At 35.1% G+C, this 257,026-nt stretch overlaps 1 protein-coding gene across 1 annotated transcript; it reads left to right on the plus strand.

The window, feature by feature from the left end:
* The first annotated feature begins 112,399 nt into the window (after positions 1-112,399).
* On the plus strand, positions 112,400-228,430 carry LOC122204561 (ribosome production factor 2 homolog). Its single transcript, XM_042912088.1, is given in 3 exon segments — positions 112,400-112,406; positions 113,096-113,293; positions 227,514-228,430. Coding segments are annotated over 3 exon segments (1,122 nt in total).
* The last annotated feature ends 28,596 nt before the right edge of the window (positions 228,431-257,026 follow it).

The following is a 257,026-nucleotide window of genomic DNA, read 5'->3' on the forward strand; positions in this document are numbered from 1 at the left end:
CATGAGGCTCAAACTCAAAAACCCTGAGATCATGACCTGAGCTGTTCAGATGCCTAACTGACTGAGCCACACAGGCGCCCCCATCACAAGGTATTTTCTAATTTCTGTCCTGATTTTCTCTTTAACCCATTGTTTTTATGATTGTTGTTTTCAACATCCACAAAATTGTGAATTTCTCAAATGTCTTTGTTATTTTCTAACTCCTTTGCATTGAGGTCTAAGAACATATATTGTATGGTTTCGATCTTTTTAAACTTGAAATGTTTTATGATCTCATATGTAGTCTATCCTGAAAAAAGTTTCATGTACATTTGACAAGCATATATATCCTGCATATGTTGTGAGGGTATTCTATATGTGCCTGGTATTTCTAGTTGTGTTATACTATTGTGTTATTTAAGTCTTCTACTTTGTATTTGATCTATGTATTCTATTATCAAATGTGGTGTCCTGAATTCTCTTGTATTGTCTATTTCTCTATTGTCTATTTCAAATTCTGTACTTTTGTTCCATATATTTTAGGACTCTGGTGTTAACTGTATTTATATAGTTTAGAGATGGTATATATTCTTGGCTGACATCTTTCTCATTTAAAAGTGTACTCTCATTATGTATTAACAACTTTACTTTGATATCTATTCGTCTAACATTACTATCATTACTCCAGCTCTTTGTTTTGTTTGATTACTGTTTGTATGGTATGTTTTTTTATCACCCCTTTTCAAACTATTTGTCTTTGAATCTAAGTTTGTCTCTTATAGACAACATAAACCTGCATCATTTCTTAAATCCCTTCTTTCAATCTCTTTTTAATGTTTATTTATTTTTGAGAGGGGGCGGGCCTAGAGAGATGGAGACGCAGAATCCGAAGCAGGCTCCAGACTCTGAGCTGTCAGCGCAGAGCCCGATGCGCGGCTGAAATTCACTGAAACCATGAGATATGACCTAAGCCAAAGTCAGACACTTAACCGACTGAGCCACCCAGGCTGCCCTTCAGATAAGGTAGAATTCTGCCACTAAGTTGTTTTCCTCATATTTCCTCTTCTTTTCTTTTCTTCTTACATTACTCCATCATTGCCTTCTTTGTCACTGAAGATATATTTTACAATGTACCCATTTTAATTCCTTTTTTAACAATAGTTTTCAGTTATTGTCTTAGAAATATACATGGATTTCAATTACATTTTAACTTATAACAATCTAGTTCAGATATATACCAACTTAATTTCAGTGGTAAACAAACACTTTGCTCCTGTGTGAACTTCTTCCTGTACTCTCCCCTTTAAACAATTACAATGACATAAATTACATCTTTATACTATGTAAGTCTAGTAACACATACTTAGAATGACTGCTTTACGCACTTCTTTCAACTAGTTAGGGAGGAATAAAACAGCTAGAAACAAAAAATACATTTATATTCTCTTTTATATTTACCTATCTAGTTACCTTTAACTGTGCTCCATATTTCTTTACATAATTTTGAGTTATGGCTCAACATCTTTTCATGTCATTTTCAAAGACTTGCATTAGTATTTCCTGTAAGGGTAGATATGGTACCAATAGTCTCTCTCACTTTTTGTTCTTCTTGGAATGTCTCAATTTATCCTACAATTTTCAAAGTTTGTTTCGGTGGATATAGAATTCTTGGTTGATACTGTTTTACTTATAGCATCTGAATACACCAGCCCACTATTTTCTGGTATCCATGGTTCCTGAGGAGAAGTTTTCCATTACTCTTCACGATCCCCTTTAAATGATCAGATACTGTACTCTTGCTGCCTTTAAATATTCTCTTTGTTTTTTTTTTCTTGATATTTGAAATTCTTTATTTTTTAATTTTATTAAAAAATTGATTCTGGGGTGTGTGGGTGACTCAGTCAGTTGAGTATCCAGCCCTTGATTTTGGCTCAGGTCATGATCCCAAGGCAATGGGAGTGAGCCCTGTGTTGGGCTCCACACTGGGTGTGGAGCCTGCTTAAGAGTCTTCCTCTCTCTCTTTCTTTCTCTTTCCATCTGCCCCTCTCTCACATTCATGCTCTCTTTCTCTAAAAAATTTTAAAAAATGATTCCAGTATAGCTAACATACTGTGTTATGTTATATTTAGGTATAAAATATAGTGATATAAAAATTCTATATGTTACTCAGTACTTATCAAGGTAAGTGTACTCTTAATCCCCTTCAGCTATTTCACCCACACCCCCCACCTCCCCTCTAGTAATCATGTGCTTATACGCTATAAAGTCTATTTCTTGAGTTGTCTCTCTCTCTCTCTCCTTTCCTTTGTTCATTTGTTTTGTGTCTTAAATTCTACATGTGAGTAAGATCAAATGGTATTTGTTTTTCTCTGACTTACTTCACTCAGCATTATACTCTGTAGCTCTATCCATGTTGTTACAAATGGCAAGAATTCTTTCTTTCTTTTTTATGGCTGAATAATATTCCATTGCTTATATATTTCACATCTTCTTTATCCATTCATCAATTGATGGACATTTAGGTTGCTTTTACATCTTGGCTATTGCAAATAATGTTGCATTCAGCATAGAGGTACATGTATTTCCCTGAATTACTGTTTTTGTATTTTGTAGGTAAATACCCTGTAGTGTTATTACTAGATTGTAGGGTAATTCTATTTTTAATTTTTTGAAGAACCTCTGGATAGTTTTACATAGTGGCTGCACCAGTTTGCATTCCCACCAACAGTGCACATGAGGGTTTTTTTTCTCATACCTTTGCCAACACTTGTTTCTTGTGTTTTTGATTTTAGTCATCTGACAGGTGTGAAGTGTTATCTCATTGTCATTTTGAGGTGTATTTATTTACTTGATGATGAGTAATGTTGAACATCTTTTCATGTATCAGCCATCTGTATGTCTTCTTTAGAGAAATGTCTGTTCATGTCTTTGGCCCATTTTTATTTCATTATTTGTGGAGGTTTTTGGTTTTCAATTGTGTAAGTTCTTTATATATTTTGCATAGTAACCTTTTAATGGATATGTCTTTTGCAAAAATCTTCTCCAATTCAGTAGGTTGTTTTAGTTTTGTTGATTGTTTCCTTTGCTGTGAACAAGTTTTGAGTTCTTCAAATCCATTTTGAGTTTATTTTTGTGTATGGTGTAGGAAAGTGTTCCAGTTTCATTCCTGCGCATGAAGTTGTCCAGTTTTCCCAACACCATTTGTTGAAGAGACTATCTTTTCCCACTGCATATATTCTTGCCTCCTTTTTTGAAGATAAATTGACCATTGACCATAAAATTGTGGGTTTATTTCTGGTCTCTCTATTCTATTTCCTTGATCTATGTGTCTTTTGTTGTGCCAGGGCCATACTGTTTGGATTACTACAGCTTTGTAGTATAATTTGAAACATGGGATTGTGATGCCTCCAGTTTTGTTTCCTTTTCAAGTTTTCTTTGGCTATTCAGGGTCTTTTTTGGTCTCATACAAATTTTAGGATTGTTTATTCTAGTTCTGTGAAAATTCTGTCAGTATTTTGAGAGAGATCACATTAAATGTGTACATTTCTTTGGGTAGTATAAATATTTTAACAATATTTGGTCTTCCACTCCATGAACATGGAATGTCTTTACATTTGTTTGTATTGTTTTCAATTTCTTTCATCAATGTTTAATAGCTTTCAGAGTACAGATTTTTCATCTGGTTAAGTTCATATGTTTTGGTTTTTGAGTTTGATTATGGTATGTCTAAGTATGGCTCTTTGAGTTTATTCTACTTGGGTATAATTGAGCTTCTTGATTATGTACATTAATGATTTTCATCATATTTGGGACTTTTTAAGCTGTTACTTCTTCAATTTTTCTTTTAGTTACTTTCTCCCTCTCTTGTTCTTCTGAGAGTCCATCATGCCTACATTTATATGGTAGTTAGTGCTAGTTATTAGGTCTCTGAGGTGTTTTTGCTTTTTTTCCCTCAGTTTCTGAGACAGAGTAACATAAATTGACCTATCTTCAAGGTCACCAATTATTTCTTCTATTAGCGCAAATCTGTTGAGGAGTCAGTAACATTTTTCAGTTTAGCCATTGTGCTTTCCAACCTGATAATTTCTACTATTTGGTTTTCTTTTATAATTTCTGATCATTATTGATATTTTCTATTTGATATATCAAATATATGATATCTCATATTTTCCAATAGCTCTCTAGAATGGTTTCTATGTTTTTAAAAACATATTTAAAACAGGAAAGTTAATTTTTTTGTTTAGTAAGTCCAATATTTGGGCTGACTCTAGAATGGTTTCTTTTTTTCTCAACATTTATTTATTTTTGAGACAGACAGAGACAGAGCATGAACGGGGGAGGGTCATAGAGAGGGAGACACAGAATCCGAAACAGGCTCCCGGCTCTGAGCTGTCAGCACAGAGCCCGACACAGGGCTTGAACTCATGGACCCCAAGATCATGATCTGAGCTGAAGTTGGATGCCTAACCGTCTGAGCCACCCAGGTACCCCATAGAATGGTTTCTAATGACTGCTTCTTTTCCCTGTGTATGGGCCATAATTTCATGTCTCATATATTTTTAATAGAAAATTTGAAATTTTATTATTTTTTAAAAATTTTAATGTTTATTTTTGAGAGAGAGAGAGTGTGAGCAGGGTAGGCCCAGAGAGAAACGGAGACAGAATCTGAAGTAGGCTCCAGGCTCTGAGCTGTCAGCACAGAGCCTGATGTGGGGCTCGAACCACGAACCGTGAGATTGTGACCTGAGCCAAAGTCAGACACCTAAACGACTGAGCCACCCAGGCACCCTGAAATTTTAAATTTTAAATAATATAATGTGATAGCTCTGGAAATCAGATTCTCCCTCCTCCACAGGACTTGTTATTCCTTTTTATTTAATTTGCTTTTCTGAACTTATTCTGTAAAGTCTATATTATTTTTTAGCAGTAGCTACTGAAATCCCAGGTCAATTATCTTAGTGGACAGATAATGACAGGACAGAAATTACCTTAAATGTCTCAAATAAATCTTCTTGCATTTGCCAAGGGACTCTATGTGCACTTAAGGCATACCTTTATTGCTCAGGCAGGCAGTTTAGAGCTCTGGTTAGATTTCATTTTTGACTACATAGAGATTCAAAGTCAGCTAGCAGTGAGAGCTAAGGGCCTTCTCAGCTTTTTTCAGGATACACCCATCTCATGCACAGTCCTACACTTGCGTGTAGCCTTCTAGAGTCCCAGGAATATGTTGAAGCTTTTCAAAGTCCCCTATGAACATCTTCTTCCCTAGTTTTTCCTTTTAAATAAGTGTCACTCTGACATTTTCCCTAACTTTTATTACTGTTGCAGGCAGCTTTCATTGTTAACCAACCAATTGTTACTGATTGTTTCTGAAAATGCACCCAAAGTAAATGTTATTTGTTAGCTCAGGAATATCTCTGATTGCAATCAAATAAAGACAAGCCTGGTGAGTAGGGTTTTTCCAGGAAAATTCTATACAGGTACAGTAATGACCACTCTCAGGATATATGGCTTTAGAGGAACTTCAATTCCATTATGTTATCTCCTAGGCTTCTAGGCTACTGGTTTACAACATCATCTCAGCCCTTTTGCTTTCAAAGCTATCTCAGAGCAGAAGAAAAAAAAGGATTAAAGTAGAAAAAGTTACAATGCCACAAACCTCACTATTCTTACTTGAATTTAACCATTTTTTGAGTAAATGCTCCCAGGATTTTTGCAGTTATGACTGACTTCATAAGTTCTGAAAATGTTGGAAATGACAATTTTTGCAAATGCATGGATTGCTTTCATTGAGAAGAGGAGTTTTGGAAGTACTTACTCCATCACCTCCACTAATATCCTTCTTTTATTTCTCTCTCTCTCTCTCTCTCTCTCTCTCTCTATATATATATATATATATATATATATGTGTGTGTGTGTGTGTGTGTGTACACATATATATTTATTTATAAATATAAAGTTTATATATGTTTATATATATAAACATAAAGCTTATATATGTAGCTTATATATACACATGCTATATAGATAGACGGATAGATACACTAACCATATATATATCATTGTATGTATATACATTGTGTTGGTTTAGGGGTTTTTTAGTTCCATTTTCTTTATTCTTCAGGAATACGAGTTGTGTATTTATTTGTAGTCTTCCACATCTATTATCTACACCATAATTACTGTATAGGCTTCTCTTTTCCAGTATGAAATCTTACAATTTCCTGACTCTATTTGCAGTCATATTTGCTTTATTATGTCCCGATTTGCTTTATTATTTCCTGATTCCCCATTTAACTCTTTTTTATCAGCGTGGTTCTGGAAAAGCTTCTTATAACCATGAGCACTTGATGATATTTGCCATTGCTACACCCTCTCTTCTTTCTTCAATTTGAGAAAGTATGGAAGTCTGAGCCAGAGACTCAAACATGGTATTATCTCCCAACCACAGTCATGTATTCATATAGATCTAGGTCTCTGCATTGGGTTTTTCCATGCCCCTTGATCTCACTGTTTTAATAAATAATTTTGAGATAGATCAATATCTACATCTGGTGGGTGATATTTAATTCTATAATAATTGGCTTTACTGCTTAATGTTTAAGACAATATTGTTCTATCTCAATATCCCATTCATTTTGATCCATCCCTTCCAGTACATGGCACATACAAATAACATTTCACAATTATGGATAACAGATCCTTTCCTGTTTTTTAAGACATGAAAATTGTTCCTCCCCCCTTTCGTTTTTGTTTCTCTCCTTCCTTTCTTCTTAAAAATTTTTAATGTTTTATTTATTTTTGAGACAAAGCATGAGCAGGGGAGGGGCAGAGAGAGAGAGGGAGACAGAATCCGAAGCAGGCTCCAGGATCTGAGCTGTCAACACAGAGGCCGACGCGGGGCTCGAACCCACAAACCGTGAGATCATGACCTGAGCCGAGAGGGACGCTTAACCAACTGAGCCACCCAGGTGCTCCTCTCCTTCCTTCCTTCTTTATTTCTTCGTTTATTTGTTGCGGTAAGTTCCAAAAAGAGGCTTAAGGAAATAGTATCAGTATTAACTTATCTCTAACAAGAAGTTTCCTTCATAACAACAAAAAATATTAAAGAAAAGGAAAATAATAATTTTCTGTACATCAGTTATCTTTGCTAAATTCATTTGCTCAACCTTCCCCTAAAACCTAAGTATTAAAATTTCCATTAACTGGGGCGCCTGGGTGGCTCAGTCGGTTGAGCGTCGGACTTCGGCCCAGGTCATGATCTCGTGGTCCGTGGGTTTGAGCCCCACATCAGGCTCTGTGCTGACAGCTCAGAGCCTGGAGCCTGCTTTGGATTCTGCGTCTCCCTCTCTCTCTGCCCCTCCCCTGCTCATGCTCTGTCTCTCTCTGTTTCAAAAATAAATAAAAACATTTAAAAAAAAACTTCCATTAAGTATTGCCATTTCTATTACTTCTCATCTTTCACTCCTCAACACACCCCACACTCAGCATCATTCTACTGAAATAGATCTTAAATTTGATTGTTTTCTACACTATTATAGCATGCAAGTTTATTTATTTATTTGTTTGTTTGTTTGTTTATTTGTTTGTTTATTGTTTCACCTGGCACTTTAGCAGCATTAAAAAGTATTTGATTTTTCCTTTCTCTTGAAATGTTATCTCTAGTAGACTTCAAGAGATTAAGTGTTATAGTTGCTGTTCTTGTTGTTTTTCTATTCAGGTATGTCATTCTCTCAGTGTTTTCACCTTGTCATATTTCTCTTACTTTTGGTCATCTTAATAATTCTGATCAAAGTCCTCTTTTTCTCTTATTCTGAGCACTTTTCTTACCTAATTTAAACCACATCCATTTTAGATAAGTCATTTCTATAATGACATATCATAATTATATACCCATTTCAAGCTTCTTCGCTGAGTTCTACATCTCTAATATCCAGACTACTTGCTTCTTTTCACAGGTACCTCTGGTTTAGCAGAACCCAACAAATTCAATACCTTCCGAAATTGTTTTTGTCAGTTCATATAATGAAAAACAATTCATTTTTGAGAGTTGAATGCATCTTGCATTCCTAGAGTAATCCTGACTTGATTATAACATATGATCTTTCTCATAAATTTCTAGAATGGATTTACTAATACCTCATTAAGGATATTTACATTTATGTTCATGAGGGATATCTGTCTGCAATTTTCTTTGCTTATAATATTTTTGCCTAGTTTTGATACCAAGATGAAGTGAATTTATAAGATGATTTTAAAAAGTGCCCTTTTCTATTTATGGAAATTTTTGTGTAGAATTATTTTCTCAAATATTTGGCAGAATTCAAAAATGAAGCAATCTGGGCAGTAGTTTTTGGGAATATTTTGAGTTATGTATTTAAATTTTTAAAAACATATAGGAGAATATGGGTTATCGGTGTTTTTCTTCATTGAGATATGGTAGTATCTTTCTAGGAAATTGTCCATATAAGTTATCTAATGTATTGGTATTAAGTCATTCACAGTATTACTTTGTTGTTTTTTTTTTAATATCTTTGGGATCAATAGTTGTAAGTCATCTTTGTTTCCTGATACTGGAAATACATTTTTCTTTTATTTTATAGTTTATCCGTTTTAAATTAACAAATTATAACCTGCTCCAAGGTTTTAAACATGGCTTTCCACAACCTCTTTATATTTTCAGCAGTTTGTTGATTAATTTTTGTTATTGTTCTGATACTGAACTGATTTGAAATTTGTATCTGTGAATGCAATGATTGACAGTTATTCTCTCACCCTCCCTAATAAAATAGATAGCTAATTGCTATAAAACTGCATTTTTTCATAATCCATCTCATTGATTTGAAGAGCTGCATTCATCATATACTACATGTTGATTCTGGATTTGATTCTTGGAAGTCTGATTCCAGATTCCATGCTTTTGACAATACTGGTTGTTGTATACAAAGTTGGGAAGGAAAATTGAATCACCTCTTAAATTACCAAGTGTTGTTATAAGAAGCTATTTTTATGGTATAAGAGCGAATCATCAGGTACAGTAGCCAGTAACTACGTTTGTCTATTGAGCAATTGAAGTATAGCCACTATGACGGAGGAACAGAATTATTAATTTTAGTTTACTTAAAATAAATTTAAAAACTGAAGGCAATTTTTTATTAAGTAAATAGAAGTTTACAGTTTTGCTAGAAATGCATTTCGCTTTACTAGCTGAATCACGTAAGAAATTATTGTTATATTACGGTGGACCTGCATTGTTTCTCTCATTACATACAAATCTATCACAAAAGCAGTCAATGTGAAGAGATTCAGGTCACATGATATTTTTCTATACAAAGATATACCACCATAATGTGTTTGTGTGTTGGGGCATCTGGGTGGCTCAGTTGGTTAACGTCTGACTTTGGCTCAGGTCATGATCTCACGGTTTGTGGGTTTGAGCCCCGTGTCGGGCTCTGTGCTGACAGCTCAGAGCCTGGAGCCTTCTTCAGATTCTGTGTCTCCTTCTCTCTCTGCCCCTCCCCCCCTCAAAAATAAACATTAAAAAATATTGTCAAGTGTTTGTGTGTATATTTTACAAATATAGCATAAGCTACAATGATACCATTGTAAATTAGAATTGGCAATTAAATGGGAAATATGTATTATTTTGGTTAAAATATGTTTAAGTTATTCTTTTAACAAAATAGACCAGCTGTAGGATGCAGGGTCAAGTGGTGCTGATGAAGCTACTAAAATTCTATAAAACTGTAAAAGTTAAGAAAATAAATGGGAGTAGGTATGTATGAACTTTGGTATAGTTGACAATAAAAATTGGCTGCAATAGAACAAAACAAAAGAGCTTTGTGATTATTGTTTAAAATATTTAAGTGCGTAACAGAGGAAAATACTGAGACTTTACCAAACGGATAGCAAATTTGACAGAAGATTCTTTTCTACAGACAGAAATCATTGACAAACTTATCTCTAAAATCAAAATTAAATATCCAACAAATAATTTTAAAATATTTGTTAACTATATCTGAGCCTGTAACTTTGTCCAGCTACAAAATGGTTTGAATTCTTACATAAAATTAAAAACATTCCTATGCTATATTAGTCATGGGTCAACTAGAGAAAGAGGAGATGTATATGTGTGTGTGTGTGTGTGTGGTATGTGTGTGTCTGTATATCTGTATATCTATATCTACATCTATATCTGAGAGATATAGAGACTATACATATACAATGTGCTTACATGTGTACGTGTGTATATGGATATAGATAGATATATACATATATGCATAAAGAGGAAGAGAGGAAAGAGGGGGAGGGAGAGAGAGAAAAAAGAAGAGAGAGAAAAAAAGGGGGGGGAGAATGGGAATAAGAGAGGGAGAGATTGAGAGACAGAAAAGTAACAGAATTTCCTTACATAAATGTGAGAGCTGGCTAAGCAAGTCTAAATCCCAATGGCAGGCCAATCAAGAAGGGAAGACCAGAAGACTAGAACTTATAATTACCGGTACAGGTAAAAGGTGTCTACAGGTGGACTTTCTGTCTCTTTCTGTTCTTCTCTGTCTCCCTTAGGGAAATTTCAGACATGTTTTAAGGCCTTTCAACTGAATGATTCAGGTCCAGCAAGATTAAAAAGGATAACTTCCCTCAAACTCAACTGATCAGTGACATTAATTACATTACATCTGCAAAATACATCCACAACAACAACCAGATTAATGTTTGATTGAATAGCTTGGGGATCTGCTTACCTAACTTGTCACATGTAAAAGACCACTGTCTCTATGAATGTAGAGATGGTAAAAAAAAAAATGCTATTTCAGTTATGAAAATTTTGTTTGAAAATTATAAAGACTTTTTAAAAGTAAAATTTCTTCAGGTAGCCACCAAGCTATTTCTCAGAATATGAGTTTTCTGATAGTTTCAAAATACAACACATTCCCAATGTGAAAAATAGCAAGTTTTTTTTTTTTTTTCACTTTAAAGTTAAATGAGTTATGTGATAGGACAGATATTGCATCATTAATCCTTTGGATACATTTTGTCTTAAAGAACTTCCATATTTATGAAAAAATGTCATGAATTTATAACCAAAATAATTTAATTCGTGTCACAGATACGTCCTAATTTTTTGCATGTATCAAAAATAATTCCAGCCTCATGTGAAAAAAAGGAAGGAGGGAAGGAAGGAAGGAAGGAAGGGAAGAAAGAAAGAAAGAAAGAAAGAAAGAAAGAAAGACACTCTATCACAATGTTTCAGCTACATTAGGTAGAAAATCTGGATAAATGGAATTTATAAACAAGAGACTAATGTTTCCATTTTTGCTACATGGTATATACTGAAAACTAAAATTTGTATTTATTCTTTGAATGAAACTATGAAAAGTGAAATGGATACAGTTGTTTAAATTGTTTAGTATGTACATGCAAATGTAAGAAATAATGTCCAGTTAATCAAATTGTAGAAATAAAGAAAAGTTTAAAATACTTTGGTAAGATGTGAAAGAGTTTTGTAAAGAGCAACTGTATTGTTAAGTCCGTTTAAGATTTTTTGAAGTCAGGAGAGCCCGGGTGGCTCAGTGGGTTTCGCATCCGATTTCCACTCAGGTCATGATCTCGCTACTTGTGGGTTTGGGCCCCACATTGGGCTCTGTGCTGACAGCTGGGAGCCTGGAGCCTGCTTCAGATTCTGTGTCTCCCTCTCCCTCTACCCCTCCCCCTCTCGCACTCTGTCTCTTTCTCAAAAAACAAATAAACATTAAAAAATTATAAAAATAAATAAAATAAACATTGAAAATTTTAAAAAAGGTTTTCTTGAAGTCAAATAATGCTTGAAAAATATTTAATGATCAAATAAATAATCTAATGGTAATGCAGCTTATATTTTTCACTATCACACTGCTTATGAACAAGCTAAATTTGAATATCCAAGGAAAGGAAAAACTTATTTGTGACCAAGCTAGAAAAGTTCAGAGATTTCTGTTGACCTTAATATTTTTTACAATACAAATCAACAATAAAGTTCTTATACATTATGCAGAAGACCAAACTGCAGACAATTTCACTGTAATAATAGAATTATATAAATTGACTATGTGTCTAAAGGAAAAAAGATGAAGAATACTTTGTTGACACTAATAAATTTAATTTTTTTCAATTCATGATATATTTTTATTTTTATATACTTATTTATTTTTAGAAAAATTTTTCATGTTTATTTATTTTTGAGAGAGAGAGACAGAGACAGAGACAGAGCACAAGCAGGGAACTGACAGACAGAGAGGGAGACACAGAATCCAAAGCAGGCTCCAGGCTCTGAGCTGTCAGCACAGGGCCCGATATGAGGCTCGAACCTGCAAACTGTGAGATCATGGCCTGAGATGAAGTGGATGCTTAACCAACTGAGCCACTCACATGCCCCTCAATTCATGATATATTTTTATATTTAATATTAATAATATCAAGTTGAAACAAGAGTTCATGAATTTACTTATAAAGATATCTAGTTTTGAAAGGGGTATAATTTTGCTTCAAAGTTCAATCTATTCTTCTACATATGATATACTATTTTTATGAGAGTGGGGCAAATATCAGAGAATAATTTTATATACTTAACTCAGTTATTGGAAAATATATATCTTTTCGAAACAACTTGGGTATGTAACTATTTTTTCAAATATAAATTTTATGAAATTTAAATACAACCACAGTTTTTCTATTGACTGTTTAATGTTCAAATTAAGATGGGCTATAAGTATACAATACATACTTTAAAGATTTAGTATGAAATGTAATGTAAACAACTTAGTAGGTTTTGTATGGATTATATGTTGAAATTATAATATTTGGATATATTGGCTTAAATAAAATCTATTATTAAAACAAATTGAACCTGATTTTTTTAACATTTTTAATGCAGTTACTAAAACACTTAAAATTATATGTGTAGCTTATATTTCTACCAGGTAACACTGCCCTAGGCAACTATGACCCACAAAGAAATTTCATATCTCTGTTTGGGGAGACAAAGAATTATTGTGAGCAGAAGGTGAAGAGAGGCTCATGAATGTCCCTCTGCATCTCTGTTCAATTTTGTCCTTAAAAATATGTAACTTCACTTTAATTTCAAACATCACTCTTAGGTCCCTGTAATTATCAAGTACTGAGCCATAAATGTAGGGGGAAAAAGAAAAGCAACCAAAAACACAAATAAAAAAGACACTGCCCTACACTGAGGAACTTTATAATCTTGTAAAAGGAGGTACAAAATGAAACACAGACACAGACACATTTAAAAAGGACTAAAATCCGTGTCTCTTGACAATGAAACACTCTTTGAAATGAGTTACCTAAAAGAAAACCTGATACCTCACGAGTATGCCTTTGGTTTAAAGTTTAGATTTTTAAGAGTTTGGTGTTCTCTCCAGAACAGTTTGGGAGCGTGGTTCAAAATAAACAGCCTAATTAAGCCCTCACTGTATGTATGCTTTACTAATGTGGTACCATTTCATAAAAGCAGATGCCTTTCTGAGGAAAGAAAACACAATTAAGGGCAGACCTTCTAACTCAAAGGCATAAAGCTATGAAGACAATATTGTACTCACAAAAACAAAATTGTACTTGTAAATACACATGGGGCCATAAAATGAGGTTTTAACACAGTGGGGATTAAGTAGGAGCGCAGTGTGAACTGGCACTCTCCTTGTTTGCTTCCGAAAATGCCTGCTAGTGCGTCAAAATGTCATTAGACGTGAAGTTTCACAGGATTGCATTCTTCCAAGTGACTCAAAGATCAGATATAACTTCTCCTTTTAAAATGTTTTACAGATTGTAGGAAAAATATCCATTATATATGCAAAGATTGTAAAAGCCAATGAAGAAGTTAGAACATTATACTGAAAGGGAAATTTTGATAATAAAACCCTCCCTTTAATACTCTGTAAATAACTTTACTAAGCTTTAGGTGTGACTACTATTTCAGGTCACTTGGTACTCTTTCCCTTAGTTTTCTTTTTACTTAAATGATTTGTGAATGTTTTTTCTAGATCACATTGTGTACTTTGCCTTGTTTTGAACATTTTATGAACAAAATCATACTATTTTACTTTTGACTCCCTGGTTCAAATTTATGTTTATGAGATTCATTTAATGTTCTTGTAGGTAACTGTTATTTCATTCATTCTTTTTACTTATGGCACTCCACTGGAAATTACACCACAATTCATTAATTTTGTCATGATTGAATATTTAGATTTACTGAACTTCATTGGCATTCCTTGCCATTTCAGTTTAAGCATGCTGTTCAAATGTTTTTTATTGAACTTCTTTTTGTTTTCTCTGTATTTCCAGCTATAATTAATAATATTATTTTCTCAGACTCATATTTTTTTGTAAATTAATAAATAATTTTACCATGTGGTAGTTATAAAAAAATGAGATGTTGGGTTCAAAATAGACTATACTCAGTAGCTCATAGCCAGTAATTCATAACTTCTCACTAGAAAAAAAGCTCACAATGATGCTGAAAATCTAGATTCACAAATTAATAGCCAAATCCAGGAGTAACTGAAATTACTTAAAGAGAGATGGAGAACATTCTACCAATGTTTTTTTAAATATCCTAAATTTAATTTATGAAATAAGGTGATCTAAAACAAGAAGAAAATTCATGTTTTCTTAAATTCTTTCCCTCTTAGATACAGAGAATAAGTGACTGGATCCATGAGATAATGGAGTATCCTATATTTGTATCTAAGGAAATCTGACCTGGGAAGTGGCTGAAGTAATACTTGTCTCTCTTGTTTTGCACACACAGATACTCACATAATGTTTTTTTTTAAATTCCTTTAAGCATAAATTGTGCTACAGTATTAATTAGCAAAGAAATGAGGGAATTTCTCATAATTAATTAATTCTCTCCACAGATACTTATCATAAAGTTTTACATGAGAGATGCCTTGTCATTCAAAGGAGCACTAATGACTATTTCCCCAAAGAATGTGTAACCTAAAAAGAAATGAAAATCTTATCACAAAACCAGCAACTAATCTCTCAGGTGGTGGAGGATCCACATCTAGAATGGGGAGGTCCATGGACTCAAATCTGAGTGACAGAGATATAACTGGAAAAACTTAACTGAAAAAAGTTAAGTCTCTGGAAATAGTCCTAGAGGCATAGAACAAATGAATAAACATTTATTCGCGATAGTCTAGTAAATCTTTTTAAGTACAGTGAGATCTGTGGCACTGGAGCTGTGAGTTGTTCTCACTCACCCTCACCCACAAACAAGTGGACAAGAAGCTCCATTCCAAGCAAATGTTGGCACAAAGATGGGCTTACAATTTCCCCAGCTCCAATTCATGGCTATGGAATCTCCTTGGGAGGGACAAGCTGTCAACATTTCTCAATACCCTTCTTTGAGGGTTGGAGAATCTATATTCTTGATAATTATACCTGAAAGGTAGGAATTCCATTCTATCACTTATGCCTAAGGTGAAATTCTACCTCAGGCACAGCAGGTCAAGAATACTGAACCATTGATTGCCCTCAGCTTAGTTCATTCATAGGGCAGAGGTCCCAAACTTGGGGAAGCCATCTAAGAAGACCAGAGGCTACTATTCTCGCCAGCGTTCTGTTTGTCAAGTTGAGGTGTCAGTATGAGAGAAGCAAACCACCACTGACATACCCAATTCCAGAGCACTGACTCAGAGATTTGGCTCAGGGAGAGAGTCAGATTGACTTTAAATAGAACAGAGTTTAGGAAATTGAAGCCTAAGAGTGCCATTAGAAACAATGGCAATGTTGGCGGTAAGTAAATAATAGGATAGCTCAATGAAAGCAAGGAGCTAAACTCGGCTATTAGTTTATTTGTTAGCTATTAGAGATAGCCAAATAGATAGCCAAAAGAGCCATACAGAAAATACATTTATGTAATTTCATATAAATGTGTGTTTGTGTGCATGTACATTTATGTACATGTATATACATATATATGTACACACACATGTATATACATACACATCACACACAAAATGAAATATTATTCAGCCGTGTAAAAGAAAGAATCCCGATTTTTGCGACAACATGGATGGACTCTGAGCACATTATGCAGAGTGAAGTAAGTCAGACAGACAAAAACAAATACTGTATTTTCTCATTTACACTGGGATCTGAAAAAACTAAACTCAGAAGTAGAGAATAGAGAATAGAATGGTGGTTGCCAGAGGCTGTGGTTAGGGGAAATGGGGAGATGTTGGTTAAAAGGTTCAAAAGCTAACTATAAGATGAATAGATTCTGGGTATCTAATGCACAGTCTAGTAACTACACTTAATAGTACTGTATCATATATTTGAAAGTGTTTAAGAGTAAATGTTAAGGTTATCACAACACACACAAACACAAATGGTCATTATGCGACATGACAAATTTTTAATTTGTATACTTCTCTCTTGGAACCTTTACTATTATAATCTGGAGATCAGTAAATTTAGGACTACCTTCACCTGCCCCCTGTGTTGGGTCTAGTTCTTACAGACCTGATGACTGCACACTTTCTTATTTTTCCCCTCACTTTGCTAAATCAAATCTCCTATTAGCTACTAAGAAATGATTGAGTGCAAGGACATTTTTGAACTCAAGTTTCAGAAACTATCCCTATTTTACTCTGAAAGTGTATAAAGTGTGGGGCTTGAAATAGGAATTCTGGGGTAAAAATAATTTTCCTTAGAATTTTAAAGGCACAATCCACATCATCAATCTTCTAAAACTGCTACTCAGAGAACTGATGTGATTGTAATTCTGTTCCATTGTATGTGATTATGTTTAACACTCCAGGAAATTTTAGACTCGTTGTTTTCTGTATTCCTAAAAGTTCCTTTTTTTTTTTTTTCAGGAAGACAATCAATGCTTTTGAGAAATTCTTGCATTCTAGAAATTTTTCTGCTACTATTCATTTATTTTTTGTTTGTTTCCTACTTTCTGCTTTTTGTCTCATGTTGAAATCATCATTAACAAGATCTCTAAACTAAAAAATGTATTCTCAAATGTTTTGATCCCTTTTCACATAATTGTTGGTCTTTTTGTTTTGCGTGTTTCTTTCAGAGAGATGTCTTTCATTCTATTTCGTAGCACTGAAATTATTATTATATTTAATTTTGCTAATATACTTTCCCAAAGATAGGTGTTACTCCTTAGCATTTCTTTTTATCTAAATTACCTTAATAATAGCCTCTCAGATGTCTTTGAGAATACTGATTTCATTTGATTTGTTAAGTGTTTATTTGCACACAGTTTAATAAGAAAAATAGTTCTGAATGATGTTACATAACAAGAGCAATCTTTAGACGGGGCCATTCTATCGTCACTTTAACTCAACAAGAGCTATATTCCCCCGAACTCCCTTCCATGTATTAGCCCAAGCAAAATTTGGTCAAAGTAACTAGCTGGAGATTTGGAAGGCAGACAAAAAACAGGAGATTGTACTCTCTGAACGTTCACAGCATTATACAAATAGATGCAGAAATGCCCAAGAGATTCAAGCTTGTCCTTAATCATTACTGGGTGTATAGATCTTCTTGCCAACTAAGCCTGCTGAAAAAGTGTTCTCTTGCTGAACACAAGACATTCAGCTGTGCATCCTCAGACGCAACAACTTCCTCTAGACTGCTCTTCCAGGTCTCCCTTTCTGGCTCTTTGTGATTCCATTTTCTGGTCTTCTCAGATAGACACATTGTTGATATCTTTAATCTTCCAGTTTCCATCTTTCAGACTTTCACATTTATAGTTCTTCCTACTGATGTACAAGTCTAATTCCTATATTAAATAATTTATTTCATAATTCATAATAGAGTCTGTGATAAAATATTTACATACTAGGTATCCTTGTTTTGCACCAGACCTCACAAGGCAAGTAAATGTATTTCAACAGTGAGTGTGATGTAGGTGTTTTGTAAATGTCATTTATCGGATCAACAGTGTTTCTATTTGTAGTCTGCTGTCTTTTAATAAATGACAGTTTAATCACATAAACATTTTTTGAGATAATTAACATGTTTTCTACATCTTATTTTGTACTTAACAGATAATCACACTGGTTTTCAAATAAACTAAACTTACATTTTTGGAATAAATTTATTATATTCAATTTGACAATTCAGTTTGCTAACATTTTATGAAATTTTGCATTTATGTTCGTGGGGTATATTGCTCCCTTTAGTTTTCATATATGTGTAATGTATCAGAATTACACTGATCTCACAAATATAACTAAGGTTGGTATTATATCTTCTTTCAATGTTTATAGTTTTTCTTCATGGAGAATGTTTTTAATTAAAATTTTATCACCTATGAGATTACCCATACTTTTCATTTCTTCTTCTGTCAGTTTTGATAAAATATCTTCTTCAAAAATGTATCTATTTTGTCTGAATTTGGGGATGTATTTACATAAATTTCTTTATTTAATTCTCTTATCTTTTTAGTGTGGGGAGGACTTGAAATGGTATTGTATTGTTGGTTTTTTAGTTTATGTTTTCAAATTTTTGAATCAATCTGATTGAAGATTTATCAATTTATTATTCTTTTAAGAAACAATTTTTGTCTGTTGATTTTATCTCTTTACGTTTGTTTCCAATCTTTTTTTCTTTAACATTTATATATTATTGCGGGACAGAGAGACACAGAGCATGAGCAGGGGAGGGGTAGAGAGAGAGGGAGACACAGAATCTTAAGTAGGCCCCAGGCTCTGAGCTGTCAGCACAGAGCCCGACGTGGGGCTCAAACTCACAAACTGCAAGATCATGACCTGAGCTGAAGTCAGTCGCTTAACCAACTGAGCCACCAGGTGCCCCTGTTTGTTTCCAATTTTAATTTATATATATATGTATACATATATGTATATATATATTTATATTTAATTTATATATTTAATTTAATATATATATATTTAATTTATATATATATATAAAATATATATATTTTAATGTTTTTCCTGTTTTCTTTGGTTTTAATAGCTGTAGTTATTCTATCTTACTGACACAACAGCTTAAAATCATATTTTTATACATTTTTTCTAACATACACAATTAAAGTTCTAAATTTCTCTCAAGTCACTAATTGAGCTGTATCCCACACTTCTTTTAAGATGCATTTTTAGAGCAGTGTTAGGTTCATGGAAAAATTGAGGGGAAGATACAGATATCTCTCATGTACCCACTTGCCCTGACATATTCATGGCCTGTCCCATTATCAACATCCCCCACCAGTGTGGTACATTTGTTAAAATTGAGGAAGATCATAAACACTGAAGTCCACAGTTTACATTATGGGTCACTCTAGATGCTGTACATTCTGTGCATTTGTGTAAACATATAATAGGTATTGTCATTATAATACCATAAAGGCTATTTCACCGCTCTAAAAATCCTCTGTGTTCTGCCTATTTTCCCCTCTCCCTTGTGATTACTGATTTTTTTTAATCATCTCCATCATTTTTCCTTTCCTTGAATGTCATTTATTTGGAATGACACAGGATATAATGTTTTTAGATTGGCTTCTTTTAGTAAATAATATTCATCTAAGTTTCCTCCATGACTTTCCATGACTTGAAAGTTCATTTTTTTTTTTTAGTGAATAATTTCAATTTTTTGGATAGACCACAGTGTATTTATCCATTCACTTACCAGTGGAAATTGTGGTTACTTTGAAGTCTGGCAATAATGAATAATACTATTATAAATACATGTGTGCAAGTTTCTGTGTGAGTATGTTTTCAACTCCTTTGGTAAATACTAAGAAGCATGATTGCTGGATGGTATGGTAACACAGCATGGCTACTGTAATAAACTGCCAAACTGTCTGCCAAAGCAGCTATATCATTTTACGTTTCCACCAGCAATGAATAAAAGCTTCTATTCCTCCACATCCTCATGAGAATTTGGTGCTATCAGTGGGTCGGATTTTGGCCATTCTAATAGATGTACAGTGGTATCTTGTTTTAATTTGCACTTCTTGATGACATGCAATGTGGAACATCTTATATGCTTATTTGCCATCTATATATCCTATTGGGTGAGATGTCTATTCAGGCCTTTGGCTCTTTTTTTAAATTAAATTGTTTCCTTATTGTTGAGTTTGACGAGTTCTTTGTATATGTTAGATGACAGCCTTTTACAAATATTTTCTCCTGGTCTGTGGCTGGTCTTCTAATTCTCTTGACACTGTCTTTTGCAGAGCAGATTTAAGTGGTCATGAAGACAAGCTTATCCATTACTTCTTTGATTTTGCCTTTGGTGTTATACCTAAAAAGTCATCATCATTCCCAAGGTCATCTAGGTTTTCTAGTATGTCATTCCCTAGGAGTTTTATAGTTTTGTGTTTTACATTTAGGTCTATAATCCATTTTTCAAATTTGTCTTTTTCTCTGTAATCCATGTTTTAAAATTTTAACTCTTTTTTTAAGTTCATTTATTGGGGAGGGGAGATGTCAAAGAGAGAGGGAGAGAATCCCAAGCAGGCTTTGTGCTGACAGAGAGAAGTCCCAGTGGGTCTTGATTCCATGAACCATGAGATCATGACCTGATCCATAATCAAGAGTCAAACCCTTAATCAACTGAGCCCCCAGGTACCTCTATAATCCATTTTGAGTTCATTTTTTGAAAGGTGTAAGGTCCATGTCATGATTTTTAGTTTTTTTGGCATGTGGCTATATAGTTGTTTCAGTATCCTGCTCATTTTGATGTTCTATACTCCTATTTGGTGCCAAAGACTTTCTAATTTTCTTTGTGCGTTATTTAAATTTTAACTAATGGACTATTTAAAGAACATTTTTAAAATTTTCAAAATATTATATTTGGAAAATGTAATATTTTTCTTCCATTTGGTATCATCTCATTTTATCTTGGGTATTAAGATAATACAAAATCAAACTGTAATCCCGGGATGTGCTTGCTTACTACTAGTTCACATATACTTCAAAAGTATGGCTACAGAGGGTTCAGTAAGATTTTTTTTTTAATATAATTTATTGTCAAATTGGCTTCCATACAACACCCAGTGCTCATCCTAACAAGTGCTCTTCTCAAAGCCCATCACCCACTTTCCCTTCTCCCCCACCTCCCATCAACCCTCATTTTGCTCTCTGTATTTGAGAGTCTCTTAACGGTTTGCCTCCATCCCTCTCTGCTTGTAACTTTTTTTCCCCTTCCCCTCTCCCATGGTCTTCTTGCCATTTGCAGCAATGTGGATGGAACTGGAGGGTATTATGCTAAGTGAAATAAGTCAGTCAGAGAAAGAAAGACACCGTATGTGTTCACTCATATGTGGATCTTGAGAAACTTAGCAGTAAGATTTTATAAACTACATTTAGGAAAAGTTTTTTAGATGAGGGATAACTATAGGGTTTTCTACCAAATACACCAAAAGATACAAAACTTGGCCGAGACTTGTGATCCAGTGTGATATATCAGTCAAAGAAGAATTGCCATCAAGATCTGTGTTTAGAAGTGACTCACTTTGAAGAACATAGATATCCAGAAGACAGTTATCATCTAAGAAGCTGAATATTCTTTAGTGTGAAAGTATGTGCTCAGAGGAGATATTGGGAAGCTCCTCTATAGAAATTTAAAGAATATCAATAAACATGTCCTTGAAAATCAGTTTCCATGTTTAAGGGAGGGATCTTAAAGATGAAACATTTTTCTATTTAATTAATGCTGTCAAAGTTTTGCTGTGAAAACTAGTCTTTGAAACAAAATTCTTCATTGAAATATGGTTTTGGATACTGGCTGGAAGGCAGAGAGGATTTGTACAAGAGTCCTAGATATGGTAAAACTGCTGTTTACTTCTATTTTTTTTTTCTTTTAGTGTTTAGTTTTGAAAAGATAAAGGGAGAATAAAAGAATGCCTTACTACAGCATCTGTGGCAACATACTGAAGCATCTACAGAACCTTGAAAAATAAGAATTTTATAATATTCAGGAGAGACTTGCACCATAAGCTTAAATAGTTCTTGTTCTCAATATTCTGAGATTAAGGAGAGAAAAATTGAGCAAATAATTAAAAATGAGTCATCAAGATTAAAGTAAAACACAAATAAAACTGCCTATTTGCTTGATTTTACCAGATGTAGGACACATAATACAGACAATATTATCTCTTCTCTCAATGAAATTTTGGACTTGACACTCAGGCAACTGCCAATTACAAACAAATTAGAAAATATGGGAGGATACAAAATGTAATCCTCCATGTTTACTGTAATTTGTGAAATAGAGTACAGACATATAGGGGCACTTGTTATGGTTTCAAAGTTCAGAGGGATAAGCCTGATATTTTATTAGTCTGAGATGGATGATATGACTCATATTCTATTGAAAGAAATCTTGGGCATTTTTATTCTGTTGAACTGAATACCATAAAGATACCGTTGAAGTATCTCAACATGACTCTTTTTTTTAATTGAATTGGTAATACAAATGGATACTATTTATGAGTGCAAGTGGACACATTGAAATATAAATAGTGATTATATTTTAGAATAATTATGTTCACAAATGTTAAATGTGTGATTACATTAGCCTTAGCAAAGAGTAAATCATATTTTTGTCACATATTTTTGTGACAGAAGGCTGAATATTATAATATTCAATATTATTTGAAAGTATTATTAGCTATTGATTTAACATATTTTTTGTTTATATTTAGGTTTACTACAACAGTTTAAATACCTTCAAGAGGTTCCTCTCTAGCAAGCATATAAATGTTGAAGATATATAATTCATTGAACATAACTTGTTTAATATTTTAACAGAGAAATAAAAAGAGATGAAGTTTTAAAGTTATTTTGAATTTCCTATACCTTTCTTACCATATTTTATCAACTGCAGCATTAATGCTGTAGGATGTCTATTTATGAGACATAAATTGCTTGTAAATAGCTAAATTCAATCACTCCCAGATTATTTGAATAAAGTCAAACATACTTCTGTAGCCAACTAACTTTAATATACTTATACAAACTATGGAACTATATTTAATTAAAAGTATAACAGTCTGATGTCAGAATATTGTCAGGTGAAATTTTTTCCATTTATAATTTCCCCTTAATTTAAAAATTTCTATGTAAAAAGTCTTTCCAAATACAACATAGCACACGATACTAAAGCATGGTATGTCAATTTTAAAAGTGTGAAAAATGTTCTCTTTGTTATGCTTTCAGATTGGAAATATTAACCCAATTGCCAAAGCGTATGTTGCAAGTATATTAGAAAAGGGTAGGACATGTGCAAGAGAAGCATAAAATATATGAGAGTAAACAAATGAGTTTTCTCTCAGTCATGTACCAAATCCTAGTTACTGACTGGCTCTTCTCCATGTGGTGGTTCATGGAACAGTGCCTCTTTATGTGTAGGACCTGATGCCCATCTGTGTATATTAAGTCACCAGAAAAGAAAATGAGAAGATGGAGAAGACATAATTTTTTTTAAAAGTCCAATCCCAAATTGATAAGCCCTCCACACGTCCATGGTATCTTCTGCACATACACAGAGGAGAGATCATAGAGAGTTCAAACTATCCACAAAACAGTAATTAACTGAGGACCTTAAAATTGCTTTAAATCAAAGTAATCTCTCCAACCTACTCATAATCCATCAGAAAAGACTGAAACACTAATTGGCTCAAAATGTTTGATCACAAACTCTAATCAATTGTTGGTTGACAACTAAGCAATGTAGACTAAGAACACTAAAACTCGTCCTAGGCTACTCCTAAAATCCCAAAGTTTCAAAGTTAAAATAAGGTTAACAACAACAGCAACCACAACCTGAACAGACACATCAGTGGCTGCACATAACAAAGAGAGATTGGGTAGATTTAGACAAGTAGTTACTAAAAATATAAACAAATCAAGGAGCATAAAAACAATGAAGCAAACACAGAGAATTTAATTCAGAATTGTTTCTCTAAAATGCCTCGTTTTCAACAACTAGAATTAATATGAATTATCCAGGGAAACAGAAAAGTGTGACCAGTACTCCGAAAACATGGCAGTCAAAAACACTGTTGCTGAAGTACCCAGATGTTGTATTCAGCAGATAAATACTTAATAGGCATTAGAGAATAGGAGTTTTCTCTATAGTCAAATGCATACAAATCTGAATACTACTATTTTTCACACCCTAAAGATTACTGGTGATAATAACTTGTCAATCCTCCACATTTAGATAGATAGACAGGTAGATAGATAGATAAAATTTTAACATGGAAATTTAGTATGTATACAATATATTCAAATAATTTCTAATTCTTGGCTATTTCAATTATTAATGTTTTAAGAAAGCAATTCTATAAACAAAATTCTTGTAATACATATTTCAATATCTACTATCATTTTAGACATGATACCAAGCATACAACAAAAATTAAACTCACATTAGTAGGAAAATAAGATGCATAGGTAAGGGAAAAAACCACTACACATATTGATAATTTGGATGCTGAACAGTTGGGTTATATTTTTCCTCCAGTTTTCGAATATTATGAATAAAGCTTTGGTGAGAATTCTTATACTGGGATAGTAGCATAAAAGTACTGTTATGGATGCATGTTTGTGTCCCCTCAAAATTCCTATGTTGAAACCTGATCTCTTATCATGATCATGTGTTTAGAGGTAGAGCCTTTGAGAGTTGGTTAGATTTAGATGAGGTCATGAGAATGCAGCCCTGATTATGGGATCAAGACCTTCTAAGAAGAAGAGACCAGAGCTCTCTCTCTCTCTCCCTATCATGTGAGGATACAATGAGAAGACAGCTTCCTGCAAACTAGGAAGAGTCTCTCACCAGAACCCAACCATAGCGCCATCTTGATCTCAGACTTCCCAGCCTCTAGAACTCTGAGAAACAAATGTGTATTTTTTAAGCCACCCAGTCTATGGTATTTTTGTTGTAGCATAACAAATTAACTAAAATAAGTATCTTTTGAGGTGGTAAAAATGTTCTATACCTTGATTCTGGTTTTAGTTACCCAGACACGTAATTTTGTCACTTATTCAAAGCAGGAAAAAAAGACCAATAATAAAATGGAAAATTGGACAAAGAAATGAAATAGAAAAATGTTTAAACCTATGAAAACACACTATACATTTAACCTTTTTTTACTCAAAAGTTTAGCAAAGAACAAATGATCCATAACATCACTGAGGAGAGGCTACGATGCTTACACTTGCATTTACAGTACAAATAAAATTGCCTCAACCTCTAAGTAGGGGAATTTGGCAATATTTATTGAAATATAAAATGTGTATGCCCTTTGTTTACCAGTAAAAGAATTGATAAAATTCATGTCCTCATGCCTCTTAAAAATGGAGAAGCAGCTAAGAGGGAAAAAAAAGAAAAATGAAAAAAATATATATTATAACTACTTACATATTTTTTCATATAACTCTAACATATATAATTACATGAAGAATTGAAAAGCAAGATAAGAGAACTAAGAATCCTGGGTAGAGGGGCAGCTACTTGAGATAAAATGATAAAAGAAGTCTTATCTGAGGAGGAGATTTCTAAGCAGTGATACAAGTGAAGTCAGGAATGAGTTTCTAGGTCAATGGGAATAGAATGTCATGAAGATAGAATGAGGTTCACTTATTCAAGAATCAATAAGAATTTCAGTGTGTTGGACACCACAAACCAAGACATAAAAGGGCAGGAGATGAAATTAGATATATTATCTGTGGATTAGTTCATGTTGGGACTAATAGGGACTGGTAAGGATTACATTTTTAATGTGACAAAAACATTTTGGAGGGAGGACTTTGAATGAGATAGTGATTTTAAATGGGTCACTCCAGCTTGTGGAGAAAAAAAATTAAAGGAAGCCAAGAGTGGAGGCAAGAAGATGGGTTAGAAGGTTATTGCATTATTCTAGGAAAATAAACATTTGGCTGAGGATGGGATGTTACCAATAGAAGAAGTGAAATGTGGTTGGATTTGGAATACATTATAAAAGCACTGCAGACCTGACATAGTGATATGGGTTTATAAGAGTAAGAGAGGGCCTTAAAATATTACCAACAGTTTTTCTAGAAAAACCTGTGGCTCTACTTAATGCATGGGCTTTGTAGGGGGAAACAGGAGTTCAATTTTATGCCTGGTAATTTTAAGATGCTTTTTATATAGGTCCAAGCAATGATGTACAATTCATGGCTCGATATACAAGTGCTGAATTCAGGGGAGTGGTTAAGCTAGATGGTTCATCCAGTGAAAATGTGCACCTGAGAGGAGAAACATTTCAATGGCAAAAGCCTGGGACACTGACATTTAGAGGAAGAAAAAGATAGAATTAGGCAAAAGAGACTGAGAAGGAGTGGGCCAAAGTTGAGAAAAAATATGAGAATATGGTATTCTCACAGCTGAGATTTGACAAAGTTTTTAAAATTTATTCGTCTTTTTGTTTTCACATAGGGCATTGTAGCCATGTACTGAAGAAAAAGTTCTCAGACACTTAGCGGATGTGCAGGGTTGCCTCTGCCAGTGAAACAGCAGCAGCAGCAGCAGCAAACTGCACATAGTCTTTATTTCATGTCGCCAGGTATAAACATCAAAGAATGTCAAAGCATGTGAGGCAAACACAAAGAGTCTCCAGACATAGGCCACACACACCCCTGGTGTTTATGGGAAAGCATGCAGGGAAGATGTGCAGTTTCAAGGACTGCTAAGCAATTACAGTGGGCCTGTTCCCTAACTGGCTCCTGGGAGATCATGGGGCTCTGTTCTCACAGTACTATCACATTGACAGCCTTGAGACCAGAGCATCACTGACGTTTCAGCAATCACTCCATTCACTTTCCCAGAGCTTATTACAATACACACTCTAGAAATAACTCCACGGGGCATGATCAACTGTCTCTGAACACTACTGAAGAGTTGACTGAGATCAGACCATGGGTATTTCACAATGGGAAGGTTACTCTTGACTTGCATGAGCTGTTTGAGTCTAGTGATAGACTCCTGACTGAGAAAATGACAGCTGAAACATTAGAATTAGAAATATGGATTAGTCTTCAGTAAATTTAACTTTCAATAATGTCAAACAATAGTAGAGAAATGGCACAGGGGTCAAAGAGTGATTTGGTGTTGACAAATACTTTCTAAATTTGTATTCTGATTAGAATGACCCAATAGAGAGGGGAAATTGGTGCTGCAGAAAGAGGAGAGAAATATTCCCAGAGAAGAACTAAGTCACTGAATGGACAAAAGTGGATGGGATTTATAAGACAAGGAAAGGAGGTAGTCTTTTCTCATAGCTTAGACTGCCATAACAAAACACCATAGAGTAGGTGGCTTAAAAAACAGAAATTTATTTTCTCACAGTTCTGGCAGTTGAAAGTCTGAGGTCAGGATGGCATATGGTAGGTTTTTGGTGATTGTTTGTTTGTTTGTTTGTTTCCTAGCTTGCAGACAATCACCTTTTCACTGTACTCTTACATGACTAGAGAGAGGGAGGGAGGCAGGGGAGGAGGGAGGTTGATCTCTGGTGTCTCTTCTTATAAGGGCACTAATTCCATCATGAAGGCCCCACCCTCATGGCCTCATCTAGACCAAATTGCCTTCCAAAAGCCCTATCTCTAAATACCATCATAGCGGGAGTTAGAATTTCCACATATGAATTTTGGGGTGACATAATTCAGTCCAAAGCATCATTGGTACAAGCACAGGCATATTATTTGGGGACATATGCCCTTAGGTTGACAGATTAAGTAAAATTTGTCTCTTCTTTTCCTTATAAATGTGATTATGTATTTTTATTTTGATATATTTTAAAGCCATTTATATTTTCTTCCCTCTGTCCTGAAAACTCAAAGTTTATTTATTATTTATTTATTTATATTTATTTTTATATATAAGTCATACTTATACATTTTTAAAAGAATACTGCTGAAATAGGAACAGTCCACTAACAGAGATTATATCCATTGCATTTATTTCCTTATATTCTGTCTTAAAGTCTTTAGTGAATTCTAAATGTTCATTAACATATCTTCTTATGTATACATGTATACGTATTATATATACACACAATAAACTGCGTATATTGTAGAGGAACACAAAAATAGAAAATGTGAGAGAAGGAAACAGAGATTGAAGCTTCTTCTATGCTTCCTAACATGCTTATCCTTGGTATATAGTATGCATTCAATAAACATTTTTAAAAATTAAATATAATGAATGAGTAAAAGAGGAAGGGATTGAAATTACTATGCTGTTTTGTAAGCACTTTTCTGAGCTTCTATTGAATGTTAAGCATTAATCTACTTTACATTTCTTTGAAAGAAGCCTAGACCTCAAATCAAAGTTAATGAATTTATAGTTTATATATTCATAATGCAGAACTTTAATTTGAAATGCAAACTTTTAACAAAATACCTTTTTTCTATTTTACATATTATGCCATACTTCATCCACTAGATCCTTCTTCCCATAACTTTGGCATTGAATTAAAAGAAAGAAAAGAGAAAAAAAAATGGACTGCTAATCAGAAAAAGTGGGGCCATGGCAACCACCTTGTTAGTGTCAAATTTTAATTTTCTCATTTACAAGGAATTTCAACTGCATCAGTAGATGGGTTCTTCATGCACATGCCTCTTCCGCTTTGAATGCTGTTCCAAAGGGCTCCCAAAATAATCAGCCCCTTTGAAATCATTTGGCTAGAGCTAAATAAGTCCCAGTTCCAATTATATTAATGAAGCAGTAAAGGGAACTGCTCATTTGGGAGCTGCACTAAAGCATTCAATTGTTGCTTGTACAGCAGTCTGCAAGATATCCATGTCGGTAACTCAAAATTCTATAGATGAAACAACCTATCTTGATTGGTTTTAATATGTAATAATATGCCTAGGGTTAATAAATCTGCATAATTTTATTAATCAATGAAATTCAAATTTATGTTTAATGATTCTCCAAAACCCATCAAAATAAAGTTTGTTAATTATAATGTATGCACCATTGTAACCTTGTTGAGTTACGAAGTTTTACATGAGTCTAATGTCATTCATGGTGGTTGACGTGAATTAGCTGTGGGTAACCCGCCACATTCCCCTTTCGTTCTTCTATATACATCTACTACCAGCTATTTTGGCCATTGTATTTGTCTTATCTGAAAGGGAGGGATCATTTCTTTTAGAGAAATACTTTATTACTGATTTTAAAGATGAAGATAAATATAAGAATTTTGGTTATTTTTCATGAACTGCACAAAAGCTGCCCACTCCATTTAGGCCTAGTGGTCAGAGGCAACCTCATTCTTTCCCACATTCATATCTTACAACATTTTCTCTAGTATGTAATTTCAAAATTATGGAGGGCTTTTTTTTTCTGGTGAATTATTAGAGAAATGTATGTGTTCTTCATTAAGTTAATCTGCAGGGGCATTGAAGGCTACCTTTCACTTGAATTAACTATTTAACTCAGTGTTCTCCATAGGACATCATCATGATGGCTCTGAACTGATCACTGTGCTATAGTAAATTGACCACTGAAAGCTCTATGAAGGTGATAGAACGTAGTGCTTATCATGCTCCACTATATCTAACAAGTATAGGTCTTATATTTTCTATAGTATAACCCCCAACAATTAATTTAACCTTTGACCTTTTTGACCCTTTCTGGTTAAAAACCAAATATCTTTTCAGCTAGTTATATATCTATATACTCCAAATAAAAAGTATTGATCGGTGACTTTACATATATCTGTGAATGTCTGCCTCCCCTTTGCCCATTTGTTTCCTTTTTAAAAGCGTTGGAATGAAAGAAGGAAGTAGAACAAATCTGGGTGACTTTAGACTATTAAGATCAATACATTAGATGTCATCATATATATTGTAGAATCAGTGAAATGTGGATCTAAAGATACATGATCAATTGTTAGATCCTTATAAATCAAAAAGAAATAAAATATAAGAATATTTAAGTTAAATAATAATTTGCTCAGAAATAGATATTTAATATATAGTTATTTACATATATGATATATTATTTACATATATATAAACATGCTCAATTTAGGAACTTTATAAAATACTGGAAAGTTTAACACTCACTTAAAATAACCACAATAAGACCAACCCATAATGATACTACCACAGGCAACATCATCAACAAACTTTAGGTGTTTTTGAAATTTGTGTAGATTTGACTCTCTGTAAATGATGCCGAACATGATCTTTAGAATCTTCTCAGCTCTTATACTTTTTGGCTGTGTTATATTGGGTGATTCATTTAACTGCTAAATATTTAAGACTGAGTTCTTATTGGGAAAATGGAGAAGGTAAATGTGGTAATGTAGTAAATGTGGAAATCTATGAGGTAATATGTGTGAAGCTTAGTTTTTGGAGCTATGAGACTGAACATGGGGGTGATAACAAAGATGATGATGATGAATTCTTCCCCAAAGTAGCGAAGTTGGGGAAAAATCTCATAAACAAACAAAACTGTTCCTATAAGCACAAGTCAAATCCATAGAATATCTATATAATAAACTTTTTATTTGGTTGAAGTATTTGGAAATAAGCTCGAATAAGTTAAAATAAACTTGCAGATGTGATTAAGCTAGGTAGCTAGACAAAGGCTGGAAACAAATCCTAGGATCACTCTTCCGAAAGCCCAAGACATTTGGATATGAAATTCATCCTGTACTCTGCTGCTCCTTTTCTATTCTTACAGGTACGGTGGATTCCCTCTTCACTAGGGAAAACATGTGAAAAGGTTTTAATTGTATTTATTGCTTGGCCAGAAATAGTCCAAGGTCTGCATTGAATGTGGGAGGCAGGATAACCAGTGTAGGTCAGTGTTGTGTTGGGGAGAGGAGAGGGCAAGGAAGAAGGGGAAGGAAGAAGAGATGGTAAAGAAAATGGGTTTGGAGGAAGGAGGAAATGGGAGAAACAGAGCATGTGGGGGAAGAAAGGGGAGAAATACAATAATAAAAAGGCAGTAATAATTTCATGTATGGAAGAGCTTTACATCTTCAATTAAGTAATCAATTAATATTTCATGAACAAAATTCTATTTCTTACAAAAATTCTTTTACACCAGTGGATATTTATGCCGGTTGTACACATGGCTTAAAGCATCTTGGAATGCAGTGGTTTTCACACTGCGTTCCACAAAATTCTACCACTACAGATGTGTGACGTGACTCCACATGGTGGTTTGTGGGGTGCTATGAAAATCTGAATGAGCACTGGGATTGTGTTTACCACCCTAAGGTGCAGAAGTTTGTTAATTCCTTTGTATATATTTAATTTGAAAAAAACTGTTGGTGGAGAGAAAAAAATTGAAAAGCATGGAAATAAAGGAAAATTAGAACTTTAAAAAATACATAAGCTCATCGTTTAAAAAAACTATAGCATCATTAAAATCATATAATACACAATTTGGCAACCTTCATGAGGTATTAATATAAGTTGAATAAGGTATAGTAAGTTGAAAAAGATATAATGCTCACTTTTGTAGGGGTAAAATTAAATATGAAGCCATATGATATCAGGGAACCCTTTTTATAAATGTATATTCAAAGACTATCATGCATAGTTATTATTGCTACATCTATGTTTCAAAAAGGGTCATGAATGTAAAAGGATAAGAGAATTTTTTTTCATCGCCTATTAGTTGTACGGTCTGCCCAAAAATAAATAAATAAGAGAAAAACATAAGTTCCAATTCTGGAATAAGCATGCAGTCTTTGGGCAGCTGGCCCAGGATTAACCTCAGGGAACTCACCTCCCACCAGTGTTTCAAAGCATCACCCATTCCAGCAATGATACTAAACTGCTTGCCTCTCTGCCTGTGGAATCATGTTTTCTCAATCCTCCAAATCATGCCTCTGTATTTCAGTGTAACGAGAAGGCTCCCTTCCTAAGGAAGCACCTTTCTAGATAAAGCTTGAATTGACGCCACAGGCTGAGTTGTACGCTCATTGGTATCCTCATAAGAGTTGTATAATTTGTCATATCCTACTAGAATTACCTGATAGCTCTGAGAGACCACTGTCTTTATCTTAATTTTTTCTTTTCTGTGAAGACACCTGACACTTATTATGCAACCTTAATGGTATTGTGTGATCCTTGATACTCTCAGGTTTAATACAACCTTTTGTTTAAATACAATTGATATTATCCACTAGATTAGGCTCAGAAAGGGGGATAATTTAGTTATACCTGAGGAGATTTGGGATCCTGTATTCCTGCATGTATTGGAAGGTGTATTTCAAAGTAATTACAGTACTCTGTGATTCCAAAGGCGAGTGAGTACATTCTGAAAGTGTCAGTGTAACACTCTATGTCATAAACTGCTCCCACCCCATAGGTTTTATCGCAGAAAGGAGTTTGCAAAGTGGTTAGCTTTATGTGTCACCATGACTAGGCTGTAGTATCCAGCTACTTAATCAAACACTCATGTAGGTGCTGCTGTGAAAGCATTTTGTAGCTGTAGTTAACGTCTACAATCAGGTGATTTTAAGTAGTTTACCCTTCATGACGTGCGTGGACTTTATCCCATCAGTTGAAAGGCCTTTAAAGCAGAAACTAAGGATTTTGAAAGAAGAAATTCTTCCTCAAGACTGCAGACTTAACCCCTATCTTGCTCTCAAATCACGAGGTTCTAGTCTGCATGCCTGCCCTTCATAGATTTTGAACTTGCTTGCTCCCACAAGCAATTCCACTGAAAAACACACACACACACACACACACACATAGAATACACACACACACCCTTGAACAACATAAGTTTAAACTGGGTGGGTCCACTTATACAAAGATATTTTTTCAATAAATATGGCACTTTAATGTAAATCCATTTTCTCTTCCCGACTTTCTTAATAACATTTACATTTTCTCACTTATTTTAAGAATACAGTATATAACACTTACAAAATATGTGTTAATCAACTATTTATGCTTTTGCTAAGGCTTCTGGTCAACAGTAGGCTATTAGGAGTTAAGTTTTGGGGCAGTCAAAAGTTATATGTGGATTTTTTATGGTGTTGGGGATCAGGACCCCTGCCCCCACACAATATTCAAGTGTTAACTGTGTGTGTGTGTGTGTGTGTGTGTGTGTGTGTGAGTGTGTCTATCTATTTCCCCTCTCTGGAGAACCCTGATGCACAAAGCATAATAAGTTAAAAAGAATAAAACAAACAAACAAACAAACAACCCAGGTAATATGCTAAATGTTAATATGATCAGTTTCAGTATAAAGTGAAAAAAAGGTAAAAATTAATGTTCTGATATTAGCACTGGTATGTATTAAAATGTAGACTGGTTTTTAATACATAATGCTTTGTTGATTCCATGTGATGTTTATATATAAAAAATGTAAATGTGAGGGGCACCTGGATGGCTCAGTTGGTTATGCATCCCACTTCGGTTCAGGTCATGATCTCACGGTCCGTGGGTTTGGGCCCTGCGTGGGGCTGTGGGCTGACAGCTCAGAGCCTGGAGCCTGCTTTGGATTCTGTGTCTCCCTCTTTCTCTGCCCCTCCCCCACTCACACTCTGTCTCTCAAAAATAAATAAACATTAAAAAGATGTAAATGTGAAATGAGATACCAAATGACAACCTTTTATTCACATTAAGCGTGAAAACAAAGACTATAAAGCAAACAACATTTCTCAATTTTAAACCTTGCAGTACTTAACGCTGCTAGATGTAATATCTGGTACTAATAATTTAACACATTGCACTATGCTTACATTTAGATGTCATGAAGTAAACCTTCCATATGAAATCCAGAAAAAAAACATTATTAGGCTCTAAAATCATGTATATTAACAATATAGCATTTTTAACCGTTTATTAGGCCATACTATTATCCAGAGCCCTTATGCTTCCTTTTCTAAAGATGAACCAGAAAAGAGGGAAAGAAAAGGAGAAGGGGAAGGAGAAGAGGGAGGAGGAGAAGGAAGAGGTACATGATGGGGAGGAGAAAAGGAAGAAAGGGAAAAAGTAGAGGAGAAGAGAAATATATTTTGCTGTGATTAATAGACTATTTTCAATATCTAAGTGTCTCTGGGGATTGCACTACCTATTTATAAAATATCCTACATTTTCCCCACCCACTTCAGACAGTGATTGTATATTTCTATTTTTTTAAATTTTTGAAGGTTTATTTATTTTTAGAGAGAGTGAGAGCAAGCAGGAGGGGAGCAGAAAGAGAAAGAGAGAGATTCAGAAGCAGGCTCCGCACACTATCAGCATGAAGCCCTATGTGGGGCTTGATCTCAAACTGCAAGATCATGACCTGAGCTGAAATCAAGAGTCTGCCACTCAGGTGCCCATGTATATTTTAATTTTTAAATTCACTTTGCATTCCCAAAGCTACAAAATTTATCTATGATTGTTTCTGACAGACGCTGGCCTACTACACGTATGTGGACATAACTGATTACTTTCACCCAAATGCTAAGCCCCATAGATTCTAGAAAAAAATCCCAGCTAAGGTATGAAATGTGTCAGAATTCTTAGCCTCATGGTAGGTTTACTTTAGATTTGGAATGGGGAATATTTGTGTAGAGCTCTGTGTACCCCATGCTGCTCAGTCATTAGCCTGTTCCTCTTCTTTACCATATTGTCACAAACCAAAAAATCTTGACTTCTGCTAACTTTTTCCATATACGGTTTTAGTTTTTCACTAGGTGGAAATTCCTGTCAGAACCTCAGACCCCTGGAATAGTGTCCTTGGGTGAGTAATGTATTACCTACCAAGATAAGCTTTCTCTAGGAAACTATATTTTTCTCCCCATTTCCCAAAGTTTTTAAAAATTTTATTTTAAAGAAAGAGAGAGAGACTGTGAGAAGGGGAGATGGACAGAAGAAGAGAATGAGAGACAGAGAATCTTAAGCACACTCCACATGCAGTGTGGAGCCCAACATGGGGCTCAATCCTAGGACCCTGGGATCATCACTTGAGCTAAAATCACGACTCTGAAGCTCAACCCACTGAGTCATCCAGGCACCCCTCCATTTTCCAGATTAATTGACCTTCTCCATGCTTTAAATGGATTAATTTTCTAGCATCATTGGGTAGCTAATTACATTCTTCTACCTCTGAGAAACTAACAACTTAGCCCAACTAACTCTATGCAGTGTCATCTCTCTTCTTCCTCTCCACACCTTGTTGTTGGGTCCCTATTATACCTGAAGCCTGTATCAAACTGAATAATAAAAATATGCTTCAGTTAATACTGAATTCACAGAAACTTTAGACATTGTAAGCAGAATGTATACCACGAAGTTAAAATTATATACGCAATGAAATTGAAATATATAATTTCAAGAAATTCTTACTATTTCTCTAAAATTGGTAACTGTATATGAATTGAATAATTAAATAGAATATTTATCTTCAAGGTTAATATCCATTGAATATAGACTTAAATAAATGTATCACTTTTATCACTAGTTAATAAAAGCTAGTAAAATGCCAACCATAAATGAAGAATAGACCCTGTAAAAGTGGATTGTTTTGAAACACAAGAAAATGGTGTAATGTTAATTTAATTTCTTCTGAGGAACTTACAAGTGAGTAAACAAAATATCCAATGTGAAATATAGCCAGTTTCAGAGAAATTTTGTAGTTTTATACATAAAATTAGTAATACATACAGAACAGGGATTTCTCTATATCTGCTAGCTACATAGTTTTTCTCAATTTTCAAACTTCTGTCCAAGTGCATGGAAGGTAAATGCAACATTCATGATTTTCTAAACCAGCCACTTTATTTTACAAATGGACAGACAGTGAGCAATTAGGGATTTTCTATATTAGATTATACTTTACTGAAAAGTTTATATTTTTAAATTTTCTTTAAGTTTATTTTGTGAGAGAGAGCATGAGCAGGGGAGGGGCGGAGTGAGAGGAAGACAGCATGGGTTTCTTGGGAGCAGGCTCCATGCTGTCAGCAAGCAGCCTGATGTGGGGCTCGAATCCACACACTGAGATCATGACCTGAGTCAAAACCAAGAGTTGGACGCTTAACCAACTGAGCCAACCAGGTGCCCCAAAGAGTTTTTAAATACAATGCCTGTTTAGAATCTTTGTGCCAGATGAATTTCCTGCCTTGGCATGACAAGTCAACATCTATGACCACATGATACCTTGTCAACCACTCTGCATAGTTAGGTTTATTAATACATATGATGTATTATCATATGATGATATGATGATGTATCATATGATGATGATATCATATGTATGATACATATGATGTACGTTTATTAATACATATGGTGAATATAAATGACTAAATAAACTTTGCTATGCAAGAAATATTGTTATGAACAGTAGGGAATAATTTTTAATTGTTTTCATAGACTTCACTGCCACTTCATCTTTTTACGATTAGGTTGGACTTGTCATTATTATAACACAGAACATGAATACACAAATCATACTGATTGAGACAGGTGTTCCAGAGAGCCCATAGTCAGCATTCTCTTTTTCCTCATGGAATCCTATAAAAGGAAATGGCTTCACAGAATATGGAGTCCTATTCATATGCTTTATATTAATTAGGATATTGGTTTGCTTACTTCACCAGGGACTAGATGGCAATCTAAGCCGGTAAAGCCGTCCAGAAAGATGACAAGATGGTGCAAGGCCTCTTAAAGGCTCAGGCTCCTTCTCTCTTAACTATGGGGGTTCCAGCACATAGAAGGTAAACACACACACACACACACACACACACACACACACACACACACATTGGTAAAACAGGACACACTTTAATTTAAACAAGGCTTACCAAGCTCTGGAAGTGATGTAATACAATAATCTGATGACATCATTTTTTATTTTACCCAATTCTTAGTTTCATTAAATGAATAGCTGCATACACTACAACTTCTAGTGACTGAGAGTCTCTGTTTTCTTAGATTACATGATGAGATGGAATCCCTATTGTAGATGACATGACACATATCTATCTACTTGTTAGGGCATATGCTTCCAAAAGATAAATATTTTAGAAAATACCTTTAATCAGGCTCAAAAATTTACACAAGCTGTTTTTCTTCAGATACAAGTAGGGAAGTATAGAAATAATAGAAATAGGCTAGTCAGTTTTACCATCTCGGAATCACTAGACTAACAGTAATGTTTTAATTTTTAAAGACATGATACTCCTTTAAAAATGGACATGATGCTATTTTGGCCTCCTTGTTATTATACATATAAATCATGTTTATACGTACGTTTATACTTCTTATATTACACATAAATCATGTTTATACTTCTTATGATACATATATATTATACAAGTATTAAGGTCAGATACCTGTAAACAACTCAAAAGATACAATATAAAAATGTTTCTTGAAATAGAAGCATTTTACTAAATCAAAGGCCTTCATCTCCAATATCTTATATAAATTTCATAGGTTTCCAGGCTGCTAAATAATGAACTTCCTAATAAATTTCTCTTTTTGAGTTCTGGGTTTAGCTACAGAAGACCTACAGTCTCTAGGTCTGTATTTCTAATGTGACTTTGGATAAAGTCCATTGGCAATAATTTAGTATATTAAAGTAGGCATTCAGTGATGCTCCGCAAATTAAATGCAAGTTATTGAATATATTAATTACCAAAATAATTCTAAAGGTTATGTCAGAAATCTGGTGAGAAATATTTGGGTTTAATTTTTACTGAAGTCATCAGATTATAGGAAAGGGTCATGTGTAAAGAAATACTGTGGGTAATCAACAATTATTTTCAGAGAACTTTTACTCTCTAAAATTAAAATTTATAATTCTTCCACTTTTATTCATCATAATAAATCCCTTAAATCGGTGCTTCTGAATGAGGGGTAAGTTTATCTCTCTCTTCCTCCTTCCCCATCAAGGATATTTTGTCATGACTAGAAAATTGCTACTGACATCTAGTGGGCAGAGGCCAAGGTTGCTCTAAACACCTACAAAGCAAAAAAACGCCTCACAACAAAAATGATCTGGCCCCAAATATCAAGAGTATAGAGACTGCTATTCAATAAAGTGTTGAACTTCATGTTAAAATTCACCACTATTACTGAGTAAATTATTCCACACCCTGACATGTAGAGCTGAGTCTGAATATCATTCAGGACAAAGAAAAAAATCTTAAAAATTAAGTAAGAAGAGACAAATTAGCTAAAAGGGAAGGATAGTAAGATTAATGGCAGGGTTCTCATCAGAAAACAGATGCTAGTGAAGATATTCAAAATGTACATCAAAAAAAAAAATAGAAAAATCTGTTTACCTAGAATACTTTGCCAAGAAAACATTTCAGATATAATATTGTTAAAATGAGAAAACTCACATTTTCTCATTGAAAAAGTTAATAAAGAATATTCTTAGGTAAGAAGAGTACACATAGAGGAATGTTAGGAAAGATATCAAGGAAAGAAATTGGTAACTAGGTAGACAAATGAATCAATAATCTATTGTAAAATTTATAAAACCAAAATTGATGTTTGGTGTTAAAAAGTGGAAAATGGACTCCTATAATAAATTGTTATGAAATATTCATATCCCACAATTAAATCATTTTATTTATATTGTTCCTTAAAAAGACTGAGATTTGCTACATTTACATAGTTATAAAAGTCTTGACTTACATATGTTTAACATTTTTAAAGCAGTAGTTTTCAAATTAAACATGGCAGCTTGGATATATATGGTTACTGCTCTGTTTCACAGAATTACCCCCCAAAAAATGTCAGGAAAGAACTAAAAGGACATGAACGCATAAGAACAAAGTAAATGGAAGAAAGAAAGAAAGAAAGAAAGAAAGAAAGAAAGAAAGAAAGAAAGAAAGAAAGAGAGAGAAAGAAAGAAAGAAAGAAAGAAAGAAAGCAAGCAGTATCTTTGAATCTGGAAACAGATTTAAAAAAATATAAACTTATACTGTAAATCTGAAAATGGCCTAGTAAGGGATACTGACATCAATTAGTAAGACTTTACACGCCCTATAACCCCAGAAATATTCAGGAATTGGAAGCACTATATACATTCAAAAATGAGGGTCCCTTGTAGCTGAAAATAAGATTGGTTGTACATTTTTATGAGGAAATTTTATTTCCTCCTATCTTCTTCCAATCCTCAAAATGGCAGAATAAACTTTATGTCTCCTGAGAGTCATAACTGCAGAAATTGCACAGTTATGGATACCAAGCCCAGCATGAGATCAGGGGTGAGGTTCTGCATTAAATGTTAGAGCAACAGTCATTCCCCCAACGCTTGACTCTGAAAATACTGTCAGGAAACTTATTACCACCTAAACCTCAGTGCAAGCCTACTGAAGATATAGTATCATTGAATGAATAGTATTAAAAGATTCCTCTCTATTGAACCTGATCTTCCTAAATTAAAACATCTGACATTGAGGAGTTACAATAATAAACCTAATTCACTCACAGTGAGGATCACCGTGTACCATTCAGCCCATACCTAAAGAAAGCATACCATATCCAAATTTTGTTTGTTCTTCAATCTTAAAGCTAAGCCATAGTTTAAAAATGTCTAATATTTAAGAAAATCTGACAGGAAAGACAGAGACCATAGAAACGAAAGGATAAAAGGAATTTAAGATAAAAGGAATATGCAAGCAATAGAATACATTTTAAAACAATAATTAATAATTCAGAGAAAATGTTTACATACATAAAAAAGAATACAATGAAAGAATAAAGGAACAGAGAATGAAAAGAGCCCTTGGTAATTAAGAATATAATAACAAAAAATAATTTTCATAGATTTGAAAAACTTGCTAGAAACTCACAGAAAAATGGAAAAAAAAAACAACTATTAAAAAGTAAAGAAAAAATATTTTTTAAAGGTAGACTCAGTCCAGGAGGGTCAATATACAAAGAATAGTAGTTCTATGACTTAAATGGAAAAAAAATTATAGAAGATCAAAATGGCCAACATAATGTGGTAGCCATTATGTGATATTAATATAAAAATATAAATATATTGAGAGAGTGGAGAGAAGAGAAATACTTACAAAGGTGGTGGCAGGTTGAAAAAGGGCTAAATCCTTATCTTCCAAATTAAACTAAGATGTGATAGATTATATATATAGTAAAAATATCAAGTAGTAGCACTACAAAAAAGGAATAGGATACTTATTTCACTAAAGTTTACACTAATGAAAACTGGAAACTATTATGGTATATAAAATAATTATATAATAGAGTGAATGAAATAAGTTATATATATTATCATATGAATACTATTAAATATTGAATGAATAAAATTTCACAATAATCACATATCAGGTTCATTTGTCTGCAAGTAAAAATAAAAACTTCCCAAAACATGTCAATAATAATAAAATTTGTTATTTCATTTTTAAAGGATTTTAGAACTTAAGATTTTTTTATTAAGTCAGTAATTCAATGATATTGTTAGGCTTCAATTCTTTCCATCTCTCTGTTAATTTTAAGAGATGATTTCACTTCTAGGCTAGTAACAGGTGGAATATGGAAATCCCAGGCATAACGACAGATTTGACAGAATTAAGTGAGTAGATAGAACGTCTTCATGCTTTTCTTAGTAGAGAAAACTACTATATGAAAGGTCACCAGGAAGCTCACCTATCTTATTGGTCCCAATTAAATCACATGCTTTAATGACATGGAAATGTTTGGACCTGATCAAAAAAAGATATGACCATAAAGGGAAGGTAGCATACAATGAGCTTGAGAAGACAAAACAAATGTGTATGAGTACATATATATTATATATGAAATATATATGAGTACATATGTATATATGAAAATAGTCATATATACATATATATCTATATCATAAACATGTATTGGATAAGCAAACTTCAACATAGTTTACAAAGAGAAGGGAGGATATTGGCTGTCAAAGAAGACAGAAGGTGGACCACAGCTGTGTGTATTGTACTTTATTGATTACAAAAAAATTGTAATCTGAAATGCATATAAAATGTGAAGATATATTAAATATCATCTGTACATGAGTAATTTACTATGCATTGTATCACATGGTTGAAATAATAGAAAATGGGGACATGGGAAGGAATACCTGTATATTAGAATGTTTACAGCATTAAAAAAAGTACATAGGAAAAACATTATATAAAATAATACCACTACATCAAGATTGCCAGAAGAACAGTCTATCATATCTTAAAATTTTGAAAATTCCAAAGTAAAGACTGTTTGTTATGCCACACAAATATATAACTGTTAATCATTAAGATGATTCCAGTTCAGTAATTAATAAGAATATACAAGAATCAATCCCACTGGAATGTAAATTGGTACAGCTATTGTGAAAACAGTATTGAGTTTCCTCAAAATACTAAAATCATAATTACTATATGGTACAGCAATTTCAAACAAAAGGAAATGAAATAAGTACCTCAAAAAGATATCGGTGCTCCCCTGTTCATTGCAACATTTTTCACAATTCCTACTATATGAAAACATTCCAGAAAACACAGTATCTGGAACTATTATATTATTTGGCAAATTTTTTACAAACATCTCAATATCCTCAAAATAAAATTTTCACAAGAACCCAAACAAACTGTCCCTTTACTTCATGAGAACTAGCTATTTCAAAGACTGTGTGAAAAACTTGACAAACCCTCTTATCCTCAAAACAACAGTGTAATTTGACAAAATTGTCAAGAATAACCATTTAAACCACTTATGCTAAATATATACATTGTGCAAAAGACAAGAAGAAAATATAGAAGTATTTATTCAAGAAAATCTACTCAACCTTGATGAGATGATTTGCTGCCATTTTAGTCAGAGACAACTCTTACCCCAACTCACTCCACCCCAGCTCCACAATCCAGCCTAACAGACTGATATTATTTGGAGCTGCCCATGGAAAATTCATGTCCAAGAACATTGTGGGAAAAATAACGATCTCAGCGGCAAATGATCAGTGTAAGCTAAAATCTAAGCGCAGCTAGTCCATGCAAACTTTAAAACTGTAAACCTCCCAGAAATTTAACAAGGAGGTACAGAGAAAGAAGAAGTAAAAAACTACCATATTAAGACCACACACCCCTGGTGGTGCAGAACATATACACATGTGCAAAGCCACACACTATCAGGAGTGACAAGAGAGTAAATGTGTAAGCTACTAGTCCTTGACTGAAAGTGGAACAGAACCATTAACTTGCTAAACCACGATCAAGTGGAATTTGTCCCAGGAATGCAAGGCTGGTTTAACATCAGAAAATCAATTAACGTTCCAACCTACATCAAAAGAATATAGAACAAACACTCTAAAATCATCTAACTGGAGGAAGAAATATTTGACAACATCAAATATGCATTTATAATAAAATTTTTAATACACTAGGAATACAAATATGACATTGTAACATACGAAAATGGGAAAATTAGAGCTAACATCATAGTTAGCAGGGAGAGACTAACTATCATATTGCTAAAATCAGGAAAAAGGCAAGATTATCTACTCTCATCACTTTTATTCAGCATTGTACTGAAGGACTTAGGAAAATAAGGCAAGTAAGGAAAATGAGTAAGTGGAACCTGTACTTAAAAAGAATAAAAACTGATTTTATTCCCAGATTATGTAATTTTATAGAAAACAACCAAAAATCTATTCTAACCCATTCTATGGTGGTGGGGGCAGGGCTTCTGACCATAAAAATTTTACTAGAGGAAATGGCACCTGAGTTTAATATTAAACCACAAGCAATATTGATCTAGTTTAAGAGGTTTTTGAAAGAGAAGTCATTCAAATGAAAGAGAAACTGAAAACACGGTATGTGTGAGAAATCCCAGGCTCTTCAATTTGCCAAAGAAGGCAGTGTAAGGTAAGAATGATTAGAAAGATCAAGAGAAGCCAAATAAAGGATGGTCAGTTACATCTGTACTGTGGTTCACAGAAGCGACTACTGTTTTCTAAAATAGGGAAGTATGGTATCATCTGCATTCACTGGGTGATTTGTGGAGGATAAATTCGAGAGAGACATTACAGGCAACATAAAGACAATTTAGGCAGGTGACACAGAACATCAGACAATTAATGGTGTCATGACTTTAGTAACAGAGATAAAGAGGAGGAAATATTTCTTCAGACATGTAGAATACAATATCAGTTGAGTTTTATAATTAATTGGTGTGGATGAGAAAAAGAAGAGACACTGATGCTTCCCAACTGGGTGATGAGGTTAAGGTGTCTCACTACAGAAGAAAACACTGGTTTAGAAAAGGATGGATCAAGATGACACATTCTATTGAGACATGTTAAGATTACAATGCCTGTCAGTCAACGTACAAAAATGTATGATAGAGAGTTAAATATATAGTTTTAAAAATCTTAATAAATCCATGAAATAATGTTGTTCTGGAAACAAATTTCTAAGGAAGTAAATGGTAAAAACAAGGTAACTGATAGCCTAAAATTAAATCAGGACTGAGAAGAACAGAACTGAATATAAAATACTAAGGAGTAAGTACATGTAAGGACATGCAATAGTGCATAGAGACCGATGTGTGAGAAGGAGGAGGAGGAGTAAGCGGGTAAAGAGAAATGGAGAAGCTGAAGAAAGAGGAAGAGAAACGTAAGGAGAAGAAATGTTTACATATATGTAAAGAAAATAAGAGTACAGAATTTTAAGGTAGAAATGGTAAATCACCAAATATGGCAAAGAACAAATGAGATTCATTCCATAGAATATAATTCAGTCAGAAGAACAGATATCATGTTTTCACTCATATGTGGATCTTGAGAAACTGAGCAGAAGACCATGGGGGAAGGGAATGGGGCAAAAAAAAACCAGATACAAATAGAGAGGGAGGGAGGCAAGTCACACGAGTCTATTAAATACAGAGAACAAACTGAGGGTGGATGGGGAGGAGGGGGAGAGGGAAATGGGTGATGGACATTGAGGAAGGCACTTATTGGGATGAGCACTGGGTGTTGTATGTAAGCCAATTTGACAATAACTCATATTTAAGGAAGGAATGAAGGGAAGGAAGGAAGGAAGGAAGGAAGGAAGGAAGGAAGGAAGGAAAGAAAGAAAGAAAGAAAGAAAGAAAGAAAGAAAGAAAGAAAGAAAGAAAGAGAAAGGAAGGAAGGAAGGAAGGAAGGAAGAAAAGAAAGAAAAGAAACAAAGAAAGGCGAATGTAAGTAAGTACGTTTACTACTCAGGCAGCTGGGTGGCTCAGTCTTTAAGCATCCAGCATTGGCTCAAGTCATGATCTCATGGTTCATGGGTTTGAGCCCTTCATTGGGCTCCGTGCTGACAGCTTAGAGCCTGGAGCCTGCTTCAGATTCTGTCTCAGTATCCCTCTGCCCCTCCCCTGCCTCTCTCTCTCTCTCTCTCTCTCTCAAATAGAAATAAACATTAAATAAATTATATATATTATATATATAATTTTAATGTTATATATAATATATATACTATATAATGTTTATATATATCAAATTATTTATTAACATTAAATATATCTGTGTATATATTTAATGTTTTATATATATATATATATATATATATATATATATATATATATGTAGGAAAGTTTACTACTCAACTTAGTAAGACACATTTAAATAAAATGATGAGAGAAACCATGTGACAGTAGTTTTAAGACTGAGATAAAAAAAGAGAAAATGTTCAGAATAAGCTACCAGCCCAAGTGGATTAATTTAATAATCAACTACCTACAACTAATAATCGGCAAGGGATAATCTGAGGAGCAGCCACTGGGCAGATAATCAAGAGATTTTACAGCCACCTGTGATGTATTTCTTCCTTGAGAGCCAGTTCCTCTCCTTATCACTGTTGTGTGTTTGCTGTTAATAGAGGTAAACAGCATTATGGAAGATGAAATAAGGAGCCCACACATAGGTAAGTATTTTGAATGTCAGAGAGATATTAATGAATATTAAAATTATATAAAAAATCAGTTTCCAGTTGCAAGTGAAGATCTAATATTTTTTTAAGAGTTTCTGGGCTTTTAAAGTTTTTTCATTATAAATATTTTCTTGTTAGTCACAACAATTCCTAAATAATGGAGGCATATTTCAATTTGAGTTCAATTTTTATAGGAAAAGGGAAGGTATTCAATTTGAAATTTTTCCTAAATGACAAAAGGAATCATTTTTTTCTAACTCAAACATACATGTATATAAATATGTAGGTGTTAATGCAATAAAATATTCTCTTTGCCAAGAAGGCAATTTTGTGATGGTAATCACGTAAAGCAGTCTAAATTATGGATAGAGTTTTCTTTAATCTGTTCATGCATAAGATAAATAAATGTAACTAATTTAAAGTATAATTATAGTGGAATCTGGGTTATTATGATTCTGTTAACGATATGTTCGTTTACTGTGGATAAAATATCTACTGCATGAAAAGTTGGTATTTCTCTTTGTGTGTTGACATTCAGCAAAGTGGAAGGAAAAACCTAAAACTTTCTACCAAAAAAAGAAGCTTCTTATTTACGTTTCCATATAGTATAATTTTTTGGTTTGTAAAACAGCAATGATAAAAATAATTGCATCATTCCCACTCAAATAAATAATCACAGTGATTTCCCAAAGGAAAAAGAAAATTCATTTAAAGCAATTTGGCTGTTGGGCTTTTATTTTAATATATTGGGGAATATAGTATATTATTTTGAATTTTCCAGGAAACTCTTTCACATTAACATCTATCTTATTTTGTAAACTTTCACTTCAGGAAATAATTAAGAGTTATTAAATGAAAAGAGGAAAAGGTTGATAAAGTTTTTTGAGGAGTACCAATTTTTTTTCTTTTATTTAATCAATAATCTCTCCTTACTGAAGATACCAACTATCCAAAATGAGAAAAACACCCAAACAACAATGCAGTATGTGTTATGTGGCCTATTTTTGTATTAGCAAGCCCTATAAAATGTATCCTTTTATTTGCATGTCTAAACTATTGTGCCTGTATCTAATAGATCAGAATAATAATTTTTCCCCAGATTTGCTAGGTGACAACACAAGGATTCCTGAACCAGGAAGGGACATGTAATTGCTGTAGGCCAGTTAAGGATTATGTAGTTCTTTAAACTTGTGCAAAGTTCACTTCATATCACAAAACTCCATTTTGCTTAATATGTATGTAGCCTGGCATTTCCTCAGACCTCAATAGGTTTAGTCATGCCCTTGGAATCACGATACTGTGTCAGCTAGATGGTAATTAGGTGGGGTATAGAATAAGCTGCTGGGGGTGCCTGGGTGGCTCAGTTGGTTAAGTGTCAGACTCTTACTTTTGACTCAGGTCATGATCTCGTGGTCGTGAGACTGAGCCCACATCTGGCTCTGCACTGAGAGTGGGGCCTGCTTGGGATTCTCCCTCTCCTGCTGCCCCTCCCTCACATGCATGCCTGCTCTCTCTCAAATAAATAAATAAATAAATAAATAAATAAATAAATAAGTTGCTGCAACAGAAAAATCACAGAAAACAATGGCTAAAATTAAAGATTTTTTTTCATCACATAACAGTCCGAAGTCAGGAAGGGATCCCAAGGTTTGCAAAATAATTTTGCCATCTTCAGCACGTGCTTCTATCCTTGCATCCACGACACTGCTCCAGTTTTTCCAATTCCCAGCCAAATGGAAGAAAAGAAAAATGCAGGACAGGAAGGAAATTCTCTTCTTTTTTTTTTTTAAATATATATTTTTAACTTTTACGTAGTTTTGAGACAGAGAGAGACAGAGCATGCATGGGGGAGGGTCAGAGAGAGAGGGAGACACAGAATCCAAAGCAGGCTCCAGGCTCCGAGCTGGCAGCAACAGAACCCAATGCGGGGTTCAAACTCACGGACCATGAGATCATGACCTGAGCCGAAGTCGAACACTTAGCCGAGTGAGCCACCCAGGCGCCCCAGCAAATTTTTTTTTAATTATGTTTAAGGCAACAGTTCATGCCACAATAATGGTGGATAGCCTTGCACAACTTTCAAGATTAACTTTTCTGTTTTACCTTCCAAAAAGTGATCCCCTTTTCAGAGAAGCTACAGTTGTTGTTGGGTTACAGTTGAAAGAGAAGAGAACAGAGTATTTCTGCTTGCTAACTAGTCTCTCCTTGCTGCTTCACACTATTCCCTTAATAACGAGAGGAACTCACAAAATAAATACCTCTCTGGGTGAGGGGATATGCAGACTTCTTTATCCTCTGTACAAAGTCTGGCTTCTGTGTGACCTTTGCCTCTCTCCCGCAGCTACTCTCTAGGGTCTAGGCGCTTTCCAAATAGCCCCATTCAGTCCAAGAGAGACAACTTCTGCTGCAAGGTATTCCAGGCCTCTATTCTGGCCAGCATTATCTTTGAAGTATTTTAAAGGAATTTGACCTTTAAGATAAAATTCAAATTTAGAATTACTGAGCTTCCCTGCAATTCTACATAGGGACATGGTAGTATGTGATAGCAGACGGCAGCTTCCCCTCTTTTACTATGTCAAGTTCATTCCACAGATTGCAAGGGCTTCCTTTACACCCACCCAAATAACTATCCCTTACCTATTCTTCAGGTATGTATATTACACTTATTAGCTCCACCAGTCTACCTCTCTGATAAGATGGTGTGGGGAAAAGTGGGCTGCACAAGGACCAAAACCAGGCTGGGGATTTTGAGGGCAGAGATTTTCTTTCTTTCCCTCCCTCCCTCCCTCCCTTCCTTCTTTCCTTCCTTCCTTCTTTTCCTTCCTTCCTTCCTTCCTTCCTTCCTTCCTTCCTTCCTTCCTTCCTATTTCTTTTTAATTTAATAGAGAGAAAGAGAGCATGCACAAGCTTGGGAGGGGGTAGAAGGAGAGGGAGAGAGGGAGAGGGAGAGGGAGAGGGAGAGGGAGAGGGAGAGGGAGAGGGAGAGAGGGAGAGAGAGAGAATCTTAAGCAGGTTCCATGCTCAGTATGGAGTCCATCACTGGGCTCCATCCCATGACTGTGGGATCATGACCTGAGCCAAAATCAAGAGTCAGACACTCAACTGAGCCAGCCAAGCACCCAGCGGACAGAGATTTTCTAATGGTTTACCCAGAGACTGGTCAAAGGATAAGACCCTTTGACAACGAACTCCTTTGCTGCAGAAGAAAGCCAGAGAGAGGCTCTGTCAAAACAGGGAGCTAGACTAGGACCCCTCCTACTTGTCCAAAGTAAGTCTGATACTATGGGACTATAAAGGAGGTACAGTTAACCAAACTGGAAAAGGTGTGACTGGAAAACTGCAGAGAGCATGCATGTGGGCTTGGTTTTGAAAGATAAGAAACGTGAGGGAAGACATAACTTTTCTGCAAACTGCTCAGGATCCGTATTCCAGTCTTGGTGGCAATAAATCTTCCAGCTCTAAACTACCTTCTCTATAAGAATATTGTTTTGAAATATTTCAATAATTGAGTGTTCAAAAGGTTTTCTTTTTCAGTCATTCTTATTTCTGCAGCTGCATTTTTTCTTAGTTTTACTTTACCTTCTATTCAAATGTGTTTACCTTTAGTTTGATTCTGCTTTTTCTCCTTCACATATGTATCTTCTTTCTAAATTTGACTTTCACCTTGTTTTTCCTACCCACACACTTTCCCACAGTATCAGTTTCCTTTTAAAAATCTCCATTTTCACAGTTCGTGAGCTCAAGCCCCTCATTGGGCTCTGCACTGATAGCCTGCTTGGGTTCTGTCTCTCTTTCTCCCTGCCCCTTCCTCACTTGTGCTCTCTTGCTCTCTCAAAATAAATCAATAGACTTAAAAAATAAAGATCTCCATTAACCTTCAATAACTCATGTTAATAACTGGAATGTAAGAAATATGGAAAGAGGGAACAGAGGTACTTGACTAGCTTTTCTCCAACTCTTATGATGATGTCTGATAATCACCAGTATGAATACTATATGCCAAGACAACAGTTTCTTAAATTAACAATAAATAAACTCTATTAACAGTAAACACTTTCAGAATATTTACAGCAAAATCATACATCTATGTCTTACCACTAATTGGATTGTATTGTTTATATGTTTGAGTTTCTCCATCAATTGTAAAGACCTGAGGGTCAGATGCTGCATCTGATTTACCTTTAAGCTTAACCAAGTGCCTGGTACATGGTACATGGACCAGGCTAACTATCTGGTATTAAGCTATATGTTTCTTCAATTGATGCTACCTGCACCCCTTCCCCCTTACTTTCTTGTCAACAAAATTAAATCAGTAAAGTATATTCAAAGTATTTTTAAGAAAAGGATGATCAAAAAGTAGAACTCTTTGCTTCTGAACATTTAAAAAATTTCTGAAAATTGTTAGCAGAACAAAATCTTGAAAGTCACACAATATTTCATTTGTCAGAAACAGTTCCTTAAGAAGTACAGGGGAAACTATGAAAATTCCAGGCCTTCAAAAGGAATATATAAGTAGCTGAAAGGATTGGAAGAAATTTAAAAGGCCTTCAAAATTTGTAAAAGGAAAATGCAGAGTTTTTTCAACAAATAGATATTATCAAGGAGCAGAAATTATAAGTAGCTAAGGACATAGGGACAAAGGGAGTTCAAGATGACTTAGATTTGAGTGGAGTCTAGCAGGGAGAAAGTATAACCACGGACTGCCAGTTAAATCACTCCTTACTCAATGCTACATCGTACATTGTAGGTCTCCTAGAAACCCAATATCACCTTACAGGATGAAAATGAATTGTAAATATATATAAATACTGACACATTTATTAGGAACAATAGAGAGAGTGAGTATAGATGAGAAGTGCTGAGGTTAGGAAAATTATTCCATGAGCCAAGTTAGTTACAGTTATAAGAAATCAGGATTATGTGTATATACATAAACTTTATATTTTTGTATAATTTTTCAGGTACTATGAAAAAATGATGCTTAAATGACTGGATAATTTCTTACAAACCTAAATTTGATTCAAGGTTTGATCTCTTATATCTGATGTACTCAATCTCCCAAATGCATCTCATTTTAACTCACTCTTTTATGGATCCAGGCTCCAGCCTTCTTTCTCAACATCTGATCGTTATCGGTATTAATGTTTCCATAGGTCAAAGTCCCTTTAGCTATTTGTCGTTCTGTTATTAAAATTTTGTCCCTGTTTTCCTTGGACTGTTGCATCACTAGGACACACTTAGCTGAAAGCATTAGAAGCCTAATGAACAGAGGCATAACTGATATAGATTTTTTTTATATTTACTTAATAAGAGGTCTGAAGGTTGATTATGTCAGGTTTAGCTTATCACTTAATAACATTACCAAGAAACTAGGCTCTTTTCAGATTCTAAGTGGACCATATATAGCTGTTGATTTTTTAATCATTAATTTTTTTCTACTCACGATCAGAATATAGCTTATGTAACTTTAGACACTTAACCAGGTACAAGGAAGAAATAAAGGAAAAGCAATGGTGCCAGTGAAGAATTCTCTAGCATCTGTGTGTTAAATTTTGGCAAAGGCTATCCCTGAACTTTCCTATTAGACCTTTCCTCACGTTTCATTGGCCTTAAGTAGGCCAAATAATGATCCCTAACTCTCAAGGATGTCAAGAAAAAAAACTATTTTCATGATGATTGCTACATTAGTTTTGAACAGAAACAGTTCAATAAGTGCAGACAGCAACAAAGTATGTATTCATCTTGTTTGTGATGAATTTTAAAGATCATATCCCTAGTTTCTCCAACAGAAAGTTAAATTCATTTTCTTCATTCTAAAAGTCTGCAATTCCAAATAATATTCCAAGTGAACTTGTACAATATGGCTGTTGTTTATGCATTCTGAGAAATGTTTATCTCTTCAGAATTCAACATGGTAGCCTAAGGAAAATACCTATATGAAGTCAATTGGAATAAGATTATCTCCTTCCCAAACTGCCACTATTTGGTTCAGAAGTAAATTTTACCATACCACTTATCAACACAATACCTCTGGTTTCTGGAGATGCATCAATACTTTACAATTCAAATGCACATGAAAATACATGATTCAAGTGGTTGCCTACAATTTCAATGAGTCCTGACATCTGAAAAACACCAAAGAAACCCCGATTTTCTTTTCCACTGAGAAAAGCCTCTAAAATTCTGGAGACAAAATTTTCTATACAGGTTTAAAATATCAAGCTAAGAATGACTTTTGTTTCATTGTCTTGAAAAACCAGTGCACTCAAGTTATCTAATATATGCAAGATGTGTTGTCAATTTAAATGCTTGAAAAATTAGATTGTACATATTCATTAAACACCATATTGTAGAATAATGCAATAAAATGTTACCATTTTTACATATGTATTGAAAATACAGATAGCATACCACCTTAATTTTTTTTTAATCAGTTATCTTTACCAAGTTTTGCTGAAAAAGTAAGACGATCAGGTAGTGAGTGGTCCAGAGGTAATCTTTATCACTTCACAATTTTTTTTCTAAGATCAGCCCTTATCTAAATGTATGTGGTAAAGAGATGTGGAAACTTGGATTGTAACACGGAGAACTTACATTATTGTCAGTGAGTTTCATTGTTGCACAATTATTAAATTGAACAATTTTAAATGGATCATTTTACAATTACAGATGATTAATTTAGAGTCTGAATCATAATTAGTGAGTTGAAAAGCTCAAATGCCACAGTCTAGAATTCAAAGTTAGTTAACATCTGGGCCCTCAAAGCTTTTCATTAGTTTTCTTAATGTCTACAGTTTCCATCCTTTGGTCAAAATATATCAGCCACAGCACTTTATTTTTGTGCTTATGTGTTTCATACCTAAATGTTTAGATTTGGTCCCAGATCCCCAAATAATTGCCTTAGTTCAGAAACACTATTTTATAAGAAATTTTAAAAAGCTAATAAATACTGCTAGCCTCCACATACTAGTTTCATTACAATTTGTTTTACCTTTTATCTACCTTTCTCGGTTCTTATCTTGCCATCTTTTATTTATTTATAGCAATCCTGGAAAGCCAAACCATTGGATGGCCCTCCTAGATTTTGATTATGCCTTCGATCCACAAATTAATCAGAAAAACTAGAGGGACCCATTTCATGAGGAAAGTCATCCAAGGTATTCAAGGAATTATTTTCTTTGTTCCAGCCTTGGATTCATGTCTATCAACTTAAAAGATACCAAAGCTAGTGTGAATGGAAGTTCACCCCAACTGGCAACGTAAAATTAAGGCTCTCTGCCAAGAGGCCCCACAAGCGTGTAACATCAGGATGTAGAAATCTTCCTGAAAAATTGGACCCAGCAGATGAAATCATGAGGTCACAATTTTCCATCCAAGATGTCAGAACAATACACCACAGGATTCCCTTTTCTACTTCCTATTCTCACCATTTTCACTGTCCTTTGCTGTATCCATTTTCTTTATCCTCATTTCAATCTTCTATGAAGAAACCTAAATTATATTATTTACTCCTCTTCTCCCATCTCCTCTTGTCTCCCCCAAGTGTTCTTTTTTTTTTTATCTTAACCATAACTCTTTAATTTAATGGTAATTTCAATAAATAAATATATTGTTATGTGAGGTAGACCTAGAAAGATTTTCATCAGGTTCTAGATGAAAAACTTAATTGCTCTGCTCAAATTTGTTCACAAAACCTTTTTTTTTTTTTTTTTTTTTTTTTAATATATGAGCTGTCTCTCTCCAAGGATCCCAGAATCTATGGCATTCTTTCATTCAACTTGTCTCACAATCTTATACTACTATTTCTGATTGCTGATCAGGTACTATGTTTCCTTTGGAAGCCTCAGCTTCCCCCAAATTCCTAAACCTGTCTTCAATTTAAGGGCATTCTTTGTGTTGACACTAGGGTACTTAGCTTTTAACTGTAGACTTGAAAAGGAATATTCTTCAATACTTTTCAAAAGAGCAATCTATGCTTCTAGTTTAATATAACCAAGGGTCCCTTCAATGGACCTAAGTTTTTGCAATTGCAACTAATTTTCTGCCAATACCTACTCTGTTAATATAGGAGGCCAGAGTACACATCCCTTGCCTTGTTCTATGTATCTAAGAACATCTAATAGATCCTGATGATCCCATAATTTACCTGGAACATTTGGAACTGTCCGCCCTGCAAATGAAAATCTGATAATTCTCTTGCCGATTAGATGGGGCAATGTCTCCATCAAAAGAGCTGATACGATGTCTCAAATATAAATCTATGTCTAATTATCCTCATCAGCATTGCATAGCCTCTGATAAAACATATTTTATTTGTGGCAACTTTACATATACATATCTGCCTATTAAGTGGCTTGCAACCTACTATCTAGTTAATCTAATCAGCCCTTATCTAATCTTTATAAAAACTGACTTCTTTTCTTACTTAACTACTTCCTTTCCTCTGATTTAAGTTTTCCAGACAAGAGATGATCTCAAAGGTCAAAAAATGTGTTATACCTATAAGCTTAGGCACAAAATTATAGTTCCATAAGGGTGATGTGGCCTTCTTGTATTCACTAGTTTCTCAAGAAGCCTAGAACAAGAGTCTGAGAGATTGAGAATAAATCTATAATGCTTAACTACTACAGCATTTCATGTTTGAGCAATTTTTGTGACTGCAGCTCTAGAAAATAACCAGGACTATGGACAATCTTACTGAAACCAACATCACTGCTAGAGAACTATAGGAACTCTGGTGACTGGCTCTGTAAAATGGTGTGGCATAAGATATGGTTGTGGCTTCTTATGGTTGTATGGTAATGGTCAGAAATGACTGTTGTATACATTACCTGAAACTTTTCTGATGTCTATGGTATCATCAAAAATACTCAGACTGTAAACCAGGAAATTTGTTGAACCTCCACCATTGTCTTCATTCTATCATCTAAAGGTCCAATCTTCTAAAAGATTCTAAAATAGCCCCCTTCAAATCTCAAATCTTGTTTTTATTCCTGTATTAAATATTTAATAATTATTTAACCAGCCCTTCAAGGCCAACCAGGAACTTGAACGTCAACCTAACTCTAAAAACCATTTTGCAAATAACTTCACAATGACTTAGATTCTAACGATAGCAATGTTTAAGGGCAGATTTTGTTTGTTTTAAACAACAAGGGGTGGACCCTAGCCAAATGTTCACAATTATGTATAACTTATCCATTGACCTGACTTGGCCAAACTCCAGTCAGGCTTTTCTCCGCCCCTCGGGCCCCTGCACTTTGGGTCCCCACCAAGGTTAAGTAAGCACTAAGTTACAGAACATCTTCCCTTAACAGCTCATTCCAAGAATGAACCAACTTCCAAAAAACGCACTTCTTGTTGAAGCATCCTGCTTTTTCTCCCTGCTCATGCCACCACTATCCTTTTCCCTAATAAAGTTTCTGCTTGGAAGATGGCGGTGTAGGAGGACGCTGGGCTCACCGCGCGTCCTTCTGATCACTTACATTCCACCTACACCTGCCTAAATAACCCAGAAAACCGCCAGAGGATTAGAAGAACGGAGTCTCCAGAGCCAAGCGCAGACGAGAGGCCCACGGAAGAGGGTAGGAAGAGCGGCGAGGCGGTGCGCGCTCCACGGACTGGCGGGAGGGAGCCAGGGCGGAGGGGCGGGTCGCCGGCCAAGCAGAGCCCCCGAGTCTGGCTGGCAAAAGCGGAGGGGCCGGACGGACTGTGTTCCGACAGCAAGCGCGACTTAGTGTCTGGGAGGTCATAAGTTAACAGCTCTGCTCAGAAAGCGGGAAGGCTGGAGGACAAAGGGAGGGAGAGCTGCTGAGCCCCCAGACGGCAGAGCTCAGTTTGGTGGGGAACAAAGGCGCTCGCCAGCGCCATCTCCCCCGCCCATCCCCCAGCCAAAATCCCAAAGAGAACCAGTTCCTGCCAGGGAACTTGCTCGCTCTGCGCAAATACCCAACTCTGTGCTTCTGCGGAGCCAAACCTCCGGCAGCGGATCTGACTCCCTCCCGCTGCCACAGGGCCCCTCCTGAAGTGGATCACCTAAGGAGAAGCGAGCTAAGCCTGCCCCTCCAGCCCCCGTGCACTTTGCCTACCCACCCCAGCTAATACGCCAGATCCCCAGCACCACAAGCCTGGCAGTGTGCAAGTAGCCCAGACGGGCCACACCACCCCACAGGGAATCCCGCCCCTAGGAGAGGGGAAGAGAAGGCATACATCAGTCTGACTGTGGCCCCATCGGTGGGCTGGGGGCAGACATCAGGTCAGACTGCGGCCCCGCCCACCAACTCCAGTTATACACCACAGCACAGGGGAAGTGCCCTGCAGGTCCTCACCACTCCAGGGACTATACAAAATGACCAAACAGAAGAATTCCCCTCAGAAGAATCTCCAGGAAATAACAATAGCTAATGAACTGATCAAAAAGGATTTAAATAATATAACAGAAAGTGAATTTAGAATAATAGTCAAAAAATTAATCGTTGGGCTTGAAAACAGTATACAGGACAGCAGAGAATCTCTTGCCACAGAGATCAAGGGACTAAGGAACAGTCACGAGGAGCTGAAAAACGCTTTAAACGAAATGCAAAACAAAATGGAAACGACGACAGCTCGGATTGAAGAGGCAGAGGAGAAAATAGGTGAACTAGAAGATAAAGTTATGGAAAAAGAGGAAGCTGAGAGAAAGATAAAAAAATCCAGGAGTATGAGGGGAAAATTAGAGAACTAAGCGATACACTAAAAAGAAATAATATATGCATAATTGGTATCCCAGAGTAGGAAGAGAGAGGGAAAGGTGCTGAAGGGGTACTTGAAGAAATTGCAGCTGAGAACTTCCCTGAACTGGGGAAGGAAAAAGGCATTGAAATCCAAGAGGCACAGAGAACTCCCTTCAGACGTAACTTGAATCGATCTTCTGCACGACATATCATAGTGAAACTGGCAAAATACAAGGATAAAGAGAAAATTCTGAAAGCAGCAAGGGATAAACGTGCCCTCACATATAAAGGGAGACCTATAAGACTCGTGACTGATCTCTCTTTTGAAACTTGGCAGGCCAGAAAGGCTTGGCACGATATCTTCAGTGTGCTAAACAGAAAAAATATGCAGCCGAGAATCCTTTATCCAGCAAGTCTGTCATTTAGAATAAGAGAGATAAAGGTCTTCCCAAACAAACAAAAACTGAAGGAATTCGTCACCACTAAACCAGCCCTACAAAAGATCCTAAGGGGGATCCTGTGAGACAAAGTACCAGAGACATCACTACAAGCATAAAACATACAGACATCACAATGACTCTCAACCCATATCTTTCTATAATAACACTGAATGTAAATGGATTAAATGCGCCAACCAAAAGACATTGACTATCAGAATGGATAAAGAAACAAGACCCATCTATTTGCTGTCTACAAGAGACTCATTTTAGATCTGAGGACACCTTTAGATTGAGAGTGAGGGGATGGAGAACTATTTATCATGCTACTGGAAGCCAAAAGAAAGCTGGAGTAGCCATACTTATGTCAGACAAACTAGACTTTAAATTAAAGGCTGTAACAAGAGATGAAGAAGGGCATTATATAATAATCACAGGGTCTATCCATCAGGAAGAGCTAACAATTATAAATGTCTATGCGCCGAATACCGGAGCCCCCAGATATATAAAACAATTACTCATAAACATAAGCAACCTTATTGATAAGAATGTGGTAATTGCAGGGGACTTTAACACCCCACTTACAGAAATGGATAGATCATCTAGACACACAGTCAATAAAGAAACAAGGGCCCTGAATGATACATTGGATCAGATGGACTTGACAGATGTATTTAGAACTCTGCATCCCAAAGCAACAGAATATACTTTCTTCTCGAGTGCACATGGAACATTCTCCAAGATAGATCATATACTGGGTCACAAAACAGCCCTTCATAAGTTTACAAGAATTGAAATTATACCATGCATACTTTCAGACCACAATGCTATGAAGCTTGAAATCAACCACAGGAAAAAGTCTGGAAAACCTCCAAAAGCGTGGAGGTTAAAGAACACCCTACTAACGAATGAGTGGGTCAACCAGGCAATTAGAGAAGAAATTTAAAAATATATGCAAACAAACGAAAATGAAAATACAACAATCCAAACGCTTTGGGATGCAGCGAAGGCAGTCCTGAGAGGAAAATACATTGCAATCCAGGCCTATCTCAAGAAACAAGAAAAATCCCAAATACAAAATCTAACAGCACACCTAAAGGAAATAGAAGCAGAACAGCAAAGGCAGCCTAAATCCAGCAGAAGAAGAGAAATAATAAAGATCAGAGCAGAAATAAACAATATAGAATCTAAAAAAACGGTAGAGCAGATCAACGAAACCAAGAGTTGGTTTTTTGAAAAAATAAACAAAATTGACAAACCTCTAGCCAGGCTTCTCAAAAAGAAAAGGGAGATGACCCAAACAGATAAAATCATGAATGAAAATGGAATGATTACAACCAATCCCTCAGAGATACAAACAATTATCAGGGAATACTATGAAAAATTATATGCCAACAAATTGGACAACCTGGAAGAAATGGACAAATTCCTAAACACCCACACTCTTCCAAAACTCAATCAAGAGGAAATAGAAAGCTTGAACAGACCCATAACCAGCGAAGAAATTGAATTGGTTATCAAAAATCTCCCAACAAATAAGAGTCCAGGACCAGATGGCTTCCCAGGGGAGTTCTACCAGACGTTTAAAGCAGAGATAATACCTCCTTCTCAAGCTATTCCAAGAAATAGAAAGGGAAGGAAAACTTCCAGACTCATTCTATGAAGCCAGTATTACTTTGATTCCTAAACCAGACAGAGACCCAGTAAAAAAAGAGAACTACAGGCCAATATCCCTGATGAATATGGATGCAAAAATTCTCAAGATACTAGCAAATCGAATTCAACAGCATATAAAAAGAATTATTCACCATGATCAAGTGGGATTCATTCCTGGGATGCAGGGCTGGTTCAACATTCGCAAATCGATCAACGTGATACATCACATTAACAAAAAAAAAAGAGAAGAACCATATGATTCTGTCAATCAATGCAGAAAAGGCCTTTGACAAAATCCAGCACCCTTTCTTAATAAAAACCCTTGAGAAAGTCGGGATAGAAGGAACATACTTAAAGATCATAAAAGCCATTTATGAAAAGCCCACAGCTAACATCATCCTCAACGGGGAAAAACTGAGAGCTTTTTCCCTGAGATCAGGAACACGACAGGGATGCCCGCTCTCACCGCTGTTGTTTAACATAGTGCTGGAAGTTCTAGCATCAGCAATCAGACAACAAAAGGAAATCAAAGGCATCAAAATTGGCAAAGATGAAGTCAAGCTTTCGCTTTTTGCAGATGACATGATATTATACATGGAAAATCCGATAGACTCCACCAAAAGTCTGCTAGAACTGATACATGAATTCAGCAAAGTTGCAGGATACAAAATCAATGTGCAGAAATCAGTTGCATTCTTATACACTAACAATGAAGCAACAGAAAGACAAATGAAGAAACTGATCCCATTCACAATTGCACCAAGAAGCATAAAATACCTAGGAATAAATCTAACCAAAGATGTAAAAGATCTGTATGCTGAAAACTATAGAAAGCTTATGCAGGTAATTGAAGAAGATATAAAGAAATGGAAAGACATTCCCTGCTCATGGATTGGAAGAATAAATATTGTCAAAATGTCAATACTACCCAAAGCTATCTACACATTCAATGCAATCCCAATCAAAATTGCACCAGCATTCTTCTCGAAACTAGAACAAGCAATCCTAAAATTCATATGGAACCACAAAAGGCCCCGAATAGCCAAAGTAATTTTGAAGAAGAAGACCAAAGCAGGAGGCATCACAATCCCAGACTTTAGCCTCTACTACAAAGCTGTCATCATCAAGACAGCATGGTATTGGCACAAAAATAGACACATAGACCAATGGAATAGAATAGAAACCCCAGAACTAGACCCACAAACGTATGGCCAACTCATCTTTGACAAAGCAGGAAAGAACATCCAATGGAAAAAAGACAGTCTCTTTAACAAATGGTGCTGGGAGAACTGGACAGCAACATGCAGAAGGTTGAAACTAGACCACTTTCTCACACCATTCACAAAAATAAACTCAAAATGGATAAAGGACCTGAATGTGAGACAGGAAACCATCAAAACCTTAGAGGAGAAAGCAGGAAAAGACCTCTCTGACCTCAGCCGTAGCAATCTCTTACTCAGCACATCCCCAAAGGCAAGGGAATTAAAAGCAAAAGTGAATTACTGGGACCTTATGAAGATAAAAAGCTTCTGCACAGCAAAGGAAACAACCAACAAAACTAAAAGGCAACCAACGGAATGGGAAAAGATATTTGCAAATGACACAACGGACAAAGGGCTAGTATCCAAAATTTATAAAGAGCTCATCAAACTCCACACCCGAAAAACAAATAACCCAGTGAAGAAATGGGCAGAAAACATGAATAGACACTTCTCTAAAGAAGACATCCGGATGGCCAACAGGCACATGAAAAGATGTTCAACGTCGCTGCTTATCAGGGAAATACAAATCAAAACCACACTCAGATACCACCTCACGCCAGTCAGAGTGGCCAAAATGAACAAATCAGGAGACTATAGATGCTGGAGAGGATGTGGAGAAACGGGAACCCTCTTGCACTGTTGGTGGGAATGCAAATTGGTGCAGCCGCTCTGGAAAGCAGTGTGGAGGTTCCTCAGAAAATTAAAAATAGACCTACCCTATGACCCAGCAATAGCACTGCTAGGAATTTATCCAAGGGATACAGGAGTACTGATGCATAGGGGCACTTGTACCCCAATGTTTACAGCAGTACTCTCAACAATAGCCAAATTATGGAAAGAGCCTAAATGTCCATCAACTGATGAATGGATAAAGAAATTGTGGTTTATATACACAATGGAATACTACGTGGCAATGAGAAAAAATGAAATATGGCCTTTTGTAGCAACGTGGATGGATCTGGAGAGTGTGATGCTAAGTGAAATAAGCCATACAGAGAAAGACAGATACCATATGGTTTCACTCTTATGTGGATCCTGAGAAACGTTAACAGAAACCCATGGGGGAGGGGAAGGAAAAAAAAAAAAAGAGGTTAGAGTGGGAGAGAGCCAAAGCATAAGAGACTGGTAAAAACTGAGAACAAACTGAGGGTTGATGGGGGGGTGGGAGGGAGGGCAGGGTGGGTGATGGGTATTGAGGAGGGCACCTTTTGGGATGAGCACTGGGTGTTGTATGGAAACCAATTTGACAGTAAATTTCATATATTAAAAAATAAAAAATAAAAAATAAAAAATAAAAAATAAAAAATAAAATAAAATAAAGTTTCTGCTTACTCTATTATCCCTTCTCTATAAAAGACAAGCTTTTCCCTGTTTGATTTTGAGACACTCTATAGATCCTGAGATTGAAGCATTCTCCCTATGGCAATAGGCAATAAAGTTTCTCTTTATTTAAGGCAGGATTTATTTTTAAATGACACCAGTGAGCTTAGAAGAGGTATTACAATGTTGATTACAGCCTTTAAGACACTGATCAGAGAATTTAGCTAGGCTATGATTAGGCTATTGACACATGAAACTATAAGATGATAAGTGTGTGTTGTTTTAAGCCACTAAGCTTGTAGTAATTTATTACATACCTATAGAAAGGCCATAAATGTAGAAATTCACAACATGAACTTGAGTCCTGGTATAGAATATAATTGAAACACTTTTTATTTTTTTCAATAGAAAAGCTACCTTAGGCATTTAGTGTGTTCCATGTAATTATTTTCTCCTGTATTTTACTTTATGTTAACTAGAAAATTTCTTTATTCTAATTTAGTATAATTAATATAATGGTCTATATGGATTCAAATCAAATTTACATTGAAAAACTTAAAAAATGAATTATAACGTTAAAATAAACTCTTCTGGGAAACGTCTTGAGAGTGATAGTATTTCATAACCAAGACATTTCCCATCTACATATATGATAAACTATTTTCATATTTACTTAAAATTGATATTACACGCATTATTTGGATATAGAAGTATTTCTTGTAATACATTATACCTACAAATGAAAAAAATGTTCTGTTGGTTGAACAGTAATATTCAATTAAAGTCAATATTAGCAGACATGATCTTCAATTCATTTTCATTAGAGCCATTCAGGCAGATTAGAAAATAGGGATAAAACTTGGTAGAGAGTATAATGTGAGGACATAGTACAAAGATAGTTATGGCATTCAGTAAATGTTTTTACAAGACAATAAAGCTGAATTTTGGAGATACAGTTTTGACTTGGGAAGAAGCAGATGCTTATTTTTACCAGTTGTACAGGAGTTCTGACAGATCATTACTAGGGAGATTTATGGAAGTTTGTTTAATCTTATCCAGATGTACCTGAAGATATAATTTAAATTATAATTTTAGAAAAAATATGTGTAATAATCTACCATGTTAGGTAATATTTGAACCAGAAGTCATGTTTATATATATTCTATAAAATGCTGAACTGATATAGAATCCTGGATTCCCTTGGTCTCTTGCAGGAATTGTTAAGGACATTTAAGGGAATAGCTAGTCATCTACTAGGATATGCCCATGTCCTTTGTGTCAGTAGAGTATATCTCAGAAGAAGCACAATAAACTGAAATTATAAAAATAATAATGAGGTTTTTCAACTGCATCCCAAGAATGAGAGGACTGAAAATCTGAATGTTTCAGCATGGTCTTCTTTGTTTGCCACAAGAAATTTAAGGATAGTGGAGGATGCGTTATTTTCTTAAGGCAACAAACATCCAAACTTTATCTCAGTGCTGTAGCTTAAATTTATAGATTAAGAGTAAGGGAACTGTTGTTATTTGTGCCACAAGCTACATTAACAGTTTTCAAACATGCCAACCATAAATATATATAAATATATAAATTTATAAATATATAAATATAAAATTTAAATATATATATATATATATATTTTGCTATTTATTTATGTTTATTTTTGAGAGAGAAAGAGAGAGGCAGAGAGAGGGGGAGGCAAAGAATCTGAAGCAGGCTCCAGGTTTCAAGCTGTCAGCACAGAGCCCAACACGGGGCTTGAACTCACAAACGGTGAGATCATGACCCGAGCTGAACTCGGACGCTTAACCAACTGAGCAACCCAGGTGCCCCTATATACAGTTTTTAAGTAACATGCATGTTTGATAAATTGTAAATGGTACATGAACTTTAAATATCTGGGAACCTGGTCTCTTAGAAAACAAAAAGTAAAGCCGAAGTATTGCAATTAATTCATCATATTTTGAATTTTTAATACAAATAATATAAAATTTATTTTTTAGAAATATCATAAAACAAAAATCAAAGGACAGCTGCTCATAGCAATATTTTCTTTCCCAAGTCATCAGAAATGAGAAATTAAGTGAATTTAGGCAAATGAATAAATATAGCCTCTGTCACTGATAGCTTAAAAGAAACAGGACTTACAAATTATTTTAAGAATGTTCTGTTTCATCATGATACCAAGCATTAATTTAATGTGGAAATACTAGTGGATCTATACCTTAGCTTCCAAGCTGGCTCTCATATTGAAAAAACAACATAACAACAAAAAAATAATATTTATTTAATGCTTATCAGGCAGTATTACAAGCATTTTAAATACACTTTCTTAGTCTTTAAAACAACTTTAGAGACTGTTTTATGCCTATTTTATTTACAATTGGCGCAAGTGAGGCTCAGAGAGATGAAGATTAATTTATCTACGATTCATAACCAGATATGGAAGTCTTTGCCTATTCTTTCTATCAGTCCTCATGAAGGTCAGCTAAGGCTAGGCACAGTGCTGCAAAATGAATGTTTATTGTCTGATCCTTCATTTCCTTCCCACTCCCTCATTAGCATCTATTGCATTCATGTCAGGTTCCGTGTGACACCAGGTGCCAACCAACATTAGAACATAAAGACACCTGAGAGACATTCTTACGTTCATTAAAAATCGCTCATTCCAGTGTATTTCCCAGAGAATGTATAGTTTTAGCTTTTTTCCTATAATTATATTATGAGAGTGGCCTGTTGGTGAAGTCACCTGTGACCACTGACAAGATACGGGTAAGGTGTTTGGAGAAAAGACATGAGAGGCAGATTCTTTCTCGGGATGCACATGATGGCACTTCTTCCCTTTGCCTCTTCCTTTCGCTTTGCAGCCTCTGTCCCATCCTCTAACTTCAAACATCCAGATACGGGAAGATCATCCAGATGATGATCAGGCTGCTGTCATATAAGGAGGGTTCATAGACCCAGGTCCCAGAATTTCTGTTGTCTCAAGCCTTCTAAGATCTGGGATAGAAAACAATGGTTGCACAAAGCTATCGCCTCACTGATGTAGATCGGTGAGAGGAAGTACCGGATAAGAAAGGTTACTGAGGCAATGAAATACCAGGAGATTGCCAAGTTTTTAAGTGGCTTTTTTTTCGGGTGACAATTAAAGGTGGTCTCAGAACTACTTTAACTTGTCATCTAATCACCACATTTTAGGCACACTCCCCCCCTGAAAATCTGTATCAATTTACTTATGAATTCTGCATGTAAAGTAGCTTCATATGTTCATTAAAATCTTACAAACAAGTGGAATTTAAGAAGGCGGAGATAAAAAATTAAAATTTATTCCAGAATCTGTATGTATTCCTTTGTTAATGCCAAAATGAGCACACAATACACTTTGAAGACTGCTACTTCAGAAGTCTCAAGGGTCTGACTTTTTCTCAGAAACTCATTTTTAACCTAAAAGGAGTCTTTTTGAGTCACGTGGGATTGTCCACCTGGTTTTACCTTCAGTTTCATGTTATTTATGGAATTATTTTGGATTCACGTTTTACTTCACGTGGACCTATTAGAAAGGCTCCGGGCTCTCAAGTCATAAATATGACATTATCAAAACATATACATGTAAAAATAATGTATATGTAAAGTTGATAATGGCTTATTCATTCTCTGATTCATTCTACAAATATCTGAGGGTCTATCATAAGCCAGACAATATTCTAATTAATGAGCGTCAACAGTAAAAAGAAAAAAAAAAGTAAAATCTATGCTCCCGTAGAACTCACATCCCATTGGGCAGAGAGAGAAAATAAATAGGTAAACACACACAAAATATGCATAGTAACAACAAGTTGTATGAAAGTACAGATAGTTTTGTATGGTTACTTAGGGTACAAATTCTAGAAACAGACTGCTAGGAAAGGCTGGCATCCCCTCCCTCCACTTACTAGCTTAGCTGTAAGTCAATGGACACATTAATATGTCTCTGCATGTCTATGCCCTAGATTGTAAGTCACAAATGATAATGTCCCAATGTTGTTTGGGGTATTCAATAAACTAATATTTGTAAAAACGCTTAGAACAGTGCTTTTGGGGATAGCTATATTGTAATATATGCTAGTTCCAATTATAAATAAAGTGAGTACAGAGCATAAGGAGAATAGTGTGAAGCTTGAGGAAATTTTCACAGGTTAGGTTGGTCATGGACACTTCTTAGGATAATGAGGGCATACTGTCCTTGATCACAAATATCTATTTTTTTTAATGTATAAGATCATGCTAGTTCCCTGGGTATCTGAAATAGTAGTAATTTCTCCCACTGTTAGTATTAAAATCTGATTCCAAGTTTGAACATTAAATTGTGGACCCACTCAATTGTATGTGATGGAGAACTAACACCATGCAAAAAAGACAAAATACATGCAAAAATACATAATTAGTTGGGATGTATATAACTTATAAATTTTGTTGGTTTTGTGTTAATGGGTAAAATATAAGCATTAAGTTGTCACTCAGAATAAGAAACATATCTTATGATTTAATATTTCAGGTAAACTAGAATATAATTTCATTTTTAAAATCATGAAGCATCTTAAACTCTTTCTACATGTACTAATTACAGAAAGGACAAATCATACAGATCTTCCCACAAAGAAAGTTATCATCTGACGGCATCTATCTTCTAGCAAGAAAATGCATATGTTAATAAACCACAATGGACATTGTTAGAGAAAATGTAAGTAAAGAAAGTGAGCTGATTTTGAAAAGGTACAAAATGAGAACACTAGCGTTTTGCTGTGAACCAGACTTAAACTTATCCCAGCATCGAAATAAATGTTATGAACTTCCCAGATTTGAATCACAGAGCTGAATTCCATTATGGTAAGTTCAGGACACATATGGATAGTCTGCAGATTTGGCTGCTCAAGCTGTATGTTTTTCCGTCTACAACAATCACAAAATTGAAGGTGGCATTAGTCTCTACCTGGTACACTTTTTCTTTTGTTCTTCTAATACCGTTAATACCCTTTCCCAGACCTTGACCAGGAGCACTAAGTGAGACTTAATTACTTGTGCCCAAAATAATACATCTTTCCCTCTTTTGCTGCATGAGAAAGACTAATCAAACTGTCACTGGGCATTATCTTCATTTTGGATATGTGATGTCTTTGGAATTTTTTACTTGGAATCCAGCTCACCGTCACAGGCCATGAAAAACGACCAGTTTTTAATTTAACCCAAGAACTGCAGTCTGTTGTACCCTCTAAAATATCACTGTTTTCACAAATCCGTGATTTTGTCTAAGTTATATGAAGAATTTTTAAAACACAAAATTCTTGTTATATAAGCTTTGATACATTTTATATTGAAAATATCCAATAAAAATCTTAAAGAATATCCAATAAAAATTTGAAAGAAAAATTAAGATTACAAATACTCACTGTCACCATGTAGGGAAATTCTGGGTTTGTGTGTGTGTGTGTGTGTGTGTGTGTGTGTGTGTGTGTGTGTGTTTTAATTAAGTTTATTTACTTTGAGAAAGATAAAGAGACAGAGAGAGGGGAAGGGGCAAAGAGAATTTCAAGCAGGCTCTCTCTGCACTGTTGACGTGAGGCTCGATCTCACCAAAGTGAGATCATGACCTGAGCCAAAATAAAGAGTTGGCCATTTAACCAACTAAGCTACCCAGATGCCCCAGAACTTCTGATTTAAAGGACACCTTACCTAAATCAGTAGATCAGAATCCAGATGTAAGGACTCCTAGTTTTATTCCCCCTTCCAGAATTCCAACTCAGGCTGACGATGTTTCTTCCCAGACTTGACAGGGAAAACAAAACAAAACACTGCTTTTTGTTGGTTCCTTAGAACCAAACAGCTTATCTGTGCTCTCATTTAATCACAAAATAGCCAAAGTGGCACACTGCACCCACCTGTGTAGTGAGGGATGGGCGGGAGGAACTAAGATCCCATGGGTGGCACAGACCAAAGCCGGAAGACAATCAAGCAACTCCAACCCAGGTGCAGCTTCTGTGAAGCTTCAGGGCTTGAGTTTATCTGAGGCAGCAGCTGAGCTGGCAGTTCCAGGAACCATCAAAGAGGTGGCAGGGAACTTGGTAAAGTTTAAGATGAAGGAGGACAAACCTGTTGTGTGACCTCCAGGACTCCAACAAGATTTCCAGCCTGCTACTGAATGTAAGAAGACTGTCTTCAGCAGATGTGCACAATAGATCAGAATCAGTTGCTAGAATTTGAGTATCTGACCAAGCAAGTGGACCTTCTGAGGCACCTTACATAGCAAGTAAAGGGTTATGACCAATTAGATGTCATGGCAAGGGAAATGGAGAGGAACACCAAAGAGTTGCTGATGACAAGGCATTATAACTAAAGGTTCTAAATCTAACTCAAATAATTGATGCCTAAACACCAATGTGGATAATCTCCAGAACCATTTTTGGAAATTGAAGCCAATTTGAAAATTTTTGGCCAAGGGGGACTGAACAAGGAGAGATGTGACCAGTAGAAATTAGAGCAAAATTTCTCATGTCTGTCAAAGCATCATGACCTATGGGGAAACAAAAAATGAAAACCACCACATATCACTGGACAAATAAATCCATCTCTTCACATAGTAGTCTTACAAAAGATCAAAGAACATCAATGAGAACCAGGTATCTGCAAAGATTATCATAAAATTTCAAAGATGAAACAGCAAATATGGATGAAAGTCATTATCAGAAAAAGCAAAAGGATTTTCTGAGTCAAGATTGGTTGGGTGTGGCTGAGTTCCCAAAGATGTATAAACTATTTATTTTCTGAGAGTACCTAAATGTATCATAAAGACAGCAAAAGCAAGAAGGCCAAAGATGACAGCAATGGCCTGAAAATTGGTTAATTTTACATGTTATCAAATAGGGGGTCACCAAAAAAGATTCTGGTAAATCCGACTAGTGATGTAATATGGCTCTGTGTAATACACCGAAGCTGACTTTTTGTCTAGTGAAAATTGTGTAATCGGTTCTCTCTAGACTTGCTAAATAAAGTATCCCATCAAAAGGACATGATGAGATCACAAGGCAAAATACACTAAACCAAGTCATCATCATGACACTGTATTTAAGAGGACCAAGGACAGCTAATGCACGTAAAGGAACACCATAGAAATCTGATGACAACTGCATTAAGTCTTAAAGTTATCTAAAAAAATATCAAAGTCAGGTCATTAAAACATTTCTCAATCATTAAGTTAAAATTATCTAAGGAAAAAATATAGGGGTTGTCCCAGCAATTTAGAACAACCCTAAAAATAATACCAAATTTTTATTAGTCAAGTAACCAAAGATGATCAATAAAGTTTACTTTAAGATGAGCAGTAGACATATACACTGAAACATTAATTGTAATAGCTAATACCATATAAAAAGCCAATGCTCACTGACTTACTCTGTGTTCAGGCCTTGTGCAAGTTCTTTACATGAATGATCTCATTGAATCCTTACAATAACCCTAAAAGAAAAAAAAAAACAAGGAACAAAATAATGATATCATAAATGTGTTCTGTGATCTGGGATTGCAAAGGATGTAACCCAAATGCCTTCAGAGGCCACAAAATAAACACATAAAGAATTGGGTTTGTGAAGATAGAGGGGGTGAGGTTGACAGCTGATATGAACACATATTTAAATTCATGTGTTTTAACAATTCTAGAAAAATAAAAATATTTCTAAGCTCCAGTCAGTTTTGTCTCTTTACACAGAAAATGTTCAATTCCTAAAATAGGTAAGAAAATGGAGCACTTTATACCATTTTAAGGTAATCATTGACATTAAAACAATTCGTCTTAAATCATTCAATTTATTACTATAAACTGCAGTGAGGGCTATCATACACAGGGAAGACTAATTTGATCTGAGAATGTTTCTCAAAAATTTTGTAAATATTTATTTTGCCTTAGTATGGATATTTCATGATTTAAACTGTCAGATACTTCAGAAGCATGGCCACTTTTTTTTCTGTGCATTTCTTTTATTACTTACCAGTGTGGTTTTCACTTAAGGTAGCTGTGATTCCAAGAAACGTTTTAGAAAAGTGGGGAGGTATGTTTTTAGTTATCACAAGCATTAGAGACTCTCAGTGGCTTTAACTAGGTGAAGATAATTTTGCTAGAAGCAGTTCAATACATGGATAACTGATGTGTAATCAAGAATTTTTCTACTTCCTCTCTGACCTTTCAGCATCCCTCCCGAAATTCAGGTGAAAAAAAAAATCACTATAATTGTTGGAGGAAAAACATAAATCTCTTTTACATTCTTGCTGGTTATAATATAAATTGAACTTTTAGAAATGTATTATTATATAATTCAAGAGGAATGCTGAATTTGTTGTATTTTAAACTTACTAGAGGTGGCTACTCTAGCTTAAGGTACGTAATCTTAAGTAAATCTGCATAATCCCTTTTGACATGTAACATAACATATTCATAGCTTCCAGGGACCTCTTTGGTGGGCCAGTAGCATGGACACCTTTGGTGCATCATTCTGCTAATACAGTTGACTAGGCCCTTGGGTTGATAGCTGATCCCAACCTCACACCTTTGTTTATTTCCTCTCTGTTTTCTTACCCATTCTCTACCACACAAAGTCCAGGGCTGAGTAAGAATTGGAAAATGTCTGGAAATTCCCATTTCCAAAATCTTAATGTCTTATTCTTCCTTAAATGTACAACCTAATATTTCTATTACGGTCAGTGTCTTTACCATATTTACAATTATTCTCTGTTCTCTCTAAGATGGTTAATAAGTGAAAGTTAGAACGTACTTATATGTTGATATACCACAAATAGCCTTCAAAATTATATTTGCCCTTTAGCATCTTTTGTCACATGTAACTGGATTTTAGAGGCAAAATTGTTTTACCTAGTAGAAACAATATTTTAAAAAAAAGCCAGACATTATTTTTTTAAAAAAATCTCAGATCTGAAATGCTCTTAGGCAAGATAATTGTATTTTCCATAAGTGCAGTAAATGTAACCATAACATGAAGCTATAGACATAAAATTTACCCTAATAAGTCATTATCCAAGGACATGTTGAATATTTTCAATAGTAATTTTCAATTAATGTTCATTTGTGCAGTAAGCTTATTATAATGAACAAGACAAAGCAATGGAAGCAGTGTAAATGAAGTTAAATAGTTTTTAAAAGCTTAGAGAAATAAATTATTTTTGAGTGTTTAAATATGATTTATATTCCTTGCAAATTGTGTTTTCATTATTTTAATGCAATCTACTAGCCACAGAATGTCTTTCAACTTCTGGCAATACGTCAACATCATCTAAAGTCCATAAATGTCTTAATTTTTCAAAAATCAAGAAATACTAAATTAAAAACAGAGTTAGATTTTTATTTGTATTCTATCATAAATTTTAAGTTTTAAGAAATATATTTGCTTTCTTGAATAAAATATCCTTTCTAATATAACTATAATGGCATTAATGAAAAATAATTAACATTTGTTAGTCCTCTGCTATGGCCAAGCTGTGAATTAGATGCTTTATAGAAGCAATTACTTTTAATCAACACAATTCTATTAGGCAGACAATTTATAATCACTATTTTATTACTGAGGAATTTTGGCTTGTAATTATTAAAAGAAGTCCAAGGTTTTGGAGCTGATAAGTGGAAGACCCAGGTCTGTTTGAAACTACCAACAGTGGTTGCTTCTAGGAGCAATACAGTCTCAAAATATAAATCCACGTATTTGTAAGAATGTAGACAGAACAGTGATATACTGACTAAAAACGTCACCAACTAAAATGTAATCAGAAGAGTCAGTTATAATTCTTATCAAGCACCCTGGCACAATTGGTAAAGTTCTGTAAGAGTGGAGAAGGTTGCCCTGTGGCGGTCATAGTGTCTACGACCAGTCCATGGTCATCACTGAATTCTGCTATTTATCAGCTCTGGAATTTCTCAGGGCAATGCAGAATCAACCTTATTGAGAAATGTAATGTCAGATCACTGTGTGGTAGAAGGTAACTGCTATCACTTACTGAAAAACAGCTCCCACAGTTATTTTTAAGTCTTTTCTTTTGAACTGTTAAGTTCTTTCGGGGGGAAAGCAAGTTTGTTTTTTTTCCTCTAAAAACCTGTCATGTGGCTATTCACATTGAGTAAGTGACATATTTTACTCTATTCTTAGGTATAGATTGAGTGTAGAGGATACAGGTGTCATGTGAATGAAATGAATGAAACTATATAAATAACAGTCTTCCATATGATATTAAAGTGAACCACAAGGCTGAAGTGAACTTTAACAAGGTAATATTTATAAAAAGAAAAACAGAATATCCTGATTCTATGTTTTATCAGTATTAATATACAGATTTATGAGGAAGCCAAAAGGGACTAGAAAAATGCAAGTTTTCCTTATTTATTTTGTGGCCGGTATATTTTTCTTCTTTGAAAAGTTGGTTATGCTTTATATGTTGCAATTTCAACATAATAATGATTTTTTATCCAGGTCAAATGAAACATGATTCTAGAAAATGCCAATAGGCAATAGATGATGAAAAAACAACTTAGTTTACTCTTGTTAGGTTAAAAAATATTTACACTCAAACACACTCATACATTATGAGTTTTTGCTGTCAGGATAGGTATACTGATTGTGTATCATCTATGATTATTTCAAATGAAAAAGTCCACAATTACATTCCTGGCTCCAACCTGCTTTACTTTCAGTGCATTGACTGTCTTTGACTTGAAGTCAACACAAATAAATTTTATGGTCAAAACTTCCAAAACACACATTGTTAAACTTTTAACATTAATATATGGTGTATTAATGTTAAGTATCAATGTTATAACTCATCTCCCCAGAACTCTTGCCCTGAATTTCCATTGAGAAAATGGAATGACTTTAAAACCAGCAACCAACTCCAAACTTTCTTTCATTTTTTAAAAAATATTTTGTTCAATTTTATTTATTTGAGAGAGAGAGGGAGAGAGAGAGAGACAGTGAGAGAATGAGAGAGAGAGAGAGAGAGAGAGAGAGAGAGAGAGGGAGAATCTTAAGCAGGCTCCATTCTCAGTGCAGAGCCCAACAGGGGGCTCGATCCCACAACCCAGAGATCATGACTTGAGCTGAAATCAAGAGTAGGATGCTCAACTGACTGAGCCATCCAGGCACCCCCAAACCTTGATTCCTGTAGTTCTGTTAATTGAATGACTATTCTCCAATTGTCCCAGGCTAAAATGTATTATTGTCAATGATTAGTTCATAGCCTTTTCTCCTGAGAAATAACTAGCCAATAGATCTTACTGAGTCTGCCTTCAATATACCACTTGAAGTCATCTCATTCTTTCTATTTCCTTTGCCATAACCAACTCTCACTCTGCACTCTTCAACTCACTGTCCTCTTACACACACACACACACACACACACACACACACATCCTTATCCAACTCACTGTCCTCTTACACACACACACACACACACACACACACACATCCTTATCTCTTTATCAATCTATAAAATAATTAGAATGAAAAGAATTACATTAGGACCTTATATATGCTATAACTTTTGGAAAATTACTTACACACTTGAAATGTATTTTTTTCAGCTAGTAAATGGCAATAATAATCTTTAACCTAAAAAGCTAATATGAAGATTAAATATTTATTTATTTATTTATTTATTTTTTTTTTATTTTTTAATTTTTTTTTTTAACGTTTATTTATTTTTGAGACAGAGAGAGACAGAGCACGAATAGGGGAGGGTCAGAGAGAGAGGGAGACACAGAATTGAAACAGGCTCCGGGCTCTGAGCTGTCAGCACAGGGGCCCGATGCGGGGCTCGAACTCACGGACCGCGAGATCGTGACCTGAGCCGAAGTCGGCGCTCAACCGACTGAGCCACCCAGGCGCCCCGAAGATTAAATATTTTTATAAACATATCAGTCTTATGGAAATATGACCATAATTGGAAATCTTATTCTTCACTGTTTTGTTTTTAGTCTACCCTTTCTTCAATCAACCAATTATTTATTTAGTTTTTCATTTATTAATCTATTCAACAAATAATCATTTGTTTGAGAGACATTTAACTAGGTACTGGAAGTACAGATTTGGTTTATATGAATTTGAAATTATACTATTAAGCCTCTTATTTCTCACAACAGATTAAAGGTAGTTCAATTCCTGAGCCCACAAGAATATAATTACTTTACTTTCTCTCTTTCTGATTTGGTCCCTGGCCTTAAGGAGCACATATAGCACCAGGGTAATAACTATATCTGTTACAACTATAATGTTTAAAATACTATTAGAGGAGTCTTCATGATATTTTTTCACTACATATGATATATTTAAGTTAGAGTAAAAGCTAGGGAAAGACTCTTAAAGGAGGCAGCCTAACAGAAGAGTATAAACTGGTTACACAAGTAAAGGTAGGTTGAAGACAGATAAAATTATATGGAAGGATGAAGATACAGGGAATAGTATCCGATATTCAAGCCCTTAATCATAGAATGAGGCTATAACTATTAACGAGAGTTTTATTATTTAGAGATTATTGGAGTCTAATCATGAAGATGATGTAGTTCATTCTAAGGGTGTGTGCAAGAGAGAGGTTTCTTTCTAACATTGAGACAAATATATGCCAAGTATGAAAAGGTACCGCAAGCATTTTTTAGAAATCTTGTCTTAGTTTGTGTTTGGGAAAGTCTCTGAGACAATGATTTGCCTAAAGGATGTTTACTTAGAATGCTCTGGGCAACACCCAGGAGGGAGTGAATGAGTAGACTAGTTATTGCATGTAGGCTGTCCCTGGGGAGAGGATTTAATGGTGAGTAAGGCTATGAAGAGCAATTCCAGGGGAAGGAATTAGCTGTGTACCATAAAGACATACCCTTTCTGACAGCTGGAAGAAGTACGTCAGTCCTTAGGTAAGATCTTTGTGGAAAATACATCATCTACAAGATTCAACTCATTGCCCATTTAGGACCCACCTATGCCCGATAATACAGTAATCTGCCTGGGAAAACTCTTCCAGGATTCATGTTACTCTTTTTTTCTAGGTAAACTTAGAAAAGGAAGGAGGATAAATTAGTGTACCTGTCCCTGCATCTGGTCTTGGTGACTTAGTTGATACCAGTCATCTTCCTCTATTATTCTAGATCTTCTTCATTATAACTTCCTTTCACCCTTAATCAGTACCGACGTTAGATTATAGAAGACCAGATTACTATATACTGGTATGACTCAACCACAGATACAGATACCCGTAACTGTCACCTTGCCCTGCCAAGATTGTAACTGCTGCGCTTGTTTACCTAATGTTCAAAGTGGAAAGGTAAGTAACAAAACTCACTACCATGAATCACCTTGTCACTAAAGACATTATTGTATAACAGCATCTCAACCTCTGCCTAATGATCAGTTATATCTATCTATCTATCTATCTATCTATCTATGTCAGTTATACTGTTTATTTACCATTTAACATAGCCAGGAGATGACAACTCCTTTCTGTGACTGCTTTTCTCTTGCCTCAAGGAACCTAAGATTACCACCAGTAAAATTAAATGGAACCCTCGAGCATCTGCTGGTGAAAGTGTCGCCATAGTTAGAAGTGCATAGATTTGCATGGGATGTGGGGGTGGGGAGAAGGACAAATTCTCAAGCATGAATGGGAATGAGAGTAAACACGGTCACTGTTACTTCCTTTTCTTGGTTCTTGGACTCATGCATTCTACTCACTGCCATCAAGGAACAATTTTATTGTTTTAGATTGTATACTATCTCCTAGAGGATGATGCCTAATTCACAAAGGGAATGATCTCACAAGCTGACGCCTCAATTACATCTTAAAAGGACTCTTCCATATCTTTACCAGGATGTTAGCTTCCAGGTGATATTCTATACACTAGGACCAGTGTATTTTGTAGTTTTCTTCCATTCTTCATTTACTTTGCTAAATGTTTTATCTCTTGATCCCAGGCAATGTTATGTGAAAGATGAAGTCAGTGAACCAAGCATTCTGAAGTCCTCATATACCAATGAAGACTGAAGGGTTTTTTTTCCTTATTCTTGATGTATATGATTGAAATGTATCATGACCCTGCTCTAAACAGCCTACACAAAATGTTGGCTCTCCAATCTTCAAGGTATATCTCATTATTTCATTGAAAATCTATGTTTTTCAACCAAAGGTATTAGGAACAGTATTGAACCCTGTTATTCTGCACAGTTTACATGCAGAATAACATTTTGATTTGAAATAACTTAGCAAGAGATTTGTTGGAATGTCTTTGAAAGAGAAATACCAATGAAGACCACAACCATTATCTAAATTATAAATACCTGGAGAAAGACAGTGAAGGTAATAAGTCTATTAGAAAGACAGAACAATGAAACATAAAAGAAACAGCATTTTCCCTATTTCTCTACTGCATTTATTCAAATTTCAGAAAATATCATTTACTCACCATGAGGAAGATACTGAATTTGAACTGTTTTTTCAAGATGCACTCATGATACTGTCTTCAACTTTCCAAACATACATAAGTTAGTATGTTACTGCACAGGAAAAGGAAAGGCAAAGGGAGGTGGGTGACTAAGGAGTTGGAAATATGTTGGGAAAGTATATGAAAACCACTTTCTTAAACAAGTTGAATGTCATGCTAAAGAAAGGAACTTTTATCTTGTTTTAAAGAAAATGCATGTAAGGTCTCTTAGCAGGTGACCAGAATGCTCTTAGAGAAATATTAATCTGAAAAAGGCATAGGGAGTAAAGCCTGGGAAATAATAATCTGCATGTATGTAGTGACCTCTTCACTAGGTTGCAAAGCTGTTAAGACTGGCTTCATATCCTTTAGAAACTTATCATGTGGCTAACAGGCACATGAAAAGATGCTCAAAGTCACTCCTCATCAGGAAAATACAAATCAAAACCACACTGAGATATCACCTCACACCAGTCAGAATGACTAAAATTAACAAATCAGGAGACTATAGATGCTGGAGAGGATGTGGAGAAACGGGAACCCTCTTGCACTGTTGGTGGGAATGAAAATTGGTGCAGCCGCTCTGGAAAAGTGTGAAGGTTCCTAAAAAAATTAAAAATAGATCTACCTTATGGCCCAGCAATAGCACTGCTAGGAATTTACCCAAGGGATACAGTAATGCTGATGCATAGGGGCACTTGTACCCCAATGTTTATAGCAGCACTTTCAACAATAGCCAAATTATGGAAAGAGCCTAAATGTCCATCAACTGACGAATGGATAAAGAAGTTGTGGTTTATATATGCAATGGAATACTACTTGGCAATGAGAAAGAATGAAATATGGCCTTTTGTAGCAACGTGGATGGAACTGGAGAATGTTATGCTAAGTGAAATAAGTCATACAGAGAAAGACAGATACCATATGTTTTCACTCTTATGTGGATCCTGAGAAACTTAACAGAAGACCATGGTGGAGGGGAAGGGGAAAAAAAGATCATGGTGGAGGGGAAGGTAGAGACAGACGGAGGCAAACTATAAGAGACTCTAAACAACTGAGAATAAACTGACGGTTGATGGGGGGGTGGGAGGGAGGGGAAAGTGGGTGATGGGCATTGAGGAGGGCACCTGTTCGGATGAGCACTGGGTGTTGTATGGAAAACAATTTGACAATAAATTTAATATTAAAAAAAAAGAAACATCATGTGATAAGTGTGATTTTCTCATCATGCTGTATCCTTTGTATAATAATGTGATATACTCTGCCCCATTTCCCCTTCCACTTTTTGTTCTTGCCATTGTAGCAATAATTCACAGGTATAGAATGATTGCACCTCACCCATCATCACAGATGAACTATACTAGAGCTTTTCTGATTTAGATGCTTAGGATGCATGGAACATTCCAATAGGCAATTAAGACAAGTGCAACCTGAAGGTGCAAGACCACTCGTTTTGCTATAGGCCAACTATTGCCTTTGGATAGATCTCCTGTTCAATCATTTAGGCAGAAAATTCTAAGTGGCATTCAACACTGCTCTTCTCAAGGTTCTGAAAGGATCCAGCTGCATTTGCCCACAATTGTGAAAAACTCTAGAACAATGGCTTTCTTTTTGTCTATTTTTCTATCCTCAGATCCCCACTCCTGTTTCCTAGGCTCACTTCCTGACAAAGGACCTGAATACAACCACTTATCTAGTCTGCTCTAAAGGTGGCGGTAGGGGATGCTTCAAGGCTAAGATAATGTCTGAATACGAAAGTCATAAATTATTTGGGATGCATCCTATACAAAGACATGCAATAAAAAGTGATTACCAAAATAAAGTAAGATCAATCAAACATCAAATTCTATCTAAGATGGTATAGCTTCTATGTCTACGGTTTAACTGATTACATTGTTTTTGGTACCAAAAAATTCTCTTCCTCATTCAAGTACCACATATTTTAAATCTTTCATTACAACAGAAATTTAGTGCAATATTCAGAAATTACTGTTAAGAAAAAGAAAATTGAAGCTAATATTTTAATCCAACCATACTATTACTCAACTGCTTCATGAAAAAAAAAGTAAAAAGTAAAAACACTGACTACAAAGTCTTGAAGGAAAAGTTGTGCAATCAGTATGGGGGCAACACTTGTAGCAGACAAAAAGTTGGTTGTTGTGGAAGAGGCTTACCGAAGTTCTCATAAACTACAATGAGATACATAGTATATAACCCTTGTCAAATGGCATATCGGGTATGTTTTTGTGACTTTTCTACTACTGTCGTTTCTTAATTTTTCCTTCAATATACAAGACATAATGTTAACTAGATCTCCAAACTTCAAACAACATAATCTTAAGAGAGAACATTTATGAAAAACCCATGAAAGCAATTTAGATAACTAGATTTAGTGAAAAGTTGCAAATTGGATGGGATTTAGTGAGGATGAGTTTCCTCTTACTCTATAATCAGCAGCAATTTACTTTAGACCAAACTCTGGGACATCTGTCTCTGTTCCATATGAAAGGCTACTATTATACTTATTTTAAAGTCTAGATTTCTTTAGGCTTATAAGATATTAAAGTCCCAAAGAAAATAATCAGCATATTTTTCAAACTGTATTATTATTGCCATTACTGTTTTGTGTTTTAGAGCACTTGAAGGCTTATGAAGCATATTTGTATAAAATATTTGAACCTCACAATGATTTCAAAATCTATTATAATAAGTAAATAGTATTAACTTCATTTATAGGCAAAGAAACTTATGGTTCAGATAGGTAATGAGAAAAGCTACTTTTGAACCAAGATCTTTAATTTCAAAGTGGAGGAATGCATGGAAGAAGGAACAGTTCTTTGTGAGGCAAAATCAGTGCATACAAATTATCATCCAGGCAGCTTTGAAATGAAGTCTTTCATATACCTCTCCCTCAGTTACAGATAAAATTGGAAGCCACTGCGGATGACAAGGTTAGACTCTTACCAGTAAACAACTGTCCAGGTCCACAGGAAGACACAGTTAGGATACAAGCACAGCTATCCAAGTCACCATTAAATGGTGCCTTCCTAGGGGCGCCTGGGTGGCGCAGTTGGTTAAGCGTCCGACTTCAGCCAGGTCACGATCTCGCGGTCCGTGAGTTCGAGCCCCGCGTCAGGCTCTGGGCTGATGGCTCGGAGCCTGGAGCCTCTTTCCGATTCTGTGTCTCCCTCTCTCTCTGCCCCTCCCCCGTTCATGCTCTGTCTCTCTCTGTCCCAAAAATAAATAAATAAAAAAAAAAAAAAAAAACGTTGAAAATGGTGCCTTCCTAAAACAGACTTTAGAAATGTGAAAGGTCTGCCTACTTGCTGCGATTCAATGGATTTTTCGGCAATGACTTTAGTATACTTGCATCTCTGTATTGTTTTTAATAAAAAATATACTCTTAATTTCTTTTTAAAAATAATAGTTTGCCATCCTAGAAAATCGGCCTTTGAGGATCCAAAAAGACAAAAACTACCATGACCTCAAAATTAGGTTTAGTTTGAACACTCAGCAGCAGGAGAAATTTTCACAAATATGCGTAAAGCAGAGGATAGAAGGATCATTAGAATGGATTAATTCAATATTCATGTTTGAAATGCCTATTGAGAGAAACAAATTATAACAAGGTATTGCTCTTTTTATACGTGTGAACAATGTCTACTCATGTTAATCACAGATAAAATTAGCATATGAAGAAGGAAGGGTATCTTCAATTTATAGTTAAAATAACATGCCTTTATTCTATCATATACAAATGACATTTTTATTTTATATATAATTCCTAAAAATATGATTCCAAAAGTAACTGTTACAAAGAGTAGAGAACTTAAGTCACATTACCTGTTTTTTAGTCTAGGCCCTAATGATTGGTACTTGCATTAATGGTCAAATTGCCTAGTTCTCTTATACCCCTTTTGTATGAGAATATAGTGATGTACTTTACTTAGAGAATTATTGTGTATTTGCATGAAAACATGATTTTAAAATGTGTTTTCAAAATGGTTAGCAATGTAAGAATAAGATATCCTTCACATTTTTCGTACGAACAGCCCAAATGCAGTTGTTTAAGTAGGTATGATCTTTTGATCCTATAGTTTAGAAACATCAGGTCTCTTCACATTTGAAATAAGAAAATCTTTAAGCTTTGGATATATCTTACATCTATCACTAAATGCTTGATTTCAATAAAAAATACCAATTATGACATTTTTCTCGTCCCTCCCTCAAGATGTGTTATGACTGTTGCTTTTAAATTAAGCCATAATGCAGAATTATTAAAGATCAATGCATTGGGGTGCCTGGGTGGCTCAGTCGGCTAAGCAACTGACTTCGGTTCAGGTCATGATCTCACGGTTAATGGGTTCGAGCTCCACGTCAGGCTCTGTGCTGACAGCTTGGAGCCTGGAGCCTGCTTTCGGATTCTGTGTCTCCCTCTCTCTCTGCCCCTCCCCCACTTGTGTTCTGTCTCTCTCTCTCTCAAATAAATAAAATGTAAAAAAAAATATATCAATGCATTGATTTTAATGAATCCTCTATCAAAGGTTTTAATTTTGGTTAGTCAATGACAGTAAACTAAGAATTACCAAGCAAAAAGAAGAGCGTCCATAATATGACCACAAAATGTACTATACATCTAATTCTCTTGAAGTAACGGGTACGGAAGTCAGAAAAAAAAGTTAATGTAATTGTGAGGATGTGGTTCTAGGGTTACATAGGTTTTTATGATAGAAGCTTTTGCAACCACCTAACTGAGTGAATTTTGACAAGGCACATTATCTTTCTGGATCCTTTTTTCCTATGTGATTAAATCTGTGCCTTTCTATCTTTAAAGATATTTTTTCTGTCAAGATATTTGTTCTCATTTTATTCTTATATTCGATAGCTTTTCTATCCAGATAAAAGATTTTGTTCCCAAAATTAACCACATCATATGATTGTTGTAAATACAATGACTTAAGTTTTTTGGAAAAAATAAGCTAAAGTGAAATGTAATGTATCATTAAGATGTGTTAGAGGAAAAACAACTTGTATTTCTTTACCACTTTATTTGCTGAATGTCATGTCATGAAATATCTTTTTTTTTTAAAAAAAGGATAGCTAATTTATATTAAGAATAATCCTTTCTTTAACAAAAAAAGGTTTTCCTGTGTGGTAAATAAAAGTGAGTGCCAATTATCCAACTGAAAATAAAACGTGAAGAAATGTCTAAAATACCAAGCCCAGAAATTCCGTTTTTTAAAAGTTTAAAAGATATTTTTTATTCTTGATAAAGTGCTGGAGTGAACACACACATCTGATATTGATGAAGAGTAAAGAGATGATATGTCTTCAAAAAAATAAAATAAAAAGACATAAACCCTTTGAACTGGGAGCCCTAAAAGAAAAGGAGAGGGTAGTACAACAGTATTTTCTTGGAAGCTGCAAAGTGAAATTGAACTCTAACTGACTTAGAATACACCCAATTAAGCAGGAACCTAAGCAGCAGAGGGAAATACAGATTGAATTCTACTCACATGAAATAATTTCACAAAACTTCAGTAGTGCCAGAAATAAAAATAGGGGATAAAAGTACAGAGAAAATTGTCAACAATATAATTCAAGATAGCTTTCCAGAATTAAAGTAAAAAGTTACCTGACAGAAAGGACCTACCTAATGTCCAGAAAAGTAATTCAGTAAAATCTTGTGATTATCATTTCACAACACAAGAGACAGAGAGATCAGAGGGAAGTCTGGGACTTTCTCAGGGGAAGTAGGGGTAAAGACTAAATGTATAAGGCGTTGTGAATGATTTTAACTTTGAAATTCTCATTAACATTAAAAGTTGGAGTCATCGGGATGATATTTTCAAAGTTCTTCAAAAGCTTATTTGCTAACCTAGAATTCTATACCCAAACATTCAATCAAGTAAGTGTCAGGGTAAATTAAAGACCTTGTTAAAAATTCAGGATCTGAAAGACTGATTGCCCTCCCTTAAGAAGTGATAAGAAAGTAGCCTCCATCAAGATGAGAAAGCAAATAAAGATCAACAAATACATGAGACACACAAACCCAAATCTAATGTACGAAAGAGGCAAAAGCATCTCTCCAGGAAAATGGTAAGTACATATCCTGTAAATCAGGTATACAAGTCTGAAAACAAACGTAGAGCAGATCAAAATGCACACAGTGGGAAAAACAAACAGGTAAGCAGTCATTATACAAACCTCTGATTATATGGAATGGAAGAACTAGTCTTAATGTTCTATATAAAACATTATTCTGTTATGTAAGATTCATAACTTTTTCTCGGACTTTTTTTTTCCTATGCCCAGCAGTGAGCATGAGTAAGACCAGAAAAAGATAATGCATAGAATTTCAAACTAAAATACTATTACTCTCATTGTGAATATTTCTATGTATCTCTCCTTCAAAAAGAATGTCACTTACAGCATAGCACTGTAATTGTAACATCCAGAGAGCGATAACAATGGATTTTTTTAACCTAACAGATTAAACATCATTTAATTTGTGTATACTTATGGCCTATCTAATACTTTCATGAATAATAAGAAATATACCTAGAAATGTATATTGTTTGGATATTTTAAGAGTAAACTAGTGAGATATGGCCACTGAAAGCATAATGATATAATCTAAATATTAAAGGCAGGTTCAATATAATCTATACTATGAAGACACTGCATTTTAAACACTGGCAACCACAATGTATATGATAGTGTGCTATCAGCACGTGGTTTTAAAACATTTAATAGTTTTATTAAAAGCCCTTTTCAAATCAACAAGAAATTAAATATTTTTAGCAACAATAATCCTTGTTTTGAAGTACTCTCTTGCTTTGGTTTAGTCCTTAAATTTTGCCTAATTGAAAATTTTCATTACAAGCATGATGAAAACATCTGAATTATTATGTACTAGAATCTAGAAATAAAGCTGCTTAATAACATTAGACTGAGTTATCACAAAAGTTAGGCCCAAACAGGTTTTTTCTTCGTTTTTGTTTTATTGGTAGTATCTATCTACCTTTATATTTAGATATAAATCTCAGCAGTTAAGGAAATACATAAGATTTCCACTTCACTGTGATTTAAGCATGGAAAAATAAGAGAATGTTCATAGAAGATTAATTGGGTAAATAGAACTCACAATTATTGTCTTCCTACATGAACAATTAGGTGTGCAACAGAAATGAATATGATATAGAGAATCAAGTTTCATTTCTCAGATTCTGCCACTTATAGCTAGATTAATATTACTGTATCTCCATTTGCTGAAATAGGATTGCATAAAAAATTCAAGTCTGTGGAGAAATTCTATGAGATCAGCTTTGAACAGGTTCAATATAAGGAGTGAGTGGATCATTAATATATCCATTAAGAAACTGGATTCTAGAGTAGTGCTCATGGGAGAAATATGAATCAGGAAGGAGACATAAAGTCATAAACAGGTGAGTCCATTATACAACCCAAGGAGAATATATAGATTAATCCTAAAATTGGACTGATAGAATACTGAGAAATATGATATTTAATATGTGGTTGAAAAAAACCACAATAGTATTCAGATAGTAGAACATAACCCACAATAAAATAGCATTATCGATGCCAATAGAAGCATGTGTTTCAAGGGTGAATAACCAACAGTAGCAAGTGCTTAAGAGAGAACTTTGTTAACCTTGGTGAGACTAATATTAGAAGAATACTGAGTAAGGAAAATAAGTTTTAGTGTACATTGATAAATAGAGGACTGAATAGAGATGACTATTTTAATAAGCATGTCAGAAAACCATCTGTGATTGAGACTTAGTCCAAATCCGTAGTTGCAGAAAGGAAGGGTTCAGCAAAGAAGTTAGGCCCCACAAATGCATCATAGTCCTCAAGGTGTTTTTTTGGGGTGGGGGGGGAAACAGTGGAATCATAAAAAACCTAGGAACCAATTCTATGTTCTGAATTCCAGATTATTTCTGAAACTGCAGGAAACTTATACAGTACTTACCATGTTCCAGGTACTTTTCCAAACGCTAAACACTTACTAAGATGTAAATCTGTGATAATTACTATACAAGGTAGACAGTGGTATTTAACTCATCTCTTATTTTACTTACTCTAGGCCTCACAAGAAATGGGCACTGGAACCAGGAGCTGACAATAGTCCACGTGATCCAGATATTGGGTTGTTATATGTTCATAGGCCTTTTTCCTCTTCGGTATAACAAACGCTCCTTATTGGGTGACTAAAAGAATGAAAACATGGTAGATAGAAATTGGGGAGAAAGAACTATGGCTTGGTGTAGGAGTTAGCGTCAGTAGTCCTGGAAGAACTTTCTTTTACCTGCCTTTCCTTCTCTCAAGTATTACTAATCATCAAACTTAAGCCCGTTACATAAATGATCAACCTCAGCTTCCCCAAATGACAGCACCTTAATTTGTAAACGTTTTAATCACCAAATGGTAGGTTGCTACATATTCACCAGTTTAAATTATGGTAAGTGATTTTTAAAATTATTGGTCATATGAAGGAAAATGCTTCCAAACAGTAAAAGTGGCTCTGACTTCTGGGAAAAAAAAAAAAGATAATGTCTAAGAATAGAGAAGGACCATAAAAAGTGACAGAATAGTATAACTTCCCAAAGCTTATGTTCAGTTTAATTTCCAAAGGAAATCATTTGTTTATGGAAAAAAATTAATAGGCTGTAATGTACAAAGCTTTGAAGTTGATATTAGAACACAGCATTATAAAATTAATAACAGAGTAGTCAGAGCATTATAATTTGACATATAAATAAAATAGATAAATGATAGATGGATTGATAGATATAAATAGATAAAGATATAGAAACAAAAGCAGTGGTTATTTATTATTGCTGTATCTCTGTGTTAGTTTGCTAGGTTTCTCTAACCTAAGTGGCTTACCAATGGAAGGAAATTGTCTAACTGTTCTGGAAGCCAGAAGTTGAGATCAAAATATAAATATGCATCTGTTTTAAACACAGGTTAATAATAAACATCAAATTCTGCATAATGGTTATTCATGGGAAAAGATAAGGGAAATCAGTGGGGAAAAAAAGGAGCACATAAGATAACTTATCAGTAATAGCACAGTTATTAGGTAATACAACCATTTAAAATATCAACCTTCAGAAACAACATAGTATTTTTTTAAAATCATACTCCAGAGACTTACTCCCTAGGTGCAAACTCTAGTGTCTATGCTAAGTACTTATATATTCTCAGGAAATTCATAAATCTCTCTACATTGAGTTCCTTTCTAAGGATGTGAATAATAGTAACACCTTCCATCTGTATATATTTAACGATATATTTGTAAAGCACTTGGAATTGTGCCTTATGTAATGTAAGCACTTTAAGAATATGTGCTAAATAAAAATACGCCATTATATTATTTAAATAAAATAAAGCAAATGGCATGAAAATAGCATTGATCAAGAATTATAATTAATTTAATTATTTGTGACTGAATACCACAGGATGGGAAGAAATGTGGTGAGGGAAAATAGCAAGGAAAACTTTAACATTTATACAATCCATGTATTTTTAGATAGATATGTCCAATTTCAGGCTTTTTTTTTCAGTCAAGGGTGGGTCTGTAAAACTGTGCCATTTTTTTCCTAAAATTAATTTTACTTATAAGGGTGTAAGCTGTTCACAGCATGGAAGACAATTCGTTTTTCTGTTAACCCTCTCTCAGACAGTGTTCAGAAATCTCTTCTGCATCAGGAAAATTTAACCATTGCCATGCTTTTAATGTTAAGCCTCAAAAGTTAGAGAGGGAGGGAGGCAAACCTTAAGAGACTCTTAAAAACTGAGAATAAACTGAGGGTTGATGGGGGGTGGGAGGGAAGGGAAAGTGGATGATGGGCATTGAGGAGGGCATCTGTTGGGATGAGCACTGGGTGTTGTATAGAAACCAATTTGATAATAAATTTCATATTAAAAAATATTAAGCCTCAAATCCCCAAATTTGTTTTGGTCACTTATTCAACAATAGACCAGGAATGGAGCCCTGGATAGTGGAAAGTGAGGGCTAAATGAATCACCACTATTCATCCCCAAGAAGCCATGAGAACGGATGGGGGATGGAATAGAGCTATTTTTATGTTCCTTACACATTATATCAAACAGACACCATTTCCACCTCCAACTCTCACCCTTCCATAGCTGAACTGCATGTGGCCATGTATGTGTCTCTGCCCAATAACTCCACTTATCCTTTTGTTCACATCTGTTCTTGGGTGATGATTTGCCTGCTTGTATGATTTCTTTTCTTTTCTTTTCTTTTCTTTTCTTTTCTTTTCTTTTCTTTTCTTTTATTATCCATCAGCTTAGCAATATAATTCTAAGATTACTTATGGCAGACTGGGTGTTGGACCTTGGACTTGGAACTTGTAGGCAGGCGCAGCAAACAGGCACTGATAGGAAAGGATTGAGGATGGTGACGAGGAAATGGTCCAAATGATCAAGCACACAGTTTTAAGGAGAGCACGGTTTGCTAGAGTCTAAGTAAAATATTGAAGTTCTTAGGCATCTAAAGTCTATTAGAAATCAAAGAGCAGTGAGAAAGAAAAGAGTAAAGGGATGGCAAGACAGATCGCTGTGATCAAAGATTGAAATATAAGTTTTACAATCAAGGATCCTTTCACTAATTAATTGTGTTCATTGAGAATTATTTATCATCTACTAATTTGTGCTAAGCTTTGTTCTAAACAAAGTCTTGAACACAAAATACAAAAAAAAAATTGTGAATTCTTGAAGCTTATGTTCTATTAGAGGGAAGTAGAAATAAACTAACAGATTTAGACTCTGTTGTTAGAGGAAAAAAAAGCAGTGATCGTACAGAGTATGAAGAGAGGTTAGTAATTTTAAAAAGGGTTGTTTACAAAAGGCTGCACTGAAGATATTTTGGAGTAAAACCTCTTAAGAATATGAAGGAATAAAGTAAGCAGATACCTTGGGAAAAAGCATTCTAGACAGACTGAATAGAAGAGTAAAGGCAAAGGCTGAGGTCAGAGAGTGTGCCTGGCCAGGATGGGATGCAGCAAACTGGCCTCTGTATCAGCTGCAAGTGAAACATGTATTTTAACAGATCCATCTGGGTTCATGCTGTAATGTTTCATTACTATTTTGGGAAAGAAAATGACAAACAGAAAATATAATTTAAACGTACATAAAAAGTTTTCTTCTAAAAACAAAATCTACTTAAATTGTCCCAAGAGTGTTTGTTTGACATACCCATTAATAAATGAGGCTCGGTTATGAGGCTTTGGTCAAACAACAGGCGGAGGGTGAAGCGGTCCCCCTCCCACTAGTGACATAAAGCAGAGCAGCAGAAGAAAGCCATATGAACACCTGAAGGGAATCACAGACAGGAAACAACATACACTTCCACAAAACATCTTCCTTTTCTCTCTATACAACTTTAAGTGCCTCTGGAGATCTTGGAGCACTCCCCCTCCTGTCCTCTTTGTGGTCACTGACTTTTATACAGACTGAGACTCTGACCTCCTTGGCATATCTCATCAGATTCCAGCCAGGTACAAGCAGGTACAAGTATAGGCATAGTTATTCTAGAAGTAAACACTATTTTTTAATGTTTATTTCTGAGAGAAAGAAAGAGAGAGAGAGAGAGAGAGAGAGAGAGAGAGAGAGAGAGAGAGAGAGAGAATATGAATAGGGGAGGAGCAGAAAGGCAGGAAGACAGAATCAGAAGCAGGATCCAGGCTCTCAGCTGTCAGCATAGAGCCCGGCTGTGGGCTTGAACTCACAAGCCATGAGATCGCAGAAGCCATGAGATCATGACCTGAGCTAAAGTCAGATGCTAAACTGACTGAGCCACCCAGGTGCCCAGAAGTAAACACAATTTTTATACCTTCTATCTTATCATCTACGTGATCATTCAAATTAAAACATTCTTCACACTCCAGACCTTTACACATAGCTGTTTTCTGTGTGGCAGGGCAGTGATGAAGAAAACCAAATAGGAACAAAAATTTGTCATTCCTTTGCTCACTCATTGGTCCAAGGTCACACAATTCTTAATCCAAGGTTTCAAAGACCCTGGTCCTTATGATCTAGCAAACAAAGGATGAATGGAAAATGCTCTTCTGTGTTCATATCCTAATATCTAAATATAACTTATCTCTCTATTTGCTCCTACAAGGGGAGGTATTAAAAAGCCAGGAATAAAGGAGATAGGCAGAAGACCCCCAGGGCATTGATCCTGACCATCCTAACCACCTTACCTTGAATCAGACTTAAATCTTTTCTCTCTTTTTTCTTGAGGATTAAGGAAGAATTCTATAAAAATGTTATGCAGAGATAGGATCACTACAAGATTAATAGATGTATCTTTATTTCTAATAAAAACTTCCATCATCTTTCAAATCAGTATAAGAGCAGGAGATAAGTACAGCAGGTGTGAACACCACACACACACACACACACACACACACACACACACACACACACAATCACGCACCCCTCTAAATAGTCCTGAACAAAAGTTGTTACAGGGGGTACAGCACTCTTTGACAGTATGCAAGCAAAATCTGTTTAGTGCGTGTAACATAGACAAAGACATTTTGTGAGTTAATAAAAGAGTTGAATAATTAAACTTATATGATAATAAATGACATGCGTGCATTTTTAGAAAATAATTCAGTTTAGCTAGTACATCTTCATTTAGTATCCAATATTAGAGAATAGCTACTATTTTTGACTCTTAAGCTGCTTTATTTGCATGCAGAATGGGAAAGAAATGAGAATATATTCTTAAAAATTTTGCCATGGTAATTAAAAATGTTAAATGTTTAAAAAAGTAATCAGAATTGGATATTAGAGCGCTCCCTTAGGATACCTAAAAAAAAAAAAGACGACGACATGTAAAAATGAGCTTACCAAAATTATGTTTGTGTTACATATTTACATTTAATCAATGAATATTTAATAAAAATATTAAACTAAAATAAAAATTTAAAACCCTAGAGGAGAGTATAGATTTTTATAGAACCTAGTAGAGAAGAAATGTTAATAATCTGCAATGTAATATAGAAAGTATAAGCAAATGTTACATGTGTAGCACATTACTCCTAGTTCTTAAGTTATGTCATATTCAATGATTTGTCTTTGTACGATTTTCTAAATATGTCTACTAATATCATCATACATTATAAAATTATTTACGCATAGCCTCTCCTCAACTACAAACTTATCATTATGTACCATCTGGGGTCATTAAAAAAAACTAAGCAAATCAAGTTTCCAAATTCAAACTTTATTGTAGAGAAAGCTTAATTTTCAGTTTTCTCAGATTTTCCATGATCGATATGTTTATCATGGTCAGCAAACAGCCCGATGGTAGGTACTTACTTTCTTACTAGTTTCTGATTGCCACTCACTTTTTTTTTCTTTTTTTTTTTTTTTTTTTGCCAAATAAGAATTATGCTCCCAGGAGCACAGAATTATGTGCATTTTTTAATTATAATAACATTTTTGGAGAGTATAAGCAAAATATGCATACATCAAAAATTAGCTAATATTATTATTCAAATACTGGATACCACATAAGCTTTGCCTAATTTACACAAAAATATAAAGGCAAATGGCTTTCAGTTATACTACAAATCTCTCATATGAAATAAAGATTAAGAAAAAAAGAGATTTGTGACTTAGGAAAAATGTGTTTTAAAGGAGAAAACAATTTGTTAGAAAAGTTCCACATCTTAAAATTTTTATATAAAGTGTTATTTTACCCACAAAAAAGACCTGATGCTGTCTTTGTCTTCCTCCCTTCTTTGCTCCCTCTGCTTCTTACTCTTCTTTCTCTTTCTCTTTCTTTCTCTTCTTTGTTTCATTCTTTCCTTCCTCCCTCCCTCTTTTTTCTTCCTTCCTCCCTCCCTCCCTCCTTCTCTCTCTCTCTCTCTCTCTCTCTCTCTCTCTTTCTTTCTTAAAAACTTATGAATCTCTGGAAAAAGCCCATTCACTTCTTGCATTCAGCTTCCTGTGTTTTCTGTATTGGATTCAGAATATTCTAGACATGTTTTCAGAAATAATATGCATTTTTATTAGTAATGTGTCTTTTCAAATATCAAATACTTAACATTTTATGTTTAAGCCAAGGCATGATAACTTAATGCTTAAAAGTTTCTTCTTTTTGACACTACCCTGACTATACTCTTGCAAATCAATTCATTTGTTTCTTAGATTCCCATTCCCTAATTTCAGATACAAAAATAGAACTTTAGACAATTCTAAGTATTTATAAAGATTCTCTTTTAAGTACCTTGACCCACTAAGACGAGCAGACTACATAGCATAATGCATATTTAATCTTCCAGAACTTCCAGTGGTTCAAAAACAGCAGTGAAAATAATGACAAACTTTGACCTAAAGTAATTTTAACTTTGTTTCTAGGATACGGAGCCATTTCTATGAGAAAGCTATGTTCACAATTTTCATTGTCTTTTACCTGAATGTAAATTGTATTCTTTTAACGCAAATACTTTTATTGACAAATTTTCTATTTTCATAAAGACAGTGTTTCACAAAAGGAGAGAAATCATACAGGAAAATAAATATAATAGCCACAAAAATCAGTGTCACTTCTGAACATGTGCCATCCACGTGACAGAGACTTTAAGAAATTTTTATAATATATTTTGGAGTTAATGCCAAGTTTAAGATAGAACAGAAGGCATAACTAGAGCCACACAGTTTTCAATATCTACATAAAAAATATTAGAACCACAGCACAGCACAGCATCCCTAAAATGAACTCTCAATTCTTCAGCTTTCTTTAATCCCCAAAGTTTTCCTACTGGATCATATCAAAGAAATTACCTCTGGTTTTCTTATGATTTTACGTTCTTTGCTACAAATAGCCTTAAAGTGGCCATATAACATTACTCGGGGTGGAGTGACTAATTATTTGCTCCCTTTTAAGCCCAGGTGAGGTAACGTAGGACTATTGCCACCTTATCATTTCCACACACTTACGTCTTCATAAATAGCTTAAAATAATAAACCCTCCTTGCATTATCTTATATCGAATTTTCTAATTTTGGGGGGATGGGACAGTGATTCCTATCTTCAGTTGATGAGACTGAGATCACTAACTCAGTGATCTCATTTTGCAGGTGAAGGTACTTAGTTATACTTAAATAACTTAAGGAATGCTCACAATATTAGATATTGATCAATGTTAAACTTTTATCTAATTTCTGGTATTTTTAGCACTATTATTTAAACTTCACTGTATGCCAGAATAGGCTTGTGAGTTTCCACACAGATTTCCCAAGCCCACCACGCAGATTTGCCTGCGGGGCAACGAGACCAAATCAGAAAAGCAGGGTTACGTCACACCAACGTCACACCAAAACTTGGGAGATGGAGAATTTAAGACATTTATGGAATTACATGTAAATGAAGAAAGTCCGATTATTAATAATAATCTATTATAATAGATTATTATGATAATAAGAAAACAAAGTAATTCACTGGATGATTAAGGAGTAACAGGACTTAAGGTTTTAAAAATACAGTTCTTTTCCCGGAAGCTTGGTTACAAGACTACAAAAACCAAATAACCAAGATTACCAAAGCACTGATTTTAGAGAATAATGGGTTTACTAAATATAAGGCGAAGTAATGGATACAATCCTGTAAACTTTCTGGATTTGAATTAGAAGTATAAAAACATAATAATTCCAGGGACACCAGTATAGCTCAGTTGGTTAGGCATCCGACTCTTGATTTCTGCTCAGGTCAGGATCTCACGGTTCATGAGTTCAAGCCACATGTTAGGATCTGTGCTGACAGTGTGGAACCTGCTTGGGATTCTCTCTCTCCCTCTCTCTGTCCTTCCCCTGCTTGTGCTCTCTCTAAATAAATAAACTTAAAGAAAACATAATAATTCTATAACCAAGAAACACAGTTCTTTATGAATCAATGATATGTAAGTAAATAATTACAATTATGATCATTGAAACAGAATTAGAGAAGATCATCCAAGAAATCATAAATAATCTTCATTTAAAAAAAGCTACAAAACAGACAGATGAAAAGAGAATCATGATACATGGTTGTTGGATTTATGTATACTTTAGGAACTTGGTAGTGGAAGGTCGGCTATCAAGGAAGATTTGGATACATAATCACAAATGTAGGGGAAGAATGAGAAAGGAGAAGCGTCATGTAGAAAGTAGAATGAAATTCCAAGAAAGCCAGATGTTCAACAATGGCACAGAGTGTAGAGTGAGTGAGAAGTAACAACATATACTTCCAAGAAATTAAAAAAAAAAAGGAATTAATAAACATTCCCTAGGGAAAATGCAAATTATTTGGTTTCCCACAAGTTGCTTTTTAAAAATCCCTTTTATTAGTTATTCATGTGCATTTTTCATAAACAATGTGAATATTTCCAAAAATGCACGCTTATTTTATTGTCTGAGGAAGGAGGAAAGAAATACAGCTTTTGTTTAATTGGAATAGCAGAAAGCTCCGACCAAAAAACTGATCGTAAGGATTGAATTGTTACATTAATGTTCATTTTTCATAGTGAGGACAACATAAAAGTGTTAAAGTTAAAAAAGAACTCTTTGCCTTGATTTTCTTCATAGTGTATTTCATTACTTTTTGTATGCTAATATCTTAGAAGTGATGAAAAAATAACCCTAAAGTGAAATATTCAGGTCATATAGGGGATCACTTTAATACTTTCTTTCTTAAAACCACTCATCCTGCTTAGTATATTCACATATTATTTTTCAATCAACTCTTGCAATGATTCATCATGAAATCCCATAGCCACAGAAATGTATTTCTGTGTCCCACAGCAATAATGAAATTCTAAAACTAATTTTTCTCTCTTTTCTCCTTGGGTAGAAATATTCTATTTGTAAAAATGCAGTTGTCAACATTCATATTCAACTTGAATTGATATGTTGCTACACCTTAAAATGGAAAAAAGAAAGTTAAAGTGTAAACTTGAAGGCGTATATATTCTTATTAAATAAAAACAATTTTTTTCTAGGAAATATGAATTCAAGTGTTGAGTGTTTCCTTTGATATGCCACAATTTAATATGGCTGATGCTATTTTTTTTGTTTAATTTTGAAGGCAGGATTAAGAGCAAAATTGGTTGTTAAGCCATTGTATACATTAAACTTATCCACATAACCACAGTGATGTTTTTGTACTCGTTGTTAAAAATATGCTCATATGGCTAACCCAAACAGCTGAATAAGTTATGTTCATGAAATAAAAAATGTTATAGCCTATGTAGTTTCTACATTATCTAACTTAATCTCAAAAACTTACTGGAGTCTTTTTATTATTCTAATTTTAGAAATGAATAAACTTGGAGTTAAGGCGTTTCAGATTGTCAAAAACACACAACCATTAAATAGTGAAAACACAACTTGAAATCAGGTCTTCATGGCACCAGAAGTTCTTTCTGCTGTATCTTGCCATACCAGAAACTGTTTTCTGTATTTGGCATACAAAGGAGTATACTTGATTGGACATCAAGCTCACAGTACTTTTGTCTCTCAAAGCAATGAAGTCTGCAGGAAAAACGGGTTAAGTGTCAGTTTGGGTAACACTGCCCAGTTTGGGGAGATCTCTAACATCACCGTTCTCAACTCTGTGAGTTTTAGTTTTCTAGGCCATTTTACAGAGAATACTGCTTTGGATTGAGATTTTGGCTGAATTGCTTCAAGCTTCACAGCTACTTATTTCTGTATAGGGGGGACTTAGACACACACTGTCTCCCTAACAACAACAACAACAAAATCTAAATAAGACAAAAGAAGCCCCCTTTTCTTAACCCAACCGCTGCCACCTTTCCCCCCACAAAAAAATATAAATAAAACAAAATAATAACAAATAAATAAATGAATAAATAAATAAATAAATAAATACACTGAAATGACCAAAGAAATGTGTATAGAGAAAAAAAAAAAAACTTCCATTCATTTAAGAAACTATGAGTGCCACAAATTTTGAGGAATGTCTGTAATCAATGAGATCAGATTAAAGAAAATCATTGTAAGCCAATTCTCAAATTTCCTTCTGAGAAAGAAGTCTACGGACTTGTCATGGCTGATAAAGAGTAGAGATAATGCACTAATTACCTTCTAATTTGGAAAGTGTAGAACTTTAAGCAAGTTTCATTTATAAAACCTATAAAGAACATTATTGAATCGGCTTTGCCATTATAAGATGGGAGTACTGGCATTGAAGTTTTCACACTTAAATGTTTACTAGTGATTTTCTTTAACATACATCTTGAGACAAGATAGAATAATGCAGAAGCCCTCTATCAATGATCAGAATAGCTTTTATTAGTGTGTGGTCTAGGGTTATCTTTTCCTTACAATAGTATTCTGTCCATTTATAGACAGAGGTGCAATAGATAGAGTGGCTTGAGTCTATGTTATTAAAAGGGGAGGGGAAAAAAGATAAGGTACCACTTACCTTCTTTCTCCTCTATCCCCCACCTTCTACCATACACCACCCCATCTGGCCTCAAGTATTTTCCTAAGTGCAAAACTAAAAGGAAACTCCTTGAGGGTGCCAGTGACTAAGTGTGAATACCTTTCTGTAGCAGTATATCATTAATTTGCCACCCTTTGTAGTGCAGATGAGAGCTATACTCCTCCACAACTGTGTTTTCATCTGCTTATTGACCTGGATTAGTTGTGGCTTTGTACCTCCAATTCCCAGGATGGAACCTTATACCAAGTACTTATGCAATGTATGTGGATTGAATTAATGTTGAAGGTTAGGTAAATTTTTTCTCTGTAAACTAGGTGAAACTGTTTGCACACAGTCTTCAAAATGGTTGAGAAAATGCACTATTAAGTAAAACAGAATATTTCTCTACAAAACAAAACTTGATAATATTCTAAAATCATTGCTATCTGTTCTGTGAAACATGCTTACCCAAGTCCAGCTGCAGGGGTTTAAAATGCTTGAATATAATAAGACTAAATGTTTCACATACTTGTTTATATTCTGAACTGCTTTACCCCTATCCTAGTGAAGCAGTCAGATTCCAATATGTTTTCCCCGATAAACCTACAAAAGGTGGATATATTAGTTTTGTACCTTCCGGGGAATGATCCGATTAAATAAGAAACTTGAATTAAACATTAAAGAAAAATACAACTTTATTGTTTAAAAAAAAAGATATATAGGAAGTCTATGTTTTTTGTATTTCTATTAAGAATCGAGACTGCTTGTATTAAAGTGTGCTTCTTTACAATATGTGTTCTTCCCCAAAGCTAAAGGATGTAGGGTAGATACACACAGCTCTGGAAGGTGATGTTACATAACTACATTGACTACATTTCTCCAATAAGATAGAAATTTACCATTTGTGAACCTAAATGTTCTCGAATTCTTTCATGGCGGTAGAGCCATATCCATTTCTTTTTATTATGACTAGTCATCTTTCCATGAATTTGAACATTACCTCACCCATTTGCAGCCGCCTTCTATCTCTAAGATTGATTATGGCTGACATTCTCAGCAGTCAAAACATCTTGCAAATGACTTCTTTGCCTGGAGAGCCCAACCAGAATGATGTTCACTTCACTGCCTGCCTAGCTTGTCTCCCATCTAGCCATTGAAGCATTTACAAGAACACTTTTATTAAATTTGTTCCAACATGTGTTCAATTAGATGAAATCTTCTTAAATATTGTACTAGATGTGAATTGGGAAAATGCTAAATTGCCTCTATATTTGTTAAGTGTATTCCTGAAGGTAGATGAAGCCCATATTATATCATTGGATTCAAGCAATATAATGAATAGATTCTTGTGCTTCCTTTCAGTATTTCTCTATGTATCTATATTTGGTAATATTGCTAGGTGCATGTTTTTATCCTTAAAATATAACATACGCGACGTATTTCAAAACTTAATCAATGTTTTTTGTTTTTTTTTTTATTTTTGGGACAGAGAGAGACAGAGCATGAACGGGGGAGGGGCAGAGAGAGAGGGAGACACAGAATCGGAAACAGGCTCCAGGCTCCGAGCCATCAGCCCAGAGCCTGACGCGGGGCTCGAACTCACGGACCGTGAGATCGTGACCTGGCTGAAGTCGGACGCTTAACCGACTGCGCCACCCAGGCGCCCCAAAACTTAATCAATGTAATATGACATACAGTGTATTATTTTATACCATTATAGAATGCCAGCCTAAGCTCTTTTTTGGTTGATTGGATCTTAGCTTGACACAAGAAAAAAATAACTTTACACAATTGGATAAATATCTTCCCATTCACAATTCAGCTAATATATGTTTTAGATAAACTGAAAATATTAACATTAATAAGAATATGGTTTTAAATAATGGCAGCAAGTCCCCTTAAATTAACCACATGAATAATAATTTTCCTATTGGCAATGTAGATAATTAAATATTGTTCTTCTCAGGTAATATTTTGTGTATCGACAGCATATGCTTTATTATCATCTTATAAAAACCTGTTAATAGATATGAATAAAGATGCTTACTTATATGATTCTGCAAAAGCATCCAATATTTATCAAGTAGTTAATTTTAATTTAGAACATTTCATTCCCTCTTTTAATTTATAAATATATTTAACAAATAGAAACACTTAAAATGACAAAATCATACACTATATCTTTTGGCCAACTTGCATTGATAATATAACAATCTAGAAATGAATGATCAATGATTTTCTTTATTAATATCTGTGTTGATTGAAGATAAAGGCATCCTGCTATATACAGTCTGACTCACTGTCCCCTGAATGATTTTCCCATTTATAGTTTTTTATAGTTTTGTTATAAAATTATGTATAAAACTATATTGAAAAAGAAATTGGGACAATGACATGATTTCTACATGTTAAAGTACAAAATTCACCACTTGTTTCTCTTGTATAATGTCTATAGTATTCTAATTTGGAGCAAAATAATAATTATTTTTTAAATATTGATACAACACAAAGGATTAGGTTGTAAAATTAGCCTCGCAAGAATCAGATACAACGTTGAGACCAAGCTTTACTAACAAATGTAAGGACAATTATTTTACAGGCACATACAAAACAGAGTAGACTAGGACCACCATAATGTCTCCTCCATATTTCCTTGCATTTTAGGATTTGCACTGGCTCAGATTAAAATTTGAGATTTCTAATTGACATATGTTTCCATTGCTTATCAAAAGAGTGTGATTTTGATCATGAAAATTTCCATTTTATCTTCAGACTGATCCATGTTGCTTGACATTTTGCAGCAAGTCAAGTGCCACAAATCTACAGATTCGGTTTATGTACCTTAAGTATTCCAAACTAGGTATGTCTTGCCAAAGCATTCCATTGATGAGGAGAGTTTTCTAGGGAGCTGTTATTGAAGATTTATAAGACATTTGACCATATGCTTTTTCCTTTACTTCCTAGAGAGTCCCCTAAAAGAAAGACTTGAAGGTTGGCTGCTAATCATTTCCTTTACAAAGACCTACTACGTGTCAGGCACTTACTGGATTGTATTTTATGTTAATTCTCAAAATACCTGTATAAAATTGTTATTTCTTTAATTATCTTAATCGTTTTTTAAGCTAGCAAATTGAGGCTTAGGGAGTTTTAGAGATTCACACAAGGACAGAACTGGAATTGAAACAGTGAACTCAGGTACACATAATTGAATAATTCTCCAACATTTAAAACTATCTTTGACAAAAATTAATTTCAGGCAAAATGTATGTACTATAGTGAATAATGTTTAGCTCTCGACTCTCTGAACACCTGAACTATCCTCTGTAGTTGGCTCAATAACAAGAAGAGATTAAAATGATAGAAGTAGACATAGGAAGTGAAACAAGTGAAGAAATTAAGTAATGTGCACAAGTTCATATTTTAGGTAATTATATTAAATGTATAGTTAGAAATAGTTTACACTTTGCTTTTACCAATTAGCTTTAGCTTCCTGAATCTTGATTGAACACACAGTATTACCAAATTGATTTAAAAATACATCTTTTAATGAGAAAAGATATTTTTATCAAAATCGCTTGAAATTCAGTTAATATTTATATTTTACTTCATCTTTATTATATTCATATTATTTTTCTCAAATAATTATAATTACATTTAGACATATTAATCCCATATCTCATAGTGGATAGTCTCAAATGAATTCATTATGGAAGAGTTGTATAACCAGGACTCAAACCTCAGTTTATTTATAAAAGATGATTATAATTCATTCTTATTGTTTTGAAAAGATAATAACAGGAATTCAAATGGAAAAATAATCTTCTTATAACTTCTGCAAATAAATTCACAATATTTTCCCAAGGTCATGTTCATACATTCTGCCTAATGTCAATCAGTAAGATCCCCAATGCACCAAACATTAAGAAACAATCCTGGTGCCATATGGAATGTTTGCACTCTGTGGGTCCAGAACAGCATGAAAAGATATATTTTACTTTGTTTTTTCTGAACTCCTTTAAAAGTCATCAAGCAATATTTAACCACTGAAATTATGAAGAAATAATAGAGTGAATTCTATAGTTTATGAAGAGTTGAATTTTGTTAGTTTGTATCATGAAAATTCTATTTTATAATTTCATGGTAGACAGTAATATTGCTTATACTTATTCTCTCCTCCCCCTTGGAGAAAATTTTATACTCCATCTGGAAGGACAGAACATTTGGCCATATGAATTGCTTTAGGTATAATATATGATAGAAAATGATATGTGTCGCCTCTGTGCATAACTTAAAAGAGCTGATATTTTCTCCCTTTACTTTGACTCCCAGATTGAAGCACAAGCCGTGGCCACATCCTAATAGATATGTAACTTGATTAAACTTTTATTGTTTTAAGTCACTGAGATTTTCAAGGTTTTTAAAATTGTTATAGCAAAACCTAAGCTTCTTTGAGTTTTACTCATGTTTATGTATTTCATCTTCTCATTTTGTTCCCTCATAGGTTCATCATGCTCATATTCCCCCTGTAGGTAATTTATCCACGAACACTAACTTTGATACTTGCCTAACGTTAGAGGCCATAATAGGCAACTTACATTGTTAAGGCTGTTGGAACTCTGCTCATGATGGTGGTGCTATAAGTCTCCAATGAACATAGAAATCTCCACCAAGTAATTTCTCACCCCTGTATCCTAAGTGTTTAGTCATTAACTGATCATTTGATGTTTGCTACCCAAATCTGAGTCTCACATCCCTGATAATTTATCTGTTCTATATTTGAAAATCTACCAAGTGAAAAGTGCTAAAACATTGTGAATTATATATATATATATATATATATATATATATATATATATACACACACACACACATATATATAACATAATTGTTTATATATGTTTACTATAATTTATTATAAATAATATTATAAATATATAATATATAAATATGATTATACGTATGATTAAACGCAGTAATATATGTCATATATATGAACCCTATGAAGTAGGTATACTGCATCTATTAAACACAGGTTAGAGATGAGGGCCCTAATTTACTTTTTATCCTCAATCATAATATTTTACATTCCTCTGTCATAATATTCCTCACAACTGTACTAAGTCTATTTAAATCGTATGGGTTATTTTTCCTGCTAGAATATGAACTTCAATTAGACAGACCTTGACAATGCTAAGTGTTCAATTACTATTTGCTGCATGCATCGGTGGATTGGGAGTGCAATTAATTAACCAAATATATTGAGGTTTTTACATGGCATGCAACAGGCTTGAACCCAGGTCTGTCTGAATCAGTCATCTTTGCATATTGTTCTGCTACTGACGCCATCTTTCCTTGGGGATTATATACTGACATAAGAAACATGCTCTCATGCTTCTACTGTGTAATGCCCGTCAGAGCTGGAATCTCAGAGACATGCACCTGCTGAATGACTCACAACAAGCTCTCTAACCATCTCTTCACACTTCAGTTATTTTAAATGCATACGCTCTTTTCTAGGTATCATGTTGGAAACATTTTTTAAATACATTCGTGTCAGTTTGCTGGTAACTGAAGGCGGCATAATGACTATAAATAACGATATACTTCTTGATAGAAAACTCCTTTAACCCAAATAAACTGATTATGAAGGAAAAGTTCAGACATAGCCGGGCTTCCTGATTTGTGAAAATGGATTACCGAAATTATCCTGGAAGCATACTGCAAAGAAAAGTCTATACTTAATAGCGTTTCATTTGGACAATGCCCCTTCCCTTACCGCATCTAATATGAGACAGGACGACAACCTAAAGGATTGAACTCAAAGTATCAAATTTAGGGATGAAACCTTTGATTCTAAAATCCTGTCACTAAGACTTCTTTTTATAATCACAATTCACAGGTTTTTATATGGATAAATAGCACTTATTTTGTCATTTGCACTTGTAAATTATGACCTAGAAGTTCACGGTTTCTTCAACGCCTAGAGTTACATCACTAATAAAAGTTTCACATGAAGTCTCATCATACTGAGCTTCATTCCAAACATCACTCACAATGTACAACACATATCGACACAGAGATATATAATACACATCACCTATACTATGTCAGGGACTTCTTTTTACATATGGGAATAGTGATGGGATAATAAAAAGGCAATCAGATTCTGCAATCTGTTATCAGGTTGTATCTTCCTAAAGCCATCAATGAACACATATATTTAATTTAGAGGCATGGCAGGTCTGGCACAATGTGATACTATAAGCATCATTAGTTTGATATTTCATTAATTTGTTCTCTGCAGTATCCCCAACAAAGAGGATGCAGCATATGGATACTTAATAAATATTTCTTGAAAGAATGATCAAAGTGGGTGTCCTTTTGAGAAAGTTATTATTGGAGATATTAAACATGTTGCCCTCTACAAAGAAGGGAAAAAAATTTTCAGAACATTGAGATTAACAAATGTTAAGATATAAAAGTGAAAAGATGTTTTTAAAATTCAACAAGTATCAAACTCTGTTGTAAATTTGGAACTTGAAGTGGAGTCAGAAACATAAGGTTGAAGACAGCATCTAAATGACCCTTTTAAGGGAATGTGAGGAACGGGGTCTGTAGGCAAGGCCCAGAGTGAGGAGGAGTTTTACTGGTGGAGTCAGCAATGGAACAAGTCAAGAGGGAAATAGGAAACAAAATAGAGAATAGTAAACAACGCAAGAGAGAGTGTTGAAGTTCCAAAGATTTAAAGGCACAATCAGAGGGGCACCTGGGTGGCTCAGTCAGTTAAGGGTCCAACTTTGTCTCAGGTTATGATCTCATGATTGGTGGGTTCAAGCCCCACATTGGGCTCTGTGCTGAGAGCTCAGACCCTGGAACTGCTTCTGATTTTGCGTCTCTATCTCTCTCTCTGTCCCTCCCTCTCTCCCCCCTCTCAAAAATAAATAAACATTAAAACATTTTTCTTTAAAAAGAAATAAAGGCAGAATCGAATGAGTTGCAAGTCAGGACAAATGGTGTAGGGATAAAAACAGTTTCAGAAAGACTGGGGAATGCTTAGTATAAATGTTAAAAATAGCATGGCAGATTTCCTAATTTGCCCCTACTCCTTGGGAAGCCAGGAAAGGGCAGCCGTCAAGAGTTAGATCATGAACTATCTTGTGGCCAAGCTAGGGAATTTGAACTTTATTTGGAAGACTATGGGGAGCTCTTGAAGGGTTTTTAGCTGGAAAGTGACATGATTAGTTTTGTATTTTATAAAGGTCACTCTGGCAGCTGTGCGGAGTGTGTAATTGAGAATGGTAATAAACTTGGAACACAGAATTTAGACTTTCCTGGAGTAATTAAATTAAACCTTCTTTAATGAACAAGAACACTATTACCCGAAATTCAAATCAATATATAAAACTTAATCAATAAGAAGCACAAGAATTTCTGTTAGAGAAATCAAATCAACAGGCCTGTTAATGTAAGCAATTTCATTGTGCGTTTAAAACCAGCAAAGCATATAATAAACTTGTTTTATCTTTGTCCTACCCTAACCCCAGCTCTGATTTACAAGTTGCTTCAGACTAGACACAAAATTCATATCACAAAAGGTAGTTTAAGTACTTGTATGGAATTCATTTCACAGATATCCAAGCTCCTTGTAGTATTCATGTATCCTCATGTGCTCAACCTGTACTTAAATAGTTAGGGACTTCAAAGTGGTAAGGACTCCAAATCCTCTGTGGATAGACCACTCCTTGAATCTGACCAAGTCCTTTCTTTTTTTTTTTTTTTTTTTTTTTTTTTTTTTTTAAATTTTTTTAACGTTTTATTTATTTTTGAGACAGAGAGAGACAGAGCATGAACGGGGGAGGGGCAGAGAGAGAGGGAGACACAGAATTGGAAGCAGGCTCCAGGCTCTGAGCCATCAGCCCAGAGCCTGACGCGGGGCTCGAACTCACGGACCGCGAGATCGTGACCTGAGCCGAAGTCGGCCGCCTAACCGACTGAGCCACCCAGGCGCCCCACCAAGTCCTTTCTTATACTAACAAACACATGCTGTTCTTTCCCCAGTCCCTATTATTTCAGTACTTGTGCTAAGGTTCAAAAATTGCTGCTTTAGAAATGAATCTTCTGTTGACTTCTTGAAGTAAGATGAAACAATTATTTATTTTTTCAAATAATACTTATCCTTCAATAGCCCTTTGGTGAGCTATAATTTAAATATTTCAGCAGCAATTCTGTCACAATGCATAACATTAACAGAGGGAATGACTAAATTCAGTGGCAAAAATGTTTATTTCTGGTTTCTATGGCTGAAAAATAGTAAATTTTTCTTAAGTTAAAATTTGCACTAGGAAAGCAAGGGCCCATGCTAACCTTAAGAAATCTTAGCTAAAAGCTTGCTATATTCACCTTTCCTTCAAACATTTAAAGAAATGTGATATTGTGATTGCCCCACTTGGCAAGGAGCTGGGATAATCCAGTATCCTTGGGATTTCTTATGTAAAAAATGAGAATATAGATCTTTCTGCTCAAGGTTAATATTTTTTCTGTTTTTATTTCCATTTCTAAGAAAAACAACAACAAAAATATTCACCCTCGTTCAAAAACAATGGCTCAGTTTTTCTTTTTTTAATTTTTTTTAACATTTATTCATTTTTTCAGAGACAGAGCATGAGCAGGGGAGGAGCAGAAAGAGGGAGACACAGGATCTGAAGCAGGTTCTAGGCTCTGAGCTGTCAGCACAGAGCCCGGCTGGGGCTCAAACTCCTGAACCATGAGATCATGACCTGAGCCAAAGTCAAACGCTTAACCAACTGAGAAACCCAGGTGCCCGAAGGCTCAGTTTTTCTTAGGCTTAACTAATCTGCATTGGTTAAGTCTAGGTTGAAAGCACATAAGACGAACCTGACTTCACAAGCTAAAGTGAAATACCATATTTGGATTCAATAATTTTACCTTATTTTTAATGTTCATTGAATCATTAGTAACCTTGTGTGCTGTGGAAATAAGAATGGACCGCATGTTCAAAGCTAAGAATTAGAATTACAACCACACCTTTTCTGTAGAATCAATATCTGAATTTGTTAGGGGTGCTGTTAAGGAGGCAATGAGTCCTCGGCTGAATGTGGTGTTAAATAAGGCCACAGCTTGCTAATTCGTATTGCCTCTGGCAGAAAAGGCAATAATTGTCCACTCTGAAAATTTTATTTAAAAGTTCACATTTATGAAACTCAATTCACTCTCTAATAGAAATCTGGAATAAATTGAAACTATCTTATCTTAAAATCCAATTTGAGTAGTTTTGCTTCCTTTCTCCAAAAAGTGCTTTCAATATATTATTCCATTCAATGATGAAAGTGATGGTAGGGTAATAAAACATTTGGGACATAATGAAAAGCTATGAGCAACTTCTCTAACGCAACAGAATATTTTCTGTTCCCAATGGTGTTCTTGTAATTTCACAAGACTGAATAAAGAACTTACTAAACACTTACATATAAATATGTGCCATGTTCGACCTTCATTAAAATGAGTTGTATTGATAATAAAGTAATAAAAAGTCATCCATTTTACTCTTGGACGTTGAATTCCAAGTAAGTATATACTATTTGAGAACACATTTTCAAATTGAAAATTTAAGACTGTTAACTCTGTGAAATTATTTGTATGATCTAAGCAGCTAAGAAACAAATAAATGTAATACCAAATTTCAGTATCTAAGATGGAATAAGGTGAAATTTTCTTCTTGATATTGTCTTCTGGTATCTAAAGAGAAATGTTCTTCAAAGACATTCCATTTTTCCAGACCCTATCACTATTACCAAAAAACAAAACAAAACAACACACAACAAAACAAAACCAAAACACAATGGGGACTTTCTTAATTTTACAAGTTATCAGGGCGCCTGGGCCGCTCAGTCCATTAAGCGTCTGACTTCGGCTCAGGTCTTGATCTCACAGTCCATGAGTTCAAGACTCGCCTCAGGCTCTGTGCTGACAGCTCTGAGCCTGCTTCAGATTCGGTGTCTCCCTCTATCTCCACCCTTCCCCTGCTTGTGCTCTGTCTCTCAAAAATAATGTTAAAGAAAAGTACAAACTATCAAGTAAACATAAGTCACAATACAGCAAGAATGCATGATAATGTATATAAGATACACTTAATTGTTTCTCTTCACCTTTCCCGGTGATCTTTCACCATAGAAAGTCAATGTCTTCCACAGTTTTTCAGACTAGACAGAATGAGATCCGAATTGTTGTCTCTAAATGGTGGGCAATATGGAAACCCTGGTCCTCTAAAGTGGTTGTGCTAAGTATGAATATATTTTACAGATCCTATTTTATCATTCCTGCTTAAAGGACACTACCATGTTTAGGTCCTGCCAGCTACCTAAAGACTGGATCAGAAAAGTGATGCTATTATTTCTACAGTGTTCTTGTTTCTGCTAAGAGATCATGATAATCGCTTTCTGGAGGCTTGTTAGCTTTCCTATTCTCTTTTACTGTTTACCTTTGTACAATTTCTCCATTCTCTTTTTTTTCTTTTAAGCTCCAATGGCGTACAATGGGGGATACAGTGCATCACTAGGATCCTCTTCAGTACTGAAATGCTGAGCAGCTAGAAATGTTGCTTCTGATTGGCCAAGGTGAATTATTTTGCAACTCTCCATGCGAAAGACTCTTCTCCAAGGACACAAACCCTCCGGAGAGCAGTCCATGTCAAATGAGCATCCATAGTGTGGAGTGAAAGGGATAAACCCTGACCTCAAAGACACATTAGGAACAGGCTTAGGTGAGATCTTTGTTAAAACTGCGTCACAGACGAGCGCCTACCTTTGCCCAATATTTCTTCCTTCACTTCCTCGCAAGTCTTGACCCTGAGGCACTCTACAGTATACCTCTTGCCTGTGAATCCTCATCTTCCTCCCGGGGAAGTGAGATCTACAACAAGTGGGGTCAGGCATGGTCTAGGAAAGCAAACTCTAAAACGGAATTTGGGAATTAGATCACTTATTGGCTGGATGATAATGAGGAGCACATTATGAGTGACAGGTGCAGCCCTGAAAACCTTTGGCAATCTGTCACAATGTATTTTCAAAAACTTTTAATGGTAACAGAGCGTAAAAGGATTCCAATGCAAAGAATGCACTGACAGGCTTTACAAGGGCTAAATAAAAGTAGTAATTCTAAATACAGTGGAAGTTAGTGGCACTTGCTGGGTGGAATTAATGCATCGAAGACAGGCAGAGAAAAACGGAGGGTGATTAATTGCCAACTGAAGGTGAAGTGTGAAAACCAGGAGACTTCTTTGGCAATATACAAAGAGGTGGTTACCTCCTATAGAAGGAAGATTGAAAAGTCTAAAGATTGGAGTAGCAGATTTCCACAGAGGTGTGAACCTTAAACCTTGTCAAGTCCAAGTTAGAACTCAAGTGGGTTTATCCACTATGCCAATCTCTGTCTTTTGATTAGTACATTTAGATTATATGCATTTAAGGTTAATATTATTATGTTACTGCTTAAGTCTCCCCTTGTAAAAATTTTTTCTTCTGTTTTTCCTATCTCTCTCTCACTTTCTCTCTCTCTCTCTCTCTCTCTCTCTCTTTTCCCGGCCTTCCTGTGGGTTACTTGAGCCCCTCCTTCCCTCATCTATTTGAGCTTGATTTATTTGTGAATTTTTTTTTGGTATATATCTCTGTGTGTTTTTGTATACTTTCTCTGGCCATTCCAGCATATTTTTCATTACATATATGACTTAATGCAATCTTCCGACATCTACAGTTTACACTTCAAGTGAAGCGTGGAATGAAGTCCATTTAGCTTCCTCACTTTTAAATAATATTGCTTTTTTTGAAGTTTATTTTTATTTATTTCAAGAAAGATAAAGATCCAGTGGGGGAGGGGCAGTGAGAGAGGGAGACAGAATCCCAATCAGGGTCCACGCCATCAGCACAGAGTCCAACGCAGGGCTCAAACTCACAAACGTGAGATCATGACCTGAGCCCAAGTAAAGAGTTGGACACTTAACCCACTGAGCCATCCAGGTGTCCCTTAAATAATATTGTTTTGAGTATTGGGTGATGTTTTTGCTTTAATCATAGAATGTAATTTACAAAATTCATGAGGAAAATATATAGTCTATTGCATATACAAATATCTGTCCTTTCCACTACTTATTCTTCCTGATACTACAAGTTTCTTTTTTTTTTATAAACATTTCATTTTTGCTTCAAGAACTCTCTTTAGCCAGACTTGAAAGACAGTTCTGCTAGTGACAGAGTCTTTTTATTTTACTTTGCTTTAGAATGTCTATATTTCTTCTTCATTTTTGAATAATAGTTTTAGTGGATATACAACTCATAGTTGACAGTTCCTCTTTGCAGAGTTTGAAAAAAAACTGTGTAACTTTCTTCTGGCCTCTCTGGTTTTTTAACAGCAAATCCAGAGTCATTTGAATTTGTGTTCTCCTATAGGCAATATATTGATTCCCCTTAGCTCTTAGAGGACATCTTTAGTTTTCAGAAATTTAATTATGATGTGTTTTGGCATGGATTCCTTGATTTTATCCTTTTTAGGGTTCCCTCAGCTTCTTAAATCTTCAGATGTGTGTCCTGTGTCAAATGGGGGAAGTTTTCAGCCATTATTTCTTTGAACATTCTTTTAGCTTCACACTCTTTCTCTTCTCCTTGGTGTTCATGATATGAATGTTGGATCTTTTGATGTTCCAAAAGTCACTGAAGCCCTGTTCTTATTGTTGTTTTTCCAATTTTACTTCCTCTCTGTTGTTCAGATCGGGTACCTTTTATTGATCCTTCCTTCAATTTATTATTCTATTCTTTGTCATCTTCACTTTCCTACAAAGTCACTCAGCAAACTGAATTTTTAAAAACTATGTTAGTGTATTTTTTTTAGTTGCATAATTTTCATTTGTAGCTTTTCTCCCTCCCTCCCTCTCTCTCTCTCTGTAGTTTTTCTACATCTATTTGCTAAGAGATTCTTTTTTTTCATTTTTTTTCAAGATATCTTTTCATTGGTTGTTGAAAATTTTCTTCTACGGCTTCTTTAAAATCCTTGTCAGATAATTTCATCAATACAATTCATCTCAGTGTTTACATCAGTTAATTGTCATGCAAGTTGTTATTTTCTTGGTTCTTGGCACAATGGGTGATTTTTAATTTATACTGGACATCTTTTATATGATGTTAGAACTCTGGATTTATTTAAATCTTTTATTTTAAGAGGATGCCACCCTGTGAGGCTTCAGCAGGCAGGTCCTAGCCTACATTTGTATGCTGTGGTTCCAATGACAATTTAATTTTCAGAGTCTTTGCAATTTTATTTTCTCTTTGGTATCTGATGCTGCTGGGGTTCTCAGTGATGTCCGTTAGTACTACCCACAGGGGTCAGAGGAGCTTCTATAGTTTGAATAATCATATTTCCTTTGGTGGCAAAGGGTAATCTCACTTTGGGGCCTAAGAGACTTCCTGGGCTTGGATGCTTGTTTCTGAGGGTCCATCTTGCTGACACTTCCCATGCATCTCACTCTTCCTGGGTGTGAAAGAGAAGTCCCAGTCCTAAGGGACTAAGAGGCTTTCTGGGCCAACCCAACTGCTGTGGCTGAGTATCTTCTGCCCATTCCCTCCTCCCACTTCTGTCTGTCAGCACAAAAGGGAATCCTCAAGCTTGGTGAGAAAAGGAGTGCTTCTTTGCCCATCTCTTTTCATTATCTCTCCCTGTTGATCCTCCTTTCCGGTGGTGTCAGGTCACCCAATGTCAGAGGGACTCCTGTTTCATCTACAGGAGAAATGCATCTATCTGAGCTGCCTTTTGTTCCTACAGCAGGGATAAGGAACCATCAGATCTAGATTTTCTCCTTCTGTTGGGTGGGGGTATATAAGGTACCCTTCTATTCTATTATTCCCCCAGTCCTGGGGTCCAAAATTGGGTGTCATATTCTTTTTTTCTTTTAATGTTTATTCATTTTTGAGAGAGAGAGAGAGAGAGAGAGAGAGAGAGAGAGAGAGAGAGAGCCTGAGAGGGGAAGGGGCAGGGAGAGAGGGAGACACAGAATCCCAAGCAGGCCCCAGGCTCTGAGCTGTCAGCACAGAGCCTGCCTCGGGGCTCAAAGTCACAAACTATGAGATCACGACCTGAGCTGAAGTCGGACACTTAACCAGCTGAGCCACCCAGGCGTCCCCCACTCCCCCCAGGCATCCATATTCTTCCCAGCTTTCTTCTCTGATTCACTCTTGTGTTATTTCCAGGATTTATAACTGTGCTTACAGATAGGAATGGGGACGAGCAGGGAAAACAGCTCTACATCATCCTCTACAGACTAAGAGGGCTCCACTAATGTTCAGTGAAAGAGAGTATCATTTTGTCAATATTAGAACAAAAGGTTTGCTGGCCTAGAAAAAGGTAATTTTACTCATGACACTACAAACATTAAGCATATGACAAGGTAGTTTCCTCATGGGGGCCTTGTATGTAAAATAAAAGATATCTCTTTCAGTTTTATACAACAAACTATGCTGTCCCCAAATTCTTTACAAAATTTTCTACATGTCATTCTCACAGACACCACAAAGGTGACCGAATATTGGTGCCAAAGTGGCTGTCACCTAAAGAAATGCAGAGAGATTTTATTCAATGTTAAGGCAATCTTTAAAATTCTTTCTGATGTGATTTTCTGCAATCTAAACCTTCAGATGTTCCAAGGTCTATCTCTGGAGGTGGGCCAAAGATGGGATTAGCTATTGTCAATGTCTAATAATAGTGGTCCATCTGCTTTCTCTCATCTCTGTGACAAGGGAAAACCAACCGCAACTGAATGTGTGGCAATATAAACAGACCCACTGAGGGTAAGAGTCCCTGAAAATGGGAGGACAACCCAACCAGAAACCACCTTGGCCATCAGGAAACCTGAGAAATAAGGGAGCCAGATGACGGAAGACAGAGGATTAAAGGACACATGTGTTTGTGTTAAAAAGAGATATTGCTTCGCCAAAGCTATGGTTCTGCTTGTAATGCTCGTTGTTTGCATAGTGTGCTTATTAATGCTTCGAATGACAAAAGCCCAACTGTTAATCTGAAAGTAAGATTAGACTAGTATGGTATTTGAAAATGGGGCAGAAAATTTAGTGTAAACAGGGCTTAGATCTTGAAACGTGGTATTTGCCTTCTGCATGCAGCTTCTCCAGCCTCCAGCTGGCACACAGTGGTCTCTTTCATGTCCCAAGCAAGCGAGAGAATAAAATTCAACCAGTCTTCATTGAATCTTCACCTGCATATGATTATCAAATGCAGAGACGGGGTTGGGGCGTTTCTTGAACACTCTCTTCAGGCAACTTTGGCAGGTAAGACAGTAAAGAAAAAAGGATATATTCCACCTGGAAGCTTAGGGTGTAACATAAATATCCACCTGCCTGAAATAGTTTATAGAGTGCCTTCACTAATAGAATGGTCAAGGTAACCTTGGACTTTATTCCAGTTCAGTGGTTTCTGGCTCTTCAGCAAAACAGAAGATGAGGCAGGGCTCAAACTTAAGAATGCTGAGCCAACCATTCTGTGAGGCTTACCCCGAAATCTCTCTGGAGAAACACCACCTGTTCATGTCTGACTAGCACTGGAAGCTTGTTACATCTCTGCCTTTCTTGTTTATCATATGCATTTGACGTTTTCCTCAAAGTCATGGCAGAATGCCGTCCATGCTAAGGTTTGATAGACATACAGCTACCTTATAACAATTAGTCTGGACTACTTTTTTGAAACTGTCCCTGATGAATATGCCAACATTCATGTTGAACTTTCAATATTTCTTGATATTCCTATAATGAGAAGCGACTTCCCTGGAGCCAATATTTCTCTAGCATTCCCAAGTTTCTTTGGTCCCCTAGGGGATATGAGCCATAAGGCTTAGAAGCCAGTGCACTGGGGCTGTAGCCTGCTGGCCAGCAGCCTGAGATTGTACACACTGCCAGCTAGCTTAGTCAAGGCCAGCTGGCAGGCTGGGATGTGGGGACAGATGCATCTTATAAATGGACATCTGTGGAAAGGCTGCACTCCAGGCCTTCCAGGCTGGCATGGGATCAAAGAGACCATTCTTCTTCCTTGATGATGGGAAGTACAACCTAACTAAAGATGTGATATCCAGTTGGCAGAGGAAAGACTGATTTATTAAATGGATTGAAATTGCAATCTCTCAACCCCATGAGTTTTACAGGAGTAAAATCCTATTGAATTGTGATTTTGTTTTTGTTTTTTGTTTTTTTGTTTCTTTTGCCTTTCCTTCATCTGTAGAATCAAAGTAATAGTGAGCTTCAGGAAAAACAAATAAACAAATAAACAACAACAACAAAAAACTTTTTATTGCTTTGTGTAGTTCCCCAAAGAGCAAATGTTATATATGTGTATTTACATACATTGCATATGTTGGTACACATATGTGTGTTTGTGTGTATAAATGAATATATTCATATGTGTATATACATATTAATACAAACATACACATGTATGTACGTACATACATATATACACATACATGCATATACATGTGTGCATGTGTCCATGTGTAAAGAAAGAAAGTACATGTTCTTAAAATTTGAGAGAAAATCCCAGTTTCTGTAAGTTCTTAAGTTTTAACCATGTCTGAGCAATAAATGGTGAGTGACTGTGGGACAGAACTCTAAGAAGTCTTTCTCCAGGAGAGATTGGTTATATTCCTACGAGAGATTAGTCTTAGAAGAGCAAATTGTCAAGAAGACAACTGGGCCCCGTAGAAAAGTCCTACTAGTCCACACCTGGGTGGCTCAGTTGGTTAAGCGTCAGACTTCAGCTCAGGTCCTGATCTCACAGTTTGTGGGTTCAAGCCCCGCATCAGGCTCTGTGCTGGCAGCTCGGAGCCTGGAGCCTGCTTCGGATTCTGTGTCTCCCTCTCTCTCTGCCCCTTCCCTACTTACACTCTGTCTCTCTGTCTCTCAAATATAAACATTAAGAATATAAATAAACAAATAAATAAATAAATAAATAAATAAATATATAAAAAGTCCTACTAATCCAATGTGTCCACAGACACAGACTCTATCAATACGCTTACACATACAAACACACACCCACACATGCACAGAAAATTCTGTTGTAAGTTATGAAATGTGACCGATTAAACAAAGACTTTCTGATTCCCTTACTACAGCATTTCACAGAGATTTTTACAGGCATATGTGTGTGTAATAAATGTCATGATGAAGCTGTTAGTATGCCATGTTCCCCCTAGTTTATCTGATCAAGAATGTGTCACAGAACAACATTTAGTAAATACTGAACTTTTGAAAAATGGAGGATGGAGTGAGTCTGACTTATGGCATGAAGTTTCAGAATTAAATGTCTCTTGACTTGTAAGAACTCCTGTGAGTACAGATCACAGAAGGAAGAAGAAGCGAGGGAAGAACAGGAGAAGATACCGAATTGTTCATACAGCTGTGCGACACCACAGCATAAGGAATGCCACTAACACTGCTTGGACCTATACTGTTGGGTTTTTAGCGCTTCCCTGAGGAACGCAGCTCGGCCTCAAGAAAATGAAGTCTCCAGAGTACACGCTCTCCTTCCCACCTGGGAAACCCCAGCAGGGCAATGAATGCCTAGTGAAAGCTGGCAGCATACCACAGCACTGGTGTCTGTGCTGCCCAAACACCTGGATGCTTCAGACGATACAGTTGGACCCAGATGCAGTGATTCCTGGCAGGCCTCTTAGTCCTCAGCAGGAGTTTTGGTGCATTGAAGAAAGAAGGAGCAACGGTAGTAAGCAGTCGTGAGGGTGCCTAGGAACACACAGTACCTCGTAAGATGCACCAGTGCTCTGCAAAACAGTTGAAATTCTTCCCTGTAAGCAGTGAAATGGTGAACCTTCCTGGCTGATGCTGATGGATGTAATGATATCTAGCTGCAGGGTCCATGACCATAGGAGGTGGTGCTACCTGTCAAAATGGAGGCATTCAGGAGCAGCGACAGGCCACAGTCCACAGCACATGTTTCAAGTACCATCAGGCACTGGTGCCCGGCAAAGTGGGTCTCGTCCAAGCAGATCCAGAGCTCAGTTTGCTGTAGGATACAATTTGCCTCCTATTTGCGGTCTGAACTACTTTGGGCTATCAGTCAGTGGGATGAAGTCTAACTCAGCAGATAGGATTATAATTTTATGTGTCAAACTCTCAGGAACTGTTGTGTTTTTTTTTTTTTTGTTTTTTTTTTTGTTTTTTTTTAAACTCCAGTGAAATTTTATGGCTTACAATATAATATCAATAATAGGACTTAATATAGGAATTTTGAGTATAATAAAAATTTATAAAATATATCCGGCATATTAATATAGACAATGCATCAGCACAGAGGTCTGAACAACTGAAAAATCAATGTCGGTAAAATGATATTAATATGATTCTGTCTGAAAGGTGTCCATTTATTACACACATAAAAAGGGATATTCCTTTAGAGAAATAATATTTGGTAATAACATAATATATGTACATTTTCTTATTTTAAAAAATTGTACAGGTTTTCAAGAGCCTCACTGTTTGGCTGCACTATGTGCAACAGGAAAGTAGGAATGTGTTGATGCATTCAAAAACATTTCAAACATTAATTTAGAGCTTACTATATCTGAAGCTATCTGCTTTTCCCCGAGGGGAAAAAGAATTGTACAGTCCATGCGAGGCAGAACCTCGAAGAATAGCAGTGCTAACTGGGAGAGAGTGAAGGACGCATAAAGAAACGGCAATGTGTGTTGATAGGCTCCATAGTAGGTATATGTATAGATTACTTGAGATTAGAGAGGGAGGAAAAACTAATCTTATCAAGGGTACCAGGAAAGATATCAGAGAAAGGTGACATTAATGCTGAGCCTTGAAGGGTAATTAGAAACCTTGCCAGCAAGAGAATGTGAATGTAAAATAGGCCAAGCAATGAGAACATTGCATAAATGGCATACTTTGTCAAAGGGCACAGGACATTCAGGGAATCCTAAATAGATAAATACGGCCAGAACACAGGCTCTGTCCAAAAGGGACAGAGGGAGGAGGAGTGCACATTACATTATAGTAAATGAGAAGCAGGATAAAATTAAAGTCATATTTACATGTAAGCAGAGAAACTGGTTAAGGAATTACCGTAAAATGCCAGGTAAGAAATAACGAAGGTCTGAAGCAAGGTAGTGGAGGTATGCGAGAGACAGAATCTAGACATATTGATGACGTGGAATATGAAGATAATATGACTAATCGATGACATGAATGAAGAGGGAGTCGTGATGACCCCCAAGATTTAGCTGGATTCCTAGAAAAACTCCCTTAACAAGATGTAAACTCTAACAAAGAACATATTTGAGGGAGAAATATGAGTTCCGTTTTGGACATACTAAGTTGTTTTTAAGTTTATTTATTTATTTATTTATCTATTTATTTTGAGAGAGAGAGAGAAAAGCAGACAGAGAGGGAGGGAGAGACTCCCAAGCAGACTTCATGCTCAGCGCAGGGCCCGAGGCGGGGCTTGATTTCACGACCCTGAGACCATGACCTGAACTGAAATCAAGAGTCGGTTGCTTAACCACCTGAGCCACCCAGGTGCCCCTGGACTTACTAAATTTGACATTTGCTGATTCATCACTCTTGGTTTCACTGTCTAATTAAGAATGTGTTCAAATCGAAAATTGGTATTATAATCCAGAAGGGTTGGGAGCACCGGAAAAATAGATTCTGAAATTAACCGCCCTATACGTTTATACAGTCACTGAAGACATAGGGAGAGATGAGATGACCTGGGGAAAGTATCAAGTGCCAGTGAGCAGCTTTTCAATGCTACCTCCTTCCCAGCCCTGTTTGGATGGTCGTATCCTCCTCCTCACGGACATGTGCTCGTCTGTACAGTGACAGGGTTAGAAAGAAGCATGTGTTCATTTCTCAACAACGAGAATGAAGAGGAATCTGTGAATTTGGGGACAGGACTGGAAGGATTGGCACTGGTTATTGGAAAGGTGTCTTCTTTACCAAAAGGGACAGGAAGAGATGAAGGTTAAATAAGACATTCCAATTCTTCCCACAAAATAAGTTACATACACTTATTTTAGAAACATACATCTAATTCGTACTTTCAGTATTTTCTTTTATTAAATGGTTATATGTGCTGCAAGTATGTATATGTATGTATTATATACATATATATGCCATATATATATACATATATATATGGCATATATATATGGCATATATATATACATATATGTGTGTGTGTGTATATATATATGTGTGTGTGTGTGTGTGTATATGGCAGAGATTAATGCCCCACAGCTCATGTATTTATTCAGAAAATATACAGCACTTATTGCTGTGTCTTTCATACCAGGTATGTGGTAAGTGATCATTATACCCCAAAAAATGAATAAACCCATTCTTTTCAATTTCCTAACAACTCATGTTCCAGTAATAGGAAAAAAAAACATAAGTGTTTAAATAATTATCATACATGGAATAATTGAGAAATAAAGGGTAAGGGGAGTCACCTACCTCATGTTTTACACATAGTGTCTAATTTTCTAATCTATACTTTATTGGATAATGATCAAAACTTTCAAGTGTGGGTTAATTTTCCCTAGATGAATCAGCTATTAAATAGCTCCCTTGAGATTAAATTTTAGGGTTCTCTTCTTGTCAAAAGAATTTGAGCAACTCAAAAAGATGTTAAAGGCTTCATTCAGCTCATGCATGAACGTACATGAGGGAGACCTGCGTAGCGGGTGCTCTCCCAGTAGAAGCAGGGCTGAACTTTTATAGGATGCGGAGCCTAGAGGGGAAATTGTTCTGGTGATAGGGCTCAAGTATCAGTTTTCATCTACAACTGCTAGAACGCTTGTGCTTGGAGTTTGGATATTGAGCATTATCCCAGTTTTTCATGCCTCTTGCTCGGTATCTCTGACACAATCCCATCCTGACCAAACAGTCCTTTCAAGAGCTTGCTTTTATTTTTTTTTAATTGTTTTCAGCAAATCTTATGCCTTATCAATGTTCAGGAGGAGTTGCCAAAAAAAAAAAAAAAGTCTGGAGAGAAAAATGACAAAAGGAGAAGGAAGAAAGTTTGATGGCAAGGGAAAGTAGAGAGCCTCTGCCATGTCTGTGTTAAACATTCACAGTTTGGGCCAATGTGACCTGTGTGAGGTGGTATATCTCAGTGTGACTTTGATTTGTATTTCCCTGATGATGAGTGACCTTGAGCATCTTTTCATGTGTCTGCTAGCCATCTGAATGTCTTCTTTGGAAAACTGTCTATCCATATCTTCTGCCCGTTTCTTCACTGGATTATTTGTTTCTCGGGTGTGGAGTTTGGTGAGTTCTTTATAGATTTTGGATACTAGCCCTTTATGTGATGTCATTTGCAAATATCTTTTCCCATTCTGTCGGTTGCCTTTTAGTTTTGTTGATTGTTTCCTTTGCTGTGCAGAAGCTTTTTATCTTCATGAGGTCCCAATAGTTCATTTTTGCTTTTAATTCCCTTACCTTTGCAGACATGTTGAGTAAGAAATCACTGTGCCTGAGGTCAAAGAGGTCAGACAGGTTTCCTGTCTCACATTTAGTTTCTTGCACTGTTGGTAGGAATGCAAACTGGTGCAGCCACTATGGAAAACAGTGTGCAGGTTCCTCAAAAAATTAAAAATAGATCTATCCTGTGACCCAGCAATAGCACTGCTAGGAATTTACCCAAGGGATACAGGAGTGCTGATACATAGGGGCACTTGTACCCCAATGTTTATAGCAGCGCTTTCAACAACAGCCAAATTCTGGAAAGAGCCTTAATATCCATCAAGTGATGAATGGATAAAGAAGATGTGGTTTATATATACAACGGAATACTACTTGGCAACGAGGAAGAATGAAATCATGCCACTTGCAGAAATGTGGATGGAACTGGAAGGCATTATGCTGAGTGAAGTAAGTCAGAGAAGGACAGATATTATGTTTTCACTCATATGTGGATCTTGAGAAACTTAACATAAGTCCATGGCGGAAAGGAAGGGTAAAATAATAGTTACGAAACGAAAGGAGGGAGGCAAACCACAAGAGACTCTTAAATACAGGGGCAACTGGGTGGTTCTGTCGGTTGAGCGTCCGACTTCAGCTCAGGTCATGATTTCACGATTCGTGAGTTTAAGCCCTGCATCGGGCTCTGTGCTGAGAGCTCAGAGCCTGGAGGCTGCTTAAGATTCTGTGTCTCCCTCTCTCTCTGCCCATCCCCAGCTCACCCTTTCTCTCTCTCTCTCTCTCTCCCTCTTTCTCCTTCTCTCTCTCAAAATAAATAAACATTAAAAAAATTAAAACAACAAAAAAAGAGACTCTTAAATACAGAGAACAAACTGAGGGTAGATGGGAGGGTAGGGGAGAGAGTGAAAAATGGGTGATGGCCATTGAGGAGGGCACTTGTTGGGATGAGCACTGGGTGTTGTACGTAAGCCAATTTGACAATAAATTACATTAAAAAAATAAAAAATAAATAAACATTTGCCATTTGATACCCGAATCTCTTTTCTAGGCTAGTTCTCTGCCACACTGATCTGACACTAGCCCTTGACTTGCAGAATCTATGTGTACAGACTAAGAATCAGCAACAAATAATTGCCTGAAGGAGAAGGTTCAGGCTTCATAGAGGAGATGACTCATTTAAGGTCATAGAGATAAGTAGTAGTTCATCAGGTAGACAAAGCAGAAGCATAAGAGCATGAGCCAGCAGGGTATCCTGGGAAAAGTCTTGGAACCACTAGCAAAAAAGGACATAGGATTGAATTATTAAAAAAAAAAAAAATAGAACAGAAATATTATTTGGAATTACCAAAATTTAACATGACAAAAATGAAGAATAGAGACAAGCGTGGGAATTAATAGTCTTCTGGTCGGGGGCGCCTGGCTGGCTCAATTGGACAACATGTGACTCCTGATCTCAGGGCTGTGAGTCTGAGACCCATATCAGGTGGAGAGATCACTTAAAAAAATATATCTAAAATAATAATAATAATAATAATAATAATAATAATTTTCTGATCACAGTCAGGTTTAGTATGTGACTTAAAATCTATTGCCCTAGGCAGGCAATGAAGGGTTGATAAAAATTTGGAAAAAAAAATCCATTCCAGTTGTAATGTAAAATCCAGAGCACAGATGAGCTAGAAAAATCAGAGGGAAGAGAAACAGGCCATGGGAGGAGGGTTCAGTGACAGGATTCCTCGTATCAATTCTTCCGATGCTTGAAAAGTAGTTTAATGTGATGATATAGCACATGGATTCTTGAGCCCTGAATTGATTCTGGAGCCAGAATCCCTGTGTTCAAATCCTAGCATTGGCATTTATAAGCTACATGCCATTAGGGAAATTGTTTAAATGTAAAGAAATTGCATAACTATTTTATATAGTTGTTGCCAACAGTCCCTGAGCTAAGACACTTAAAATTCTTAAAACGTTGTTGGGCAATTAATATTTGTTACCTCCTAATAATTTACCAAAGTGACCATATTTGCCTGAGAGCAGAGATTCTCAAAATGCACTTCCCAGTCCATGAGCATCAGCATTCTTTGGGATCTTTCAGAAATGGAAATATTCGAGCCCTATCCCAGAGCTATGGAACCAAAAACTGCAGAGTGAGTGGAAAGGGCAGGGGTGTGAGTTTTAACCTGACTTCTTGGTGATTCGGTAAACCTTAATGTTTGAAACCACAGTGTAAAAGCAACTTAAAGTTATAACAATGCTTATACCTATGAGAGGTAGAACCATTTTTTAAAGCAGGTTTTAAATAAGAGTGTGGCAAGACTAATGATGTCCTATTATGGCCATAATATTGGCCATATGGAAATATACGCAAGATGTATGTCCCTCACTGTCTACTTGCTTTGACTTAAGCAGTGCCTGCTACAGATGTCCTCTTTTTATATAATACAAGTGGTCCTGGAGTAAATAATATGGTTAGGCACGCTGTAAGACAGATCCAACTTAACACTTAACAAGAATCATAGAATTCACAAAGTCATTTCTCACACTAACTTTAAAATTTATACATGGGGAGCATTATTAATAGTTTTATTTTAAAATAAGAATATAACAGTTGGGAATTTAAAATGATTTGACTAGAATCATTTCCAGGTCCTCAGATATTAAATATCATGTTTATTTTAATTTACTCACTATAATATGATAGCTCTTAGTAGTCCATTTCTTCTTAATAATTATTAACATATTGGGGCGCCTGGGTGGCTCAGTTAAGCATCTGACTTCGACTCAGGTCATGATCTCATAGTTCATGAGTTTGAGCCCTGGGTGGGACTCTGCAGACAGCTCGGAGCCTGGAACCTGCTTCAGATTCGGTGTCTCCCTCTCTCTCTGCCCCTCCCCCGCTCATGCATGCGCGCGCGCGCTCTCTCTCTCTCTTTCAAAAATAAATATTTTTTTAAAAATTAGAAATAATTACTAACAAATCTTTCTACCACTTATCTAATCCTTTAGTATTACTTGTATAATCATTTTTCAATGTTTGCAGAAAAAAACTGAGGTTCTGAGGTTGGGAGATAAGGAAGCTGGGTTCAATTAATTTAAACAGACATAGATTAATTATATACCTTGTTTTAGGCACAGTAGTAGATATTGAGTGATACAAAGATTGATTGGGTATATTGTTTCCCTCAAAGAACTTGTATTTGGATACAGAGTTTTTCTGTCATTGTTGTTATTTTAATGTTTATTTATTTTTGAGAGACAGAGAGAGCACGAGTTTGAGAGTTTTGAGAGCAGAGAGAGAGACACAGAATCCAAAGCAGGCTCTAGGCTCCAACCTATCAGCATAGAGCCTTACACGGGGCTTGAACCCACAAACGGTGAGATCATGACGTGAGCTGAAGTAGGACGCTCATCTGAGTGGGCCACCCAGCCATCCGTTACAGAGTTTTACAGCTTAATGGTAAATAAGTTAGGAAATTGAGTAGAAATTGTCACTGGAAGTGAAGAATTTTAACTTTATTACTACTATTTTATTTTTTTACTACTAATTTTATTACATTCTCTGATGTTAACAATGTTTGGATAATATCTACCAATCGCCACCATGGCGCATGGGCACTAATTAGGTTACCACTGGACCTGGGCTAGTTGGTTAACACACCAAGAACGTGTGACTTAAATATTATTAAAATATCTATACTACTCAAAGAAATCTACAAATATGCCCTTATCAAAACACTAAAAGTGTTTTTCACAGAACTAGAAGAAATAATCCTAAAATTTTTATGAAACCACAAACCTTGAATAGCTAAAGCTATTTTGAAAAAGAAAAACAAAACTGAAGGTATCACAATTCCAGAATTTATGTTATATTACAAAACATTAGTAATTAAAACTGTATGGTACTGGCATACAAACAGACATGTAGATCAATGAAATATAACAGAAAACCTAGAAATAAACCCACAACCAAATGGTCAATTGATCTCTGAAAAAGGAGGCAAGGATATGCCATGGGAAAGAGACAGTCTCTTTAACAAATGGTATTGGGAAGACTGGATAGCCATATGCAAAACAATGAAACCGAACCACTTCTTTCACCACACACAAAAATAAACTAAAAATAGATTAAACACCTAAATCTGAGATCTGAAATCATAAAAATCCTTGAAGAGAACAGAAGCAGTAATGTCAGTGACATTAGCTGTGACAATATTTTTCCAGACATGTCTCCTAAGGTAAAGGACATAAAACCAAAAATAAACTATTAGGACCCCACTAAAATAAAAAAGTTTAACAAAATTAAAAGGCAATCTACTGAATGACAGAAGATGTTTGCAAATGATATATCCGATAAAGGGTTAGTATCCAAAAAATGTAAAGAACCAATACAACTCAACACCCAAAAAACAAATAATCCATCAAAAACATGGTCAGAAGACATGAGCAGACATTTCCCCAAAGAGGACATAGAGTTGACCATCAGACACATGCAAAGATGCTCAACATGACTCATCATCAGGGAAATGCAAATCAAAACCATAATTAGATATCATCTCACACCTGTCAGAAGGACTAAAATCAAAAACACAAAAACAACAGATGTAGATGAAGTTGTGGAGAAAAAGAAACCTTCATGCAATGTTAGTGGGAACGAAAACTGGTACAGCTATTGTGTAAAACTGTATGGAGTTTCCTCAAAATATTGAAAATAGAATTATCCTACATTCCAGTAATTTGACTACTGCATAGTCACCCAAAAAACTATGAAAACACTAATTCAAAGGGACACATGCACTCCTGTGTCTATTACAGCATTATTTACAGTAGCCAAGATATGGAGGCAGCCCAAGTATACACTGATCGATGAATGGATAAAGAACAGATGGTATATATACACAACAGAATATTATTCAGCCATAAAAGGAATGAAATCTTGCCATTTGCATGAACTTGGATAGAGCTAGAGAATATAAGGCTGAGCAAAATAAGTCAGAGAAAGATAAATACCATATGATCTCACTCATAAGTGGAATTTGAGAATAGAACAGATGAGCAAAAGAAAAGAGAGACAGAGAGAGAGAGACAGAGAGAAAGCCATACACATGCTCTTAACTATATAGAACAATCTGATGGTTACCAGAGGGGAGGTAGGTAGGGAGATGGGTGAAATAGGTGATGGGGATTAAGAGTGACATGGAGAAAGGTGATCAGATTTATATTCTAAGATCCTTATATATAGTAAGATAAGAACAATTTGATAAAAATCAACAATAGCCAAAGTATGGAAAGAGTCCAAATGCCCACCGATGGATGAATGGGTAAAGATGTTGTATATACATATACAATGGAGTATTACTTGGCAATCAAAAAGAATGAAATCTTGCCATTTGCAACTACGCGGATGGAACTAGATGGTATTGTGCTGAGCGAAATTAGTCAGTTAGAGAAAGACAAATATCATATGACTTCACTCATATGAGGACTTTAAGACACAAAACAGATGAACACAAGGGAAGGGAAGCAAAAATAATATAAAAACAGGGAGGGCGACAAAACAGAAGAGACTCTTAAATATGGAGAACAAACAGAGGGTTACTGGAGGGGTTGTGAGAGAGGGGATGGGCTAAATGGGTAAGGGGCATTAAGGAGCCTACTCCTGAAATCACTGTTGCACTATATGCTAACTAACTTGGATATAATTAAAAAAAAAAGAAAAACAAAAGAAAAGTAAGAAGAAAGAAAAGAAAATTCATTAGTTGACACTGAAAAAATATACTGGCGCTGGGGTGGCTCAGTTTGTTGAGCATCCAACTCTTGATTTTGGGTCAGGTCATGATCTCACAGTCATGAGATCAAGCCCAAAGTGGGGTCTGTGCTGGGTGTGGAGCTGTGCTGTGTGGGTGGGATTCTCTCTCCTCTCTCTCTGTCCCTCCCCCACTCATGCTCTCTGTCTAAAAAGAAATAAATTAATAAACATTAAAAAATGAATCTCTCTCTCTCTCCGTCTGCCCCTCTCCCCCACTTGTACTCTCTAAAATAAAAAAAAAAGTTAAAACTTATAAACTAACCATTTATAGAAGAGAAATAGATGACCTTGAAGCCAGTATAAGATAAAAGTGGAAAAGGGAATCTGTTCAACACAGCAGAATACTGGAAATATTAAGATAAATAAACACTAAATATTAAATAACAAATGAAACACAGGAATCTACCCCCAAAACCAAGAGCACACTGTATACAATGTATGTTAGCTAACTTGACAATAAATTATATTAAAATAAATAAATATATAAAATTTTCAAAAGATAAGTAAATAAATGGTAGCAAGGAATATAATTAGTAACTATTATCATTTATGTGTCTATTTTTATATATTAAATATACAAAGATGGACTTGTAGGATACCTTGTTCTTTTTTTTTAATGTTTTATTTATTTACTTTTGAGGGAGAGAGAGAGAGGGAGATTGAGAGGGGGTGGGGCAGACAGAAAGGAAGACACAGAATCCGAGTCAGGCTCCAGGCTCTGAGCTGTCAGTGCAGAGCCCAATGTGGAGCTTGAACTCAGAGCCATGAGATGATGACCTGAGGTGAAGTTGTATGCTCAACCATCTGAGCCACCCAGGTGCCGCTAGAATACAGGGGAGTGAACTCAGGGAGGGAAACAAAGTTATTTAAACTTTGTATGCAATATTTAATATATTCAAATATCATGTGAAAACATAAAATGTCAACATTTATTTATTTTGGGTAATTGATACTCTATAGTGCTTTAAACTATCTTCTGTATATTTTAATTTTTTAATGTTTCTTTATTTTGAGAGAGAGAGAGAGAGAGAGAGAGAGAGAGAGTGTGTGTTTGTGTGTGTGTGTATGTGTGTATACAAGAACATGAGCCGAGATGGAGAAGAGAGAATGAGAGAGAGAGAATCCCAATCAGTCTCCCTGCTGTCAACACAGAGCCCAACAGGGGGCTCCATATCACAAACCCTGAGATTATGATCTGAGCCAAAATCAAAAGTCTGTTGCTTAACTGACTGAGCCACCCAGGTATGCCTATAGTTTCTAATTAAAAAAAAAAAAAAATTAATGCAAAAGCAAAAACAAAAACCTGTGGTACTTTCTTTTCAACCAAAACTATTGTTAAGTTTATATATGATAAAACAGTCATACTATTGGATCTAAATTTAAACCCTATATAATTTGCTTTAAATAAATTTAGTTTGCCCATTCATCATTCAATGGACATTGGGCTCTTACCATAATTTGGCTATTGTTGATAGTACTGCTATAAACATCAGAGTGCATGTGCCCCTTTGAGTCAGCAATTTGTATACTTTGGATAATACCTAGTAGTGCAATTGATGAATCGTAGGACATAAATAAGATGTGATACAGGGGCACCTGGGTGACTTCAGTAGGGTAAGCAACCAACTTTGGCTCAGGTCATGATCTCATGGTTCATGGGTTTGAGCCCCGCATCAGGCTCTGTACTGATAGCTTAAAGCCTGGAGCTGGTTTCAGATTCTGTGTCTCCCTCTCTTTCTGTCCCTCTCCCACTTGCTCTCTCTCTCTTTCAAAAACTAAATAAACAATTTTTAAAAAGTAAAAAAAAGATGTGATTTATATAATTTTAATATATTAATATATATTAATAGAATATATAATAAAATATATGCATATATAACAAAATATATTATATCATATTTTAATATAATGTTAATATATATTTAATATAATTTGTATTTTATATAATATATAAATTATACATATAATGAAATGTTACTTGGTGATCAAAAAGAATGAAATCTTGCCACGAGAAACAATGTGAATGGAACTAGAGTGCATTATGTTAAGCAAAATAAGTCAGTCAGAAAAAGAAATATCTTATGATTTCAGTAATATGTGGAACTTAAAAAACAAAACAGATGAACATAGGGGAAGGGAAGGAAAAATAAGATAAAAACAGATAGGGAGGCAAACCATAAGAGACTCTTAAATACAGAGAACAAACTGAGGGTTGCTGGAGGGGAGGAGGCTAGGGGGATGGGCTAAATGGGGGATGGGTGTCAATGAGGGAGCTTGTTTGAATGAGTGCTGGGTGTGGTATGTATATGATGAATCACTGGGTTCTACTCCTGAAATCAATACTACATTGTATGTTAACTAACTTGAATTTAAATAAATAATGTACTTTAAAAAAAATAAACAAATAAAAATAAACAACCATAAAATTTTTAAAAATTAAAAAAAAAGGTTTGAATTATAACATTAATATCTTATAAAGAAATATGCCTGGAACTGTTAGAAATCAGAGCTAACCATGGATACATTCTAACCTCATAGTCCTAAAAGCGTAGACATAGATCTATATCCAGGGGAAAAAAGTTCACTTGCATAATCAAGTATGAATGTTCTTATGTGTCCTTAGGAAAAGGTCACCTTGAGGGATGCCTGGGTGGCTCAACTAGTTGAGTGCCCAACTTTTACTCAAGTCATGATCTCATCGTTCGTGAATTTGAGCTGTGAGTTTGAGCCATGATTTCCAGCCCTGTACTGGGCTCCCTGCTGTCAGAACAGATCGCACTTCGGATCCTCAGTCCCCTTTTCTGCACCCCCCCACTCATATGTTCTCTCTCAAAAATAAGTAAAACATTTTTTAAAAAGGAAAGGTAACCCTGAGAGGAGGAGGGATTAAGGAGTGCACTTGCTGTGATGAGCACCAGGTGTTGTATCGAAGTGCTGAATCACTATATTTTACACCTGAAAGTAATATTACACTGTGTATTAACTGGAATTTAAATAAAAACTTAAAAAAAATTAAAGCTTATGTAGTAGTAAGGGGATTTACATATATATCTGCATAGATCTGTGTCTATATATTGCTATATATCTCTGTCTGTCTCTGTCTCTTTTCCTGTTTCTCTTTCTTCCTCCCTCTCTCTCCGTATATATAGAGATATAGACATATATAAGCATGCTGCCTCAGACCTGTGCTAGTGTGTGTGTAGATACAAATAATAAATAGACACAGGTGTGTGAGTGTATATATATATATATATATATATATATATATATATATATGATCTTGTCAAATTCATATTATACATATGTATATCTATACATATACATATATATACATATATATACATATATATACATATATATATACACATATATATATATGTATATATGATCTTGTCAAATTCATATTATATTTTTCAAGGGTGAGGACTCCACAATTATAGTTTAAATTAGCAAAAGATATTCAGATGTATGCTATGTCTATTCATCACAGAGTATGAGATCAAAATAAAAACTAATGTTGAAATCAATGCTAAAATGGAAACCAATGATAAATTGTGCATTAGTTTACTGTAATCCACTTTACATTTTCACTTTTATCCCTCATTCACCCTTGATCAGATGTGTTACTCCCTGTAACATAACATACACTACAAATACAGACTCTATCTCCTACTGATTATGAATACTACAAATAAGATATCTAAACATATAGTATGCTGAAGTCAATGACTATTAGTCCAGTTGAATAAATGAAAAATAACCCTTAACAATCCACTACAAGAAACATAAAATAATTCCAAATCACAGACATTTCATTTACAATTCAGGCAATGATATGCAGATCACTTTTAAGTCAGTCAACATTCAATGTAAAGATAAAAATCTCATATATAGTTAGACATGGATATGAATGCAAAGTAGGAGAACATGAAAGAGAAAAGGTGTTAAGAGTTCAAAAAAATGCTTCGAAAGACATGGCTTATTTCTAGGTGAACTCTTCTCTTCTTCCACTTCCCTGACAACTACAACTCAGAATTGTTCAAGATTCCACATATTTTTAAACCAGATACAGTTGTCATTTCTTCATTCTGTCATATTGCATGTAAATCATGTATGTGTGTGTGTATCTATATCTATCTATCTATATGTATATATATCAATAGAAGCATTGATAGAGATATTTATAAATCATGTATATATATACATATATCAGTAGAGGTATTGATAAATATATATATATATATATAGAGAGAGAGAGAGAGAGAGAAAGAGAAAAAGAGGTATGATTTCTGTCATTTATATAATGCCATTTTGTATTCTCCCTTTCTTCTTAGAATTTCTATTTATAACTCATCCATCTTTTCCCAGTTGTTTCTGCGTTAGCCTATCTCTCTCTCTCTCTTTTTTTTTTTTTTTTTTTTTTTTTTACATTTGTGAATAAGCAAAATGCTGGTTTTCTCTTGCTTGGCAATTTGATATTTTTGTTGTTGCTGTCAGCATTGTGTCTCCAGACTATGACAACCAAGATATTCATTTATTCTGAAAACCAATCACATTAATATTCTTTATCTCATTGCTCAGTGCCTCCTAAGGACAAACATGCCATAAAATAGTAGCTATAAATCAAATTTAAGTGTACTGCTGAGGTAATGGGGATTGTAAAAATGTCATGCTTTGGCAGTGGTTGAGTGGAGAATGACCCATTATCATATTAAAGCGATAAAAACTACGTGATAAAACACATAAAGATTGTAACATTTCTGCTTCTGGGTAACCTAGCAGATTTAGATCAAAGTTATAGTATCAGATTGAGTTCCAATAATTTAAAAATACACTGATTTTTTTTAAAAAATGAGGAATTTAAAAGTATCTCTTTCCTCTGTATGAGATTTAGATATATAAAAGTCAAATAACCTATAATCTTTTAATGTGTAATATATTTGGAAAGATGTTTATGATAAAAATTTCCTTAATCTATAAATTGCTATATAAGGTAACAGGGACAGGAGGAACTATTTGGAAATGTTATTAAAAGAGTTACTTTTAGGCAACATAGTGGTGTTCAGAATAAACCACTTTCACATGAAAAAAACCCAAACATAAAGCTGTCCATGCAACATGTTGATACATTGCTTAGTCATCATATAATGTTAAGTTGTCATTGAACTGGAGGCAGATAAAGAAATGAGGCCTGTTAATTACAACCAGCTAGAAAACCTTCTCAGAACTTGAAAACAATCACAAATATTTCTACCAACCAGAAGTGAATACTAAACAAATTTCTCCTCTCGATATAAAAGCTTTGTAGGGACTCTCAAAACAAACAAATGAGAAACAAAAAAGTTTTCTAGCCTCAAGGAATTTCATCCTGGATGAAATAATGGGATATTGCATCATTCATTACTGTCCAATTAGTTGACTCCTTTGGTCAACCACATTATAGCAATTACACTGCTGACCTCATAAGCTTAAGTAAAGAACAATTTTGTTGACAGCATCTAATTGCATGGCATACACACACCCCATTACAAAATCAACATGAAATTAGAGTATATGTACACAGGAACAGGGAAAATAGTAGCTTTCTTTCCCACATATCTAATTAGTTACAAATTACAGTTCACTACTAAATAGACAAAATAAGGAACGTACTTCCTCAATAAATAGGGATTTGATATTATGCTCTAACTAAATGTAAGAACATTATTTGAACAAAAATGGCTCACACATGACCTTATCCAAATATTACCTTTCAGATGAAGAGTTGAACTAAATGACGCATTAGATGTACACATACATTTTGAAATGTGGGGAAACTCTTATTGACTTTTATGCGTAAGTATACATGAGTAAAATATAACTTTTGTAGCAATTACTGAAGTTGTACCATATTACTTTTTTTTTTTTTTTTTTTGGCTGAACACTTCAGAAATGACTTGCTTTGGAAATCATTCATGCCTGGCCTAAAAAGCAGCATTAAATTAAAGATAAGCTATTTACTTTTTGAAACAAATTTACTCAGAATGAAAAATACTAGATGATGCATGACTTTTAATGAGCAGATACAAGATCCCTTTTCTTATTAATTTAATGGAACACAATTCTCTATGGTTTTCTTGCATTTACACACATCTTGCGAGCAGAGACACTGACAACTTTTCTTTCACATTATCATTTCAAGAATGATTGAAGAGCGAAAACCAAGATGATAGAAATAGTGTCACTTTCCAGACTAAAGGGAAGATTTTTTTTTCTGTTTATATCTTCCTGCAGGGTAAAGATCAGGCAGATTTACTGAAGCTTATTATCAAAGGTTCATAAGCTGTACTGAGTTCTTCAGCAGTGACACAAATCTACTGTATGCACACTACCCACATGGGCTTGTCCAAGTCTTCCCTATGGGACTTATGAGATATAAAGAACTACTATGAACATGAAGCTCATGGGGCTTGCTGTGCAATGAGTATAAAATCTTTGTCTCTGACCCAAGAGTCTCACGTCTCTTACCAGCATCCATGAAACTGTGTTGAGCTAAATAAGGTAAAAATCTCAGACTCTTTGCAGTTCTTGAAAGTACCCAATACAAATTCCCAAATACTCATTGGTTCTCATTAGATGCTATATTTGAAAGTTGGGATAGGGGCATGTCAGTGGCTCAGTCGGTTAGGAGTCTGACTTCAGCTCAGGTCATAAGCTCACGGTTCGTGGGTTTGAGCCCTGTTTCAGGCTCTGTACAGACAGCATGGAGCTTGGAGCCTGTTTCGAGTTCTGTTTCTAACCTCTCTCTCTGCACCTCCCCACCCCCCCATGCTCTGTCTCTCTCTAAAAAATGAATAAACATTTTAAATTTTTTAAAAAAAGAAATGAGATAAAAACCAATATTGTGGCCATATATTTGTAATAAAAATTGCATATAAGCAGTTATAATCTGTTATAAATCCTGCTACAGTTTATAACCCTAAGTTTTGAAATTTAATATAAAATGGATTGGCATGTCATAGTAAAAATAAAAACTGTTTGAGCTCAATGGAAAAGTGATTGAGATCTGCATAATTACCTGAATTACTACATTAAAGGCAAAATTCAATAAGTCTGGGAGACTAACAGAGGAAGCATCTGAAGAATTGTCCTCTTTGGGGAGGCATATAAAAAGAAAAAGAAAAGAAAATAGTGCTTTCATTCTGGCCTTTAGTTTTGTAGAAAAGTATAAACTCCATTTGCTAAGACAGGCATTGTTATTATATAATTGGTAGACATATCCCCAGTGCATTTATGCTAAGATATAATTGATAGTTTACTTTTCTCTTAAATACTCCTAACCTATACCTTACCGATTACCAGGAGGCATGGTTGCATACATCTATGACTCTGTGGCTCTACCATTCTTTGACAGTTTGTTGAGGATAAGACCTCCTATTATCAGCTAAGTTGTGCCCGCTCCCACAATGTGTCCCCTTTTAACCTCCACTACCTCGGAAGGTGATTGTGCTTGGAGATAAGGTATTTTAAAAAGTAAAATGAGGTCCTTCAGGTGCGCCCTAAGCCAATGTGACTAAAGTTCTTGTAAGGGGAGGAGATGAGGACACAGACATGCTCAGGAAGACCACGTGAAGACAAAAAAGATGGCTCCTTACAAGCTAAAGACAGAGTACCATCCTCAGAAGAAACCAACCCTGCCAACACTTTCTTCTCAGACTACCTACCCTCCAGAACTATAAGAAGATACATTTCTTTTGGTTAAGCCACCCAGTTTGTGGTGCTTTGTTATGGCAACCTTGGCAAATGAATACACTTCCCTCACACCTATTTTTTTTGGCATTTGTAAGTAAAGAAATAATACTATATATCTTTTACAATTTCTAGAAAATTTAAATAAGGCAATATATTCCAAGCATCTATTATATCCCCAATTAAAAATGAATGCTCAGTGTAATCTTAGAATGCTCTTTTCCTCCTCTAAGAATGTGAATAGCACTCTGTGCCCAAGGAGAAAATCCTGAGGATGAGTAATGTGTACCCATCTGCCTTCCTCTACTGATGACAGAGTAAAGGAAAACACAAATACATATCTGGAATGAGAAAAAATATTGTTATATATCTGATAGTGTGATTTAGACACCAAATGATTTGAAGAAAGTGCTGGATATCACATATGAGGACAAAAATTGGGTGCCAATGGGTATTCTGAAATTTTAAGTATAGGGATATTTAGAACTTTAATACAAAGTCAGGATTATAGGAGAGTTATTGAGTACAGACTGATGAATTTGATTTTTAACCAGTTCAAGTATAAGATGCCTAAATATCTAAAAGGAATATTTATTAGATCATCAAGGTAATTGTCCAGATTTTTATAAAGAGGTGCTGGCAACTTATAATAATTGGTAATTTAACATTTATTCATTTATTTATTTTTAATTTAACATTTATTCATTTTTGAGAGAAAGAGAGACAGAGCGTGAGTGGAGGAGGGGCAGAGAGAGGGAGATACAGAATCCAAAGCAGCTCCAGGCTCTGAGCTGTCAGCACAGAGCCTGACATGGGGCTTGAACCCATAAACTGTGAAATCAAGACCTGAACCAAAGTCAGATGCTTAATCAAATGAGCCACCCAGGTGCCCCTGGAATTTAATATTTAGAGGGAGGGACTGGTTTAAGTTCTAAGGTCAGGTTACCAGAGGAAGTTTAGAAAACAAAATCCTTGTAGTTTAAAAATACAATCGGGAGATGTATTCCTCATACAAAGAGCAAGGCTTAATGAAACATGACACACTATGACAGAATACAGAGTTAGAGTCTAGACAGAGAAGAGAACCCCTGAGATCTACATGCTTCTGAAGTAGAACTGTAGTTCTCAGAGATAGGTAGAGGATTGGAGAAGCATCTCAAGATTACAGTTTATACCGTTGTGATAGAAAATGTTTCGTCACTGTTTATTGGTTTGATTTTCCATCTCATACTCTATTCAGAAGGAGAAAGATATTGAAGCCATGAAGGAGTCTGTTTTGCTGAGCACTTTTTTGGATCTGTGTAGGCAAATTTGGAAATAGGATAGTTCCTCATGACAGAACTAGTGACACTTGATATCAAGGCTTGAGGAGAATGGAAAGATTCTTACATACAAGGAGGTGGGGGGGGGGGTAGTTTTCCAGGTGCCTGAGTGTGAAATCTATACATATATATAAGAATTTAAACAGCATTCTGTGCTCAGGGAGAAAATCCTCAAGATGAGTTATGTGTATTCAGTTGCCTTCTCTGCTGATAACACAGTAAAGGAGAACACAAATACATACACACTATAGATATAAGCTTTAAAATATATATTTTTCATATATTTTGAGAGAAATTTATTTGAGAGGTTTATTTTGAGAGAGAGCGAGAGAGAGCGAGTGAGCATGTGCACATGGTGGAAGGACAGAGAGGGAGGGAGAGGGAGAGAATTGGAAGCAGGCTCAATGCTGTCAGCACAGAGCCTGGTGCTGAACTCAAGCTCACGAATCCTGAGATCATGATCTGACTCGAAATCAAAAGCCAGATGCATAACCAACTGAGCCATCCAGGCACCTGTATTGCACCAGGCAATATACATTACATATTTATATATTTAAATATAATTTTGAAAAGAGGCATGAGGAACAGATGAAAGTGAAATCCAAAGAAAGAACAATCAGTTATGTTATCAGTTCCTCTACTTAGTCCCCCAAATTAAAAATAAATAAAAACTAAATAAAACTCATGCAATGGTTTGCACAGGGACATCTCTAAAGTGGCTGGCAGTGCACAGGGTGATACATTTTTGGAAAAAGAAAAAAGAAAATCGCAATTTGAGGACACAGGCATTATCTCCATAGATAAATAAATAACCTGAAATTCCAAAAATTTCGGGAGAGGGTCACTCATGTTGATGCCTATCATACTTGGATTCTCCAAGGTGGCCACCAAGGGACCACTTGTTGATAGCTCAATGACAATAGAAAGGGTGGGGCAGAAGGTAACAAGGTAGGATAGCTCAGGTGGTATCACAGGTATGGTTGTCTATGCTTTAAACACTAATATCTGAAAATGTGTTTAAATTTTCACAGTTGACTTTGGTTGCTTATGATAGGGTTGAGGTGTGAGAAAGCTAACTTTGCTATGCATATTAAAAAGTATTGCTGCAGTGTTAGTTATTTTGATAAAGAAAGTGCTGCTTAGCTCCAAATAATACTCTTTTTAAGGACCATGAGACTTTATTGTTTCAAGTACAGATTAGGTCATAATTCTATACAAAACTATTCTTTACCCATGTTATTATTTGCATGCATTAGAATTTTCAGCAAAAGTATTCCTTTCCAAAAAGCACGGAAAGCATAGCTATGAGTAAAAATGGAATTGATTTTTTGGCAAGAACTACTAAGTAAAGGACTCCTAACTTTAAATGTATTTATGTAGTTGCAAAGATAATTTACACATTCTCTGATCATAGACAAAGAAATCAGTGGGAGAACAAGGAAAGTGATTCTCTTATAGAAGAGGAGATGCTTCTTCCTGGTATAATTAAGACAATATGGGCCATGCTTTTCTATGGGATCAATAAAGAAAAATCCAGAATTTTTTGTCATTTAGTGAAATTACTTTTTGGACCAGTGATAATTGGCACTGTTGGGTATCCCTCTTGTACATGTGTGAGTATTCTCCAGCACATTGCATTAATCCAGTCTTGTCATGTGCATTAACTGACATTTACACATAGACAGATACAAAACACATGCCCGCTTCTGAATGTGCAACCAGTAACAAGATTAAGTCTTTTCTTTTGACTATTAGACTTAGGATAAAGCTTCATACTAACTACGTTTTCATATTTTTGTGTGTGTCTGCTGTGTTTCCAATAGCCATTATGAATACAAAAATAGCCTTGCCTGGTCATTGCTCAATATTTGTTCAGAAAATGCATTTTCTAATATGCGTGAGGCATCAAAGTCTTCCTAAACTATGTCTGAAAGTGAAGTTTGGCTCATGGAATAGATGGGACAGAGAGATCAAACAAATGAAATTGAGGTTCTATAAAATTTTAAAAAATATTTCTTTTAAAACTTTCAAATATTAGACACAAAGAAGTGGAAAAAGATTCCATGCTCCTGGATAGGAAGAACAAATATTGTTGAAATGTCGATACTCCCCAAAGCAATCTACATATTCAACGTAATCCCTATCAAAGTAACACCAGCATTCTTCACAGAGCTAGAACAAGTAACCCTAAAATTTGTATGGAACCAGAAAAGACCCCGAGTAGCCAAAGCAATCTGGAAAAAGAAAACCAAAGCAGGAGGCATCCAATCCCAGACTTCAAGCTATACTACAAAGCTGTAATCATCAAGACAGTATGGTACTGGCACAAAAACAGACACTCAGATCAATGGAATAGAATACAGAACCCAGAAATGGGCCCACAAACGTATAGCCAACTAATCTTTGACAAAGCAGGAAAGAATATCCAATGGAATAAAGACAGTCTCTTCAGCAAATGGTGCTGGGAAAACTGGACAGCGACATGCAGAAGAATGAACCTGGACCACTTTCTTACACCATACACAAAAATAAACTCAAAGTGGATTAAAGACCTCAATGTAAGATAGGAAGCCATCAAAATTCTCGAGGAGAAAGCAGGCAAACAACTCTTTGGTCTTGGCTGCAGCAACTTCTTACTCAACACATCTCCAGAGGCAAGGCAAAGCAAAAATGAACTACTGGGACCTCATCAAAATAAAAAGCTTCTGCACAGTGAAGGAAACAACCAGCAAAACTAAAAGGCAACCGACAGAATGGGAGACGATATTTGCAAATGACATATCAGATAAAGGGTTACTATCCAAAATCTACAAAGAACTCACCAAACTGAACACCCAAAAAACAAATAATCCACTGAAGAAATGGGCGCAAGACATGAATAGACATTTCTCCAAAGAAGACATCCAGATGGCCAACTGACACATGAAAACATGCTCAACGTCACTCATCATCAGGGAAATACAAATCAAAACCACAATGAAATACCACCTTACACCTGTCAGAATGGCTACCATTAACAACTCAGGCAACGACAGATGTTGGCAAGGATGCAGAGAAAGAGGATCTCTTTTGCATTGTTGGTGGGAATGCAAGCTGGTGCAGCCACTCTGGAAAACAGTATGGAGGTTTCTCAGAAAACTAAAAATAGAACTACCTTACAACCCAGCAATTGCACTACTAGGCATTTATCCACAGGATACAGGTGTGCTGTTTCAAAGGGACACTGGACCCCCATGTTTACAGCAGCACTATCAACAATATCCAAAGTATGGAAAGAGCCCAAATGTCCATTGATGGATGAATGGATAAAGAAGATGTGGTATATATATACAATGGAGTATTGCTCAGCAATCAAAAAGAATGAAATCTTGCCATTTGCTACTATGTGGGTGGAACTGGAGGGTATTATGCTAAGTGAAATTAGTCAGAGAAAGACAAATATCATATAACTTCACTCATATGAGGACTTTAAGAGACAAAACAGATGAAAACGTCAAAGTAAATTTAATTTTTGCTTAGAACTTAACCAAAATAAAAAAATAAAATAAAATCAAGATAATTTGATATAATTTCATTTAATATATTTAAATTTTGTTTAAATTTGGAGTCATCCAAATTTAAATTTCATTTAAATTTAAATATAATTTCATTTAATATATTTAAATTATATGTATTTGGATATCCAAGCTGGGAAAGCTCAATGAACAAGAAAATGATAAGTAGACTGCATATACATATTTTTTGTTAGATCAGATTAAGATTCACTCTGCCTTTAAGTGTAAGAATATGGCTATTTTTATTCTAAGACTTTATTGAAAAAAAAAAGAACATATATCAAGTTTAAACCAACATTTAGAAACTTAGAGAATTAGCAACTTGTATTTTACTTTGGAGGGATTGTCCTGTTATGCCTGCCCTTAAGTACTGGCTCCCAATTTTTTTTTTTTTTTTTCTGAAGTGCAAATCCCTGACTTTACCCCACCATCTGCCATTCAGGTGTCTTACCATGGCATCTAGTATACCAAGGCATGATGTTATTGGTGTAGTACATTAATGTGATGTTTTGATGTTTCTCGGGATGTGTAAGTGGTCTAGATGTTTTGTGATTATATTATGACAGAGGGGAATAGCCAGGGGCGTAAACCCTGGTCAAAATTGTGAACGCATATTGTTGTCCATTCAAATCATGAATACTATTAGTTTCTTTTCTCTAATAGGAATAGAAAACAATACATTTGCCATATCAGTGGCCACATATCATGCATCTGAGGTCTTACTAATTTATTTGAGCAACAAGACTGTGTTCTACAGGGTAGCTGTGATTTGAATTGCCAATTGGTTAAGTACTCATACTCCTGAATCCTTCTGGTTTCTACAGGAGCCAGACTGGTTCATTAAATATAAAATATGATAAGGACAACCATCCTTACACCATTTAGATCTTTAAAGGTGGTACTTATACCCACCATCACCATTTCCTCCCACTCTGGCATGCATATTATTTTTATTCACTATCTTGACTGGTGGGAGGAACAGATTCAGAGGCTTCCATTTGGCCTTCCTCACTATGACAGCTCTTATCCCACAGGCCAAGGATCCAGTGTCAGAATTATAAGTGGGACATTAAGCCAGTGAACTTTATCTGGAACTTCAGTTATTACTTGACCCGTATATACTTCTACTACAAGAGGGTATGGGGTTGATGCCTGAGATCTCTGGTTATCGATGTCAACTCAGACTCATTGTGCAAACAGTCTTGAAATGTCCTGGTTTTTACCCATTGCCCACAATAAATACAACTAAGTAAATGGCTATAGGTCTCTTTGGGGCAGGGCTGGAGTAATCATTATAAGATATACGTGATGTAGTGTTGTAGGGCCATTCCTCTTAGGAGTTTACTTTCAGTCAACAAACTCTATCTGAATACTGACCTAAGCTAAGTAACTGAAAAATGGATTGCGATTTATTATTAGGGCAATTTCTCTAAACTTCTTGCTCCTAAATGTGTGTTTTCTTTCACTTGTAGATGTTAAGTAGTGTCTTCATTTGTTTCATGTGTTTTGCCCCTGAGACAGAATACCATGTTATATTAACTATCTCCAGAACTCTCTGTAGGTACAGCCCATCGCAGTCTCTCCAACCTTGCCATTTGCTATGAGAAATGTAGCATCATGGCTTCTGGAAGTTATGTGCTCCCATCTGGTATTTATTACTTTGGGGATCTGTCATCCCCATTGCTATTAATAAGCCAAATCCTGGGACTATCTTTTCTACCATCAGCCCTATTCTAAAGAAAAGAACCAACATTGGATTTAGGGATGCTGTCATCCATTTAATTAGTGCATTCTCAAACTGACTCAGGTAATGGGAACTATCTGAACGAACCTTGCAAATTTTCTGCTATAAAAGTTTAATAAAATAAAATACTTATTAAATGTTTAGAAACCATAAGACAGTGTTAAAGAGGAGATTCACATATGTATTTACACTTAAAATGCATATATTTATTCCATCTCTGAAAATACATGAGATGGAAAAATTTCTGAAGGGCAACTATGTCATTTGGTTATTTAATCATTTTTTAAAAATCATTTATTCATTTTGAGAGAGAGAGACAGAGAGAGTGGGCAGAGACAGAGGGAGAAAGAGAGAATCCCAAGCAGGCTCTGCACCATCAACACAGAGCCCAAAGTGGGGCTTGACCTCACAAATTGTGAGATCATGACCTCAGCTGAGATTAAGAGTCAGTTGCTTAAGTGACTGAGCCACCCAGGCACCCCAGTTATTTCATCTTAATTAAACATTTTTAATACTTTTGTAAGTATGAAGATAGAACATTTCCAGTTCGGAGAACTTGTGTAAAATGAGAAAGATATGATCAAAATTCTCTGTTGAATTAATTCTCTGTTGAATTAATTGACTATTTTTTTCCCCTTCCCCCCCCCCCCATTATCCTCTATTAGAAAACAAAGTTTATTTATTGTTGAAATTGTTGAAATCTGAAAGACATGGAAGCCAGAAAATTCTAAGTTAAATTGGTTTATCATCAAATTAAATGTTGCTGAATTTCCAATATACTTCACTTTAGGGACATTAGGGCTGGTTATAGTCTTGAAATTGCTTAGGATAATTGATCCTTTGCCGAATCACTTGTTAAGACACAAGGAAACGAGCTTTCCTCATTACATATCATGTCCATCATTGGTGGCATGTTTACAGTTTCTGAAAATATATGAAGATCTAAGGAGAATTCTGAATTCTAGTACTATGGTAAGAATGGCAGTAGATACAGTGAAGATGTTAACAATACTTTATTACTTTTGGCAAAATTCTGAAAAATCAATAATGCCTAATATTATGATTCGTATGACTTTTCAATACTTAGTGACTAGGTAAATTGGTGAGGTAACTAGAAAAATTACTACTGCTTCAGTTCAATGTCTTGTAAAGTAATTCACTGGAACACACTGATGAAAACAAGAGGATTAACTGTGGAAATTTTATTCAGGTTTTAATTTTTAAAACTATGTGACAATATGTGCATGTTATGTGCACACATTCAAACTTTCTTGATGTATATTCACATATTAAGTATTTAATTGAAAAAAAGCTTTCATGTGAGCACTTACTGTAGGCTGTTCATTAAATACATTTGGGTATACAAACAACATATCTTATCAACCTTGAATAATAGTACAGTGGAGAAAAAAATATAGATGAGTGCACCAGGTCACTAATTTTCATGCTTGCCCGAAACTACTCTTGGAGGGATAAAATAAACTACTGTAAGAAATCTAGGAACATTGTAAAGGAAGAGGAGAGTAAGTGTAACTAATGAAGGGTGTACTGGGATGGTAGGTGGAAATAACATTCGATTCACCTGATTTGCCCGACACAGAAGTTAGGGCTTCTTATCAACATGGAACGCAGGACTGTTGAAAGGCATGCGCAATAGAAAAACGTTACAAGATTTAAGAAGTTAACTCTGGCAGTCGTGCAGGTAGCAAATTATTAAATCAAACATTAGAGGTCAAACATAAATGCTAGCATTTTTTGCAATAATTCAGGTGAGCAATATAGCAAGGTTAGGTAGACAATGTAAAAAGAAAACAGTGTTGATGCAGACAATGTTAAAAAGAAGAAAAAAAATGAGTGGCAACAAATGTACATCTCCAGTGATATTTGGGAAGAACACTGGAGATGTTATCATTGTGGAAAGAAAACAGAGGTGCCTAAAACAACTGCTCTGGACAGCAGTGACCTTCACAGAAAGCTGTTGTGTCAACTGTGTTCACCTTTCTCTCCTAGTTTATTGATGTGTGCATATATCTTTCTTTTTTAAAGTTTATTTATTTTGGGGGAGTGAGAGGGAGGGAATGAGTGGGGGAGGGGCAGAAAGAGGTGGAGACAGAGATTCCAAAGCAGGCACTATGCAGTAAGCACAAAGCCCAACACGTGGCTCCAACCCACCAACCGTGAGATCATGACCTGTGCCAAGGTCAGATGCTCAACTGACTGATCTGCCCAGGTGCCCCAATGTGTGCATATTTCTGAAACTCATTTTTGCAGTAATACACATGATGTTCCTCAATTTATAATTATACAATTTGTTTAAAATCAGCTAATAAAAATTTCAGATACTTAGTTTTTCTTTTTTTTTAACAAATAGTATATGTATTTCCTAAAGATTTAAATTTACTTAACTATTAAAAATGAAAATTCCATTTACTAGGTACATAATTTGTAATAATTTGCTCAAAAAATTCATATATATATACATATATATGTATACACACACACACACACATACACATATATATATTTAATTTTTAAAACTAAGGCTATCAAGGGGCACCTGGGTTGCTCAGTTGGTTAAGTGTCCGACTTCGGTCAAGGTCATGATCTCGCGGTTTGTGAGTTTGAGCCCCACATCGGGCTCTGTGCTGACAGCTCAGAGCCTGGAGCCTGCTTCAGATTCTGTGTCTCCTTCTCTCTCTGCCCATCTCCTCCTCATGCTCTGTCTCTCTTTATATCTCAATAATAAATAAACATTAAAAAAATTTAAAATTAAGGCTATCATATATGGTGTGCTCCTAATAGGCAAATAGAAAAAAAATTCAGTTGATGTCATAAATAGAAGAGATTATCAACAATAACTTACTTATGATGTGAAACAACAAAGGTGCCTATCAAGTAAAACATCATTAAACAACTTTTACTAACTTAATAATGGAACATACACATTCATACAGAGAGGATGAAAAGTAAATTGCAAGTTTATCTTCTTTAGGATATATGGAAAAATGCAAGAGTTTTAGCCAAACATCACCACACACACATATGCATAATTTAGAACAGGCTTTTCATGTTCTCCTGTATGACAGTAGTAATAGGCTGAAAATTGCCATTTTGATTTGGATGTGCTTGTTAGGTGAACCAATAGTTTAGATTTGCTTATGGATAGACGTACACATAATATAATCTGGCCTGAAAGCATGATGTAGTGAAACATTTCTATGTAAGTTTTCACAAGCCATGAATTTGAACCATGGTTTGCAATTAATATCTGAGTGACCTAGATAAGTCACTTAATTTTTCTGAGAATTATTATTTTTTAGTTAGTTTAGCATTCTTTAAGGAACTTGGTAATGGAGAATAGGAAAGACAGCCCATAATAGTACTGGAAATGGCTGAATATGTTTATCAAATAACACAGTACAGTTCTTTTTGCTTCACACAATAATTTCTAAAAGGTAGGTAGAAGGCAATATTAAAGTTATTGATGAGTCAGAAAAGAAATAAGACAAAGTCTCTGTTTATATGTCCCACATATTCCAATGGAGAGATTAACTGGACTTGTTTTAAAGTATCTTTGTAAAATTTCTCTGTACATTTTATTGTCTGCAGTCCATTAAGCATGTGCAAAATTGCCCTAGATAATGTGTATTTTTAGTGTTGATTAGAACTTAGAAGATTCTCAGCTCTGTGAACAGTTCCCATATTGTTCAGTTTATACCCCTCCCTGCCCTGTAGTCTTTTGTGAAGCTATGTGATGTTTCTTCCTATCATCACACTTGGTAACATTTTCGAGAGGAATCTATGGAGATTTCCAGCCTTTTGTCCTCTAGGTACCTCTTTCTTCCTTAGTACTCTTTTCTTGAAAATCTAGCCAGCGCTGCCTTTCCAAATTCCTAACTGCCTCTTAAACTCAATGAGATTACCATGCATCCTCCCTTCTTGTGCTGAAGTCTGGAAAGTCCTTCTAGACCGAAATTAGGTGATCCCTGTATGACCTTTTCAGCTGCCCAATGTTGAAATATAATTTCTCTAATTTCCTTATGTTTAGAGTAGGAGGCCAAGTCTAATATCTGCTCATCTATCCTGGTCTGATATGGTTCTCTACCTCTTTTTCAAAATTACCTATTTGATTATTTTTTTTTTAATTTTTTTTGTTTATTTATTTTTGAGACAGAGAGAGACAGAGCATGAACGCGGGAGGGTCAGAGAGAGAGGGAGACACAGACTCTGAAACAGGCTCCAGGCTCTGAGCTGTCAGCACAGAGCCTGACGCGGGGCTCGAACTCACGGACCGCGAGATCGTGACCTGAGCCGAAGTCGGCCGCGTAACCGACTGAGCCACCCAGGCGCCCCTTGATTATTTTTTTAAAGTTAAATTCCCTTTTGAATTGATCTATGTATTCGTCTAATTTATTCATTTTTCTTTATTTTCATGAACATATCAAAGTTATTTTAAAGTCTATCTTCTAAATACCCCTCTCAGTCATTTGTGGGCCTGCCTCTATCGTTTACATTTCCTCTTATTTTTTAGTAATGGTTGTGTGATAGGGTCCCCTCCCTAAGGAAAAAACAGAAAAACCACACGCAAGGCAACCTGGCTATACACGTACATGACAACATCCCTCATGACCTTGTAACATGAGACCACTTAATCAGACTGCATGTTTATGTGTTACCATATATGGGAGACAAAGAGGTAGAAAAATAAAAAACTATGCCACGGGGCATTTGGGGCTCAGTTCTTCGAGTATGAACCCAACTGAGTGGTGCCAGCAGGAATAAAGGTGCTTTATGGAAAGAAAGCCTCGGTGACCTGACTCTCTGTGCAACAGTCCTGCTACAGTCTTGCCTTTTCATGTATCTAGCTATGTTAGGTTGTCTGGTGGACTTTACACACAGAAGACTCTCTTGACCACATTATCATTTACCGAAAAGGTTTGACTTTTCATATATTAAGACAATAAGGAATTGGTAGTCTCAAAACACTTAGTGGGTTTTGTTGTGTTTTATTTGACGTTTTAGGAAAAGTAGTGAACTTCTGCTTAACCTTGTTTTCTGATACATGAATCTCCTAGGTTTTAATTTAAAAAGTCACAGGTTTGTCTCTTCCTAGCCCTAAAAACTGTGAGAAATTCAATTTTGCCCTTCAAATGTTCAGTCTAATTCTTCAGACTCCTGAACACTCAATTTCAAAATGTGACAGATTTCTTGAGTGAAAAACCAGCTATGTGCTCCAAGCAGGTCACCTCCCTCTGGCTGGTATTTTCTTATCTGAGACTCCAGGGACTGTAGAAGATTTCATTCTGCCTTTCCTACACATTTGGCTTAGCTTTCTGGCCTCCCAAGTAGATCTACAAATACACAAATGAGCCTTGAGGAAAGCAGTGAGTTTTAAGTTGCTACATCTTTACAATTTGTCTCTAGTCACTTGCAACCACCCGAAGATTTGCTGGTTTCTCTTAACCCCATCAGGGGTCTTCCCAAGCTAAAGCTAAATTTTTAATGATGCCTGAGATAAGCAAATGTCCAAGGGGAAAAAGTACATAGAAATAATACATCATTTTAGAAGAGTTTTTCCTGTCCGATGTTTTAAAATCATTTAGTTCTTCCTGGTGTCATGGCTCCCTAAGGACTATAATATTGTTTAACTTTATCTCACTTTTTTTAGTTGTTGCAGTTGGAATGTTGGCATGCTATGATATACTATATTCCTACTTGGAAGAAAAATTCCACATTGTGCTTTGCTTACAATAATTACATTTTTCAGATCAAGAATTTCTAACTGTTATCTTAATTTCAAATCTTCTTGTTTATGGACTCTTGTACATGCTTACATTTTCAAGTTTTTCTTTTATTTTTGAATATATAAACACATTTTTTCATATTTAGTGTCTGAAAAATCTGTTTCTTAAAGTCTTTGTGGATCTAATTCTGAGATATCTTGTCAATTCTTGTCATATGATTCTTTTATGTTGAATTGTTATTGCTTTAACTATGCTGTTGTTTTCTTTAAGTTTATCCATAAGAATTCTCTTAGAAGTAGGTGGAAGTTAAGCTTCTCCAGAGAGAACTTAAGATTTGCTGGTAATAATCCTTCCTGAAGTACTATCAAACTGCAAGTACTTTTATCATTATTATTATTATTATTATTATTTTATTATTATTGTTATTTTGCTTAAGATTTTCAGACTAAGGAGCATGAAGTTGCACAAAAACTCCTGCTTATGGGCTATCTTATGGTTAGAAATTTCAGAAGTAATTTATTTCCTCCTACTCAGTTCCAAGGTAGAGACATATTTTCTTGTTGTCTCTTTCTATGACATAGGTAAATTTCTCATTTATCTTGTCCATGAAAATGTATTCCACTGAAAGTCTGAGCTTTATGGTTATGTGTATTAAACACTTCAGTTGGGAAAACCTATGAATATCCTGTTGTCAGTTCTCCAAGCAACCAGGAAAATAGAAGCCCAAGATCTCCTCCAACATAAAAGTACAGAGAGATCTTGTACCTCCAAAAATTTTTGTAATTGGGGTCCTATGGATACTTTCGTACCAGCTTCACAATGCGTTATTATATGTACACAAACATTACAAACATTACCACACATACATATACACTATATGTATATGTTTATTTAAAATATATGTACATTTATATATACAAATAGTATGCACACATACCTAGATATATAAAAGATAATGAATACAGATAGATAGATTACAAACACATTCATATATATGTATAGGTACAACATTCGATATTTTGTTTGTACTTTTTTATTTGGGATAGTGCATAAGTTATGTAATTAACCATACTACTAAAAAGGAGAATTCATTTTGATTTTATTTTCATAACGTATCTCATAGCTACCACTATTATAGTCTATTCAAATGTAAATATAAAGATTGAATACACTAATCTATAAATTATAGACTACCTTGTAAAATAGACTAATCTGCAGAATGTACAATTGATACACATAGTTGTTTTATCCACCATGTGATATGTGAGAGGAGACTGATTCAATGAACATCTGTCATTTAATAATAAATACAAAGGGGTGCCTGAGTGGCTCAGTGGATTGAGCGTCTGACTTTGGCTGAGGTCATGATATCAAGGTCTGTGAGTTTGAGCCCCATGTCGGCCTCTGTGCTGACAGCTCAGAGCCTGGAGCCTGCTTAGGATTCTGTGTCTCCCTCTCTCTCTGCCCCTCCCCTGCTCATGTTCTCTCCCTCTCTCTCTTTCTCTTTCTCTCTCTCTCTCTGTCAAAAATAAATAAACATTTAAAAAATTTTTAAAAATAATAAATGCAAAAAGCTAAAGGTCTGTGTTAAAACATGACAGGGTGGAGTTAACATGCACTTTAAAAATATGTCTAAAGAAAAAAATGCATAGTTTATAAGTTGTAAGGACTGTGGCTTTTGGTAAGATATTGTATTTGAAGCTATAACAGAAAAGCTGCTGGAAGCTGGAAATTTGAAATTGTTTTTCCCAAAGTGTAAAGTGAATGTTACTGCATTGCAATTTGGTACTATAACAAAATAATATAAAAGTATTATTGTTTCTCATGCTGATCAAAATTCAGACAAAATAATAGATCCATACATACTGGCATTCTGATTACAATGCTTTTTAAGGATGTACTCACTACCAAAGTATAAGACACTATTCATTATGCCACAGATTCAAAGAAAATTCCCTTAAATTAGATGCTTTACACAGAAGGAGACTAGCATGGAATCTTACCTGCAGCCCAGTTTTTTACATTTTTCAAGAGTCAGGCTTTCCTTAACATTTATAAAATTCACTGTATATTTGCTCTCCTTAATAAAATTTGAAATGAAATGCATACAGTTGAAATATTGCAAATGATCCAATACTAGGTATTGTTTAATTATTTTATTTGTTAAAATATCACTTTATAACAGGTAAAGTTGGGACTAATGGAAACATAAAATAAGCACTTACCCGAAACGGTACCTGACTAAGTGATGAGGTTTCCATAACACATTAAAACCATTCCATGAAACATTTAAGAAGCTGGCTGTTTATAGCCAAAGTTATGATTTAGCTTGTTATAAACACAGTTAGTGTGTAACAAGACCAGGAGTCATAATATTTGCAGTTTACCTGTTTCATTAGATAGAAATCATGCCTACCTGACAAAAATCTTTTTCTTTTCCATTGCTTCCACACATATGGACACCCCTCGATCGTAAGAAATTCAGCATGCACTAAAACGCTCTGGGAGTAACACCTCTTGCCTGTATTTATCTTTTGGCTTTATGGACTACATATTTGTTGTTTTTTATATATGAATTTTTCATTTATACACAAGAAAATATCTATTAAGTGTATATCTGGAGGACATTTTCATAGTTTTTTATGTATAATTAACACATAACACATTGCCCATATGTCAAGCGTACAAGATGGAAACTGACATTTGTATATTCCCATTAAACAATCACTCCACAAAAAGAACATGTCCAACACCCCCAGAAACTTCCTGGCTCCCCTTTGTAATCCCCACTCATTAATTTACATATAGATATATAATTGACTCAGCATCATTTGTTTAACATATTAGCCTTATGCCATGCATTGTCTTTGAAGCTTTGTTGAAATCAGTGACCATATACAAAATATACTTCTGGTCTGTTTCTGCTGTTCCTTTTGGTCTATCTTTACACTAGTACTGTAATGTCTTGATTCCTGTAACTTTATAAGCCTTGAAACCAGGTGGTGTTAGTTCTCTACATCTCACTGATTTCTTTCAAAGTGATTTGGCATTGTTGGTCCTTTGAATTCTTATGTGAATTTTACAATCAGCTTCTTAATTTCTAAAAAGAAGACACATAAAAAACAAAGAAAACCAACTAATAAAATGACCATGTGGTTCTTATCCTTTCTTCAATTAATGTAGTGTATCATACTGATTGATTTGCAAATATTGAACCACACTTGCAACCTAGGAATAAGTCCCACTTGATTGTTGTGAATAACTTTTTATTTAAATGTATTGTTGGATTTGGTTTGCTAGTATGTTATTGAGAATTTTTGCATCCAAGTTCATCAGGGATATTGGCCTGTAGTTGTCTTTTTTATTGGAGTCTTACTGGTTTTAATATCAAGGTAATGCTGGTCTCATAGAATGAGTTTGGAATTTTTCCTTCTTTTTCTATTTTTTGGAATAGTTTGAGAAAAATAGGTATTAACTCCTCTTTTAATATTTGGTAGAATTCCCCTGGGAAGCCATCTGGCCCTGGAATTTTGTTTGTTGGGAGATATTTGATTACTGTTTCAATTTCTTTGCTGGTGATTAGTCTGTTCAAGATTTTAATGTTTTCCTGTTTCAGTTTAGGTAGTTTGCATGTTTCTAGGAATGGACTCATTTCTTCTAGGTTGTCCAATTTGTTGGCACATAGTTTTTCATAATATTCACTTATAATTATTTGTATTTCTGTGGTGTTGGCTGTTATTTCTCCCTTGCCATTATGATTTTATTTATTTTAGGTACTTACTCTTTTCTTTTTGAGAAGTCAGGCTAAAGGTTTATCAGTTTTGTTAATTTCTTCAAATAACCAAACCTAATTTTATTTTTCTGTTCTGTTGTGTATGTGTGTGTGTGTTGTTTTGTTTTGTTTCTATATCATTTATTTCTGCTCTAATCTTTATTATCTGCATCTTTCTGCTGGCTCTAGGTTTCACTTGTTGTTCTTTTTCCAGCTCCTTTGAATATAAACTTATGTTGTTTATCTAAGATTTTTCTTACTTCATAAGGTAGGCTCGTATTGCTATATACTACCCTGTTAGGACCCGTTTTAGAACTGAAAAGTGACAAGTGACAAGTAATTGTGTTTTCATTTTCATTTGTTTTCAGTCATCTTTATTATTTCGTCTTTGATTTTCTGGTTGACCCACTCATTGTTTAGTACCATATTAAGTTTAACCTCTATGTATTTGTTGTCTTTCCAAATTTTTTCTTGTGGTTGACTTCTAGTTTCATAGTACTGAGGTCAGAAAAGAAAGCATTTAACAAAGTACAACCTACATCCATGATAAAACTCTCAACAAAGTAGGTTTAAAGGGAACATACTTAAACATAATAAAGGCCATATATGAAAAATCTGCAAGGAAGAAGTAAAACTTTCACTATTTGCAGATGCCATGATACTCTATATAGAAAACCTGAAAGACTCCCCCAAAATACAGCCAGAATAAATTCAGTAAAGTCACAGGATGCAAAATCAATGTACAGAAATCTGTTGCATTTCTACACACCAATAATGAAGCAGAAGGAGAAATTAAAGAATAAATTCCATTTACAATTCCACCAAAAACACTAAGATACCTATGAAAACCTAACCAAAGCGGTGAAAGACCTGTACTCTGAAAAGTATAAAACATTGATGAAAGAAACTGATGATGATACAAAGAAATGGAAAAACATTCCATACTTGTGGACTGGAAGAACAAATATTGGTAAAATATTTATAGTACCCAAAGCAATCTATACATTTAATGCAATCCCTATCAAAATAGCAACAGCATTTTTCACAGAGCGAGGAGAAAAAAATCCTAATATTTGTATGGAATGACAAAAAACCTCAGATAGCCAAAGCAACATTGAAAAAAAAGGAAAGTTGTAGGTACCACAATTCTAGACTTCAGTTATATTACAAGGCTATAATGATCAAGACAGTATGGTACTGGCACAAAAATAGATACATGGATCAATTGAACAGAGTAGAAAACCCAGAAATGAACTCACAACTATATGGTCAATTAATCTTCAATAAAACAGGAAAGAACAGCCAATGGGAAAAAGACAGTGTCTTCAACAAATGGTGCTAGGACAACTAGACAGCAACATGCAGAAGAATGACATTGGACCATTACTTACAAATTCCACATAGATGAAAAACCTAAATGTGAGACAGGAAACAACACCAATCCTAGAAGAGAATACAGGCAGTGACCTCTCTGACATCAGCCATAGCAACTTCTTTCTAGCTATGTCTCCTGAGGCAAGGGACTTCATCAAAATAAACCCCTTCTGTACAGTGAAGGAAACAATCAAGAAAAGTAAAAGGCACCCTACCGAATAGGAAAAGATATTTGCAAATGACATATATGATAAAGGGTTAGAATCTAAAATATATAAAGCACTTATAAGACTCAATACCCAAAAAAATGAATAATCCTATTTAAAATGGGCAGAAGAAACAAATAGACTTTTTTCCAAAGAAGACATACAGATGGGCAACAAACACATGAATCAATCACTTATTGTTCATCATTGCTCAACATCACTTATCATCATGGAAATACAAATCAAAACTATACGGAGATATCACATTACACCTGTCAGAATGGCTAAAATCAATAGCACAAGAAAGAACAGGTATTGGCGAGGATGTTGAGAAAGGGGAACCCTCTTACACTGTGGGAATGCAAACTGGTACAGCCACCTCGGAAAACATTATGGAGCTTCCTCAAAAAGTTAAAAATAGAACTACCCTATGACCTAGCAATTGTATTACCAGGTATTTACCCAAAGAATACAAAAATACTAATTCAAAAAGATACATGCATTATGATGTTTGCAGCAGTATCATCTACTACAATAGTAGTATCTACAATAGCCAAATTATGGAAACAACCCAAATGGTCATCAACTGATTAATGGATAAGGAAGATGTGATACACAGACACACACACACACACACACACACACACACTCACACACACATACATACACATACACACACACACACACACACACACACACACACACAATGGAAAATTACTCAGCCAGAAAAAATAGTGAAATCTTGCCATTTGCAATAATGCAGATGGAGGTAGAGAATATTATGCTAAGTGAAATAAGTCAGTCAGAGAAAGACAAATACCATATGATTCCACTCATATATGTAATTTAAGAAACAAAACAAATGAACAAGGGTAAAGAAAAAGAGAGAGAGGCAAATCAAGAAACAGACTCTTAAGCATAGAGAACAAACTGATTATTGTTACCAGCGGCAAGGTAGAAGGATGGGTTAAAGGAGTGTGATGGGGAGTAAGAAGTGTATTTGTGATGAGCCCCGGATATTGTATGGAGTGTTGACTTACTATATTATACACCTGAAACTATCATAACACTGTGTGTTAAGTAACTGGGATTTAAATAAAAATATAATAAAATTTAAAATACATAAATCATTTTAATTTCTCTAAACAGTATAGAGTTTTTTATTGTACTTTTAGTGTACAGATAGTCTCCACCTCTTTCAGATTTATACCTAAGTACTACATATTTTGATACTATATAAATGCTATTGCTATTTTAAGTTTTTCTCTTACTGTTCATTGCCAGGTAGTTTTTTGTTTTTTTAATTTTTAATGTTTATTTATTTTTGAGAGACAAACAGGATGTGAGCGGGGAAGGGGCAGAGAGAGAAGGAGACAAAGAATCCAAAGCAGGCTCCAAGCTCTGAGGTGTCAGTGCAGAGCTTGACGTGGGGCTTAAACTCAAGGACAGCAAGATCGTGACTTGAATGACTTGAATTGATTGAAGTCAGACACTTAACCAACTGAGACACTCAGGCGCCCCAATAGCCAGGTCATTTTAAGTAACAATTTCGGATGCTAGAATTGAAGCTCAAAAATAGGTGTTTAGGTATATATGCACATTTTTTTTCTAAGTTTTGGAAAATGACTGTGCTATCATATAGTTAAGTTATAATTTCATTCATTACCACTCAGCAGGATCTTAAGGACAATATATACAAACACAAGTCATGTTTTAGTTTATTTAAAAGTGTTACAAATCTCTCAGATTGCATATACCTTTGTAAACTGGAATAATAAAAATATAAATACCAGCTCCTAGGTAGATGCATCACTACGTATAAAATTATCTCTATATTATTCTAACTACCTTTAAATACCAACTATGTTGGTATTCTCATTCCTTATTTCCTCCTCTTGGAATTCTCTTACACTGATTATTGACTTTTGTTTCAATCCCTTTTCTTTCTTTTCCTATAACCTACTTTCTATTGTTTTGCTATCATTGTGCTTTTTTTATTATTTTAAAACACTGTATTTTACTTTCTATTAAAACTACAAACACATCTCCAAAACAAATGAAAGGAAGGACTTGAACAGATCATATCGATACCACCATTATTCACAATAATTAAGGGTGGAAGCAATCCAAGTGTCTACTGACAAACGGATAAACAAATGTGTTATACACATACAATGGGATATTATTCAGCCTTAAAAAGAAAGAAAGTTCTGTCAATTGCTGCAATGTGGATGAACCTTGACAACACTATGCTAAGTGAAATCAGCTAGTAACAAAAGGACAAATACTGTATTAGTCCACTTATATGAGTTACGTAGAGCAGTCAAATTCAGAGTCAGAAAGCAGAATGGTGGTTATCAGGAACTGAGGGAAGGAGAGAATGGAGTTAAAATTTAATAGGCAATAGTTTTAGTTGGAGAATAAAAATGTTTCAGAGATGGATGGTGGTGATGGTTCCACAACAATGTCAATATAGTTAATGTCACAGAACTATACATTTAAAAATGGTTAAAAAAGTAAATATTACATTATGTCTCTTTTACGAGAATAAAAAATCTAAACCCAACGTAGATATAGAATATACTTTATAGAGTTTGGTGATAATATTTTATATATGTTTTTGCACATTTAGCATTTCAAGAGCACTAATTTCAGATAAGGTAGTCTAAGACTTTCCAATGTAGAGTGAAAACATAAGCTATACAGTTGTCTTTCATCAATCAGATTTGTTAGGAAAAAGGTATAAAACTGGCCGATTTTATTATTGCTGTATTTTTATTTATAGCAATGGAAGTGTGAAAACACACTAAGTAGACCAACATTGAATTATCATATAGCCTATATCATATAAATAAAACATTAAAACAAATAATAGAATGCAAGTGAAATAACGCTGACCTGATTTCTTTATCTGATATATACACACACACACACACACACACACACACACACACTTTTTTTTCTTAAGATTTTGGTCCTTCAAATCAATCATCTAAACTTCCGTTTATGTTTAATGATCTTTTACAAGATCAAAAAGTTCTTCTAATGCCCTTTATTTTTAACTTCTTTGTAAGCCACTAAAAAGACAACTGGTTCTCCACACATTTATCATGTCCCTTTACAGAATTAAAAACAATGTGTTGGGCATGCAATGTTAGCTACAGTGTTAGCCAACTAAATTAATGTGGAATAAAGCTTTGCTCCTAAAAAAATAATTTATCGGAAGATGTTGATATTTGTTTTCTTCAAGTGAAACATTCTCATAAAGTGTCATACCCTTCTGGAGGAAAATTTCTGGGGAAAATACAGAAACACTGACAGGCCTAAGCATCTTTCCCAAAGTTATAACCTTCACAACTTTTTTTCAGATAGATCTCTGTGCATGGCCAAGCTCCCAGGGCCCCCATGAATAAAGGTGGTTGAGATTCCTGACTTGAAGCAGAGATTCTCAGGGGAACCCTTTCCCTGTTTAGTGCCCATATATCAGTATAAAACCTCTATAAACCGTATTTAGATATTTAACCTAAATCGCAATAACAAAATATTTCATCTTAGATGAAGCGGTTCCTCTGATATTTAACTTAATTTTCATGACTGATGCATTTGCTGAGCTCCAAAAATGCTTCATAGCTATAGGATTATAAATAACCTAGAAAAATAAAGATGGGGGGGAGAGAGACTATTTCTGTCATTGTAACTAAACATCAGAATTATTTTCTGTTAATCTAATTAAAACTAGAGATATTATTTAACATTTGCATCTTCAAGATAAATTTAGAATCATAAATAAATTAATTTGCTGAAGAGTTTAAGTTGACTTGAAATTCCAATGTCATGTCAAATAAAGGATATAAGTTTAAGTATATGATATAGAAAATTTTATCCCTTAAAACTGTTTATTTAAATTTACACTTCTATGTCATGCCAACATTTTTATGAACAAGGATTTCTTAACATGCATTTCCCAAAAAGGGCTATTTTGTGAAAAGAATAGCAGCTTTGGGTTTCTAGCCAAGTTTTGCATAGGAAAACTTATAAACATAGTTATTCTTTAAAAAAAAAAATCTTCCACGTTAACTACAACCTCAAAGCTGCACTGTACTTGATCCTAGCAACACAGAGGCCTCCTAACATCTAGGACAGCTTGATAAGTACATTTAGCCGGCAATGATTTTCCTATCATCAAATGTCCATCATAGTGTAAAGTTCAGAATTCCAATTTCCCTATGCTATTTGGGACAATTATTTAATATTTCTGTGATTTTATATTCTTTTTTATAATACAAGAGGAATAAGAGTATCTAGTTATTCAGTTCTTAAAATGTGATATATATCAAATGAATCACAGTCCCTGGCACATAGTAATTTCTCAATAAATATTTACCACTCTTTTAGTACAGATAGAAAAATGGAGTTGAAATAATGATGTTGTTCTCTTCATGCTTGCCCACGAGTGAACAAAAAATATATGTAAGACATTTAACTGCCTCTAGAAAAATGTATTTTCAGGTTAGGACACTATCATGCTCAGATTGAAAATATCCTACATTCAGGGTAAAAAATTGTACATGGATATTTTAATATCAGAATTCATAAGTGAACTTGAGGAAAAAGGATAGAAAAATGATGTAAGGCCTTGTGGCATCAGAGGGAATTATTGGAAATGTTTTCACTCACTTGGGATTTGAAAGTGATGGAAAGAATCTAAAGGTAGAATTGATCATGAAGGCAGAGAACATAAAATGAGGAAGATAAGGTATGGAGTTGTCATAATAATCCAAGCATGAGATTGTAAGCATTAAAAGTGGTGTTTTGGTGAAGGGAGATAATAGTTTGAGGGGCCATTTTTTGTTCAGTCTAGATAGGATTTTTACATTTTGGACCAGGGCTGTATGGTGCTAAGAATGTTAATATCCCAAATATATTGGCACCCGTATTCTCAATCAACACATTTTATTCACATAACTGATGACTATATGTAATTGATTTAGTGCTGAAATACCAAACCGGGACTTAAGTAACTTAAATGTTGGAGTTGCAAGAAATTTAAGTTGAAAATAATGATCCAATTCCACTTATCATTATTGAAATAAGAAAAACGAAGACACAAAATATGTAATTATATGAACAGTTGCTTCTCTTCTGGGAATCAAAAACCGTAAGTTTAGGAGAGAAGGGCAGGAAATGATCTGGTACCACAAACCCAGGCGAAAGCCGACTGTTTCAGAGGGAGAGTGGGAGAAGACATATCGGCCTGCAGAGAAGCTCAAGAAGCCCCACATTACTCTCCCTTCCTCTGGTTCTGGGTCCAGGAAAAGGATCACTGCTCTGTTGGGGGGAGGGGCAGGTATAGAAGCAAAATACTTCCGCACCATCAGAGGGACAGGAAATACTTTGAGGCCCAGTATCCTGAACTAATAAATGCAGAGATGCGCTCCTGCTGTGGAGAGTGGGAACACCTTCAGCCAGTGGTATCAGGCAAAGGGGACCCTGCTCCTGCTAAAGGACAAGATAAACTGTTTCCCCTTATGTGTGGAGAAGGAAACTTCCAAAGACCCAATTCAGAGGCTTGTTACCACTGAGGATGAAGGAGGGATAAGAAATGTTTTTATTGCAGAAATGGAATATAGATAAAAAGCATAATTTGGCTCCCAGGGGAGTGAAAGTTAGGGAGTGCTGAGAATGTCTGACTTCTGAGTCTGGTTCTCAGGCTGGCTTCTGAAAGCCATGAATCATCCACCTGCCTCCAACATGGATTCTGCGCCTAGTCCCAGCAATGGTGTACTATGGCTAGAGGAGTAAGAGAATGTGGAGAGCCTCTCTGTGACGAAGGGGTACACACACTGCTGAAAGCTAACATGCCACAAGAGCACTGACATATCCCCTCCAAAGCTTCGGGCCACACACTGGGCACAAGATAGTAGTAGTCTACTGCTGGAGGAGTTTTAATGATATGGTTTACTGATTGTTACCACAACTACAGCAAAACCCAACCCACGCCAACAACTGAATATATTGACTCCTCCCCTGCCCTGGGTATAAATATGTATTTCATGATCTATTATTCTTTTACACTGGATGTTGTGCCTCCCTTTAGAGTTTAGGAGACTCACATAAAAGCAAGACAAATAAAACAAAACAACATTGCCAAGATATAAAGACATCAACAGAATTAGACTCAGATAACACAGATATTAGAATTCATATGCACGTACTATAAAATACTAATGATTAAAATGTTAAAGAATCCAGGGGAAAAATAGACATCTGCATAGACAAATGGGGAATTTATGCAGAGACAGAAAAATAAGTCAAATGCAAATGCTAGAAATAAATGAAAGCATGACAGCAAGATGAAGAATTACATCAGCACATTCATTAGGAAACTAGTCAGAACTGAGAAAAGAAACAGTATATTTTATAATAGGTGAATACAAATCAAAAGAAAGCAAAACAAAAACACATAGAAAATACAAAAATTAAGTGATATTATAAAATGGACTAAAATATATTTAATTGGAGACTCAGAGGGAAAGATAGAATGGGACAGGGGAAAAAATGTGAAGAGATGACAGATAATTTTGAATATTATTGAAAAATAACAAATCATACATCAGTAAATTCAGAACCCCCCAAGAAGGATTAAAACAGAAATGAAATTAAACATACCAAGAATAATCATACCTAAACTGCTAAAAGCCAAACAAAAAGAAAATAATCTTGAATTCAGCCACAGGAGGAAAAAAGGGAACATTGCCTAGAGGCAAACAGAACAACTATTCCAATGACTTGCTGATCAGCAACTATGCATGTCAGAAGCCAGTCATATAAAATGTTAAAAACAAAACAAAACAAAAAAACAAAAACAAAGAACTGAAGCAAAATAGTCAACCTACAATTCTATACCCATGGAATATATAGCTCAAAAATAACAATGAAATTAAGACATTTCCAGAGAAATGCTGAAAGAGCTCACAGCCAACAGGTTTGCACTAAAATAAATGCTAAAAAGAAATTTCTTACAGCAAAGAGAGTATGAAAACAGATGGAAATTGAAACCAGATAATGAAATAAAGAGCACAAGAAAGGATAAAAAGAATTAAAACACACAATTCTTCTTCATTGTTCTAAATATAATCGACTGCTTAAAAAAATAGTATCCCTATTGTGGAGAGATAACAACATTTGAGAGTATAATGAATGACAAAACTAGCAGAGAATATGGGAGAGAAGAAATAGAAATTATATTTTGAAGGCTTTTATATTGCATGAAAGTTTGAATGACAAAAATTTTAGGTCATGTAATGTTAAAATATATGCTGAAATTCCCAGAGAAACAAAATATTTTAGAAGGTACATAATAATTTTTCTATATATTTTTAGTTATAGAAAATATAGAAAATTATATAGAAAATAATTTTCTACATAATTTTATTTTTTATTTTTTTAATGTTTATTTATTTTGAGAGAGAGTGTGCATGTGCAATTAGAGAAGGGGCAGAAAGAGAAGGAGAGGGGAGGATCCCAAGCAGTCTCCACACTGTTAGTGCAGAGCATGATGCAGGGTTAGGTCTCACGACTGTGAAACCATGACTTGACCTAAGATCAAGATTCCAATGCTTAACCAACTGAGCCACGCAGGCACCCAGTTTTTATTTTAGAAAGTAATTGTTTTGCTTTTATATATGTAGTGAGATTATTTCTTATGTATCAATACTTTGAGAATCCATGACAATGACAAATTAGTTTCTATAAACCTAAATAATACCTTCTCAAATAAATATTAAAATAATTACTTAAAATTCCATCCTAGCATCAGGATAAATATTAGAAGTAATAATTTAGTATGGATTGTATTAAAGTTTTCTGTTATTTCATTAGGTCATTTCAGGTCACTTCAGACTCATACATAATACAGACTTGGGGCTACATAAAAGTCGCCAAAAGGAGTGCCCACGATGGGCATTCTCAGAAGACTTCTCACACTAAAGATTTCCTGAGAATATGTGCTGTTAGTTAACTCCTGCTAACATCTCCAAAATGTGACACATTATTTCTTCCTCGGAAGATGAATTCTATAGGGCATGGAGAAAGTGATGGGATTCTTGGGCAAATGGCTAAGAAAGAATTCTTGAAACGTCTTTTGTGCAAAAGGTGATTTTATTAAAGCACGGGGACAGGACCTGTGGGCAGAAAGAGCTGCAGCCAGGTTGTGAGGAGTGAATGATTATATACTTTTAAGTTAGTAGGGATTAGGGATAATGTAAGTCTCTATGGAATTTGCAGGCAAGGCTTTATCTTGAGGGGCTTGGTGCAGTTAAGATAAGGTTACTTTTAGTCTTTAATAAAATAAAAACGTTAAGGTAGTAAGACAGCCATGAGTTGCTTGAGGAAGGTCACTCTCTGCATGTTTCAGGTGTCTATCAGTGGACTGTAGGCTGTAAGGAGATTTAATTTAAGCTGCATTTCACTTGCCTTTGTTTTCCTTATCAAAAAGTACTTATATTTTTATCTCTCTCTCTCCTTCATAATATTCATGAATATTTGAAACAAAGGTAGTAGATTCAGCAGGTTTAAAGTCTAAAATAATTTTTGAGTTTCTCTCTGTGTGTTTCCTCCTCTATTTTTTGCTAGTATATTTTATTTTTATTCCACAACAGACCAAATTTCTTCACTTTTCAGCTTCCTGGTACAGTAACTTTCCTAGAATTGTGATCACAGTGAACACTGCAGCATAATCCATTCTGTCATCACTAAAGGATTCTTCACAAATTCTTACTCTTTCAGAAGTAAGATGTGATTAGGACGCTGTTATAGTCTGAGTTCTCCGGAGTAACAGAAAGTATAAGATACAGATATAGATACAGATGTAGAAGTAGTATAGATATACGGATAAGAGATTTATTATAGGAATTTATCTGCATAATCATGGGGGCCAAGAAGGCCCCTGATTTGCTGTCTGAAAGCTGGGAAAGCAGGGAAGCTGGTGGTGTAATTCAGTCTTAGTCAAAAGCCTGGGAATCGGGAGCAGATGTTGGAAGTGCTAGTCCCAAGAATCAAGAATGCAAATGTTGGAGAAAAGGGAAAACCCCAAGCAAAGAGCAAATCTCCCTTTTGTCAGCCTTTTTGTTCTATTTAGACCCTCAACAGATTGGATGACCTAGCCTCAATGGTGAGGATGATCTTTACTCAGTCTACTGATTCAAATGCTAAACTCTTCTAGAAAAACCCTCACACACACACCCAGGAATAATGTTTTACCAGCTATTGGGGAAGTCCTTAGCCCAGTCAAATTGACCTATGAAATTTACCATCACTGATGTGTACGCTAACATACGAAGTAAAGTTCTGGCTAGAATATTAATTCACTCTGTAAATGACTTTACTACTATGGGTGTCACTTTTAAAGATTTTATTGAAATTGATTAATGTGATGCCTCTGCTTCAAATCATGGTGGAATAACAGAGACCAGATGTATCAATACACATGAAACAGCTAAAATAACAGAAAAAAATATGAAGTAACAGCTTGCAAAATACTCTATGACCTCTGGCAACAAAGCACAGTAATCCAGAGAGAAGAGCAATGAGTAAGGTGAGCTCTACAATTACCCTGGCTTATTGCCTAGAAAGTTTCCAGGCTGCAGTGAAGGGCTTTGTGGGGGTGGGGGCAGATGGAGCATGTTGTTCTCCTTGAGTTTAGTAGACAAAACTGATAATCTAGCAAGACAAGTGGGTAGAGGTCAGATAGCAGAGTCATGGAGAGTACAGAGGTAAAAAGAGTGAGAACTCTGAAAATCTGCAGAGGGAACACTCAAGTATTCGACAAAAAAGTAACCACATGCATGCGTGTTAACCAGCAGTGGTGAGAAAGCATACACCCCAAAGGATTAGAGATACAAGATGGTAAGAGAGAATTGCAACTGCTGCTCATATAGTACTGGGAAGAGCAACTGTTTCCAGAGCCAGAATCGAATTGTTCCCAGCCCACACGAGTCACAAAGGGTTCTGTTTCAGTAGTGGGTAATCATTAGCCATAAACAAAACACTGCTTTATTCACACCTAACTGAAACTTTTTCTAAGTAATTTTCTAAGTAATTTAACCGTCTTCTAGAATAAAGCTTAAAAATACTATTAGGAATAAAAAAAATATATCCAAAAGTCAATAAGGTGAAATTCACAGAGTTGGAAATCCAATAAAGCATTACTAGATTTGCAATGAAAAAGAAGAATATGGCCCATATAAGGAGAAAAATAAATCTATCAAAACGAACTTAGAAGTATTTCAGGTTTTAGAAATATCAGACTAAGTCTGTGGTGTCACAGAAAAGTTATTCTAATTGTATTCCAATTATTCAAAAAGCTAAAGATCAAACATATTAAGTAGAGAAAGGAAATATACATTAAAAATACCCTAATGAAGTTTCTAGGGATGAAAACTATAATGTCTGGGATGAAATATACGATGATGGGAAACAGCAAATCAGACATTACAGAAGAAAATATTTAGGAACCCGAGCAGATAAATAGCAAGAAAAACAATAAAAAATAAAACAAACACAGAAGACCCTCTACTGAGGGGATAAAAAACAGAAGAAAGTTTCAGTTACTGCAGTAAAACTTCAAGTTGCAAAATATACATGAAATGGGAGTTTCCTGGGGTGCCGGGGTGGCTCAGTCAGTTAAGCATCGACTTGATTTCGGCTCAGGCTGTGATCTCACAAACCTGAGACTGAGCTCCATGTCTGGCTCTATGCTGAAGCATGGGGCCTGCTTGGGATTCTCTCTCTGCCCCTCCATCCAATCTTTCTTTCGCATGCACACTATTTTTCTCTCTCCCTCCCTCTCACTCTCTTTCTCTCTCTCAAAAATAAGTAACTAAACTTAAAAAAAAAAAAAAAATTGGAGTTTCCTAAAAGAGTAGAGAAGAGAGGAAGAGATAAAACTAACCATGAATGATACTAGAACAAAACACACACCCAAAATCAAATTGCATAAACTGATGATAAAGAGACAATCTTAAAGGCAGCTAGAGAAAAATGGCATAGTACATGCAGAAGAACAAAGATAAAAATGAGAGTAAATTTCCTGTTAGAAACAGAAGTGAAAAGACAGTAGAGCAATGTCTTTAAAATAAATACTCAAAGAAAAAGAAGACCTGTCAGTTTAGTATTCTATACATAATAAAAAATATTTTTAAATGAAAGCATATTGAAGATTATTTCAAGGATACAAAAACTGAAGAAATTCATCACCATTAGCAGAAATACTAAAAGAGCCCTAATGCAGAAGAAAAATGATAACAAATGTATATATGGGTATGAACAAGGAAGCAAAAAAACACATCGTACACATATAGGTAGATATATTATTATTTTTCTTATTATTTAAATGTCTTAAAAATATTTCAACAAAAATAAACATAAGGTAATACATAGTTTATAATGCATGTAGAAGTATATGCAACAACACAAATGTTAGGAAAAGTGGAAATATATTACTATAATATTCTTTTATGTGGAGTGGACTACTATTACTTAAGGTTAAACAGTGATGAGTTACAGTTGTATGCTATAAACCCTAAGGCAACCACCAAAATTTTATTTTTATTTATTTATTTATTTAATTTTTTTTTTTACATTTACTTATATTTTGAGAGACATAGAGAGACAGAGCACAAGCAGGGGAGGGGCAGAGAGAGAGGGGGAGACACAGAATTGGAAGAAGATTCCAGGCCCCGAGCTGTCAGCACAGAGGCCAATGTGGGGCTTGAACCCAGGAACTGTGAGATCTTGACCTGAGCTGAAGTCAGACACTTAACCGACTGAGCCACCCAGGTGCCCTGCAACCGCCAAAATTTTAAAAAATGCTATTAGCCAGTAAGCCAACAAACGTGGGAAAATTGAATCATAAAACAAACAAACGAACAAACAAACAAACAAACTACTTAATCAAAGAGACATCAGACCTAAGGAAAATGAGGACAAAGAACTTATGGAACAGGTAAAAAACAAAGAGTAAGCTGGTAGAACTAAACCTAATCATATCAAAAGCTATATTAAACATAAATGATCTAAGTCCCCTTACCAGAAGGCAGAAATTGTCAGATTGGGTAGAGATAAGAGTATCTATCTATTTACCTACCTACCTACATACCTACCTACCGACTACCTATCTGTATCTATCTTTCCTTCTATCTATCTATCTATCTATCTATCTATCTACTAAGAGACAGAGAGAGAGAGAGAGAGAGAGAGAGAGAGAGAGAGAGAGGAGAGTGCAAAAGCACTAGAGGGGAAGACGGAAAAGGGGAGAGAGAATCTTAAGCAGGCTCCATGCCTAGCACAGAGCCCTATGGATGGCTTGATTCCACGACTGTGAGATCATGACTTAAGCCAAAATCAGGAGTCAGGACACAACTGACTGAGCCACCCAGGTGTCCTATAAGACAAGAATTGATAAATCCAGCCTACAAGACAGAAACTTTAAATACAAATACTTAGGTCACATGTAAATGTATGAAAAAATATACTGTGTTTATAGTAGTCAGAAGAGAGCTGGTTAGCTATATTAATAATATTAAAGAAAATTTCAGATCAAAGATTATTACCAGAAGAAAAAAGGTCATCTCATAAAATATTAGAGGTCAGTTGAGCAAAAAAACAAAGCAATCCTAAGCATTTATGCATCCAATGGTAAATGTTCAAAATATATGTACAAAAGGCATGATTCTATTTACATGGGAATGTAAACTCATGTATAGTGGTGAAGGTGGGTCAGCGGTTACCTGAGGATGGGCTGAGGACAGGCAGGAGGAGGGGACAGAAAGGGAATAAGAAAGTTATTGCTATTTTAAATACATTAACAATGATTCTGTATATTCTGCTTTCTGATTCGAATAATAAAACATCGTGCTAGTGGCAATTACATAGAACACTGCTACCTTTGCAAATGGCTATAATTAGCCTGATCTTACACTAACTGGACATCTTAAGTTCATTAAGACTTTGTAAAAGAGAGAAGCATTGTAAAAGTAGAAAATAGAACTTACAAGAAATAATGTAGAAGGCTTTTGATATTAGAATTGATAGCACTTAATTTTTTCTATTACTTTTACTTTAACCTGTGAAATCTCTTCTGTTCCTTACAATTAACCCTATTTGACAATCAAATTAAAAAAAAAGTGCTACTTAAACCCAAATAAAAACAGAAACGGATTTACATAAGAAATAATGGGTACTGTTGCTATTTCTTCTAAATATTGAGATAGCATTTGTATCTTTGAAATTAGCCTGAAATAAATAACTGAATTATTTTCAACTGCATTATTTTGTTTATAAAATTGATCCTATCACCACTTCTTTAAAAGTAGCCTTCAAACTATTATCAACCTATTTTTTTTTTTTTTTGAGAGAGAGAGAGAGAAAGATACAGACAGAAAGAGAGAGAAAGAGAACAAGAGCAGAGGAGAGGGGCAGAAGGAGACAGACCAGAGAGAGAGAGAGAGAGAGAGAGGGAGGGAGAATCCAAAGTAGTCTCCACACTAAGTACAGAGACAGACGTGAGGCTCAATCCCTTGATCCTGGGATCATGACCTGAGCTGAAGTCAACAGCCAGACATTCAAACTAACTGAGCTATCCGGGATCTCTGCCAAAGTATTTTAAAGTCTACATGCCCAACAAATTGAAATAAACTGTTCTTTACAATAAGTTATTTATAATAAGGTTCCTAACTTCCTCTACGAGCAATTAATGCTATAAAGTTGCAGTTAGTACAGTTAACTGCTGAGAAACATTGTCAGTCCTTTAAAGAAACCTTGGCAAGCCATATAAATTGCAGTCCAATCTACATCGGTGACTTTAAACCTTTGATAATTGATACTTCGTGTTCCAGTAAGGCTATTTCACAGAAGCTGAGTTACTTTAACATGTGATTTTTAGAGTGACATTTCCCTTGTAAACCTTAGTTTAATTCAGACTGACTAACTTCTTGGTCAGTAGAAAAATGTCAGAATTAAATCACTGTGCTTTGGATTTAGTCTCAGTCTTCCAAAAACCTACATAGCTTTAAAATGATCAGAAAATACTTCATATTTTCTTTCTAAGGCATCTTTTTCATGTCCCTCAACACTCTTGGTAGTATCTGCGCTGAGAAAATTGCCAGGGAACTCCTACTATCTTTAAAATGGGAAAACAAAATTGAGTGAGGGAGGCAAGCCAGGAAAAGTCTGCTTTGATTGACCTATGGCCATGGCTGACAGCAATCAGTGCAGAATATAGCTTTCTGCATTCTCATAAAATTCTGAAAAAAAAAATAGCATGAACTAAATCTTCCTGGGACTAAACAACATTCCAAAAATTTAGGAAATTAGATGGTTTTATTAGGTTAAAATAATATAGATAAAACATTTGCTATTAATATGTTAAAATAACATAGATAAAAAATTAAAGAGGATGTGGGGAAAATGGTGGCATAGGAGGACTCTGGGCTTACCGCGCGTTCTGCTGATCACTCAGATTCCACCCACACCTGCCTAAATAACCAAGAAAACCGCCAGAGGACTAGCAGAACGGATTCTCTGGAGCCAAGTGCAAACAAGAGGCCCACGGAAGAGGGTAGGAAGGGCAGAGAGGCGGTGCACCCCAGGCGGACTGGCGGGAGGGAGCCAGGGTGGAAGGGCAGCCTGCCAGCAAAGCAGAGCCCCAGAGTCTGGCTTGCAAAAGCGGAGGGGCCAGACGGAGTGTGTTCTGACAGCAAGCGGGACTTAACATCTGGAAGGTTATAAGCTAACAGCTCTGCTCAGAGAGCAGGAGGGCTGGAGGACAACGGGAGGGAGAGTTGTTGAGCCCCAGACAACAGAGCACAGCTTCGCGGGGAACAAAGGTGCTCGCCACCGCCATCTGCCTCGCCCATCCCCCAGCCAAAATCCCAAAGGGAACTGGTTCCTGCCAGGGAACTTGCTTGCACTGCACAAACACCCAACGCTGTGTTTCTGTGGATCCATCCCTACAGCAGGTCTGACTCCTTCCCAGTGCTGCAGGGCCCCTCCCGAAGTGGATCTCCTAAGGAAAAGTGAGCTGAGCCTGCCCCTCTCGCCCCTGTGCACCCTGCCGATCCACCCCAGCTAATACGCCAGATCCCCAGCACCACAAGCCTGGCAGTGAGCAAGTAGCCCAGACGGGCCACGCCACCCCACAGTGAATCCCGCCCCTAGGAGAGGGGAAGAGAAGGCACACACCAGTCTGACTGTGGCCCCATCAGTGGGCTGGGGGCAGACATCAGTTCTGACTGTGGCCCCGCCCACCAATGCATGTTATTCAAGACAGCACAAGGGAAGTGCCCCGCAGTCCCGCACCACTCCAGGGACTATCCAAAATGACTAAACAGAAGAATTCCCCTCAAAAGAATCTACAGGAAATAGCAACAGCTAACGAACTGATCAAACATGATTTAAATATAACAGAAAGTGAATTTAGGATAATAGTCATAAAATTAATCACTGGGCTTGAAAACAGTATAAAGGACAGCAGAGAATCTCTTGCTACAGAGATCAAGGGACTAAGGAACAGTCATGAGGAGCTAAAAAATGCTATCAATGAGCTGCAAAATAAAATGGAGACAACCACAGCTCGGATTGAAGAGGCAGAAGAGAGAATAGGTGAACTAGAAGATAAAGTTATGGAAAAAGAGGAAGCTGAGAAAAAGAGAGATAAAAAAATCCAGGAGTATGAGGGGAAAATTAGAGAACTAAGTGATGCACTAAAGAGAAATAATCTACACATAATTGGTATTCCAGAGGAGGAAGAGAGAGGGAAAGGTGCTGAAGGTGTACTTGAAGAAATAATAGCTGAGAACTTCCCTGATCTGGGGAAGGAAAAAGGCATTGAAATCCAAGAGGCACAGAGAACTCCCTTCAGACGTAACTTGAATCGATCTTCTGCATGACATATCATAGTGAAACTGGAAAAATACAAGGATAAAGAGAAAATTCTGAAAGCGGCTAGGGATAAACATGCTCTAACATATAAAGGGAGACCTATAAGACTCGTGACCAATCTCTCCACTGAAACTTGGCAGGCCAGAAAGGAATGGCAGGAGATCTTCAATGTGATGAACAGAAAAAATATGCAGCCGAGAATCCTTTATCCAGCAAGTCTGTCATTTAGAATAGAAGGAGAGATAAAGGTCTTCCCAAACAAACAAAAACTGAAGGAATTTGTCACCACGAAACCAGCCCTACAAGAGATCCTAAGGGGGATCCTGTGAGACAAAGTACCAGAGACATCACTACAAGCATAAAACATACAGACATCACAATGACTCTAAACCCATATCTTTCTATAATAACACTGAATGTAAATGGATTAAATGCGCCAACTAAAAGACATAGGGTATCAGAATGGATAAAAAAACAAGACCCATCTATTTGCTGTCTACAAGAGACTCATTTTAGATCTGAGGACTCCTTTAGATTGAGAGTGAGGGGATGGAGAACTATTTATCATGCTCCTGGAAGCCAAAAGAAAGCTGGAGTAGCCATACTTATATCAGACAAACTAGACTTTAAATTAAAGGCTGTAACAAGAGATGAAGAAGGGCATTATATAATAATCACAGGGTCTATCCACCAGGAAGAGCTAACTATTATAAATGTCTATGCGCCAAATACCCGAGCCCCCAGATATATAAAACAATTACTCATAAACATAAGCAACCTTATTGATAAGAATGTGGTCATTGCAGGGGACTTTAACACCCCACTTACAGAAATGGATAGATCATCTAGACACACAGTCAATAAAGAAACAAGGGCCCTGAATGATACATTGGATCAGATGGACTTGACAGATATATTTAGAACTCTGCATCCCAAAGCAACAGAATATACTTTCTTCTCGAGTGCACATGGAACATTCTCCAAGATAGAACACATACTGGGTCACAATACAGCCCTTCTTAAGTATACAAGAATTGAAATCAGACCATGCATACTTTCAGACCACAATGCTATGAAGCTTGAAATCAACCACAGGAAAAAGTCTGGAAAACCTCCAAAAGCATGGAGGTTAAAGAACACCTTACTAAAGCATGAGTGGGTCAACCAGGCAATTAGAGAAGAAATTAAAAAATATATGGAAACAAATAAAAATGAAAATACAACAATCCAAATGCTTTGGGATGCAGCGAAGGCAGTCCTGAGAGGAAAATACATTGCAATCCAGGCCTATCTCAAGAAACAAGAAAAATCCCAAATACAAAATCTAACAGCACACCTAAAGGAAATAGAAGCAGAACAGCAAAGACAGCCTATATTCAGCAGAAGAAGAGAAATAATAAAGATCGGAGTAGAAATAAACAATATAGAATCTAAAAAAACTGTAGAGCAGATCAATAAAACCAAGAGTTGGTTTTTGAAAAAATAAACAAAATTGATAAACCTCTAGCCAGGCTTCTCAAAAAGAAAAGGGAGATGACCCAAATAGATAAAATCATGAATGCAAATGGAATTATTACAACCAATCCCTCAGAGATACAAGCAATTATCAGGGAATACTATGAAAAATTATATGCCAACAAACTGGACAACCTGGAAGAAATGGACAAATTCCTAAACACCCACACACTTCCAAAACTCAAACTGGAGGAAATAGAAAGCTTGAACAGACCCATAACCAGTGGAGAAATTGAATCAGTTATCAAAAATCTCCCAACAAATAAGAGTCCAGGACCAGATGGCTTCCTAGGGGAGTTTTACCAGACGTTTAAAGCAGAGATAATACCTATTCCTCTCAAGCTATTCCAAAAAATAGAAAGGGAAGGAAAACTTCCAGACTCATTCTATGAAGCCAGCATTACTTTGATTGCTAAACCAGACAGAGACCCAGTAAAAAAAGAGAACTACAGACCAATATCCCTGATGAATATGGATGCAAAAATTCTCAATAAGATACTAGCAAATCGAATTCAACAGCATATAAAAAGAATTATTCACCATGATCAAGTGGGATTCATTCCTGGGCTGCAGGGCTGGTTCAATATTTGCAAATCAATCAATGTGATACATCACATTAATAAAAGAAAAGATAAGAACCATATGATCCAGTCAATCGATGCAGAAAAAGCATTTGACAAAATTCAGCAACTTTCTTAATAAAAACCCTCGAGAAAGTCGGGATAGAAAGAACATACTTAAACATCCTAAAAGCCATTTATGAAAAGCCCACAGCTAACATCATCCTCAATGGGGAAAAACTGAGAGCTTTTTCTCTGAGATCAGGAACACGACAGGGATGTCCACTCTCAATGCTGTTGTTTAACATACTGTTGGAAGTTCTAGCATCAGCAATCAGACAACGAAAGGAAATCAAAGGCATCAAAATTGGCAAAGATGAAGTCAAGCTTTCACTTTTTACAGATGACATGATATTATACATGGAAAATCCGATAGACTCCACCAAAAGTCTGCTAGAACTGATAATGAATTCAGCAAAGTCGCAGGATACAAAAGCAATGTACAGAAATCAGTTGCATTATTATACACTAAAAATGAAGCAACAGAAAGACAAGTAAAGAAACTGATCCCATTCGCAATTGCACCAAGAAGCATAAAATACCTAGGAATAAATCTAACCAAAGATGTAAATATCTGTATGCTGAAAACTATAGAAAGCTTATGAAGGAAATTGAAGAAGATATAAAGAAATGGAAAAACATTCCATGCTCATGGGTTGGAAGAATAAATATTGTCAAAATGTCAATACTACCCAAAGATATCCACACATTCAATGCAATCCCAATCAAAATTGCACCAGCATTCTTCTCGAAACTAGAACAAGCAATCCTAAAATTCATATGGAACCACAAAAGGCCCCAAATAGCCAAAGTAATTTTGAAGAAGACCAAAGCAGGAAGCATCACAATCCCAGACTTTAGCCTCTACTATAAAGCTGTAATCATCAAGACAGCATGGTATCAGCACAAAAACAGACACATAGACCAATGGAATAGAATAGAAACCCCAGAACTAGACCCATAAACGTATGGCCAACTCATCTTTGACAAAGCAGGAAACAACATCCAATGGAAAAAAGTCTCTTTAACAAATGGTGCTGGGAGAACTGGACAATAACATGCAGAACATTGAAACTAGACCACTTTCTCACACCATTCACAAAAATAAAGTCAAAATGGATAAAGGACCTGAATGTGAGATAGGAAACCATCAAAACCCTAGAGGAGAAAGCAGGAAAAGACCTCTCTGACCTCAGCCGCAGCAATTTCTTACTTGACACATTCCCAAAGGCAAGGGAATTAAAAGCGAAAATGAACTACTGGGATCTTATGAAGATAAAAAGCTTCTGCACAGCAAAGGAAACAACCAACAAAACTAAAGGGCAACCAACGGAATGGGAAAAGATATGTGCAAATGACATATCGGACAAAGGGCTAGTATCCAAAATCTATAAAGAGCTCACCAAACTCCACACACGAAAAACAAACAACCCAGTGAAAAAAGGGGCAGAAAACATGAATAGAAACTTCTCTAAAGAAGACATCCGGATGGCCAACAGGCGCATGAAAAGATGCTCAACGTCGCTCCTCATCAGGGAAATACAAATCAAAACCACACTCAGATATCCCCTCACGCCAGTCAGAGGGGCCAAAATGAACAAATCAGGAGACTATAGATGCTGGAGAGGATGTGGAGAAACGGGAACCCTCTTGCACTGTTGGTGGGAATGCAAATTGGTGCAGCCGCTCTGGAAAACAGTGTGGAGGTTCCTCAGAAAATTAAAAATAGACCTACCCTATGACCCAGTAGTAGCACTACTAGAAATTTACCCAAGGGATACAGGAGTACTGATGCATAGGGGCACTTGTACCCCAATGTTTATAGCAGCACTCTCAACAGCCCAATTGTGGAAAAGCCTAAATGTCCATCAACTGTTGAATGGATAAAGAAATTGTGGTTTATAGACACAATGGAATACTACGTGACAATGAGAAAGAATGAAATATGGCCCTTTGTAGCAACGTGGATGGAACTGGAGAGTGTGATGCTAAGTGAAATAAGCCATACAGAGAAAGACAGATACCATATGGTTTCACTCTTATGTGGATCCTGAGAAACTTAACAGAAACCCATGGGGGAGGGGAAGGAAAAAAAAAAAGAGGTTAGAGTGGGAGAGAGCAAAAGCATAAGAGAGTCTTAAAAGCTGAGAACAAACTGAGTGTTGATGGGGGGTTGGAGGGAGGGTAGGGTGGGTGACGGGTATTGAAGAGGGCATTTTTTGGGATGAGCACTGGGTGTTGTATGGAAACCAATTTGACAATAAATTTCATTAAAATAAATAAATAAATAAATAGTTAAAAAATAAAAAATATCATTTATAATTAAAAAAAATTAAAAATGAATGCTATCAGATAATCAGGAAACAGCAAATACATACATATATGTGTATAATTGTCTCAGTTTATATTTAATATGAAATTTTTACATAAACTGTAATATGAATATTAAGTGAATTTTCTATTCATATTTCCATTCATATTCATAATATTTAAAATAGAAGAGGTGCTTCTTTGGGAAAAAAAACACTTCAGTGTTAGTTAATTCTGTAGATTAGCGGAAATGAGTGAAGTTAGTCTATAATTCATATTTGTACATGAGAGGTGAGGAATGTGTTTAAATAATTTTGGATAAAAATGTGCGGTTATGAAATGTGTCTGACAACTAATAGTTGGGATTCATCATTAAAACCAGATCTGGGAGGACCTATTGATCTATATTATGTCTTCTAATCCCTGAACATCGTGGCATTTTTGAGTTCAATCCCAAAGAACCAACAATGAGTATGGACTCATTCCCCACAGGAAGTTAAGGTTTTTCTGTCCTAGGTCACACTGTTTAAGCTGACAAGCTCCTTTTTCCATAATGAATGTAAGAGTTTTGTTCTTGATGTGGCAATGCTCTCCAGGGGTTTAGCAATTCAGAAATGAAACATTTTGATTTTAAAAATGGTTCTGCTGACAAGCCATGTAGCAGACAGAGAGCGTTAGGAGCAACCTGAAGCTGCTCAGGGAAAAAAGCTTAGCTGCTCTTTGGAAAGAAACCCTAGCTGCTCCAACATTGGCGAGAATGTCAAATTATCACTTTACAACCTTAGTTTCCTGCTCCTGAGAGACTTCTACGAGCCTTTGGAATAGCTACTGTTTCTTGGCAGCTTTTCTAATGTTTAGCATTGGCTGATTCTTAAAATGCATGTATGGCAATTACACTTACCCAAGAACATACTGACCTCTGTACTTAATATTATCCACTTATTTCTGAGAAAATTCAACTGAAAGGAAGAAAACAGGTTCCTATTGCCTTGTGAGGTAGCATCTGAGAACAGGAAAATGGGAGGAGCATCAAGCCTTTAAACATTCTGGGAGATGTAATGGACCTTGGCAGTCATTCTTAAACTTACAAACAAAAACCATTGCTATTTTCACATTATTCAAAGGCTTTTTTCCTTAAAATCCCAGGAGTCTCTCCACAGTAGCCCTTCACTAATCATGTAGAAAGCATGGGCATGTATGCAGAATAAATTCAGATATTAAAGCTGAAGTAAATTCTCACTGAGGCACTTAGAAAAGACAAGCAGCTTGTGGAGAATGCCAACAATGTTACCATTGAGAGCAAATATTACTTACCCTGTCTGAATGCTTTGGAGAGTAATGACATTCAGAATATTTTATTTCTTTTATGTTGTCCCAGTGGCAAAAAGAAAATAGAATTCCCAGTATAGATCTCTTGAGTTTATATGTATTAAGTAGCACAAAAGGAAGGACTTATATCATTGTTGTGTAAAAACAATAATAAAATTGTCAAACCCCAGCTAAAGAGAAGAAATCTGTTAGGTTTATTGTGAGAGGTTTGTGCGAATTTAATGTTAACAAATATTCTAACAAAGTTTCCTCTAATTTCTAAACTCTTGTTCTTTAAATAAATTCAAAGACTCATTTAATAAACGAGTGGAAAGGGAAAAAGAATACTTTACAAAGAGAATTTGGATGGGGTAGAATTTAAAATTAAACCAACTACATACATTTATTTCTATCCTTTAAGGAAATGGGTTTTAGCTACAGTATGAAAGATTTACCCTGAATTTAAAATATAGTCTTAAACTAGGGCTTTCTAAAACAGGTATTTTTTTTTAGAGAAGGGAATAATAGACTGTGGCCTTTAAAACAATAATACATTATAAAATGATTAAAAAAAGAATTAACACAGTGATATAAATGTAAGGTATAATATACCCCAATGTTTATAGCAGCACTATCAACAATAGCCAAAGTATGGAAAGAGCCCAAATGTCCATCGATGGATGAATGGATAAAGAAGATGTGGTATATATATGTACAATGCAGCATTACTCGGCCATCAAAAAGAATGAAATCTTGCCATTTGCAACTACGTGGATGGAACTGGAGGGTATTATGTTAAGCGAAATTAGTCAGAGAGAGAAAGACAAATATATGACTTCACTCATATGAGAACTTTAAGAGACAAAACAGATGAACATAAGGGAAGGGAAGAAAAAATAATATAAAAACAGGGAGGGGGACAAAACATAAGAGACTCTTAACTATGGAGAACAAACAGAGGGTTACTGAAGTGGTTGTAGGAGGGAGGATGGGCTAAATGGGTAAGTGGCATTAAGGAATCTGCTCCTGAAATCATTGTTGCACTATATGCTAACTAATTTGGATGTACATTAAAAAAATAAAATTAAAAAATAAATCAATAAACATTAAAAAATTTAAGAAAAATACCGCCCGCCCCAAAAATTAAAGAATAAATAAATATAAGGCATAATAAAGCCTTCTTTGGCCCAAAAGTCAATAATCAGAAGAATCGGGAACAAAACAGCATCAACTATTAGATTTTAGTTTAAAAAATATTTTCCAATATAGAGTAGATACTTTAAATAGAAAAATTAAGTCATTTGCCCTGATCCAATTCCTTGGGATATAAGGAATAACATATTCTTCTGGGCTATTGGAAAAATCAAAAACTAAGGCAGAGAACAATAGATTTAATGGTATCAGAATTTAGAGGAGAGGCCTGCATTTTCTCTCCCTGGGAGTAAGCCTCAATGGAAAGAGTGAAAGGACTCCCAAAGAAGTGATTTCCAAAAGTAAACCTACAGCTCAATCCCAGGTCAACACCTAGGAGATAGAGCCTTCCTTCAAATTAGTTGAGCCACCCATGCTTGAATTCTGCAGAGCCAGGAATGATGCAATGGTGATGTCCAAGGCAAAAGGACCAAAGACAACTCATCATTCTTCCGGCAGCCCCAGAATGTCAAAGGTTTAGAACTAACATTACATACTCCAAGGGTGTAAATTTATGAGATCAGGAAGAGAAAGAGAGTATCAGGAAATACCGTAGTAGTGAAGGCAGATACAATGGGGGTATGGAAGCCTGTAAAGGACCAGTTACGAACGTAAGTACCAATATGGAGGGACAGATGATCCAGCCATGTGCCCACAATACCACAAAGCTATCCAAGCACCTGGAATTCAGATACCTCCTTAGGATAAAAAAAAAAAAAAAAAAGTAGATAATAGGAATTCTAAATAGACTGAGTTTATTTTTAAATTGGCTAAGAGAATCCTGATGTTACTGAAATCATTTTATGACAAGGTAAAACATTCTATTTTTGGACAAATTATGGGCTTGAAATTTTAAAAAGTATAAAAGCTTTATTTCTATATAATTGAATTTGTGACCTGAGAAATCTATTAGCATAATATAATGATAACCAACATTTATTAAATATAGAACTAGGATTTGCAGAATGTGCCAAGCTCTGAAGTATTAATTTATATGCTTTTCAAAGTAAGCCTTAAGACGAGTATTCTGGGGCGCCTGGGTGGCGCAGTCGGTTAAGCGTCCTACTTCAGCCAGGTCACGATCTCGCGGTCTGTGAGTTCGAGCCCCGCGTCAGGCTCTGGGCTGATGGCTCGGAGCCTGGAGCCTGTTTCCAATTCTGTGTGTCTCCCTCTCTCTCTGCCCCTCCCCCGTTCATGCTCTGTCTCTCTCTGTCCCAAAAATAAATAAAAAACATTGAAAAAAAAAAAGATGAGTATTCTATTTTACAGATAAAGAAACATGATCAGAGAGAGTAAATAACTATCCTAGGCTACTAAATAAAGTTAGTTCTGAATTCAGGCAGTCTGACTCTAGACTCTGAATTTCTAAGCACTGTGTGTTATATTATTATAAATAAACTGATGTGAACAAAAAAATAAATAAGATTAAATAACAAATGTAATTGGGTAACACACATGTAAAATATGTACTATGAATATAATACATATAGGGATTTATGACAAACCAAGATTTTTAAAAACTGTTTAGTTTTGTTTATATTTTGTAATATACCTGGAGCCTCAGAAATAGAAGACAAGGTATCCATTGCTGAATGTTCAGGGTACTTGTTTATTCTCAGGTTTTGTTTCTGTAGTTGCACGAGAGCAAGATCTTGAAATCAACTGGATGTGGAAGAATGATGGGGATGAGAAAGCCATGTATGAATCGAGTTTTTCTTTTTGTTTCATGTTTTTTCAGATTCAAAAACTGTTGAATAATAATTTTATGTACTGAGGTAAACACTATGAAAAAGTGATAGCTTCAGTTAGAAGATGTTGCCTTCCATTAAAAAAAAAAAAAAAGATAGTATTTGAGGTTCCTGTGATACAGCTGAGTAGAATTATTCAGTCACAACTGAATGTAACATTCCAAGTTAAGGAGAGCAAGGCATAGAGTTGTGAGGGGACAGGTTGCCTGGAGAGAAATAGAGTGTGAAGCTGAGGGGTCAGGACGAAGTCCACGGGAATACTGGAAATAGAGGAATGGGCACATGGGGATAAACTGTTGTCAGTGACTCAGAAGTGGCAACACAGGAGGACAACTGGGAGAGAACAGAGGCAAAGAGGTCAAGAGATGACAGTTTTAAGGACAGAGTAGTCTGTTTTGTTTGCAATACTTGACAATTTGATCACAGTATTATCATTATTGACATGCAGTTCAATGGTGATTTTGTGACAATAACTTCACTTAATTTACAGGTGGGAAATATACAAACGATTGAGTCAGAAATGAAGAAATAGAGAAATTTAGACAAAATATATTATATATAAAAAGACCATGTTGTTTGTGTTTTCTATTGATTGTGAAATTTTAAACTTTGACCATGAGATAAAAAATTCATTTTCCATTGCTCTGTGGGATCTTTGGTCTCTCCATTTGAAAGAGAGGGTACTATATAACTGTGTTCCAGATTCTCCTTAGGTTTAGTTAACTGAAAAACATAGAATCTGACATGGAAAGTGTTATTTGGTGAGTCTCAGAAGCAATTTCTGGTTAGTGGTGACAATGGTAGTAAGTTCATATCATTAATGAAGAAAAATATTTTTTCTGACTTTTTAGATTAAAAATACCATTTCTCAAAAATTTCAAAGACTAAAATGGCACAATATAGTTTGATTAGTATGCAAGAGTGATATTAAATAGATTGTTAAAAAGGTTATTCATATTCTAAGGTTTAAACCCTTCAGTCATAAGTATCTTGAATTGCCTATGAAGAATTCTAGAGGTTCTTAAAAAATTGAGAAAGTAAAACAGAAATACAAATTCTTGGGATAAAACAGTTCTTGGTATATGATGCCTTTTACTAGAGAAAAAAAATAAAAGCACTACAAAATAAAACTCTCTAGGCCTCTTTTCTGATCTCTCGTTCCATTTTCCAACTTTCTTAACTTTACAATCCTTTGAGAAAACAATCACATTCACTCCTGCATCATATATCCACCCTTCCTTCAGTTTTCAAAAACCATTACATGTCTAAGACACCCATGTATATAAAAATAATTTTTATTTTGCATTTTCTTTAGTGTTAATTTATTTATAAATGCTTAATTTGAATTCAAATTTCATCTTTTTCTAAGTAATGTGCCCTCCAGAAATGTCAATGAATTTGGTTAAAATAGGATGATAACACATTTTTATAAAATAGCTCTTTTTATTTAATATTTCTAGGTTTTTATGTCTGTCACATTAGAATATTGTGAACAAATGTGGATAACACTTTTTTTTCTTCTCCCAACAGAGATGGAAAACAGATGTTGAGGAGGTTAAAGGGTACATCTACCTTGGAATGCTGTTTCTCCAAGAGTAGTTCTTTGGGTGTATGCAGACATAGGCTTCACAGGTTCACTTGGTTGAACTATTTCAAGATTAATCTTCACATGTTCTTATTTCTTTTTTCTAAAACTAATTCATAGTATCAGACTATGTTGGCCAGTGTGAGACTTGTAGTGAACATTTTTTTTTTCCTGCCTGCTTTACATTCTCCCCACTTTATGCTTTTAGTACTTCAGTTTTTTTCTTGGGGGAAGTATCTTTATTCTAGTCGATTCTACCTTTTCTATAAAGGATAGGGCCTCTTCCCCCTACTTAACGCCACCAAAGATTCTTGACTACATTCTGCCTATTTGTATGACCTTCTCTGTCTGGGTTAATAATTGGTTCTGGGGTAGCCACGTGACTCAAGAAGGGCCAAATACAATATTCTGATTTTTCACTGCGATTGACATCTATTTGTTGAAGGAAACATTCTTCTCTCCAATTGTAAATGCTCAATGGAACCATATAAGGTTGAAGCCTTTGGTTACAATGTTGCTTGAATTTTGGAAAACAAACCGCTAATGTAGGAAAAAGTTAGGTAAAAACAATCCATAAAAAAGCAGTACAGAAATAGTGAGTGAGAGAGAAAGAGCCACAATGAGACCATTTAAGCTCCTTATCATTGAGCCATTCATCATTAAATCCATTTGGTGTACAAAGAACGATTTCCCCACTGCTATTCCTTCAGCTAGTTTGAAATGTATTTATTTTTAACTTGCAAACAGAAGATTTTCACTAACACAAAACATCAAACTTTCTTGCCTCTACGATGAACCGTTCTACTGTATGTATGTATGTATATATGTATGTATGTATGTTTGTATGTATGTATGTATGTATTTAAGTTTATTTATTTTGAGAGAGACAGAGACAGCACAAGCAAGCAAGGGAGGGGAAGAGAGAGAGGTAGAATTCCAAGCAGGCCCTATGTTGTCAGTACAAAGCCAGATACGGGGCTTGAACTCACAAAGAGTGAGATCATGACTTGAGCCAAAATCAAGAGTTGACTGTTTACCAGACTGAGCTACCCAGGAGCTCCAAACCATTCTAGTTTATACCCCTCTCAGAAAATAGCTTTTTGGAAAAAAAAAAAAAAAGTACCTTTTGGTTACATTTTGCATGTACTCCCTTCTTGGCCCTATGTCCCTATTGTACTATTTTCAAGTTATAGTCAGGCATTCACGTCTTCACATATAGGGTCAGCTATATAGACATTTTTAATTTTTAAAAAGTTATTTTACTCTTTTTTATTTAATTATTTAATTATAAACCATCCTAAGGGTCATTAATTTTTTGGTATAATTTTAATTTTTGTAACTTAAAACTTCTATAGTAAACATGCCTTTCTTAATTCTGTGTTTCAGTTTACATTTTAGGTATAATTTTTAAAATTGTACATATTAAACATCTGCATCACATACCTGAGGGCCAAATATCTTCTAATATAACAATATTGCCTTTAAAAAATTTTTTGGAATGTGTATTCATTTTTGAGAGAGACACAGAGTATGAGTGAAGGAGGGACAGAGAGGGAGACATAGAATCCAAAGGAGTCTCTAGACTCCGAGCTGTCAGCACAGAGCCGGACATAGGTCTTGAACCCATGAACCATGAGATCATAACCCTAGCTGAAGTCGGCACTTAACCAACTGAACCACCCAGGTGCCCTCAATATTGTCTTTATTCTCTTCCATTTTTTTTTCTTATAGATTTCACTTGTAAACTATACACAAGGGAAGTTTTTGTCAATATATATTTTAACATGTCAGATTTAATTACCTAGGCAAAGAATCGCCTCATAATACTTCGTGATGAGGGGTTTTCAATCTTGTCACAATCTTTCCAAGTGATCATGTGAAGAAAACTAATGAAATCTGAAGTACTAGTTCATTTTGACTTATCTCTATAATTCAGCAAATTATAGCTTGTAGTACCAATGTGTGACAATAAAATCAAAGTTATTTCCTTAACATGTGTCTTAAAATTCATGGATATATAATCAGAAAAGCACTTATTTTTATTAAGGTACTCTGTAAGATATAGATCCTAACTAGAAAAAATGGACGTACACTATACATAGTTAAATTAAGTATTTATGTTTGAGGGGAAAAAGGGAAGAAAAAATTACATTCTACCAGTTAAAATCATTCACTGCTTTTTTTTTTTTTTTTAAGATCGTACTTTATTTTATTTTAAGTAATCTCTATACCCAACATGGGACTCAAACTCACAACCCTGAGATCCAGAGTTGTATGCTCTACCACCGACTGAGCCAGCCAGGCACTGCAATCTCCTACTGTTTTGAATAAAGTAAAAACAATCGAATCCATGTAACTTTACATGAAATAATATTTATTAGTTCATGGAATTTAAAAAAAAATCCAAGGATATACTGACATCATGTGTGTTTTGACTCACGGCCAAAAAGACTTCATCAAAGCCCTGTTTTTTGTTGTTGTCATTTTGTTTGTATATTTTCCATTTCTTGCCTAACTCTTGTCTTAGCTCTACCTCTTTAGGTACAGTGTTTGTGTGTTAATATACTGGCAGCTTCTTCACTCCTCCATTTCTTAAACGAGAAAATGTGAATGAGTTAGAGGTCCTGTACCAGGCTTATAGTAAAGTCTCCTTTCATCTTCCTGGTTGCCCATCTATGAAGCAATCACCAATGCCTGGAGAAATCAGGTTGCTTACCTAGATTTGAGTCTAGTGTTCTAATTTTATAAACATGTAGAAACCTAATTCAACAGAAAAGGATGTTCTGAGGAGAGTAATTAGCATGGTTTTCCGGAACGGACTCAGGTATTAATAACCTAAAGGAAAGTAAATACATGGAAATGACCTAATGCATGCACGTCCACTACAAAAGAAAATGAGAGGCTTCTGGTTAAACATAGAGCATCTCTACCCTCTTACCTTGGTTAAGGGGCTTGCACAAAAAGACCGTCTCAACCCTGCCCTAAGAGATATCTCACAAAAACCCCATGTCTGTTTTACAGACACACAGTTCATAGTGAAAAATATTATTTTTTAAATGAATTCATTGTAAATCCCTAAGATAAGGACATATGTATACCACCCTCTCCAAATTTACTCGACAGTAGAATCACGTAGACATGTGGCATCACTGCATGGGAATGTGCCTTTGCCTGAAAAATTCTTAACCGCGCTCTTGGGCCTGAAATACTAGATCAGATATAATAAAGAGGATTGCACATTTAAAAATACACCACAAATGTTTCAGGAAAGAAGGCAGAAACCATTCTCAGCATTTCCCTGTGGGAGAATTTAATATAAAGGATAAGCTTCATGCAAGAGAAGGGCTTAAAAGGGAACCCAGAGATTAGCACCAGCAGGAAACTCCTATCATCCTAAGAGCTGGAGGAACAGCGGTAGTTACTAGAATACAAAAGCAGGGCTGTATGATGAGAAATGGGGCATGGCCTACTGTGTGCCACAGTGAGTAGAAAGAGGCAACAGAGGACTTTCTTTTCTCCCCTTCCCCTCTTATCTTCCACAAATGCCTGCTATTGGTCAGAACTATCCAGCAAACAGGTGCACTATAGACTGGAAGGGAATGCGATTTGTGATAGAAAGCAGAACAGGAGAAGGTCAGCTGTATAGCAAACAAGCATAATAAATGTCTATTTTAGTGAAAGAAAAAAATAATGAGCCATTTCCAGTTATCAAAGAAAATGTGGGGTTTAGAAAAAAATGATAAAGAAAGCTCATTTTGAAATGTTTTAAAAGCCAAGTAATTCACATTCCTTTTTGTAATAATTTGCTACCCAGATAACTTTGTTAGGAAGCAGTATATCTTGGGTACAGAGAGCATCAAACTGTTGTATCAAAGATCTAAAAGATCTTTGTATCAAAGATCTAAAAAAAAGTTAAAAGCATTTCCATTTTTGAAATCACAATTCACTTATGGCCAGTTTCCATTCAATTAAAACATTGATTTTTCTACTTTTTCTTAAAGTATAATGAAAATTTTCTATTTCTATATAATGCAATATATACATTATTCTACTCCAATACATGGGCATGTTGAAAAGGTAAGAATTACTCTCTAACAAAAAGCTAAGAAACATGGAATTTCCAAATTCAAAAAACAATTTTCATTTAGAAAAGCAATTCAAAAATGAAATCTTTTCTATAAATCAAAAATATATGTAGTGTCTGTATGTTGAAAATTATAAAACATAAATAAAAGAAATTTTAAAAAAAGAACTAAGTGGAAAGATAAGCAATGCTCATGGATTGGGAGACTAAATATTAAGATGTCAACTCTCTGCTCTTTGATTTATAGATTCAATGTATTCTCAACCAATATAACAGCAAAGAAACTTTTTTTTTTTAACGTTTATTTTTTTGAGACAGAGAGAGACAGAGCATGAACAGGGGAGGGGCAGAGAGAGAGGGAGACACAGAATCGGAAGCAGGCTCCATGCTCTGAGCCGTCAGCCCAGAGCCCGACGCGGGGCTCGAACTCACGGACCGCGAGATCGTGAACTGAGCTGAAGTCAAACGCTTAACCGACTGAGCCACCCAGGCGCCCCCAAGAAACTTTTATACATACACATGATCTGATTTTTTTTTAAATATTTATTTATTTTTGAGACAGAGAGAGACAGAGCATGAACGGGGGAGGGTCAGAGAGAGGGAGACACAGAATCCGAAACAGGCTCCAGGCTCTGAGCTGTCAGCACAGAGCCCGACGCGGGGCTCGAACTCACGGACCGCGAGATCATGACCTGAGCCAAAGTCGGCCACTTAACCGACTGAGCCACCCAGGTGCCCCACACATGATCTGATTTTAAAAGTTACTCAGAAAAGCAAAGAGACTAGAAAAGCCAAGATAATTTTAAAAAACAAAAACAGCATCTGAGGGCTCATACTATCCAATTTCAAGACTCACTATGAAACTATAATAATCAAGGAAGTGTGTTATTCACAAAAGGCTGCACCCACAAAAGGGGAAATGCTTTTATTAGTGAAACAGAAGAGAGAAACCAGAAATGAACCCACCCAAACATGCCAATTGATTATTCATAAAGTTCAAAGACAGTTCACTGAAGAAATGATTGGGTTTTCCACAGACAAGATTGAAACAACTGGATTTCCATATGCCAAAATAATGAATCAACACACATACCTCCCACTGTACACAAAAATGAAATTAAAATGGATTGTAAAGTTGGCAGAACAGCATGGAAGTTTTTTGTGTGTTTTGCATCCATGAAACACAGCCAGACCAACACTAAACCATCCTGCACACCTAGAAAACTGATTTGAGGATTAACACAACAATCTGCACAAACTGAACCACAGAATTCAACAGGTACATGGCACAGAGAGGTGAACTTGGGGAGCGAGAAGCTGCGGCAGGCAGGGAGCTGCCAGGTATTGACCTGCAGTGTTGCAGACTCTGTGCTCCCCCTTTTTACAGTCTTAATGGAATTTAAACCCTCTCCTTTCTCCTTTCTTCTTTCTCATTTCTCCTTTCTCCCTTTTTTTTAGTTTAGTCCCTGTGGTTGTGTCCAATTTTCCACTTTCTCTCCAGCTGCTTTTGGGGAGGGGTGCTTTTCCTGTATTCACCACCCCTCACCCCCCCGGCTCCGTCCTCTGGTGGGAAGGGCGAATCCCCAGGAGCACAGTGGGCTCCAGGAGGTTCTTGTGCCACATGGGGAAAAGCGGTTCTACTGCTGGAAGGACATTTGGTAGAGACTATTGAGGCCACCTGGTCCCAGCAGACCCCAAAGAACGGCCACATTTGCTGGTGCTGGAAAAAAGGTCATTAAGGGTGAAGACTGGTGCCAGATGTGTGTTGTGATTTTCAAATAATCCCTGAAACACTGCTGCTACACTATCTCATAAACTTTCTCTGGGGCGGGCTGGCACCTGGCTACAGGCTCGGGGCACCTGCAGCAGCAGGGTCTAGCAAGCGTTCCTGGGTGCAGCCAACATTCAGCCATTGCTCAGTGAGACCCTCCCACAAAGGGGCATAACAGGTCAAAGCTGCAGTCCCTCAGAAGTAAGGAGCCAGGGAAAACAGCTGTATCTGAGACAAAACTCAGGAGAAAGGTACAACCTGGGGCTTGGTCACGGACAGTGTAAAAGAGGGGAGCAGACAAAAGCTGAAGACAGAAGAAGGGTGCACAACTGCTGATCCGGGAGAAGAGAGTTCCGTTATTAGAGACTGGGTAGCTGGGTGACACCATTTTCAGCCCTCCTGTGCATGCGCATATGCACCAAGGAACGCCACAATACTCCACCCCAGTAGGCTAGCAGCGCCATCTAGTAGAGAATGGAGCCATTACACTGAGCCCTGCCCAACTGGGCCAACCTTGCTCTTCAGGAACACAAGTCTCCCGCCTGCTTAGTTTACAGATCATAAAGTGCTTCAGAGTCTGACTTCTAGGGGAAAACAAAGTAATTTCAGTCGTATTTCAATCTGTTAGCAGGTCCATCTATTCAACTTTCTTTTTTTTCCCTCTTTTTCATTTCTTTTCTTTTTCATGAATACAGAAAGAGAAAAAAATTCATTTTCATTTTCAATTTTTATTAAAAATATTTTTCTTTATTTTTTTTACTATTTTTTTGCTTTTGTGTAAATTGTTTCCAGTTCTATTTTACTTCCATCATTTTATTTTAGTCTACTTCACTGTATTCACTGTTTCTAATTTTCAAACGATTTCTTTTCTTTTTTCTTTTTTGTTTCTTTTCTTTTTCTTGAATAAAGAGAAAAACTTCATTTTTATTTTCAATTTCTATTAAAATATTTTTCTTTAAATTTTTTACTATATTTATTTTTATGTAAATTTTTTCCAATTCTATTTTAGTTCCATCATTTTATTTTAGTCTACTACAGTGTATTCACTTTGAAATTTTCAAATGATTTTCTTTTTTTGTTTCTTTTTTCTTGAATACAGAAAGAGAAAAAAATCATTTTTAATTTTTATTAAAAATATTTTTATTTAACTTATTTTTCCACTATATTATTTACTTTTGTGTAAATTTTTTTTCAAATTCTATTTTCCTCCCATCATTTCATTTTAGTCTACTTCAGTGTATTCATTTTTTCAAATTCTCAAATGATTTCCTTTTTTTTATTCCCCCTTTTTTCTCTAATCTATCAAACCACTTTCAACACCCGGACCAAAACACACCTAGGATCTAGCATCATTTATTCGATTTGTGTGTGTGTGTGTGTGTGTGTGTGTGTGTGTGTGTGTTTAATTTTTAAATTTTAATATTTTTTTATTTTAATTTTTTTAATTTTACTTTTTGTCCCTCATTAATTACTTTTTTCCCTTCAAAATGACAAAACGAAGGAATTCACCCCAAAAGAAAGAGCACAAAGAAACGACATCCAGGTATTTAACCAACACAGATACAAGCAAGATGTCTGAACCAGAATTTAGAATCACAATAATAAGAATACTAGATGGAGTCAAAAATAGATTAGAATCCCTTTCTGTGGAGATAAAAGACGTAAAAACTAGTCAGGATGAAATAAAAGATGCTATAACTGAGCTGCAATCACAGATGGATGCCTCAGCAGCACAGATAGATGAGGCAGAAAGAGACTCAGTGACATAGAGGGCAAACTTATGTAGAATAATGAAGCAGGAGAAAAAGAGGGAGATTAAGGCAAAAGAGCACAATTTAAGAATTAGAGAAATCACTGACTCATTAAAAAGGAACAACATCAGAATCATAGGGGATCCCAGAAGAGGAGAGACAGAAATGGGGGTAGAAGAGTTATGTGAGCAAATCATAGGAGAAAACTTTCCTAACCTGGGGAAAGATACAGACATCAAAATCCAGAAAGAACAGAGGACTCCCATTAGATTCAACAAAAACCGACCATCAACAAGGCATATCATAGTCAAATTCACAAAATACTCAGGCAAGGAGAGAATCATGAAAGCAGCAAGGGAAAAAAAGTCCTTAACCTATAAGGGAAGACAGATCAGGTTTGCAGCAGACCTACTGGCAGGCCAGAAAGGAGTGGCAGGATATATTCAATGTGCTTAATCAGAAAAATATACAGCCAATAATTCTTTATCCAGCAAGGCTGTCATTCAAAATAGAAGGAGAGATAAACAGTTTCCCAGACAAACGAAAATTAAAGGAGTTTGCGACCACGAAACCAGCCCTGCAAAAAATTTTAAGGGGGATTCTCTGAGGGGAGAAGAGATAAAAATATACATACATACATACACACATGCCAAAAGCAACAAAGATTGGAAAGGACCAGAGAACACCACCAGAAACTCCAACTCTACAAGCATCATAGTGGTAATAAATTCATATCTTTCAGTACTCACTCTAAGTGTCAATGGACTCAATGCTCCAATCAAAAGACATAGGGTAGCAGAATGGATAAGAAAACAAGATCCATCTATATGCTGTTTACAAGAGACCCACTTTAAACCTAAAGACACCTTCAGATTGAAAATAAGGGGATGGAGAACCATCTATCATGCTAATGGTCAACAAAAGAAAACCGGAGTAGCCATACTTATATCAGACAATCTAGACTTTAAAATAAAGACTGTATCAAGAGATACAGAAGGGCATTATATCATAATGAAGGGGTCTATCCACCAAGAAAACCTAACAATTGTAAATATTTATGCGCCAAATGTGGGAGGACCCAAATATATAAATCAATTAATCACAAATATAAAGAAACTCATCGATAGCAATATCATAATAGTAGGAGACTTCAAAACCCCACACAGCAATGGACAGATCATCTAATCAAAAAATCAACAAAGAAACAATGGCTTTCAGTGACACACTGGACCAGATGGACTTAACAGATATATTCAGAACATTTCATCCTAAAACAACAGAATATACATTCTTCTCCAGTGCACGTGGAGCATTCTCCAGAATAGACCATGTACTCAGACACAAATCAGCCCTAAGCAAGTATAAAAAGATCGAGATCATACTGTGCATATTTTCAGACCACAACGCTATGAAACTCGAAATCAACCACAAGAAAAAATTTGGAAAGGTAACAAATACTTGGTGACTGAAGAACATCCTACTGAAGAATGAATGGGCTAACCAAGCAGTTAAAGAGGAAATTAAAAAGTATATGGAAGCCAATGAAAATGATAACATCACAACCCAAAATCTCTGGGATGCAGCAAAGGTGGTCATAAGAAGAAAGTATATAGCAATCAAGGCCTTCCTAAAGAAGGAAGAAAGATCTCAGATACACAACCTAACCTTACGCCTTAAGGAGCTGGAAAAAGAACAGAAAATAAAACCCAAAACCAGCAGAAGACAGGAAATAATAATGCTTAAAGCAGAAATTAATGCTATCGAAACCACAAAAACAGAACAGATCAATGAACCCAGAAGCTGGTTCTTTGAAAAAATTAACAAAATTGATAAACCACTAGCCAGTTTGAACAAAAAGAAAAAGGAAAGGACCCAAGTAAATAAAATCAAGAATGGAAGAGGAGAGATCACAACCAACACAGCAGAAATAAAAACAATAATAACAGAACATTATGAGCAATTATATGCCAATATAATGGGCAATCTGGAAGAAATGGACAAATTCCTAGAAACATATACACTACCAAAACTGAAACAGGAAGAAATAGACAATTTGAACAGACCCATAACCAGTAAGGAAATCGAATTAGTAATCAAAAATTTCCCAAAGAACAAGAGTCCAGGGCCAGATGGCTTTCCAGGGGAATTCTACCAAACATCTAAGGAAGAGCTAACACCTATTCTCTTGAAGCTGTTCCAAAAAATAGAAATGGAAGGAAAACTTCCAAACTCTTTCTATGAAGCCAGCATTACCTTGATTCCAAAACCAGACAGAGACCCCACTAAAAAGGAGAACTATAGACCAATTTCCCTGATGAACATGGATGCAAAAATCCTCAACAAGATATTAGCCAACTGGATCCAACAATACATTAAAAAAATTATTCACCACGACCAAGTGGGATTTATACCTGGGATGCGGGGCTGGTTCAATATTTGCAAAACAATTAATGGGATTCATCACATCAATAAAAGAAAGGACAAGAACCATATGATCCTCTCAATAGATGCAGAAAAAGCATTTGATAAAATACAGAATCCTTTCTTGATAAAAACCCTCAAGAAAGTAGGGATAGAAGGAGCATACGTTGAGATCATAAAAGGCATATCTCAATGACCCACCACTAATATCATCCTCAATGGGGAAAAGCTGAGAGCTTTCCCCCTAAGGTCAGGAACGATACAGGGATGTACACTCTCACCACTCTTAGTCAGCATAGTATTGGGAGTCTTGGCCTCTGCAATCAGACACACAAAGAAATAAAAGGCATCCAACCCGGCCAGGAGGAGGTCAAACTTTCGCTCTTTGCAGATGACATGATACTCTATATGGAAAACCCAAAACATTCCACCAAAAAACTTCTAGAATTGATTCATGAGTTCAGCAAAGTGGCAGGATATAAAATCAATGCACAGAAATTGGTTGCATTCCTATACACCAACAATGAAGTGACACAAAGAGAAATCAAGGAATCGATCCCATTTACAGTTGCACCAAAAACCATAAAATACCTAGGAATAAATCTAACCAAAGAGGTGAAAAATCTATACACTGAAAACTATAGAAAGCTTATGAAAGAAATTGAAGAAGACACAAAAAAATGGAAAAAGATTCCATGCTTCTGGATAGGAAGAACAAATATTGTTAAAATGTCGATACTACCCAAAGCAATCTACATATTCAATGTAATCCCTATCAAAATAACACCAGCATTCTTCACAGAGCTAGAACAAATAATCCTAAAATTTGTATGGAACCAGAAAAGACCCTGAATATCCAAAGTGATCTTGAAAAAGAAAACCAAAGCAGGAGGCATCACAATCCCAGACTTCAATCTATATTACAAAGTTGTAATCATCAAGACAGTATGGTACTGGCACAAGAACAGACACTCAGATCAATGGAACAGAATAGAGAACCCAGAAATGGATCGACAAACATATAGCCAACTAATCTTTAACAGAGCAGGAAAGAATATCCAATGGCATAAAGACAGTGTCTTCAGCAAGTGGTGCTGGGAAAACTGGACAGCGACATGCAGAAGAATGAACCTAGACCACTTTCTTACACCATACACAAAAATAAACTCAAAATGGATGAAAGACCTAAATATAAGACAGGAAGCCATCAAAATCCTCAAGGAGGAAGCAGGCCAAAACCTCTTTGATCTTGGCCGTGGCAACTCAACATGTCTCTGGAGGCAAGGGAAACAAAAGCAAAAAGGAACTTTTGGGATTCATCAAAATAAAAAAAGTTTCTGCACAGTGAAGAAAACAATCAGCAAAACTAAAAGGCAACCAACAGAATGGGAGAAGATATTTGCAAATGACATATCAGATAAAGGGTTAGTATCCAAAATCTACAAAGAACTCATCAAACTCAACACCCAAAAAACAAATAATCCAGTGAAGAAATGGGCAAAAAGACATGAATAGACACTTCTCCAAAGAAGACATCCAGATGGCCAACTGACACATGAAAAAATGCTCAACATCACTCATCATCAGGGAAATACAAATCAAAACCACAATAAGATACCACCCAGCACCTGTCAGAATGGCATTAACAACTTAGGTAACAACAGATGATGACGAGGATGTGGAGAAAGAGGATCTCTTTTGCATTGTTGGTGGGAATGCACACTGGTGCAGCCACTCTGGAAAACAGTATGGGGGTTTCTCAAAAAACTAAAAATAGAACTACCCTATGACCCTAGGCATTTATCCAAGGGATACAGGTGTGCTGTCTCAAAGGGACACATGGACCCCCACGTTTACAGCAGCACTATCAACAATAGCCAAAGTATGGAAAGAGCCCAAATGTCCATTGACGGATGAATGGATAAAGAAGATGTGGTATATATATATACAATGGAGTATTACTTGGCAATCAAAAAAAAAAAAAAAAAAAGGAAATCTTGCTATTGCAGCTACGTGGATGGAACTGGAGGGTATCATGCTAAGTTAAATCAGTCAGTCCGAGAAAGACAACAATCATATGACTTCACTCATATGAGGACTTTAAGAGACAAAAGAGATGAACAAAAGCGAAGGGAAAGAAAAATAATATCAAAACAGGGAGGGGGAACAAACAGAAGAGACTCATGAATATGGAGAACAAACTGAAGGTTACTGGAGGGTCATGGGAGAGGGGATGGGCCAAATGAGTAAGGGGCACTAAGGAATCTACTCCTGAAATAATTGTTGCACTATATGCTAACTAATTTGGATGTAAACTTAAAAAAACAAAAAATAAAATTAAAATTGTAAGTAAAGAGAGAAAAAAAACGAACAAATAAATGAATGAATGAAAAATAAATTGAACTTGCAAGCCAAAAAAAATAAATAAATAAAATGGATTGGAGACATAAAAGTAAAAAGGAAAATTATAAAACATATTGAAAAACACATGAAAGAAAATATATGTGACCTTAGAATTTATGAAGATAAATTGAACATTATAAAAATTAAAAACTTTGCTTTGTGAAATTCATTGTTAATAGAGTAAGAGAGAAGCTAACAACTAGTAAACATATTTGTAAATTACATATCTGACAAAGGACTTGCATCAATAACATTTAGATTACTCTTAAAATAAAATAAATATAAACTAATAAAAATTGGACAAAGGATCTGAAAGAGATACTTCACCAAAGAATGCGTACAAATGAAAATAAATACAGGAAAAATATCTCTACATCATTTGTCATTAGAGAAACTGAATTAAAACAATGAGATGCTACAACACATCGATTAGAAGACATAATATTAAATAACTAGCAATGCCATGTTTTGGCAAGAATGTAGAGTAACTGAACTCTCAATTAATGTAGGTGGGAATTAAAAAATGATATGGGTGTTTTGTAAAACCATTTTGCAGTTTCTTATAAAGTTCACCTTGTATTTGCTTTATAAACCAGAAATGGAACTCCTATTTACCCAAGAGAACAAAAAGTATATAAATATGCATCCACACAAATCTGTATATGAGTATTTATAGCAGCTTAATGTATTATTGCTGAAATCTGGAAATAGCCTAAATCTAAATCAACTGGTGAATGGATAGCCTTATCATGCTATATCCACAAAGTAGAACAGCATATATTATTAGTTATAGAAATGTACTGTACTATTCAGGATGAATCCCAGCTGTATTATGCTATGTAAATACAACTCAACTCAAAGGGTTCTAAACTGTAGAATTAATATATCTGACTTTCTGGAATATGCAGACAATAGGGACAAAAAATAGGTGAGTCATGAGTGGCTGGGTGGGGGTGTGTGATTGACTTCCAGGAACATGAAACTTTTTGGGTTGATGAATATAATCTATATATTGATTGTAGTGATAACTGTATGACTTTGTCAAAACTCAGTGAATGCTACTACTGATGATTGTATTTCCAGTCACCTGACTAAAAACAAAGTAAAAATAAATAAAACTAAATTACCATGTGTCTCCAAGGTTTTGAACTGGATCACTAGTACACTGTTATCTAGTACACAAAGTAGCATATCTAGCTGGTACTATTATTTGATATTATCCATAAAAGTTGAACACAAAGATAACTATGAACCAGTAATTTCATGAGTAGGTAAGTAAGCAACAGAAATTTACACATCTATATATACGAGAAAGATGTACAAGTGAACCCATGACAGTACTATTCACAAAAGCCTTAAATTGGAAACTAATGAAATGTGTATCAGGAATAGAAAGGAGCATCTGTATTTTTGATAAAGTTTCTTTGCTTGGATGCTGTTTCATGCATGTTTTTGCTCTGGAAAATTCTTCAAATTGAATTCCAAGGCAATTCATGAATTCAACTACCTTGTGAGTTCCTTATGGATTCTTACATTTTCCTCTGTATTTTCCTAAGAACTAATACAGTCCGTGGTACATCATGCACAATACATTTTTGAATAGTGAATTAATGCCTGAATGAAATCAAAGAAGGAAGGAAGGAAGGAAGGAAGGAAGGAAGGAAGGAAGGAAGGAAGGCAAGGAGGGAAGGAGGGAGGGAGAAGGATGGGAGGGAGGGAGAAAGGAAGGGCAGAGCAACAGATGGGGGTAGGGAGAGGGAAGCTGGGAAGGAAGGATAAGAAAAAAGGAAGGAAAAAAGAATGAGCATTTTAAAATTCTATTTTAAAAGCACATTCAAAAGTATATAATTTAATAAAAACATTATTTTTCTAAAGTCAAACTGAATTACATTATTACAAACATTGCATTTCAACACACTGATTTACATTCCCCCAAATCTTTGGATATGTTGGTGCAAACCTGAAATAGCTGATAACTAGTTTTGTATATATCTACATTTCTTTAAACCTTTAGTTATTTATATCATTGCTTGGTTCTTGCTAGCACTTCATTCAAAATTGGTATCTAGGTACTAAAATTTAATCTACTATATCATTTTCTATATGTAAAAATTATTTATGTCGGCACAATTGATTTTTGAATACCAACTGTGCTTTTCTCCCTCACTGTTGAATGCAGTGGATTTTCTTTTCTGTGAGTAGTCCCAGGAAGTAACACTTGCATGGTGAAACTAGCTTTCAGAGAAATTAAGATGGTTGAATTTGAAGCTGCCAAGCAAGGATTCTGTCCAACTTACAAAGGTAGGAATGGAAGCAAGGTTGTTGCATAATATTTATGAAATGAAGATGAAAACACTGCATTTTTGTGAACATCACTGTCCAAGAGTAAGAGGAATACTAGTCATTTCTGCCATATTATTTGAATGTTACCTTTAAATGATATCACACGAGTACTTTCCTGTGATTTTCATGACCTCTTCTGTTAAAACCATTGTGACAGGTTGAGAAATCTGAAAAACAGTCTGAATTTCATGTCCAAAAATCCTTCAGTTGCCTCATACATTTTTTAGTCTTTTTAAAAATAAATCTCTATTTTCTATTTAATCATTGAGTACAATGCAAAAAGCAAGTCATTTTATTTCATCCATTTGGCAGAGATGGAAAAAATAATAAAATGACAGTTTTTAATTAATTACTTAATGAATTATCAGGTTTTACTGATTAGTAATCACTTACAATGTAGTTCTTTTCCATCAAAATAAGTGATATAATATGAAAGTTAAAAGTAACGAGTTAGCCAAACCTGTAATTTACTATGTGTTTTCCTATTGTCAGCCTGCAATGTAATTTTATATGGAAGGAATTACTGGTCATGTTAATTTTATTAATGATGGTATAATGTCAGATTTTAAAAATTGCCTTATATTTCCTCCTCCAATTTTTAAGATAGAAGTTCAGGAACCATTGATCTTTTTAATTCTTGCACTTATTAAAAGTAATGTCATAGACACTTAACATTTAAATTTCAAATCCTGAAGTATTTTCATTTTTAAATGAGTGATTAATTTTATACCTATGAATGATCACATAAAATGTATAAACTATTTATTATATTTTAATATGACATCTACCTTTAATAATTAAGAATTACTACATGCAATTACTGCAAATAACCTTGAACTACTCATGTTCTTGTCATAATCAACTTCTTTAATTTCCCCCTTACATGGTTCAAAAGAAGTGATAAACTTTCCAGATGGCATTAGTGAGAGTGATGGGAAAGTCGTTTTATATGATCCTGTAAAAAATTGGAAATAATTTATGCCCTAGGGGAAAGGAAACATGTAGAAGACAATATGGACAATAACCATCACTGACATACTAAGCTAATTTCACAAATACTGTATTATGCTAATTATCTAATTAAATATTGTGCTAATTATGTAATTAAATCTATTATTATTACATGATTGCACAATACCTTTGAAATACTTAAATACACGATTATTTTTCATGGCATTCACATTTATTTAGGTACTAGAGTATCATTTAAGCCCTTACTCACATAAAAGAAGTCCTTCCATTTATAACCCTGACAGCATATGCTTGGATACTAGGTATTACAGTGGTGGTCCCTGAACATGCATGTGTTCATCTGTTATTTCCCAACTCTCCTGCACTTAGGTAGAGCCATGTGATTGTTTCTGGTCAACGGTCAGTGAAAAGAAGTGCCATTTGTCACTTTTGGGACAATGCATTTAAAACCTTTGAGTTTCTCTTCTCTTGCTATGGTGACCTGGAACTACGTTCTATAAAATGCAGCTACAATATGTACCCTTCAGTTACTGGTGGAGCAAATTCCCAGTCTTCCTACACGCTGACATGTGTGAGAAATAAGAAAAAACCAAAGAGTTATTGAGAGTAAAGTGTATATTACTGTGGCAGTATAACTTAATCCAACCTAAATAATATAAATCAAAATTAAAATCAATGACCTCCCCCCCCCCCACACCTTTTGCTCTAGTTCTCCTGTTATCAATAATCTTCTGCAATACCTATACGGATCTAGAAAAAATGGAATCTAACACCTATGTTATAAGCTCTTCCACTGCCTTTTTTTTCCCTTCAGAATCATCTTATGTTTCCTAAATTGTTGACGTGTGGGATTGGGGATATATTATTATTATGTGTATTATGTATTCTTTTGTAATCTGCATAAATGAAAAGACTTGAGTTTCTATTAAATTAATTTGAAATTAATAATTATTTAGCAGTGTATGGAACATGATTGAAATTCAGCACTAAATAAGAAAATGTATTTAATTGCTTTAACAAGAGAGAATGTTAGAAATAGATTTAGGGACTCATCAGTGTTTTTACACATCTACTTCTTAGCCCTGAATTTCTCTCTGTTACCTTGCTTTTTATCAACTGCTGATAGACTTCTCCAACTGAGAGAAGATTGGTGGGTGGGGACCCAGGAAAAATACCAAAAAGAAATATTCAACGTCTATGTCAAGAAGCTATCTAGATTTTTCTAAGGATTCAGAGGAGTTTGCCTTATTGAAATTGCAAATAGTTGCTACCACCATAAATATATTCACAAGTATTTTGTATGATTTTTCTCTATAAATACTTCATAAATGAGCCCAGCAATTACTATATCTAAAGTATATCTTGTTTTAACACTTTTCATTGACTCATACACTAAAGCTGGAATGTTAGAAGTCTTACAATAGGGAAACATTTGGTATTAATATAAATATAAAGTCAAGATTTTTTTTATTGATACACAAGTATGCTGCTTGGAAAAGGAGCAAAAAATACAAGCCATTCTGTTACTTAAGAATATATTAACATTATTTCCATATGCTTATTACACCATTTTTCATAAGGGCAAATTTAAGGAAGTAATTCTATAATTTAATGTATTTATTAGTTATTTGTACGTTCTTTTATCCTTTGCTTTCCAATGTTTTTCCATTATTTCTGAAACTTGTTTCAGAAGCTGAAGGCTTCTGTCTTGATGACTGTAACATTATGGTAATTGTGAAATCGATTTTTAGGAGTTCTCCAACTTAATTCTTCATATTCAGAATCCTCTTGCTTAGTTACCTTACTTTTCCATACAATTTTGCATTAGTTTGTCATTATTCCAATACATGACTTCTAGGTGTTGATTGAGAATGTTTAATCCATAGCTTTGACAGGAGGAATTAATATTTTAGCAATACTCAATCTTATAGTTAATATTGATATGTGACATTTAAAATTATGAAAGTACTTGCCTCACATTTTCATTTTTTTTTTTATCATTGATCTAGCCTAAAAATCCAGGTTTGGTTTTTGGCTGAGGGCTACTATTTGAGGATTCCATTATAAAAAGAAAAAATTAATACACAGATTGTGTACATAGATTATTTTAGCCTTTCTACATGACTTACTATGCTGTGTATGAACAGATTTCATTTTTCCCTTCCAACATGTATTAATAAGTATTTCTAAAGAAAATTGATGATGAATATGTAATTTTCCCACACTGTGTGTCAAAATTTACCATCAACCTTTGGTGTAGTGTGTTTTGTCATGATGAAAAGCATAAATTGCAAATCTGCTCATGAACTATTATTTGTTTCTTGAAAATTGATTAGTCAATTTTAATGTTGACCAGGTATCCACAGTGGTCAATTTCCTATCTTCCATTTTGTCTTGACCAAACCATAGTCTGGTTTCTCTCATGCACACCAATCCCTGGACTTTAGGTTGCCGTCGAGGCTGGCAAGCACTAAAATAAGGATATGCCCCTCTTATGAGCTTAGCCCCAGAATTGCCTGACCACAGTGAGACACATTTCCTGCCAAACCATACTAATTATGCATTACTTTCTCCCTTTTTTTCAAATTCTCCTTACATGTTTCTTATCTAAGAAAGAAAAAAAAACATGTTTTGTTTTTTTTGGTTTTGTTTTGTTGGTTTGATTTTGAGACAATTGCAGTTCCTGAATTAGGAGCATTATCCTAATCAACAGTCTTTCTGTATGAATTCCCACCTTATCTGGATTTGTGTTTATTTTACAAAATAACTGTACCAATGACAACGGTGTATTACTCTATCACTTTTTAAATAAGGACTTCTCAAAAACATGAGATTTTTGAATGGAATATAATGTTTTTTTATTTCATGATTTATCATGTGCCTGCCTAAGAAGTGTGCTGCCCATCTTTAACATTCTGGTTCTACTAAAACCAGAGCTTCAGAAAAATTTTAATGACTCTACTTTTACATCATTATAATTAGAGATTCACAAAGATTATCAATGAATTGCATTATTTTTGCTTTCATTCCAAACATGAATGTAAGTAGAGGATTTGGAGGGTTTTTTGGTTTTTGTTTGTTTTTTTCCAGTCAAAGATATATCTGACATTATTTTCTTGGCTATTTCATATTCAGTTAAAAGTTTAATATAAAGAGAAAGTAACTGGTTTTGAGTGATAATATACCACAGTGTTTGGTAGAGAACCAAGTTGTGGTGAATAAAGGTCCTACTCAATTAAGAAATATGACCGAATCAAAATAAGGTGAAATAGTTAACAATATAAAACAGAAACTATAGTTGGGAAGATTCATCCACCTGCACACTTTAAAGCAAGGTGAACTAACTTTTTTCTGTAAAGAACTTTGAGGATCATTTGGTCTCTCTAAACTGCAGAACTCTGCTCTTACAGCATGGGTATAGCCATACATATAACATAAAATGAATAACATACATATATTTTGATAAAAATGGATGCATACTGAAATTTGAACCTTATATAATTATAAATGTGTCACAAAGTAGCGCTCTTTCACTTTTCCGACCATTGAAATATGCAAACCTCATTCTTAGCTGCTTGACTGTTCTAAATCAGGTGACACAGCAGGTTTAATATGGAAGCATATTTTTCTGACCCTGCTTTGGAGAAACAGAAGTACAAAACTTCTGTGATAAAGCTGATATTAAATATATGCTAGGAAACAAATCAGCATAGCAGTATGCAATATCTCTTTTTTCTATCCATCTTCAAAGAAGTTTGAAAATGTCTGAGCTTTCAAAGGATTACTATATAAATCAAACAGTATACTGTAATTAAGGTTGCTGGATAATAGGATGCCAGTTAAATTTCAATTTCAGATAAAAATCAAATAAATTTAAATTTGTTAAATATGACCCAAACATTGCATATATCACACAGTAAAAATCAACATTATTGGGGTCTTTTATTTTCCTTCCTAAATCTAGCAACTTTATCTGAAACAGTAATTAACTTTATTTTTAAAAACTATTAATATATTTATTTTTAAAATAAACAATGTTTAGCAAAGGAGAAAAATTGAAATGTTTAGCAAAGGAGAAATGTTTAGCAAAGGAGAAAAATTGAAAATAGCACACTAAAAATACAGACTTTTTAGCAAATGTTTAGCAAAGGAGAAAAATTGAAAATAGCACACTAAAAATACAGATTTTTTTTTTGGATACTATTTATTTATTTATTTATTTATTTATTTATTTATTTATTCATTCATTCTCTACTTAGTTAACATACAGTATAATCTTGGCTTCAGGTGTAGAACTCAATGATTCATCTCTTACATATGACATCCAGTGCTCATCCCAACAAGCCCATCACCCACTTACCCCACCTCCATCAATCCTCAGTTCATTCTCTGCATTTAAGAGTCTCTTATGGTTTTCCTCCCTCTCTGGTTTTATTTTTCCTTCCCTTCCCCTATGGACATCTGTTAAATTTCTCGAATTGCACATATGAGTGAAATCATGTGACATCTTTCTCTTCTTTTGCTTACCAGAATACCTTCCAGTTCCATCCATGTTGTTGCAAATGGCAAGATTTCATTCTTTTTCTCGAATTGCACATATGAGTGAAATCATGTGACATCTTTCTCTTCTTTTGCTTACCAGAATACTTTCCAGTTCCATCCATGTTGTTGCAAATGGCAAGATTTCATTCTTTTTCATTGCTGAGAAGTATTCCCTATATATACATATATACACACACCACACCTTCATAATCCATTCATCAGTTGATGGACATTGGGCTCTTTCCCTAATTTGGCTATTGTTGATAGTGCGGCTATAAACCCTGTGGTGAATGTTCCCCTTCAAATCAGCATTTTTGTATCCTTTGGATAAATTCCTCGCGGTACAATTGCTGGGTCATAGGGTAGTTCCATTTTAATTTTTTGAGGAAACCTCCACACGGTTTTCCAGAGTGGCTGTACCAGTTTGCACTCCCACCATCAGTGTAAAAGGGTTGTCTTTTCTCCACATCCTCACCAACATCTGTTGTTTTCTGAGTTATTAATTTTAGCCATTCTGATCACTGGTAAGGTGGTATCTCATTGTGGTTTTGATTTGTATTTCCCTAATGATGAGTGATGTTTGTTGCTTACTGGTGGATAGAAATGCAGCTGATTTCTGTACATTGATTTTATATCCTGCAACTTTGTTGAATTCATGTATCAGCTCTAGTAGTTTTTTGGTGGAGTCTTTTGGGTTTTCCATGCAGAGTATCATGTCATCAGTATTTAACTTTTAATGTAATTGTGTTCTCTACATTTTGTTTGAATCTTGTTCAAAATCAATGGGAAATCTCTGAAATTATTCAAAGGATGAACCGCAAAGAAACTTTAGACATGGAAGACTCTGTAGAATTTCATTATAAACAAACCTTGCAAAAAGGAAGTTAAAATTTATCCCTGTAATAGTTAACAGGAAATTGCAGACAATTAAAGTATGAGAATCCAAATAAATATTTAATTTGAACATCTACAATTGAACTTGGGTAGAATATCTTAATGAAGTTTCTATTTTGAATTGGAAATTTATAGTTTATGTTTATTTTTGAGAGAGAGAGACAGAGAGACAGACACACAGTATGAGTGGGGGAGGGGCAGAGAGAGAGGGAGATACAGAATCCAAAGCAGGCTCCAGGCTCCCAGCTGTCAGCACAGAGCCCGATATGGAACTCAAACCCAGGGACTGGACCACGAGATCATGATCTAAGCTGAAATCAGACCCGTAACCCACTGAATCACCCAGGCGCCCCTGGAAATTTATGTTCTATACTGGAATGAGATGAAATTGAGAGGACCTGTGATTTTATAGCACTTAATCATGATATACAATCAAAATAATTATAAAGACATCTTATATGATGGCTTTTGACGTACAACAATGTGTCATTATGAAAAATGTTTAGCATAAAAGCAAATTGGTAACTATTTAAATATTTAGACCAAAATATTCAATTCAGAAATTAGAAGACTATCTTCCAAATAGAACAGGGATGAAGTATTTTTTCAAAAGTACCATGATCCATAAAGAAAAATTATAAAAAAATGTCAACAATTTTAAATGCATTAACCATACAAACAAACTGTGAAAAACATTGTAAATCAGGTTATGGACGGACTAAAAGACTGTATTAAAAAGAAAATATATTTTTACTGATGATATCAATACAAAATCCTGAGATGATTTTAGAAACAGATATAACTAAGAATCAAAAATAAATGCATTAACATATAATAAGAATTATGCTATTTTTAATATTCATAAAATTATCCTACAATTATTGTAGCTGTCCTTAATTTACTGACATATATTTTACTTCAAGACCAATTTTCATATTGGAAATCATTTTTGAAAAGCATTATTTTTCCTAATAGAATCAGTTCATTGGTATGTAAATAATTGCTCAAAATTAGTATAATTATAATTATTTTACTTTTTACTCTTAAAAATTTTTTTTTTCTATTTTGAACAGTAAGCCAGATGGCCATCCTAAACTTTTTCGTACATTCAAGCCTGATTTAATTGTTACCTTTTCTGTATGATATCCTTGATCAAGATGGACCAGTCTCTTCTCACTACTACTCCACTCAGAATAGATAAAACTATGTATACAATTGCATATATTTACAATTTTACATGTACTATCCATTTCATTTATTTATCCAAATGCCAGGTTTTTACACTGGTTTCTTGAGAACAGGATATATTTTATTCATATTTTTATTTCCAGCTCCTAAAATACAGCAGGCAGTATTTCTCAGTTTATATTTATTGCGTTGAATTTGAGTCATAGTCCTAGAAACTGAATTATTAAGGTTTGCATTTTCATTGTAAATTCATTTATTGTTTAAATTTTACATTGGAGGTGATACAGCTTTGGTTTTGGTATAATAATGAGCATACATTGTTGGAGATGTATTAGATGTAATTTTTCTTGCATTTTTCCCACATAGAAAAATAAAATGGCAAGGTTGACAGAAATGGTTATACACCTTGAGATAGGCAGCACAGCCCTCTCCAACCCCAGGCAATAGAAGATATCAGGTGATTTTTTTTTTTTTTAAGCTTATCATGTCAAGAAATGGAGATGCCCTTGCTGTCAGCATAGTATATTACATTGATTGATTGATTGATTGAAACTCTGACTCTTATTACTAAAATACATTTGAATCTACTTAGTACAAAGATGTTATTTTAAAACAAAACACTGCCTTTATATTGGAAATATATGTAGATACAAGTAAAGAAGTATAGATAGTATCTTGCTTCCTTGCTTCAAGTAGTGCCTTTCTTATGTGCTTTAGTATTTTCCTCTGTAGGAAATATACAGGCAATACAGGAGTTGGTGTTGGTATTGCATAAGACTAATATTTGGCCGAAAACTTTCTGTGTTATGTCTGACTTGTAACTAATGCAGACATTCAGCTGTTTACTATTATCTGGATGACATGGAGTGATGATGATATTTAAGCAGGAAACTTTAAGCAGAATCAGCAAACTAAATTAACCATCTAATAAGAAAATTCAAGTAATTTTAAAAAACTTTAATTAGACCATAGTACTAGAAACATACAGAAACTATACATATTCAAACACATATCATAAATCTTTTACTTCCATGTCTATATATTTTCATGGAAATTAATATTTCTAATATACATGTATTTAATGGAAAAGATATTAAAAAAGAATATCAATGCAAAAATGTATTTTACATTTATTTAAAAAGTATTTCTTTAGTAGAATTTACTGAAATAAACCAGATCTTGATTACACAAAGGTAAAATTTAGACATGATAATAGCATTCATTGAGTACAAGGAATTATATTGCATTATACTACATTACATTTGGTACTTTATTTTATTCTCAAACAAGTGTCTAAATAGATAATTTTTTCTAATCCTTATTTTGTAGATGAGAAAACAGGCATAAAAGTATTTCTCAGTATCATAGATTTTAATTTTAGATGCTCGAACTTGATTCTAGTCTCTCAAATGCATGCTATACTTTATTTTGCCTCCAGATAAGAAGCTAAAATTTTAATTGGATATATTGAGATTAATTGGCTGTATACTGAAGGAATCCAGATTCTTTTGATTTATTCTATGTGCTATAAACTAAACTGGCTTTTTTTTTAAAGCACTGTGAAGGCATTTTGCTGTTACTGTTCACTCTTAAATATGTACCTGCTTCATTGTCTTATTACAATTTCTTCAGGTTTTTCCTACTAATATAAAGCAATAGTTTTGCATATTATCAGATTTCTACTACTTTACCAAGTAAAGCTGACTTTGAATTCAAGTATACAAAATTAAGTTCCAAGTTTCATCTTCTCTGTCTAAAACATTAATTCCTCCAAGTATTTTAATAAAAAATGGTTCCAACTAAACCTCTTGGGCTGGATACTTTCAAAAAGAAATCAGATGCTCCATTATTGTGTCAGGTCCATAGAGAAAAGCCTTTCTTGATATGATTAGTTCTCTTCTTCCCTGTGTATCTATGACCCTAAGGATATAATAAATAATATTAACAATTTCCTTTCTGGATCCTTAGGGCTCACGTCTCCAAATTATACTTGGAAATAAATGCATGACATATTAGAAAGAAATATATATTTTGTTCTATTCTATGATTGAAAAAAATAAGTCAATTTATCCACTACCAGCAGAATGGGCAATAATGGCAATTAGAATGTGTTTCAGTTTTATTTCAAAGCTAATCTAAGACATATTTTTTAGAGAAGAAAAAAGTCTTTGAAACACTATATGTTTGGGAGAAAAAAGCACAGCAAAACTTAATATAGGTGCAAATTATGGGTTTTATAATTCTGTAACTACTTAATTTTTATAGACCTATGGTTCTGGCTATATATATATATATATATATATATATATATATATGTATGTATATATATATATGTATGTATATATATATATATGTATGTATATATATACATATATATATATGTATGTATATATATATATATATACACATATATATATGTATGTGTATATATATATATATATTTGTTCTTGCTGTTTTTAAATCATAGCAAATTAGTAAAAAAATAATAATATTTCTCCCAAAAAGATAGCGTTGGATGAGGCAGTACACTCCTTTAACACTTAATTTTTTCTTTGGAAAAGAAAATTCTGGGTTAATGTTTTAAGAGTAGAGTTATCTTACAACCCTCTCCTAATTCCTCAGAAATGAATTAGGTGATTCACATTTAATTCAAAATAGATTTTGTTTCTACCTATGTATTTCACAGGGTCTCAAGATTAATGTAACTTTGAAAGGAATGTACAGTATGGATACAGAATATTTAAGAAAAATTGAAGCACTGCATTCTCAGAGTAAATTCAATAGTTTTCCTGAAATTGATCTAATCTTCTGGAAGAAAATACATTTCTCTCAAATCGAATAAATCAGGTTACATTAATCACCACCAGCACCAAGAAACCCAGCACGTTTTGTGCCTAGATAACAATTTACATATATATTAGCAAAACCAACTGGTATTTTTCATGTGTCCAAAAAGCTGATGTACAGAACTAATGAATAAAATAAGACATCCTTTTTTATCCCTTGACAGAACTTTGCTTGGGCTGTTTGATATTACAGATTAGGTTTCCAACAAAACCAGTTAGATTATTATCTTCCAGCGAGATCCTTATAGGAAAAATACGTGCCATCAGTCAGTCAGTACAAAGAATGAATAACCAAGAAATGGTTACTATTATTGATTTGAAGTAAAGGTCAGGACTAAGAAATGCCTTGTGTGGAAATTTACAGCATGACAGAAATTATGATAATAAAATTGTGTGTAATGCTTCAGTTATTTCATCCTATTTAACTACAAGAAATACACTATTACTAAGCTTATTTTAAGGGTGGCCATACTTAAAAGAAGGGTGCTTTGTCCACAAGGTGTGTAAAAGGAATAGACAAAATTTATGTTCTCTAATCCAAGAGCTTCAGTCTTAACACCCAACATTTAATTAACCAGAGAGAAAAAACAAATACGTTTCTGTTAGGGAAATTGGATAAATATGATTCTCCAAATGAGAATATGTTCCAAACTCTGTGTCTTCAACATATCCAGACAGTGAGGTAAACACTTTAAATCCTCAGGGGAGGGGTGCCTGGGTGGCTCAGTCAGGCCATCCCTGATTTCAGCTCAGGTCAGGATCTCAAGGTCAAGGACCTTTGATTATAAATCTCTAGTGTTCTGGCTGAGCCATCAATGATATAGCTTAAGAACATTTTAAAATTATAACAAATATTATATTAATGAATAAATCCTTTACAGGATTTGTGTATTTCTAATATCTAGAATGAAGACTGCCACAAAGTATAACCCCAGAAATTCTTCTCTGAATAAAAGTAAAATAATAGATCACTGACCCAATGAATCAATTAATCAATCAATGAGAGCCCCCCCAAAGACATTAAATGGGAAAACATATTAAAGTGGGAAGCAGGGGGACTTGTAGATGGCTGTCATGATTTATTTCTATATTTTTGGCCATATATAAAAGAAAAATATGAAATATTGGTTTTAGAAAGATGATTATTTGAGGAATGGAATTATAATTTACTATACTATCTTTCTAGTTTGCTCATTTATTTATGAAATAATTAGTAAAAGAAAGTACTTGAGGTTATTGGTTTTTCCGAATAACTGTCAATATACTACTTGTAAAAGCACAGACGACTGTGTCAAAACCCTAAAGATGGTACTTTATACATGAGGCAAGTTATGCTTAGATGAATCATATTTAAAAACCTTGGAGCAAAGATTCAGATCAATGTTTTCCTTTATGTTTTTTTTCACAATGTATTCAAATGCATCAAAAGATAGTGCTAGAAAACAGTAACAAATGTTCAGCCTATACTGATAAACACATCAGTTTGTGGAAAGTTCTATAATCTTCTTTATATAAATAAGTATTTTAGATATTGTGCTAAGAAGAAATCTGGATAACATTTTATAATTGGTAAATTACTGTGTTACTATGGCAATTATGGTCTTGAAAAGATTATGAAAGGAACCCATCGTACATGAAAATAAGCTTGCTAGATAAATACCTCCATACGACAATTCTGTCCATTTCAAATGTAGTTCAAATTATATTTTATTTTTTTCATTATATAGAAAGTGTACAATACAAATATATTTATGGCAATCCCAAATGAGAGAACCAACTTGTCTGTCTCAAATATTATGAATATACAAACTATTCAGTCATACAAGGGCATACTAGTGAGCAGTAAAAAAGGACAAAACTATTGCCAGTAAGGACAATATGTATGAATATCACAAACATAATAGTGAGCAGTAGAATCAGGTCACAGAAGAGTAGATACAATTTACTTTCAAGTGTGTAAGTTTCAAAACAGGCAAAGGGACATATATTATTAGAGATCAGGATAGAAGTTACCCTTTCTTGGGAATTAATCATTGGAAGATGGCAAAAGAGGGATTTGGGATTTAATATTTTCTTTTTCCGTGTTCAGTTTGTGAAAATCCATTGCGATATGTATCTATGATTTTCACATTTTACTTACTTGCTTACTCTACCCCAATATTATATGGAAAATATATGTAAATTGGAGAAAATTACAATCTTGGTTCTACAATGTAGCAAAAATGATTCTCAAGAAGTTTAATATATATTTCTTTTTTTTTTTTTCCACTGAACAAATGAAAGTTGCTAACAAAAGAGATTATTTTGCCAACAGACTCAGGCAACTTTATTTGTAAGACAAGGAACTAAAGGTTTACTTCTCTTTAAAAAAGATTATCTTGCATCATTGTTAAAGCTATAAATGTTTTGAAATGATGACTGTATTTGATCCCCATCACCTAGTTTTCTCTGATGTAATAACATTTAGATGGTTGACTAGCCAAACAAGCCACACTATTTTCTCCAAGTATACGAATTATAAACACATAATTTCAACTCGTCATTGTTTAGTATCCCAATTGTTCTTTAATGAATTTGTGAAACAAACCATTGTTTTAAACATCAAACAGATCTAATTTCTGACAGAGAAGCTCAGATGAAGGATCTTAATGTAAATCAGTCATAGTGAAATCCTGGATTGTGAGTAACTTGTTCTACAAGTGTTCTGCAAGATGAGCAAACATTTCTAATAAATTTTAACTTGAGAAACAAGTGATGTCTTGCAGGATGAATGGTACATGACGCCAAAAATCACATGATTACAACTGAGCCAATGGTTCTTTCTCTCTCTCTCTCTCTCTCTCTCTCTCTCTCTCGCCAGTTACATTAAATACAGTATATGACAAGGGTTTATTAATACTGTACTGCAGTCAACATCTGTATGAGTGTATACAATGGCCCCCATGCAAAAAAAAAGGTTGAAAAGAAAGGCAGTAGGAAGTAGATGATTGCGATAGAAGTTAAGAAGGAAATCAGTAGTTCATCAGAAGTATGAACGAGGTAGGCAAGTGGCCAAAATTGGAATATTTTATAAGTCTACATCTCCATCTCATCTGCAGAAGAGGAAGAGGAAAGGCAGAGGAATTGCTCACCTCAAATGAGATTAGGGAGAGGCGCCTGAGTTGCTCTGTAGGGTAAGCCTCTACTTCGGTTCAGGTCATGATCTCAGGGTTCATGGGTGTGAGCCCTGTGTTGGGTTTTGTGGTGACAGCTCAGAGCCTGAAGCCTGCTTCAGATTCTATGTCTCCCTCTCTCTCTGCCTCTCCCCTGCTCATGCTCTTTCTCAAAAATAAATAAATATTTTTAAAAAATGAAATTAGGGAGATGTGTAAAATGTGGAAAACAGTGCAAGATTTTGTAGGAAAGCACCACCCGAATAATGCTGTAGCAGTGTGGGCGATGAATCTGTTTAATGACAATGCAATGTCACATATCTGCAAAATCTTCAAAAGGAGGCAAAAGCAAGTGTCATTGGATAGGTTCCTTGTTAAAGCTGCACAAAAACAAAAACATTCCATTGAGCCAATAGATAGCAGTGATTCTGTTAGTGATAGTGAAATTCGTCCTACACAATAACCCTCCTCTCTCTTGTCTCCCTCACACCAGCCATGAAGGTTTTCAAAGGTTGTGCAGGTTAATCTTATTTTCCTCTATATTCTGTATTTTGTTATTTTGTATTTTATTACAGTATTGTAATCAGTTTTATATGAATATTTTGGGGATGTGGAACGAATCATCTGAGTGTCCATTATTTCTTACGGGGAAATTTGCTTTGGCAAATGCTTTGGATTACAAGAATGTTTCCTGAACAAATTATGCTCACAAACTAAGATTTTACTGTATTTAAAAAAGTTTTCAACACAAGATACACACACAAAGAGACATATACACCTCATAATTCACCCTTCCTGTCTGCAGAAAGGCTTTGATGTCTCAAGAAGTTACCTTAATATCATGGGAAAATGTCATAATAGGTTTAACCCATTTACAATCCATTAATACAAGTAAAAGAGTTTACACATCAGAGTAAGAGGTATTTAAGGCTACTTACAGGAGTCCCTTTACCCCAAGGGCCTTTCATAGCTAGAGAGAAAATGCAACTCTGCGAACATAAGTATAGGACCAGCTATACAATTTGTGGGACACAGTGTAGAACTAAAATGGGTATCCTTATTCAAATATTATTAATGATTTCAAGATTGCAATTCTAGAGGATTAAACCAAGTGCACAGCCCTTCTAAGCACAGGATATCCTGTGACCACACAGGTCATAAACTCCTAATTCACCCATGCACAAGTGTTTTGTTCCCTACAGGTTTTTTTCTACTTTAAAAAACTGTAATGATACTATACAAAATAGGACAAGAGAAAAATGCTGTGATTTGAAGTCATTTTCTACTCAATTTTAGTCAGTAGTATGCACTACAAAACTTTATTTACAGCAATTCCTTAATTATATCTTAGTATGGGGTAGGCCACACAATTTTTTTTCTGCCTCGGAGTTTAGGACAATAATTTAAATGTCTGTCATCTACAATCATAAAGATCTGAAAATAAAATTAATAATAGCTACATTACTCATCTTTCAATGTTAACATATAACTTGTAGTCATAATTTTGCTCCATGTTCAATTAAAAGGAAACCATGAAATATTAAGTGCCAATTCTACATTATATGATCCATAAAAATCCCAGAATTTTCACTTCTCACACCTTTAAATAACCAAGAGGAAAGTCCAATAAAACAGCACACCGTTTCCTTTCATACTTTCATTACCTTTATTACACCAGTTATATAAACTAAGTTGAATTAGTAACAACAACTCGATCTCTTGTCTTTCTACAGAGTATTGCATATAGTATAAAGACAAATAAATTTATATCAACTATTTTAAATACATATAATTTTGAGAAACATAAATAGCTTAATCATTTTTTCATTATATTATATAATCGTATTTATTTCCTTATTACTTTATTTTTGTTTCAAGTTTTTATTTAAATTCTAGTTAAGTAGGAGCGCCTGAGTGGCTCAGTGGGTTAAGCACCCGGCTCTTTATCTCAGCTCAGGTCATGATCTCACGGTTCCTGAGATCAAGCCCCACATCAGGCTCTGTGCTGACAGCATGGAGTCTGCTTGGGATTCACTCTATCTCAAAATAAATAAAATGATAAAAAAAATAAATTCTACTTAGTTAACACATAGTGTAATATTGATCTCATGACTAGAATTTAGTGATTCATCACTTATCTATAATAGCCAGTGCTCATCACAATTGTCCTCCTTAACATTTATCATCCATTTAGACCCTTCCCCCAGACACCACCTCCAGCAACCCTCAGTTTGTTCCTTGTAGCTGAGAGTCTCATGGTTTGCCTCTTTCTTTCCTATTTTTCTTCCTTTGCGTATGTTCATCCATTGGATTCTTAAAATCCACATGAGTGAATTCATATGGTATTTGCCTTTCTTTGACTTATTTCACTTAGCATAATACACTCTAACTCCATCACATCATTACAAATGGCAAGTGGCAAGATATCATTCTTTTTGTTGGCTGAGTAACATTCCATTATATATATACCTATATGTGTGTGTGTGTATTTATAGATTTTTGAACTAACCCTTCATGATATATCATTTGCAAATACATTCTTGATCTATTCATCAGTCAGTGGGCATTTGGGCTCTTTCCATTATTTTGCTATTGATTATAATGGTGCTATAAACATGGGGGTGCATATACCCTTTCAAATCAGGAACTTTGTATCCTTTTAGTAAATACCTAGTAGTGCAATTTCTGGGTTGTAGGGTATTTCTATTTTTAACTTTTTGAGGAACCTCCATAATGTTTTATTCAGTTGCTGCACCAGTTTGCTTTCCCACCAACAGTGTAGAAGGGATCCCCTTTCTCCACATCCTTTCCCACACCTTTTGTTTCTTGTGTTGTGAATTTTAGCCATCTGACAGGTGTGAGGTTGTATCTCATCATGGTTTTGATTCGCATTTCCCTGATGATGAGTGATATTGAGCATCATTTCATGTGTGGGCCGTCTGGGTGTCTTCTTTGGAAAAGTGTCTGTTCATGTCCTTGGCTCATTTCTTAACTGGATTATTTTTTGGGTGTTGAGTTTGGTAAGTTCTTTATAGATTTTGGATACTAACCCTTCATGAGATATGTCATTTGAAAACATATTCTCCCATTCAGTAGGCTTTTAGTTTTCTTGATTGCTCCTTCACTATACAAAAGCTTTTAATCTTGATGAAATCCCAATAGTTCCTTTTGCTTTTGTTTCTCTTAAAAGGAAACATGTCTCCTTTCAGAAGATGTGTCTAGTAAGAGGTTGCTGTGAACTAGGTCAAAGAAGTTGCTGTGTTCTCCTATAGGATTTTGATGGTTCCGGTCTCACATTTAGGTCTTTCATCCATTTTGAATTTACTTTGTGCATAGTGTAAGAAAGTGGTCCAATTTCATTCTTCTGCATGTTGTTATCCAGTTTTCCCAATACCGCCATTTGAAGACACTGTCTTCCATTGAATATTCTTTCCTTCCTCAAAGATTATTTGACCATATAGCCGTGGGTCCATTTCTAGGTTTTCTATTCTGCTCCATTGATCTATAGGTCTGCTTTTGTGCCATTCCCGTATTGCCTTTATCACAGCAGTTTGTAATATAGCCTGAAGTACAGAAGTGTGATGCCTCTAGTCTTGGTTTTCTTTTTCAGGATTATTTTGGCTATTTGGGGTCTTTTGCAAATTTGTACAAATTTTAGGATTTTTTTATCTCTGAGAAAAATGCTAATGGATTTTTGATAGGGACTACATTAAATATGTAGATTCCTTTGGGTGCTATAGACATTTTAACAATATTTGTTCTTTCAAGCCATGAGCATGGAATGTTTTTCCATTTCTTTGTGTCCTCTTCAATTTCTTTGGTAAGTGTTCTATAATTTTCATAGTACATATCTTTTACATATTTGGGTTTATTCCTAGGTATCTTAGGGTTTTTGTGCAATTGTAAATGGGATCAATTCCTTGATTCTCTTTCTGCTGCTTCCTTATTGGTGTATAGAAGTCCAACAGATTTCTGTACATTCATTTTGTATCATGTGAGTTTGCTGAATTCATGTATCAGTCCTAGAAATTTTTTGGTGGAATCTTTCGGGTTTTCTACATACAGCATCATGTCTTCCGAGAATAGTGAAAGTTTGACTTCTTCCTCGCCTATCTATATGCATTTTATTTCTTCTTGTTGTCTGATTGCTGAGGCTAGGACTTCCATTACTATGTTAAATAACAATGATGACAGTGGATATCACTATCTTGTTCCTGACTGTAGAGGAAAAGCTCTCAGTTTTTCCCCATTGAGGATTTGTAGGTCTTTTGTATATGGCCAATATGATGTTGAGGTACGTTCCCTCTAACCCTACTTTGTTGCGTGATTTATCAAGAATGGATGCTGTACTTTGCCAAAGCTTTTTCTGCCTCTGTTGACAAGATCATATGGTTCTTATCCTTTCTTTCTTTTATGTGGTGTATCATGTTGATGGATTTGTAAATATTGAAAGACTGCTGCAACCCAGGAATAAATCCCACTTGATTGTAGTGAATAATTCTTTTGATGTACTGTTGGATTTGATTTGCTAGTATCTTGTTAAGAATTTTTTCTATGTTCAGCAAGGATATTGGCCTATAATTCTTATTAGTGGGGTCTTTGACTGTTTTTGGAATCAAGGTAATGCTGGCTTCCTAGAAGGAGTTTGGAAGTTTTCCTTTGGTTTTTTTTTTTTGTTTGTTTGTTTGTTTGTTTGTTTTTTGAGCAGTCTAAGGAGAGACATTAACTCTTTTTTACATGTCTGCTAGAATTCCCCTGGGAAGCCATCTGGACCTGGACTTTTGTTTGTTGGGACATTTTTAATTATTGATTCAATTTGTTTGCTGTTTATGGGTCTGTTCAAATTTTCTATTTCTTTCTGTTTCAGTTTTGGTAATTTATATATTTCTAGAAATTTATCCATTTCTTCCAGGTTGCCCAATCTGTTGGCATATAATTTTTCATAACATTCTCTTATGTTTGTTTGTATTTCTACAGTTCTGATTGTGATCTCTCTTCATTCATTCATGATTTTATTTATTTGGGTCCTTTCTCTCTTTCTTTTTGATAAGTCTTGCCAGGGGTTTATCAGTTTTATTAATTCTTGCAAACAACCAGATCCTAGTTTCACTGATTTGTTTTACTGTTTTTTGTTGTTGTTTCTCTATGATTTATTTCTTCTCTAATCTTTATTATTTCTCTCCTTCTGCTGGCTTCAGGCTTTATTTGCTTTTTCTATTTTTTTTTCCCCCTTGGGCTTTTCAGCTCCATTAGGTGTAAGGTTAAGTTGTGTATTTGAGACTTTTCTTGCTTCTTAAAGTAGACCTGTATTGCTATAAATCTCCCTCTTATCACCACTTTTGCTGCATCTCAAGTTTTGGACTGTCTTGTTTTCATTTGTTTCCACATATTTACTTTATTTCTTCTTTAACTTCCTGGTTGACCCATTCGTTCTTTAGTAGGATATTCTTTAGCCTTCATGTACTTGTGGTATTTGCAGATTTTTTCTTGTGGTTGACTTCAAGTTTCACAGGATTGTCATTGGAACATATGCATGGTATGATCTAAATCTTTTTATATTTGTTGAAGCCTGATTTGTGATGCAATACGTGATCTATTCTGGAGAATATTCCACGTGAATTCCAAAAGAATATGTATTCTGCTGCTTTAGGATGAAATGTTCTGAATATATCTGTTCAGTCCATCCAGTCCAATGTGTCATTCAAAGTCATTATTTCCTTGTTGATTTTCTGCTTATATGATCTGTCCATTGCTTTAAGTGGGGTATTTAAGTCTCCCACTGCTATTGTATTATTCTCCATGAATTCGTTTATGTTTGTTATTGATATATATATGAATATGAATATATATATGTGTCATATATATGTGATACATATATGTATATGTGTATACATGTGATATATATATATATATATTATATATATATATATATATATATATATATATATATATATATATGTACATATATATTCAATATATCAAGGTGTTTCCAAGTTGGGGGCATAAATATTTACAATTGTTGGATCTTGTTGGATAGACCCATTTTGTTATGGTGCCCTCCATCTCTTGTTACAGTCTTTGGTTTAAAATCTATTTTTTCTGATATAAGTATGGCTGGTCCAGCTTTCTTTTGATGTTCATTGGGATGATAAGTGGGTCTCCATACCTTCAATTTCAGTCTGTAGGTTTCTTTAGGTCTAAAGTGAGTCTCTTGTAGGCAGCATACAGATGAGTCTTTTTTTCTTATCCATTCTGACACCCTATGTCTTTTGATTGGAGCATTTAGTCCATTTACATTCAGAGTGATTACTAATACATATGAATTTAGTGCCATTATATTATCTGTAAAGTCAATGTTTCTAGATATTTTCTATGTTCCTTTCTAGTCTTTGTTGCTTTTAGTCTTTCTTAACCATGGAAAGAGTCCCCTTCAATATTTCTTCTAGGGCTGGTTTAGTGGTCATGATCTCCTTTAGTTTTTGTGAAACTCTTTATCTCTCCTCTATTCTGATTGATAGCCTTCGTGAATAAAGTAGACTTTGCTGCATATTTTTCCCATTCAGCACATTGGAAATATTTTGCCATTCCTTTCTGGCCAAACAAGGTTTCTGTGGAGAGATCTGTTACTAACGTGATTTGTCATCCCTTGCAATTTAGGGATTTCTTTTCCCTTGATGCTCTAAGGATGTCTTCCTTTTCTCTGTATTTTGAAAATTTTACTATGATATATCTTGGTCTTGGCTGGCTTTTGTTAATTTTGATGGGAATTTTCTTTGTCTCCTGGATTTGGACGTTTGTTTCCTTCCTTAAATTAGGTGAATTTTCAGCTATAATTTGTTCAAGTGTACCTTCTGCCCCCTTTCCCCCTCTCTTTACTGGGACTACTATAATAGGAATGTTATTATGCTTTATAGAGTACATTCATGATCCAGTATTTTTCTTTCCCTCTTCTTTTCAGCTTCATCATTTTCCATAATTTTATCTTCTATGCCACTTATTTGTTCCTCTGCTTCTTCCATCTATGTGGTCATTATATCAAATCAGTTTGACATATTAGTTATAGCATTTTTTTTTACATTTTAGCCTAATTAATTTTTACTTTTTTTTTTTTTAATCTCTGTGCTAAGGGACTCCCTGGTGTCTTCTATGCTTTTCTCAACTCCAGCTACTTATCCTTATGATTCTTGTTTTAAATTCAGGTTCAGGCATATTACCTGCATCTGTTGCAATTAGATCCCTGCCTATGACCTTTTCCTGTTCTTTCTTTCAGAATGAATTACTCTATCCTGGACCATTTTGTCTAGGTCTGTGTATTCTCTGTGTTAGGAAAGCCTGTTATGTTTCCTGCTCTTGAGAGTAATGGCTATATTAAGAAGATGTCATAGACTTATCAGGGGCTGGAGTTTTAGGAAGTGTTTCTGGTGTATATTATTTGCACTCAGCTGTTGTGTTTTGGCTGCTCTTTCCCTCAGGTCAGTCCTCTGTAGAGTTTCTCCTTGCTTGCATTGGAGAATGTTTGGACCTTGTTCAGTATGTGGCAAGTTTTTCCTAGATCTGTTTTAGCTTGCTTGTTAAAAGAGGCTAGATCTAATTTCCACTAGAGCTGAAGTTTTGCAGACCTCTATGGTCAACAGACTTGGTGTGTGTAGGGGGTTTTGTGCTGGTCTTCAGAGGGATGGGCCCACTGCTGCTCTGGCTCTCAGGCATGCTTGCCCCAATAAAAAAGTTCCTGAAGAGTGCAGGAGGATGGGGCTCGATTTAAGTGCCTCAAGCCTCCTGTGGGCTGTGCTGTTTCATCTGTGTTGATGTACAGGGTATAAAAATGGTGTCAGCCCCATTTTCTTGTCCCAAGAGAAGGGAGTCTGCACCTGCTGCTCTTCAGGAAGCTTTCACAGAAGAGCAAACAATTTTCTTTATTATGTCTCAGGGATCTCACAGATCCCTGCCTTCACTCTGTGTCCCAGCCTTCTACCTAGCCAGTGTTAGTGTTCCTGTGTTTTATATCAGGTGGCCAGCTATGTTTCAAAACTCCAAATTTTAAGGACTCACTGTGGTATGAACCCATCCTGATCCTCTGGAGGAGAGTCTTACTACATTGTAACTGGTGCTGGTTTGTCCCAGAAGGGCAGTTGCAGAAACATGCAGGGGCTTGGAGTTTATGGTAAAGTGCAGCAAAAAGCCAGCAGACAGGTTAGCTGTCTTCAGCAGGTGCCTCTTTGTCTATGCTAACGAATGGGGCAGGTTGATTGTGCCTGCTGGCCCTTTTGTCCCAAGAGGCAGTGCCATTATTCCCAAATGCACTCTCAAAAGGAGAACTTTGTCTCCCAGTGAGATCCAGGGAATCATCAGACCACACCGTCCACTCCTGGGCCTCCATCTTCCTTCTCAACAAGAGTATCACCATGCCCGCCAGGCTCCAAATCGGTGATGGCAGTGATGGCACAAACTTCTAAAATTTCAGACTTTGGGCTGAAAGAACTTGCGATAATTCACCCCTCTCATTTTCCCAGACAGTGGTTTTAGTGGTGTTTTTCTTGTGCAACCCCTTCACACTGATCTCTCTCTCTCTCTCTCTCCTCTCTCCATGGTTAGGGGTCCCTGCCCTCGACAGCACTCAGACTTCTTTTCTCCCCCAAATCATATTGCTGCACCTCCCTCTGTCCATTATGTAGCCTCTTTTCTTTCTCTAGTTGTCCATATTTGTCTTCAGATCAATTTCTTGGGTGTTCAGAATGATTTGATACTTATCAAGCTGTGTTTGAGGGACAAGGCAAGCATAGGGTCCCCCTAGTACTCCGCCATCTTAACTCTATACAATCTTATTTAAATAACTTAAAAGAACAGTCAATGAAAGATTAAAAAGAAACACATTGCTCTATCCAAGGTTACTACTGATAAAGTTTTAGTGTGTTTACTTCTTGAATTATTTTAAATTTGGAAATTCTTTAATAATTTTTTTTGCTAAAATCTCTTGGATACCTTTCGGTAAATATTTAAGGTATTTTCCTATTTTGAACTCATTGAAGACATAGAACAGATAAATAAGCTTGATAAGATATAAATAATTCATTTTTATTGATATAATAATGGACTTCATTGCTTCAGGTTGTGGAATGCACTTGCATGTATTTTTTCAATGGGTCTTAAATGGTAGTAAAAATAATCTTAATAGGCAAAGTAAAAGACAGGCAAATGATAAAACAAACCCTGCTTTTTAACTGCAAAGTGATAATGGGCTTGATGCAACTAATTGAGCCCCCTGAAATGTGACTCAGTGGCAGCCTATCTATTAGCAAATAGTTAGTTTTAGTTAGGTAAGTCATCTCTTTGTCTATTTGTGCAAACTAAATAATAATAATAATAATAATAATAATAATAATAATAATAATAGTGTGGAACACTGCATTTTAAACAGCTGTTATGTGGCTCCTGGGTGGCTCAATCAATTAAGCGTCCAACTCTTGATTTTGGCTTAGGTCATGATCTCACAGTCATGGGATCAAGCTTCACATTGGGCTCCATGCTGAATATGGAGCCTGTTTAAGATTCTCCCTCTCTGTCTGCCCCTCTCCCCTGCTAACACTTTCTAAATAAATAAATAAATAAATAAATAAATAAATAAATATTAAAATTTTTAAAAATATATAAGAAGAAATAAACAGCTGTTAATACCTGCATCAACCACACTTAGAAAAGGCTCAGGAACTTTCTCCATATATTATTATATTGTTGTGCTGCAAGTGACAATGAAATCTGTGAGTTACTGAAACTCCGAAAAGCAAATATGATAGAAAATTATGTTTCATAGGGCAAAAATGGCATGTTCATTTAGCTCTTTAAATATTAGCATAATGATATGTATATGAAAATTTTCACTTTTTATAATTCTAAGCAATGAGGAAGAAAAATCCAACCAAACAGCACATCAAATGTATCCCTCTGTTCCTCTGTTACCTTCATAATGGTAGTTATTGAGCAGGCTGAGTTAATAAAAAAACTAGACATCTTGATTCTATATAGAATGCTGTGTATAGCATAGGCAAGTGGGAAATATGTTCAATATGTATGTCAACAGTCTAGGGTTCTAGGAAGCAGGAAGATTACAACTATAAAACAGAGATGAAAATATCATTTAATTACTTAATCTTTCATTCAATGCTTCATAATCATTTATGAACAAGAGTGACTATTCAAAATTCATTTCCCATTCCCAGTTTAAAATCTATCATGGATTTGTGCTCTCTTCATAATAAAAACGAAACCCTTAAACAGGCTATAAAGGCCTTTCCCTACATCAAGGCTCTTGCTGTCCTTGTACTTGTATATGTGTACATCTCATCATCTAAGATTTCCTCAAAAATCACCTTTCATGATTAGGGAGGTATTTTGCCTTTATGTTTTTCTTCATGCTGTTCCTACATTTTTTTCCTTTTTATCTAGAATCTAGGAAGTCTTTCTAGATCTATCACTGTTTCTGACTCAAATAAAGCATTAACTTTTTGAACAGTTTTCAACTCTCTGCCGTCATACTGCACCCTCTTTCTACACTGTCTGGATTGGAAAAGTGAACCTACCTGACTGGTGAAACGTTTGCCACCAGCTTCCAGCTCTGAACTAGACCCCATTCTGCTCCGTCCTCACAGAGATAATGTTGGGGCTAGATGAGCAATCGTGAAACTCTTTAGAAACAATGAACTCAAGGCTAAAAATGGTCTTGTACTCAAAGCAGTAATAGAAATCATCTTAAGGCTTTCTTGAGGTCTCCTCCTTAGCCATGTTTACTTTGATTTTGCTCTCAGACTTCACTTTCGTAGCTAAAACCCCTTTCTGTCCTCCCTCGGTGGAACACTTACATTGTGAAATTGCAAAATAGCTCTCAGTATTGATTTCCAAAGGAAAATTTAGGTTAACATAGAATAACGGCATCATTAAACTAATAAAGAATCGATGAACAGATGTTAGAATAAATGGAATTACAATACACAGTTCGAAAAACTATAATTTGAGTAAAACTATATTTTTAAAATACAAAAAGAAGAAAGAAAGGGAAAGAAAAGAAAGAAGGATGAAAAAAAGAAAGAAGGAAGAAACAGGAGCAAGTACAATTTTCAAGTAGAAAAAGATGCCACGGATTTCCCTTTTCCCTCCTTATTGTCACACTCAGAACTTGTCCTTCTCAACAGAAATAACAGAATTTAAAATACAAATGATTTATAGGAAAGCTCGAGCACCAGTAAAACATAAACCCAAAAGACCTTAATCCTGAGAAAAACAAAATATTTCAGGCTTCCTTTTATGAGACTATTAATAGATAGCTCAGCCAACTGAAGAAAATCTCTGTCTGATTCCTGTGTCCCAAAAGAATCAGGGCCTGCTTTGTGACTTTCTGTATTGTAATATCTTGTCTTTCATTGTAGCTCAATTCAGATTTTTATTTTCTCATGAAACAGACAGAAATATGTGCGGGCATATGGAAGTGGCTGTGCTAATAATTTCAATGTAGATTTATGTAAATGAATTATTGTTGAATACTATTGGAGCTGGGTGTTTAAGGAGCACTCTAAAGCCGTCCTTGTGGAGTAAACATTTTTAACTTCTAAGGCAGCACCTGGAGGACCGTGTGAATTTGATCTTCTGAAAAAGGATGCGAACATCCATTTTGAGTAAAACCAGAATTTTAAAAAGCATTCTGTAGGTAACACAATTATAATTTTAAAAATATTCTGTAGCAATACTGGATGACATGAAATACTGTTTTTCTTTTTTTCTTGGCATTTTTTTTTCTTTCACATAAGTAACACTGCTGCCCAACCTAGTAATTCTTAGAGCAACGGGGAGGCTTTAATTGATTCTTGCCTTCAAAAGGAAGGATAAACTATGTGGATGATATCATTACAACCCAAACGACTTTTTAAGTGGCTTCTGGGTCAAAGGCATAAGCCATTTCAGATGCTTTAGGCCAACAAGACATGTATGCATCTGAAGAGGATCCTAAAATGTAGTTACATAATAAAATGTGTTCTATACAAAGACTTGATTTCAAAGGCCATCCTGTGTTTCCAAAGTTTATTGATATTTTTATCACCACTTCATTTATATAACATAGAGATCATTTCTAGCAATTTTCTACCCTGACCCCATGAAAATATTTTAGTATATATTTTAAATCTGACAAATACACATTCAGCATTAGCTAATTTTAGTCAATAAAGAGTTAAGTTTCAAATTATAACCTCAGTAGATCAGTATATAATGGCCTAGAATTTAAATACCATGTAAGAACCGAGGCATAATTATGAAGCAGATTTCTAATATTATCTCAGGAATTACAAGTATGTTAAATGAGTCATTAAATTAGACACAGAGAAATAGAGATATAAATATTGAAGCAATAATTTCTTCTGCAGACTTGTCAAATGAGCATCCCTACAGAACAGATTTCTATCACTAGTGCTCCATCATTGTCTCTAGGGCTGTGGATCCTGCCTAACACTGGTTTTCCTAGTTAAGCCTTATTTTTTTATCACTTACTACAATCAAAAAAGAAATACTTAATATCAAAAGTATAAGTCTTCTGAAGCAATTGGATAGACAATTTATATTTCAGCTTATGGTTGAGATTTAACGTGCATATTGGTAGTGAACATGCCAACAGGAATATTATATGATATAAACCAATATATAATTTGATTTTTTTAATATATAAACCAATATATATTATATAAAACCAATATATAATTTGGTTTTCCGAAAAATTGTCAGAATTCATATACTTATTAGCTCTTACTCAGAAATTAATATTTCATGTTTTACAACATCAAGGTGAGATAGTGTATATCTTACTACTATCTCCATAAACTTCTGAGTTCAAGGAATTAAATCTTGAGATTACAACTTGCGTATCACTTTTTTAAAAATTCAGTTTTTAAAAGGTGTTTTGCAAATAGCAATTATTAATATTATTCTCTGCCACATATTCCTCTTATTTTTATGATTACAAGAAAGACAACCTATTTAGAGTATATAATACAATATAACATACTAAAAGATAGAGTTCTATAGCTCATAATTCAAGGTGATTTCAGAAATAAGAGAGCACGTACTATGGAATTAGTTTCACTGGTTAGATGGTCCTCAATGTGGGCTTCAGGGAATGGTTATAATGATAGCATGGTAACAAATATTCACTTACTTTAACATTTACAAAGCACTTTCCTATACATTATATTCAAAAAATTTCATGACATTTAACATGTATTATCTGAATTTACTGCTTAGAAAACCTAGGCTCAGACAAATTGAGACCCATTCAAGGTCACACTGCTAACAATTGCCAGTCAATATTTTAACTCATTACTTACATTAAAACCATATTCTATATGCTACAGTAACTTGCCTCCAATTTAAATATGATAGGACATATAATACATCATTTACATTATACCTATTATCTATATAAAATAAATATTACTAAAAAGGCTTTGAGGTATAGTAGTTGGGGAGATAGAAACATGAAACGTATAAGGGTCATTGCAAACTTGTACTTTTGTATTTTAAGTGTTTGCATTAAAACCTTCATTCTATTTTTCTGTTTATCACGTTTTGCTCCCAATATAAGACACAGAGAATGAAGGACATTATCATCGACAGTTTCTAGATAAATATCAGGGCTATTAAATTGCTTTTCAAATATATTCATTAATGATTCTACTTAATTTCATAGCTATGTCTGTGTTTTCATTTAAAATGGAATTGAATGAAAGTATTTGAATGTCAATCTAGCACACATTAATTGAAACCTGAGGGATTAAACAATATGTTGGGGTTTTTTTGTTTTTTTTTTTAATTTGTTTTTTAACACTTATTTATTTTTGAGACAGAGAGAGAGCATGAACAGGGGAGGGTCAGAGGAAGAGGGAGGCATAGAATCTGAAACAGGCTCCAGGCTCTGAGCTGTCAGCACAGAGCCCGACGCGGAGCTCGAACCCACAGACCACGAGATCATGACCAGAGCCGAAGTTGGACACTTAACCAACTGAGCCACCCAGGCGCCCCAACAATATGTTGTTCTTTAAGAGAAAGGAAAGGAGTGGGAGTTGGAGGGAAACTATATGATCTTCATGACGAGTTGGCATTTTGCTTGTGTGAGAAGCAATGATGTATACGGTCAAGAGCACAGCTTCTGGTATAAGAATGTATGTGCCACTTGTTAGCTATGGGAACTGTGACCCTTCTCTTAAACTCTTTGACTTAATTTCCTTACTTAGAAAATAGGCAAGGTAATATGAATAGCTCAGGGAGTTATAGTGAAAAGTATACCGTGCATTCAGGTGAATTTAGAACAAGTTTTGGTACATATTAGGCACTCTGTAAGTATCAGCTATTGATGGCATGTGTATTTTACTTTGTGTATAAATTGCAGTTACAAGTATGAAATGTCTAAACTTTATTGTTTTACCTGGCTAATGCTATCATCATATCGATATAAACAAATTGCATGTCACAAGAGCATTTGCTGCAAATTGCAAAAGTAGGCATACGTTGTCTGGGATAGCAAACTCCTGGGTATAACTCCTCATATTCTGTTGCCACATAGTCACTAATATAGATTAGGTCTACTGCTTGTTTTTAACAGGCACTACAGTACCATTTTGGATTATTTAGCTTATTGACTGAAGAACAACTAGAAATTTTATGTAATATCTTGATTCCACTCTTTCTTGCCTTGTTTTTAATGAGATAGACTCTACAAGTATCTTTCATTAGTCCAGAATTCTGAACAAGAAAAACTGTAAGCTGTTGCAATGGACTTCTAAAATAAAATGTATTCTACATGTGTGTAAATGTAACATACAAAAAATAATTTTAATTTTTTTAATGCTTCTTTATTTTTGAGACAGAGAGAGACAGAGTGTGAGCGGGAGAGGGGCATAGAGAGAAGGAAGACACAGAATCAAAAGCAGGCTCCAGGCTCTGAGCCAGCAGCACAGAGCAGGACACGGGGCTCGAACTCACAAATTGTGAGATCATGACTTGAGCCAAAGTCGGACACTTAACCGACTGAGCCACCCAGGTGCCCCACAAAGATAATTTTAAATTAACACGTGGCCCCACTGACTGCTTGTCATGCACAAGTGCCTTATGTACACTGCCTTTATAAAATTCTACAAAGGATGTATTATTATCTCTACTCTTTTCATGGCTAAGCAAAATAAATTTCAAAAGATAAAGGGATTTCCCTAAAGCAAGAGCTAGAAAACTGAGGATTTGGGATTTCAACTGTGCTCCTTCACCTCTCCTTTGAAAGATAACACTGAATAGTCTTTGTGTATTGGGAAAAATTTGGTGAGAACTGGGGCAATTGTAGAAATTATAAGCAAAACTGGAGGAAAATGCAAGGGTTTAGCATGAATTTGGGGGGAATAAGAATCCATAATATACAAAGCTTTAAAATGTATCTTTTATTTCCCATATTTTTAAAATTCCACATTAAAATATTTTAAAATGTACTTTTTAACTTGTTACATTTTTGGAGTAGCACTCCTTGCTTTTGATACTTATTAAATTTAATAATCTTGTATAAACATAATTGTTTTTGGACTAGGTTTTAGGCTTTTGCTTCAATAGGTATTCCATGTTTAAAAATTTTGTATATCTTGGTCATTCTGAGAAATATATTATGACTTTAAATCTAAGTTACATAAATATGCATAGACACTTAAGATACTGACAGAAACTTTATCAAGATATATTACAATATTATATATAATGTAAATAAGGTGTATCATATGTATGAATTTATATTTCTATTTTAAGTATTAGCTATCATGTTGACCATCACCTTAAGAGTACACAAACTTGATTATCTAGGGATGGTTTATTTTCATAGTTGATAGCTTCAGTTATCTTTATCCCTAAATGACTATATTCACAGCTTAAAAATGATTTGGAAAAAATGAAATATAAATAAAAACTGGGTTTGGCACTTCAACCTGGATACTTGTTTATTACAATTATTTTGTAAATAGTTTTACAGGAAACACATTTTTTATTCTTTTTCAACCATAGAACTAAATTGAATCAAACCACTATGTGACTGAGTCTATTACTATACTCAGATGCCAAATTTTGTGTGCTAATTTCCTTTTTTGTATTATGTATTTATACATCACATTTTTGTTGGTTGGGACTGAGTGTAAAAGTTAAGATGTAAATATTTGCTAAATTGTTACTTTTGACTTAGATTACTAGATTTTAAAAAATTCTGTGTAATTTTTCTCTTCAGCAAATGGTGTTGGGAAAACTGGACAGTGACATGCAGAAGAATGAACCTGAACCTGGGGCGCCTGGGTGGCTTGGTCGGTTGGGAGTCCGACTTCGGCTCAGGTCATGATCTCACGGTCCGTGAGTTCGAGCCCCGCATCGGGCTCTGTGCTGACAGGTCGGAGCCTGGAGCCTGTTTCGGATTCTGTGTCTCCCTCTCTCTTTGCCCCTCCCCTGTTCATGCTCTGTCTCTCTCTGTCTCAAAAATAAATAAACGTTTAAAAAAAAAGAAAAAAAAAAGAATGAACCTGAACCACTTTCTTACACCATACATGAAAATAAATTCAAAATGGATGAAAGACCTAAATGTAAGACAGGAAGCCATCAAAATCGTAGAGGAGAAAGCAGGCAGAAACCTCTTTGACCTCAGCTGCAGCAACTTCTTACTCAACATGTCTCCAGAGGCAAGGGAAACAAAAACAAAAATGAACCTTTGGGACATCATCAAGATAAAAAACTTCTGCATGGTGAGGGAAACAATCAACAAAACTAAAAGGCAACCGATGGAATGGGAGAAGATATTTGCAAACGACCTATCAGATAAAGGGTCAGTATCCCAAATCTATAAAGAACTTACCAAACTCAACACCCAACAAACAAAGAATCCAGTGAAAAAATGGGCAAAAGACATTAATAGACACTTTTCCAAAGAAGACATCCAGATGGCTAACAGACACATGAAATGATGTTCAACATCACTCACCAGGGAAATATAAATCAAAACCACAATTAGATATCCCCTCACACTTGTCAGAATGGCTAACATTAACAAATTGGGCAAGGACAGATGTTGGCACGGATGCAGAGAAAGAGGAACCCTTTTGCACTGCTGGTGGGAATACAAACTGGTGTGGCCACTCTGGAAAACAGTATGGAGGTTCTCAAAAAATTAAAAGTAGAACTACCCTATGACCCAACAATTGCACTATTAGGTATTTATCCAAAGGATACAGGTATGCTACTTCAAAGGGGCAAATGCCCCCCCCCCAATGTTTATAATAGCGCTATCAACAATAGCCAAAGTATGGAAACAGCCCAAATGTCCAACAACAGATGAATGGATAAAGAAGATGTGTCATATATATAAATATATATAAATACATACACACACACAATAGAGTATTACTCGGCAATCAAAAAGAATGCAATCTTACCATTGGCAACAATGTGGATGGAACTAGAGTATATTATGCTAAGTGAAATTAGAGAAAGACAAATATCATAGGACTTCCCTCATATGTGGAACTTAAGATACAAAACAGATGAACATAAGGGAAGGGAAGCAAAACTAATATAAAAGCAGGAAGGGGGACAAAACATAAGAGACTCAAACATAGAGAACTGCAGGTTGCTGGAGGGGTTGTGGGTGGGGGGTGGGCTAAATAGGCAAAGGGCATTAGGGAGGACACTTGTTGGGTTGAGCACTGGGTGTTATACATCAGGGATGAATCACTGGATTCTACTCCCGAAATCATTACTGCACTACATGCTAACTAACTTGGGTGTAAATTTTTTTAAAAAATCTGTGTATTTTAAAAAGTATCACTATTATAAAAGTAAGCTTCTATATAAACATGTCTACACATATATACATCTTTTATATAGATATATTTTTATATGTATCTACACATACACATATGCAATTGCATACATTTTCCACATAAGGATACAGTGATATTTATTTGTATCCAATTAATGCTTTTTTCCCCTTCTCCTTAGATTTTTGCTAATTACATGATTTCCTTGTTGATTTTTTTCCCGAGGAATAAACAAATGATCACAAACTCATGAAGACCAACAAAAATAGCAGGCAACGTTTAGACAGTCTTTGAAAAAATACCTCGATAATTTACATTTTTTAATCAATTGAACTAATTCATAAAAAATATTATTAAAATTAATGGCCAATTTAATAAACAACAAAGAACCTCAAGGTGACATTATCAAACAGTGCTACACAGTTGCCTCGACATTAGCTCATCATCATAAGACATGGAGTATCACAAGAGAGGTCTGCACAATTAACCACTATCTTCCATGGCAATTTTGAGAAATTTGAGATTTACTGTTACTTTATCTTCCCCTCACTTATATTTTAACCTCAGCAATTCCCCACTGTCTGGTGAACCATGTTTTCCTGTCCAACAAGGTCTAGATCTCTGCTCAGTGGTTGGGGGCAATCTTCATCAAGTGATGTAACTCAGATCTAGAGGTAGTGGCTGCTCTCTATATCTGCTGTTGCTGTACAGAATGATCTGTACTTGTTATTTACCAATCCTTCGTTACTCTTTTTGACTAGATAATATTTCTTTATATTAAACTTCTTTATGTTTAAATTACTCTGTGGTTTCTTTTTTTAAATTTTTTTTAATGTTTATTTATTTCTGAGACAGAGACAGAGCATGAACAGGGGAGGGTCAGAGAGGGAGACACAGAATCTGAAGCAGGCTCCAGGCTCTGAGCTGTCAGCACAGAGCCCAACGCGGGGACTGAACTCATAGACTGTGAGATCATGACCTGAGCCGGAGTCGGAAGCTCAACCAACTGAGCTACCCAGGCGCCCCATGGTTTCTGTCTCTTAATTGGACTCTGAATTATACAAACGACATTTCCCCTAACCATTATACTTAAGTGATTAAAATTTAACATATCTTTCTGATGGCAATTTTAAGCATGGACTAATAGAGAACTAAAATAAAACTATATAGGGTAATAAGCTATAACAATGAAATAGTCAAAAGTTGATGATAGCTTGCTTCAGCTAGTAGTCTGTTAGTGGAGAGTGGTCAGATTCTGAATGTAATCTGAAGGTCGAAAAAACACGATTCACTCAAGGATCAAATGTGAAATATTTCAAAAAGGAGGTTTCAAGGTTGACTCCAGGTCTTTGGCCTGAGCAACTAAAAAAATAATGTTACATTATCATAATGATGAAGACTATGTAAGAAGTAGGCTTGGAAGACAATATCTGGAGCTTATTTTTAACAAGTTAAGTTTTGGGGCGCCTGGGTGGTTCAGTCGGTTAAATGTCCGACTTCAGCTCAGGTCACCATCTTGCAGTCCATGAGTTCGAGCCCCGCATTGGGCTCTGGGCTGATGGCTCAGAGCCTGGAGCCTGCTTCCGATTCTGTGTCTCCCTCTCTCTCTGCCCCTCCCCCGTTCATGCTCTGTCTCTCTCTGTCTCAAAAATGAATAAACGTTAAAAAAAATTAAAAAAAAATAAAAGAAATAACAAGTTTTATTATTAAATATGCAAGGAAATGTTGGACAGTTGAATTTATGAATCTAAGGTGGATATAAGTGAATATATAGATTTGAGATTCATTTTGGCACAGCCATAAATCAACAGTTCAGAAGACTGAATTCTGGAACATTCCAACATTCAAAAGTAAAGAAGACATAAGAAACTAGAAAGTTAGCTGAAAATTGAATAAAGTCTTGACCCAGAAGCACCCAGAAGCATGCATGCCAAGGGATAAAACAGTGGTTGGCCCTATCAAATGCTATTGATGGGTCAAGTGATATGAGGACTAAGACCAGGTCATTGGCTTTGGCAATCTGAAGTCAGTGGTAAGCTGACAGGACCACTGTTAGTAGAACACTGAAGGCAAAAGACTCACTGAAAGGAGTTTAAGAGAGTAAGAGTAGGGTAACTGGGTAACAGATATAATCTCTTTTAAGAAGTTTTGCAGAGAAGGGAAGAGAAGGAATAGGGGTGGTGGCTCTAGAGAGGTGAGGGATTGACAGTGGGCTTTCTTTTTTCTGTTTTAATGGGATAGAATTATATACTTTGGGGAATATTTCATTAGAGAAGGAAAAATAAATGGTACATGAAAGGGAAAGAAGAGAATAAGCACTATTCTTCAATTGTCAGGGGATATAAGTAAGCCTTATTGAATAAGATTAGGGGTTGTCCCTAGCTAAAGGCACTGAGTATATTTCCATAGTAGCAAATAGGTAGGGATAGGTTAAGATGGTGGGTGGGTATGATGGTAAAAGCTGGACAGGTTCCCTTCTCATTACATTTAGTTTACTGGTAAAAGAAGAAATAAGTTCAACATCTGAGAATAGCTGAGTGTAGTAGAAATTGTAAGTTTGGAGAGATAGGACAAAGTATGTAACACTTTAGCAAGAGAGTGGGAGAGTACATAAACAAAGGAAATATGGGATGATACATTATGGACCCACTTCTGGTATACAAATCATGAAGTTAGAGTGGGGCCAGTCAGCAGTGTTGTGAGTATGTGGTTTAAGTGTCACATTCGGTTACACTTATGCGGACTAGGTTGTATTTTTAAGAACTCAAAGTTGTGTGATTGAGGAACAAAGGGTCTATTGTAAGTATGAAGTCCAACGATGATGATGACTGATCATGAAATTCCAAGTGAGGAAGGAAAGAAGTGAAAGCATGATTGAGTGGAAGATCATGAAAAGTGGCTGGATCCTGGGGTCTATGTGCCTAGAGGTTTGGGGTAGTGTTAGAGCTGCAAAACCAGAGAGTGTGATCTGGAAATGGAGAGAGTGGTATCTGCAAATACAATGTTTGAAGTTGATTATAGAAAAATTGCAGTTTAATGATAATGAGAAAGCCTAGATTATATTGGTAAAAATTAGAAGATGAAGAAAGGTGGTAAAAAAATAATTGTAAGCAGGTGGAATTCTAGGTTATTGGAATGATCATCTCTGTGGATGATGTATGGTGATCCTTGAATACATAGAGACTAATTTACTGAGACAATTAAACAAAAATAATGCATGTGAAATCTTATTTTCATTTGCTGAGCTATTTGAGGGTTTCAGTTGCATATTGTTTTGATATATTTATTAACATATTCATAGGCTACAAATAAATGAGAAATAGTATTTTTAGAATGCACAGTAAAAAAGCAATTCTTTCTTTTCTGTTCATTGAATAACCAAATATTATTGATGAAAGTCAGGCAAAGTCCCTCCAGTAAAGATATAAATATATATCACACTTTGACAAATATTATTTCATCATAAAAGATCAGTGTATTAAATAAAAGGCTTTTTTTTTAATTTCATAAACTTATTTAAATAAATATTGAATGTATAGTAAACCAAGGATGTGCTATAAGGAAAAAATGCCAAAATAAGACAAGTTGGCAAATATTATGATTTATAACTCGGTTATTAGAATTCTTAACTCATTCTTAACCTGGTTATTACAATTTTGGATGTTTTCTGTATCTTAGTTCTACATTCTTAATATGTAAATATTGTAATTTTAAACCACAAGATGATTAATTTTTCCACTGTGCTACTATGTATGTTTTAGGCAATTTCACCAATACTTACTGGTCCAAAGGTCAAAAAAACTCTAGCTGAAGCCAACGTCCTAAGTACTTAGGTAATTTTCTCTGAATTGGATAATTTTCTAACATTAAAGCATTCTTTTGTTTCTTTATTTTGCTGGTGGGAAAATGGTCTATTCCTATCACTTTTATTAAAAAATGTAAAGTATTATAAAATTATGTGATTCTTATACAATGCTATGTTTATTATTAAATCCTTTAATAAATTATAAAGCATATTTAATATTGCTTTATTTTTTTAGTGTTATATACTTAAATAATGCCAGTATGAACCAAATTTAATATAGGAAAAGTCTGTATATACTACTGATAAAAACAATAGCGTGTTAGTTTTAAGTTCCAGCTACCTTTAATAGCAAGTCAAATTAAATCTAAACCAAAGAATTTTATTAAGTATTTACTGTGTCAATTTGCTTGATGCTGTGAAATCCTTAAACCATGTAAAAGGAAGCATACAATTCACTGGTGGCATATGTCATTACATAGCTGTAGTGAGAAGTAGAAAAAAAAATCTCTGGGGAAGGATTTTAAGCCTTAAAATTAATGGAAAATATAAATAAACAGGCATTGTGACCTAAACATCTAAAATATATGTGTATTTTTAAAACATCACAATTACTTTAAACAGAACAAAATCCAACAAAATTTGAAATTTTTTGCAAGTAAGGTGTGAAAAATTGTTAGTATCTTTGATATGTCTATAGTATTCACAAAGTTCAATAAAAGAACCATAAATATTTCCTAGTATAAACACTGGTAAGGGATAAGGAGGAAGAGGGTTGGGATCCAAGGGTTAAGTAGAGACTTTGCTTAACCTCAGAAGGTAGAAAACTGAGAAATGTCATTCTTCAGCTTGTAAGACAGATGAGAGAAGTGGCACTCTCTTTGAAAGGCAGCTTTAGATTTTAGTGAAGCAACTGTGAAGCTCTAAATATTGAAGATATGGGTGCTTTGTAATCAACAAGATGTGATTACAAACAACCAAGTGGCAGATTTCAGTATGTTTGTCCCATAAAAGCAAATCCCAAGGTGATATAACCCACTGGTTTTGGATTAAGGTGGGGATTACTAATAAGGTTAAGTTTTCATTTATAAGGCTGAATTAAATTAGAAACAAGAGGCTGAAGAAATTGTCACTTAGGCTAATGATTGGGCATAATATGATGCACAAATTAGAAGTGATTATATTAGCCAGGGTTCTCCAGAGAATAAAACCAGTAAAATAGATAGATAGATAGATAGATAGATAGATAGATAGATAATATAGCTATAAATAGGTAAACAAATACATACATTCATCTATACATTTGGAAGATTTATTCTGAGGGGTTGGCAAATGAAATTATGGATAATTGGAAATTATGGGTAAGTCCCACTTTACTACTGTCGGCAAGCTGGAGACATAGGAAGCTAGGGTTGTAGTTACAGTGCAATCCTGAAGGCCTGGAAACCAGGGAAGCCAATAGTATAAACCCCAGTTCGAATCTGAAGGCCTGAGAACCAGAGGTGTCAATATCTGAGGGCAGAAAAAAGATGCCCTCAAACAGAGGGCAAACAGAGAACGCAAATTCACCCTTCCTACATCTATCGTTCTATTCAGGTCCTCAAAAGACTGGATGATGTCTGCCCTCCTGGTGGGGACATTCTTCTTTACTCAGTCTACAGGTTCGGATCCTAATTTCTTCTGGAAACATCATCATAGACACACCCATAAATAATGTTTTAACAGTTATTAGGGCATCCCTTAGCCCAGCCAAGCTGTCTCATAAAATCAACCATCACAATAATATAGTATGTATGGTGTTAGGGAGATTTTTTAATTACTGAATAGGCCTAGTTCAGAAATTAGTCTCAGGGTCTCAATTTTAGCTTCAGTGAAATTCTACACCCTGTTACATCTTACTGATCCAAGCTGTTTGATAATAACCACTTGTCCCATCTTCCAGTAGATATGTAGGGTGCTGGTAACTTGAATATGACAACCACCTTCTGTGTCTTGACACTTAAAAATCATTTATAAACAATTTTATTTTCCTATTCTCTAAGTTGCTGAGTACTGTATTAAGTACTCCAGTATACAGTAATTTTAATACATTTATTGTTAGCTAATTTGCAAACACTTTTTTGTATTTATTTTTAATTTTTTTTACATGTATTTATTTTTGAGAGACAGAGAGAAACAGAGCACAAGTGGGGGAGGGGCAGAGAGAGAAGGAGACACAAAATGAAGCAGGCTCCGAGCTGTCAGCACAGAGCCCCACGTGGGCCTCGAACCCACAAACTGTGAGATCATGACCTGAGCTGAAATCAGATGCTCAACCGACTGAGCCACCCAGGCGCCCCTAATTTGCAAACACTTTTAATTGAGTATCATCAAGTATAGTTCAATAGTCTTTTACCACTCTGTAATATTTTAGAATATTATAGTGTAAATTATTTGTATTTAGTTTCAGTTGTCTTTTAATTGTCCAAATATGTCTTAGGTAAGGGATTAAGCTTGAAATATATTCTTCATTTTCTTTCTCTGGAAGCTATGTTTAAATTTTAACAGAGCAGAGAGAAACTTGCTCCCAATAACGTTAGAAAAGTAATTTCACAGTATGACGCGTTGGTATTTTCAGAATTGATTTAGATTCTATAATTCAGTTACTAGGACCTTCAGTCTTGAATCAGTCCCTACTAGTGCTGCCTTTGACCATCATAGATTCCAGGTAGTCTGCCAAGTTTAATGTTTCATCATAAATCTCTATCTTGTTAATTCACATGGCTGACCTTGTTCTTTCTCAAAATATTATGGGCTATCCTCACCCCTCATGTTTAGCCTCGGACTTCAGCATGTTAATTTTCATCTTTTAAAATGTTCCTACTCATCTAGATAAACAAAGATTTTAGGCTACTATTTTAAATTCTTGCTGCAATTTATTACAGTTCCAAGCAATTCCTTGAATCATTCATGCTAAGCTGTCAGACTGACAGCTGGATTTGTAATCTCAATAGAGGTAAACTATCAGAAATATGCCATTAGCTTCTCTTTCAATCCATTTTAAATGAAAGTACAGAAGGAAAGGGGGGATTTTAATTCACACACACACACACACACACACACACACACACACACAATAAGTGAAGTAGATCTTAAATGGTTTGTAATAGTTTTTGTTAACCACTGATTACCAAAATCCAATTGCAATCTTCTCAGTGATTATAAGGACCAAAATGTTCAAGAATTCTATTTGCTATAAATGCCACAGGGAAATGGTTACATGAATGAGCAGGAACATAAAGCAGCTGACAGCTATTTTGTGACTGAATTGACTATAATGTCAATCAAAATATTCTGCATCCAAGTAGAAAAACTAGTCTTAAGTGCCAGTAGGTATTTTAGGGTTGATTTATCTTGTATCGGTTTTCTATAGCCAGGAAATTCCATAAGTAGACGTTAATTCTTTTAGTTCAAGTAATATATTCTGGAGTCCCTATTTGATTGTTAATGCTATAATCAGTCATCACAACTTTAGATTAAATCTGTCAACTGGATAGTCACCAAGATGGAAATGGAAAGCAGCCTAGTTGAATTTTGTGCAGATTTCACAGGGAGAAGGAAGAACTCTAGCATATGGGTAGGGTTTTCTCTGCGAGTACACACATGTTTGAGACCTGATTCTGATCAATGCAAAGATACAGGAGTCACTAAATATCTTGATGAAGCCTTTAATGTAATACTCTTCATTTTAACGCAACTTTACTCCCTTTGCATTCTAGTGTTCAGACTCAGTCTTTGAAGTGTTTTGGACTTTAGGACCATTCTTGACTCTACTATACTGACCCTAAATACTTTTCAATTATTTCAACTTGAAGTCAAAATGGTTGCTTTGAGTAAACCCACTGAATTAATCCACCTGCTGAGATCCAACACAATGACCAACCCAGTCAGGTCCAGTAGGAGCAAATCTCTTCTGACCTACAATCATGGGTAATAATAGGCATGTTTCTATCTTTCATCTATATGAATTAAATATACAAGTAAATTAATTAAATTATATAAATGACCTAAATAAAGCATTATATATCCAGACATGATAAATGAAGCAAACTTATAAATAATATACAAGTTTCTTGAGTTAGAAAACATTTTTTTAATGTTTAATCATTTTTGAGAGAGAGAGAGAGAGAGAGAGAGAGAGACAGACAGACAAAGAGAGACAGAGAGAGGTGGAGACGCACAGAGAGAGGGAGACACAGAATTGGAAGCAGGCTCCAGGCTCTGAGCTGTCAGCACAGAGCCCGACACGGGGCTCTAACCCACCCACTGTGAGATCATGACCTGAGCCAAAGTCAGACACTTAACCAATTGAGCCACCTAAGTGCCCCAGAAAACATTTTAAACAAACATTAATAAAAGTAAAACTTCCTATTTATCTATCTTCATCTTTTCATAAAATAGTCAAGGATGAACAACAAAATGACAATAAATTTTCTTTGGGTGGTGAGATTATAGTTGAATCTAAGATTTACTGTTTCTAGAAATCTTTGTTATTGTCCTAATTTTCTATTTTCCATAACTTCATTGATTACATTTATCTCCCCCCAACACACACATGCATAATCAAATGCTGTCAAATGAAAGGGTATGACTACACCTCAAGTAGAGGGGTATGCCATAAGAGAAGAGATCTAAATAAAACTTTCTAGGGAAAATCTTAGAAGCGGAGGAATAGTATAAAGCAATACAATACCCACAGTTCTCAGTGTTCCACACTTTAAATTATGTATAGATAGGCTGCATGCTCAGTGGTCAACATTACAATTGAGAAGTAACCTGCACACATTACATTCTGCACATAATGTTGCTTAAGAAACCTTCAATCTCAGTGGCTTAAAATTATATCCTTTGTTTAGCTTATAAAGTTCAGGTAGACAATTTACCTAGGTTTGGCCAGGTAACTTTTCTGGTCATGTTTGGGATCACTCACATGTCTGGTACTTAGCTGGGTATCATTTAGGAAAACAGAGGTAATTGGGCCACGCATTTATTTTCTTCCAGTAGCCTACTTTGGAAATAATCTTTTGTTAGAGATGAGAAAGTTCAAAATCAGCAAATGGACATGTGAAAGAGTTTCCACGTTTCTTACAGTATCATATTTACAATGATTCCCGTGAACAAAGGTAGTCACATGATTTAGTGCAAAGTCAGAGAAGCAGGACTCTGTACAGTTATCTGGCAAAGAGCGCCTATAATTGGGGCCATAAACATCAATCTAACATAGATTATCTATGTAGCAATGCAAATTTCTTAATCTTGGAACTGGCCTTATTAAAAGAATCCAGACTTCAAAAACTTAGTGAAAATGTTAAAAATGCTATGCTGATTAAAGGGGGAAATGCAAATTTACTGGTGACACAAGTACTTAGAGATGTGTATGCACTGACAAAACCATATGGCGTTCTGTATAAAAAGAAAAACATTACAAGACCATGTGAGGATCAGACATCATTGGAATTATTTTAAAAGAAGTCAGATTGGTCTTTATTTATGTTTGGCTCCCATAATAAGAAGTGGCCAAATAATCTAGTAATAGGTCGTATGTATGACTACCATGTGCTGGATATGATCGAATTAGGTACTGAGAAGTTTGTCTCTCTAAAAGACATCAAGAATAGTAAATGTTCTGAGAGAACAAAACCCATGTTACTATTTGCTGGTTATGATTTTGATGTAACAGAAGACTACAGAAGGCTAAAAAATCTTCTTATTGATCTCTTCAGAGGCCCCACAGTATCAAATATCCGCCTGGCTGGTTTAGAGTATGTTCTGCACTTCACCGTACTGAATGGGAAGATTTACTTTCGAGGCTACAAGTTGCTGTTGAAGAAGTCTGGTTGTAAAACACCAAGGATTGAATTGGAAGAGACAGGGCCCTCATTGGATCTGGTTCTGAGGAGGACATATCTGGCATCAGATGATCTTTACAAATTATCTATGAAAATGCCAAAAGCCCTCAAGCCAAAGAAGAAGACAAATGTCTCCCATGACACTTTTGGCACAACTTATGGAAGGATTCATATGCAGAAGCAAGACCTAAGCAAACTACAAACCAGGGAAATGAAGGGGTTGAAGAAGCGACCTGCAGAAAAGATAACAGAAGACCAGGAGAAAAAATCAAAGAGAATTGAAAACAATTAGCTAAAACAAAAACAAAAACAAAAAATAAAAAACAAAAACAAACAAACAAAAACCCTCTATTCCTCATGCTAGCTCAGATGTGCTAAATCAGGTCTAAGTGACTAAAAAAGTGTAGTTAATGAGCCTCCAGTCTTATAAATTTGTGTCTCTTCTGCCCACCTTTGGTCCATGGGCACTCATTAAGTATCTCTGGAGGCTCTTATTTGTGACAGGTCATTGACTTCTCCACAGTGATGTCTGAGAAAGACCCCATGAAGCTGGGTCACATGGGAAGTAAAGTCTTTAACACCATGTCCAGACACCCATCAACATGAATTAGGTCAATACTATTTGTCAATACTTAGCATAATAAAATGTTATTTACACTCTTTTGGCTATACACAAGACTTCTGGAGTTACATATATGTGTTCATTCACAACAGTCAAGGTCTATCACTTTACACTCTACTTTGGGATGAACCACAGTAGTGTTTGTTTTTCCAGAACAATCAGTTCTACACAGTTACCAGAATTTCCATTTCTCAAGGCAAGGTCAATGTCCAATTTTATATGACTCTGTTATCTTGATCTCTGTGATACAGTTAACCCATTCATTGAGGTCACGTAAATTATCTTCAGTAAATCTACTGAAGTCAAAGTAAGAAAAAAAAATGAACTGTTGATCAGCTGAGGTTTAAATAACAAAAGTTTTTTTTCTTTTTCTATTTGGTAAAAAAATAAGCATAAAATATTCTATTTATTTCATTGTTCTCCTAATTCCCATGGCTAGGATCTCATGCAAACATGAGAGGAAGTGTGGCCATGCTGATGCAATGCATTGATATCTTGAATTTTTGTAACTAATATTATGTATCTATCATCATATCTATATCTATGTATCTATATAGGATATATCTATCTATATAGAATCAATCTCTCTATCTATATTTATATATAACTATACACATATAGCATATAGCTAGTACTTTCACATCTCACACACATAATTTTTTTCAAAATACATCACAGTTTTCTTCATGATGTTCTTTTTTACTCATTTCCTAAGGCATTTATGTTTTTGCACTAGTATGGTCCTGTTCACATGCTAGAAGAAACTACAAACATACTTTAATTTACATTTGCCTTTCTATCCTTTAAAATCACTTCCATCAAGACTATCAAGTTTACCTGGGTAAAATGGTCATTGTATTTGCCCATTGTCCATGAGTGAGTGGCCACATGCTCTACTTGGCTAAGATCCTGGGGCTGGCTCAGACAATTCCACTTTAGATACTAATATGGCGTCAGCAAAAGTATGTATGTATCTACCACCACAGATCTAAAGCAAACAGGTAATTTGAAAGTGAGGTGGGTTTACGGTCTAAATTTCCAGCTTGACAGGCCACTGGTACATAGAGAAAAGGAAGCAATAGTCAAACTGTGAAGAAAAACAAACAAGGACACACACACACGAAAATACCACAAAAATCCATGTGCTTTATGATCAAAAGACAAAGGATGGATATAGTTAAAGGGGTGAGAGAAGTTACTCAAGATGGGACATGCTATCAAAACAGCAGCAAAACAGATGGGCTGATTAAACACACACACACAAATTACATCTGACTGCTCCACTAGAACACAGATTCAGACAAGCTAAAGTGAACTAATTTAAATGTATAATTGATGTGCCAATTGAGAGGAGGAAATAGAATCATATAAATTGCTCAATTAAAACTAGAGAAGACAGAAAAAGAAAGGAAGACAAAAAAAGAAACAGAACAATTACAATGAATTAATGCTATAAGTTAACAGCAATGAAAACAACTACAAATATCGTACAGTAGTTAGGATACCTCAGGCCAGCACCGTTCTTTGGCTTCTCCAATCTAAAATGTCCAAGACAATGCTAATTATCCAATGCGAGTTGAAATGTTTTAAAGAGGTATAGTTAGAATTTAAATCTATAACCCATGAATCTGACATATAAGATGATAACCTCACTCAGGTGAATCTCGAATGATCATCTTTATTCCCTTTCATACTGGCCGTTAGAACTTTTTGCGGGGAGGAGACAGGCATAAATGAGTAACAATTGTGGTTTGAGGTGAGTTATATAGTGGGAAGAACAAAGTGAAGCTAAAAATTTCTTAACCTTCATTATTCAACATTGTATGAAAATAGGGCTGGTGATTACAAGGAAATCTGAAATTAACTGTATTCCTCTATTTATATGTTACAGAGATCTTGAAATTGATTTTTTGCAAGCCAATCTGTTTACTTTAATGAGATTCAAAGAATATTATCTCAGTAACAATTTTCTATTTTTAAAAGGTCACACTTAATTAGAAGTATGAAAATAGCTAATTGAAATAATATACTGATCACTTAAAGATATTAAATGTTAACACCTTATATACTAAGCATGATTTTATTTAAAAATGTGACCATGTAGAATATGAAGCCATTTAAAGTAAAAGGGGTATGACAATACATCTACAAAATGATTATTATAAATTCTTATTATATAATATCTTCAATAAATAGAAGGGGACACAATTTTGTAGAGAGGGTACACACAAAAATAAAAACTTTTGTTCCTCAAAGTTATCATTAAACAAATAAAAATGTAAGCTTCATGTTGGTGATATTCCTGATACTCTTTTCTAGAATGTATAAAATATAAACAACTCAAATAACTCAACTTAAGACATATAACTACAAATTGGAAAAATATTCTCAATAGGTATTTACAAAAGAATATATAGACAATATGAAAAGAAATTCAACATTATTATTCATTGGGGAAATTCAAGTTAAATCAGAATAAGATAATGTTGTCTAACACCAAGAATGGCTAAAACTAAAAAGATAAAACTGAAAGTTTTGTCAAGTATGTGGAAAAATTGAAGATCTTATTTTCACATTTATAGTGGAAATATAAAGTGATACAATTATTTGGGGAAACATTTTCACAGGAATTGTCTAACGAAGTTAAACACAGTCCTACCCAATAACCTACCAATTCTACTACTAGGAATTTACCCAAAAAGAAAACATGTTTATTAAAAAAAAAAAAAAAAGCCATGTCCAAAATGTACGTGCAGCTTATGCTCATTTTATTTCACTGGAATAAATTGCCAAAAACTGATTATCTTAGAACACCTTTCAATTATTATCTCATAGTTCTATAGGTCAGAAGTATGCATAGGCATGACTGAATTCTTTCCTTAGTGTTTCACAAGGTAGACATCAAGGTCTTGGCTAGGTTACTTTACAAGTATCTGGTAAAGAGCATACTTCCAGTTTCATTCAGGTTATTGATAGGTTTGAGTTCTGTATAGTATAAGACAGAAACACCCCCCCACCGACTCCAATTTTTTTTTTTGCTGGATACTGTCTGGAAGTTCCTTCAGCTCCTACAAGCTAGTCTTGGTCTTTGCCAATAGGTCTTTCCATTTTCAACTCCCAACAGCGTTGTCAAATCATTGTAGTAGTTTATTTTTTATTTTTGAAAATTTTTATTTATTTATCGAGAGAGAGAGAGAGAGAGAGAGAGAGAGAGAGAGAAACACAAGCAAGCAGCGGAGGGTCAGAGACAGAGAATCCCAACCATCTTCACAGAGCCCAACACAGAGCTCAAGCCCACAACCCAGAGATCATAACCTTAGAAGAAATTAAGAGCCAGATGCTCAACCTACTGGGCCATTCAGATGCCCCAAAATCTTCTAGTACTTTAAATTTCTCTTACCCTTCTGCTATTAGAAGGAGAAATCTCTGCTTCAAAAGGATCACATGATTATGTTAGGTCCACCCAGATAAACGCCCTTTTCGTTAACTCAAGGGCAAACCGATTAGTAAACTTAATTACATCTGCAAAATTCCTTTTACCTTTCAATCTTATATAATCCTGGCTGTGATATTTCACATACTCATAATCCCTGGGATTAGGGTAGAAAAACTGGGGTTGGGGGCACTTGTAGAATCCTGTCTACTACAGTTTTATTCTTAATAGCCCAAAACTGGTAAACAAGACAAATGACCTGAAGCCAATGTTTTAGGATTTTGTCACAGCAACAATTTTAAGTATTAAATTATGTTCCAATTATTAATTACAGTTATCAGTACCAAACAAACCCAACATGTGGTGGCTTAAAACAACAGCAAACATTGACTTTGGCCATGAATCTGTTATTAGAAATATGGACAGGAGACCATAGGGCCACTTGGGCCATTTTAAGGTCTTAAATGGGATGATAAAAAATGGTTGAGTGTTGGCCAAGCATCTCTCCACACACCTTGTTCAAGTGTCTAGCTTAGATTTCCTTGTGCATGGCACCCCCAAGAAGAGTAGGAATTCTTACACAGCAACTAATAGCTCCAAGAGTTAGTGGACCTAAATACCTGAAATAGAAGATGTCTAGAAATTGAAACAGCATCACTTCTACCATATTTTATTGATTATACAATCAGAGAAGTCCAGAATCAAGAGAAGCAGATACATATCCTACTGTCAATCAACAGGAAGAATATCAAAGAATTTTCAGAATTTTTTAGCTTGAAATATTTGATACATCATATTTTAAGAAGCAAAAATTAAAGGACAAAAATTTAAATCTGCATAGGCGGTTAGTGTCAAATACAAAGGTGTCAGATTAGTCAATGGCACAACCTATATGGAAATACCTAGAATGAAGGGATTATAGTTATAAAAAATCCACAGAAATCACCAACTGCAGGTCTTTTAATGCTATTAAATCACACACACACACAAACACACTTACTGAGAAGGTCACCCTGGACATTAAAATTCTTGATGTGTTTGATAATGTTGACACAACTTCCTACGAATTCATATACATTTGAATCTCAATTATTTTTTTCTGATTGAATTGGCATTTTGTTATGCTCATGTGCCCTTTGCAGCCACATATAGTGCCTACAGTTTAATGTACAGTATGACAAAATCAAAATCGGGACTAGGAATATAATTACATACCACACCTTGATTATGTTATCTTACATGGCAAAAGGGATTTCGTAGATGTAATTAAATCTACTAGTCATTGATAATTTGTAACTATTTCCATGCATACATTAGAAATAAAATTAAAGTGTTTCCAAAAGGTGGTTCTCAGAAAGAATAGATAATTAAACATGGTATCTGATTCTTTTTTTTTTTTTTTTTTTTTTGATGTTTCACTGGAACGTTTTCAAGCCTCACCATGCTCCTTTTCCTTTTTTGTGGTGCCTTGGAGAGCCTATAAGAAAGACTGAAAATTCCCTTCCTTGGTGCCAGTTGGGAAGTTCAAACCACACAAACCCCAACCTGTATGCAGTAATGCTATGCTGACCAGAGCCCCAAAATACAACAGAGAACAAAGCCACTTGCCCTAAGTTATTTCCACACCACCTTGCGTTTCTGTTCTTTTCTACCCAGAAAGCCTCAATATGTGAATAATAAATCTCTTTATACTCTCTTGGTACATGTCTAGCATTATCTGTATCAGCACTTGAACCAACTTTGGGTGGAGGAGAGTTGATCCCTCCCTCAATGGGGCAACCACAAAGCGGCTGGCACAGTATTAGACAATGACTACCACCAGTGTTCTTTGTTCTCTTGCTTTGACCTGCTGTGTGGCTCAAGGGCATGCTGGCAAGCTTGTACTTTGAGCTGCTATTGGTTCCCATGTGCTTTTAGCTCTGCTGTCACCTGTTTGCAAGCATGTACTTTGTGCTGCTTTGTGCTGCATTTGCCCAGCCTATCAACCTTCTTTTATAGATTTAACCAACTTAAGTTGGAAGTTTCAGTAATTGGCATTTAAGCAAAGGAATATGCTATCAGGGCCCTCCTTGAAGGAGCTCTGGGATTATGTATTGGCATAGGCCTATCAAGCACACTGGACTGAATATTATGCCTCAATTTTAGCGTAAGTCATAGGTGATGATTTTAGCATAAGCCATGGGAAAGAACTCTTACCCAATGATCACTGGTTCTGTGTCTGAACCTATTTAATGTTTGACTGCAACATTTTCAAGGCATCAGACCCTATTCTATAAAGTGCTCAAGAAAAAGAATGATATCCTATATATTATGTGAGCCTATTGGGTTGCTGCTCATGTGTGAAAGAACAGTTAATGTGGTTTGCTGATGTCCATACTCTTAAAATCAAATGGTTGACTAAGAGCCTACAGAAGTTTTTGCTGTTGCTTATGATTCTGTCACCAAAATATACTCTGATCCTTAGATTATGGAGTAAAACAACCATGGCACCCTCATGGCATTGACTCCAAAAAGTGGCCATAGAAGTTTTACATCTACCACTCCTAACAGGACAGAGGATGCTATCACCCTATTAAATAGCTATAAAACATAGTGACAAAGATTCTGGGCTTCACTGAGCACCATGGCTCATAAACATGACAAGGGGTTAATTCAAACCCAATCCATAAACTCAATAAACTACAAATGTCTGTGGAGAAGGCCCCTAAATATAATACTGATTTGGAATCTTTAAGGAATAATCTTATAAGATGCATTTTACATACTTATTTAGTACATAAAGATACAAATCACCCACAAAAGGTTAAAAAAATGAGTTATTGCCCCACACAAAATAAAAGGCCATGCCAACGTAATATTTCTGTGTGTTATTTCATCAGTCAAGGGCTGTTCCATCACTGACCCTGTCAAGAAACAATTAACCCTTCCTTTCAATACGCACAACATTAAGATAAGCCCAAATTTATGCAGGCCAATTTGTGTCCTGGAGGCAACACATTCCTCATTTACAAAGTATTCTTAAACCCATCCATCCTGCTATTCTTAAACTGGTCCAGTTAGAATGCCACCACTACACCAAAAGACTCTAAAGAGTGCCCAAATTGCAATACAACAGACTCCTATTCATGACCCCATGCACTCTTTATTTGTAAAGGCTGTAGCAGTCTCCTCTTAAGTGTTCTGGGGTTTTTGGACCAACTAGGGACTTCATAGGCAAAAGATGCCCTTCTTGGCTCTGCACTACACCCCATTAGAACACCATTTACTAGCTGCATAGTGAGCCCTTTTGGAGACAGAGGCTATTACATACCCTCATTCTATGACATTCGTCATCTAGCTGTCCATTGTGCCTTGGGTCACAGAGTCAGCACCTGCACTCTCGGCAAAGCCTAGAGTCCTCCTTGTTGGAAGAGTTACTTATGGAACAAACTAGAATCTTGGACCTCTGTCATGTCTATCCCACCATAAGTGGAAAATGGTTTCCCTTGCCCTGAGTTTTTTGGCAGTTGTAATGAAACTGTTGAAGTTGTCACTCCACTCTGACACTTATCACGCATCACCAGAGTATCCTCTCTGACACTATACCCAAGGTGTAGGGAACACCTTGAGATGAACTAAGTTGACAGAAAAAGGAATCTGTTTACTTTATGTATGGTAATGGCACCATCACACATGATGAAACCTGTTGGAGAGGTGCTGCTGTCTTGATCAAGAACAGGTGGGGCATCTGGGTGGCTCAATCAGTTCAGTATATGACTCTTGATTTAGGCTCAGGTCATGATCCAGGATGGTGGGGTCAAGCCCCACATTGGGCTTCATGCTGACCATAGAGCCTGCATAAAATTCTCTCTCTCTCTCTCTCTCTCTCTCTCTCCCTCCCTCCCTCCCTCCCTCCCTCCCTCCCTCTGCCCTTCTCCCCCATTTACACACTGGCTAAAATAAAATAAATAAATGCATAAAAAATAAAAATAAATAAATAATAAAACAGTACCCAAGAGTCAAAGCAAATTGGTTGTATTTCAATCAGTTCCATCCACCTACAGGATTTGCTGGCTAACAGTGGGCTTCATCTGAACATTTTCCAGATTCTTGGGCTATCGCCAATTGTTCGCTGTCTGGTCTAGCCAATGGCAATAATTCCTTATCCAACTTGCTGCTTTGAGGTAATTTTCTAGCATTTTCTTGCACTAAAGATACCCAAAAATATCAATTAAGTCTAAACATGTCTTTGCCTCTGCACATTCTAAAGCATAAGCTGTTAACAAGACATTCCTTAGCCAGGTAGAAAGAAATATGACCTGATAAATATATAAGCAGATAGAATTGTTTTCTATTTATTATTCATGATTCAAATACTTTATTTTATAAATTAATAGTATGTACATTAAATAGTACGCATAATAATATTACAAACTTCAATACATTATACTTAAACTCTCTATATTATTTCCAAATATTAATCAATTTATAAAGCCCATATTCATATGTGTGCCTGCACAACTTCAGTTTAGATCTCTATTATATCTTCAACCATCTTTTTTTTCTAATTAAGTTGAAATATTTTTAATAGGGTCATTAAAAAGGAAAACTGGGTGCTAAATACGAAATACTATTTCTAGGAAAGCTGACCTTTTCCCAAAAGCAGGGAGTAAGCAAAACAGAGGCTATTTTGTTACCATTACTCAGAATGATAGAGTTAACCTTTCATGGAAGATGGCAAAAATCTGAGCAGTTTTCACCTTCTCACAATGTAGCTCCAAAGTTTCTCATGTCATAGAAGAGAGAGAGAAGTGCTATCATCACATACCCACTATGATGTGTTTCTTTCCTCTGGGGATTAGGTGAAGCTAGAGATGGATCAAATTATTAAAATCTCTTTACCATTTTTTTTTCCTGCACTCAAACTTTGGTCTCTTCTTCATCCAAATTTACTTTAGTACCTGCTATTAACTTACTTGTAACTAAAGTTACAGGTTTATTTAAAAATGTATAATAAAGAAGAAAATATATAAATAACTTTGTAAAATTAGAAAATGGATTAGATTTTTTAAACAAAAGATATACAATTATACACATACATTCACACCTACAAATGCATGTTTTTATTTACTTTTCACGCTATTATGTTATTAAATTGCATGAAGACTATAATAAAACCACAAAGAGAGAAGACCAAAAGTAATTTACTAAGAACAAAGAAAGTAATACCTGCAGTTAAAATAAGTAAGTCAGGGGCGCCTGGGTGGCTCAGTCAGTTGAGCATCCGACTTCAGCTCAGGTCATGATCTCACAGCTCGTGGGTCCAAACCCCGCGTCCCGTGTCGGGCTCTGTGCTGACAGCTCAGAGCCTGGAGCCTGTTTCAGATTCTGTGTCTCCCTCTCTCTCTGCCCCTCCCCCGCTCATGCTCTGTCTCTGTCTCTCTCAAAAATAAATAAACATTAAAAAAATAAAATAAAATAAGTCACAGGGATGGAAAATATAGCATAGTATTATGATAACATTGTGAAGTGACATATGGTGGCTAGGCTTCCCGTGTTGAACATTGTGTAAGGCATAGATTGTCAATTCAGTGAAAACAGTATTGTACACCTAAAACTAATATCATGTCGTATGCTAACTATATTTCAATAAAAATGACAGAAGTAATGTGTAGTAAAGGGGGAGGAAAAACCTATAGTTTTCAGCACAAACTACAATTTCCAAGTATCATACCCTGAGACAGAGATGTAAGAAATCCTGTAACTCTCAATTTTCAGTGAAAAAGCAAAAAACAAACAAAAAACAAACAAACAAAAAACCCCTTTTTCACCAGAAGATATTAACTTTTTTTTTCTGGATACTTATCGCTCAGGAAAATGTATCACCAGGCTCTCTTCTCTCTATATAAAAATCGTTGGGCAAAATAATGGCAGCTATCCTAAAGAACCCTTCTACAACTCTTAGGCTACCTAGAGAGTTGTTTCTTCCATTAGCACCTGGTCACGGCTGAAGGGGCAGAGCTCACTCATAATTCTCTACCTCTGTCATGTTAGGGGAGGACAGGAAATATGATCTTGATTTTAATTTTCAGTGTTTTGCCTTAACACTTGAATAAAGTTCTCTTTTATGTGTTGAATGTCGGTTCTAAATTTCATGGTTATTTAAGAGAGGCAGAGCGTTTTGAATACTTGAGATGAGACAAGTTTAAGGTAAAATGTAGCTATTTGTGTAATTCAGCCTGTGCACACAGATGTCAAATACTCCTAGAAATCTTTCTGAAAATCTGGCTTCAATGCGTACAGTTTGTAATCCTTATCCTATAGCATAAAGAACTATGGTGTATGCCTAAGTAGTTCTGAACAGGTCAGTACCACAGGGACAACAAATGCTTGTTAGCTAAATCTCATTCCCACCTTGTTTAATATATATAATTCACATATTTAAATATATCATTTGAATGTTAAAGTGCAGGACTTTTCTGAAAACAAAATTTAGATATCCTAAATGATAGTAAATGAACAAAAGCTTTAGTTCTGTCTAAAGGTTTTCTGTGAAAAGGAATATTGATGATATCATTAAAGATGAGTGTCTTCCTGTTGATCATCAGGAAGAAGGTGCCATTATCAACTGCACATTATTCCAAATTATTCAGGTAAAATTAAATAGAAATAAATCAAATGCAGAGAAAAATTAAGTATTTTTAAGGAAAAACATTATTTTAGCTTCGTTTGAAATGGAATTTTTCTGTTGATGTCCATCTGTGTTCATTTACTTTTTATGTTTTTATTATGATAGGGGATTTCATGATGCGTTAAAAACCTTATTTAGTCACATAGAAGTTCCCATTATGAAGACAATAAATTATGATCAAGTTTATAAACTCTGAATAACTTCTTCGATACGACAAAATGTAGGAATGGTATAGCTATTAATACACTTTTACTTTGAATAAGGGACTTAAATATTTAAATTAAACTAAATTTAAAATTTAGGTTAAACTTAATCTACTGACTGTAAAAGAGAAACCGGATGGATTTTGCTATGAGTCAGGGGAAGGGGAGAATATTCCAGTAGACTGATGATAGTGTACTTTGGAGTTACTAATAATGTATGGTATAGATAGGATAATTGTTTTTTTCTATATTTTGTGGGCTATACCTGAGAACAATCATATTGAGGATTTTGTTAAGTTTCAAGCTTTGAAAGCCAATGTGTGGAGCAAGAAAGAACCTAAAAAGCCCTAAATGATATTGTTAAGTCAATACAAGTGATCACATTTTCCATAGTCAAAGATGTTTAGCTATATATAGCCAGGGAAATTAGCATGTATGTAAAAAAACGGAGGACCAAAAATTGAGTACAAAGTACTCTTCTGATATCAATGGATCTATGTATGTATGGGAGGCCAGAGAGACACTGTAGGACACACAGCACACAGAGAAGCACAGAGAATTTTCCAGGCACTCACATGTTTATAGTAACGTATTCATGATTTATGAAGTTCAAGACATTCATGTTGTTTGGGTATTCTCAAGGAGCTTCCTCATCTACTTCTAACATACAATATTGCATTTATTTAAATTGTCCTTTTTATCTTTTGGTAAACCTTTATGTGATACCATTTGTAACTACTTAAAACTGGAAAAACTAGGACTGCTTTAAAAATGAAAAATGAAAAGCAGCTTAAGTATGTAATCAATCAGTCTTAAGTACGTATCTTTTTCTCTGCTAACCATTCATATGAACCCTCATCAGTTATGACAGAATCAAGACCAGTTGGAGGACAGAGGTAATTTAGTGAGAATGTTAATATTCTTAGCAAAGAACTATAATAATATATCAGCTATACACAGACCTTACTGTTTCTTGTTCTTACTGATATTTACAAAATTCCCTATCTATGTCAAATTTTACTAATAGTTAGCCATAGATAGTATAACTCTGAAACCCAAACAGTTAGCATTTAGTGGCGTTTCAGGTAAAAATCTTATAATTTCTCTGACATCTGTAATGGTACAAAAATAATATCCCCCTCCTCCTTTACCCCTGGTTACAGACATGGGAAACCACTTAAAAAATAATAAGCCCTGATCAATTATAGATGACTACGCTTGGGATAGAAACAGACCTACACTTTTATTTTCCAGGAAAATGAAAGATTCAGTTTGTCATTGATAAACTTTCCTCATTCAGGCACCGAAAGTTCATTCACCTAGTGGCTACATCATCCTCAAAAGGATGTCATTTTCTGTATGAAGCCATTCGAGAAGGAAAAAGTAGGAAAGCCCAAACATGGAAAGCTTCAGTGTGACAAGCCTCGGGGCACACCTCCCTTCCACTGTCACTCCAGTAGTTAAAATTAAGGCAGATGGCCCTACCCCAGAGCAAAAGAGGCTACAAAACGTCGTCTAGCTGCATGTCCTATAAAAATGAGAGAATGGGTTTTTCTGACAGCTAGCACTATCTCCTACAGATTCTGAATAAATTATATAACAAATATATGAAACAAAGGATCCCTATTGTTATGAATCTTAATAATTGTGACTGTCTCATATTTTAACTTCACTTATGTTAACAAAGTAGGTTTTTCGTTTGTTTTACGTCTTAAACAGAAGTCATCCAATCCCTGCAAAATGTAGGTAAAGTAGGCAGCAGCAAGTCCATTGTTTAATCTAAGTGAACTGTAAGCAGAATTCAAGTTTTGTCACTCTACGTACGCAAACACCATTTGGGAGGGACGTAGTCTATTCCTAGAGAGATTTCCTCATAAATATAGACTAATTGAGTTTTCCTAGTTCTGATGAAACACTAAGGGCAATCACAGTGGGGGTGAAGCTGTGATGATTTAGTGTTCGTGAGAACGAGAGACAGGAAGTAGAGTGATCAACACTGCACCATCAGTAAAACTCTTTTAAAAAGAGTTTGAGATGCAAAACTCAAATCCTTTGGAAGAAAAGTGAGTAATGCTCTCAGCAAAATATTATGGAGATTTTACAAAACAAACAAATAAAATCTAGAATTCTTTCAGCACATCTTAAGGATTTAGCTGATATTACTGCTAAGTTTTTTGGCTTGGTATTGAGTATGGCAAGTTGCATTTGGACAATTTATATTATCTTTAATTCAAAGAAAATAGTAATTAATACAACTGTGCTTGACTTATTTTCTAATTCCAGGAAGAGCTCGGAAATGATCACTGGTTAACATAAACATGCAAAACACCGATTTAAGTTTTAAAAGTTCTTGTATCATTGTCATAACTTTTAATTGCATTCCTTCATATTTTTAAAAACTAAAATCTATAAATTGATATAACACCATATATGTGAAAAACAGAATAAAACCTAATAAAAATCTAAGTCTGATCTTGAAGACATTCAGTCTTGTATTTTTTTAAAAATATATTCACCTATGAAACACTTCAAATTTCTTTATGAGTTTTGAACTGCTGATAAATTTTTGAAGTGGGTATCTGTCTGAAAAATATGAAATGTGTCCTTCAATTATTTTTGTTCTTTAATATGCAGATTAATTTAAAACAAGAATGAAATTATATCTTTGAAATTTCATCACTGAGAGGCTTGAAGCAATGGTTCTGAAAAGTACGGCAAAATGCATCTCCCTCAATAGGATTCAATTTATATTTAATGTAAATCCAGAGTTCTGGCCTTGATTGTCTCAGGTGCCAGAAAGGAAAGAAGAGAACAAAGACTAATGTTTCAATTTTCGGCATTGAATAAGTTTCTTTCGTGGGTCACTGAGCTTTCAATACCAATCTCTTCTCTGTAAAGTTGGATAGATTATTCCAATGAGTAGTGACACTTTGGTTTGTCATAAGCTGCTGTTATGTGTATAACAAGTCATTACTTTGAAAATTAAACATTTAAGGGCATGGATAACAAACAAAAAAGGCCATGTATGGTAACATCCAGACCTTTAAAGATTTTGCAAGCTAGTTAAAAAGAGGTAAAGTCCATGTGATAAGATGCCAAGTGTGTGGTTGAAACAAGAGAATTTTTTCAAGATTTGTATTGATCTCATTGAGCTATTTTACAGCCCACTTATAGTTTTATTCTTTCTTAAATAACTTTAAGAAAGGTGTTCCATGTGTTAGATCTTTGTCACTAATATATATTTTTGAAAGTCCATGCAAAACCCAAAGACTGTTCCTTTAATAAGTTTATAATTTCAATTAAATAAATTTTGTATCACCTCACAACCATTTCTTATAAGACATGATAAAACTCTTCACACTCTATCAGACAACCCTTGTCAGGTAGGTTCAAGATATACCTTCAAAATTTTGAATCTCTGCTTAGGATAGAGAGACCAGAAGAAATAAATCTTTTGACAAAGCACAGTCAGTGATTTTTTTTATAAATGCAAATTATGAAATACGAATAATTTAAAATATTCTTGACTGATAGGGATGCACTAACGAACAAACTTTAATGAAAAAAATAAACGTTATGTATTAAGGACAATTTTATCTTTATACTCTGTGTTGAGGTTCTCTAGGAAAACTATCAGACAATTTGAATTTCAGATCAGCAACGTATATTTTTCTTTTTGAGGATAAGCATGTCCAATGAGGTATTTGATGCATGCCTGTAGTGAAAAAAATGTTTGTTTATCTGAAATTCAAATTTAATGCTAAGTCCTGTATTTACTGGACTCTGGGGTCCCAGAGTCATAGGTACTTCTGATTTTTTGTGTGTGTTCCAGGGACATACACTCACTAGAAATCAAACAACACACAGGCAAAAATTAAACACCAAATCTAGGGACATACAGTCTTTTTTACAGAATTTGGAATGTTTTATGTTTTAGAAAGGAATTTATGCCACCTATTATGTAACACCACATGGTGGAATCAGGAGTAGTACCATGAAATCAATCACTTAAATATTTCTGTAGTAAAACATCGCAATATAAACATAAAATGGATTAAATACATGTTTAAATAGAAAAAAGTCCATTCAGATTTTGCCACCAAATCGGTTGTAGGTACTAAACCTATAAAGAAATGATTTTGAGGACTTTGAGATGATGTATTTCAGATAAATGGCTTTAATTATGCAGACTACAGACACAATCTCAATCTTTCAATTATTCAAGCATCAGTTTTCAGGAAGATGTTAGTCTCTGTTTCCTTGTTTCTTCTTTCTCTGAAGAGGCTGGCTTCTTCCTCAAGGATGGGATGTATACGTGCTGCTTTGATCATTGAGCAGAGCATGTCTGCCTCTCACCTACATGACTCTCATGATCTTTTGCCATCCCAAGAAATTCTTTAATCTGACCTGATCTTCTTTGCTCAGAGTAGGGGTGGAGGAAGAGAATGACTAGGCAGTTAAATTTATGAGATAAATTCAATTTGCTATTTGGAATGCAGGGAAGGTCAGTTACTTAGCAACAGGCTATAGTTGAATGTGTCTGTGAATACTGAGATCTGTCATGCTTACTATCTTCTCCTACGACCTTCGAAAGTGACTTAACTCTTCTGTTAATTGGCCACTGCCAAATTCAGGAAAAAACTGTACAGTGTTAGCGGGTAACAGTGACTCTTGCTCTCAACACATAGAAGGCCTATACCTTCTTTGCCAGTTGGGTAAAATGTGGTATTTCCCAACCTCCAACAAAACACATATTATTATATATGAAATCTATATCATTAGATATGAAGAACTGAAGACAATTGACTTCTATCTGCTGTAGAGCAGAGGAGACTATAAGGTATTATTAATGCTAAGGGGTATGTTCTTACTTTAATATCTAGGAAACTATTTTCACTGTGTTCTTCCCTCTTCTGCAGTTTTCTCTTCCTTGTTAACTCACCTCCAGACATGCAAGAAATGACTCTGAAAAGTTACCCTACAACATGAATTCAATTGAGATGCTATCTCAAAAAATTTTCAAATCTGATCCAATCCTCTGTTACTCGATTACTTAACTAATTTATTATTTATTCATTACTTCCACCCCAACATGAGAATATATATACACTATTTTCCAAGGATACGATTCTGTCTTACTCTGACATAGTTAGCCTCAGCACTCAGGGTGAAAAAGACCCATCTCTTTAAAACAACTGCCCAGTCATTAAATATATCCATGAGGAATCTGGCTTGTAGAAAGCTCTAAGAGAATGTTGCTTCCAATCTAACAGTAAGTTCAAAGCAGATAATTTACAAAATTTTGTTTTTGAACCCATCAGACACCTACAGTAACAAGGCAACCCAGTGAACAAAATCCAAAGGATAACATTAGTTTCCTTAAATACTCTAAGCTGTATAAAGTATAAAGAATAAAAAATAAATTTTATAGCTTTTCTCGAACAAAAATATACGAAAATAAGAAATAAGTACAGGAGGGTACCAAACACATTGTCATTAAGTCCATAAATTAAAAAGACATTATCATGAACTCCTTAGATTTTTTGTGAGTTAAGATAGTAGCTTTGGATGTAGACTAGGATAAGTTCATTTTGTGACTGGCAAAGAAGCCAATACAAAATAAGACGAAGAATAATGCCTAAAAATCCATTAGGGAAGATGAAAGGGAACACTATAGGTGATTCATCAAAATAAAAAAAAAATTAAAATAGAGGAAATAAGAAAATATGGGAAGTACAGAAATCGAACATCAAAATTTATTAAAATTCAAATACATCAATAATTAAGTTAAATGAATCAAATGACTCAAAGACCCCCAATTAAAAGGTAGAGCATCAGGGGTGCCTGGGTGGCTCAGTCAATTATGTATCTGACTCTTGGTTTCAGCTTAGGTTTGATCTCACGGTTCCTGAGTTCTCCAAAGACTGGGGAGTTTGAGCTCTGCCTGGGGCTGACTGGGATTCTATTTCTCTCCCTCTCTCTCTGCCCCTCCCCTGCTAGTGCTCACTCTCTCTTTCTTTCTTTCTCTCTCTCTCTCTCTTAAAAATAAACTTCAAAAAAGTAGAGCATCACAAAACATAAAAATCAAGACAAACTATGTGCTTTCAAGACACAATTTTAAACATTAACATATAAATAATTTCAAAGTAAAACAATGGGAAAAAATTACCACACAAACTAAGCAGAAGAAAGACAGTGTGACTAATATCAGACAAAATAAAATTCAAGATAAAGAATATTACCTTGGATAAAGGAGCCAGTTTCCAGTAAAGGAATAATCAGTTAATCAAGAAGACATAATACTAAGTGTTTATTTACCCTATAACCAAGTTCCCATATACAGGAGGAAAATTTGACAAAGCTAAAGGAACTAGGCACAAATCTCCCAATCATAACTGAACATGCTAGCATGCCTCTTAATAAATAGAACAAACAGGAAAAATCCCTAAGGATGTGCAAGATTTGAACTCTACCTAAGTAGTCGAAACTCACCCTCATTAGTCACAATAGAAATTCAAAGTTAATGACAGTGAGGTACATGAGATACACACCAATACAGAGAAATGAACACATTGGCAACACTGTCTGTAGAAGATGTGGAACAACCAGGACGCTCATACAAGGCTGATGACAGCAAACATGTTACACATATATTGGACGCAATTTCTAGTTTCTAAGAGGCTACATAATTCCAGTTCTACACATCTAGCCAAAAGAATGACAATCTAGGTCTACAAAAATCCTTTTAAGGAATGTTCATTAGAAAAGCCAAAGACCAGAAATAATGCAGAATCTACCATTAAGAAAATGCATAAGCAAATTATAATATATTGACACCAGGAAATACTACTCTGAACTAGAACAAGTGGGTTACTGATAGATGTAACCGTCACAAATATTAAAATGAATAAATGAATATAGGAGTAAAGAGGGGTATATACCATCTAATTCCATTTATATGAAATTATAGAAAAGAAAAAACTAAGGAATGATGTTAGAAATTAGATCAAGGGTTTCCTATTGGTAGGGGCCTTGTCTGGCTTGACTAGAAAAGGTACAGTGGGAACACCACAGGATAAAGGAAATGTTCTGTGTCTTAATATTTAGTCATTCAATTTGATTAAGTGATATACATAAGAATTGATCATTTCATGATATCTCAACTATATCACAAAAAGGTTTTGAAATTCATGTAAAATGTTATCACTTTTTAAAAAATATTAATTAAAATGGTATAAGGAAAACTGACAAGAATGGTGGAAGCCTGATTTTACATATAAGCTCCAAATAATCAATATCTACAACATGATCCAACCTTAAATATACAAAAGTGAACAAGAAAGACATGGTCACTTCCTTCAGTATCTAACTCAGTTGGTACCAATCCATGTATATATTCACTTCCTCTGTATTTATCCATAAATAGATTGTAATTTACCTGAGAATAGTGCTATTTATTTTAAGTGTTGAAGACAGAACATGTACCAATACAGTAGATGTAACCTTTTTGACTTAGGGCTTTTCAAGTCAGAGGGTTTGATATTCATTTAATTTATTCTCCTCGTATCACTCAGCTTTAACTGATTAAAAAGTAGAAATGTCCTAAGATGAGAAAAAGTAAAAAAAACCAAAAAACAAAAAACAAAAAAATAGAGAGAGAGAGAGAGAGACAAAAGTCTTGAAAGCTATCATAGACCAAGTGTAAAAAGAAAAACAGAGGCCAAAAATTATAGTCACTTGCTATTAATTGATTAATATCTTTCATTATATATTTCCGTTGAAAACATTAAATTGATCTAACCAGATGTGCATCTACCTATAACACCTCCTAAGGTCATCAAACTATTATACTATTAGTGACAAATATATATCATACCCAATACTGAGCCCCAATTCCAAAATAACTATGCCAGATAGACTGCTGTGTACGGGAACACTGAGAAACTAAAGATGGTGGTGAAATTGACAACAATAATGAAGAACAGGTTGTTTAAATCTCTTCCTCTTACTGACCACTTATTATGTGCCAAGCATTCTGCAAACACTTTCTCTACTTCTTCATTACATGATCCAATTGTTGACATAATCTTTCAGTCAAGGTATTATTCTCTTCTTTTAAAATCGAGATGATTGATGCCCCAAAATGTAAATTTTTAAAGTACCACAGGTAATGAGCTAATAGCTCGGAGATAAAACTTAGATTCAAACTTGGTTCTGTCTTATCACAAGACTCTGTGTTTAATCATGACTATGTACAACCTCTCTGGCAGTAATCACCATACCCTTGAAAAGTAAAATTAATAATCATGCTTTAGACGCTTTTGTATCCCTAGCATAAATCATGTCCCTGTAAAGAGAAGGACATATATATATTCCTAAATTGATCTGTATGAAATTAAAAAAAAAAGTAATAAAGAAGAAAAGAAAAAATGGGAAAAAAGGACACACATTTTGGCCTCAAACAAGTAATATCATTTCCACAAAATATGAGGTGGGGGGGAAAGGAGCTTCTTTGCTTTTATTTTTTTTCCTTTAATCTTTTGATCTGAAGGTCAGGTACTTATAGGGGTGCTTGGGAAGACTTCAAAGGACTGTACTTGAAGTAGACACTGGAAACAGCATCTATTTCTTCTCTGAGATTACAATGAAGGGTTGCTCATTGTCTTACCTGTTCATGAGACTCTAAGAGCAAATCTAAAAATTTTGAAGATGAAATATAGTGGTAGCGTGTCTTCATTAACTTCCTTTAGCCCACAGATCTACCAAAGGAAAAGAAAAAAATATACTTTAATGAAAGCTTAGCATGTCCTCATCCTGGTGATAAGAATACTTAAAATATTTTCAGTTTGTACAGTATTTTTGCATCCTAATTAAATCATACTTAACAGTTTTCTGGGAGAAAAAAAAAAACTCCCAATCCAGCTTTGGAATTGACATATTTACAAACAAGAGATTAATTTATAATAACATTAAAAATAATTATTAAATCCATTTATGGTTTTGTTTACTCTTGAAAAATTTTAAGTATCTAAGGCTAGCATATTTAATTCCTGCAAAAATCTTTAAGACAAGAAATCTAAAGGAAAATACTAATTTCTGGTTATTGCTAGGATGGTCAAACCCAGATGTTTTTTTTCAAAAAAGAAATGTGTGCAAAATATTATAAAAGTCATTTTTCATTTAAAATGAAGAGGAAAAAATGAAAATTATGAGAGCATCTGTATCTCTAGTGATGATATGTGATATAGCAACATACATAGAAGTATGTGCTCTTAAAACTTTATTATTCATATTTGAACATTTTCATTTCATGATTAAACTGCTATAATTTGTGTATGAATACTGGTTTTGAAAGAGCTTCGTATACACTTTCCCAGCACAGTCTTTTTTTTTTTTAATATTTTTTTAGTGTTTATTTCTTTTTAGAGAGAGACAGAACATGAGCAAGGGAGGGATAGTGAGAAAGGCAGACACAGAATCAGAAGCAGGCTCCAGTCTCTGAGCTGTCAGCACAGAGCCCAATGTGGGCCGTGAGATCATGACCTGAGTCAAAGTCAGTCATTTCACCACCTGAGAGACACAGGTGCTCCTTGTTTATACTTCTCTAGTTATGGAATTAAACCAAACTTACAAAACAGTTAGACCAGGTGAAAGTCATCACCAAACAAACCGACCCTGGGCGTCGAAAGGAAAATTTTAGAATTTTCCAGCATATTCAAGCTTATTTGTTAGTGGGTTAGTTAGTTCTTTTCCTAACCAAATCAAAGCCAGATATCCAGGGAATAAAGCTATTCTGATCTAAATGTAATGTAATTCTAACCTGTACAACCTTTGACTGCAAGATGCCCAAAAAGTAACAGGAAACTAAACCCAAAAACTAGAAAAAGTGACATATTAAATAGAAATCAATGACAGAGAAGGCCAACAATGAAAATTAACAAATTCAAAGGTAATTGTTAAAGACTAATACAATTAATTCCCAGCAAGAATGAACAAATAAGAAAGAAAACAGGAAATATCTTACCCAGAAAAAAACTGGATGGAAGATGCACAGGATCTTATTTCAAGGCTTACAAAAGTGGTACAGAGGTCAAGGGTCAAGAAGAGTGGTTATCAGGTTAAGTGAGGGGAAAGACCAATAGGACGTTATGGACTCCAGAATTAGACCTGACCTATTACATGTATAATATACATGTATATATATAATATGCTTATACATATATATAACATACATACATGTATTTTTAAAATATATACATCTATATTTAATATATATATACACACATATATACTTAATCAACTAATTTTTGCAAACAAGACAATTTATTGAGGATAAGGCAGTATTCAAGAAATGGTTCCTGTGCCTCACACAGGTGGCCAATTCAGAATTGGTCCAATCCAGAAACAGTCTGATTTCATTGTCTAATTTCCGCCATTATACTTTTGGAGTCCAAGGTTGTGTGTGTGTGTGTGTGTACGTGGGCATACACAAACTATATATAAACATATACTGTATATTTAGTTCTCATTTTTCTCACCTCACATTTTCTCTCATCTCTCATATTTCACATGTGTGTGTATATATATGTGTGTGTGTGTGTGTGTGTGTGTGTGTGTGTGTGTATATATATATATATATATATATGTCTTATCAAGGAATGTGAGCGGGTTTTGGGTAAATGTTTATTTTTGAGAGAGAGCATGAGTGGGGGAGAGGCAGAGAGAGAGGGACAGAAGATCCAAGGGGTCTCTGCACTGCCAGCAGGGAGCCCGATGCAGGACTTGAACTCAAAATAAGTGAGCTGAAGTCAGATGTGAACTGATTGAGCCCCCCAGACACACCAAGCAATGTGAGGTTTTTACTCTCTCTAGAAGTATTTTTGTTTTTTTCACTGAAGAAGAATCCGAGAGGGTGGTCCATGCACCTTGAGGGTGAAATACTTTTTAGATGCTTTGATGTCAGTTAAATCAGTAATTATTCTCTCAGCATATTCCATTTTGAATTGCTTCTACCATAGGCAGGATTTATAACTGAAATGTATTTTTATTTCCCCTGGTATGGCAGGTTAAGTAAGATATGTAGTTAAGTCACTGCAAGTTCACAAATAAGTTTTGGATACAAATCTATGTCAATAATAGCTCTAAATTTTTATACCATATATATCCTTAGTAGTGTCTCATTGTCTTCTATAATTGCTGTTTTATCAACAAGTACTTATTAATATCTATTCTATTCAAAACACAGGTTCAAGGATCAGTGGTATACATGTTTCAAGAAATTTAAACTGTTTTTAGAACATCCATTTTCTCCCCTACCTTCTTAACTAAAGTAACAAAAGAAGATTTTAAAGGTAAATGCATAAGGTTTCATAGTTGTGGACAAAGCTTTTAGTATTGGTAAGACTGGGTTTTCTTAAGTTATCAAAAACCTGATAAAAACAACAGGAAGCACAGTCAATTGTTAAGTCCTCAAATTTTTGTTCTCCAGGTAGACTGGAAGTATTAACAGCTTAATACTTTCTTGCTGACAAATCTTCTAACAGATAACATGAGCGTACTAAATCTACGTAGAGTGAGACTTCTATGTCTGCCTTATATTTGACATTGATAATTCTAAAAAACATTCCTGCTTTAATGTCTTAGCAAGATTTTGCCATTTTTGTAAAAATCTACAGCTTCTGAGATCACAGTTTTTAGACATAAAAAAAGAGGTGTGCTGAATGGCGGCACACTTAATTCTTTGAAACCTGAGTATCTCATATCTTTGGCTAAGACTTAGGTATCTCAGAGACAAATTAATACCCAAGAAGTACGTGCTACTGGATTGGGGATTTTGCACAGAAATTTTCTTGACATTGACTGGTGACTTGGCATCAATCTAACCCATTCCTTGACTAACCTATCCTAGCATGGGAGTCTTTAAGTTAGATGGCGAGTGCTCAAACAGCTTTTAAGTGCTAAGAATGGTGCTAGATATGTACCCACCAATTTTGTGGCTTTGGCTTTTAAGATTCCCAATAGTAATAGATCTATCATTCCTTTCATGAAATTTATTTATAATGGAGATGCCCTGTTGGCTTTTAATAGTTTGACATATGCCTGGTTAGATTTTGATATGTCATTGGTCAAAAAAAGTATGAATTTCTCATCTTCATTGATTTCCCAACGTTCCCCAGTGATTGATTTACGCTGTCAACTTACTTGGAGGCTTCGTGCGTCCCCTAATGATAGTTATGTTGCTTTCTTTAGATTAAGAGGTACTTATCTTTTCCCCTGTTAAGATAATCCTTATTTCAACCAGACTTATTACTGCTAGCTACAGTTTCTGAGACATGTCAGAACATCCCAAAGGTGCTTACCTTATAGATGAGTCAGACACAAACCCAACTGTTTTGGTGCACTAAGTCTCACTGTGAGAAACCTGGAGTCTCTCACACCCCAACTTTTCACCTAGAAATATTAAGACAAACTCAAAGAGCTCAGAAGACAAAGTAAGCAGAGTCAACAGGAGGGAAGGTGAGCAGAGATCCTGGAGAGAGGCCCTGGAGGCAGAGAATCAAAGGCCTCTGTGAGCATTTTCACCTGTGTCTGGAAGCCATCCCCAGAATCTTCAGCAGCTGTCTTCCCATCTCAACGCCAAAACTGTCATGTGATAAAATAAAACAGTCTCAAGAAAAAGTAAGCCACGGACTGGGGGAGTACAGTACCTCACAAGCTACAGAGCACTCTTCCTGAGCGATCTGGGGCAAAAGTGAGTTTCAAAGACCATTAGCAGAGGCATCTCAAAAACGGCATGATGAGCTAGGAGGCTGAGGATTTTCTTATAAGGAGAGCACGTCCTATTTTCTACGGCAAGGCAAACTAGCTCAAGCTGAGTCATAGGATTGTGATTGGTGTATGTTAGGTTTCCTGGTATGACAGGTGTTTCCTATGAGTGGAGGCTGACTTAGGTTTAGGTTTGCGATGTGGACTGGGCCGCTGGAGTGGCCTCCATTTGTGGGTCCCAATATATAAACTAACTTCCTCACTGAGCAGCTCCACCCCCAGGTAGATATTCAAAAGAAATGCATGCAGGTGTACCAAACTTCATGGTTAAGATTGCTCATAGTAGCTTAATTTGACTAATACTAGAAACAATCCCCTTGTCCATGAATAGTAAAACCAATTGTGATAATCTATACATTTGAATATTCTAGAACATCAAAGAGAGATATGGGCTCGCCACAACATATCAATCTCACAAAAGTTATGCTGAACAGAAGTGAGACTGAAATGAGTATGTAATGTATATTCCAATTTTATAGATTTTGTAAACAGATGAAATTGATCTATTGTGACAGATGGAGTAATTGTTAATTCAGTGTGGTTAGTGACTGGGAGGGGGAAGAGAACACCCTCTGGACGCTGGTAGTGAAATATACGTGATCTAGTTACTTGGTTCAGGTGGAAATGTATGGACTCAAGTTTATTCAGGTTTTTTGTAGGGCTATTCGATTTCAGTGAAAGATGTGCTTAATACATAAGTAAAAACATAATCCAGAGGAGAGAGAATGGTAGTTTGAAGTGGAGAAGTAAAATGGTGAGAAGTGGTTGAATCTATTTTGAAGGTAGAGGCAATACTGTATTCTGAAAATTGAATGTGTACGATGAGATAAATAAATTCCAGTTGTCTTCTGAGAAGAAAGTTAAACATGTCATTCAAAAGGAGCTTGGAAGTAAGATCATGTACTTGGTTTGTGACAAGCTAAAATTACATTTACTTTTAAAAAGTGTAGATCTGGTAGGAAGCCTTTATGCACCCCTCCACAGTTCAGAAGGGAAACCTTGGGAAAAAATTAAGTATACAGCAAAAAACAAAATAAAAAATAATCACAAAGGATACAGATAGCAAATATTAAACCAAAATAAATTTGGCACAGCCATAATAGTATTACATAACTCTTCTCCATTGTTAAGAGAACTTCTAGAGAGAGGGAAAATATATGCTTATAAATATAAAGTTAAAATTCACAGCATTATTTTATACCTCTCTCAGAAAATAAAAAATTAAGCAGACAAAAAGCCAACACACAAGAGTTTGGGTGCACTATACTTAAAAAGCACAAATGACATACTTGGTCGGACTGGGGTGTATCGAACACTCTAACACAGAATATGTATGTTCTTTTCAAGCATATGTGAAACATTTTTTTTTTCACCTGACTACATAAAGCCATAATGCAATATCAAAAATATGAAAGGCTTGTTCTCATCAGGTCTCTAAAGACAATACATCTTGGTTAAACACATAGCGAGTGAAGACACTGGTGTAAACTGAGCCCATTTTTTTGTGTCCAATATCCAATATCCATGGGGAGACATAAAATAGGATACATTCAAAAGTGTCTTTGTTTGGATGATAAGTTATATGATAACCAAAGTTATAAATCAATATTAAAATATGTACTTAAATATATTTGGAAAAAAAACTCAATAAGCCACGAATCAAGAAATACCATGAAAGAAATGATAATACACTTTGAACTGAATGCTAACAAATTTCCGTAAGTCATCTATCTAGTTCTTTCAAGTAGCATTTTTTGTGTGGTTGTTCTCAGAACTCCTTTACAATCTTAGACATTACTGAAAAACCGAATAGCTTTTGTATATCTATATTAACTTTCAATATTTTCAGTATTCAGATTGAAAGCTGAGAAATTTTTGAAACACAAGATTACACAAGCACAAATGTATGACCATACTGCATAGCAACAGGAATGAATCGATTTCTAATACCAAAGTTTATTCTTGAGAGGACTCACGATTTCAATTTTTCTCCTAAACTGGTTACACCATTTACGGTGCATATTTAACATCTTCCTCCTTCTCATGTCATACTGTTCAGATCACAGCTTTAGAGCCCTAAGATATTGCTGATCCTAACTATTTCCATGTTAAGATATGGTGGTCCAGGAGCCACAGCTCGATTTGCCTTAGACAAGGCTGCCTACCAGTCCAGGTAAAGATTAAGCGTTTCTATGGTTTTTCTTCTACAGTTTCTTACATGGGGCTTCGCACTCTGGCCCTCAGGGCCCTTGTAAAATAGGCAACTCAAAAATGGAAGACATTTTATTCTAGCCTTCATCTGCTTGGCTCCCACAGGCAGTGAAATGAAATTTTTAAAAATGTAGGAAATTAGGGACAGGAAAATATCTTTAATAAAATCATGGCTCTCTTCTTCTTTCAAGTGCTTTGCATTCTGGCAACACACTATACTTGGCACAGAGACCCAGTTCTTTAGAATAGATATTCTCAGGGGTAAACAAATGAGAAGCCATCAGCTTTGAAAACACTTCAATATTTGTAGATTTCCTGCACGAATATAACTGCAACATCCCCTCCAGTGCTTACTTCCTTTTTTGGAAAAACTGAAACAAAACTGCTTCACTTGCTGCCATAGAGATGCTCAACACTGTCTGTCTTTCACCTCCCCAGATTCTCTCTCCTTGAACTCTTCTTCCAGATAATTTTGTTGTTTTTGACTTATTAACCCTAGTAATTTCTAGAAGGTTCACTCAATCCTGAGTCGTTAAGCCCTTGTTGCAGGTTTGCTTTCTCATCTGGGAAGAGGACCTACTCAAAATTCCTCAGGTACGTTCAGCAAATTAATGGAGAAATGTCATTAGCACTGAGCCAGGCTATTTCAGGGCTCAAACATCATTGCAGTTTGAATGATGCTCGGGACTCTCACAATATTCCCTGATAAGTGGGGACCTCACTGATGACATTATTTTCTCGTACTTGTTTAAACACAAATACAGCAATCACAGTGTTGCAGATGGATCTTAGGGTAGCCCCTTTGAACCCATCTTCTGGTGTTCACATGTTTGTGTAGTCCATGTAGATGAATATGTGATTTCATTGCAACCAATGGAATACAGAAACAATGGTGAGATATACCTAATCATGTGTATGTGATTACATAACAGTGTAGCACCATTTTGCCTGAATCAATCTCTTTCTCTCCCTCCCTCTCTCTCTCTCTCTCTCTCTCTCTCTCTCTGTCTCTTCATTCTTGGCTTTGAAGAAGCAAGCTGTCATGAGCCCTACAACTACAAAGAAATTAATTCTTTCAAAAACCAAAGAAAGCTTAGAAGCAGATCCTTCCCCAGTAAAGCCCTGGATGGGAATCTAGCCCTGGATGGCACACTGCTCATAGCTTTAGAAGATTCTAAACAAAGGACCCAGCCTAGTCATACCCACATTCCTGGTCCACCATAACTGAGAGGAAATATATGTATATTGATTTAAGCCACTATGTTTGTGGTAATTCACTTTGCAGCAGAGAAAACTAATATGCGTAGCTTCTTCACTTTTGGTCAAAAAGGAGATATGTTTCTGTTTTATTTTCCCCAAAATTTTCACAGACCCAATTCTAATAGTGTCTATGCTATTTGAGCACTGGAGACTATATAAAGTTCTACTTACAGTGGTGGAGCTATTTATTTTATTTATGCAAGAGTGTAGAAATGTAGAAATTAGTGAAAAACTAGATACCAAACTAAAATCATTTAATGTAATCTTAAGTGGCTGGCTAAAGAACTGTCAAAATTCCCTACCATCTCTCATTACCAAATTATAAACCATACCATTTTAAATGTATTTAATCTATTTGTGTATGTGTTTGTGTATTATACTTACACATATATTATGCAGAGCTATATTCTAAATAAGAGTATTCTAATAGTTGGAGACCTGATGCGGAATATTTACAAATATTACTGATAACAATACCAAATTACATAAAACAAGTGACATTGATAACTCAGTATTACCTTTATAATAAATTAAAATATAGAACATAGAGACATTAATTGAACAGGCTTTTCACATAATTTCATAAGTCCCCAGGAAAGTCAACCCCAATTAAGACTCTGATGCTCTTTGTAACAGAGAAAACAATATTTAGCTCAACATTATTTTTACATGTAATTAAAAACATATTTTTACATGTTTATTTATTTTGAGAGAGACAGAGAGAGTGTGAGCAGGGAGGATTAGAGGGAGAGGGAGAGTGATCTTAAGCAGACTCCACACTCAGCACAGAGCCCGATGTGGGGCTCAGTTTCACAACTTGTGACATCATGACCTGAGCCAAAATCAAGAGTCAGATGCTTAACCGACTAAGCCAGCCAGGTACCCCTAAAACATACTTTATATAAAGACAGCTATCAGACTATCTATTTTGAGCATGTATTTTTATAAAACATATAAATAAATAGAAATAAAAAAGATCTACTTGGTTGCTAAAGGAAGTCAGAAAGCTGGTTAAAATGTGGAACCAAACAGATCTACATTTAAAGGTAAAGAAAGCTAAATGCACAATTATATTTCACATTTAAATTACAAGAAACAATATGTTGATAAGAATTTCAAGAGTAAAAAGAGGTAGAGAAGCTGAACCAGACAGAACTGATAACAAAAAGCACTCATCAAACAGAACTCAGTCAAATAATTTTCATTTATACAATTGTAGCATAGGTGCTCTTTGAGCAGGCTGGTAAGCAATGGTTTCTGTCTAGAGATAAGAATTGGAGAAAATACCCTGAAAAAAGTAGTGAAGGGTCAAGAGTGAAATTTAATGATCCTCAGTGCAATTAAAGTACTAGGCTGTAAGACATGACTCACCTGTTTAATTATCCCAATTATTTCTAAAAAGAAAAGCCTGTGGTAACAATAGTAACTAACAGAACAGCGCTTAGACACCTGGTAGAATAAAACTTGAGGCTTATTCATAGCTGACTCTGCAAGGGAGTTTAATTTTCTATTGACTTTTTGTTTGTTTGTATTTTTTTCATTATATCCCTTTGAAAATGCAAGTCCAGCTAGCTAATATAAATTATTTCTGGGGCAGAATTTCTTGTCATAAAAATAATTTAAAAAATACCAGAACAGACATAAATAAGACGCATATGGGAAAA

This window comes from Panthera leo, chromosome D4 (assembly GCF_018350215.1).
Source record: "Panthera leo isolate Ple1 chromosome D4, P.leo_Ple1_pat1.1, whole genome shotgun sequence".
Taxonomy (NCBI): domain Eukaryota; kingdom Metazoa; phylum Chordata; class Mammalia; order Carnivora; family Felidae; genus Panthera; species Panthera leo.